Source organism: Nerophis lumbriciformis, linkage group LG15, assembly GCF_033978685.3.
Source record: "Nerophis lumbriciformis linkage group LG15, RoL_Nlum_v2.1, whole genome shotgun sequence".
Lineage (NCBI taxonomy): Eukaryota > Metazoa > Chordata > Actinopteri > Syngnathiformes > Syngnathidae > Nerophis > Nerophis lumbriciformis.
This window is the reverse complement of record NC_084562.2, coordinates 912,937-1,201,294: the sequence shown is the minus strand read 5'-3', so window position 1 is coordinate 1,201,294 and position 288,358 is coordinate 912,937.

Sequence of the window (288,358 nt, the reverse complement as noted above, 5' to 3'; positions counted from 1 at the left end):
TTACTGTCATAATGAGTAAAAAACTACTTTTTGTGTTTGCAAGCCTTAAAATAGCATATGTTTCGAGTAAAACACACATGGATGCATTGTTTTAGGCTTTTTTTTTAGCCTATTTTGCATGTGTGGTTAGGAAGTTATGTTTAAATAACTGTCAAATTGAATGTAGCAGTTATCTGTCATTATGAGTAAACCCCTAATTTATGTAATTGTACACCTTACCAAATTAACTGATTCTTGTAAAACTCACATAGATACAATATTTTAGGCATTTTTAGACATAATGCATGTTTAGTTTTGGAGTTATGATTATATAACTTTCATATTTTGTATGACAGTTGTACTTTCATATTGAATTAAAAAAACTAACTTGCCTCTTTGCAAAACTTACAAAAGATAATGTTCTAGTAAAACTAACAAAGATACACGTCTGCAGGCATTATTAGACATGTTGCATGTTTGGTGTACGAATTATGTTGAAAAACATTTTTATTGCTTATTTCGCATTATCTCAGGATTTTAAGAACATTACTGTCAAAATGAGAAAAAAAACTACTTTTTGTGTTTGCAAGCCTTAAAATAGCAAATGTTTCGAGTAAAACTCACAAGGATGCAATGTTTTAGGCTTTATTAACCTATTTGCATGTGTGATTAGGAAGTTATGTTTAAATAACAGTCAAATTGAATGTAGCAGTTATACTGTCATTATGAAAAAAAAAAAAATTTTGTATTTGTAAACCTTACCAAATTACCTGATTCTGGTTAAACTCACATAGATACAATATTTTAGGCATTTTTAGACATAATGCATGTTCAATTTTGGAGTTATCTTTATATATATTTCATATTTGGTATGACAGTTATACTGTTATATTGAATTAAAAAAACTAACTTGCCTCTTTGCAAAACTTACAAAATATAAATTTTCTAGTAAAACTAACACAGATACATATCACGCATTATCAGACATGTTGCATGTTTGATGTAGGAATTATGTTGAAAAACATTTTTATTGCTTATTTCGCATTATCTCAAGATTTTAAGAATATTACTGTCATAATGAGTAAAAAACTACTTTTTGTGTTTGCAAGCCTTAAAATAGCATATGTTTCGAGTAAAACTCACATGGATTCATTGTTTTAGGCTTTATTAGCCTATTTTGCATGTGTGGTTAGAAGTTATGTTTAAATAACTGTCAAATTAAATGTAGCAGTTATCTGTCATTATGAGTAAACCCCTAGTTTATGTAATTGTACACCTTACCAAATTAACTGATTCTTGTAAAACTCACATAGATACAATATTTTAGGCATTTTTAGACATAATGCATGTTTAGTTTTGGAATTATGTTTTTATAACTTTCATATTTGGTATGACAGTTATACTGTCATATTGAATTAAAAAAACTTATTTGCCTCTTTGCAAAACTTATAAAAGATAATTTTTCTAGAAAAACTAACAAAGATACATGTCTTCAGGCATTATTAGACATGTTGCATGTTTGGTGTAGGAATTATGTTGAAAAACATTTTTATTGCTTATTTCGCATTATCTCAGGATTTGAAGAACATTACTGTCAACATGAGTAAAAAACTACTTTGTGTGTTTGCAAGCCTTAAATAGCATATGTTTCGAGTAAAACTCACAAGGATGCATTGTTTTAGGCTTTATTAACCTATTTGCATGTGTGATTAGGAAGTTATGTTTAAATAACAGTCAAATTTAATGTAGCAGTTATACTGTCATTATGAAAAAAACAATTTTTGTATTTGTAAACCTTACCAAATTACCCGATTCTGGTGAAACTCACATAGATACAATATTACAGGCAATTTTAGACATAATGCATGTTCAGTTTTGGAGTTATGTTTATAAATAAATAATGATTAATGGGTTGTACTTGTATAGCGCTTTTCTGCCTTCAAGGTACTCAAAGTGCTTTGACACTACTTCCACATTTACCTATTCACACACACATTCACACACTGATGGAGGGAGCTGCCATGCAAGGCGCTAACCAGCACCCATCAGGAGCAAAGGTGAAGTGTCTTGCTCAGGACACAACGGACATGACGAGGTTGGTACTAGGTGGGAATTGAACGAGGGACCCTCGGGTCGCGCACGGCCATTCTTCCACTGCCCCTCGCCGTCCCAATTATATAACTTTCATATTTGGTATGACAGTTACACTGTCATATTGAATTAAAAAAACTAACTTGCCTCTTTGCAAAACTTACAAAAGATAATTTTTCTAGTTCTATTATTAGACATGTTGCATGTTTGGTGTAAGAATTATGTTAAAAAACATTTTAATGCTTATTTTGCATTGTCTCAGGATTTTAAGAACATTACTGTCATGAGTAAAAAACTACTTTGTCTGTTTGCAAGCCTTAAAATAGCATATGTTGCGAATAAAACTCACAAGGATGCATTGTTTTAGGCTTTATTAGCCTATTTGCATGTGTGGTTAGGAAGTTATGTTTAAATAACTGTCAAAATGAATATAGCAGTTCTACTGTCATTATGAGAAAAAACACAATTTTTGTATTTGTAAACCTTACAAAATTACCTTATTCTGGTAAAACTCACATAGATACAATATTTTATGCATTTTTAGACATAATGCATGTTCATTTTTGGAGTTATGTTTGTATAACTTTTACATTTAGTTTGACAGTTATACGGTTATATTGAATTAAAAAACCTAACTTGCGTCGTTGCAAAACTTACAAAAGATACATTTTCTAGTAAAACTAACAAAGATACATGTATTCAGGCATTATTAGACATGTTGCATGTTTGGTGTAGGAATTATGTTGAAAAACATTTTTATTGCTTTTTTCGCATTATCTCAGGATTTTAAGAACATTACTGGCATATTGAGTAAAAAACTACTATGACAGTATACTGTCACATTCAATCTGATAGTTATTTAAACATAACTCCTAAACCATGCAAGCAAAATGTCAAATAATGCCTGGAGAAATGTATCTTTGTAAGTTTTACAGGAAAAAAAATAGTTTGTAAAGACACAAGTTAGCTTTTTTTTACTCAATATGACAGTATAACTGTCATACTAAATATGAAAGTTGAATAAATATAACACCAAAACCAAACTTGCAATCCGTCTAAAAATGCCTGTAATATTAAATATATGTGAGTTTTACCAGAATAATTTATTTTGGTAAGGTTTACAAATACAAAAATTGGGTTTTACTCATAATGACAGTATAACTGCCATATTCAAAATGACAGTTATTTAAACATAACTCCTAAACCAAATATGCTAAATGGTTAATAATGCCTGGAGAAATGAATCTTTGTAAGTTTTACTAGAAAAAAAATATTTTGTAACGTTTGTAAAGATACAAATTAGTGTTTTATTACTCAATATGATGGTATAAATGTCATACTAAATATGAAAGTTATATAAACATAACTCCAAAACCAAACATATTTTATGTCTAAAAATTCCTGTAATATTGTATCGATGTGGGTTTTACCAGAATCAGGCATTTTGTTTAGGTTTACAAATACAAAAAATAGGTTTTACTCATAATGACAATATAACTGCCACACTCAACATGACAGTTATTTAAACATAATTCCTAAACCAAACATGATACATGCCTGGAGAAATGTATCTTTGTGATTTTTACTAGAAAAAAGTATTTTGTAAGGTTTGTAAAGACTAAAGTTAGTTTTTTTTTTACTCAATATGATGGTATAGCTGCCATACTAAATAGGAAAGTTACATAAACATAATTCCAAAACAAAACTCCTAAACCAAACTTGCAATATGTCTTAAACTGCCTGTAATATTTATTCTATGTGAGTTTTACCAGAATCAGGTATTTTGGTAAGGTTTACAAATACAAAACTTGGGTTTTACTCATAATGACAGTATAACTGCAACATTTGATATGACAGTTATTTAAACCAAACATGATAAATGGCTAATAATGCCTGGAGAAATGTATTAGTGTGAGTTTTACTGGAAACAAATAATTTGTTAGGTTTATAAAGACACAAGTTAGTTTTTTTTTATTTAATATGATGGTATAACTGTCATACTAAATATGAAAGTTATATAAATATAACTCCAAAACCAAACATACATTATGTCTAAAAATTCCTGTAATATTGTATCTATGTGAGTTTTACCAGAATCAGGTATTTTGGAAAGGTTCACAATTACAAAAAATAGGTTTTACTCATAATGACAGTATAACTGCCACATTGACTGCCACCAAACATGCATTGTGTTTAAAAATGCTTATAATTTTGTATCCATGTGAGTTTTACTCTAATCAGTTGTTTTTGTAAGGTTTACAAATACAAAATATTAGTTTTACTCATAATGACAGTATACTGACAAAATGGCTAATAATGCCTTGAGGAATGTATCTTTGTGAGTTTTACTGGAAAAAATATTTTGTAAGGTTTGTAAAGACACAAGTTAGTTTTTTTTACACAATTTAGCAGTTTAGCTGTCATACTATATATGAAAGTTATATAAACATAATTCCAAAACCAAATATGCAATCCGTCTAAAAATGCCTGTAATATTGAATATATGTGAGTTTTGTCAGATTCAGGTATTTTGGTAAGGTTTACAAATACAAAAATTAGGTTTTACTCATAGTGACAATATAACTGCCACACTCAATATGACAGTTAATTAAACATAACTCCTAAAACACAAATGCAAAATGACTAATAATGCCTAGAGAAATGTATATTTGTGAATTTTACTGGAAAACAATATTTTGTAAGATTTGTAAAGATACAAATTAGTTTTTTTTTACTCAATATGATGGTATAACTGTCATACTAAATATGACAGTTATATAAACATAACGCCAAAACCAAACATGCATTATGTCTAAAAATGCCTGTAATATTAAATCTATGTGAGTTTGACCAGAATCAGGTATTTTGGTAAGGTTTACAAATACAAAAAGTAGGTTTTACTCATAATGACAGTATAACTGCCACGTTCAAAATTACAGTTATTTAAACATAAGTCCTAATTTAAACATGCTAAATGGCTAATTCTGCCTGGAGAAAGGTATCTTTGTGAGTTTAACTGGAAAATAAAAATATTTTGTAAGGTTTGTAAAGACACAAGTTAGTTTTTTTTATTCAATATGTTTGTATAACTGTCATAATAAATGTAAATTTTATATGAACATAACTCCAAAACCAAACATGCATTATGTCTAAAAATGCGGGTAATATTGTATCTATGTGAGTTTTACCAGAATCAGGTATTTTGGTAAGGTTGAAAAATACAAAAATTAGGTTTTACTCATAATGACAGTATAACTGCCACATTGACTGCCCCCAAACATGCATTTTGTCTAAAAATTCCTATATTTTTGTATCCATGTGAGTTTTACTAGAATCAGTTGTTTTTGTAAGGTTTACAAATACAAAATATTAGTTTTACTCATAATGACAGTATACTGTCACAATCAATCTGACAATATGGCTAATAATTCCTTGAGGAATGTATCTTTGTGAGTTTTACTGGAAATAATATTTTGTAAGGTTTGTAAAGACAAGAGTTAGGTTGTTTTTTTTACACAATTTTACAGTATAGCTGTCATACTATATATGAAAGTTATATAAACACAACTCCAAAACCAAATATGCAATATGTGAGTTTTATCTGAATCAGGTATTTTGGTAAGGTTTACAAAAACAAAAATTAGGTTTTACTCATAGTGACAGTATAACTGCCACACTCAATATGACAGTTATTTAAACATAACTCCTAAAACACAAATGCAAAATGACTAATAATGCCTAGAGAAAGGTATATTTGTAAATTTTACTGGAAAACAATATTTTGTAAGGTTTGTAAAAATACAAATTAGTTTGTTTTTTTACTCAATTTGATGGTATAACTTTCATACTAAATATAAAAGTTATATAAACATAACTCCAAAACCAAACATGCTTTGTGTCTAAAAATTCCTGTAATATTGTATCGATGTGGTACAAAAAATAGGTTTTACTCATAACGACAGTATAACTGCCACACTCAATATTACAGTTGTTTAAACATAACTCCTAAACCAAACATAATAAATGGCTAATTATACCTGGAGAAATGTATTTTTGTGAGTTTTACTGGAAAAAAAAAAAAGTAAGGCTTATATAGACACAAGTTATTTTTTTTTATTCAATATAATGGTATAACTGTCATACTAAATATGAAAGTTGTATAAACATAACTCCAAAACCAAACATGCACATACTTTGTGTCTAAAAATGCCTGTAATATTGTATATATGTGATTTTTACCAGAATCAGGTATTTTGATAAGGTTTACAAATACAAAATCTAGGTTTTACTCATAATGACAGTATAACTGCCACACTCAATATGACAGTTATTTAAACATAACTCCTAAACCAAACATGATTAATGGCTAATTATACCTGGAGAAATGTATCTTTGTGAGTTTTGCTGAAAAAAAAAAAAGTAAGGTTTATAAAGACACGTTAATTTTTTTTTTACTCAATATAATGGTATAACTGTCATACTAAATATGAAAGTTATATAAACATAACTGCCACATTTAACATGACAGGTATTTAAACATATTTCCTAAACCACAAATGCAAAATGGCTAATAATGCCTGGAGCAATGTATCTTTGTGAGTTTTCCAGGAAAAAATAAATAAAAAATGGTAAGGTTTGTAAAGACACAAGTTAGTTTTTTACTTATTGTGACAGTATAACTGGCATACTAAATATAAAAGTTAAATAAACATAACTCCAAAACCAAACTTGCAATACGTCTAAAAATGCCTGTAATATTGTATCTATGTGAGTTTTACCAGAATCAGGTATTTTGGTAAGGTTTAGATATACACAAATTTGGTTTTACTCATATTGACAGTATAACTGCCACATTTAATATGACAGTTAAGTAAACATAGCTCCTATACCACACATGCAAAATGGTTAATAATGCCTGGAGAAATGTATCTTTGTGAGTTTTACTGGAAAAAACGAATTTGTAAGGTTTATAAAGATACAAGTAAAAAATTTCACTCAATATGATGATAAACTGTCATACTAAATATGAAAGTTATATTAACATAACTCCAAAACCAATGAATCTATGTTCGTTTTACTAGAATCAGGTATTTTGGTAAGGTTTACAAAAACAAAAAATAGGTTTTACTCATAATGACAGTATAACTGCCACATTCAATATGACAGTTATGTAAACATAACTCCTAAACCACACATGCAAAATGGTTAATAATGCCTGGAGAAATGTATCTTTTTAAGTTTTACAATTTTGTAAGGTTTGTAAAGACTGCGATGAGCTGGCGACTTGTCCAGGGTGTACCCCGCCTTCCGCCCGATTGTAGCTGAGATAGGCTCCAGCGCCCCCCGCAACCACAAAGGGAATAAGCGGTAGAAAATTGATGGATGAATGGGTTTGTAAAGACACAAATTATTTTTTTCTTACTCAATATGACAGTAAAACTGTCATACTAAATGTAAAAAAATTATAAACATAACTCCAAAACCAAGCATGCATTATGTCTAAAAATGCCTGTAATATTGTATTCATGTGAGTTTAACTAGAATCAGTTGTTTTTGTAAGGTTTGCAAATACAAAATATTGGTTTAACTCACTATGACAGTATACTGTCACATTCAATCTGACAGTTATTTAAACATAACTCCTAAACCAAACATGTTTTATGTCTAAAAATTCCTGTAATATTGTATCTATATGAGTTTTACCAGAATCAGGCATTTTGTTTAGGTTTACAAATACAAAAAATAGGTTTTACTCATAATGACAATATAACTGCCACACTCAACATGACAGTTATTTAAACATAATTCCTAAACCAAACATGATACATGCCTGGAGAAATGTATCTTTGTGATTTTTACTAGAAAAAAATATTTTGTAAGGTTTGTAAAGACAAAAGTTAGTTGTTTTTTTTACTCAATATGATGGTATAGCTGCTATACTAAATATGAAAATTATATAAACATAATTCCAAAACCAAACTCCTAAACCAAACTTGCAATATGTCTTAAACTGCCTGTAACATTTATTCTATGTGAGTTTTACCAGAATCCGGTATTTTGGTAAGGTTTACAAATACAAAACTTGGGTTTTACTCATAATGACAGTATAACTGCAACATTTGATATGACAGTTATTTAAACCAAACATGATAAATGGCTAATAATGCCTGGAGAAATGTATTAGTGTGAGTTTTACTGGAAACAAATAATTTGTAAGGTTTATAAAGACACAAGTTAGTTTTTTTTATTTAATATGATGGTATAACTGTCATACTAAATATGAAAGTTATATAAATATAACTCCAAAACCAAACATACATTATGTCTAAAAATGCCTGTATTTTTGTATCTATGTGAGTTTTACCAGAATCAGGTATTTTGGAAAGGTTCACAATTACAAAAAATAGGTTTTACTCATAATGACAGTATAACTGCCACATTGACTGCCACCAAACATGCATTGTGTTTAAAAATGCTTATAATTTTGTATCCATGTGAGTTTTACTCTAATCAGTAGTTTTTGTAAGGTTTACAAATACAAAATATTAGTTTTACTCATAATGACAGCATACTGACAAAATGGCTAATAATGCCTTGAGGAATGTATCTTTGTGAGTTTTACTGGAAAAAATATTTTGTAAGGTTTGTAAAGACACAAGTTAGTTTTTTTACACAATTTAGCAGTTTAGCTGTCATACTATATATGAAAGTTATATAAACATAATTCCAAAACCAAATATTCCAAAACCAAATAACCAAATGCCTGTAATATTGAATATATGTGAGTGTTGTCAGATTCAGGTATTTTGGTAAGGTTAACAAATACAAAAATTAGGTTTTACTCATAGTGACAATATAACTGCCACACTCATAATGACAGTTAATTAAACATAACTCCTAAAACACAAATGCAAAATGACTAATAATGCCTAGAGAAATGTATATTTGTGAATTTTACTGGAAAACAATATTTTGTAAGATTTGTAAAGATACAAATTAGTTGTTTTTTTACTCAATATGATGGTATAACTGTCATACTAAATATAAAAGTTATATAAACATAACTCCAAAACCAAACATGCTTTATGTCTAAAAATTCCTGTAATATTGTTTCGGTGTGGGTTTTACCAGAATCAGGTATTTTGGTAAGGTTTACAAATACAAAAATTAGGTTTTACTCATAATGACAGTATACTGTCACATTCAAACTGACAGTTATTTAAACATAACTCCTAAACCACAAATACAAAATGGCTAATAATGCCTGGAGAAATGTATCTTTGTGAGTTTTCCTGGAACATTTTTTTTTTTATAAGGTTTGTAAAGACACAAGTTAGTTTTTTTTACTTAATATGACAGTATAACTGTCATACTAAATATGAAAGTTAATTAAACATAACTCCAAAACCAAACTTGCAAAACGTCTAAAAATGCCTGTAATATTGAATCTATGTGAGTTTTACCAGAATCAGGTGTTTAGGTAAGGTTTACAAATACAAAAATTTGGTTTTACTCATAATGACATATTCAAAATAACAGTTATTGAAACACAACTCCTAAACCAAACATGCAAAATGACTAATAATGCCTGGAGAAATGTATATTTGTGAATTTTACTTAAAAAAACTATTTTGTAAGAATTGTAAGGACAAATTTTTTTATTTTTTTTTACTGAATATGATGGTATAACTATCAAACTAAATATAAAAATAATATAAACATAATTCCAAAAACAAACTCCTAAACCAAACTTGCAATCCGTCTTAAACTGCCTGTAATATTGAATCTATTTGAGTTTTACCAGAATCAGGTATTTTTGTAAAGACACAAGTTAGTTTGTTTTTTTTACACAATTTAACAGTATAGCTGTCATACTATATATGAAAGTTATATAAACACAACTCCAAAACCAAATATGTAATCCGTCTAAAAATGCCTGTAATATTGAATACATGTGAGTTTTATCAGAATCAGGTATTTTGGCAAGGTTTACAAAAACAAAAATTAGGTTTTACTCATAGTGACAGTATAACTGCTACACTCAATATGACAGTTAATTAAACATAACTCCTAAAACACAAATGCAAAATGACTAATAATGCCTAGAGAAAGGTATATTTGTGAATTTTACTGGAAAACAATTTTTTGTAAGGTTTGTAAAGATACAAATTATTTTTTGTTTTTTACTCAATATGATGGTTTAACTTTCATACTAAATATGAAAGTTATATAAACATAACTCCAAAACCAAACATGTTTTATGTCTAAAAATTCCTGTAATATTGTATCAATGTGGGTTTGACCAGAATCAGGTATTTTGGTAAAGTTTACAAATACAAAAAATAGGTTTTACTCATAATGACAGTATAACTGCCACACTCAATATGACAGTTGTTTAAACATAACTCCAAAACCAAACATGATAAAAGGCTAATTATGCCTGGAGAAATTTATATTTGTGAGTTTTACTGAAAAAAAAAAAATATTTTGTAAGGTTTGTAAAGACACAAGTTAGTTTTTTTTACTCTGTATGACAGTATAACTGTCATACTAAATGTAAAATGTATATAAAAAAAACTCCAAAACCAAACATGCATTATGTCTAAAAATTGCTGTAACATTGCATCCATGTGAGTTTTACTAGAATCAGTTTTTTTTTAAGGTTTTCAAATACAAAATATTGGTTTTACTCACTATGACAGTATGATGTCACATTCAAACTGACAGTTATTTAAACATAACTCCTAAACCACACATACAAAATGACTAATAATGCCTGGAGAAATGTATCTTTGTGAGTTTTACTGAAAAAAAAAAAAATATATTTTGTAAGGTTTGTAAAGACACAAGTTAGTTTTTTTTACTCAATATGACAGTATAACTGTCATACTAAATATGAAAGTTATTTAAACATAACTCCAAAACCAAACATGCATCTTGTCTAAAAATGCCTGTAATATTTTATTTATGTGAGTTTTAGTACAATCAGGTATTTTGGTGAGGTTTACAAATACAAAAATAAGGTTTTACTCATAATGACAGTATAACTGCCACACTCAATATGGCAGTTATTTAAATATAACTACTAAACCACACATGCAAAATGGCTAATAATGCTTGGAAAAATGTGTATTTGTGAGTTTTACAGGAAAAAAAAAAAAAGTAAGGTTTGTAAGACACAAGTTTTTTTTTTACTCAATATGACATTATAACTGTCATACTAAATGTAAAAGTTATATAAACATAACTCCAAAACAAAACATGCATTATATCTAAAAATGCCTGTAATTTTGTATCCACGTGAGTTTTACTAGAATCAGTTGTTTTTGTAAGGTTTGCAAATACAAAATATTGGTTTTACTCACTAAGACAGTATACTGTCATATTGAGTAAAAAAAAACAAAAACTTGTGTCATAACAAACCTTACAAAATATTTTTTTCCAGAAAAATTCACTGAGATACATTTCTCCAAGCATTATTAGTCATTTTGAATGTGTGGTTTAGGAGTTATGTTTAAATAACTGTCAGATTGAATGTGACAGTATATCATAGTGAGTAAAACCAATATTTTGTATTTGAAAAACTTACAAAAACAACTGATTCTAGTAAAACTCACATTGATACATCATTTCAGGCATTTTTAGACAAAATGCATGTTTGGTTTTGGAGTTATGTTTATATAACTTTTCCATTTTGTATGACAGTTATACAAACATATTAAATAAAAAAAACTATTTTGTGTCTTATCAAACCTTACAAAATATTTTTTTCCCTGTAAAATTCACAAAGATACATTTCTCCAGGCATTATTAGCCATTTTGCATGTGTGGTTTAGGAGTTATGTTAAATAACTGTCATATTGAGTGTGGCAGTTATACTGTCATTATGAGTAAAACCTATTTTTTGTATTTGTAAACCTTACCAAAATACCTGGTTCTGGTAAAACCCACATCGATACAATATTACCGGTACAGGAATTTTTAGACACAAAGTATGTTTGTTTTTGGAGTTATGTTTATATAACTTTTATATTTAGCATGACAGTTATACCATCGTATTGAGTAATAAAACAGTAATTTGTATCTTTACAAACCTTACAAAACAATGTTTTCCAGTAAAATTCACAAATATACATTTCTCTAGGCATTATTAGTCATTTTGCATTTGTGTTTTAGGAGTTATGTTTAAATAACTGTCATATTGAGTGTGGCAGTTATACTGTCACTATGAGTAAAACCTAATTTTTTGATTTTTAAACCTTACCAAAATACCTGATTCTGATAAAACTCACATATAATAAATATTACAGACATTTTTAGACGGTTTGCATGTTTGGTTTTGGAGTTATGTTTATAAAACTTTCATATATGGTATGACAGCTATACTGTAAAATTAAGTTAAAATAACTAACGTGTGTCTTTACAAACCTTACAAAATATTTGTTCCAGTAAAATTCACAAAGATACATTCCTCCAGGCATTATTAGCCATTTTGTCAGATTGATTGTGACATTATACTCTCATTATGAGAAAAACTAATTAACCTTACAAAAACAACTGATTCTAGTAAAACTCACGTAGATACAAAATTATAGGAATTTTTAGACATAATGCATGTTTGGTTTTGGAGTTATGTATAAATAATTGTCATATTGAATGTGGCAGTATACTGTCATTATGAGTAAAACCTAATGTTTGTATTTGTCAACCTTACCAAAATACCTGATTCTGGTAAAACTCAAAAAGATACAATATTACAGGCATTTTTAGACAAAATGCATTTTGGTTTTGGAGTTATGTTTATATAACTTTCATATTTAGTATGACAGTTATACCATCATATTAAATAAAAAAAATAACTTTTGTCTTTATAAACCTTACATATTATTTTTTTCCAGTAAAACTCACAAATATACTTTTCTCCAGGCATTATTAGTCATTTATCATGTTTGGTTTAGGAGTCATGTTTAAATAACTGTCATATACATTTTTGCAGTTATACTGTCATTATGAGTAAAACCCAAGTTTTGTATTTGTAAACCTTACCAAAATACCTGATTCTGGCAAAACTCACATAGATTCAATATTACAGGCAGTTTAAGACAGACTGCAAGTTTGGTTTAGGAGTTTGGTTTTGGAATTATGTTTATCTAACCTTCATATTTAGTATGACAGTTATACCATCATATTGAGTAAAAAAAAACAACTAACTTTTGTCTTTACAAACCTTACAAAATATTTTTTTTCTAGTAAAACTCACAAAGATTCATTTCTCCAGGCATCATTAGCCATTTAGCATATTTGGTTTAAGAATTATGTTTAAATAACTGTTATTTTGAATATGGCAGTTATACTGTCATTACGAGTGAAACCCAATTTTTGTATTTGTATACCTTACCAAAATAACTGATTCTGGTAAAACTCACATATATTCAATATTACAGGCATTTTTAGACGGATTGCAAGTTTGGTTTTGGTGTTATATTTATTCAACTTTCATATTTAGTATGACAGTTATACTGTCATATTGAGTAAAAAAAGCTAACTTGTGTCTTTACAAACCTTACAAACTATTTTTTTCCTGTAAAACTTACAAAGATACATTTCTCCAGGCATTATTTGACATTTTGCTTGCATGGTTTAGGAGTTATGTTTAAATAACAGTCAGATTGAATGTGACAGTATACTGTCATAGTACTTTTTTATTCAATATGGCAGTAATGTTCTTAAAATCCTGAGATAATGCAAAAAAAGCAATAAAAATGTTTTTCAAGATAATTCCTACACCAAACATGCAACATGTCTAATAATGCCTGAAGACATGTATCTTTGTTAGTTTTACTAGAAAATGTATCTTTTGTAAGTTTTACAAAGACTCAAGTTAGTTTTAATAATAATATGACATACCAAATATGAAAGTTATATAAAGATAACTCCAAAACTAAACATGCATTATGTCAAAAAATGCCAAAAATATTGTATCTATGTGAGTTTTACAAGAATCAGTTAATTTGCTAAGGTGTACAATTACATAAATTAGGGGTTTACTCATAATGACGGATAACTGCTACATTCAATTTGACAGTTATTTAAACATAATTTTTAACCACACATGCAAAATAGGCTAATAAAGCCTAAAACAATGCATCCATGTGAGTTTTACTCGAAATATATGCTATTTTAAGGCTTGCAAACACAAAAAGTAGTTTTTTACTCATTATGACAGTAATTCCTACACCAAACATGCAACATGTCTAATAATGCGTGAAAATATGTATCTTTGTTAGTTTTACTAGAAAAATTATCTTTTGTAAGTTTTGCAAAGACGCAAGTTAGTTTTTTTAATACAATATGACAGTATATTTGTCATACTAAATATGAAATATATATGAACATAACTCCAAAATTGAACATGCATTATGTCTAAAAATGCTAAAATATTGTATATATGTGAGTTTCACCAGAATCAGGTAATTTGGTAAGGTTTACAAATACAAAAATTGTTTTTTTTTCTTCATAATGACAGTATAACTGCTACATTCAATTTGACTGTAATTTAAACATAACTTCCTAATCACACATGCAAATAGGTTAATAAAGCCTAAAACAATGCATCCTTGTGAGTTTTACTCGAAACATTTGCTATTTTAAGGCTTGCAAACACAAAAAGTAGTGTTTTACTCATGTCAGTAATGGTCTTAAAATCCTGAGATAATGCGAAATAAGCAATAAAAATGTTTTTCAACCTAATTCCTACACCAAACATGCAACATGTCTAATAATGCCTGAAGACATGTATCTTTGTTAGTTTTACTAGAAAAATTATCTTTTGTAAGTTTTGCAAAGAGGCTAGTTAGTTTTTTTAATTCAATATGACACTATAACTGTCATACCAAATATGAAAGTTATATAATCATAACTCCAAAACTAAACATGCATTATGTCTAAAAATAACCAAAATATTTTATCTATGTGAGTTTTAAAAGAATCAGTAAATTTGTTAAGGTGTACAAATACATAAATTAGTGGTTTACTCATAATGACAGATAACTGCTACATTCAATTTGACAGTTATTTACCGGTAAACATAACTTCTAACCACACATGCAAAATAGGCTAATAAAGCCTAAAACAATACATCCATGTGAGCTTTACTCGATGCATATGCTATTTTAAGGCTTGCAAACACAAAAAGTCGTTTTTTACGCATTATGAAAGTAATGTTCTTAAAATCCTGAGATAATGCGAAATAAGCAATACAAATGTTTTTCAACATATTTCCTACACCAAACATGCAACATGTCTAATAATGCGTGAAGATTTGTATCTTTGTTAGTTTTACAAGAAAAAATATCTTTTGTAAGTTTTGCAAAGAAGCAAATAAGTTTTTTTAATTCAATATGACAGTATAACTGTCTTACCAAATATGAAAGTTATATAAACATAACTCCAAAACTGAACATGCATTATGTCCAAAATTGCCTGTAATATTGTATCTATGTGAGTTTCACCAGAATCAGTTAATTTGGCAAGCTGTACAATTACATAAATATGGGGTTTACCCATAATGACAGATAACTGCTACATTCAATTTGACAGTTATTTAAACATAACTCCTAAACCAAACATGCTAAATGGTTAATAATGCCTGGAGAAATGTGAGTTTTACTAGAAAAAAATATTTTGTAAGGTTTGTAAAGAAAAAAGTTTTGTTTTTTTACTCAATATGAGGGTATAACTTTCAAACTAAATATAAAAGTAATATAAACATAATTCCAAAACCAAACTCCTAAACCAAACTTGCAATCCGTCTTAAACTGCCTGTAATATTGAATCTATATGAGGTTTACCAGAATCAGGTATTTTGGTAAGGTTTACAAATACAAAACTTGGGTTTTACTCATAATGACAGTATAACTGCATTATTTGATATGACAGTTATTTAAAACATAACTCCTAAACCAAACATGCTAAATGGCTATTAATGCCTGGAGAAATGTATACAAACATAACTCCAAAATCAAACATGCATTATGTCTAAAAATGCCTTTAGTATTGTATCTATATGAGTTTTACCAGAATCAGGTAATTTGGTAAGTTTGAAAAATACAAAAATTAGGTTTTACTCATAATGACAGTATACTGTCACATTTAATCAGACAAAATGGCTAATAATGCCTTGAGGAATGTATCTTTGTGAATTTTACTGGAAAAAATATTTTGTAAGGTTGTAAAGACACGATGTAGTTGTTTTTTTTTTACACCATTTAACAGTATAGCTGTCTTACTATATATGAAAGTTATATAAACACAATTCCAAAACCAAATATGCAATCCGTCTAAAAATGCCTGTAATATTGAATACATGTGAGTTTTATCAGAATCAGGTATTTTGGTAAGGTTTACAAAAACAAAAATTAGGTTTTACTCATAGTGACAGTATAACTGCCACACTCAATATGACAGTTAATTAAACATAACTCCTAAAACACAAATGCAAAATGACTAATAATGCCTAGAGAAAGGTATATTTGTGAATTTTACTGGAAAACAATATCTTGTAAGGTTTGTAAAGATACAAATAATTTTTTGTTTTTTACTCAATATGATGGTATAACTTTCATACTAAATATGAAAGTTATATAAACATAACTCCAAAACCAAGTATGCTTTATGTCTAAAAATTCCTGTAATATTGTATCGTTGTGGGTTTTACCAGAATCAGGTATTTTGGTAAAGTTTACAAATACAAAAAATAGGTTTTACTCATAATGACAGTATAACTGCCACACTCAATATGACAGTTGTTTAAACATAACTCATAAACCAAACATGATAAATGGCTAATTATGCCTGGAGAAATGTATCTTTGTGAGTTTTACAGGGAACATTTTTTTTTGTTAGGTTTATAAAGACACAAGTTAGTTTTTTTTATTTAATATGATGGTATAACTGTCATACTAAATATAAAAGTTGTATAAACATAACTCCAAAACCAAACATGCATTATGTCTAAAAATGCCTGCAATATTGTATCTATGTCATTTTTACCAGAATCAGGTATTTTTGGTAAGGTTTACAAATACAAAAATTAGGTTTTTCTCACTATGACAGTATACTGTCACATTCAATCTGACAGTTATTTAAACATATTGTAACTCCTAAACCACAATTACAAAATGGCTATTAATGCCTGGAAAAATGTATCTTTTTGAGTTTTTCTGGAAAAAAAAAATGTTATAAGGTTTGTAAAGAAACACGTTAGTTTTTTTACTTAATATGACAGTATAACTGTCATTCTAAATATGAAAGTTAAATAAACATAACTCCAAAACCAAACTTGCAATACGTCTAAAAATGCCTGTAATATTGAATCTATGTGAGTTTTACCAGAATCAAGTATTTTGGTAAGGTTTACAAATACAAAAATTGGGTTTTACTCATAATGACAGTATAACTGCCATATTCAAAATAACAGTTTTTTAAACATAACTCCTAAACCAAACATGCTAAATGGCTAATAATGCCTGGAGAAATGTATCTTTGTGAGTTTTACTAGAAAACAAAACTTTGTAAGGTTTGTAAAGACAAAAGTTATTTTTTTTGATGGTATAACTGTCAAACTAAATATAAAAGTAATATAAACATAATTCCAAAACCAAACTCCTAAACCAAACTTGCAATCCGTCTTAAACTGCCTGTAATATTGAATCTCTCCGAGTTTTACCAGAATCAGGTATTTTGGTAAGATTTACAAATACAAACTTGGGTTTTACGCATAATGACAGTATAACTGCATTATTTGATATGACAGTTATTTAAACATAACTCCTAAACCAAACATGATAAATGGCTAATAATGCCTGGAAAAATGTATATAAACAAAACTCCAAAACCAAACATGCATTATGTCTAAAAATGCCTGTAATATTGTATCTATGTGAGTTTTACCAGAATCAGGTATTTTGGTAAGGTTTATAAATACAAAATTTAGGTTTTACTCATAATGACAGTATAACTGCCATATTCAAAATAACAATTATTTAAATATAACTCCTCAACCAAACATGCTAAATTACTTTTAATGCCTGGAGAAATGTATACAAACATAACTCCAAAACCAAATATGCATTATGTCTAAAAATGCCTTTAGTATTGTATCTATGTGAGTTTTACCAGATTCAGATATTTTGGTAAGGTTGAAAAATACAAAAATTAGGTTTTACTCATAATGACAGTACAACTGCCACATTGACTGCCACCAAAAATGCATGATGTCTAAAAATGCCTATAATTTTGTATCCATGTGAGTTTTACTAGAATCAGTTGTTTTTGTAAGGTTTACAAATACAAAATATTAGTTTTACTCATAATGACAGTATACTGTCACATTTAATCTGACAAAATGGCTAATAATGCCTTGAGGAATGTATCTTTGTGAATTTTACTGGAAAAAATATTTTGTAAGGTTTGTAAAGACACGATTTAGTTGTTGTTTTTTTACACAATTTAACAGTATAGCTGTCATACTATATATGAAAGTTATATAAACACAACTCCAAAACCAAATATGCAATCCGTCTAAAAATGCCTGTAATATTGAACACATGTGAGTTTTATCAGAATCAGGTATTTTGGTAAGGTTTACAAAAACAAAAATTAGGTTTTACTCATAGTGACAGTATAACTGCCACACTCAATATGACAGTTAATTAAACATAACTCCTAAAACACAAATGCAAAATGACTAATAATGCCTAGAGAAAGGTATATTTGTGAATTTTACTGGGAAACAATATTTTGTAAGGTTTGTAAAGATACAAATAATTTTTTGTTTTTTACTCAATATGATGGTATAACTTTCATACTAAATATGAAAGTTATATAAACATAACTCCAAAACCAAACATGCTTTATGTCTAAAAATTCCTGTAATATTGTATCGATGTGGGTTTTACCAGAATCAGGTATTTTGGTAAAGTTTACAAATACAAAAAATAGGTTTTACTCATAATGACAGTATAACTGCCACACTCAATATGACAGTTGTTTAAACATAACTTCTAAACCAAACATGATAAATGGCTAATTATGCCTGGAGAAATGTATCTTTGTGGGTTTTACTGGAAACATTTTTTTTTGGTAAGGTTTATAAAGACACGTTTTTGTTTTTTTTTACTCAATAGGATGGTATAACTGTCATACTAAATATAAAAGTTGTATAAACATAACTCCAAAACCAAACATGCATTATGTCTAAAAATGCCTGCAATATTGTATCTATGTGATTTTTACCAGAATCAGGTATTTTTGGTAAGGTTTACAAATACAAAAATAAGGTTTTACTCACTATGACAGTATACTGTCACATTCAATCTGACAGTTATTTAAACATACTGTAACTCCTAAACCACAATTACAAAATGGCTAATAATGCCTGGAAAAATGAATCTTTGTGAGTTTTTCTGGAATTTTTTTTTTTTAGTAAGGTTTGTAAAGAAACAAGTTTGTTTTTTTACTTAATATGACAGTAGAACTGTCATACTAAATATGAAAGTTAAATAAACATAACTCCAAAACCAAACTTGCAGTATGTCTAAAAATGCCTTTAGTATTGTATCTATGTGAGTTTGACCAGAATCAGGTATTTTATTAAGGTTTACATATACACAAATGAGGTTTTACTCATAATGACAGTATAACTGCCACATTTAATAGGACAGTTATGTAAACATAACTCCTATATGCATGCAAAATGGTTAATAATGCCTGGAGAAATGTATATTTGTGATTTTTACTAGAAAAAAATATTTTGTAAGGTTTTGTAAAGTTAGTTTTTTTTTACTCAATATGATGGTATAACTGTCATACTAAATATGAAAGTTATATAAACATAATTCCAAAACCAAACTCCTAAACCAAACTTGCAATCTGTCTTAAACTGCCTGTAATATTGAATCTATGTGAGTTTTACCAGAATCAGTTATTTTGGTAAGGTTTACAAATACAAAACTTGGGTTTTACTCATAATGACAGTATAACTGCAACATTTGATATGACAGTTATTTAAACATAACTCCTAATCCAAACATGATAAATGGCTAATAATGCCTGGAGAAATGTATCATTGTAAGTTTTACTGGAAACAAATAATTTGTAAGGTTTATAAAAACACAAGTTAGTTTTTTTTATTTAATTTGATGGTATAACTGTCATTCTAAATATGACAATTATATAAACATAACTCCAAAACCAAATATGCATTGTGTTTAAAAATGCCTGTAATATTGTATCTATGTGAGTTTTACCAGAATCAGGTATTTTGGTAATGTTGACAAACACAAAAATTAGGTTTTACTCATAACGACAGTATAACTGCCACATTGACTGCCACCAAACATGCATTATGTCTAAAAATGCTTATAATTTTGTATCCATGTGAGTTTTACTCGAATCAGTTGTTTTTGTAAGGTTTACAACTACAAAATATTAGTTTTACTCATAATGACAGTATACTGTCACAATTAATCTGACAAAATGGCTAATAATGCCTTGAGGAATGTATCTTTGTGAGTTTTACTGGAAACAATATTTTGTAAGGTTTGTAAAGACACAAGTTAGTTGTTTTTTTTACACAATTTAACAGTATAGCTGTCATACTATATATGAAAGTTATATAAACATAATTCCAAAACCAAATATATATGAGTTTTATCATAATTAGGTATTTTGGTAAGGTTTACAAATACAAAAATTAGGTTTTACTCATAGTGACAGTATAACTGCCACACTCAATATGACAGTTAAATAAACATAACTCCTAAAACTCAAATGCAAAATGACTACTAATGCCTAGAGAAATGTATATTTGTGAATTTTACTGGAAAACAATATTTTGTAAGGTTTGTAAAGATACAAATTAGTTTTTTTTTACTCAATATGATGGTATAACTGTCATACTAAATATGAAAGTTATATAAACATAACTTCAAAACCAAACATGCTTTATGTCTAAAAATTCCTGTAATATTGTATCGATGTGGGTTTTACCAGAATCAGGTATTTTGGTAAGGTTGACGAATAAAAAAAATAGGTTTTACTCATAATGACAGTATAACTGCCACACTCAATATGAAAGTTATTTAAACATAACTCCTAAACCAAACATGATAAATGACTAATTATGCCTGGAGAAATGTATCTTTTTGAGTTTTACTGGGAAAAAACAAATTGTAAGGTTTATAAAGACACAAGTTATTTTTTTTTTACTCAATATGATGGTATAACTGTCATACTAAATATGAAAGTTGTATAAACATAACTCCAAAACCAAACATGCATTATGTCTAAAAATGCCTGCAATATTGTATCTATGTGATTTTTACCAGAATCAGGTATTTTTGGTAAGGTTTACAAATACAAAATTTAGGTTTTACTCACTATGACAGTATACTGTCACATTCAATCTGACAGTTAATTAAACTTGACTCCTAAACCACAAATACAAAATGGCTAATAATGCCTGGAGAAATGTATCTTTGTGAGTTTTCCTGGAAAAAAAAAAAAATGTATAAGGTTTGTAAAGACACAAGTTAGTTTTTTTACTTAATATGACAGTAAAACTGTCATACTAAATATGAAAGTTAAATAAACATAACTCCAAAACCAAACTTGCAATACGTCTAAAAATGCCTGTAATATTGAATCTATGTGAGTTTTACCAGAATCAGGTATTTTGGTAAGGTTTACAAATACCAAAATTGGGTTTTACTCATAATGACAGTATATCTGCCATATTCAAAATAACAGTTATTTAAACATAACTCCTAAACCAAACATGCTAAATAGCTAATAATGCCTGGAGAAATGTATCTTTGTGAGTTTTACTAGAAAAACATAATTTGTAAGGTTTGTAAAGACAAAAGTTATTTTTTTTTTTTACTCAATATGATGGTATAACTGTCAAACTAAATATAAAAGTAATATAAACATCATTCCAAAACCAAACTCCTAAACCAAACTTGCAATCCGTCTTAAACTGCCTGGAATATTGAATCTATATGAGTTTTACCAGATTCGGGTATTTTGGTAAGGTTTACAAATACAAAACTTGTGTTTTACTCATAATGACAGTATAACTGCATTATTTGATACAACAGTTATTTAAACGTAACTCCTAAACCAAACATGATAAATAGCTAATAATGCCTGGAAAAATGTATACAAACATAACTCCAAAACCAAACATGCATTATGTCTAAAAATGCCTGTAATATTGTATCTATGTGAGTTTTACCAGAATCAGGAATTTTGGTAAGGTTTATAAATATAAAAATTAGGTTTTACTCATAATGACAGTATAATTGCCACCCTCAATATGACGGTTATGTTAACATAACTCCTAAACCACACATGCAAAATGGCTAATAATGCCTGGAGAAATGTATCTTTGTGAGTTTTACAGGGAAAAAAATATTTTGTAAGGTTTGATAAGACAGAAAATAGTTTTTTTTATTCAATATGTTTGTATAACTGTCATAATAAATGTAAAAGTTATATAAACATAACTCCAATATCAAACATGCAATCCGTCTAAAAGGCCTGTAATATTGAATCTATGTGAGTTTTACTAGAATCAGGTATTTTTTTAAGGTTTACAAATACAAAAATTAGGTTTTACTCACTATGACAGTATACTGTCACATTCAATCTGACTGTTATCCATCCATCCATTTTCTACCGCTTATTCCCTTTGGGGTCGCGGGGGGCGCTGGAGCCTATCTCAGCTACAATCGGGCGGAAGGCGGGGTACACCCTGGACAAGTCGCCACCTATTTTTTGTATTTGTAAACCTTACCAAAATGCCTGATTCTGGTAAAACTCATATAGATACAATATTACAGGAATTTTTAGACATAAAACATGTTTGGTTTAGGAGTTATGTTTAAATAACTGTCAGATTGAATGTGACAGTATACTGTCATAGTGAGTTAAACCAATATTTTGTATTTGCAAACCTTACAAAAACAACTGATTCTAGTTAAACTCACATGAATACAATATTACAGGCATTTTTAGACATAATGCATGTTTAGTTTTGGAGTTATGTTTATAATTTGTTTACATTTAGTATGACAGTTTTACTGTCATATTGAGTAAGAAAAAAATAACTTGTGTCTTTACAAACCCATTCATCCATCCATTTTCTACCGCTTATTCCCTTTTTGGTTGTGGGGGGGCGCTGGAGCCTATCTCAGCTACAATCGGGCGGAAGGCGGGGTACACCCTGGACAAGTCGCCATCTCATCGCAGTCTTTACAAACCTTACAAAATTGTAAAACTTAAAAAGATACATTTCTCCAGGCATTATTAACCATTTTGCATGTGTGGTTTAGGAGTTATGTTTACATAACTGTCATATTGAATGTGGCAGTTATACTGTCATTATGAGTAAAACCTATTTTTTGTTTTTGTAAACCTTACCAAAATACCTGATTCTAGTAAAACGAACATAGATTCATTGGTTTTGGAGTTATGTTAATATAACTTTCATATTTAGTATGACAGTTTATCATCATATTGAGTAAAAAATTTAACTTGTATCTTTATAAACCTTACAAATTCGTTTTTTCCAGTAAAACTCACAAAGATACATTTCTCCAGGCATTATTAACCATTTTGCATGTGTGGTATAGGAGTTATGTTTACATAACTGTCATATTAAACGTGGCAGTTATACTGTCATTATGAGTAAAACCAAATTTGTGTATATTTAAACCTTACCAAAATACCTGATTCTGGTAAAACTCACATAGATACAATATTACAGGCATTTTTAGACGTATTGCAAGTTTGGTTTTGGAGTTATGTTTATTTAACTTTTATATTTAGTATGCCAGTTATACTGTCACAATAAGTAAAAAACTAACTTGTGTCTTTACAAACCTTACCATTTTTTATTTTTTTTTCCAGGAAAACTCACAAAGATACATTGCTCCAGGCATTATTAGCCATTTTGCATTTGTGGTTTAGGAATTATGTTTAAATACCTGTCATGTTAAATGTGGCAGTTATATTGTCATTATGAGTAAAACCTATTTTTTTGTATTTGTATACCTTACCAAAATACCTGATTCTGGTAAAATTCACATAGATACAATATTACAGGAATTTTTAGACATAAAACATGTTTGGTTTTGGAGTTATGTTTATATAACTTTCATATTTAGTATGACAGTTATACCATTATATTGAGTAAAAAAAACAAACGTGTCTTTATAAACCTTTTTTTTTTTTTTTTTGCAGCAAAACTCACAAATATACATTTCTCCAGGTATAATTAGCCATTCATCATGTTTGGTTTAGGAGTTATGTTTAAATAACTGTCATAATGAGTGTGGCAGTTATACTGTCATTATGAGTAAAACCTAGATTTTGTATTTGTAAACCTTATCAAAATACCTGATTCTGGTAAAAATCACATAGATACAATATTACAGGCATTTTTAGACATAATGCATGTTTGGTTTTGGAGTTATGTTTATACAACTTTCATATTTAGTTTGACAGTTAAACCATTATATTGAGTAAAAAAAATTAACTTGTGTCTTTATAAACCTTACTTTTATTTTTTTCCCAGTAAAACTCACAAAAATACATTTCTCCAGGTATAATTAGCCATTTATCATGTTTGGTTTAGGAGTTATGTTTAAACAACTGTCATATTGAGTGTGGCAGTTATACTGTCGTTATGAGTAAAACCTATTTTTTGTACCACATCGATACAATATTACAGGAATTTTTAGACATAAAGCATGTTTGGTTTTGGAGTTATGTTTATAAAACTTTCATATTTAGTATGAAAGTTATACCATCAAATTGAGTAAAAAAACAAACTAATTTGTATTTTTACAAACCTTACAAAATATTGTTTTCCAGTAAAATTTACAAATATACCTTTCTCTAGGCATTATTAGTCTTTTGCATTTGTGTTTTAGGAGTTATGTTTAAATAACTGTCATATTGAGTGTGGCAGTTATACTGTCATTATGAGTAAAACCTAATTTTTGTTTTTGTAAACCTTACCAAAATACCTGATTCTGATAAAACTCACATATTGCATATTTGGTTTTGGAGTTGTGTTTATATAACTTTCATATATAGTATGACAGCTATACTGTAAAATTGTGTAAAAAAAACAACCTAACTCTTGTCTATACAAACCTTACAAAATATTTTTTCCAGTAAAACTCACAAAGATACATTCCTCAAGGCATTATTAGCCATATTGTCAGATTGATTGTGACAGTATACTGTCATTATGAGTAAAACTAATATTTTGTATTTGTAAACCTTACAAAAACAACTGATTCTAGTAAAACTCACATGGATACAAAATTATAGGCATTTTTAGACAAAATGCATGTTTGGGGGCAGTCAATGTGGCAGTTATACTGTCATTATGAGTAAAACCTAATTTTTGTATTTTTCAACCTTACCAAAATACCTGATTCTGGTAAAACTCACATAGATACAATATTACCCGCATTTTTAGACAAAATGCATGTTTGGTTTTGGAGTTATGTTTATATAAAATTTACATTTATTATGACAGTTATACAAACATATTGAATAAAAAAAACTAACTTGTGTCTTTACAAACCTTACAAAATATTTTTATTTTCCAGTTAAATTCACAAACATACCTTTCTCCAGGCAGAATTAGCCATTTAGCATGTTTAAATTAGGACTTATGTTTAAATAACTGTAATTTTGAACGAGGCAGTTATACTGTCATTATGAGTAAAACCTACTTTTTGTATTTGTAAACCTTACCAAAATACCTGATTCTGGTCAAACTCACATAGATTTAATATTACAGGCATTTTTAGACATAATGCATGTTTGGTTTTGGCGTTATGTTTATATAACTGTCATTTTGAATGTGGCAGTTATACTGTCATTATGAGTAAAAAAACTAACTTCTGTCTTTACAAAACTTACAAAATATTTTTTTTCCAGTTAAACTCACAAAGATACATTTCCCCAGGCATTATTAGCCATTTAACATGTTTGGTTTAGGAGTTATGTTTGAATAACTGTCATATTGAGTGTGGCAGTTATACTGTCATTATGAGTAAAACCTATTTTTTGTATTTGTAAACCTTACCAAAATACCTGATTCTGGTAAAACCCACATCGATACAATATTACAGGAATTTTTAGACATAACACATGTTTGGTTTTGGAGTTATGTTTATAAAACTTTCATATATAGTATGACAGCTATACTGTAAAATTAAGTAAAAAAAACTAACGTGTGTCTTTACAAACCTTACAAAAAAAAAATTTCCAGTAAAATTCACAAAGATACATTCCTCCAGGCATTATTAGCCATTTTGTCAGATTGATTGTGACAGTATACTCTCATTATGAGAAAAACTAATATTTTGTATTTGTAAACATTACAAAAACAACTGATTCTAGTAAAAATCACGTAGATACAAAATTATAGGAATTTTTAGACATAATGCATGTTTGGTTTTGGAGTTTTGTTTAAATAATTGTCATATTGAATGTGGCAGTATACTGTCATTATGAGTAAAACCTAATGTTTGTATTTGTCAACCTTACCAAAATACCTGATTCTGGTAAACCTCAAAAAGATACAATATTACAGGCATTTTTAGACAAAATGCATTTTGGTTTTGGAGTTATGTTTATAAAACTTTCATATTTAGTATGACAGTTATACCATCGTATTAAATTAAAAAAAATAACTTGTGTCTTTAAAAACCTTACACATTATTTTTTTCCAGTAAAACTCACAAAGATACATTTCTCCAGGCATTATTAGTCATTTATCATGTTTGGTTTAGGAGTCATGTTTAAATAACTGTCATATCAAATGTTGCAGTTATACTGTCATTATAAGTAAAACCCAAGTTTTGTATTTGTAAACCTTACCAAAATACCTGATTCTGGCAAAATTCACATAGATTCAATATTACAGGCAGTTTAAGACAGACTGCAAGTTTGGTTTAGGAGTTTCGTTTTGGAATTATGTTTATCTAACTTTCATATTTAGTATGACAGTTATACCATCATATTGAGTAAAAAAAACAACTAACTTTTGTCTTTACAAACCTTACAAAATATTTTTTTTCTAGTAAAACTCACAAAGATTCATTTCTCCAGGCATTAATAGCCATTTAGCATATTTGGTTTAGGAGTTTTGTTTAAATAACTGTTATTTTGAATATGGCAGTATAGTGTCATTATGAGTAAAACCCAATTTTTGTATTTGTAAACCATACCAAAATAACTTATTCTGGTAAAACTCACATATATTTAATATTACAGGCATTTTTAGACGGATTGCAAGTTTGGTTTTGGTGTTATATTTATTCAACTTTCATTTTTAGTATGACAGTTATACTGTCATATTGAGTAAAAAAAAGTTAACTTGTGTCTTTACAAACTATTTTTTTTCCTGTAAAACTTACAAAGATACATTTCTCCAGGCATTATTTGACATTTTGCTTGCATGGTTTAGGAGTTATGTTTAAATAACAGTCAGATTGAATATGAGAGTATACTGTCATAGTAGTTTTTTACTCAATATGCCAGTAATGTTCTTAAAATCCTGAGATAATGCGAAAAAAGCAATAAAAATGTTTTTCAACATAATTCCTACACCAAACATGCAACATGTCTAATAATGCCTGAAGACATGCATCTTTGTTAGTTTAACTAGAAAATGTATCTTTTGTAAGTTTTGCAACGACGCAAGTTAGTTTTTTTAATTCAATATAACCGTATAACTGTCAAACTAAATGTAAAAGTTATATAAACATAACTCCAAAAATGAACATGCATTATGACTGAAAATGCCTAAAATATTGTATCTATGTGAGTTTTACCAGAATAAGGTAATTTTGTAAGGTTTACAAATACAAAAATTGGGTTTTTTCTCATAATGATAGTAGAACTGCTATATTCAATTTGACAGTTATTTAAACATAACTTCCTAACCACACATGCAAATAGGCTAATAAAGCCTAAAACAATGCATCCTTGTGAGTTTTACTCGCAACATATGCTATTTTAAGGCTTGCAAACACAAAAAGTAGTTTTTTACTAATTATGACAGTAATGTTCTTAAAATCCTGAGATAATGCGAAATAAGCAATAAAAATGTTTTTCATCATAATGTCTAATAATGCGTGGATACATGTATCTTTGTTAGTTATACTAGAAAAATTATCTTTTGTAAGTTTTACAAAGACTCAAGTTAGTTTTTTTAATCCAATATGACAGTATAACTGTCATACCAAATATGAAAGTTATATAAACATAACTCCAAAACTGAACAAGCATTATGTCTAAAAATGCCTAAAATATTGTATCTATGTGAGTTTTACAACAATCAGTTATTTTGGTAAGGTGTACAATTACATAAACTAGGGGTTTACTCATAATGACAGATAACTGCTACATACAATTTGACAGTTATTTAAACATAACTTCCTAATCACACATGCAAATAGGTTAATAAAGCCTAAAACAATGCATCCTTGTGAGTTTTCCTCGAAACATTTGCTATTTTAAGGCTTGCAAACACAAAAAGTAGTTTTTTACTCATCATGACAGTAATGTTCTTAAATCAAATCAAATCAAATCAACTTTATTTATAGAGCACATTTAAAATTTACCACAGGGGTAGTCAAAATCCTGAGATAATGCGAAATAAGCAATAAAAATGTTTTTCAACATAATTCCTACACCAAACATGCATCAATTCTAATAATGCCTGAAGACATGTATCTTTATTAGTTTTACTAGAAAAATTATCTTTTGTAAGTTTTGCAAAGAAGCAAATAAGTTTTTTTAATTCAATATGAAAGTACAACTGTCATACCAAATATGAAAGTTATATAAATATAACTCCAAAACTAAACATGCATTATGTCTAAAAATGCCTAAAATATTGTATCTATGTGAGTTTTACAAGAATCAGTTAATTTGGTAAGGTGTACAATTACATAAACTAGGTGTTTGCTCATAATGACGGATAACTGCTACATACAATTTGACAGTTATTTAAACTTAACTTCTAACCACACTCGCAAAAAAGGGTAATAAAGCCTAAAACAATGCATCCATGTGAGTTTTACTCGAAACATATGCTATTTTAAGGCTTGCAAACACAAAAAGTAGTTTTTTACTCATTATGACAGTAATATTCTTAAAATCCTGAGATAATGCGAAATAAGCAATAAAAATGTTTTTCAACATAATTCCTACATCAAACATGCAACATGTCTAAAAATGCGTGAAGATATGTATGTTTGTTAGTTTTACTAGAAAATTATATTTTGTAAGTTTTGCAAAGAGGCAAGTTAGTTTTTTTAATTCAATATGAAAGTATAACTGTCATACCAAATATGAAATATATATAAAGATAACTCCAAAATTGAACATGCATTATGTCTAAACATGCCTAAAATATTGTATCTATGTGAGTTTAACCAAAATCAGGTAATTTGGTAAGGTTTACAAATACAAAAAATGTTTTTTTTTCATAATGACAGTATAACTGCTACATTCAATTTGACTGTTATTTAAACATAACTTCCTAATCACACATGCAAATAAGTTAATAAAGCCTAAAACAATGCATCCTTGTGAGTTTTACTCGAAACATTTGCTATTTTAAGGCTTGCAAACACAAAAAGTCGTTTTTTACTCATTATGACAGTAAAGTTCATAAAATCCTGAGATAATGCGAAATAAGCAATAAAAATGTTTTTCAACATAATGCCTACATCAAACATGCAACATGTCTAATAATGCCTGAAGACATGTATCTTTGTTAGTTTTACTAGAACAAATATATTTTGTAAGTTTTGCAAAGAGGCAAGTTAATTTTTTTAATGCAATATGACAGTATAACTGTCATACCAAATATGAAAGTTATATAAACAAAACTCCAAAACTAAACATGCATTATGTCTAGAAATGCCTAAAATATTGTATCTCTGTGAGTTTTACAAGAATCAGTTAATCTGGTAAGGTGTACAATTACATTAATTAGGGGTTTACTCATAATGACAGTTAACTGCTACATTCAATTTGACTGTTTTTTAAACATAACTCCCTAACCACACATGCAAAATAGGTTAATAAAGCCTAAAACAATGCATCCTTGTGAGTTTTACTCGAAACATATGCAATTTTAAGGCTTGCAACCACAAAAAGTAGTTTTTTTCTAATTTTGACAGTAATGTTCTTAAAATCCTGAGATAATGCGAAATAAGCAATAAAAATGTTTTTCAACATAATTCCTACATCAAACATGCAACATGTCTAAAAATGCGTGAAGATATGTATGTTTGTTAGTTTTACTAGAAAATTATCTTTTGTAAGTTTTGCAAAGAGGCAAGTTAGTTTTTTTTAATTCAAAATGAAAGTGTAACTGTCATACCAAATATGAAAGTTATATAATCATAACTCCAAAACTAAACATGCATTATGTCTAAAAATGCCTAAAATATTGTATCTATGTGAGTTTTACAAGAATACGTTAATTTGGTAAGGTGTACAATTACATAAATTAGGGGTTTACTCATAATGACAGATAACTGCTACATTCAATTCGACAGTTATTTAAACATAACTTCCTAACCACACATGCAAAATAGGCTAAAAAAAAAGCCTAAAACCATGCATCCATGTAAGTTTTACTCGAAACATATGCTATTTTAAGGCTTGCAAACACAAAAAGTAGTTTTTTACTCATTATGACAGTAATGTTCTTAAAATCCTGAGATAATGCGAAATAAGCAATAAAAAAAGTTTTTCATCATAATTCCTGCACCAAACATGCAACATGTCTAATAATGCCTGGATACAAGTATCTTTGTTAGTTATACTAGAAAAAATATATTTTGTAAGTTTTACAAAGACACAAGTTAGTTTTTTTAATACAATATGACAGTATAACTGTCATACCAAATATGAGTTATATATAAACATAACTCCAAAACTGAATATGCATTATGTCTAAAAATGCCTTTAATATTGTATCTATGTGAGTTTTACCAGAATCAGGTTATTTTGTAAGGTTTACAAATACAAAAATTGTTGTTTTTTTTATAATGACAGTTAACTGCTACATTCAATTTGACTGTTATTTAAGCTTAACTCCCTAAACACACATGCAAAAAGGTTAAAAAAGCCTAAAATAATGCATCCTTGTGAGTTTTACTCGAAACATTTGCTATTTTAAGGCTTGCAAACACAAAAAGTACTTTTTTTTTTCATTATGACAGTAACATTCTTAAAATCCTGATATAATGCGAAATAAGCAATTAAAAAAAAAATTCAACATAATTCCTACATTAAACATGCAACATGTCTAACAATGCCTGCAGACATGTATCTTTGTAAGTTTTACTAGAAAAATTATCTTTTGTAAGTTTTGCAAGGAGGCATATTAGTTTTTTTAATTCAATATGACAGTATAACTGTCATACCAAATATGAACGTTATATAAACATAACTCCAAAACTAAAAATGCATTATGTCTAAAAATGCCTAAAATATTGTATCTATGTGAGTTTTACAAGAATCAGTTAATTTGGTAAGGTGTACAATTACATAAATTAGGGGTTTACTCATAATGACAGATAACTGCTACTTTCAATTTGACAGTTATTTAAACATAACTTCCTAACCACACATGCAAAATAGGCTAATAAAGCCTAAAACAATGCATCCTTGTGAGGTTTACTCGAAACATATGCTATTTTAAGGCTTGCAAACACAAAAAGTAGTTTTTTACTCATTATGACAGTAATAAATGGCTAATTATGCCTGGAGAAATGTATCTTTGTGAGTTTTACTGGGAAAACATTTTTTTGTAAGGTTTATAAAGACACGTTATTATTTTTTTTACTCAACATGATAGTGTAACTGTCATACTATATATAAAAGTTGTATAAACATAACTCCAAAACCAAACATGCATTATGTCTAAAAATGCCTGCAATATTGTATCTATGTGATTTTTACCAGCATCAGGTATTTTTGGTAAGGTTTACAAATACAAAAATTAGGTTTACTCACTATGACAGTATACTGTCACATTCAATCTGACAGTTATTTATACATACTGTAACTCCTCAACCACAATTACAAAATGGCTAATAATGCCAGGAAAAATGTATCTTTGTGAGTTTTCCTGGAAAAAAAATGTTTTTATAAGGTTTGTAAAGAAACAAGTTAGTTTTTTCACTTAATATGACAGTATAACTGTCATACTAAATATGAAAGTTAAATAAACATTACTCCAAAACCAAACTTGCAATACGTCTAAAAATGCCTGTAATATTGAATCTTTGTGAGTTTTACCAGAATCAGGTATTTTGGTAAGGTTTACAAATACAAAAATTGGGTTTTACTCAAAATGACAGTATAACTGCCATATTCAAAATAACAGTTATTTAAACATAACTCCTAAACCAAACATGCTAAATGGCTAATAATGCTTGGAGAAATGTATCTTTGTGAGTTTTACTAGAAACAAATATTTTGTAAGGTTTGTAATGAAATTTTTTTTATTTTTTTTTTTACTCAATATGATGGTATAACTGTCAAACTAAATATATTTAAAAAAAAAGTCTCCTCTCTGAGCTGCCACGGTAGAGGAGTTTGGTGTCCCAATGATCCTAGGAGTCCCCTGGTAGGGTCTCCAAAGACAAACTGGTCCTAGGTGAGGGATCAGACAAAGAGCAGCTCGAAGACCTCCATGAATAATAAAAAGCAAGGACCCAGATTTCCCTCGCCCGGACGCGGGTCACGATGGCGAGCGCCTGACATGGGGCCCGGCCGGGCACAGCCCGAAGAGGCAACGTGGGTCCCCCCTCCAATGGGCTCACCATCCATAGCAGGGGTCATAGAGGTCGGGTGCGATGTGAGCTGGGCGGCAGCCGAAGGCAGGGCACTTGGCGGTCCGATCCTCGGCTACAGAAGCTAGCTCTTGGGAGGTGGAACGTCACCTCGCTGGGGGGGAAGGAGCCTGAGCTAGTGCGCGAAGTGGAGATGTTCCGGTTAGATATAGTCGGACTCACTTCGACGCACAGCAAGGGCTCTGGAACCAGTTCTCTCGAGAGGGGCTGGACTCTTTTCCACTCTGGCGTTGCCGGCAGTGAGAGGCGATGGGCTGGGGTGGCAATTCTTGTTTCCCCCCGGCTCAGAGCCTGTACGTTGGAGTTCAACCCGGTGGACGAGAGGGTAGCTTCCCTCCGCCTTCGGGTGGGGGAACGGGTCCTGACTGTGGTTTGCGCTTACGCGCCAAACCGCAGCTCAGAGTACCCACCCTTTTTGGATTCACTCGAGAGTGCTCCCCCGGGTGATTCCCTCGTGCTACTGGGGGACTTCAATGCTCATGTTGGCAACGACAGTGAAACCTGGAGAGGCGTGATTGGGAAGAATGGCTGCCCGGATCTGAACCCGAGCGGTGTTTTGTTATTGGACTTTTGTGCCCGTCACAGATTGTCCATAACGAACACCATGTTCAAACATAAGGGTGTCCATATGTGCACTTGGCACCAAGACACCCTAGGCCGCAGTTCCATGATCGTTGTGTCATCGGATTTGCGGCCTCATGTTTTGGACACTCGGGTGAAGAGAGGGGCTGAGCTTTCTACCGATCACCACCTGGTGGTGAGTTGGCTGCGATGGTGGGGGAGGATGCCGGACAGACCTGGCAGGCCCAAACGCATTGTGAGGGTTTGCTGGGAACGTCTGGCAGAGTCTCCTGTCAGAGAGAGTTTCAATTCCCACCTCCGGAAGAACTTTGAACATGTCACAAGGGAGGTGCTGGACATTGAGTCCGAATGGACCATGTTCCGCGCCTCTATTGTCGAGGCGGCTGATTGGAGCTGTGGCCGCAAGGTAGTTGGTGCTTGTCGTGGCGGTAATCCTAGAACCCGTTGGTGGACACCGGCGGTGAGGGATGCCATCAAGCTGAAGAAGGAGTCCTATCGGGTTCTTTTGGCTCATAGGACTCCTGAGGCAGCGGACAGGTACCGACAGGCCAAGCGGTGTGCGGCTACAGCGGTCGCAGAGGCAAAAACTCGGACATGGGAGGAGTTCGGGGAAGCCATGGAAAACGACTTCCGGACGGCTTCGAAGCAATTCTGGACCACCATCCGCCGCCTCAGTAAGGGGAAGCAGTGCACTATCAACACCGTGTATGGTGAGGATGGTGTTCTGCTGACCTCGACTGCGGATGTTGTGGATCGGTGGAGGGAATACTTCGAAGACCTCCTCAATCCCACCAACACGTCTTCTTATGAGGAAGCAGTGCCTGGGGAGTCTGTGGTGGGCTCTCCTATTTCTGGGGCTGAGGTTGCTGAGGTAGTTAAAAAGCTCCTCGGTGGCAAGGCCCCAGGGGTAGATGAGATCCGCCCGGAGTTCCTTAAGGCTCTGGATGCTGTGGGGCTGTCTTGGTTGACAAGACTCTGCAGCATCGCGTGGACATCGGGGGCAGTACCTCTGGATTGGCAGACCGGGGTGGTGGTTCCTCTCTTTAAGAAGGGGAACCGGAGGGTGTGCTCTAACTATCGTGGGATCACACTCCTCAGCCTTCCCGGTAAGGTCTATTCAGGTGTACTGGAGAGGAGGCTACGCCGGATAGTCGAACCTCGGATTCAGGAGGAACAGTGTGGTTTTCGTCCTGGTTGTGGAACTGTGGACCAGCTCTATACTCTCGGCAGGGTCCTTGAGGGTGCATGGGAGTTTGCCCAACCAGTCTACATGTGTTTTGTGGACTTGGAGAAGGCATTCGACCGTGTCCCTCATGAAGTCCTGTGGGGAGTGCTCAGAGAGTATGGGGTATCGGACTGTCTGATTGTGGCAGTCCGCTCTCTGTATGCTCAGTGCCAGAGCTTGGTCCGCATTGCCGGCAGTAAGTCGGACACGTTTCCAGTGAGGGTTGGACTCCGCCAAGGCTGCCCTTTGTCACCGATTCTGTTCATAACTTTTATGGACAGAATTTCTTGGCGCAGTCAAGGCGTTGAGGGGATCTGGTTTGGTGGCTGCAGGATTAGGTCTCTGCTTTTTGCAGATGATGTGGTCCTGTTGGCTTCATCTGGCCAGGATCTTCAGCTCTCACTGGATCGGTTCGCAGCCGAGTGTGAAGCGACCGGGATGAGATTCAGCACCTCCAAGTCCGAGTCTATGGTTCTCACTCGGAAAAGGGTGGAGTACCATCTCCGGTCTTGCCCCAAGTGGAGGAGTTCAAGTACCTCGGAGTCTTGTTCACGAGTGAGGGAAGAGTGGATCGTGAGATCGACAGGCGGATCGGTGCGGCGTCTTCAGTAATGCGGACGCTGTATCGATCCGTTGTGGTGAAGAAGGAGCTGAGCCGGAAGGCAAAGCTCTCGATTTACCGGTCGATTTACCGGTCGATCTACGTTCCCATCCTCACCTATGGTCATGAGCTTTGGGTTATGACCGAAAGGACAAGATCACGGGTACAAGCGGCCGAAATGAGTTTCCTCCGCCGGGTGGCGGGGCTCTCCCTTAGAGATAGGGTGAGAAGCTCTGCCATCCGGGGGGAGCTCAAAGTAAAGCCGCTGCTCCTCCACATCGAGAGGAGCCAGATGAGGTGGTTCGGGCATCTGGTCAGGATGCCACCCGAACGCCTCCCTAGGGAGGTGTTTAGGGCACGTCTGACCGGTAGGAGGCCACGGGGAAGACCCAGGACACGTTGGGAAGACTATGTCTCCCGGCTGGCCTGGGAACGCCTCGGGATCCCCCGGGAGGAGCTGGACGAAGTGGCTGGGGAGAGGGAGGTCTGAGCTTCCCTGCTTAGGCTGCTGCCCCCGCGACCCGACCTCGGATAACTTGCAATCCGTCTTAAACTGCCTGTAATATTGAATATATATGAGTTTTACCAGAATCAGGTATTTTGGTAAGGGTTACAAATACAAAACTTGGGTTTTACTCATAATGACAGTATAACTGCATTATTTGATATGACAGTTATTTAAACATAACTCCTAAACCAAACATGATAAATAGCTAATAATGCCTAGAAAAATGTATATAAACATAACTCCAAAAGCAAACATGCATTATGTCTAAAAATGCCTGTAATATTGTATCTATGTGAGTTTTACCAGAATCAGGAATTTTGGTCAGGTTTATAAATACAAAAATTAGGTTTTACTCATAATGACAGTATAACTGCCACCCTCAATATGACGGTTATGTTAACATAACTCCTAAACCACAAATGCAAAATGGCTAATAATGCCTGAAGAAATGTATCTTTGTGAGTTTTACAGGAAAAAAAATATTTTGTAAGGTTTGATAAGACACAAAATAGTTTTTTTTATTCAATATGTTTGTATAACTGTCATCATAACTGTAAAAGTTGTATAAACATAACTCCAATACCAAACATGCAATCCGTCTAAAAATGCCTGTAATATTGAATCTATGTGAGTTTTACTAGAATCAGGTATTTTGTTAAGGTTTACAAATACAAAAATTAGGTTTTACTCACTATGACAGTATACTGTCACATTCAATCTGACTGTTATTTAAACACAAATTCTAAACCACGGATGCAAAATGGCATATAATAACTGGAGAAATGTATTTTTGTGAATTTTAATGGAAAAAAAATATTTTGTAAGGTTTGTATAGACACAAGTTAGTTTTTTTTACTCAATATGATGGAAACATGCTTTATGTCTAAAAAAATCCTGTAATATTTTATCCATGTGAGTTTTATCAGAATAAGTTATTTTGGTAATTTTACAAATACAAAAAATAGGTTTTACTCATAATGACAGTATATCTGCCACACGCAATATGACAGTTATTTAAACATAACTCTAAACCAAACATGGTTAATGGCTAATAATGCCTGGAGAAATGTATCTTTTACTGGAAAACATTTTTTTTTAAGCTTTATAAAGACACATGTTAGTTTTTTTTTACTCAATTTGACAGTATAACTGTAATTCTACATGTAAAACATATATAAACATAACTCCAAAACCAAACATGCATTATGTTTAAAATTGCCTGTAATTTTCTATCCATGCGAGTTTTACTAAAATCAATTGTTGTAGTAAGGTTTGCAATTACAAAATATTGGTTTTACTCACCATGATAGTATACCAAAATACCTGTTTGTGGTAAAACTCACATAGATTCAATATTACAGGCATTTTTAGACGGATTGCATGTTTGGTTTTGAAGTTATGTTTATATATCTTTCAAATTTAGTAAGACAGTTATATCATCATATTGAGTAAAAAAAACTAACTTGTGTCCAAACAAACCTTACAAAATATTTTTTTTTCCAGTAAAACTCACAAAAATACATTTCTCCAGGCATTATTAGCCATTTTGCATCCGTGGTTTAGATTTTATGTTTAAATAACAGTCAGATTGAATGTGACAGTATACTGTCATCGTGAGTAAAAACAAAATGTTGTATTTGCAAACCTTACAAAAACAAAAGATCCTACTAAAACTCACTTGGATACAATATTATAGGCATTTTAAGACATAATGCATGTTTGGTTTAGGAATTATGTTGAAAAACTATTTTATTGCTTTTTTCGCATTATATCAGGATTTTAAAAACATCACTGTCATATTGAGAAAAAAAACTAATTTTTGTAATTGCAAGCCTTAAAAAAGCATATGTTTTGAGTAAAACTCACAAGGATGCATTGTTTTAGGCTTTATTAGCCTTTTTGCATGTGTGGTTAGGAATTTATGTTTAAATAACTGTCAAATTGATTAGAGAAGTTATACTGTCATTATGAGTAAAACCGAATTTTTGTATTTGTAAACCTTACCAAATTACCTGATTCTGGTAAAACTCACATAGATACAATATTTTAGGCATTTTTAAACATGGTGCATGTTTAGTTTTGGAATGATGTGACTTTCATATTTAGTATGAAAGTTATACAGTCATGTTGAATTAAAAAAACTAACTTGCAACTTTGCAAACCTTACAAAATATATTTTTCCTAGTAAAACTAACAAAGACACATGTCTACAGGCTTTATTAGAAATGTTGTATGTTTGGTTTAGGAATTATGTTGAAAAACATTTTTATTGCTTTTTCCGCATTATTCAATGATTTTAAGAACAATTCTGTCATATTGAGTAAAAAACTACTTTTTGTAATTGCAAGCCTTAAGAAAGCATATGTTCGAGTAAAACTCACAAGGATGCATTGTTTTAGGCATTATTAGCATTTTTGCATGTGTGGTTTAGGAGTTATGTTTAAATAACTGTCATTTTGCGTGTGGCAGATATACTGTCATTATGAGTAAAACTTAATTTTTGTATTTGTGAACCTTACCAAAATACCTGATTGTAGTAAAACTCACATAGATACAATATTACAGGCATTTTAAGACATAATGCATGTTTGGTTTTGGAATTATGTTTATATAACTTTCATATTTAGTATGACAGTTATACTGTCATATTGAGAACAAAAAAAACTAACTTGTGTCTTTACAAACCTTACAACATTAATTTACCAGTAAAACTCACAAATATACATTTCTCTAGGCATTATTAGTCATTTTTTATGTGTGGTTTGGGAGTTATGTTTACATAACTGTCAGATTGAATGTGACAGTATACTGTCATAGTGAGTAAAACCAATATTTTGTATTTGCAAACCTTACAAAAACAACTTATTCTAGTAAAACTCACATGGATACAATTACCAAAATACCTGATTCTGGCAAAAATCACATAGATTCAATATTACAGGCAGTTTAAGACAGAGAGTTTGGTTTTGGAATTATGTTTATCTAACTTTCATATTTAGTATGACAGTTATACCATCATATTGAGTAAAAAAAACAACTAACTTTTGTCTTTACAAACCTTACAAAATATTTTTTTTCTAGTAAAACTCACAAAGATTCATTTCTCCAGGCATTATTAGCCATTTAGCATATTTGGTTTAGGAGTTATGTTTAAATAACTGTTATTTTGAATATGGCAGTTATACTGTCATCATGAGTAAAACCCAATTTTTGTATTTGTAAACCTTACCAAAATAACTGATTCTGGTAAAACTCACATATATTCAATATCACAGGCATTTTTAGACGGATTGCAAATTTGGTTTTGGTGTTATATTTATTCAACTTTCATATATAATATGACAGTTATACTGTCATATTGAGTAAAAAAAAAAGCTAACTTGTGTCTTTACAAACCTTACAAACTATTTTTTTCCTGTAAAACTTACAAAGATACATTTCTCCAGGCATTATTTGACATTTTGCTTGCATGGTTTAGGAGTTATGTTTAAATAACAGTCAGATTGAATGTGACAGTATACTGTCATAACAGTTTTTTACTCAATATGCCAGTTATGTTCTTAAAATCCTGAGATAATGCGAAAAAAGCAATACAAATGTTTTTCAACATAATTACTACACCAAACATGCAACATGTCTAATAATGCCTGAAGACATGTATCTTTGTTAGTTTTACTAGAAAATGTATCTTTTGTAAGTTTTGCAAAAACGCAAGTTAGTTTTTTTAATTCAATATAACAGTATTACTGTCAAACTAAATGTAAAAGTTATATAAACATAACTCCAAAAATGAACATGCATTATGTCTAAAAATGCCTAAAATATTGTATCTATGTGAGTTTTACCAGTATAAAGTAATTTGGTAGGGTTTACAAATACAAAAATTGTGTTTTTCTCATAATGACAGTATAACTGCTATATTCAATTTGACAGTTATTTAAACATAACTTCCTAACCACACATGCAAATAGGCTAACAAAGCCTAAAACAATGCATCCTTGTGAGTTTTACTCGAAACATATGCTATTTTAAGGCTTGCAAACACAATACTCAGGTATTTTGGTAAGGTTGACAAATACAAACAATAGGTTTTACTCATAATGACAGTATACTGCCACATTCAATATGACAATTATTTAAACATAACTCCAAAACCAAACATGCATTATGTCTTAAAATTCCTATAATTTTGTATCTACGTGAGTTTTACTAGAATCAGTTGTTTTTGTAAGGTTTACAAATACAAAATATTAGTTTTACTCATAATGAGAGTATACTGTCACAATCAATCTGACAAAATGGCTAATAATGCCTGGAGGAATGTATCTTTGTGAATTTTACTGGAACAAATATTTTGTAAGGTTTGTAAAGACACACGTTAGTTTTTTTTTTTACTTAATTTTACAGTATAGCTGTCATACTATATATGAAAGTTTTATAAACATAACTCCAAAACCAAACATGCAATCCGTCTAAAAATGTCTGTAATATTTATTATATGAAAGTTTTATCAGAATCAGGTATTTTGGTAAGGTTTACAAATCAAAAAATTAGGTTTTAGTGACAGTATAACTGCCACACTCAATATGACAGTTATTTAAACATAACTCCTAAAACACAAATTTAAAATGACAAATAATGCCTAGAGAAATGTAGATTTGTGAATTTTACTGGATAGCAATATTTTGTAAGGTTTGTAAAGATACAAATTAGTGTTTTAATACTCAATATGATGGTATAACTGTCATACTAAATATGAAAGTTATATAAACATAACTCCAAAACCAAACATGCTTTATGTCTAAAAATTCCTGTAATATTTTATCGGTGTGGGTTATACCAGAATCAGGTATTTTGGTAAGGTTTACAAATACAAAAAATAGGTTTTACTCATAATGACAGTATAACTGCCACACTCAATATGACAGTTATTTAAACATAACTCCTAAACCAAACATGTTAAATGGCTAATAATGCCTGGGGAAATGTATCTTTGTGAGTTTTCATGGGAAAAAAAAATAAAAAAATTGTAAGGTTTGTAAAGACACAAGTTCGTTTTTTACTTAATATGACAGTATAACTGGCATACTAAATATAAAAGTTAAATAAACATAACTCCAAAACCAAACTTGCAATACGTCTAAAAATGCCTGTAATATTGTATCTATGTGAGTTTTACCAGAATCAGGTATTTTGGTAAGGTTTACATATACACACATTTGGTTTTACGCATACTGACAGTATAACTGCCACATTTATATGACAGTTATGTAAACATAACTCCTATACCAACCATGCAAAATGGTTAATAATGCCTGGAGAAATGTATCTTTGTGAGTTTTACTGGAAAAAACGAATTTTTAAGGTTTATAAAGATGCAAGTTACATTTGTTACTCAATATGATGATATAACTGTCATACTAAATATGAAAGTTATATATTAACATAACTCCAAAACCAATTAATCTATTTTCGTTTTACTAGAATCAGGTATTTTGGTAAGGTTTACAAAAACAAAAAATAGGTTTTACTCATAATGACAGTATAACTGCCACACACTATTTTTTTTCTTACTCAATATGACAGTAAAACTGTCATACTAAATGTAAAAAAAATTATAAACAGAACTCCAAAACCAAACATGCATTATGTCTAAAAATGCCTGTAACATTGTATTCATGTTAGTTTAACTAGAATCAGTTGTTTTTGTAAGGTTTGCAAATACAAAATATTGGTTTAACTCACTATGACAATATACTGTCACATTCGATCTGACAGTTATTTAAACATAACTCCTAAACCAAACATGTTTTATGTCTAAAAATTCCTGTAATATTGTATCTATATGAGTTTTACCAGAATCAGGTATTTTGGTAAGGTTTACAAATACAAAAAATAGGTTTTACTCATAATGACAATATAACTGCCACACTCAACATGACAGTTATTTAAACATAACTCCTAAAAAACAAATGCAAAATGACTAATAATGCCTGGAAAAATTTATCTTTGTGAATTTTAATGAAAAAAAAAATATTTTGTAAGGTTTGTAAAGACACAAATTAGTTTTTTTTACTTACACAATACGAAGGTCCTGAGTAGTCTTGGGTTCAATCCCGGGCTCGGGATCTTTCTGTGTGGAGTTTGCATGTCCTCCCCGTGACTGCGTGGGTTCCCTCCGGGTACTCCGGCTTCCTCCCACCTCCAAAGACATGCACCTGGGGATAAGTTGATTGGCAACACAAAATTGGCCCTAGTGTGTGGATGTGAGTGTGAATGTTGTCTGTCTATCTGTGTTGGCCCTGAGATGAGGTGGCGACTTGTCCAGGGTGTACCCCGCCTTCCGCCCGATTGTAGCTGAGATAGGCTCCAGCGCCCCCCGCGACCCCAAAGGGAATAAGCGGTAGAAAATGGATGGATGAATGGGTTTGTAAAGACACAAGTTATTTTTTTCTTACTCAATATGACAGTAAAACTGTCATACTAAATGTAAAAAAATTATAAACATAACTCCAAAACCAAACATGCATTATGTCTAAAAATGCCTGTAATATTGTATTCATGTGAGTTTAACTAGCATCAGTTGTTTTTGTAAGGTTTGCAAATGCAAAATATTAATTTAACTCACTATGACAGTATACTGTCACATTCAATCTGACAGTTATTTAAACATAACTCCTAAACCAAACATGTTTTATGTCTAAAAATTCCTGTAATATTGTATCTATATGAGTTTTACCAGAATCAGGCATTTTGGTAAGGTTTACAAATACAAAAAATAGGTTTTACTCATAATGACAATATAACTGCCACACTCAACATGACAGTTATTTAAACATAATTCCTAAACCAAACATGATACATGGCTAATATTGCCTGGAGAAATGTATCTTTGTGATTTTTACTAGAAAAAAATATTTTGTAAGGTTTGTAAAGACAAAAGATAGTTTTTTTTTTACTCAATATGATGGTATAACTGTCATACTAAATATGAAAGTTATATAAACATAATTCCAAAACCAAACTTCAAAACCAAACTTGCAATCTGTCTTAAACTGCCTGTAATATTGAATCTATGTGAGTTTTACCAGAATCATGTATTTTGGTAAGGTTTACAAATAAAAAACTTGGGTTTTACTCATAATGACAGTATAACTGCAACATTTGATATAAAGTTAAAGTTAAGTTAAAGTACCAATGATTGTCACACACACACTAGGTGTGGCGAGATTATTATTAATTAATTAAGTTAGGTTTTTTTTTTACACAATTTAACAGTATAGCTGTCATACTATATATGAAAGTTATATAAACATAATTCCAAAACCAAATATGCAATCCGTCTAAAAATGCCTGTAATATTGAATATATGTGAGTTTTATCAGAATCAGGTATTTTGGTAAGGTTTACGAATACAAAAATTAGGTTTTACTCATAGCATGATAAAAACATAACGCCTAAACCAAACATGCTATATAGCTAATAATGCCTGGATAAATGTATCTTTGTGAGTTTTACTAGAAAAAAATATTTTGTAAGGTTTGTAAAGACAAAAGTTTTTTTTTTTTTTACTCAATATGATGGTATAACTGTCAAACCAAAGATAAAAGTAATATAAACATCATTCCAAAACCAAACTCCTAAACCAAACTTGCAATCCGTCTTAAACTGCCTGTAATATTGAATCTATATGAGTTTTACCAGAATCAGGTATTTTGGTAAGGTTTACAAATACAAAACTTGGGTTTTACTCATAATGACAGTATAACTGCATTATTTGATATGACAGTTATTTAAACATAACTCCTAAACCAAACATGATAAATAGCTAATAATGCCTGGAAAAATGTATATAAACATAACTCCAAATCCAAACATGCATTATGTCTAAAAATGCCTGTAATATTGTATCTATATGAGTTTTACCAGAATCAGGAATTTTGGTAAGGTTTAAAAATACACAAATTAGGTTTTACTCATAATGACAGTATAACTGCCACCCTCAATATGACGGTTATGTTAACATAACTCCTAAACCACACATGCAAAATGGTTAATAATGCCTGGAGAAATGTATCTTTGTGAGTTTTACTGGGGGAAAAAAAATATTTTGTAAGGTTTGTAAAGACACAAGTTAGTTCTTTTTTACTTAATATGACAATATAAATGTCATACTAAATATTAAAGTTATATAAAGATAACTCCAAAACCAAACATGCAATCCGTCTAAAAATGCCTGTGATTTTGAATCTATGTGAGTTTTATGAGAATCAGGCATTTTGGTAAGGTTTACAAATACAAAAATTAGGTTCTACTCATAATGACAGTATACTGTCACATTCAATCTGACAGTTATTTAAACATAACTTCCTAACCACACATGCAAAAATGCTAATAATGCCTAAAACAATGCATCCTTGTGAGTTTTACTCGAACATATGCTTTTTTAAGGCTTGCAATTACAAAAAGTAGTTGTTTACTCAATATGACAGCAATGTTCTTAAAATCCTCTAATAATGCGGAAAAAGCAATACAAATGTTTTTCAACATAATTCCTAAACCAAACGCAAAGTTTTTAATAAAGCCTGTAGACATGTGTCTTTGTTAGTTTTAATAGGAAAAATATATTTTGTAAGGTTTGCAAAGTTGCAAGTTAGTTTTTTTAATTCAATATGACTATAACTTTCATACTAAATATGAAAGTTACATAATTACAAAACTAAACATGCATTATGTTAAAAAATGCCTACAATTCTGTATCTATGTGAGTTTTACCAGAATCAGGTAATTTGGTAAGGTTCACAAATACAAAAATTAGGTTTTACCCATAATGACAGTATAACTTCTCTAATCAATTTGACATTTATTTAAACATAACTTCCTAATCACACCTGCAAAAAGGCTAATAAAGCCTAAAACAATGCATCCTTGTCAGTTTTACCTGAAACATATGCTTTTTTAAGGCTTGCAATTACAAAAAGTAGTTTTTTTGCTCAATATGACAGTGATGTTTTTAAAATCCTGATATAATGCGAAAAAAGCAATAAAATAGTTTTTCAACATAATTCCTAAACCAAACATGCATTATGTCTTAAAATGCCTATAATATTGTATCCAAGTGAGTTTTAGTAGAATCATTTGTTTTTGTAAGGTTTGCAAATACAACATTTTGGTTTTACTCACTATGACAGTATACTGTCACATTCAATCTGACTATTATTTAAACATAAATTCTAAACCACAGATGCAAAATGGCCAATAATGCCTGGAGAAATGTATTTTTGTGAGTTTTACTGGAAAAAAAAACATTTTGTAAGGTTTGTTTGGACAAAAGTTTTTTTTTTTTACTCAATATGATGGTATAACTATCTTACTAAATTTGAAAGTTATATATAGGGACGGCGTGGCGTAGTGGAAGAATGGCCGTGCGCGACCCGAGGGTCCCTGGTTCAATCCCCACCTAGTACCAATCTCGTCATGTCCGTTGTGTCCCGAGCAAGACACTTCACCCTTGCTCATGATGGGTGCTGGTTAGCGCCTTGCATGGCAGCTCCCTCCATCAGTATGTGGATGTGTGTGTGAATGGGTAAATGTGGTAGTAGTGAGTACCTTGAAGGTAGAAAAGCGCTATACAAGTACAACCCATTTATCATTTATCATTTATATAAACATAACTTCAAAACCAAACATGCAATCTGTCTAAAAATGCCTGTAATATTGAATCTATGTGAGTTTTACCATATTCAGGTATTTTGGTAAGGTTTACAAATACAAAAATTAGGTTTTACTCATAATGACAGTATAACTGCCACGTTCAAAATGACAGTTATTTAAACATAACTCCTAAAACAAAAATGCTAAATGGATAATAATGACTGGAGAAATGCATCTTTGTGAGTTTTACTGAAAAAAAAATAAAAAAATTGTAAGGTTTGTAAAGACACGTTAGTTTTTTTTTACTCTCCAGCGCCCCCCGCGACCCCAAAGGGAATAAGCGGTAGAAAAATGGATGGATGGATGGCAGTATAACTGTCATACTAAATGTACAATGTATATAAAAAAAACTCCAAAACCAAACATGCATTGTGTCTAAAAATTCCTGCAACATTCCATCCATGTGAGTTTTACTAGAATCAGTTGTTTTTTTAAGGTTTGCAAATACAAAATATTGGTTTTACTCACTATGACAGTATGATGTCACATTCAAACTGACAGTTATTTAAACATAACTCCTAAACCACACATACAAAATGACTGATAATGCCTGGAGAAATGTATCTTTGTGAGTTTTACTGAAAAAAAAAAAAATATTTTGTAAGGTTTGTAAAGACACAAGTAAGTTTTTTTTACTCAGTATGACAGTATAACTGTCATACTAAATATGAAAGTTATTTAAACATAACTCCAAAACCATTAGCCATTTTGCATGTGTGGTTTAGTAGTTATATTTAAAAAACTGCCATATTGAGTGTGGCAGTTATACTGTCATTATGAGTAAAACCTTATTTTTTGTATTTGTAAAACTTACAAAAAAAACTGATTCTAGTAAAACTCACATGGATACATCATTTCAGGCATTTTTAGACAAAATGCATGTCTGGTTTTGGAGTTATGTTTATATAACTTTTCCATTTAGTATGACAGTTATACTGTCTTTTTGAGTAAAAAAAAACTAACTTGTGTCTTTACAAATCTTACAATTCTTATTTTTTTCCCCAGTAAAACTCACAAAGATACATTTCTCCAGGCATTATTAGCCATTTAGCATGTTTTGTTTAGGAGTTATGTTTAGAAAAACTGTCATTTCGAATGTGGCAGTTATCCGTCATTATGAGTAAAATCTAATTTTTTTATTTGTAATCCTTACCAAAATACCTGATTCTGGTAAAAATCACATATATTCAATATTACAGACATTTTTAGACAGATTGCAAGTTTGGTTTTGGAGTTATGTTTATATAACTTTCAAATTTAGTAAGACAGTTATACTATCATATTGAGTTAAAAAAAACTAACTTATGTCTATACAAACCTTAGAAAATATTTTTTTCCGGTAAAATTCACAAAAATACATTTCTCCAGGCATTATTATCCATTTTGCATCCGTGGTTTAGAATTTATGTTTAAATAACAGGCAGATTGAATGTGACAGTATACTGTCAAAGTGAGTAAAACCTATTTTTTGTATTTGTAAAACTTACAAAAAAAACTGATTCTAGTAAAACTCACATGGATACATCATTTCAGGCATTTTTAGACAAAATGCATGTCTGGTTTTGGAGTTATGTTTATATAACTTTTCCATTTAGTATGACAGTTATACTGTCTTTTTGAGTAAAAAAAAACTAACTTGTGTCTTTACAAACCTTACAATTTTTTTTTTTTTTTCCCAGTAAAACTCACAAAGATACATTTCTCCAGGCATTATTAGCCATTTAGCATGTTTTGTTTAGGAGTTATGTTTAGAAAAACTGTCATTTCGAATGTGGCAGTTATCCGTCATTATGAGTAAAACCTAATTTTTTTATTTGTAATCCTTACCAAAATTCCTGATTCTGGTAAAACTCACATAGATACAATATTACAGGAATTTTTAGACATAAAACATGTTTGGTTTTGCAGTTGTGTTTATATAACTTTCATATTTAGTATGACAGTTATGCCATCATATTGTGTAAAAAAAACTAATTTGTGTCTTTACAAACCTTACAAAATATTTTTTTTCCATTAAAATTCACAATAATACATTTTTCCAGGCATTATTAGTCATTTTGTATTTGTTTTTTAGGAGTTATGTTTAAAAAACTGTCATAATGAGCGTGGCAGTTATACTGTCATTATGAGTAAAACCTAATTTTTGTATTTGTAAACCTTACCAAAATACCTGATTTTGGTAAAACTCACATAGATTCAATATTACAGGCATTTTTAGACGGATTGCAAATTTGGTTTTGGAGTTATGTGTATATAACTTTCATATTTAGTATGACAGTTATACTGTCAAATTGAGTAATAAATAACAAACTTGTAATTTTACAAACCTTACAAAATATTTTTGTCCAGTAAAATTCACAGAGATACATTTTTCCAGGCATTATTAGTCATTTTGCATGTTTGGTTTAGAAGTTATGTTTAAATAGCTGTCAGATTGAATGTGACAGTACACTGTCATAGTGAGTAAAACCAATATTTTGTATTTGCAAAACTTACAAAAACAACTGATTCTAGTAAAACTCACATGGATTCAATATTACAGGCATTTTTAGACATAATGCATGTTTGGTTTTGGAGTTATGTTTATACTACTTTTACATTTAGTATGACAGTTATACTGTCCATCCATCCATCCATTTTCTACCGCTTATTCCCTTCGGGGTCGCGGGGGGCGCTGGAGCCTATCCCAGTTACAATCGGGCGGAAGGCGGAGAAACACCCTGGAAAAGTCGCCACCTCATCATATTAAGTAAAAAAAAAAAAATTGTTTCTTTACAAACCTTACAAAATATGTTTTTCCAGTAATCTCACAAAGATACATTTCTCCAGGCATTATAGCCATTTCGCATGTGTGGTTTGGTAGTTATGTTTAAATAACTGTCAAATTGAATGTGACAGTATACTATCATGGTGAGTAAAACCAATATTTTGAAATTGCAAACCTTACTACAACAATTGATTTTAGTAAAACTCGCATGGATACAAAATTACAGTCATTTTTAAACATAATGCATGTTTGGTTTTGGAGTTATGTTTATATATTTTTTACATATAGTATTACAGTTATACTGTCATATTGAGTAAAAAAAACTAACTTGTGTCTTTATAAACCTTAAAAAAAATGTTTTCCAGTAAAACTCACAAAGATACATTTCTCCATGCATTATTAGCCATTAACCATGTTTGGTTTAGAGTTATGTTTAAATAACTGTCATATTGAGTGTGGCAGATATACTTTCATTATGAGTAAAACCTATTTTTTGTATTTGTAAAAATACCAAAATAACTGATTCTGATAAAACTAACATGGATAAAATATTACAGGATTTTTTTAGACATAAAGCATGTTTCCATCATATTGAGTAAAAAAAATTAACTTGTGTCTATACAAACCTTACAAAATATTTTTTTTCCAGTAAAACTCACAAAAATACATTTCTCCAGTTATTATTAGCCATTTTGCATCTGTGGTTTAGAATTTGTGTTTAAATAACAGTCAGATTGAATGTGACAGTATATTGTCATAGTGAGTAAAACCTAATTTTTGTATTTGTAAACCTTAACAAAATACCTGATTCTAGTAAAACTCACATAGATTCAATATTACAGGTATTTTTAGACGGATTGCATGTTTGTATTGGAGTTATGTTTATATAACTTTTACATTTATTATGACAGTTATACAAACATATTAAATTAAAAAAAACTATTTTGTGTCTTATCAAACCTTACAAAAATTTTTTTTCCTGTAAAATTCACAAAGATACATTTCTCCAGGCATTATTAGCCATTTTGCATGTGTGGTTTAGGAGTTATGTTAACATAACCGTCATATTGAGGGTGGCAGTTATACTGTCATTATGAGTAAAACCTATTTTTTGTATTTATAAACCTTACCAAAATTCCTGATTCTGGTAAAACTCACATAGATACAATATTACAGACATTTTTAGACATAATGCATGTTTGGTTTTGGAGTTATGTTTATGTATATTTTTGCAGGCATTATTAGCTATTTATCATGTTTGGTTTAGGAGTTATGTTTAAATAACTGTCATATCAAATAATGCAGTTATACTGTCATTATGAGTAAAACCCAAGTTTTGTATTTGTAAACCTTACCAAAATACCTGATTCTGGTAAAACTCATATAGATTAAATATTACAGGCAGTTTAAGACGGATTGCAAGTTTGGTTTAGGAGTTTGGTTTTGGAATGATGTTTATATTACTTTTATATTTAGTTTGACAGTTATACCATCATATTGAGTAAAAAAAAAAAAAATTTGTGTTACAAACCTTACAAAATATTTTTTTCTAGTAAAACTCACAAAGATACATTTCTCCAGGCATTATTAGCTATTTAGCATGTTTGGTTTAGGAGTTATGTTTAAATAACTGTCATATCAAATAATGCAGTTATACTGTCATTATGAGTAAAACCCAAGTTTTATAAATTTGTGTATATGTAAACCTTACCAAAATACCTGATTCTGGTAAAACTCACATAGATACAATATTACAGGCATTTTTAGACGTATTGCAAGTTTGGATTTGGAGTTATGTTTATTTAACTTTTGTATTTAGTATGCCAGTTATACTGTCATATTAAGTAAAAAACTAACTTGTGTGTTTACAAACCTTACAATTTTTTTTATTTTTTCCAGGAAAACTCACAAAGATACATTGCTCCAGGCATTATTAGCCATTTTGCATTTTTGGTTTAGGAGTTATGTTTAAATAACTGTCATATTGAGTGTGGCAGTTTACTGTCATTATGAGTAAAACCTAGATTTTGTATTTGTAAACCTTACCAAAATACCTGATTCTGGTAAAAATCACATAGATACAATATTACAGGCATTTTTAGACACAATGCATGTTTGGTTATACCATTATAATGAGTAAAAAATATAACTTGTGTCTTTATAAACCTTACTCTTTTTATTTTTCCCAGTAAAACATTTCTCCAGGTACAACTTTCATATTTAGTATGACAGTTATACCATTATAATGAGTAAAAAATATAACTTGTGTCTTTATAAACCTTACTCTTTTTATTTTTCCCAGTAAAACTCACAAAGATACATTTCTCCAGGTATAATTAGCCATTTATCATGTTTGGTCTAGGAGTTATGTTTAAATAACTGTCATATTGAGTGTGGCAGTTATACTGTCATTACAAGTGAAACCTATTTTTTGTACAACATCGATACAATATCACAGGAATTTTTAGACATAAAGCATGTTTGGTTTTGGAGTTATGTTCATATAACGTTCATATTTAGTATGAAAGTTATACCATCATATTGAGGGAAAAAAAAAAAACTAATTTGTATCTTTACAAACCTTACAAAATATTGTTTTCCAGTAAAATTCACAAATATACCTTTCCTAAGCATTATTAGTCATTTTGCATTTGTGTTTTAGGAGTTATGTTTAAATAACTGTCATATTGAGTGTGGCAGTTATACTGTCACTATGAGTAAAACCTAATTTTTGTTTTTGTAAACCTTACCAAAATACCTGATTCTGATAAAACTCACGTATTGCATATTTGGTTTTGGAGTTGTGTTTATATAACTTTCATATATAGTATGACAGCTATACTGTAAAATTGTATACAAAAAACAACTAACTCGTGTCTTTACAAACCTTACAAAATATTATTTCCAGTAAAATTCACAAAGATACATTCCTCAAGGCATTATTAGCCATATTGTCAGATTGATTGTGACAGTATACTGTCAATATGAGTAAAACTAATATTTTGTATTTGTAAACCTTACAAAAACAACTGATTCTAGTAAAACTCACATGGATACAAAATTATAGGCATTTTTAGACATAATGCATGTTTGGGGGCAGTCAATGTGACAGTTATACTGTCATTATGATTAAAACCTAATTTTTTTATTTTTCAACCTTACCAAAATACCTGATTCTGGTAAAACTCACATAGATACAATATTACAGGCATTTTTAGACATAATGCATGTTTGGTTTTGGCGTTATGTTTATATAACTGTCATTTTGAATGTGGCAGTTATACTGTCATTATGAGTAAAACCTATTTTTTGTATTTGTAAACCTTACCAAAATACTTGATTCTGGTAAAACCCACATCGATACAATATTACAGGACTTTTTAGACACAAAGTATGTTTGGTTTTGGAGTTATGTTTATATAACTTTTATATTTAGCATGACAGTTATACCATCATATTGAGTAATAAAACACTAATTTGTATCTTTACAAACCTTACAAAATATTGTTTTCCAGTAAAATTCACAAATATACATTTCTCTAAGCATTATTAGTCATTTTGCATTCGTGTTTTAGGAGTTATGTTTAAATAACTGTCATATTGAGTGTGGCAGTTATACTATCACTATGAGTAAAACCTTATTTTTTATTTCTAAACCATACCAAAATACCTGATTCTGATAAAACTCACATATAATAAATATTACAGACATTTTTAGACGGATTGCATGTTTGGTTTTGGAGTTATGTTTATAAAACTTTCATATAAAGTATGACAGCTATACTGTAAAATTAAGTTAAAAAAAATTAACGTGTGTCTTTACAAACCTTACACATATTTTGTTGAGTAAAATTCACAAAAATACATTCCTCCAGGCATTATTAGCCATTTTGTCAGATTGATTGTGACATTATACTCTCATTATGAGAAAAACTAATTAACCTTACAAAAACAACTGATTCTAGTAAAACTCACGTAGATACAAATTTATAGGAATTTTTAGACATAATGGTTTTGGAGTTATGTTTAAATAATTGTCATATTGAATGTGGCAGTATCCTGTCATTATGAGTAAAACCTAATGTTTGTATTTGTCAACCTTACCAAAATACCTGATTCTGGTAAAACCAAAAAAGATACAATATTACAGGCATTTTTAGACAAAATGCATTTTGGTTTTGGAGTTATGTTTATATAACTTTCATATTTAGTGTGACAGTTATACCATTATATTAAATAAAAAAAATAACTTGTGTCTTTATAAACCTTACACGTTATTTTTTTCCAGTAAAACTCAAAAAGATACCTTTCTCCAGGCATTATTAGTCATTTATCATGTTTGGTTTAGGAGTCATGTTGCACTGTCAGTGATGGGGGACGGCGTGGCGCAGTGGAAAAGTGGCCGTGCGCGACCCGAGGGTCCCTGGTTCAATCCCCACCTAGTACCAACCTCGTCATGTCCGTTGTGTCCTGAGCAAGACACTTCACCCTTGCTCCTGATGGGTGCTGGTTAGCGCCTTGCATGGCAGCTCCCTCCATCAGTGTGTGAATGTGTGTGTGAATGGGTAAATGTGGAAGTAGTGTCAAAGCGCTTTGAGTACCTTGAAGGTAGAAAAGCGCTATACAAGTACAACCCATTTATCATTTATTTATTTATGAGTAAAACCCAAGTTTTGTATTTGTAAAAACCTTACCAAAATACCTGATTCTGGCAAAACTCACATAGATTCAATATTACAGGCAGTTAAGCCAGACTGCAAGTTTGGTTTAGGATTTTGGTTTTGGAATTATGTTTATCTAACTTTCATTTTTAGTATGACAGTTATACCATCATATTGAGTAAAAAAACAACAACTAACTTTTGTCTTTACAAACCTTACAAAATATTTTTTTTCTAGTAAAACTCACAAAGATACATGTCTCCAGGCACATTAGCCATTTAGCATATTTGGTTTAGGAGTTATGTTTAAATAACTGTTATTTTGAATATGGCAGTTATACTGTCATTACGAGCAAAACTCAATTTTTGTATTTGTAAACCTTACCAAAATAACTGATTCTGGTAAAACTCACATATATTCAATATTACAGGCATTTTTAGACGGATTGCAAGTTTGGTTTTGGTGTTATATTTATTCATTTTTCATATTTAGTATGACAGTTATACTGTCATATTGAGTAAAAAAAAGCTAACTTGTGTCTTTACAAACCTTACAAACTATTTTTTTCCTGTAAAACTTACAAAGATACATTTCTCAATATGCCAGTAATGTTCTTAATCCTGAGAAAATCTAGAAATCTATCTGAGTTTTACAAGAATCAGTTAATTTGGTAAGGTGTACAATTACATAAATTAGGGGTTTACTCATAATGACAGTTAACTGCTACATTCAATTTGACTGTTATTTAAACATAACTCACACATGCAAAATAGGTTAATAAAGCCTAAAACAATGCATCCTTGTGAGTTTTACTCGAAACATATGCTATTTTAAGGCTTGCAAACACAAAAAGTAGTTTTTTACTCATTTTGACAGTAATGTTCTTAAAATCCTGAGATAATGCGAAATAAGCAATACAAATGTTTTTCAACATAATTCCTACACCAAACATGCAACACGTCTAATCATGCCTGAAGACATGTATCTTTCTTAGTTTTAGTAGAAAAATTATCTTTTGTAAGTTTTGCAAAGAAGTTGTGGTGAAGAAGGAGCTGAGCCGGAAGGCAAAGCTCTCGATTTACCGGTCGATCTACGTTCCCTTCCTCACCTATGGTCATGAGCTTTGGGTCATGGCCGAAAGGACAAGATCACGGGTACAAGCGGCCGAAATGAGTTTCTTCCGCCGAGTGGCGGGGCTCTCCCTTAGAGATAGGGTGAGAAGCTCTGTCATTCGGGGGGAGCTCAAAGTAAAGCCGCTGCTCCTCCACATCGAGAGGAGCCAGATGAGGTGGTTCGGGCATCTGGTCAGGATGCCACCCGAACGCCTCCCTAGGAAGGTGTTTCGGGCACGTCCGACCGGTAGGAGGCCACGGGGAAGACCCAGGACACGCTGGGAAGACTGTCTCTCCCTTTAGTTTTTTTTCATAATGACAGTATAACTGCTACATTCAATTTGACTGTTATTTAAACATAACTTCCTAATCACACATGCAAATAGGTTAATAAATCCTAAAACAATGCATCTTTGTGAGTTTTACTCGAAACATTTGCTATTTTAAGGCTTGCAAACACAAAAAGAAGTATTTTACTCATTAATTACTCAGTAATGTTCTTAAAATCCTGAGATAATGCGAAATAAGCAATAAAACTGTTTTTCAATATATTTCCTACACCAAACATGCAACATGTCTAATAATGCGTGAAGATATGTATCTTTGTTAGTTTTACTAGAAAAATTATCTTTTGTAAGTTTTGCAAAGAGCCAAGTTAGTTTTTTAATTCAATATGACAGTATAACTGTCATACCAAATATGAAAGTGATATAAACAAAACTCCAAAACTAAACATGCATTATGTCTAAAAATGCCTAAAATATTGTATCTATGTGAGTTTTACAAGAATCAGTAAATTTGGTAAGGTGTACAATTACATAAAATGGGGGTTTACTCATAATGACAGATAACTACTACATTCAATTTGACAGTTATTTAAACATAACTTCTAACCACACATGCAAAATAGGCTAATAAAGCCTAAAACAATGCATCCATGTGAGTTTTACTCCAAACATATGCTATTTTAAGGCTTGCAAACACAAAAAGAAATATTTTACTCATTATGACAGTAATGTTCTTAAAATCCTGAGATAATGCGAAATAAGCAATAAAAATGTTTCTCAACATATTTCCTACACCAAACATGCAACATGTCTAATAATGCGTGAAGATATGTATCTCTGTTAGTTTTACTAGAAAAATTATCTTTTGAAAGTTTTGCAAAGAGGCAAGTTAGTTTTTTTAATTCAATATGACATTATAACTGTCATACCCAATATGAAATATATATAAACATAACTCCAAAATTTAAGATGCATTATGTCTAAAAATGCCTAAAATATCGTATCTATGTGAGTTTCACCAGAATCAGGTAATTTGGTAAGGTTTACAAATACAAACATTAGGGGTTTACTCATAATGACAGTTAACTGCTACATTCAATTTGACTGTTATTTAAACGTAACTCCCTAACCACACATGCAAAAAAGGTTAATAAAGCCTAAAACAATGCATCCTTGTGAGTTTAACTTAAAACAAATGAAATTTTAAGGCTTGCAAACACAAAAAGAAGTATTTTGCTCATTATGACAGTAATGTTCTTAAAATCCTGAGATAATGCGAAATAAGCAATAAAAATGTTTCTCAACATATTTCCTACACCAAACATGCAACATGTCTAATAATGCGTGAAAATATGTATCTCTGTTAGTTTTACTAGAAAAATTATCTTTTGAAAGTTTTGCAAAGAGGCAAGTTAGTTTTTTTAATTCAATATGACAGTATAACTGTCCTACCAAATATGAAATATATATAAACATAACTCCAAAATTGAACAAGCATTATGTTTAAAAATGCCTAAAATATTGTATCTATGTGAGTTTTACAAGAATCAGTAAATTTGGTAAGGAGTACAATTACATAAATTAGGGGTTTACTCATAATGACAGATAACTGCTACATTCAATTTGACAGTTATTTAAACATAACTTCTAACCACACATGCAAAATAGGCTTAAAAAGCCTAAAACAATGCATCCATGTGAGTTTTACTCCAAACATATGCTAATTTAAGGCTTGCAAACACAAAAAGAAGTATTTTACTCATTATGACAGTAATGTTCTTAAAATCCTGAGATAATGCGAAATAAGCAATAAAAATGTTGCTCAACATATTTCCTACACCAAACATGCAACATGTCTAATAATGCGTGAAAATATGTATCTCTGTTAGTTTTACTAGAAAAATTATCTTTTGAAAGTTTTGCAAAGAGGCAAGTTAGTTTTTTTAATTCAATATGACAGTATAACTGTCATACCAAATATGAAAGTTATATAAACATAACCACAAAACTAAACATGCATTATGTCTAAAAATGCCTAAAATATTGTATCTATGTGAGTTTTACAAGAATCAGTAAATTTGGTAAGGTGTACAATTACATAAATTAGGGGTTTACTCATAATGACAGATAACTGCTACATTCAAATTTACAGTTATTTAAACATAACTTCTAACCACACATGCAAAATAGGCTAATAAAGCCTAAAACAATGCATCCATGTGAGTTTTACTCGAAACATATGCTATTTTAAGGCTTGCAAACACAAAAAGAAGTATTTTACTCATTATGACAGTAATGTTCTTAAAATCCTGAGATAATGCGAAATAAGCAATAAAAATGTTTTTCAATATATTTCCTACACCAAACATGCAACATGTCTAATAATGCGTGAAGATATGTATCTCTGTTAGTTTTACTAGAAAAAATATCTTTTGAAAGTTTTGCAAAGAGGCAAGTTAGTTTTTTTAATTCAATATGACAGTATAACTGTCATACCAAATATGAAAGTGATATAAACAAAACTCCAAAACTAAACATGCATTATGTTTAAAAATGCCTAAAATATTGTATCTATGTGAGTTTTACAAGAATCAGTAAATTTGGTAAGGTGTACAATTAAATAAATTGGGGGTTTACTCATAATGACGGATAACTGCTACATTCAATTTGACAGTTATTTAAACATAACTTCTAACCACACATGCAAAATAGGCTAATAAAGCCTAAAACAATGCATCCATGTGAGTTTTACTCGAAACATATGCTATTTTGAGGCTTGCAAACACAAAAAGTAGTTTTTTACTCATTTTGACAGTAATGATCTTAAAATCCTGAGATAATGCGAAATAAGCAATAAAAATGTTTTTCAATATATTTCCTACACCAAAAATGCAACATGTCTAATAATGCGTGAAGATATGTATCTCTGTTAGTTTTACTAGAAAAATTATCTTTTGTAAGTTTTGCAAAGGGCAAGTTAGTTTTTTAAATTCAATATGACATTATAACTGTCATACCCAATATGAAATATATATAAACATAACTCCAAAATTGAAGATGCATTATGTCTAAAAATGCCTAAAATATTGTATCTATGTGAGTTTCACCAGAATCAGGTAATTTGGTAAGGTTTACAAATACAAACATTAGGGGTTTACTCATAATGACAGTTAACTGCTACATTCAATTTGACTGTTATTTAAACGTAACTCCCTAACCACACATGCAAAATAGGTTAATAAAGCCTAAAACAATGCATCCTTTTGAGTTTTACTTAAAACAAATGAAATTTCAAGGCTTGCAAACACAAAAAGAAGTATTTTGCTCATTATGACAGAAATGTTCTTAAAATCCTGAGATAATGCGAAATAAGCAATAAAAATGTTTCTCAACATATTTCCTACACCAAACATGCAACATGTCTAATAATGCGTGAAAATATGTATCTCTGTTAGTTTTACTAGAAAAATTATCTTTTGAAAGTTTTGCAAAGAGGCAAGTTAGTTTTTTTAATTCAATATGACAGTATAACTGTCATACCAAAGATGAAATATATATAAACATAACTCCAAAATTGAACAAGCATTATGTTTAAAAATGCCTAAAATATTGTATCTATGTGAGTTTTACAAGAATCAGTAAATTTGGTAAGGAGTACAATTACATAAATTAGGGGTTTACTCATAATGACAGTATAACTGCTACATTCAATTTGACAGTTATTTAAACATAACTTCTAACCACACATGCAAAATAGGCTTAAAAAGCCTAAAACAATGCATCCATGTGAGTTTTACTCGAAACATATGCTATTTTAAGCTTGCAAACACAAAAAGAAGTATTTTACTCATTATGACAGTAATGTTCTTAAAATCCTGAGATAATGCGAAATAAGCAATAAAAATGTTTTTCAATATATTTCCTACACCAAACATGCAACATGTCTAATAATGCGTGAAGATATGTATCTCTGTTAGTTTTACTAGAAAAATTATCTTTTGTAAGTTTTGCAAAGAGGCAAGTTAGTTTTTTTAATTCAATATGACATTATAACTGTCATACCCAATATGAAATATATATAAACATAACTCCAAAATTGAAGATGCATTATGTCTAAAAATGCCTAAAATATTGTATCTATGTGAGTTTCACCAGAATCAGGTAATTTGGTAAGGTTTACAAATACAAACATTAGGGGTTTACTCATAATGACAGTTAACTGCTACATTCAATTTGACTGTTATTTAAACGTAACTCCCTAACAACACATGCAAAATAGGTTAATAAAGCCTAAAACAATGCATCCTTGTGAGTTTTACTTAAAACAAATGAATTTTTAAGGCTTGCAAACACAAAAAGAAGTATTTTACTCATTATGACAGTAATGTTCTTAAAATCCTGAGATAATGCGAAATAAGCAATAAAAATGTTTCTCAACATATTTCCTACACCAAACATGCAACATGTCTAATAATGCGTGAAAATATGTATCTCTGTTAGTTTTACTAGAAAAATTATCTTTTGAAAGTTTTGCAAAGAGGCAAGTTAGTTTTTTTAATTCAATATGACAGTATAACTGTCATACCAAATATGAAATATATATAAACATAACTCCAAAATTGAACAAGCATTATGTTTAAAAATGCCTAAAATATTGTATCTATGTGATTTTCACCAGAATCAGGTAATTTGGTAAGGTTTACAAATACAATTTTATTTTTTTATAATGACAGTATATCTGCTACATTCAATTTGACTGTTATTTAAACATAACTTCTAACCACACATGCAAAATAGGCTAATAAAGCCTAAAACAATGCATGCATGTGAGTTTTACTCCAAACATATGCTATTTTAAGGCTTGCAAACACAAAAAGAAGTATTTTACTCATTATGACAGTAATGTTCTTAAAATCCTGAGATAATGCGAAATAGGCAATAAAAATGTTTTTCAACATATTTACTACACCAAACATGCAACATGTCTATTAATGCGTGAAGATATGTATCTCTGTTAGTTTTACTAGAAAAATTATCTTTTGAAAGTTTTGCAAAGAGGCAAGTTAGATTTTTTAATTCAATATGACATTATAACTGTCATACCCAATATGAAATATATATAAACATAACTCCAAAATTTAAGATGCATTATGTCTAAAAATGCCTAAAATATCGTATCTATGTGAGTTTCACCAGAATCAGGTAATTTGGTAAGGTTTACAAATACAAACATTAGGGGTTTACTCATAATGACAGTTAACTGCTACATTCAATTTGACTGTTATTTAAACGTAACTCCCTAACCACACATGCAAAATAGGTTATTAAAGCCTAAAACAATGCATCCTTGTGAGTTTTACTTAAAACAAATGAAATTTTAAGGCTTGCAAACACAAAAAGAAGTATTTTGCTCATTATGACAGTAATGTTCTTAAAATCCTGAGATAATGCGAAATAAGCAATAAAAATGTTTCTCAACATATTTCCTACACCAAACATGCAACATGTCTAATAATGCGTGAAAATATGTATCTCTGTTAGTTTTACTAGAAAAATTATCTTTTGAAAGTTTTGCAAAGAGGCAAGTTAGTTTTTTTAATTCAATATGACAGTATAACTGTCATACCAAATATAAAATATATATAAACATAACTCCAAAATTGAACAAGCATTATGTTTAAAAATGCCTAAAATATTGTATCTATGTGAGTTTTACAAGAATCAGTAAATTTGGTAAGGAGTACAATTACATAAATTAGGGGTTTACTCATAATGACAGTATAACTGCTACATTCAATTTGACAGTTATTTAAACATAACTTCTAACCACACATGCAAAATAGGCTTGAAAAGCCTAAAACAATGCATCCATGTGAGTTTTACTCCAAACATATGCTATTTTAAGGCTTGCAAACACAAAAAGAAGTATTTTACTCATTATGACAGTAATGTTCTTAAAATCCTGAGATAATGCGAAATAAGCAATAAAAATGTTTTTCAATATATTTCCTACACCAAAAATGCAACATGTCTAATAATGCGTGAAGATATGTATCTCTGTTAGTTTTACTAGAAAAAATTATCTTTTGTAAGTTTTGCAAAGAGGCATGTTAGTTTTTTAAATTCAATATGACATTATAACTGTCATACCCAATATGAAATATATATAAACATAACTCCAAAATTGAAGATGCATTATGTCTAAAAATGCCTAAAATATTGTATCTATGTGAGTTTCACCAGAATCAGGTAATTTGGTAAGGTTTACAAATACAAACATTAGGGGTTTACTCATAATGACAGTTAACTGCTACATTCAATTTGACTATTATTTAAACGTAACTCCATAACCACACATGCAAATTGGGTTAATAAACCCTAAAACAATGCACCCTTGTGAGTTTTACTTAAAACAAATGAAATTTTAAGGCTTGCAAACACAAAAAGAAGTATTTTACTCATCATGAGAGTAATGTTCTTAAAATCCTGAGATAATGCGAAATAAGCAATAAAAATGTTTTTCAACATAATTCCTACATCAAACATTCAACATGTCTAATAATGCCTGAAGACATGTATCTTTGTTAGTTTTAATAGAAAAAATATATTTTGTAAGTTTTGCAAAGAGGCAAGTTAGTTTTTTAATTCAATATGACAGTATAACTGTCATACCAAATATGAAAGTGATATAAACAAAACTCCAAAACTAAACATGCATTATGTCTAAAAATGCCTAAAATATTGTATCTATGTGAGTTTTACAAGAATCAGTAAATTTGGTAAGGAGTACAATTACATAAATTAGGGGTTTACTCATAATGACAGTATAACTGCTACATTCAATTTGACAGTTATTTAAACATAACTTCTAACCACACATACAAAATAGGCTTAAAAAGCCTAAAACAATGCATCCATGTGAGTTTTACTCCAAACATATGCTATTTTAAGGCTTGCAAACACAAAAAGAAGTATTTTACTCATTATGACAGTAATGTTCTTAAAATCCTGAGATAATGCGAAATAAGCAATAAAAATGTTTTTCAATATATTTCCTACACCAAACATGCAACATGTCTAATAATGCGTGAAGATATGTATCTCTGTTAGTTTTACTAGAAAAATTATCTTTTGTAAGTTTTGCAAAGAGGCAAGTTAGTTTTTTTAATTCAATATGACATTATAACTGTCATACCCAATATGAAATATATATAAACATAACTCCAAAATTTAAGATGCATTATGTCTAAAAATGCCTAAAATATCGTATCTATGTGAGTTTCACCAGAATCAGGTAATTTGGTAAGGTTTACAAATACAAACATTAGGGGTTTACTCATAATGACAGTTAACTGCTACATTCAATTTGACTGTTATTTAAACGTAACTCCCTAACCACACATGCAAAATAGGTTAATAAAGCCTAAAACAATGCATCCTTGTGAGTTTTACTTAAAACAAATGAAATTTTAAGGCTTGCAAACACAAAAAGAAGTATTTTACTCATTATGAGAGTAATGTTCTTAAAATCCTGAGATAATGCGAAATAAGCAATAAAAATGTTTCTCAACATATTTCCTACACCAAACATGCAACATGTCTAATAATGCGTGAAGATATGTATCTCTGTCAGTTTTACTAGAAAAATTATCTTTTGAAAATTTGCAAAGAGGCAAGTTAGTTTTTTTAATTCAATATGACAGTATAACTGTCTTACCAAATATGAAATATATATAAACATAACTCCAAAATTGAACAAGCATTATGTTTAAAAATGCCTAAAATATTGTATCTATGTGATTTTCACCAGAATCAGGTAATTTGGTAAGGTTTACAAATACAATTTTATTTTTCATAATGACAGTATATCTGCTACATTCAATTTGACTGTTATTTAAACATAACTTCTAACCACACATGCAAAATAGGCTAATAAAGCCTAAAACAATGCATCCATGTGAGTTTTACTTGAAACATATGCTATTTTAAGGCTTGCAAACACAAAAAGAAGTATTTTACTCATTATGACAGTAATGTTCTTAAAATCCTGAGATAATGCGAAATAAGCAATAAAAATGTTTTTCAACATATTTCCTACACCAAACATGCAACATGTCTATTAATGCGTGAAGATACGTATCTCTGTTAGTTTTACTAGAAAATGTATCTTTTGTAAGTTTTGCAAAGAGGCAAGTTAGTTTTTTTAATTCAATATGACATTATAACTGTCATACCAAATATGAAATATATATAAACATAACTCCAAAATTGAACATGCATTATGTCTAAAAATGCCTAAAATATTGTATCTATGTGAGTTTCACCAGAATCAGGTAATTTGGTAAGGTTTACAAATACAAACATTAGGGGTTTACTCATGACAGTTAACTGCTGCATTCAATTTGACTGTTATTTAAACATAACTCCTAAACCACAAATACAAAATGGCTAATAATGCCTGGAGAAATGTAGCTTAGTGAGTTTTACTGGAAAAAAATAATGTGTAAGGTTTACACACAAGTTATTTATTTTTATTTAATATGATGGTATAACTGTCATACTAAATATGAAAGTTGTATAAACATAACTCCAAAACCAAAATGCATTTTGTCTAAAAATGCCTGTAATATTATATCTTTTTGAGTTTTACCAGAATCAGCTATTTTGGTAAAGTTGACAAATACAAACATTAGGTTTTACTCATAATGACAGTATACTGCCACATTCAATATGACAATTATTTAAACATAACTCCAAAACCAAACATGCATTATGTCTAAAAATTCCTATAATTTTCTACGTGAGTTTTACTAGAATCAGTTGTTTTTGTAAGGTTTACAAATACAAAATATTAGTTTTACTCATAAATCAAATCAAATGAGAGTATACTGTCACAATCAATGTGACAAAATGGCTAATAATGCCTGGAGGAATGTATCTTTGTGAATTTTACTGGAACAAATATTTTGTAAGGTTTGTAAAGACACACGCTAGTTTTTTTAATTAATTTTACAGTATAGATGTCATACTATATATGAAAGTTTTATAAACACAACTCCAAAACCAAACATGCAATCCGTCTAAAAATGTCTATAATATTTATTATATGTAAGATTTATCAAAATCAGGTATTTTGGTAAGGTTTACAAATCAAAAAATTAGGTTTTACTCATAGTGACAGTATAATTGCCACAGTCAATATGACAGTTATTTACACATAACTCCTAAAACACAAATGCAAAATGACTAATAATGCCTAGGAAAGGTATATTTGTGAATGTTACTGGAAAACAATATTTTGTAAGGTTTATAAAGATACAAATTAGTTTGTTTTTTTACTCAATATGATGGTATAACTTTCATACTAAATATGAAAGTTATATAAACATAACTCCAAAACCAAACATGCTTTATGTCTAAAAATTCCTGTAATATTGTATCGGTGTGGGTTTTACCAGAATCAGGTATTTTGGTAAGGTTGAAAAATACAAAAATTAGGTTTTACTCATAATGACAGTATAACTGCCACATTGACTGCCCCCAAACATGCATTATGTCTTAAAAATGCCTATAAATTTGTATCCATGTGAGTTTTACTAGAATCAGTTGTTTTTGTAAGGTTTACAAATACAAAATATTAGTTTTATTCATAATGAAAGTATATTGTCACAATCAATCTGCCAATATGGCTAATAATGCCTTGAGGAATGTATCTTTGTGAGTTTTACTGGAAATAATATTTTGTAAGGTTTGTAAAGACACGAGTTAGTTTTTTTTTTTACACAATTTTACAGTATAGCTGTCAAACTATATATGAAAGTTATATAAACACAACTCCAAAACCAAATATGCAATTCGTCTAAAAATGCCTGTAATATTGAATACATGTGAGTTTTATCAGAATCAGGTATTTTGGTAAGGTTTACAAAAACAAAAAATAGGTTTTACTCATAGTGACAGTATAACTGCCACACTCAATATGACAGTTATTTAAACATAACTCCTAAAACACAAATGCAAAATGAATAATAATGCCTAGGAAAGGTATATTTGTGAATTTTACTGGAAAACAAAATTTTGTAAGGTTTGTAAAGATACAAATTAGTTTGTTTTTTTACTCAATATGATGGTATAACTTTCATACTAAATATGAAAGTTATATAAACATAACTCCAAATCCAAACATGCTTTATGTCTAAAAATTCCTGTAATATTGTATCGGGGTGGGTTTTACCAGAATCAGGTATTCAGGTAAGATTTACAAATACAAAAATTGGGTTTTACTCATAATGACAGTATAAATGCTATATTTAAAATAACAGTTATTTAAACACAACTCCTAAACCAAGCATGTTAAATGGCTAATAATGCCTTGAGAAATGGATCTTTGTGAGTTTGGGGGGGGGGGGGGGAAATGTAAGATTTATAAAGACAAGTTTTTTTTTTTTTTACTCAATATGATGGTATAACTGTCATACTAAATATGAAAGTTGTATAAACATAACTCCAAAACCAAAGATGCATTATGTCTAAAAATGCCTGCAATATTGTATCTATGTGATTTTTACCAGAATCAGGTATTTTTGGTAAGGTTTACAAATACAAAAATTAAGTTTTACTCATAATGACAGTATATTGTCACATTCAATCTGACAGTTATTTAAACATGACTCCTAAACCACAAATACAAAATGGCTAATAATGCCTGGAGAAATGTAGCTTTGTGAGTTTTCCTGGAAAAAAAAAAAAAATTATAAGGTTTGTAAAGACACAAATTAGTTTGTTTTTTTTACTTAATATGACAGTTTAACTGTCATACTAAATATGAAAGTTAAATAAACATAACTCCAAAACCAAACTTGCAATACGTCTAAAAATGCCTGTAATATTGAATCTATGTGAGTTTTACCAGAATCAGGTATTTTGGTAAGGTTTACAAATACAAAACTTGGGTTTTACTCATAATGACAGTATAACTGCATTATTTGATATGACAGTTATTTAAACATAACTCCTAAACCAAACATGTTAAATGGCTAATAATGCCTTGAGAAATGGATCTTTGTGAGTTTTGGGGGAAAAAAAAAAATGTAATATTTATAAAGACACAAGTTGTTGTTTTTTTTACTCAATATGATGGTATAACTGTCATACTAAATATGAAAGTTGTATAAACATAACTCCAAAACCAAACATGCATTATGTCTAAAAATGCCTGCAATATTGTATCTATGTGATTTTTACCAGAATCAGGTTTTTTTGGTAAGGTTTACAAATACAAAAATTACCTTTTACTCATAATGACAGTATATTGTCACATTCAATCTGACAGTTATTTAAACATGACTCCTAAACCACAAATACAAAATGGCTAATAATGTCTGGAGAAAGGTATATTTGTGAATTTTTCTGGAAAACAATATTTTGTAAGGTTTGTAAAGATACAAATTAGTTTGTTTTTTTACTTAATATGACAGTTTAACTGTCATACTAAATATGAAAGTTAAATAAACATAACTCCAAAACCAAACTTGCAATACGTCTAAAAATGCCTGTAATATTGAATCTATGTGAGTTTTACCAGAATCAGGTATTTAGGTAAGGTTTACAAATACAAAAATTGGGTTTTTACTCATAATGACAGTATAACTGCCATATTCAAAATAACAGTTATTTATACACAACTCCTAAACCAAGCATGTTAAATGGCTAATAATGCCTTGAGAATTGTATCTTTGTGAATTTTACTAGAAAAAACTGTTTTGTAAGGTTTCTAACGACAAAAGTTTTTTTTTTTTTTTTTTACTCAATATGATGGTATACTGTCAAACTAAATATAAAAGTAATATAAACATCATTCCAAAACCAAACTCTTAAACCAAACTTGCAATCCGTCTTAAACTGCCTGTAATATTGAATCTATATGAGTTTTATCAGAATCAGGTATTTTGGTAAGGTTTACAAAAAGAAAAATTAGGTTTTACTCATAGTGACAGTATAACTGCCAGACTCAATATGACAGTTAATTAAACATAACTCCTAAAACACAAATGCAAAATGACTAATAATGCCTAGAGAAAGGTATATTTGTGAATTTTACTGGAAAACAATATTTTGTAAGGTTTGTAAAGATACAAATTATTTTTTGTTTTTTACTCAATATGATGGTATAACTTTCATACTAAATATGAAAGTTATATAAACATAACTCCAATACCAAACATGCTTTATGTCTAAAAATTCCTGTAATATTGTATCGATGTGGGTTTAACCAGAATCAGGTATTTTGGTAAGGTTTACAAATACAAAAAATAGGTTTTACTCATAATGACAGTATAACTGCCACACTCAATATGACAGTTGTTTAAACATAACTCCTAAACCAAACATGATAAATGGCTAGTTATGCCTGGAGAAATGTATCTTTGTGAGTTTTACTGGGAAAACATTTTTTGTAAGGTTTATAAAAATACAAGTTATTTTTTTTTTTTACTCAATATGATGGTATAACTTTCATACTAAATATGAAAGTTGTATAAACATAACTCCAAAACCAAAGATGCATTATGTCTAAAAATGCCTGCAATATTGTATCTATGTGATTTTTACCAGAATCAGGTATTTTTGGTAAGGTTTACAAATACAAAAATTAAGTTTTACTCATAATGACAGTATATTGTCACATTCAATCTGACAGTTATTTAAACATGACTCCTAAACCACAAATACAAAATGGCTAATAATGCCTGGAGAAATGTAGCTTTGTGAGTTTTCCTGGAAAAAAAAAAAAAATTATAAGGTTTGTAAAGACACAAATTAGTTTGTTTTTTTTACTTAATATGACAGTTTAACTGTCATACTAAATATGAAAGTTAAATAAACATAACTCCAAAACCAAACTTGCAATACGTCTAAAAATGCCTGTAATATTGAATCTATGTGAGTTTTACCAGAATCAGGTATTTTGGTAAGGTTTACAAATACAAAACTTGGGTTTTACTCATAATGACAGTATAACTGCATTATTTGATATGACAGTTATTTAAACATAACTCCTAAACCAAACATGTTAAATGGCTAATAATGCCTTGAGAAATGGATCTTTGTGAGTTTTGGGGGAAAAAAAAAAATGTAATATTTATAAAGACACAAGTTGTTGTTTTTTTTACTCAATATGATGGTATAACTGTCATACTAAATATGAAAGTTGTATAAACATAACTCCAAAACCAAACATGCATTATGTCTAAAAATGCCTGCAATATTGTATCTATGTGATTTTTACCAGAATCAGGTTTTTTTGGTAAGGTTTACAAATACAAAAATTACCTTTTACTCATAATGACAGTATATTGTCACATTCAATCTGACAGTTATTTAAACATGACTCCTAAACCACAAATACAAAATGGCTAATAATGTCTGGAGAAAGGTATATTTGTGAATTTTTCTGGAAAACAATATTTTGTAAGGTTTGTAAAGATACAAATTAGTTTGTTTTTTTACTTAATATGACAGTTTAACTGTCATACTAAATATGAAAGTTAAATAAACATAACTCCAAAACCAAACTTGCAATACGTCTAAAAATGCCTGTAATATTGAATCTATGTGAGTTTTACCAGAATCAGGTATTTAGGTAAGGTTTACAAATACAAAAATTGGGTTTTTACTCATAATGACAGTATAACTGCCATATTCAAAATAACAGTTATTTATACACAACTCCTAAACCAAGCATGTTAAATGGCTAATAATGCCTTGAGAATTGTATCTTTGTGAATTTTACTAGAAAAAACTGTTTTGTAAGGTTTCTAACGACAAAAGTTTTTTTTTTTTTTTTTTACTCAATATGATGGTATACTGTCAAACTAAATATAAAAGTAATATAAACATCATTCCAAAACCAAACTCTTAAACCAAACTTGCAATCCGTCTTAAACTGCCTGTAATATTGAATCTATATGAGTTTTATCAGAATCAGGTATTTTGGTAAGGTTTACAAAAAGAAAAATTAGGTTTTACTCATAGTGACAGTATAACTGCCAGACTCAATATGACAGTTAATTAAACATAACTCCTAAAACACAAATGCAAAATGACTAATAATGCCTAGAGAAAGGTATATTTGTGAATTTTACTGGAAAACAATATTTTGTAAGGTTTGTAAAGATACAAATTATTTTTTGTTTTTTACTCAATATGATGGTATAACTTTCATACTAAATATGAAAGTTATATAAACATAACTCCAATACCAAACATGCTTTATGTCTAAAAATTCCTGTAATATTGTATCGATGTGGGTTTAACCAGAATCAGGTATTTTGGTAAGGTTTACAAATACAAAAAATAGGTTTTACTCATAATGACAGTATAACTGCCACACTCAATATGACAGTTGTTTAAACATAACTCCTAAACCAAACATGATAAATGGCTAGTTATGCCTGGAGAAATGTATCTTTGTGAGTTTTACTGGGAAAACATTTTTTGTAAGGTTTATAAAAATACAAGTTATTTTTTTTTGTACTCAATATGATGGTATAACTGTCATACTAAATATAAAAGTTGTATAAACATAACTCCAAAACCAAACATGCATTATGTCTAAAAATGCCTGCAATATTGTATCTATGTGATTTTTACCAGAATCAGGTATTTTTGGTAAGGTTTACAAATACAAACATTAGGTTTTACTCACTGTGACAGTATACTGTCACATTCAATCTGACAGTTATTGAAACATACTGTAACTCCTAAACCACAAATACAAAATGGCTCATAATGCCTGGAAAAATTTATCTTTGTGAGTTTTCCTGGAATTTTTTTTTTTATAAGGTTTGTAAAGAAACAAATTAGTTTTTTTACTTAATATGACAGTTTAACTGTCATACTAAATATGAAAGTTAAATAAACATAACTCCAAAACCAAACTTGCAATACGTCTAAAAATGCCTGTAATATTGAATCTTTATGAGTTTTACCAGAATCAGGTATTTTGGTAAGGTTTACAAATACAAAAATTGGGTTTTACTCATGATGACAGTATAACTGCATTATTTGATATGACAGTTATTTAAACATAACTCCTAAACCACACATGATAAATGGCTAATAATGCCTGGAAAAATGTATATAAACATAACTCCAAAACCAAACATGCATTATGTCTAAAAATGCCTGTAATATTGTATCTATGTGAGTTTTACCAGAATCAGGTATTTTGGTAAGGTTTATAAATACAAAATGTAGGTTTTACTCATAATGACAGTATAACTGCCATATTCAAAATAACAGTTATTTAAACATAACTCCTGAACCAAAAAGGCTAAATGGCTATTAATGCCTGGAGAAATGTATACAAACATAACTCCAAAACCAAACATGCATTATGTCTAAAAATGCCTTTAGTATTGTATCTATGTGAGTTTTACCAGAATCAGGTACTTTGGTAAGGTTGAAAAATACAAAAATTAGGTTTTACTCATAATGACAGTATAACTGCCACATTGACTGCCACCAAACATGCATGATGTCTAAAAATGCCTATAATTTTGTATCCATGTGAGTTTTACTAGAATCAGTTGTTTTTGTAAGGTTAACAAATACAAAATATTAGTTTTACTCATAATGAGTAAAACTCATAAACTGCCATATTCAAAATAACAGTTATTTAAACATAACTCCTGAACCAAACATGCTAAATGGCTATTAATGCCTGGAGAAATGTATACAAACATAACTCCAAAACCAAACATGCATTATGTCTAAAAATGCCTTTGGTATTGTATCTATGTGAGTTTTACCAGAATCAGGTATTTTGGTAAGGTTTACATATACACAAATTTGGTTTTACTCATAATGACAGTATAACTGCCACATTTATAATGACAGTTTTGTAAACATAACTTCTATACCACACATGCAAAATGGTTAATAATGCCTGGAGAAATGTATCTTTGTGATTTTTACTAGAAAATTATTTTGTATGGTTTGTAAAGACTAAAGTTAGTTGTTTTTTTTACTCAATATGATGGTATAACTGTCATACTAAATATGAAAGTTATATAAACATAATTCCAAAACCAAACTCCTAAACCAAACTTGCAATCTGTCTTAAACTGCCTGTAATATTGAATCTATGTGAGTTTTACCAGAATCAGGTATTTTGGTAAGGTTTACAAATACAAAACTTGGGTTTTACTCATAATGACAGTATAACTGCAACATTTGATATGACAGTTATTTAAACATAACTCCTAATCCAAACATGATAAATGGCTAATAATGCCTGGAGAAATGTATCATGGTGAGTTTTACTGGAAACAAATAATTTGTAAGGTTTATAAGACACAAGTTAGTTTTTTTGTTTAATATGATGGTATAACTGTCATACTAAATATGAAAGTTATATAAACATAACTCCAAAACCAAACATGCATTATGTCTTAAAATGCCTGTAATATTGTATCTATGTGAGTTTTACCAGAATCAGGTATTTTGGTTAAGGTTGACAAATACAAAAATTTGGTTTTACTCATAATGACAGTATAACTGCCACATTGACTGCCACCAAACATTATGTCTAAAAATGCTTATAATTTTGTATCTATGTGAGTTTTACTAGAATCAGTTGTTTTTGTAAGGTTTACAAATACAAAATATTAGTTTTACTCATAATGACACTATACTGTCACAATTAATCCGACAAAATGGCTAATAATGCCTTGAGGAATGTATCTTTGTGAGTTTTACTGGAAAAAAATATTTTGTAAGGTTTGTAAAGACACAAGTTAGTTTTTTTTTTACACAATTTAACAGTATAGCTGTCATACTATAAATGAAAGTTATATAAACATAATTCCAAAACCAATTATGCAATCCGTCTAAAAATGCCTGTAATATTGAATATATGTGAGTTTTATCAGAATCAGGTATTTTGGTAAGGTTTACGAAAACAAAAATTAGGTTTTACTCATAGTGACAACATAACTGCCACACTCAGTATGACAGTTAATTAAACATAACTCCTAAAACACAAATGCAAAATGACTACTATTGCCTAGGGAAATGTATATTTGTGAATTTTACTGGAAAATAATAATTTGTAAGGTTTGTAAATATACAAATTAGTTTTTTTTTTACTCAATATATAATGGTATAACTGTCATACTAAATATGAAAGTTATATAAACATAACTCCAAAACCAAACATGCTTTATGTCTAAAAATTCCTGTAATATTATATTGATGTGGGTTTTACCAGAATCAGGTATTTTGGTAAGGTTTACAAATACAAAACATAGGTTTTACTCATAATGACAGTGTAACTGCCACACTCAATATGACAGTTATTTAAACATAACTCCTAAACCAAACATGATAAATGACTAATTATGCCTGGAGAAATGTATCTTTGTGAGTTTTACTGGGAACATTTTTTTTTTAAGGTTTATAAAGACACAAGTTATTTTATTTTTTTACTCAATATGATGGTATAACTGTCATACTAAATATGAAAGTTATATGAACATAACTCCAAAAACAAACATGAATTTTGTCCAAAATTACCTGTAATATTGTATCTATGTGAGTTTTACCAGAATCAGGTATTTTGGTAAGGTTTACAAATACAAAAAATAGGTTTTACTCACTATGACAGTATACTGTCACATTCAATCTGACAGTTATTTAAACATATTGTAACTCCTAAACCACAAATACAAAATGGCTAATAATGCCTGGAGAAATGTATCTTTGTGAGTTTTCCTGGAAAAAAAAATAAAAAATGTATAAGGTTTGTAAAGGAACAAGTTAGTTTTTTTACTTAATATGACAGTAAAACTGTCATACTAAATATGAAAGTTAAATAAACATAAATCAAATCAAATCAAATCAACTTTATTTATAAAGGACATTTAAAATTTACCACAGGGGTAGCCAAAGTGCTGTACAATGAACAGGTTAAAATATAAAACGAGTACCGAGCAAACACAACACAACACAAACAGAATACGATAAAAAAATAAATAATTAAAATAGAATTAATAAAAACATAAAAACATAAAAACAGGATCACAGCAGGTGTATTATGGGGCGCCATTGCAGGATTGATATCACTCAGCGTTAAAAGCCATGGAATAAAAGTATGTTTTTAAGAGAGATTTAAAAACAGGAAGAGAGGAGGCTTGTCTAACACTCAGGTGTAGGTCGTTCCAGAGCTTGGGAGCAGCAACGGCGAAAGCTCTGTCACCTCTAAGCTTCAGCCTTGTGTCAGGGACCGTCAACAGCAGCTGATCGGCTGCAAACTCCAAAACCAAACTTGCAATACGTCTAAAAATGCCTGGAATATTGAATCTATGTGAGTTTTACCAGAATCAGGTATTTTGGTAAGGTTTACAAATACAAAACCTGGGTTTTACTCATAATGACAGTATAACTGCATTATTTGATATGACAGTTATTTAAACATAACTCCTAAACCAAACATGATAAATGGCTAATAATGCCTGGAAAAATGTATATAAACATAACTCCAAAACCAAACATGCATTATGTCTAAAAATGCCTGTAATAATGTATCTATGAGAGTTTTACCAGAATCAGGAATTTTGGTAAGGTTTATAAATACAAAAATTAGGTTTTACTCATAATGACAGTATAACTGCCACCCTCAATATGACGGTTATGTAAACATAACTCCTAAACCACACATGAAAAATGGCTAATAATGCCTGGAGAAATGTATCTTTGTGAGTTTTACAGGAAAAAAAATATTTTGTAAGGTTTGATAAGACACAAAATAGTTTTTTTTTATTCAATATGTTTGTATAACTGTCATAATAAATGTAAAAGTTATATAAACATAACTCCAATACCAAACATGCAATCGTCTAAAAATGCCTGTAATATTGAATCTATGTGAGTTTTACTAGAATCAGGTATTTTGTTAAGGTTTACAAATACAAAAATTAGGTTTTACTCACTATGACAGTATACTGTCACTTTCAATCTGACTGTTATTTAAACACAAATTCTAAACCACAGATGCAAAATGGCTAATAATAACTGGAGAAATGTATTTTTGTGAGTTTTACTGGAAGAAAAATATTTTGTAAGGTTTGTATAGACACAAGTTAGTTTTTTTTACTCAATATGATGGAAACATGCTTTATGTCTAAAAAAAAATCCTGTAATATTTTATCCATGTGAGTTTTATCAGAATCAGTTATTTTGGTAATTTTACAAATACAAAAAATAGGTTTTACTCATAATGACAGTATATCTGCCACACTCAATATGACAGTTATTTAAACATAACTCTAAACCAAACATAGTTATTGGCTAATAATGCTTGGAGAAATGTATATTTGTGAGTTTTACTGGAAAAACATTTTTTTTAAGGTTTATAAAGACACAAGTTAGTTTTTTTTACTCAATATGACAGTATAACTGTAATACTAAATGTAAAAAATATATAAACATGACTCCAAAACCAAACATGCATTATGTTTAAAAATGCCTGTCATTTTGTATCCATGCGAGTTTTACTAAAATCAATTGTTGTAGTAAGGTTTGCAACTACAAATTATTGGTTTTACTCACCATGATAGTATACTGTCACATTCAATTTGACAGTTATTTAAACATAACTACAAAACCACACATGCAAAATGGCTATAATGCCTGGAGAAATGTATCTTTGTGAGATTACTGGAAAAACATATTTTGTAAGGTTTGTAAAGATACAATTTAGTTTTTTTTACTTAATATGATGAGATGGCGACTTTTCCAGGGTGTACCCCGCCTTCCGCCCGATTGTCGCTGAGATAGGCTCCAGCGCCCCCCGCGACCCCGAAGGGAATACGCGGTAGAAAATGGATGGATGGATGGACAGTATAACTGTCATACTAAATGTAAAAGTAGTATAAACATAACTCCAAAACCAAACATGCATTATGTCTAAAAATGCCTGTAATATTGTATCGATGTGAGTTTTACTAGAATCAGTTGTTTTTTTGTAAGTTTTGCAAATACAAAATATTGGTTTTACTCACTATGACAGTATACTGTCACATTCAATCTGACAGCTAATTAAACATAACTCCTAAACCACACATGCAAAATGACTAATAATGCGTAGAAAAATGTATCTCTGTGAATTTTACTGGAAAAAAATATTTTGTAAGGTTTGTAAAATTACAAGTTTGTTATTTTTTACTCAATTTGACAGTATAACTGTCATACTAAATATAAATGATAAATGGGTTGTACTTGTATAGCGCTTTTCTACCTTCAAGGTACTCAAAGCGCTTTGACACTACTTCCACATTTACCCATTCACACACACATTCACACACTGATGGAGGGAGCTGCCATGCAAGGCGCTAACCAGCACCCATCAGGAGCAAGGGTGAAGTGTCTTGCTCAGGACACAACGGACATGACGAGGTTGGTAGTAGGTGGGGATTGAACCAGGGACCCTCGGGTCGCGCACGGCCATTCTTCCACTGCGCCATATGAAAGTTATATACACATAACTCCAAAACCAAACATATTTTATGTCTAAAAATTCCTGTAATACTGTATCTATGTGAGTTTTACCAGAATCAGGTATTTTGGTAAGGTTTACAAATACAAAAAATAGGTTTTACTCATAATGACAATATAACTGCCACATTTAACATGACAGGTATTTAAACATAATTCCTAAACCAAACATGATAAATGGCTAATAATGCCTGGAGAAATGTATCTTTGTGAGTTTTACAGAAAACAAAATAATTTGTAAGGTTTATAAAGACACAAGGTAGTTGTTTTTTTTACTCAATATGATGGTATATACTAAATATGAAAGTTATATGAACATAACTCCAAAAAAAACCATGAATTTTGTCCAAAATTACCTGTAATATTGTATCTATGTGAGTTTTACCAGAATCAGGTATTTTGGTAAGGTTTACAAATACAAAAAATAGGTTTTACTCACTATGACAGTATACTGTCACATTCAATCTGACAGTTATGTAAACATAACTCCTAAACCACACATGCAAAATGGCTAATAATGCCTGGAGAAATGTATCTTTGTGAGTTTTACTAGGACAAATATTTTGTAAGGTTTGTAAAGACACACGTTAGTTGTTTTTTTACTAAATATGACAGTATAACTGTCATACTACATGCAAAAAATATATAAACATGACTCCAAAACCAAACTTTCAATCCGTCTAAAAATGTCTGTAATATTGAATCTATGTGAGTTTTACCAAAATGAGGTATTTTGGTAAGGTTGACAAATAAAAAAAATAGGTTTTACTGATAGTGACATTATAAGTGCCACACTCAATATGACTGTTATTTAAACATAACTCCTAAACCAAACATGCTAAATGGCTAATAATGCCTAGAGAAAGGAATCTTTGTGACTTTTACTGAAAAAAAAATAATTTGTAAGGTTTATAAAGACACGAGTTAGTTTTTTTTTTACTCAATATGATGGATAACTGTCATACTAAGTATAAAAGTTATATAAACATAACTCCAAAACCAAACATGCATTTTGTCTGAAAATTATTGTTATATTGTATCTATGTGAGTTTAACCAGAATCAGGTATTTTGGTAAGGTTTACATATACAATAATTAGGTTTTACTCATAATGACAGTATAACTGCCTCATTCAAAATGACAGTTATGTAAACATAACTCCTAAACCACTCATGCAAAATGGTTAATAATGCCTGAAAAAATAGTTTTTTTTACTCATTATGATAGTAATACTGTCATACTAAATGTGAAAGTTATATAAATATATCTCCAAAACCAAACATGCATTACATCTAAAAATGCCTGTAATATTGTATCCATGTGAGTTTCACTAGAATAAGTTGTTTTTGTAAGTTTTGCAAATACAAAATACTGGTTTTACTCACTATGACAGTATACTGTCACATTCAATCTGACAGTTATGTAAACATAACTCCTAAACCACACATGCAAAATGGCTAATAATGCCTGGAGAAATGTATCTTTGTGAGTTTTACTAGGACAAATATTTTGTAAGGTTTGTAAAGACACACGTTAGTTTTTTTTACTAAATATGACAGTATAACTGTCATACTACATGCAAAAAATATATAAACATGACTCCAAAACCAAACTTTCAATCCGTCTAAAAATGTCTGTAATATTGAATCTATGTGAGTTTTACCAAAATGAGGTATTTTGGTAAGGTTGACAAATAAAAAAAATAGGTTTTACTGATAGTGACATTATAAGTGCCACACTCAATATGACTGTTATTTAAACATAGCTCCTAAACCAAACATGCTAAATGGCTAATAATGCCTGGAGAAATGTATCTTTGTGAGTTTTAATGGGAAAAAAAAATATTTTGTAAGGTTTGTAAAGACACAAGTTAGTTCTTTTTTACTTAATATGACAATATAAATGTCATACTAAATATTAAAGTTATATAAACATAACTCCAAAACCAAACATGCATTCCGTCTAAAAATGCCTGTAATATTGAATCTATGTTAGTTTTATTAGAATCAGGTATTTTGGTAAGGTTTACAAATACAAAAATTTGGTTTTACTCATAATGACGGATAACTGCCACGTTCAAAATGACAGTTATTTAAACATAATTTCCTAACCACACATGCAAAAATGCTAATAATCCCTAAAACAATGCATCCTTGTGAGTTTTACTCGAACATATGCTTTTTTAAGGCTTGCAATTACAAAAAGTAGTTGTTTACTCAATATGACAGCAATGTTCTTAAAATCCTCTAATGATGCGGAAAAAGCAATACAAATGTTTTTCAACATAATTCCTAAACCAAACATGAAAAATTTCTAATAAAGCCTGTGGACATGTGTCTTTGTTAGTTTTACTAGGAAAAATATATTTTGTAAGGTTTGCAAATTTGAAAGTTAGTTTTTTTAATTCAATATGACTGTATAACTTTCATACTAAATATGAAAGTTACATAATTCCAAAACTAAACATGCATTATGTTTAAAAATGCCTAAAATATTGTATCTATGTGAGTTTTACCAGAATCAGGTAATTTAATAAGGTTTACAAATACAAAAATTAGGTTTTACTCATAATGACAGTATAACTTCTCTAATCAATTTGACATTTTTTTAAATATAACTTCCTAACCACACATGCAAAATGGCTAATAAAGCCTAAAACAATGCATCCTTGTGAGTTTTACTCGAAACATATGCTTTTTTAAGGCTTGCAATTACAAAAAGTAGTTTTTTTGCTCAATATGACAGTGATGTTTTTAAAATCCAGATATAATGCGAAAAAATCAATAAAAGAGTTTTTCAACATCATTCCTAAACCAAACATGCATTATATCTTAAAATGCCTATAATATTGTATCCAAGTGAGTTTTAGTAGAATCATTTGTTTTTGTAAGGTTTACAAATACAACATTTTGGTTTTACTCACTATGACAGTATACTGTCACATTCAATCTGACTGTTATTTAAACATAAATTCTAAACCACAGATGCAAAATGGCTAATAATGCCTGGAGAAATGTATTTTTTTGAGTTTTACTGGAAAAAAATATATTTTGTAAGGTTTGTTTGGACAAAAGTTAGTTTTTTTTACTCAATATGATGGTATAAATTTGAAAGTTATCTAAACATAACTTCAAAACCAAACATGCAATCCGTCTAAAAATGACTGTAATATTGAATCTATGTGAGTTTTAACAGAATCAGGTATTTTGGTAGAGTTTACAAATACAAAAATTACATTTTACTCATAATGACAGTATAACTGCCACGTTCAAAATGACAGTTATTTAAACATAACTCCTAAAACAAAAATGCTAAATGTCTAATAATGACTGAAGAAATGCATCTTTGTGAGTTTTACTGAAAAAAAAAAAATATTTTGTAAGGTTTGTAAAGACACGTTAGTTTTTTTTTTACTCCAAATGACAGTATAACTGTCATACTAAATGTAAAATGTATATAAACAAAACTCCAAAACCAAACATGCATTATGTCTAAAAATGCCTGTAACATTGTATCCATGTGAGTTTTACTGGAATCAGTTGTTTTTTTAAGGTTTGCAAATACAAAATATCGGTTTTACTCACTATGACAGTATGTTGTCACATTCAATCTGACAGTTATTTAAACATAACTCCTAAACCACACATACAAAATGACTAATAATGCCTGGAGAAATGTATCTTTGTGAGTTTTACTGAAAAAATATATATATATTTTGTAAGGTTTTTAAAGACACAAGTTAGTTTTTCTTTTACTCAATATGACAGTATAACTGTCATACTAAATATGAAAGTTATTTAAACATAACTCCAAAACCAAACATACATTATGTCTAAAAATGCCTGTAATATTGTATCTATGTGAGTTTTACTACAATCAGGTATTTTGGTGAGGTTTACAAATACAAAAATAAGGTTTTACTCATAATGACAGTATAACTGCCACACTCAATAATGCAGTTATTTAAATATAACTCCTAAACCACACATGCTAAATGGCTAATAATGCTTGGAAAAATGTATATTTGTGAGTTTTACTGGGAAAAAAAAAGTAAGGTTTGTAAAGACACAAGTTATTTTTTTTACTCAATATGACATTATTACTGTCATACTAAATGTAAAAGTTATATAAACCTAACTCCAAAACCAAACATTCATTTATCATGTTTGGTTTAGGAGTTATGTTTAAATAACTGTCATATTGAGTGTGGCAGTTATACTGTCATTATGAGTAAAACCTATTTTTTGTATTTGTAAACCTTACCAAAATACCTGATTCTGGTAAAACCCACATCGATACAATATTACAGGAATTTTTAGACATAAAGCATGTTTGGTTTTGGAGTTATGTTTATATAACTTTCATATTTAGTATGACAGTTATACCATTATATATTGAGTAAAAAAAAAACTAATTTGTATCTTTACAAACCTTACAAAATATTGTTTTCCAGTAAAATTCACAAATATACATTTCTCTAGGCATTAGTATGCCTGGAGAAATGTATCTTTGTGAGTTTTACTGGGAAAAAAAAAATGTAAGGTTTATAAAGACACAAGTTATTTTTTTTTTACTCAATATGATGGTATCACTGTCATACTAAATATGAAAGTTGTATAAACATAACTCCAAAACCAAACATGCATTATGTCTAAAAATGCCTGCAATATTGTATCTATGTGATTTTTACCAGAATCAGGTATTTTTGGTAAGGTTTACAAATACAAAAATTATGTTTTACTCACTATGACAGTATACTGTCACATTCAATCTGACAGTTATTTAAACATACTGTAACTCCTAAACCACAAATACAAAACGGCTAATAATGCCTGGAGAAATGTATCTTTGTGAGTTTTCCTGGAAAAAAAATAAAAAATTCATGAGGTTTGTAAAGACACAAGTTAGTGGTTTTTTTTACTTAATATGACAGTAAAACTCTCATTCTAAATATGAAAGTTAAATAAACATAACTCCAAACCAAACTTGTAATACATCTAAAAATGCCTGTAATATTGAATCTATGTGAGTTTTACCAGAATCAGGTATTTTGGTAAGGTTTACAAATACAAAAATTGGGTTTTACTCATAATGACAGTACAACTGCCATATTCAAAATAACAGTTATTTAAACATAACGCCTAAACCAAACATGCTATATAGCTAATAATGCCTGGAGAAATGTATCTTTGTGAGTTTTACTAGAAAACAATATTTTGTAAGGTTTGTAAAGACAAAAGTTTTTTTTTGTTTTTTTACTCAATATGATGGTATAACTGTCAAACTAAATATAAAAGTAATATAAACATCATTCCAAAACCAAACTCCTAAACCAAACTTGCAATCCGTCTTAAACTGCCTGTAATATTAAATCTATATGAGTTTTACCAGAATCAGGTATTTTGGTAAGGTTTACAAATACAAAACTTGGGTTTGACTCATAATGACAGTATAACTGCATTATTTGATATGACAGTTATTTAAACATAACTCCTAAACCAAACATGATAAATAGCTAATAATGCCTGGAAAAATGTATATAAACATAACTCCAAAACCAAACATGCATTATGTCTAAAAATGCCTGTAATATTGTATCTATGCAAGTTTTACCAGAATCAGGAATTTTGGTAAGGTTTATAAATACAAAAATTAGGTTTTACTCATAATGACAGTATAACTGCCACCCTCAATATGGCAGTTATGTTAACATAACTCCTAAACCACACATGCAAAATGGTTAATAATGCCTGGAGAAATGTATCTTTGTGAGTTTTACTGGGAAAAAAAAAATATTTTGTAAGGTTTGTAAAGACACAAGTTAGTTCTTTTTTACTTAATATGACAATATAAATGTTATACTAAATATTAAAGTTATATAAACATAACTCCAAAACCAAACATGCAATCCGTCTAAAAATGCCTGTAATATTGAATTTATGTGAGTTTTATTAGAATCAGGTATTTTGGTAAGGTTTAGAAATACAAAAATTAGGTTTTACTCATAATGACAGATAACTGCCACATTCAAAATGACAGTTATTTAAACATAACTTCCTAACCACACATGCAAAAATGCTAATAATGCCTAAAACAATGCATCCTTGTGAGTTTTACTCGAACATATGCTTTTTTAAGGCTTGCAATTACAAAAAGTAGTTGTTTACTCAATATGACAGCAATGTTCGTAAAATCCTCTAATTATGCGGAAAAAGCAATACAAATGTTTTTCAACATAATTCCTAAACCAAACATGCAACATTTCTAATAAAGCCTGTAAGCCTGTAAGGCGCACCCCATGGTTTACAGAAGAAACCAGAGTTCATAAATTATCATGTAGAAAGTTGGAACGCAAATGGCGCGCGACCAAGCTTGAGGTTTTCCATCAAGCATGGAGTGATAGTTTAATATTGTATAAACGCATGCTTACCTTAGCTAAAGCTAAATATTACTCAAATCTCATCCGCCTCAACAAAAACGACCCTAAATTTTTGTTTAGTACAGTAGCATCGCTAACCCAACAAGGGACTCCTCCCAATAGCTCCACCCACTCGGCAGATGACTTTATGAATTTCTTTAATAAGAAAATTGAACTCATTAGAAAGGAGATTAAAGACAACGCATCCCAGCTACAACTGGGTTCTATGAACACAGATACAACTGTATCTACGACGGATACTGCAATACAAAATAGTCTCTCTCTTTTTGATGAAATAACATTAGAGGAACTATTACAGCGTGTAAGTGGGATAAAACAAACAACATGTTTACTTGACCCACTTCCTGGGAAACTTATCAAGGAGCTTTTTGTATTACTAGGTCCATCAGTGCTAAATATTATACACTTATCACTTTCCTCTGGCACTGTTCCCCTAGCATTCAAGAAAGCGGTTATTCATCCTCTGCTCAAAAGACCTAACCTTGATCCTGACCTCATGGTAAACTACCGACCGGTGTCCCACCTTCCCTTTATTTCGAAAATCCCCGAAAAAATTGTCGCACAGCAGCTAAATGAACACTTAGTGTCTAACAATCTCTGTGAACCTTTTCAATCCGGTTTCAGGGCAAATCACTCTACGGAGACAGCCCTCGCAAAAATGACTAATGATCTACTGCTAACGATGGATTCTGATGCGTCATCTATGTTGCTGCTTCTTGATCTTAGCGCTGCTTTCGATACCGTCGATCATAATATTTTATTAGAGCGTATCAAAACACGTATTGGTATGTCAGACTTAGCTTTGTCGTGGTTTAACTCTTATCTTACTGACAGGATGCAATGCGTCTCCCATAATAATGTGACCTCGGACTATGTTAAGGTAACGTGAGGAGTTCCTCAGGGTTCGGTTCTTGGCCCTGCACTCTTTAGTATTTACATGCTGCCGCTAGGCGACATCATACGCAAATACGGTGTTAGCTTTCATTGTTATGGTGATGACACCCAACTCTACATGCCCCTAAAGCTGACCAACACGCTGGATTGTAGTCAGCTGGAGGCGTGTCTTAATGAAATTAAACAATGGATGTCCGCTAACTTCTTGCAACTCAACGCCAAGAAAACGGAAATGCTGATTATCGGTCCTGCTAAACACCGACATTTATTTAATAATACCACTTTAACATTTGACAACCAAACAATTACACAAGGCGAATCAGTAAAGAATCTGGGTATTATTTTCGACCCAACTCTCTCCTTTGAGTCACACATTAAGAGTGTTACTAAAACGGCCTTCTTTCATCTCCGCAATATCGCTAAAATTCGTTGTATTTTATCCACTAGCGACGCTGAGATCATTATTCATGCGTTCGTTACGTCTCGTCTCGACTACTGTAAAGTATTATTTTCGGGTTTCCCTATGTCTAGCATTAAAAGATTACAATTGGTACAAAATGCGGCTGCTAGACTTTTGACAAGAACAAGAAAGTTTGATCATATTACGCCTATACTGGCTCACCTGCACTGGCTTCCTGTGCACTTAAGATGTGACTTTAAGGTTTTACTACTTACGTATAAAATACTACACGGTCTAGCTCCGTCCTATCTTGTCGATTGCATTGTACCATATGTCCCGGCAAGAAATTTGCGTTCAAAGAACTCCGGCTTATTAGTGAATCCCAGAGCCCAAAAAAAGTCTGCGGGCTATAGAGCGTTTTCTATTCGGGCTCCAGTACTATGGAATGCCCTCCCGGTAACAATTAGAGATGCTACCTCAGTAGAAGCATTTAAGTCCCATCTTAAAACTCATTTGTATACTCTAGCCTTTAAATAGCCCCCCTGTTAGACCAGTTGATCTGCCGTTTTTATCCATGTGAGTGGGGGGGGGGGGGGGGGGGGGGCACAGGTCCGGTGGCCATGGATGAAGTGCTGGCTGTCCAGAGTCGGAACCCGGGGTGGACCGCTCGCCTGTGCATCGGCTGAGAACATCTCTGCGCTGCTGACCCGTCTCCGCTCGGGATGGTGTCCTGCTGGCCCCACTATGGACTGGACTCTTACTATTATGTTGGATCCACTATGGACTGGACTCTCACAATATTATGTCAGACCCACTCAACATCCATTGCTTTCGGTCTCCCCTAGAGGGGGGGGGGTTACCCACATATGCGGTCCTCTCCAAGGTTTCTCATAGTCATTCACATCGACGTCCCACTGGGGTGAGTTTTTCCTTGCCCTTATGTGGGCTTTGTACCGAGGATGTTGTTGTGGCTTGTGCAGCCCTTTGAGACACTTGTGATTTAGGGCTATATAAATAAAGATTGATTGATTGATTGATTGACATGTGTCTTTGTTAGTTTTAATAGGAAAAATATATTTTGTAAGGTTTGCAAAGCTGCAAGTTAGTTTTTTTAATTCAATATGACTGTAAAACTTTCATACTAAATATGAAAGTTACATAATTCCAAAACTAAACATGCATTATGTTTAAAAATGCCTAAAATTCTTTATCTATGTGAGTTTTACCAGAATCAGGTAATTTGGTAAGGTTTACAAATACAAAAATTAGGTTTTACTCATAGTGACAGTATAACTTCTCTAATCAATTTGACATTTATTTAAACATAACTTCCTAACCACACATGCAAAAAGGCTAATAAAGCCTAAAACAATGCATCCTTGTGAGTTTTACTCGAAACATATGCTTTTTTAAGGCTTGCGATTACAAAAAGTAGTTTTTTTGCTCAATAGTGATGTTTTTAAAATCCTGATATAATGCGAAAAAAGCAACAAAAGAGTTTTTCAACATAATTCCTAAACCAAACATGCATTGTGTCTTAAAATGCCTATAATATTGTATCCAAGTGAGTTTTAGTAGAATCATTTGTTTTTGTAAGGTTTGCAAATACAACATTTTGGTTTCACTCACTATGACAGTATACTGTCACATTCATACTGTCACATTCAATCTGACTGTTATTTAAACATAAATTCTAAACCACAGATGCAAAATGGCCACAAATGCCTGGAGAAATGTATTTTTGTGAGTTTTACTGGAAAAAAAAATATTTTGTAAGGTTTGTTTGGACAAAAGTTAGTTTTTTTTTACTCAATATGATGGTATAACTGTCTTACTAAATTTGAAAGTTATATAAACATAACTTCAAAACCAAACATGCAATCCGTCTAAAAATGCCTGTAATATTGAATCTATGTGAGTTTTACCAGAATCAGGTATTTTGGTAAGGTTTACAAATACAAAAATTAGGTTTTACTCATAATGACAGTATAACTGCCACATTCAAATTGACAGTTATTTAAACATAACTCCTAAAACAAAAATGCTAAATGGCTAATAATGATTGGAGAAATGCATCTTTGTGAGTTTTACTGAAAAAAAATAATTATATTTTGTAAGGTTTGTAAAGACACAAGTTAGTTTTTTTTACTCCATATGACAGTATAACTGTCATACTAAAAGTAAAATGTATATAAACAAAACTCCAAAACCAAACATGCGTTATGTCTAAAAATTCCTGTAACATTGTATCCATGTGAGTTTTACTAGAATCAGTTGTTTTTTTAAGGTTTGCAAATACAAAATATTGGTTTTACTCACTATGACAGTATGTTGTCACATTCAATCTGACAGTTATTTAAACAAAACTCCTAAACCAAACATACAAAATGACTAATAATGCCTGGAGAAATGTATCTTTGTGAGTTTTACTGAAAAAAAAAAAATATATATATTTTGTAAGGTTTGTAAAAACACAAGTTATTTTTTTTTAATCAATATGACAGTATAACTGTCATACTAAATATGAAAGTTACTTAAACATAACTCCAAAACCAAACATGCATTATGTCCAAAATTGCCTGTAATATTGTATCTATGTGAGCTTTACTACAATCAGGTATCTTGGTGAGGTTTACAAATACAAAAATAAGGTTTTACTCATAATGACAGTATAACTCCCACACTAAATGTAAAAGTTATATAAACATAACTCCAAAACCAAACATGCATTATATCTAAAAATGCCTGTAATTTTGTATCCATGTGAGTTTTACTAGAATCAGTTGTTTTTGTAAGGTTTGCAAATACAAATTTTTGGTTTTACTCACTATGACTGCTGTCATATTGAGTAAAAAAAACAAAAAAAACTTGTGTTATAACAAACCTTACAAAATATTTTTTCCAGAAAAATTCACAGATATACATTTCTCCAGGCATTATTAGTCATTTTGAATGTGTGGTTTAGGAGTTATGTTTAAATAACTGTCAGATTGAATGTGACAGTATACTGTCATAGTGAGTAAAACCAATATTTTGTATTTGCAAAACTTACAAAAACAACTGCTTCTAGTAAAACTCACACGGATACATCATTTCAGGCATTTTTAGACAAAATGCATGTTTGGTTTTGGAGTTATGTTTATATAACTTTTCCATTTAGTATGACAGTTATACTGTCATTATGAGTAAAACCTAATTTTTGTATTTGTAATCCTTACCAAAATACCTGATTTTGGTAAAATTCACATAGATTCAATATTACAGGCATTTTTACACGGATTGCAAGTTTGGTTTTGGAGTTATGTGTATATAACTTTCATATTTAATATGACAGTTATACTGTCAAATTGAGTAAAAAATAACAAACTTGTAATTTTACAAACCTTACAAAATATTTTTTTCCAGTAAAATTCACAGAGATACATTTTTCCAGGCATTATTAGTCATTTTGCATGTGTGGTTTAGGAGTTATGTTTAAATAACTGTCAGTTTGAATGTGACAGTATACTGTCATAGTGAGTAAAACCAATATTTTGTATTTGCAAAACTTACAAAAATAACTGATTCTAGTAAAACTCACATGGATACAATATTACAGGCATTTTTAGACATAATGCATGTTTAGTTTTGGAGTTATGTTTATACTACTTTTACATTTAGTATGACAGTTATACTGTCCATCCATCCATCCATTTGCTACCGCTTATTCCCTTCGGGGTCGCGGGGGGCGCTGGAGCCTATCTCAGCTACAATCGGGCGGAAGGCGGGGTACACCCTGGAAAAGTTGCCACCTCATCATATTAAGTAAAAAAAACTAAATTGGTTCTTTACAAACCTTACAAAATATGTTTTTCCAGTAATCTCACAAAGATACATTTCTCCAGGCATTATAGCCATTTTGCATGTGTGGTTTGGTAGTTTTGTTTAAATAACTGTCAAATTGAATGTGACAGTATACTATCATGGTGAGTAAAACCAATATTTTGTAATTGCAAACCTTACTACAACAATTGATTTTAGTAAAACTCGCATGGATACTAAATTACAGGCATTTTTAAACATAATGCATGTTTGGTTTTGGAGTTATGTTTATATATGTTTTACATTTAGAATTACCGGTACAGTTATACTGTCATATTGAGTAAAAAAAAACTAACTTTTTTCTTTATAAACCTTAAAAAAAAATGTTTTCCAGTAAAACTCACAAAGATACATTTCTCCAGGCATTATTAGCCATTAACCATGTTTGGTTTAGAGTTATGTTTAAATAACTGTCATATTGCGTGTGGCAGATATACTGTCATTATGAGTAAAACCTATTTTTTGTATTTGTAAAATTACCAAAATAACTTAATCTGATGAAACTCACATGGATAAAATATTACAGGATTTTTTTAGACATAAAGCATGTTTCCATCATATTGAGTAAAAAAAACTAACTTGTGTCTATACAAACCTTACAAAATATTTTTTTCCCATTAAAATTCACAAAAATACATTTCTCCAGTTATTATATGCCATTTTGCATCCATGGTTTAGAATTTGTGTTTAAATAACAGTCAGATTGAATGTGACAGTATACTGTCATAGTGAGTAAAACCTAATTTTTGTATTTGTAAACCTTAACAAAATACCTGATTCTAGTAAAACTCACATAGATTCAATATTACAGGCATTTTTAGATGGATTGCATGTTTGGTATTGGAGTTATGTTTATATAACTTTTACATTTATCATGACAGTTATACAAACATATTGAATAAAAAAAACTATTTTGTGTCTTATCAAACCTTACAAAATATTGTTTTTCCTGTAAAACTCACAAAGATACATTTCTTCAGGCATTATTAGCCATTTTGCATTTGTGGTTTAGGAGTTATGTTAACATAACCGTCATATTGAGGGTGGCAGTTATGTCATTTTGAGTAAAACCTAATTTTTGTATTTATAAACCTTACCAAAATTCCTGATTCTGGTAAAACTCACATAGATACAATATTACAGGCATTTTTAGACATAATGCATGTTTGCTTTTGGAGTTATGTTTATATACATTTTTCCAGGCATTATTAGCTATTCATCATGTTTTGTTTAGGAGTTATGTTTAAATAACTGTCATATCAAATAATGCAGTTATACTGTCATTATGAGTAAAACCCAAGTTTTGTATTTGTAAACCTTACCAAAATACCTGATTCTGGTAAAACTCATATAGATTCAATATTACAGGAAGTTTAAGACGGATTGCAAGTTTGGTTTAGGAGTTTGGTTTTGGAATGATGTTTATATTACTTTTATATTTATCCATCCATCCATCCATCTTCTTCCGCTTAGCCGAGGTCGGGTTGCGGGGGCAGCAGTCTAAGCAGGGAAGCCCAGACTTCCCTCTCCCCAGCCACTTCGTCCAGCTCTTCCTGTGGGACCCCGAGGCGTTCCCAGGCCAGCCGGGAGACATAGTCTTCCCAACGTGTCCTGGGTCTTCCCCGTGGCCTCCTACCGGTCGGACGTGCCCTAAACACCTCCCTAGGGAGGCGTTCGGGTGGCATCCTGACCAGATGCCCGAACCACCTCATCTGGCTCCTCTCGATGTGGAGGAGCAGCGGCTTTACTTTGAGCTCCCCCCGGATGGCAGAGCTTCTCACCCTATCTCTAAGGGAGAGCCCCGCCACCCGGCGGAAGAAACTCATTTCGGCCGCTTGCACCCGTGATCTTGTCCTTTCGGTCATAACCCAAAGCTCATGACCATAGGTGAGGATGGGAACATAGATCGACCGGTAAATCGAGAGCTTTGCCTTCCGGCTCAGCTCCTTCTTCCCCACAACGGATCGATACAGCGTCCGCAATACTGAAGACGCCGCACCGATCCGCCTGTCGATCTCACGATCCACTCTTCCCTCACTCGTGAACAAGACTCCGAGGTACTTGAACTCCTCCACTTGGGGCAAGATCTCCTCCCCAACCCGGAGATGGCACTCCACCCTTTTCCGAGTGAGAACCATGGACTCGGACTTGGAGGTGCTGAATCTCATCCCAGTCGCTTCACACTAGGCTGCGAACCGATCCAGTGAGAGCTGAAGATCCTGGCCAGATGAAGCCAACAGGACCACATCATCTGCAAAAAGCAGAGACCTAATCCTGCAGCCACCAAACCAGATCCCCTCAACGCCTTGACTGCGCCTAGAAATTCTGTCCATAAAAGTTATGAACAGAATCGGTGACAAAGGGCAGCCTTGGCGGAGTCCAACCCTCACTGGAAACGTGTCCGACTTACTGCCGGCAATGCGGACCAAGCTCTGGCACTGAGCATACAGAGAGCGGACTGCCACAATCAGACAGTCCGATACCCCATACTCTCTGAGCACTCCCCACAGGACTTCCCGAGGGACACGGTCGAATGCCTTCTCCAAGTCCACAAAACACATGTAGACTGGTTGGGCAAACTCCCATGCACCCTCAAGGACCCTGCCGAGAGTATAGAGCTGGTCCACAGTTCCACAACCAGGACGAAAACCACACTGTTCCTCCTGAATCCGAGGTTCGACTATCCGGCGTAGCCTCCTCTCCAGTACACCTGAATAGACCTTACCGGGAAGGCTGAGGAGTGTGATCCCACGATAGTTAGAGCACACCCTCCGGTTCCCCTTCTTAAAGAGAGGAACCACCACCCCGGTCTGCCAATCCAGAGGTACTGCCCCCGATGTCCACGCGATGCTGCAGAGTCTTGTCAACCAAGACAGCCCCACAGCATCCAGAGCCTTAAGGAACTCCGGGCGGATCTCATCTACCCCTGGGGCCTTGCCACCGAGGAGCTTTTTAACTACCTCAGCAACCTCAGCCCCAGAAATAGGAGAGCCCACCACAGACTCCCCAGGCACTGCTTCCTCATAAGAAGACGTGTTGGTGGGATTGAGGAGGTCTTCGAAGTATTCCCTCCACCGATCCACAACATCCGCAGTCGAGGTCAGCAGAACACCATCCTCGCCATACACGGTGTTGATAGTGCACTGCTTCCCCTTCCTGAGGCGGCGGATGGTGGTCCAGAATTGCTTCGAAGCCGTCCGGAAGTCGTTTTCCATGGCTTCCCCGAACTCCTCCCATGTCCGAGTTTTTGCCTCTGCGACCGCTGAAGCCGCACACCGCTTGGCCTGTCGGTACCTGTCCGCTGCCTCAGGAGTCCTATGAGCCAAAAGAACCCGATAGGACTCCTTCTTCAGCTTGATGGCATCCCTCACCGCCGGTGTCCACCAACGGGTTCTAGGATTACCGCCACGACAAGCACCAACTACCTTGCGGCCACAGCTCCAATCAGCCGCCTCGACAATAGAGGCGCGGAACATGGTCCATTCGGACTCAATGTCCAGCACCTCCCTCGTGACATGTTCAAAGTTCTTCCGGAGGTGGGAATTGAAACTCTCTCTGACAGGAGACTCTGCCAGACGTTCCCAGCAAACCCTCACAATGCGTTTGGGCCTGCCAGGTCTGTCCGGCATCCTCCCCCACCATCGCAGCCAACTCACCACCAGGTGGTGATCGGTAGAAAGCTCAGCCCCTCTCTTCACCCGAGTGTCCAAAACATGAGGCCGCAAATCCGATGACACAACTACAAAGTCGATCATGGAACTGCGGCCTAGGGTGTCCTGGTGCCAAGTGCACATATGGACACCCTTATGTTTGAACATGGTGTTCGTTATGGACAATCTGTGACGGGCACAAAAGTCCAATAACAAAACACCGCTCGGGTTCAGATCCGGGCAGCCATTCTTCCCAATCACGCCTCTCCAGGTTTCACTGTCGTTGCCAACATGAGCATTGAAGTCCCCCAGTAGCACGAGGGAATCACCCGGGGGAGCACTCTCAAGTACTCCCTCGAGTGAATCCAAAAAGGGTGGGTACTCTGAGCTGCGGTTTGGCGCGTAAGCGCAAACCACAGTCAGGACCCGTTCCCCCACCCGAAGGCGGAGGGAAGCTACCCTCTCGTCCACCGGGTTGAACTCCAACGTACAGGCTCTGAGCCGGGGGGGAAACAAGAATTGCCACCCCAGCCCGTCGCCTCTCACTGCCGGCAATGCCAGAGTGGAAGAGAGTCCAGCCCCTCTCGAGAGAACTGGTTCCAGAGCCCTTGCTGTGCGTCGAAGTGAGTCCGACTATATCTAACCGGAACATCTCCACTTCGCGCACTAGCTCAGGCTCCTTCCCCCCCAGCGAGGTGACGTTCCACGTCCCAAGAGCTAGCTTCTGTAGCCGAGGATCGGACCGCCAAGTGCCCTGCCTTCGGCTTCCGCCCAGCTCACATCGCACCCGACCTCTATGACCCCTGCTATGGATGGTGAGCCCATTGGAGGGGGGACCCACGTTGCCTCTTCGGGCTGTGCCCGGCCGGGCCCCATGTCAGGCGCTCGCCATCGTGCCCCACCTCCGGGCCTGGCTCCAGAGGGGGGCCCCGGTGACCCGCGTCCGGGCGAGGGAAATCTGGGTCCTTGTTTTTTATTATTCATGGAGGTCTTCCAGCTGCTCTTTGTCTGATCCCTCACCTAGGACCAGTTTGTCTTGGGAGACCCTACCAGGGGGCATAAAGCCCCCGGACAACATAGCTCCTAGGATCATTGGGACCGCAATCTCCTCTACCGTGGCAGCTCAGAGAGGAGACTTTTTTTTAAAAATATATTTAGTTTGACAGTTATACCATCATATTGAGTAAAAAAAAAAAAAAAAAAATTTCATTACAAACCTTACAAAATATTTGTTTCTAGTAAAACTCACAAAGATACATTTCTCCAGGCATTATTAGCCATTTAGCATGTTTGGTTTAGGAGTTATGTTTAAATAACTGTTATTTTGAATATGGCAGTCATACTGTCATTTTGAGTAAAACCCAATTTTTGTATTTGTAAACCTTACCAAAATACCTGATTCTGGTAAAACTCACACAGATTTAATATTACAGTCATTTTTAGACGTATTGCAAGTTTGGTTTTGGAGTAATGTTTATTTAACTTTCATATTTAGTATGACAGTTATACTGTCATATTAAGTGAAAAAATTAACTTGTTTCTTTACAAACCTTATAAAAAAAAATGTTTTCCAGGAAAACTCCCAAAGATACATTTTTCCTGGCATTATTAGCCATTTTGTAATTGTGGTTTAGGAGTTACAGTATGTTTAAATAACTGTCAGATTGAATGTGACAGTATACTGTCATAGTGAGTAAAACCTAATTTTTGTATTTGTATACCTTACCAAAAATACCTGATTCTGGTAAAAATGACATAGATACAATATTGCAGGCATTTTTAGACATAATGCATGTTTGGTTTTGGAGTTATGTTTATACAACTTTTATATATAGTATGACAGTTATACTATCATATTGAGTAAAAAAAAAAATAACTTGTGTCTTTATAAACCTTACAAAAAAATGTTTTCCCAGTAAAACTCACAAAGATACATTTCTCCAGGCATAATTAGCCATTTATTACTGTCATAATGAGTAAAAAACTACTTTTTGTGTTTGCAAGCCTTAAAATAGCATATGTTTCGAGTAAAACTCACAAGGATGCATTGTTTTAGGCTTTATTAGCCTATTTTGCATGTGTGGTTAGGAAGTTATGTTTAAATAACTGTCAAATTGAAAGTAGCAGTTATCTGTCATTATGAGTAAACCCCAAATTTATGTAATTGTACACCTTACCAAATTAACTGATTCTTGTAAAACTCACATAGATACAATATTTTAGGCATTTTTAGATATAATGCATGTTCAGTTTTGGAGTTATGTTTATATAACTTTCATATTTGGTATGACAGTTATAATGTCATATTGAATTAAAAAAACTAAATTGCCTCCTTGCAAAACTTACAAAATATAATTTTTCTAGTAAAACTTACAAAGATACATGTCTGCAGGCATTATTAGACATGTTGCATGTTTAATGTAGGAATTATGTTGAAAAATGTTTTTATTGCTTATTTCGCATTATATCAGGATTTTAAGAACATTACTGTTATAATGGAAAAAAAAAAGTACTTTTTGGGTTTGCAAGCCTTAAAATAGCAAATGTTTCGAGTAAAACTCACAAGGATGCATTGTTTTAGGCTTTTTTTAACCTTATTGCATGTGTGGTTAGGGAGTTAAGCTTAAATAACAGTCAAATTGAATGTAGCAGTTAACTGTCATTATAAAAAAAAAAAAAAAAATTGTATTTGTAAACCTTACAAAATTACCTGATTCTGGTAAAACTCACATAGATACAATATTACAGGCATTTTTAGACATAATGCATGTTCAGTTTTGGAGTTATGTTTATACAACTCATATTTGGTATGACAGTTATACTGTCATATTGTATTAAAAAAAACTAACTTGAGTCTTTGTAAAACTTACAAAATATATTTTTTCTAGTATAACTAACAAAGATACTTGTATCCAGGCATTATTAGACATGTTGCATGTTTGGTGCAGGAATTATGATGAAAAACTTTTTTATTGCTTATTTCGCATTATCTCAGGATTTTAAGAACATTACTGTCATAATGAGTAAAAAACTACTTTTTGTGTTTGCAAGCCTTAAAATAGCATATGTTTCGAGTAAAACTCACATGGATGCATTGTTTTAGGCTTTTTTTAGCCTATTTTGCATGTGTGGTTAGGAAGTTATGTTTAAATAACTGTCAAATTGAATGTAGCAGTTATCTGTCATTATGAGTAAACCCCTAATTTATGTAATTGTACACCTTACCAAATTAACTGATTCTTGTAAAACTCACATAGATACAATATTTTAGGCATTTTTAGACATAATGCATGTTTAGTTTTGGAGTTATGATTATATAACTTTCATATTTTGTATGACAGTTGTACTTTCATATTGAATTAAAAAAACTAACTTGCCTCTTTGCAAAACTTACAAAAGATAATTTTCTAGTAAAACTAACAAAGATACATGTCTGCAGGCATTATTAGACATGTTGCATGTTTGGTGTACGAATTATGTTGAAAAACATTTTTATTGCTTATTTCGCATTATCTCAGGATTTTAAGAACATTACTGTCAAAATGAGAAAAAAAACTACTTTTTGTGTTTGCAAGCCTTAAAATAGCAAATGTTTCGAGTAAAACTCACAAGGATGCAATGTTTTAGCCTTTATTAACCTATTTGCATGTGTGATTAGGAAGTTATGTTTAAATAACAGTCAAATTGAATGTAGCAGTTATACTGTCATTATGAAAAAAAAAACAATTTTTGTATTTGTAAACCTTACCAAATTACCTGATTCTGGTTAAACTCACATAGATACAATATTTTAGGCATTTTTAGACATAATGCATGTTCAATTTTGGAGTTATCTTTATATATATTTCATATTTGGTATGACAGTTATACTGTCATATTGAATTTAAAAAACTAACTTGCCTCTTTGCAAAACTTACAAAAGATAATTTTCTAGTAAAACTAACAAAGATACATGTCTGCAGGCATTATTAGACATGTTGCATGTTTGGTGTACGAATTATGTTGAAAAACATTTTTATTGCTTATTTCGCATTATCTCAGGATTTTAAGAACATTACTGTCATAATGAGTAAAAAACTACTTTTTGTGTTTGCAAGCCTTAAAATAGCATATGTTTCGAGTAAAACTCACATGGATGCATTGTTTTAGGCTTTATTAGCCTATTTTGCATGTGTGGTTAGAAGTTATGTTTAAATAACTGTCAAATTGAATGTAGCAGTTATCTGTCATTATGAGTAAACCCCTAGTTTATGTAATTGTACACCTTACCAAATTAACTGATTCTTGTAAAACTCACATAGATACAATATTTTAGGCATTTTTAGACATAATGCATGTTTAGTTTTGGAGTTATGTTTTTATAACTTTCATATTTGGTATGACAGTAATACTTTCATATTGAATTAAAAAAACTTATTTGCTTCTTTGCAAAACTTACAAAAGATAATTTTTCTAGTAAAACTCTTAAAGATACATGTCTTCAGGCATTATTAGATATGATACATGTTCGGTGTAGGAATTATGTTGAAAAACATTTTTATTGCTTATTTCGCATTATCTCAGGATTTTAAGAACATTACTGTCATGATGAGTAAAAAAATACTTTTTGTGTTTGCAAGCCTTAAAATAGCAAATGTTTCGAGGAAAACTCACAAGGATGCATTTTTTTAGGCTTTATTAACCTATTTGCATGTGTGATTAGGAAGTTATGTTTAAATAACAGTCACATTGAATGTAGCAGTTATACTGTCATGAAAAAAAACAATTTTTGTATTTGTAAACCTTACCAAATTACCTGATTCTGGTGAAACTCACATATATACAATATTACAGGCAATTTTAGACATAATTAATGTTCAGTTTTGGAGTTATGTTTATATAACTTTCATATTTGGTATGACAGTTATACTGTCATATTGAATTAAAAAAACTTATTTGCCTCTTTGCAAAACTTATAAAAGATAATTTTTCTAGAAAAACTAACAAAGATACATGTCTTCAGGCATTATTAGACATGTTGCATGTTTGGTGTAGGAATTATGTTGAAAAACATTTTTATTGCTTATTTCGCATTATCTCAGGATTTGAAGATATTGTCAACATGAGTAAAAAACTACTTTGTGTGTTTGCAAGCCTTAAATAGCATATGTTTCGAGTAAAACTCACAAGGATGCATTGTTTTAGGCTTTATTGACCTATTTGCATGTGTGATTAGGAAGTTATGTTTAAATAACAGTCAAATTGAATGTAGCAGTTATACTGTCATTATGAAAAAAACAATTTTTGTATTTGTAAACCTTACTAAATTACCTGATTCTGGTGAAACTCACATAGATACAATATTACAGGCAATTTTAGACATAATGCATGTTCAGTTTTGGAGTGATGTTTATAAATAAATAATGATTAATGGGTTGTACTTGTATAGCGCTTTTCTGCCTTCAAGGTACTCAAAGTGCTTTGACACTACTTCCACATTTACCTATTCACACACACATTCACACACTGATGGAGGGAGCTGCCATGCAAGGTGCTAACCAGCACCCATCAGGAGCAAAGGTGAAGTGTCTTGCTCAGGACAAAACGGACATGACGAGGTTGGTACTAGGTGGGGATTGAAAGAGGGACCCTCGGGTCGCGCACGGCCATTCTTCCACTGCCCCTCGCCGTCCCAATTATATAACTTTCATATTTGGTATGACAGTTACACTGTCATATTGAATTAAAAAAAACTAACTTGCCTCTTTGCAAAACTTACAAAAGATAATTTTTCTAGTAAAACTAACAAATATACATGTCTTCAGGCATTATTAGACATGTCGCATGTTTGGTGTAGGAATTATGTTAAAAAACATTTTAATGCTTATTTTGCATTGTCTCAGGATTTTAAGAACATTACTGTCATGAGTAAAAAACTACTTTGTCTGTTTGCAAGCCTTAAAATAGCATATGTTGCGAATAAAACTCACAAGGATGCATTGTTTTAGGCTTTATTAGCCTATTTGCATGTGTGGTTAGGAAGTTATGTTTAAATAACTGTCAAAATGAATATAGCAGTTCTACTGTCATTATGAGAAAAAACCCAATTTTTGTATTTGTAAACCTTACAAAATTACCTTATTCTGGTAAAACTCACATAGATACAATATTTTATGCATTTTTAGACATAATGCATGTTCATTTTTGGAGTTATGTTTGTATAACTTTTACATTTAGTTTGACAGTTATACGGTTATATTGAATTAAAAAACCTAACTTGCGTCGTTGCAAAACTTACAAAAGATACATTTTCTAGTAAAACTAACAAAGATACATGTATTCAGGCATTATTAGACATGTTGCATGTTTGGTGTAGGAATTATGTTGAAAAACATTTTTATTGCTTTTTTCGCATTATCTCAGGATTTTAAGAACATTACTGGCATATTGAGTAAAAAACTACTATGACAGTATACTGTCACATTCAATCTGATAGTTATTTAAACATAACTCCTAAACCATGCAAGCAAAATGTCAAATAATGCCTGGAGAAATGTATCTTTGTAAGTTTTACAGGAAAAAAAATAGTTTGTAAAGACACAAGTTAGCTTTTTTTTACTCAATATGACAGTATAACTGTCATACTAAATATGAAAGTTGTATAAATATAACACCAAAACCAAACTTGCAATCCGTCTAAAAATGCCTGTAATATTAAATATATGTGAGTTTTACCAGAATAATTTATTTTGGTAAGGTTTACAAATACAAAAATTGGGTTTTACTCATAATGACAGTATAACTGCCATATTCAAAATAACAGTTATTTAAACATAACTCCTAAACCAAATATGCTAAATGGTTAATAATGCCTGGAGAAATGAATCTTTGTAAGTTTTACTAGAAAAAAAATATTTTGTAAGGTTTGTAAAGATACAAATTAGTGTTTTATTACTCAATATGATAGTATAACTGTCATACTAAATATGAAAGTTATATAAACATAACTCCAAAACCAAACATATTTTATGTCTAAAAATTCCTGTAATATTGTATCGATGTGGGTTTTACCAGAATCAGGTATTTTGGTAAGGTTTACAAATACAAAAAATAGGTTTTACTCATAATGACAGTATAACTGCCACACTCAATATGACAGTTATTCAAACATAACTCCTAAACCAAACATGTTCAATGGCTAATAATGCCTGGGGAAATGTATCTTTGTGAGTTTAACTGGAAAAAAAATATTTTGTAAGGTTTGTAAAGACAGAAGTTAGTTTTTTTACTCATAATGATAGTATAACTGCCACATTCAAAATGACATAACATAACGCCAAAACCAAACATGCATTATGTCTAAAAATGCCTGTAATATTAAATATATGTGAGTTTGACCAGAATCAGGTATTTTGGTAAGGTTTACAAATACAAAAAGTAGGTTTTACTCATAATGACAGTATAACTGCCACGTTCAAAATTACAGTTATTTAAACATAAGTCCTAATTTAAACATGATAAATGGCTAATTCTGCCTGGAGAAAGGTATCTTTGTGAGTTTAACTGGAAAATAAAAATATTTTGTAAGGTTTGTAAAGACACAAGTTAGTTTTTTTTATTCAATATGTTTGTATAACTGTCATAATAAATGTAAATTTTATATGAACATAACTCCAAAACCAAACATGCATTATGTCTAAAAATGCGGGTAATTTTGTATCCATGTGAGTTTTACTAGAATCAGTTGTTTTTGTAAGGTTTACAAATACAAAATATTAGTTTTACTCATAATGACAGTATACTGTCACAATCAATCTGACAATATGGCTAATAATGCCTTGAGGAATGTATCTTTGTGAGTTTTACTGGAAAACATATTTTGTAAGGTTTGTAAAGACAAGAGTTGGGTTTTTTTTTTTGCACAATTTTACAGTATAGCTGTCATACTATATATGAAAGTTATATAAACACAACTCCAAAACCAAATATGCAATATGTGAGTTTTATCAGAATCAGGTATTTTGGTAAGGTTTACAAAAACAAAAATTAGGTTTTACTCATAGTGACAGTATAACTGCCACACTCAATATGACAGTTATTTAAACATAACTCCTAAAACACAAATGCAAAATGACTAATAATGCCTAGATAAAGGTATATTTGTAAATTTTACTGGAAAACAATATTTTGTAAGGTTTGTAAAGATACAAATTAGTTTGTTTTTTTACTCAATTTGATGGTATAACTTTCATACTAAATATGAAAGTTATATAAACATAACTCCAAAACCAAACATGCTTTATGTCTAAAAATTCCTGTAATATTGTATCGATGTGGTACAAAAAATAGGTTTTACTCATAACGACAGTATAACTGCCACACTCAATATGACAGTTGTTTAAACATAACTCCTAAACCAAACATGATAAATGGCTAATTATACCTGGAGAAATGTATTTTTGTGAGTTTTACTGGAAAAAAAAAAAGTAAGGCTTATAAAGACACAAGTTATTTTTTTTTATTCAATATAATGGTATAACTGTCATACTAAATATGAAAGTTGTATAAACATAACTCCAAAACCAAACATGCATTATGTCTAAAAATGCCTGTAATATTTTATGTCTAAAAATTCCTGTAATCTTGTATCTATGTGAATTTTACCAGAATCAGGTATTTTGGTAAGGTTTACAAATACAAAAAATACGTTTTACTCATATTGACAATATAACTGCCACATTTAACATGACAGGTATTTAAACATAATTCCTAAACCACAAATGCAAAATGGCTAATAATGCCTGGAGCAATGTATCTTTGTGAGTTTTCCTTGAAAAAATAAATAAAAAATGGTAAGGTTTGTAAAGACACAAGTTAGTTTTTTACTTATTGTGACAGTATAACTGGCATACTAAATATAAAAGTTAAATAAACATAACTCCAAAACCAAACTTGCAATACGTCTAAAAATGCCTGTAATATTGTATCTATGTGAGTTTTACCAGAATCAGGTATTTTGGTAAGGTTTAGATATACACAAATTTGGTTTTACTCATATTGACAGTATAACTGCCACATTTAATATGACAGTTATGTAAACATAACTCCTATACCACACATGCAAAATGGTTAATAATGCCTGGAGAAATGTATCTTTGTGAGTTTTACTGGAAAAAACGAATTTGTAAGGTTTATAAAGCGACAAGTAAAATTTTTTACTCAATATGATGATAAACTGTCATACTAAATATGAAAGTTATATTAACATAACTCCAAAACCAATGAATCTATGTTCGTTTTACTAGAATCAGGTATTTTGGTAAGGTTTACAAAAACAAAAAATAGGTTTTACTCATAATGACAGTATAACTGCCACATTCAATATGACAGTTATGTAAACATAACTCCTAAACCACACATGCAAAATAGTTAATAATGCCTGGAGAAATGTATCTTTTTAAGTTTTACAATTTTGTAAGGTTTGTAAAGACTGCGATGTGGTGGCGACTTGTCCAGGGTGTACCCCGCCTTCCGCCCGATTGTAGCTGAGATAGGCTCCAGCGCCCCCCGCAACCACAAAGGGAATAAGCGGTAGAAAATGGATGGATGAATGGGTTTGTAAAGACACAAGTTATTTTTTTCTTACTCAATATGACAGTAAAACTGTCATACTAAATGTAAAAAAATTATAAACATAACTCCAAAACCAAGCATGCATTATGTTTAAAAATGCCTGTAATATTGTATTCATGTGAGTTTAAGTAGAATCAGTTGTTTTTGTAAGGTTTGCAAATACAAAATATTGGTTTAACTCACTATGACAGTATACTGTCACATTCAATCTGACAGTTATTTAAACCTAACTCCTAAACCAAACATGTTTTATGTCTAAAAATTCCTGTAATATTGTATCTATATGAGTTTTACCAGAATCAGGCATTTTGTTTAGGTTTACAAATACAAAAAATAGGTTTTACTCATAATGACAATATAACTGCCACACTCAACATGACAGTTATTTAAACATAATTCCTAAACCAAACATGATACATGCCTGGAGAAATGTATCTTTGTGATTTTTTACTAGAAAAAAGTATTTTGTAAGGTTTGTAAGGACTAAAGTTAGTTGTTTTTTTACTCAATATGATGGTATAGCTGCCATACTAAATATGAAAGTTATATAAACATAATTCCAAAACCAAACTCCTAAACCAAACTTGCAATATGTCTTAAACTGCCTGTAATATTTATTCTATGTGAGTTTTTCCAGAATCAGGTATTTTGGTAAGGTTTACAAATACAAAACTTGGGTTTTACTCATAATGACAGTATAACTGCAACATTTGATATGACAGTTATTTAAACCAAACATGATAAATAGCTAATAATGCCTGGAGAAATGTATTAGTGTGAGTTTTACTGGAAACAAATAATTTGTAAGGTTTATAAAGACACAAGTTAGTTTTTTTTTATTTAATATGATGGTATAACTGTCATACTAAATATGAAAGTTATATAAATATAACTCCAAAACCAAACATACATTATGTCTAAAAATTCCTGTAATATTGTATCTATGTGAGTTTTACCAGAATCAGGTATTTTGGAAAGGTTCACAATTACAAAAAATAGGTTTTACTCATAATGACAGTATAACTGCCACATTGACTGCCACCAAACATGCATTGTGTTTAAAAATGCTTATAATTTTGTATCCATGTGAGTTTTACTCTAATCAGTTGTTTTTGTAAGGTTTACAAATACAAAATATTAGTTTTACTCATAATGACAGTATACTGACAAAATGGCTAATAATGCCTTGAGGAATGTATCTTTGTGAGTTTTACTGGAAAAAATATTTTGTAAGGTTTGTAAAGACACAAGTTAGTTTTTTTTACACAATTTAGCAGTTTAGCTGTCATACTATATATGAAAGCTATATAAACATAATTCCAAAACCAAATATGCAATCCGTCTAAAAATGCCTGTAATATTGAATATATGTGAGTTTTGTCAGATTCAGGTATTTTGGTAAGGTTTACAAATACAAAAATTAGGTTTTACTCATAGTGACAATATAACTGCCACACTCAATATGACAGTTAATTAAACATAACTCCTAAAACACAAATGCAAAATGACTAATAATGCCTAGAGAAATGTATATTTGTGAATTTTACTGGAAAACAATATTTTGTAAGATTTGTAAAGATACAAATTAGTTTTTTTTACTCAATATGATGGTATAACTGTCATACTAAATATGAAAGTTATATAAACATAACTCCAAAACCAAACATATCTTATGTCTAAAAATTCCTGAAATATTGTATCGATGTGGGTTTTACCAGAATCAGGTATTTTGGTAAGGTTTACAAATACAAAAAATAGGTTTTACTCATAATGACAGTATAATTGCCACACTCAATATGACAGTTATTCAAACATAACTCCTAAACATAACATGTTCAATGGCTAATAATGCCTGGGGAAATGTATCTTTGTGAGTTTAACTGGAAAAAAAATATTTTGTAAGGTTTGTAAAGACAGAAGTTAGTTTTTTTTACTCATAATGACAGTATAACTGCCACATTCAAAATGACAGTTATATAAACATAACGCCAAAACCAAACATGCATTATGTCTAAAAATGCCTGTAATATTAAATCTATGTGAGTTTGACCAGAATCAGGTATTTTGGTAAGGTTTACAAATACAAAAAGTAGGTTTTACTCATAATGACAGTATAACTGCCATGTTCAAAATTACAGTTATTTAAACATAAGTCCTAATTTAAACATGCTAAATGGCTAATTCTGCCTGGAGAAAGGTATCTTTGTGAGTTTAACTGGAAAATAAAAATATTTTGTAAGGTTTGTAAAGACACAAGTTAGTTTTTTTTATTCAATATGTTTGTATAACTGTCATAATAAATGTAAATTTTATATGAACATAACTCCAAAACCAAACATGCATTATTTCTAAAAATGCGGGTAATATTGTATCTATGTGAGTTTTACCAGAATCAGGTATTTTGGTAAGGTTGAAAAATACAAAAATTAGGTTTTACTCATAATGACAGTATAACTGCCACATTGACTGCCCCCAAACATGCATTTTGTCTAAAAATTCCTATAATTTTGTATCCATGTGAGTTTTACTAGAATCAGTTGTTTTTGTAAGGTTTACAAATACAAAATATTAGTTTTACTCATAATGACAGTATACTGTCACAATCAATCTGACAATATGGCTAATAATGCCTTGAGGAATGTATCTTTGTGAGTTTTACTGGAAAAAATATTTTGTAAGGTTTGTAAAGACAAGAGTTAGGTTTTTTTTTTACACAATTTTACAGTATAGCTGTCATACTATATATGAAAGTTATATAAACACATCTCCAAAACCAAATATGCAATATGTGAGTTTTATCAGAATCAGGTATTTTGGTAAGGTTTACAATAACAAAAATTAGGTTTTACTCATAGTGACAGTATAACTGCCACACTCAATATGACAGTTATTTAAACATAACTCCTAAAACACAAATGCAAAATGACTAATAATGCCTAGAGAAAGGTATATTTGTAAATTTTACTGGAAAACAATATTTTGTAAGGTTTGTAAAGATACAAATTAGTTTGTTTTTTTACTCAATTTGATGGTATAACTTTCATACTAAATATGAAAGTTATATAAACATAACTCCAAAACCAAACATGCTTTATGTCTAAAAGTTCCTGTAATATTGTATCGATGTGGTACAAAAAATAGGTTTTACTCATAACGACAGTATAACTGCCACACTCAATATGACAGTTGTTTAAACATAACTCCTAAACCAAACATGATAAATGGCTAATTATACCTGGAGAAATGTATTTTTGTGAGTTTTACTGGAAAAAAAAAAAAGTAAGGCTTATAAAGACACAAGTTATTTTTTTTAATTCAATATAATGGTATAACTGTCAAACTAAATATGAAAGTTGTATAAACATAACTCCAAAACCAAACATGCATTATGTCTAAAAATGCCTGTAATATTGTATATATGTGATTTTTACCAGAATCAGGTATTTTGATAAGGTTTACAAATACAAAATCTAGGTTTTACTCATAATGACAGTATAACTGCCACACTCAATATGACAGTTATTTAAACATAACTCCTAAACCAAACATGATTAATGGCTAATTATTCCTGGAGAAATGTATCTTTGTGAGTTTTGCTGGAAAAAAAAAAGAAGTAAGGTTTATAAAGACACGTTAATTTTTTTTTTACTCAATATAATGGTATAACTGTCATACTAAATATGAAAGTTATATAAACATAACTCCAAAACCAAACATGTTTTATGTCTAAAAATTCCTGTAATATTGTATCTATGTGAATTTTACCAGAATCAGGTATTTTGGTAAGGTTTACAAATACAAAAATTACGTTTTACTCATAATGACAATATAACTGCCACATTTAACATGACAGGTATTTTAACATAATTCCTAAACCACAAATGCAAAATGGCTAATAATGCCTGGAGCAATGTATCTTTGTGAGTTTTCCTGGAAAAAAATAAATAAAAAATGGTAAGGTTTGTAAAGACACAAGTTAGTTTTTTACTTATTGTGACAGTATAACTGGCATACTAAATATAAAAGTTAAATAAACATAACTCCAAAACCAAACTTGCAATACGTCTAAAAATGCCTGTATTATTGTATCTATGTGAGTTTTACCAGAATCAGGTATTTTGGTAAGGTTTAGATATACACAAATTTGGTTTTACTCATATTGACAGTATAACTGCCACATTTAATATGACAGTTAAGTAAACATAACTCCTATACCACACATGCAAAATGGTTAATAATGCCTGGAGAAATGTATCTTTGTGAGTTTTACTGGAAAAAACGAATTTGTAAGGTTTATAAAGATACAATTAAAATTTTTCACTCAATGTGATGATAAACTGTCATACTAAATATGAAAGTTATATTAACTTAACTCCAAAACCAATGAATCTATGTTCGTTTTACTAGAATCAGGTATTTTGGTAAGGTTTACAAAAACAAAAAATAGTTTTTACTCATAATGACAGTATAACTGCCACATTCAATATGACAGTTATGTAAACATAACTCCTAAACCACACATGCAAAATGGTTAATAATGCCTGGAGAAATGTATCTTTTTAAGTTTTACAATTTTGTAAGGTTTGTAAAGACTGCGATGAGCTGGCGACTTGTCCAGGGTGTACCCCGCCTTCCGCCCGATTGTAGCTGAGATAGGCTCCAGCGCCCCCCCGCAACCACAAAGGGAATAAGCGGTAGAAAATTGATGGATGAATGGGTTTGTAAAGACACAAATTGTTTTTTTCTTACTCAATATGACAGTAAAACTGTCATACTAAATGTAAAAAAAGTATAAACATAACTCCAAAACCAAGCATGCATTATGTCTAAAAATGCCTGTAATATTGTATTCATGTGAGTTTAACTAGAATCAGTTGTTTTTGTAAGGTTTGCAAATACAAAATATTGGTTTAACTCACTATGACAGTATACTGTCACATTCAATCTGACAGTTATTTAAACATAACTCCTAAACCAAACATGTTTTATGTCTAAAAATTCCTGTAATATTGTATCTATATGAGTTTTACCAGAATCAGGCATTTTGTTTAGGTTTACAAATACAAAAAATAGGTTTTACTCATAATGACAATATAACTGCCACACTCAACATGACAGTTATTTAAACATAATTCCTAAACCAAACATGATACATGCCTAGAGAAATGTATCTTTGTGATTTTTACTAGAAAAAAATATTTTGTAAGGTTTGTAAAGACAAAAGTTAGTTGTTTTTTTTACTCAATATGATGGTATAGCTGCCATACTAAATATGAAAGTTATATAAACATAATTCCAAAACCAAACTCCTAAACCAAACTTGCAATATGTCTTAAACTGCCTGTAACATTTATTCTATGTGAGTTTTACCAGAATCAGGTATTTTGGTAAGGTTTACAAATACAAAACTTGGGTTTTACTCATAATGACAGTATAACTGCAACATTTGATATGACAGTTATTTAAACCAAACATGATAAATGGCTAATAATGCCTGGAGAAATGTATTAGTGTGAGTTTTACTGGAAACAAATAATTTGTGAGGTTTATAAAGACACAAGTTATTTTTTTTTATTTAATATGATGGTATAACTGTCATACTAAATATGAAAGTTATATAAATATAACTCCAAAACCAAACATACATTATGTCTAAAAATGCCTGTAATTTTGTATCTATGTGAGTTTTACCAGAATCAGGTATTTTGGAAAGGTTCACAATTACAAAAAATAGGTTTTACTCATAATGACAGTATAACTGCCACATTGACTGCCACCAAACATGCATTGTGTTTAAAAATGCTTATAATTTTGTATCCATGTGAGTTTTACTCTAATCAGTTGTTTTTGTAAGGTTTACAAATACAAAATATTAGTTTTACTCATAATGACAGTATACTGACAAAATGGCTAATAATGCCTTGAGGAATGTATCTTTGTGAGTTTTACTCGAAAAAATATTTTGTAAGGTTTGTAAAGACACAAGTTAGTTTTTTTACACAATTTAGCAGTTTAGCTGTCATACTATATATGAAAGTTATATAAACATAATTCCAAAACCAAATATGCAATCCGTCTAAAAATGCCTGTAATATTGAATATATGTGAGTGTTGTCAGATTCAGGTAATTTGGTAAGGTTTACAAATACAAAAATTAGGTTTTACTCATAGTGACAATATAACTGCCACACTCAATATGACAGTTAATTAAACATAACTCCTAAAACACAAATGCAAAATGACTAATAATGCCTAGAGAAATGTATATTTGTGAATTTTACTGGAAAACAATATTTTGTAAGATTTGTAAAGATACAAAAGAGTTGTTTTTTTTACTCAATATGATGGTATAACTGTCATACTAAATATAAAATTTATATAAACATAACTCCAAAACCAAACATGCTTTATGTCTAAAAATTCCTGTAATATTGTTTTGGTGTGGGTTTTACCAGAATCAGGTATTTTGGTAAGGTTTACAAATACAAAAATTAGGTTTTACTCATAATGACAGTATACTGTCACATTCAATCTGACAGTTATTTAAACATAACTCCTAAACCACAAATACAAAATGGCTAATAATGCCTGGAGAAATGTATCTTTGTGAGTTTTCCTGGAACATTTTTTTTTTATAAGGTTTGTAAAGACACAAGTTAGTTTTTTTTACTTAATAGGACAGTATAAGTGTCATACTAAATATGAAAGTTAATTAAACATAACTCCAAAACCAAACTTGCAAAACGTCTAAAAATGCCTGTAATATTGAATCTATGTGAGTTTTACCAGAATCAGGTGTTTAGGTAAGGTTTACAAATACAAAAATTTGGTTTTACTCATAATGACATATTCAAAATAACAGTTATTTAAACACAACTCCTAAACCAAACATGCAAAATGACTAATAATGCCTGGAGAAATGTATATTTGTGAATTTTACTAAAAAAAACTATTTTGTAAGAATTGTAAAGACAAAAGTTTTTTTTTTTTTACTGAATATGATGGTATAACTATCAAACTAAATATAAAATAAATATAAACATAATTCCAAAAACAAACTCCTAAACCAAACTTGCAATCCGTCTTAAACTGCCTGTAATATTGAATCTATTTGAGTTTTACCAGAATCAGGTATTTTTGTAAAGACACAAGTTAGGTTTTTTTTTTTACACAATTTAACAGTATAGCTGTCATACTATATATGAAAGTTATATAAACACAACTCCAAAACCAAATATGTAATCCGTCTAAAAATGCCTGTAATATTGAATACATGTGAGTTTTATCAGAATCAGGTATTTTGGCAAGGTTTACAAAAACAAAAATTAGGTTTTACTCATAGTGACAGTATAACTGCTACACTCAATATGACAGTTAATTAAACATAACTCCTAAAACACAAATGCAAAATGACTAATAATGCCTAGAGAAAGGTATATTTGTGAATTTTACTGGAAAACAATTTTTTGTAAGGTTTGTAAAGATACAAATTATTTTTTGTTTTTTACTCAATATGATGGTTTAACTTTCATACTAAATATGAAAGTTATATAAACATAACTCCAAAACCAAACATGTTTTATGTCTAAAAATTCCTGTAATATTGTATCAATATGGGTTTGACCAGAATCAGGTATTTTGGTAAAGTTTACAAATACAAAAAATAGGTTTTACTCATAATGACAGTATAACTGCCACACTCAATATGACAGTTGTTTAAACATAACTCCAAAACCAAACACGATAAAAGGCTAATTATGCCTGGAGAAATTTATATTTGTGAGTTTTACTGAAAAAAAAAAAAAATTTTGTAAGGTTTGTAAAGACACAAGTTAGTTTTTTTTACTCTGTATGACAGTATAACTGTCATACTAAATGTAAAATGTATATAAAAAAAACTCCAAAACCAAACATGCATTATGTCTAAAAATTGCTGTAACATTGCATCCATGTGAGTTTTACTAGAATCAGTTTTTTTTTTAAGGTTTGCAAATACAAAATATTGGTTTTACTCACTATGACAGTATGATGTCACATTCAAACTGACAGTTATTTAAACATAACTCCTAAACCACACATACAAAATGACTAATAATGCCTGGAGAAATGTATCTTTGTGAGTTTTACTGAAAAAAAAAAAAATATTTTGTAAGGTTTGTAAAGACACAAGTTAGTTTTTTTTACTCAATATGACAGTATAACTGTCATACTAAATATGAAAGTTATTTAAACATAACTCCAAAACCAAACATGCACCTTGTCTAAAAATGCCTGTAATATTTTATTTATGTGAGTTTTACTACAATCAGGTATTTTGGTGAGGTTTACAAATACAAAAATAAGGTTTTACTCATAATGACAGTATAACTGCCACACTCAATATGGCAGTTATTTAAATATAACTACTAAACCACACATGCAAAATGGCTAATAATGCTTGGAAAAATGTGTATTTGTGAGTTTTACAGGAAAAAAAAAAAAAGTAAGGTTTGTAAGACACAAGTTTTTTTTTTTACTCAATATGACATTATAACTGTCATACTAAATGTAAAAGTTATATAAACATAACTCCAAAACAAAACATGCATTATATCTAAAAATGCCTGTAATTTTGTATCCACGTGAGTTTTACTAGAATCAGTTGTTTTTGTAAGGTTTGCAAATACAAAATATTGGTTTTACTCACTAAGACAGTATACTGCTGTCATATTGAGTAAAAAAAAAAAAAAACTTGTGTCATAACAAACCTTACAAAATATTTTTTTCCAGAAAAATTCACTGAGATACATTTCTCCAAGCATTATTAGTCATTTTGAATGTGTGGTTTAGGAGTTATGTTTAAATAACTGTCAGATTGAATGTGACAGTATATCATAGTGAGTAAAACCAATATTTTGTATTTGAAAAACTTACAAAAACAACTGATTCTAGTAAAACTCACATTGATACATCAATTCAGGCATTTTTAGACAAAATGCATGTTTGGTTTTGGAGTTATGTTTATATAACTTTTCCATATAGTATGACAGTTATACAAACATATTAAATAAAAAAAACTATTTTGTGTCTTATCAAACCTTACAAAATATTTTTTTCCCTGTAAAATTCACAAAGATACATTTCTCCAGGCATTATTAGCCATTTTGCATGTGTGGTTTAGGAGTTATGTTAACATAACCGTCATATTGAGGGTGGCAGTTATACTGTCATTATGAGTAAAACCTAATTTTTGTATTTATAAACCTTACCAAAATTCCTGATTCTGGTAAAACTCACATAGATACAATATTACAGGCATTTTTAGACATAATGCATGTTTGGTTTTGGAGTTATGTTTATATAACTGTCATTTTGAATGTGGCAGTTATACTGTCTTTATGAGAAAAAAAACTAGCTTCTGTCTTTACAAACCTTAGAAAATATTTTTTTTTCCCAGTTAAACTCACAAAGATACATTTCCCCAGGGATTATTAGTCATTTAACATGTTTGGTTTAGGAGTTATGTTAAATAACTGTCATATTGAGTGTGGCAGTTATACTGTCATTATGAGTAAAACCTATTTTTTGTATTTGTAAACCTTACCAAAATACCTGATTCTGGTAAAACCCACATCGATACAATATTACAGGAATTTTTAGACACAAAGTATGTTTGGTTTTGGAGTTATGTTTATATAACTTTTATATTTAGCATGACAGTTATACCATCGTATTGAGTAATAAAACACTAATTTGTATCTTTACAAACCTTACAAAATAATGTTTTCCAGTAAAATTCACAAATATACATTTCTCTAGGCATTATTAGTCATTTTGCATTTGTGTTTTTGGAGTTATGTTTAAATAACTGTCATATTGAGTGTGGCAGTTATACTGTCACTATGAGTAAAACCTAATTTTTTGGTTTTTAAACCTTACCAAAATACCTGATTCTGATAAAACTCACATATAATAAATATTACAGACATTTTTAGACGGTTTGCATGTTTGGTTTTGGAGTTATGTTTATAAAACTTTCATATATGGTATGACAGCTATACTGTAAAATTAAGTTAAAATAACTAACGTGTGTCTTTTCAAACCTTACAAAATATTTGTTCCAGTAAAATTCACAAAGATACATTCCTCCAGGCATTATTAGCCATTTTGTCAGATTGATTGTGACATTATACTCTCATTATGAGAAAAACTAATTAACCTTACAAAAACAACTGATTCTAGTAAAACTCACGTAGATACAAAATTATAGGAATTTTTAGACATAATGCATGTTTGGTTTTGGAGTTATGTATAAATAATTGTCATATTGAATGTGGCAGTATACTGTCATTATGAGTAAAACCTAATGTTTGTATTTGTCAACCTTACCAAAATACCTGATTCTGGTAAAACTCAAAAAGATACAATATTACAGGCATTTTTAGACAAAATGCATTTTGGTTTTGGAGTTATGTTTATATAACTTTCATATATGGTATGACAGCTATACTGTAAAATTAAGTTAAAATAACTAACGTGTGTCTTTTCAAACCTTACAAAATATTTGTTCCAGTAAAATTCACAAAGATACATTCCTCCAGGCATTATTAGCCATTTTGTCAGATTGATTGTGACATTATACTCTCATTATGAGAAAAACTAATTAACCTTACAAAAACAACTGATTCTAGTAAAACTCACGTAGATACAAAATTATAGGAATTTTTAGACATAATGCATGTTTGGTTTTGGAGTTATGTATAAATAATTGTCATATTGAATGTGGCAGTATACTGTCATTATGAGTAAAACCTAATGTTTGTATTTGTCAACCTTACCAAAATACCTGATTCTGGTAAAACTCAAAAAGATACAATATTACAGGCATTTTTAGACAAAATGCATTTTGGTTTTGGAGTTATGTTTATATAACTTTCATATTTAGTATGACAGTTATACCATCATATTAAATAAAAAAAATAACTTGTGTCTTTATAAACCTTACATATTATTTTTTTCCAGTAAAACTCACAAATATACTTTTCTCCAGGCATTATTAGTCATTTATCATGTTTGGTTTAGGAGTCATGTTTAAATAACTGTCATATAATTTTTTGCAGTTATACTGTCATTATGAGTAAAACCCAAGTTTTGTATTTGTAAACCTTACCAAAATACCTGATTCTGACAAAACTCACATAGATTCAATATTACAGGGAGTTTAAGACAGACTGCAAGTTTGGTTTAGGAGTTTGGTTTTGGAATTATGTTATTATATATTATATATTATATATTATGTATTATACCATCATATTGAGTAAAAAAAAACAACTAACTTTTGTCTTTACAAACCTTACAAAATATTTTTTTTCTAGTAAAACTCACAAAGATTCATTTCTCCAGGCATCATTAGCCATTTAGCATATTTGGTTTAGGAGTTATGTTTAAATAACTGTTATTTTGAATATGGCAGTTATACTGTCATTACGAGTGAAACCCAATTTTTGTATTTGTAAACCTTACCAAAATAACTGATTCTGGTAAAACTCACATATATTCAATATTACAGGCATTTTTAGACGGATTGCAAGTTTGGTTTTGGTGTTATATTTATTTAACTTTCATATTTAGTATGACAGTTATACTGTCATATTGAGTAAAAAAAGCTAACTTGTGTCTTTACAAACCTTACAAACTATTTTTTTCCTGTAAAACTTACAAAGATACATTTCTCCAGGCATTATTTTACATTTTGCTTGCATGGTTTAGGAGTTATGTTTAAATAACAGTCAGATTGAATGTGACAGTATACTGTCATAGTACTTTTTTACTCAATATGCCAGTAATGTTCTTAAAATCCTGAGATAATGCAAAAAAAGCAATAAAAATGTTTTTCAAGATAATTCCTACACCAAACATGCAACATGTCTAATAATGCCTGAAGACATGTATCTTTGTTAGTTTTACTAGAAAATGTATCTTTTGTAAGTTTTACAAAGACTCAAGTTTGTTTTTTAATACAATATGACATACCAAATATAAAAGTTATATAAAGATAACTCCAAAACTAAACATGCAGTATGTCAAAAAATGCCAAAAATATTGTATCTATGTGAGTTTTACAAGAATCAGTTAATTTGCTAAGGTGTACAATTACATAAATTAGGGGTTTACTCATAATGACGGATAACTGCTACATTCAATTTGACAGTTATTTAAACATAATTTTTAACCACACATGCAAAATAGGCTAATAAAGCCTAAAACAATGCATCCATGTGAGTTTTACTCGAAATATATGCTATTTTAAGGCTTGCAAACACAAAAAGTAGTTTTTTACTCATTATGACAGTAATTCCTACACCAAACATGCAACATGTCTAATAATGCGTGAAGATATGTATCTTTGTTAGTTTTACTAGAAAAATTATCTTTTGTAAGTTTTGCAAAGACGCAAGTTAGTTTTTTTTACTCTGTATGACAGTATAACTGTCATACTAAATGTAAAATGTATATAAAAAAAACTCCAAAACCAAACATGCATTATGTCTAAAAATTGCTGTAACATTGCATCCATGTGAGTTTTACTAGAATCAGTTTTTTTTTTAAGGTTTGCAAATACAAAATATTGGTTTTACTCACTATGACAGTATGATGTCACATTCAAACTGACAGTTATTTAAACATAACTCCTAAACCACACATACAAAATGACTAATAATGCCTGGAGAAATGTATCTTTGTGAGTTTTACTGAAAAAAAAAAAAATATTTTGTAAGGTTTGTAAAGACACAAGTTAGTTTTTTTTACTCAATATGACAGTATAACTGTCATACTAAATATGAAAGTTATTTAAACATAACTCCAAAACCAAACATGCACCTTGTCTAAAAATGCCTGTAATATTTTATTTATGTGAGTTTTACTACAATCAGGTATTTTGGTGAGGTTTACAAATACAAAAATAAGGTTTTACTCATAATGACAGTATAACTGCCACACTCAATATGGCAGTTATTTAAATATAACTACTAAACCACACATGCAAAATGGCTAATAATGCTTGGAAAAATGTGTATTTGTGAGTTTTACAGGAAAAAAAAAAAAAGTAAGGTTTGTAAGACACAAGTTTTTTTTTTTACTCAATATGACATTATAACTGTCATACTAAATGTAAAAGTTATATAAACATAACTCCAAAACAAAACATGCATTATATCTAAAAATGCCTGTAATTTTGTATCCACGTGAGTTTTACTAGAATCAGTTGTTTTTGTAAGGTTTGCAAATACAAAATATTGGTTTTACTCACTAAGACAGTATACTGCTGTCATATTGAGTAAAAAAAAAAAAAAACTTGTGTCATAACAAACCTTACAAAATATTTTTTTCCAGAAAAATTCACTGAGATACATTTCTCCAAGCATTATTAGTCATTTTGAATGTGTGGTTTAGGAGTTATGTTTAAATAACTGTCAGATTGAATGTGACAGTATATCATAGTGAGTAAAACCAATATTTTGTATTTGAAAAACTTACAAAAACAACTGATTCTAGTAAAACTCACATTGATACATCAATTCAGGCATTTTTAGACAAAATGCATGTTTGGTTTTGGAGTTATGTTTATATAACTTTTCCATATAGTATGACAGTTATACAAACATATTAAATAAAAAAAACTATTTTGTGTCTTATCAAACCTTACAAAATATTTTTTTCCCTGTAAAATTCACAAAGATACATTTCTCCAGGCATTATTAGCCATTTTGCATGTGTGGTTTAGGAGTTATGTTAACATAACCGTCATATTGAGGGTGGCAGTTATACTGTCATTATGAGTAAAACCTAATTTTTGTATTTATAAACCTTACCAAAATTCCTGATTCTGGTAAAACTCACATAGATACAATATTACAGGCATTTTTAGACATAATGCATGTTTGGTTTTGGAGTTATGTTTATATAACTGTCATTTTGAATGTGGCAGTTATACTGTCTTTATGAGAAAAAAAACTAGCTTCTGTCTTTACAAACCTTAGAAAATATTTTTTTTTCCCAGTTAAACTCACAAAGATACATTTCCCCAGGGATTATTAGTCATTTAACATGTTTGGTTTAGGAGTTATGTTAAATAACTGTCATATTGAGTGTGGCAGTTATACTGTCATTATGAGTAAAACCTATTTTTTGTATTTGTAAACCTTACCAAAATACCTGATTCTGGTAAAACCCACATCGATACAATATTACAGGAATTTTTAGACACAAAGTATGTTTGGTTTTGGAGTTATGTTTATATAACTTTTATATTTAGCATGACAGTTATACCATCGTATTGAGTAATAAAACACTAATTTGTATCTTTACAAACCTTACAAAATAATGTTTTCCAGTAAAATTCACAAATATACATTTCTCTAGGCATTATTAGTCATTTTGCATTTGTGTTTTTGGAGTTATGTTTAAATAACTGTCATATTGAGTGTGGCAGTTATACTGTCACTATGAGTAAAACCTAATTTTTTGGTTTTTAAACCTTACCAAAATACCTGATTCTGATAAAACTCACATATAATAAATATTACAGACATTTTTAGACGGTTTGCATGTTTGGTTTTGGAGTTATGTTTATAAAACTTTCATATATGGTATGACAGCTATACTGTAAAATTAAGTTAAAATAACTAACGTGTGTCTTTTCAAACCTTACAAAATATTTGTTCCAGTAAAATTCACAAAGATACATTCCTCCAGGCATTATTAGCCATTTTGTCAGATTGATTGTGACATTATACTCTCATTATGAGAAAAACTAATTAACCTTACAAAAACAACTGATTCTAGTAAAACTCACGTAGATACAAAATTATAGGAATTTTTAGACATAATGCATGTTTGGTTTTGGAGTTATGTATAAATAATTGTCATATTGAATGTGGCAGTATACTGTCATTATGAGTAAAACCTAATGTTTGTATTTGTCAACCTTACCAAAATACCTGATTCTGGTAAAACTCAAAAAGATACAATATTACAGGCATTTTTAGACAAAATGCATTTTGGTTTTGGAGTTATGTTTATATAACTTTCATATATGGTATGACAGCTATACTGTAAAATTAAGTTAAAATAACTAACGTGTGTCTTTTCAAACCTTACAAAATATTTGTTCCAGTAAAATTCACAAAGATACATTCCTCCAGGCATTATTAGCCATTTTGTCAGATTGATTGTGACATTATACTCTCATTATGAGAAAAACTAATTAACCTTACAAAAACAACTGATTCTAGTAAAACTCACGTAGATACAAAATTATAGGAATTTTTAGACATAATGCATGTTTGGTTTTGGAGTTATGTATAAATAATTGTCATATTGAATGTGGCAGTATACTGTCATTATGAGTAAAACCTAATGTTTGTATTTGTCAACCTTACCAAAATACCTGATTCTGGTAAAACTCAAAAAGATACAATATTACAGGCATTTTTAGACAAAATGCATTTTGGTTTTGGAGTTATGTTTATATAACTTTCATATTTAGTATGACAGTTATACCATCATATTAAATAAAAAAAATAACTTGTGTCTTTATAAACCTTACATATTATTTTTTTCCAGTAAAACTCACAAATATACTTTTCTCCAGGCATTATTAGTCATTTATCATGTTTGGTTTAGGAGTCATGTTTAAATAACTGTCATATAATTTTTTGCAGTTATACTGTCATTATGAGTAAAACCCAAGTTTTGTATTTGTAAACCTTACCAAAATACCTGATTCTGACAAAACTCACATAGATTCAATATTACAGGGAGTTTAAGACAGACTGCAAGTTTGGTTTAGGAGTTTGGTTTTGGAATTATGTTATTATATATTATATATTATATATTATGTATTATACCATCATATTGAGTAAAAAAAAACAACTAACTTTTGTCTTTACAAACCTTACAAAATATTTTTTTTCTAGTAAAACTCACAAAGATTCATTTCTCCAGGCATCATTAGCCATTTAGCATATTTGGTTTAGGAGTTATGTTTAAATAACTGTTATTTTGAATATGGCAGTTATACTGTCATTACGAGTGAAACCCAATTTTTGTATTTGTAAACCTTACCAAAATAACTGATTCTGGTAAAACTCACATATATTCAATATTACAGGCATTTTTAGACGGATTGCAAGTTTGGTTTTGGTGTTATATTTATTTAACTTTCATATTTAGTATGACAGTTATACTGTCATATTGAGTAAAAAAAGCTAACTTGTGTCTTTACAAACCTTACAAACTATTTTTTTCCTGTAAAACTTACAAAGATACATTTCTCCAGGCATTATTTTACATTTTGCTTGCATGGTTTAGGAGTTATGTTTAAATAACAGTCAGATTGAATGTGACAGTATACTGTCATAGTACTTTTTTACTCAATATGCCAGTAATGTTCTTAAAATCCTGAGATAATGCAAAAAAAGCAATAAAAATGTTTTTCAAGATAATTCCTACACCAAACATGCAACATGTCTAATAATGCCTGAAGACATGTATCTTTGTTAGTTTTACTAGAAAATGTATCTTTTGTAAGTTTTACAAAGACTCAAGTTTGTTTTTTAATACAATATGACATACCAAATATAAAAGTTATATAAAGATAACTCCAAAACTAAACATGCAGTATGTCAAAAAATGCCAAAAATATTGTATCTATGTGAGTTTTACAAGAATCAGTTAATTTGCTAAGGTGTACAATTACATAAATTAGGGGTTTACTCATAATGACGGATAACTGCTACATTCAATTTGACAGTTATTTAAACATAATTTTTAACCACACATGCAAAATAGGCTAATAAAGCCTAAAACAATGCATCCATGTGAGTTTTACTCGAAATATATGCTATTTTAAGGCTTGCAAACACAAAAAGTAGTTTTTTACTCATTATGACAGTAATTCCTACACCAAACATGCAACATGTCTAATAATGCGTGAAGATATGTATCTTTGTTAGTTTTACTAGAAAAATTATCTTTTGTAAGTTTTGCAAAGACGCAAGTTAGTTTTTTTAATACAATATGACAGTACATTTGTCATACTAAATATGAAATACATATGAACATAACTCCAAAATTGAACATGCATTATGTCTAAAAATGCTAAAATATTGTATATATGTGAGTTTCACCAGAATCAGGTAATTTGGTAAGGTTTACAAATACAAAATTTTTTTTTTTTTCTTCATAATGACAGTATAACTGCTACATTCAATTTGACTGTAATTTAAACATAACTTCCTAATCACACATGCAAATAGGTTAATAAAGCCTAAAACAATGCATCCTTGTGAGTTTTACTCGAAACATTTGCTATTTTAAGGCTTGCAAACACAAAAAGTAGTGTTTTACTCATTATGTCAGTAATGTTCTTAAAATCCTGAGATAATGCGAAATAAGCAATAAAAATGTTTTTCAACCTAATTCCTACACCAAATATGCAACATGTCTAATAATGCCTGAAGACATGTATCTTTGTTAGTTTTACTAGAAAAATTATCTTTTGTAAGTTTTGCAAAGAGGCTAGTTAGTTTTTTTAATTCAATATGACAGTATAACTGTCATACCAAATATGAAAGTTATATAATCATAACTCCAAAACTAAACATGCATTATGTCTAAAAATAACCAAAATATTTTATCTATGTGAGTTTTAAAAGAATCAGTAAATTTGTTAAGGTGTAGAAATACATAAATTAGTGGTTTACTCATAATGACAGATAACTGCTACATTCAATTTGACAGTTATTTAAACATAACTTCTAACCACACATGCAAAATAGACTAATAAAGCCTAAAACAATGCATCCATGTGAGTTTTACTCGAAACATATGCTATTTTGAGGCTTGCAAACACAAAAAGTAGTTTTTTACTCATTTTGACAGTAATGTTCTTAAAATCCTGAGATAATGCGAAATAAGCAATAAAAATGTTTTTCAACCTAATTCCTACACCAAACATGCAACATGTCTAATAATGCCTGAAGACATGTATCTTTGTTAGTTTTACTAGAAAAATTATCTTTTGTAAGTTTTGCAAAGAGGCAAGTTAGTTTTTTTAATTCAATATGACAGTATAACTGTCATACCAAAAATGAAATATATATAAACATAACTCCAAAATTGAACATGCATTATGTCTAAAAATGCCTAAAATATTGTATCTATGTGAGTTTTACCAGAATCAGGTAATTTGGTAAGGTTTACAAATACAAAAATTAGGGGTTTACTCATAATGACAGTTAACTGCTACATTCAATTTGACAGTTATTTAAACATAACTTCCTAATCACACATGCAAATAGGTCAATAAAGCCTAAAACAATGCATCCTTGTTAGTTTTACTTGAAACATATGCTATTTTAAAGCTTGCAAACACAAAAAGTAGTTTTTTACTCATTTTGACAGTAATGTTCTTAAAATCCTGAGATAATGCGAAATAAGCAATAAAAATGTTTTTCAACATAATTCCTACATCAAACATGCAACATGTCTAATAATGCCTGAAGACATGTATCTTTGTTAGTTTTACTAGAAATATTATCTTTTGTAAGTTTTGCAAAGAGGCTAGTTAGTTTTTTTAATTCAATATGACATTATAACTGTCATACCAAATATGAAAGTTATATAATCATAACTCCAAAACTGAACATGCATTATGTCCAAAATTGCCTGTAATATTGTATCTATGTGAGTTTCACCAGAATCAGTTAATTTGGCAAGCTGTACAATTACATAAATTAGGGGTTTACTCATAATGACAGATAACTGCTACATTCAATTTGACAGTTATTTAAACATAACTCCTAAACCAAACATGCTAAATGGTTAATAATGCCTGGAGAAATGTGAGTTTTACTAGAAAAAAATATTTTGTAAGGTTTGTAAAGAAAAAAGTTGTGTTTTTTTACTCAATATGAGGGTATAACTTTCAAACTAAATATAAAAGTAATATAAACATAATTCCAAAACCAAACTCCTAAACCAAACTTGCAATCCGTCTTAAACTGCCTGTAATATTGAATCTATATGAGTTTTACCAGAATCAGGTATTTTGGTAAGGTTTACAAATACAAAACTTGGGTTTTACTCATAATGACAGTATAACTGCATTATTTGATATGACAGTTATTTAAAACATAACTCCTAAACCAAACATGCTAAATGGCTATTAATGCCTGGAGAAATGTATACAAACATAACTCCAAAATCAAACATGCATTATGTCTAAAAATGCCTTTAGTATTGTATCTATATGAGTTTTACCAGAATCAGGTAATTTGGTAAGTTTGAAAAATACAAAAATTAGGTTTTACTCATAATGACAGTATACTGTCACATTTAATCTGACAAAATGGCTAATAATGCCTTGAGGAATGTATCTTTGTGAATTTTACTGGAAAAAATATTTTGTAAGGTTGTAAAGACACGATGTAGTTTTTTTTTTTTTACACCATTTAACAGTATAGCTGTCTTACTATATATGAAAGTTTTATAAACACAATTCCAAAACCAAATATGCAATCCGTCTAAAAATGCCTGTAATATTGAATACATGTGAGTTTTATCAGAATCAGGTATTTTGGTAAGGTTTACAAAAACAAAAATTAGGTTTTACTCATAGTGACAGTATAACTGCCACACTCAATATGACAGTTAATTAAACATAACTCCTAAAACACAAATGCAAAATGACTAATAATGCCTAGAGAAAGGTATATTTGTGAATTTTACTGGAAAACAATATTTTGTAAGGTTTGTAAAGATACAAATAATTTTTTGTTTTTTACTCAATATGATGGTATAACTTTCATACTAAATATGAAAGTTATATAAACATAACTCCAAAACCAAGTATGCTTTATGTCTAAAAATTCCTGTAATTGTATCGTTGTGGGTTTTACCAGAATCAGGTATTTTGGTAAAGTTTACAAATACAAAAAATAGGTTTTACTCATAATGACAGTATAACTGCCACACTCAATATGACAGTTGTTTAAACATAACTCATAAACCAAACATGATAAATGGCTAATTATGCCTGGCGAAATGTATCTTTGTGAGTTTTACAGGGAACATTTTTTTTTGTAAGGTTTATAAAGACACAAGTTAGTTTTTTTTATTTAATATGATGGTATAACTGTCATACTAAATATAAAAGTTGTATAAACATAACTCCAAAACCAAACATGCATTATGTCTAAAAAATGCCTGCAATATTGTATCTATGTCATTTTTACCAGAATCAGGTATTTTTGGTAAGGTTTACAAATACAAAAATTAGGTTTTTCTCACTATGACAGTATACTGTCACATTCAATCTGACAGTTATTTAAACATATTGTAACTCCTAAACCACAATTACAAAATGGCTAATAATGCCTGGAAAAATGTCTCTTTTTGAGTTTTTCTGTAAAAAAAAAATGTTATAAGGTTTGTAAAGAAACATGTTAGTTTTTTTACTTAATATGACAGTATAACTGTCATTCTAAATATGAAAGTTAAATAAACATAACTCCAAAACCAAACTTGCAATACGTCTAAAAATGCCTGTAATATTGAATCTATGTGAGTTTTACCAGAATCAAGTATTTTGGTAAGGTTTACAAATACAAAAATTGGGTTTTACTCATAATGACAGTATAACTGCCATATTCAAAATAACAGTTTTTTAAACATAACTCCTAAACCAAACATGCTAAATGGCTAATAATGCCTGGAGAAATGTATCTTTGTGAGTTTTACTAGAAAACAAAACTTTGTAAGGTTTGTAAAGACAAAAGTTATTTTTTTTGATGGTATAACTGTCAAACTAAATATAAAAGTAATATAAACATAATTCCAAAACCAAACTCCTAAACCAAACTTCCAATCCGTCTTAAACTGCCTGTAATATTGAATCTCTCTGAGTTTTACCAGAATCAGGTATTTTGGTAAGATTTACAAATACAAACTTGGGTTTTACGCATAATGACAGTATAACTGCATTATTTGATATGACAGTTGTTTAAACATAACTCCTAAACCAAACATGATAAATGGCTAATAATGCCTGGAAAAATGTATATAAACAAAACTCCAAAACCAAACATGCATTATCTCTAAAAATGCCTGTAATATTGTATCTATGTGAGTTTTACCAGAATCAGGTATTTTGGTAGGGTTTATAATTACAAAATTTAGGTTTTACTCATAATGACAGTATAACTGCCATATTCAAAATAACAATTATTTAAATATAACTCCTCAACCAAACATGCTAAATTACTTTTAATGCCTGGAGAAATGTATACAAACATAACTCCAAAACCAAATATGCATTATGTCTAAAAATGCCTTTAGTATTGTATCTATGTGAGTTTAACCAGATTCAGATATTTTGGTAAGGTTGAAAAATACAAAAATTAGGTTTTACTCATAATGACAGTATAACTGCTGCATTGACTGCCACCAAAAATGCATGATGTCTAAAAATGCCTATAATTTTGTATACATGTGAGTTTTACTAGAATCAGTTGTTTTTGTAAGGTTTACAAATAAAAATTATAAGTTTTACTCATAATGACAGTATACTGTCACATTTAATCTGACAAAATGGCTAATAATTCCTTGAGGAATGTATCTTTGTGAATTTTACTGGAAAAAATATTTTGTAAGGTTTGTAAAGACACTATTTAGTTGTTGTTTTTTTACACAATTTAACGGTATAGCTGTCATGCTATATATGAAAGTTTTATAAACACAACTCCAAAACCAAATATGCAATCCGTCTAAAAATGCCTGTAATATTGAACACATGTGAGTTTTATCAGAATCAGGTATTTTGGTAAGGTTTACAAAAACAAAAATTAGGTTTTACTCATAGTGACAGTATAACTGCCACACTCAATATGACAGTTAATTAAACATAACTCCTAAAACACAAATGCAAAATGACTAATAATGCCTAGAGAAAGGTAGATTTGTGAATTTTACTGGAAAACAATATTTTGTAAGGTTTGTAAAGATACAAATAATTTTTTGTTTTTTACTCAATATGATGGTATAACTTTCATACTAAATATGAAAGTTATATAAACATAACTCCAAAACCAAACATGCTTTATGTCTAAAAATTCCTGTAATATTGTATCGATGTGGGTTTTACCAGAATCAGGTATTTTGGTAAAGTTTACAAATACAAAAAATAGGTTTTACTCATAATGACAGTATAACTGCCACACTCAATATGACAGTTGTTTAAACATAACTTCTAAACCAAACATGATAAATGGCTAATTATGCCTGGAGAAATGTATCTTTGTGAGTTTTACTGGAAACATTTTTTTTTGGTAAGGTTTATAAAGACACGTTTTTTTTTTTTTTACTCAATAGGATGGTATAACTGTCATACTAAATATAAAAGTTGTATAAACATAACTCCAAAACCAAACATGCATTATGTCTAAAAATGCCTGCAATATTGTATCTATGTGAGTTTTATCAGAATCAGGTATTTTGGTAAGGTTTACAAAAACAAAAATTAGGTTTTACTCATAGTGACAGTATAACTGCCACACTCAATATGACAGTTAATTAAACATAACTCCTAAAACACAAATGCAAAATGACTAATAATGCCTATAGAAAGGTATATTTGTGAATTTTACTGGAAAACAATATTTTGTAAGGTTTGTAAAGATACAAATTATTTTTTGTTTTTTACTCAATATGATGGTATAACTTTCATACTAAATATGAAAGTTATATAAACATAACTCCAAAACCAAACATGCTTTATGTCTAAAAATTCCTGTAATATTGTATCGATGTAGGTTTTACCAGAATCAGGTATTTTGGTAAAGTTTACAAATACAAAAAATAGGTTTTGCTCATAATGACAGTATAACTGCCACACTCAATATGACAGTTGTTTAAACATAACTTCTAAACCAAACATGATAAATGGCTAATTATGCCTGGAGAAATGTATCTTTGTGAGTTTTACTGGAAACAAATTTTTTTTGTAAGGTTTATAAAGACACAAGTTATTTTTTTTTTTTTACTCAATAGGATGGTATAACTGTCATACTAAATATAAAAGTTGTATAAACATAACTCCAAAACCAAACATGCATTATGTCTAAAAATGCCTGCAATATTGTATCTATGTGATTTTTACCAGAATCAGGTATTTTTGGTAAGGTTTACAAATACAAAAATAAGGTTTTACTCACTATGACAGTATACTGTCACATTCAATCTGACAGTTATTTAAACATACTGTAACTCCTAAACCACAATTACAAAATGGCTAATAATGCCTGGAAAAATGAATCTTTGTGAGTTTTTCTGGAATTTTTTTTTTTTAGTAAGGTTTGTAAAGAAACAAGTTTGTTTTTTTACTTAATATGACAGTATAACTGTCATACTAAATATGAAAGTTAAATAAACATAACTTCAAAACCAAACTTGCAGTACGTCTAAAAATGCCTTTAGTATTGTATCTATGTGAGTTTTACCAGAATCAGGTATTTTATTAAGGTTTACATATACACAAATGAGGTTTTACTCATAATGACAGTATAACTGCCACATTTAATATGACAGTTATGTAAACATAACTCCTATATGCATGCAAAATGGTTAATAATGCCTGGAGAAATGTATATTTGTGATTTTTACTAGAAAAAAATATTTTGTAAGGTTTTGTAAAGTTAGTTTTTTTTTACTCAATATGATGGTATAACTGTCATACTAAATATGAAAGTTATATAAACATAATTCCAAAACCAAACTCCTAAACCAAACTTGCAATCTGTCTTAAACTGCCTGTAATATTGAATCTATGTGAGTTTTACCAGAATCAGTTATTTTGGTAAGGTTTACAAATACAAAACTTGGGTTTTACTCATAATGACAGTATAACTGCAACATTTGATATGACAGTTATTTAAACATAACTCCTAATCCAAACATGATAAATGGCTAATAATGCCTGGAGAAATGTATCATTGTAAGTTTTACTGGAAACAAATAATTTGTAAGGTTTATAAAAACACAAGTTAGTTTTTTTTATTTAATTTGATGGTATAACTGTCATTCTAAATATGAAAATTATATAAACATAACTCCAAAACCAAATATGCATTGTGTTTAAAAATGCCTGTAATATTGTATCTATGTGAGTTTTACCAGAATCAGGTATTTTGGTAATGTTGACAAACACAAAAATTAGGTTTTACTCATAACGACAGTATAACTGCCACATTGACTGCCACCAAACATGCATTATGTCTAAAAATGCTTATAATTTTGTATCCATGTGAGTTTTACTCGAATCAGTTGTTTTTGTAAGGTTTACAACTACAAAATAATAGTTTTACTCATAATGACAGTATACTGTCACAATTAATCTGACAAAATGGCTAATAATGCCTTGAGGAATGTATCTTTGTGAGTTTTACTGGAAACAATATTTTGTAAGGTTTGTAAAGACACAAGTTAGTTGTTTTTTTTTACACAATTTAACAGTATAGCTGTCATACTATATATGAAAGTTATATAAACATAATTCCAAAACCAAATATATATGAGTTTTATCATAATTAGGTATTTTGGTAAGGTTTACAAATACAAAAATTAGGTTTTACTCATAGTGACAGTATAACTGCCACACTCAATATGACAGTTAAATAAACATAACTCCTAAAACTCAAATGCAAAATGACTACTAATGCCTAGAGAAATGTATATTTGTGAATTTTACTGGAAAACAATATTTTGTAAGGTTTGTAAAGATACAAATTAGTTTTTTTTACTCAATATGATGGTATAACTGTCATACTAAATATGAAAGTTATATAAACATAACTTCAAAACCAAACATGCTTTATGTCTAAAAATTCCTGTAATATTGTATCGATGTGGGTTTTACCAGAATCAGGTATTTTGGTAAGGTTGACAAATAAAAAATTTAGGTTTTACTCACTATGACAGTATACTGTCACATTCAATCTGACAGTTAATTAAACATGACTCCTAAACCACAAATACAAAATGGCTAATAAGGCCTGGAGAAATGTATCTTTGTGAGTTTTCCTGGAAAAAAAAAAAAATGTTTAAGGTTTGTAAAGACACAAGTTAGTTTTTTTACTTAATATGACAGTAAAACTGTCATACTAAATATGAAAGTTAAATAAACATAACTCCAAAACCAAACTTGCAATACGTCTAAAAATGCCTGGAATATTGAATCTATGTGAGTTTTACCAGAATCAGGTATTTTGGTAAGGTTTACAAATACCAAAATTGGGTTTTACTCATAATGACAGTATATCTGCCATATTCAAAATAACAGTTATTTAAACATAACTCCTAAACCAAACATGCTAAATAGCTAATAATGCCTGGAGAAATGTATCTTTGTGAGTTTTACTAGAAAAACATAATTTGTAAGGTTTGTAAAGACAAAAGTTATTTATTTTTTTTACTCAATATGATGGTATAACTAAATATAAAAGTAATATAAACATCATTCCAAAACCAAACTCCTAAACCAAACTTGCAATCCGTCTTAAACTGCCTGGAATATTGAATCTATATGAGTTTTACCAGATTCGGGTATTTTGGTAAGGTTTACAAATACAAAACTTGGGTTTTACTCATAATGACAGTATAACTGCATTATTTGATACAACAGTTATTTAAATGTAACTCCTAAACCAAACATGATAAATAGCTAATAATGCCTGGAAAAATGTATACAAACATAACTCCAAAACCAAACATGCATTATGTCTAAAAATGCCTGTAATATTGTATCTATGTGAGTTTTACCAGAATCAGGAATTTTGGTAAGGTTTATAAATACAAAAATTAGGTTTTACTCATAATGACAGTATAATTGCCACCCTCAATATGACGGTTATGTTAACATAACTCCTAAACCACACATGCAAAATGGCTAATAATGCCTGGAGAAATGTATCTTTGTGAGTTTTACAGGGAAAAAAATATTTTGTAAGGTTTGATAAGACAGAAAATAGTTTTTTTTATTCAATATGTTTGTATAACTGTCATAATAAATGTAAAAGTTATATAAACATAACTCCAATATCAAACATGCAATCCGTCTAAAAGGCCTGTAATATTGAATCTATGTGAGTTTTACTAGAATCAGGTATTTTTTTAAGGTTTACAAATACAAAAATTAGGTTTTACTCACTATGACAGTATACTGTCAAATTCAATCTGACTGTTATCCATCCATCCATTTTCTACCGCTTATTCCCTTTGGGGTCGCGGGGGGCGCTGGAGCCTATCTCAGCTACAATCGGGCGGAAGGCGGGGTACACCCTGGACTATTTTTTGTATTTGTAAACCTTACCAAAATGCCTGGTTCTGGTAAAACTCATATAGATACAATTTTACAGGAATTTTTAGACATAAAACATGTTTGGTTTAGGAGTTATGTTTAAATAACTGTCAGATTGAATGTGACAGTATACTGTTATAGTGAGTTAAACCAATATTTTGTATTTGCAAACCTTACAAAAACAACTGATTCTAGTTAAACTCACATGAATACAATATTACAGGCATTTTTAGACATAATGCATGTTTAGTTTTGGAGTTATGTTTATAATTTGTTTACATTTAGTATGACAGTTTTACTGTCATATTGAGTAAGAAAAAAATAACTTATGTCTTTACAAACCCATTCATCCATCCATTTTCTACCGCTTATTCCCTTTTTGGTTGCGGGGGGGCGCTGGAGCCTATCTCAGCTACAATCGGGCGGAAGGCGGGGTACACCCTGGACAAGTCGCCATCTCATCGCAGTCTTTACAAACCTTACAAAATTGTAAAACTTAAAAAGATACATTTCTCCAGGCATTATTAACCATTTTGCATGTGTGGTTTAGGAGTTATGTTTACATAACTGTCATATTGAATGTGGCAGTTATACTGTCATTATGAGTAAAACCTATTTTTTGTTTTTGGAAACCTTACCAAAATACCTGATTCTAGTAAAACGAACATAGATGCATTGGTTTTGGAGTTATGTTAATATAACTTTCATATTTAGTATGACAGTTTATCATCATATTGAGTAAAAAATTTAACTTGTATCTTTATAAACCTTACAAATTCGTTTTTTCCAGTAAAACTCACAAAGATACATTTCTCCAGGCATTATTAACCATTTTGCATGTGTGGTATAGGAGTTATGTTTACATAACTGTCATATTAAACGTGGCAGTTATACTGTCATTATGAGTAAAACCAAATTTGTGTATATTTAAACCTTACCAAAATACCTGATTCTGGTAAAACTCACATAGATACAATATTACAGGCATTTTTAGACGTATTGCAAGTTTGGTTTTGGAGTTATGTTTATTTAACTTTTATATTTAGTATGCCAGTTATACTGTCACAATAAGTAAAAAACTAACTTGTGTCTTTACAAACCTTACCATTTTTTATTTTTTTTTCCAGGAAAACTCACAAAGATACATTGCTCCAGGCATTATTAGCCATTTTGCATTTGTGGTTTAGGTATTATGTTTAAATACCTGTCATGTTAAATGTGGCAGTTATATTGTCATTATGAGTAAAACGTATTTTTTTGTATTTGTAAACCTTACCAAAATACCTGATTCTGGTTAAATTCACATAGATACCATATTACAGGAATTTTTAGACATAAAACATGTTTGGTTTTGGAGTTATGTTTATATAACTTTCATATTTAGTATGACAGTTATACCATTATATTGAGTAAAAAAAAAAAACGTGTCTTTATAAACCTTTTTTTTTTTTTTTTTTGCAGCAAAACTCACAAATATACATTTCTCCAGGTATAATTAGCCATTCATCATGTTTGGTTTAGGAGTTATGTTTAATTAACTGTCATAATGAGTGTGGCAGTTATACTGTCATTATGAGTAAAACCTAGATTTTGTATTTGTAAACCTTATCAAAATACCTGATTCTGGTAAAAATCACATAGATACAATATTACAGGCATTTTTAGACATAATGCATGTTTGGTTTTGGAGTTATGTTTATACAACTTTCATATTTAGTTTGACAGCTATACCATTATATTGAGTAAAAAAAAATAACTTGTGTCTTTATAAACCTTACTTTTATTTTTTTCCCAGTAAAACTCACAAAAATACATTTCTCCAGGTATAATTAGCCATTTATCATGTTTGGTTTAGGAGTTATGTTTAAACAACTGTCATATTGAGCGTGGCAGTTATACTGTCGTTATGAGTAAAACCTATTTTTTGTACCACATCGATACAATATTACAGGAATTTTTAGACATAAAGCATGTTTGGTTTTGGAGTTATGTTTATATAACTTTCATATTTAGTATGAAAGTTATACCATCATATTGAGTAAAAAACAAAAAATAATTTGTATCTTTACAAACCTTACAAAATATTGTTTTCCAGTAAAATTCACAAATATACCTTTCTATAGGCATTATTAGTCATTTTGCATTTGTGTTTTAGGAGTTATGTTTAATTAACTGTCATATTGAGTGTGGCAGTTATACTGTCACTATGAGTAAAACCTAATTTTTGTTTTTGTAAACCTTACCAAAATACCTGATTCTGATAAAACTCACATATTGCATATTTGGTTTTGGAGTTGTGTTTATATAACTTTTATATATAGTATGACAGCTATACTGTAAAATTGTGTAAAAAGAAAAACCTAACTCTTGTCTATACAAACCTTACAAAATATTTTTTCCAGTAAAACTCACAAAGATACATTCCTCAAGGCATTATTAGCCATATTGTCAGATTGATTGTGACAGTATACTGTCATTATGAGTAAAACTAATATTTTGTATTTGTAAACCTTACAAAAACAACTGATTCTAGTAAAACTCACATGGATACAAAATTATAGGCATTTTTAGACAAAATGCATGTTTGGGGGCAGTCAATGTGGCAGTTATACTGTCATTATGAGTAAAACCTAATTTTTGTATTTTTCAACCTTACCAAAATACCTGATTCTGGTAAAACTCACATAGATACAATATTACCCGCATTTTTAGACATAATGCATGTTTGGTTTTGGAGTTATGTTCATATAAAATTTACATTTATTATGACAGTTATACAAACATATTGAATAAAAAAAACTAACTTGTGTCTTTACAAACCTTACAAAATATTTTTATTTTCCAGTTAAACTCACAAACATACCTTTCTCCAGGCAGAATTAGACATTTAGCATGTTTAAATTAGGACTTATGTTTAAATAACTGTAATTTTGAACGTGGCAGTTATACTGTCATTATGAGTAAAACCTACTTTTTGTATTTTTAAACCTTACCAAAATACCTGATTCTGGTCAAACTCACATAGATTTAAAATTACAGGCATTTTTAGACACAATGCATGTTTGGTTATACCATTATAATGAGTAAAAAATATAACTTGTGTCTTTATAAACCTTACTCTTTTTATTTTTCCCAGTAAAACATTTCTCCAGGTACAACTTTCATATTTAGTATGACAGTTATACCATTATAATGAGTAAAAAATATAACTTGTGTCTTTATAAACCTTACTCTTTTTATTTTTCCCAGTAAAACTCACAAAGATACATTTCTCCAGGTATAATTAGCCATTTATCATGTTTGGTCTAGGAGTTATGTTTAAATAACTGTCATATTGAGTGTGGCAGTTATACTGTCATTACAAGTGAAACCTATTTTTTGTACAACATCGATACAATATCACAGGAATTTTTAGACATAAAGCATGTTTGGTTTTGGAGTTATGTTCATATAACGTTCATATTTAGTATGAAAGTTATACCATCATATTGAGGGAAAAAAAAAAAACTAATTTGTATCTTTACAAACCTTACAAAATATTGTTTTCCAGTAAAATTCACAAATATACCTTTCCTAAGCATTATTAGTCATTTTGCATTTGTGTTTTAGGAGTTATGTTTAAATAACTGTCATATTGAGTGTGGCAGTTATACTGTCACTATGAGTAAAACCTAATTTTTGTTTTTGTAAACCTTACCAAAATACCTGATTCTGATAAAACTCACGTATTGCATATTTGGTTTTGGAGTTGTGTTTATATAACTTTCATATATAGTATGACAGCTATACTGTAAAATTGTATACAAAAAACAACTAACTCGTGTCTTTACAAACCTTACAAAATATTATTTCCAGTAAAATTCACAAAGATACATTCCTCAAGGCATTATTAGCCATATTGTCAGATTGATTGTGACAGTATACTGTCAATATGAGTAAAACTAATATTTTGTATTTGTAAACCTTACAAAAACAACTGATTCTAGTAAAACTCACATGGATACAAAATTATAGGCATTTTTAGACATAATGCATGTTTGGGGGCAGTCAATGTGACAGTTATACTGTCATTATGATTAAAACCTAATTTTTTTATTTTTCAACCTTACCAAAATACCTGATTCTGGTAAAACTCACATAGATACAATATTACAGGCATTTTTAGACATAATGCATGTTTGGTTTTGGCGTTATGTTTATATAACTGTCATTTTGAATGTGGCAGTTATACTGTCATTATGAGTAAAACCTATTTTTTGTATTTGTAAACCTTACCAAAATACTTGATTCTGGTAAAACCCACATCGATACAATATTACAGGACTTTTTAGACACAAAGTATGTTTGGTTTTGGAGTTATGTTTATATAACTTTTATATTTAGCATGACAGTTATACCATCATATTGAGTAATAAAACACTAATTTGTATCTTTACAAACCTTACAAAATATTGTTTTCCAGTAAAATTCACAAATATACATTTCTCTAAGCATTATTAGTCATTTTGCATTCGTGTTTTAGGAGTTATGTTTAAATAACTGTCATATTGAGTGTGGCAGTTATACTATCACTATGAGTAAAACCTTATTTTTTATTTCTAAACCATACCAAAATACCTGATTCTGATAAAACTCACATATAATAAATATTACAGACATTTTTAGACGGATTGCATGTTTGGTTTTGGAGTTATGTTTATAAAACTTTCATATAAAGTATGACAGCTATACTGTAAAATTAAGTTAAAAAAAATTAACGTGTGTCTTTACAAACCTTACACATATTTTGTTAAGTAAAATTCACAAAAATACATTCCTCCAGGCATTATTAGCCATTTTGTCAGATTGATTGTGACATTATACTCTCATTATGAGAAAAACTAATTAACCTTACAAAAACAACTGATTCTAGTAAAACTCACGTAGATACAAATTTATAGGAATTTTTAGACATAATGGTTTTGGAGTTATGTTTAAATAATTGTCATATTGAATGTGGCAGTATCCTGTCATTATGAGTAAAACCTAATGTTTGTATTTGTCAACCTTACCAAAATACCTGATTCTGGTAAAACTAAAAAAGATACAATATTACAGGCATTTTTAGACAAAATGCATTTTGGTTTTGGAGTTATGTTTATATAACTTTCATATTTAGTGTGACAGTTATACCATTATATTAAATAAAAAAAATAACTTGTGTCTTTATAAACCTTACACGTTATTTTTTTCCAGTAAAACTCACAAAGATACCTTTCTCCAGGCATTATTAGTCATTTATCATGTTTGGTTTAGGAGTCATGTTGCACTGTCAGTGATGGGGGACGGCGTGGCGCAGTGGAAGAATGGCCGTGCGCGACCCGAGGGTCCCTGGTTCAATCCCCACCTACTACCAACCTCGTCATGTCCGTTGTGTCCTGAGCAAGACACTTCACCCTTGCTCCTGATGGGTGCTGGTTAGCGCCTTGCATGGCAGCTCCCTCCATCAGTGTGTGAATGTGTGTGTGAATGGGTAAATGTGGAAGTAGTGTCAAAGCGCTTTGAGTACCTTGAAGGTAGAAAAGCGCTATACAAGTACAACCCATTTATCATTTATTTATTTATGAGTAAAACCCAAGTTTTGTATTTGTAAAAACCTTACCAAAATACCTGATTCTGGCAAAACTCACATAGATTCAATATTACAGGCAGTTAAGCCAGACTGCAAGTTTGGTTTAGGATTTTGGTTTTGGAATTATGTTTATCTAACTTTCATTTTTAGTATGACAGTTATACCATCATATTGAGTAAAAAAACAACAACTAACTTTTGTCTTTACAAACCTTACAAAATATTTTTTTTCTAGTAAAACTCACAAAGATACATGTCTCCAGGCACATAGCCATTTAGCATATTTGGTTTAGGAGTTATGTTTAAATAACTGTTATTTTGAATATGGCAGTTATACTGTCATTACGAGCAAAACTCAATTTTTGTATTTGTAAACCTTACCAAAATAACTGATTCTGGTAAAACTCACATATATTCAATATTACAGGCATTTTTAGACGGATTGCAAGTTTGGTTTTGGTGTTATATTTATTCATTTTTCATATTTAGTATGACAGTTATACTGTCATATTGAGTAAAAAAAAGCTAACTTGTGTCTTTACAAACCTTACAAACTATTTTTTTCCTGTAAAACTTACAAAGATACATTTCTCAATATGCCAGTAATGTTCTTAATCCTGAGAAAATCTAGAAATCTATCTGAGTTTTACAAGAATCAGTTAATTTGGTAAGGTGTACAATTACATAAATTAGGGGTTTACTCATAATGACAGTTAACTGCTACATTCAATTTGACTGTTATTTAAACATAACTCACACATGCAAAATAGGTTAATAAAGCCTAAAACAATGCATCCTTGTGAGTTTTACTCGAAACATATGCTATTTTAAGGCTTGCAAACACAAAAAGTAGTTTTTTACTCATTTTGACAGTAATGTTCTTAAAATCCTGAGATAATGCGAAATAAGCAATACAAATGTTTTTCAACATAATTCCTACACCAAACATGCAACACGTCTAATCATGCCTGAAGACATGTATCTTTCTTAGTTTTAGTAGAAAAATTATCTTTTGTAAGTTTTGCAAAGAAGTTGTGGTGAAGAAGGAGCTGAGCCGGAAGGCAAAGCTCTCGATTTACCGGTCGATCTACGTTCCCTTTCTCACCTATGGTCATGAGCTTTGGGTCATGGCCGAAAGGACAAGATCACGGGTACAAGCGGCCGAAATGAGTTTCTTCCGCCGAGTGGCGGGGCTCTCCCTTAGAGATAGGGTGAGAAGCTTTGTCATTCGGGGGGAGCTCAAAGTAAAGCCGCTGCTCCTCCACATCGAGAGGAGCCAGATGAGGTGGTTCGGGCATCTGGTCAGGATGCCACCCGAACACCTCCCTAGGAAGGTGTTTCGGGCACGTCCGACCGGTAGGAGGCCACGGGGAAGACCCAGGACACGCTGGGAAGACTGTCTCTCCCTTTAGTTTTTTTTCATAATGACAGTATAACTGCTACATTCAATTTGACTGTTATTTAAACATAACTTCCTAATCACACATGCAAATAGGTTAATAAAGCCTAAAACAATGCATCCTTGTGAGTTTTACTCGAAACATTTGCTATTTTAAGGCTTGCAAACACAAAAAGAAGTATTTTACTCATTAATTACTCAGTAATGTTCTTAAAATCCTGAGATAATGCGAAATAAGCAATAAAACTGTTTTTCAATATATTTCCTACACCAAACATGCAACATGTCTAATAATGCGTGAAGATATGTATCTTTGTTAGTTTTACTAGAAAAATTATCTTTTGTAAGTTTTGCAAAGAGCCAAGTTAGTTTTTTAATTCAATATGACAGTATAACTGTCATACCAAATATGAAAGTGATATAAACAAAACTCCAAAACTAAACATGCATTATGTCTAAAAATGCCTAAAATATTGTATCTATGTGAGTTTTACAAGAATCAGAAAATTTGGTAAGGTGTACAATTACATAAAATGGGGGTTTACTCATAATGACAGATAACTACTACATTCAATTTGACAGTTATTTAAACATAACTTCTAACCACACATGCAAAATAGGCTAATAAAGCCTAAAACAATGCATCCATGTGAGTTTTATTCCAAACATATGCTATTTTAAGGCTTGCAAACACAAAAAGAAGTATTTTACTCATTATGACAGTAATGTTCTTAAAATCCTGAGATAATGCGAAATAAGCAATAAAAATGTTTCTCAACATATTTCCTACACCAAACATGCAACATGTCTAATAATGCGTGAAGATATGTATCTCTGTTAGTTTTACTAGAAAAATTATCTTTTGAAAGTTTTGCAAAGAGGCAAGTTAGTTTTTTTAATTCAATATGACATTATAACTGTCATACCCAATATGAAATATATATAAACATAACTCCAAAATTTAAGATGCATTATGTCTAAAAATGCCTAAAATATCGTATCTATGTGAGTTTCACCAGAATCAGGTAATTTGGTAAGGTTTACAAATACAAACATTAGGGGTTTACTCATAATGACAGTTAACTGCTACATTCAATTTGACTGTTATTTAAACGTAACTCCCTAACCACACATGCAAAAAAGGTTAATAAAGCCTAAAACAATGCATCCTTGTGAGTTTTACTTAAAACAAATTAAATTTTAAGGCTTGCAAACACAAAAAGAAGTATTTTGCTCATTATGACAGTAATGTTCTTAAAATCCTGAGATAATGCGAAATAAGCAATAAAAATGTTTCTCAACATATTTCCTACACCAAACATGCAACATGTCTAATAATGCGTGAAAATATGTATCTCTGTTAGTTTTACTAGAAAAATTATCTTTTGAAAGTTTTGCAAAGAGGCAAGTTAGTTTTTTTAATTCAATATGACAGTATAACTGTCATACCAAATATGAAATATTTATAAACATAACTCCAAAATTGAACAAGCATTATGTTTAAAAATGCCTAAAATATTGTATCTATGTGAGTTTTACAAGAATCAGTAAATTTGGTAAGGAGTACAATTACATAAATTAGGGGTTTACTCATAATGACAGATAACTGCTACATTCAATTTGACAGTTATTTAAACATAACTTCTAACCACACATGCAAAATAGGCTTAAAAAGCCTAAAACAATGCATCCATGTGAGTTTTACTCCAAACATATGCTAATTTAAGGCTTGCAAACACAAAAAGAAGTATTTTACTCATTATGACAGTAATGTTCTTAAAATCCTGAGATAATGCGAAATAAGCAATAAAAATGTTTTTCAATATATATCCTACACCAAAAATGCAACATGTCTAATAATGCGTGAAGATATGTATCTCTGTTAGTTTTACTAGAAAAATTATCTTTTGTAAGTTTTGCAAAGAGGCAAGTTAGTTTTTAAAATTCAATATAACATTATAACTGTCATACCCAATATGAAATATATATAAACATAACTCCAAAATTTAAGATGCATTATGTCTAAAAATGCCTAAAATATCGTATCTATGTGAGTTTCACCAGAATCAGGTAATTTGGTAAGGTTTACAAATACAAACATTAGGGGTTTACTCATAATGACAGTTAACTGCTACATTCAATTTGACTGTTATTTAAATGTAACTCCCTAACAACACATGCAAAATAGGTTAATAAAGCCTAAAACAATGCATCCTTGTGAGTTTTACTTAAAACAAATGAAATTTTAAGGCTTGCAAACACAAAAAGAAGTATTTTACTCATTATGACAGTAATGTTCTTAAAATCCTGAGATAATGCGAAATAAGCAATAAAAATGTTTCTCAACATATTTCCTACACCAAACATGCAACATGTCTAATAATGCGTGAAAATATGTATCTCTGTTAGTTTAACTAGAAAAAATATCTTTTGAAAGTTTTGCAAAGAGGCAAGTTAGTTTTTTTAATTCAATATGACAGTATAACTGTCATACCAAATATGAAAGTTATATAAACATAACCACAAAACTAAACATGCATTATGTCTAAAAATGCCTAAAATATTGTATCTATGTGAGTTTTACAAGAATCAGTAAATTTGGTAAGGTGTACAATTACATAAATTAGGGGTTTACTCATAATGACAGATAACTGCTACATTCAAATTTACAGTTATTTAAACATAACTTCTAACCACACATGCAAAATAGGCTAATAAAGCCTAAAACAATGCATCCATGTGAGTTTTACTCGAAACATATGCTATTTTAAGGCTTGCAAACACAAAAAGAAGTATTTTACTCATTATGACAGTAATGTTCTTAAAATCCTGAGATAATGCGAAATAAGCAATAAAAATGTTTTTCAATATATTTCCTACACCAAACATGCAACATGTCTAATAATGCGTGAAGATATGTATCTCTGTTAGTTTTACTAGAAAAAATATCTTTTGAAAGTTTTGCAAAGAGGCAAGTTAGTTTTTTTAATTCAATATGACAGTATAACTGTCATACCAAATATGAAAGTGATATAAACAAAACTCCAAAACTAAACATGCATTATGTTTAAAAATGCCTAAAATATTGTATCTATGTGAGTTTTACAAGAATCAGTAAATTTGGTAAGGTGTACAATTAAATAAATTGGGGGTTTACTCATAATGACGGATAACTGCTACATTCAATTTGACAGTTATTTAAACATAACTTCTAACCACACATGCAAAATAGGCTAATAAAGCCTAAAACAATGCATCCATGTGAGTTTTACTCGAAACATATGCTATTTTGAGGCTTGCAAACACAAAAAGTAGTTTTTTACTCATTTTGACAGTAATGTTCTTAAAATCCTGAGATAATGCGAAATAAGCAATAAAAATGTTTCTCAACATATTTCCTACACCAAACATGCAACATGTCTAATAATGCCTGAAGATATGTATCTCTGTTAGTTTTACTAGAAAAATTATCTTTTGAAAGTTTTGCAAAGAGGCAAGTTAGTGTTTTTAATTCAATATGACATTATAACTGTCATACCCAATATGAAATATATATAAACATAACTCCAAAATTTAAGATGCATTATGTCTAAAAATGCCTAAAATATCGTATCTATGTGAGTTTCACCAGAATCAGGTAATTTGGTAAGGTTTACAAATACAAACATTAGGGGTTTACTCATAATGACAGTTAACTGCTACATTCAATTTGACTGTTATTTAAACGTAACTCCCTAACCACACATGCAAAAAAGGTTAATAAAGCCTAAAACAATGCATCCTTGTGAGTTTTACTTAAAACAAATGAAATTTTAAGGCTTGCAAACACAAAAAGAAGTATTTTGCTCATTATAACAGTAATGTTCTTAAAATCCTGAGATAATGCGAAATAAGCAATAAAAAATGTTTCTCAACATATTTCCTACACCAAACATGCAACATGTCTAATAATGCGTGAAAATATGTATCTCTGTTAGTTTTACTAGAAAAATTATCTTTTGAAAGTTTTGCAAAGAGGCAAGTTAGTTTTTTTAATTCAATATGACAGTATAACTGTCATACCAAATATGAAATATATATAAACATAACTTCAAAATTGAACAAGCATTATGTTTAAAAATGCCTAAAATATTGTATCTATGTGAGTTTTACAAGAATCAGTAAATTTGGTAAGGAGTACAATTACATAAATTAGGGGTTTACTCATAATGACAGTATAACTGCTATATTCAATTTGACAGTTATTTAAACATAACTTCTAACCACACATGCAAAATAGGCTTAAAAAGCCTAAAACAATGCATCCATGTGAGTTTTACTCGAAACATATGCTATTTTAAGGCTTGCAAACACAAAAAGAAGTATTTTACTCATTATGACAGTAATGTTCTTAAAATCCTGAGATAATGCGAAATAAGCAATAAAAATGTTTTTCAATATATTTCCTACACCAAAAATGCAACATGTCTAATAATGCGTGAAGATATGTATCTCTGTTAGTTTTACTAGAAAAAATTATCTTTTGTAAGTTTTGCAAAGAGGCATGTTAGTTTTTTAAATTCAATATGACATTATAACTGTCATACCCAATATGAAATATATATAAACATAACTCCAAAATTGAAGATGCATTATGTCTAAAAATGCCTAAAATATCGTATCTATGTGAGTTTCACCAGAATCAGGTAATTTGGTAAGGTTTACAAATACAAACATTAGGGGTTTACTCATAATGACAGTTAACTGCTACATTCAATTTGACTATTATTTAAACGTAACTCCATAACCACACATGCAAATTGGGTTAATAAACCCTAAAACAATGCACCCTTGTGAGTTTTACTTAAAACAAATGAAATTTTAAGGCTTGCAAACACAAAAAGAAGTATTTTACTCATCATGAGAGTAATGTTCTTAAAATCCTGAGATAATGCGAAATAAGCAATAAAAATGTTTTTCAACATAATTCCTACATCAAACATTCAACATGTCTAATAATGCCTGAAGACATGTATCTTTGTTAGTTTTAATAGAAAAAATATATTTTGTAAGTTTTGCAAAGAGGCAAGTTAGTTTTTTAATTCAATATGACAGTATAACTGTCATACCAAATATGAAAGTGATATAAACAAAACTCCAAATCTAAACATGCATTATGTCTAAAAATGCCTAAAATATTGTATCTATGTGAGTTTTACAAGAATCAGTAAATTTGGTAAGGAGTACAATTACATAAATTAGGGGTTTACTCATAATGACAGTATAACTGCTACATTCAATTTGACAGTTATTTAAACATAACTTCTAACCACACATACAAAATAGGCTTAAAAAGCCTAAAACAATGCATCCATGTGAGTTTTACTCGAAACATATGCTATTTTAAGGCTTGCAAACACAAAAAGAAGTATTTTACTCATTATGACAGTAATGTTCTTAAAATCCTGAGATAATGCGAAATAAGCAATAAAAATGTTTTTCAATATATTTCCTACACCAAACATGCAACATGTCTAATAATGCGTGAAGATATGTATCTCTGTTAGTTTTACTAGAAAAATTATCTTTTGTAAGTTTTGCAAAGAGGCAAGTTAGTTTTTTTAATTCAATATGACATTATAACTGTCATACCCAATATGAAATATATATAAACATAACTCCAAAATTTAAGATGCATTATGTCTAAAAATGCCTAAAATATCGTATCTATGTGAGTTTCACCAGAATCAGGTAATTTGGTAAGGTTTACAAATACAAACATTAGGGGTTTACTCATAATGACAGTTAACTGCTACATTCAATTTGACTGTTATTTAAACGTAACTCCCTAACCACACATGCAAAATAGGTTAATAAAGCCTAAAACAATGCATCCTTGTGAGTTTTACTTAAAACAAATGATATTTTAAGGCTTGCAAACACAAAAAGAAGTATTTTACTCATTATGAGAGTAATGTTCTTAAAATCCTGAGATAATGCGAAATAAGCAATAAAAATGTTTCTCAACATATTTCCTACACCAAACATGCAACATGTCTAATAATGCGTGAAGATATGTATCTCTGTTAGTTTTACTAGAAAAATTATCTTTTGAAAATTTGCAAAGAGGCAAGTTAGTTTTTTTAATTCAATATGACAGTATAACTGTCATACCAAATATGAAATATATATAAACATAACTCCAAAATTGAACAAGCATTATGTTTAAAAATGCCTAAAATATTGTATCTATGTGATTTTCACCAGAATCAGGTAATTTGGTAAGGTTTACAAATACAATTTTATTTTTCATAATGACAGTATATCTGCTACATTCAATTTGACTGTTATTTAAACATAACTTCTAACCACACATGCAAAATAGGCTAATAAAGCCTAAAACAATGCATCCATGTGAGTTTTACTTGAAACATATGCTATTTTAAGGCTTGCAAACACAAAAAGAAGTATTTTACTCATTATGACAGTAATGTTCTTAAAATCCTGAGATAATGCGAAATAAGCAATAAAAATGTTTTTCAACATATTTCCTACACCAAACATGCAACATGTCTATTAATGCGTGAAGATATGTATCTCTGTTAGTTTTACTAGAAAATGTATCTTTTGTAAGTTTTGCAAAGAGGCAAGTTAGTTTTTTTAATTCAATATGACATTATAACTGTCATACCAAATATGAAATATATATAAACATAACTCCAAAATTGAACATGCATTATGTCTAAAAATGCCTAAAATATTGTATCTATGTGAGTTTCACCAGAATCAGGTAATTTGGTAAGGTTTACAAATACAAACATTAGGGGTTTACTCATGACAGTTAACTGCTGCATTCAATTTGACTGTTATTTAAACATAACTCCTAAACCACAAATACAAAATGGCTAATAATGCCTGGAGAAATGTAGCTTAGTGAGTTTTACTGGAAAAAAATAATGTGTAAGGTTTACACACAAGTTATTTATTTTTATTTAATATGATTGTATAACTGTCATACTAAATATGAAAGTTGTATAAACATAACTCCAAAACCAAAATGCATTTTGTCTAAAAATGCCTGTAATATTATATCTTTTTGAGTTTTACCAGAATCACCTATTTTGGTAAAGTTGACAAATACAAACATTAGGTTTTACTCATAATGACAGTATACTGCCACATTCAATATGACAATTATTTAAACATAACTCCAAAACCAAACATGCATTATGTCTAAAAATTCCTATAATTTTCTACGTGAGTTTTACTAGAATCAGTTGTTTTTGTAAGGTTTACAAATACAAAATATTAGTTTTACTCATAAATCAAATCAAATGAGAGTATACTGTCACAATCAATGTGACAAAATGGCTAATAATGCCTGGAGGAATGTATCTTTGTGAATTTTACTGGAACAAATATTTTGTAAGGTTTGTAAAGACACACGCTAGTTTTTTTAATTAATTTTACAGTATAGATGTCATACTATATATGAAAGTTTTATAAACACAACTCCAAAACCAAACATGCAATCCGTCTAAAAATGTCTATAATATTTATTATATGTAAGATTTATCAAAATCAGGTATTTTGGTAAGGTTTACAAATCAAAAAATTAGGTTTTACTCATAGTGACAGTATAATTGCCACAGTCAATATGACAGTTATTTACACATAACTCCTAAAACACAAATGCAAAATGACTAATAATGCCTAGGAAAGGTATATTTGTGAATGTTACTGGAAAACAATATTTTGTAAGGTTTATAAAGATACAAATTAGTTTGTTTTTTTACTCAATATGATGGTATAACTTTCATACTAAATATGAACGTTATATAAACATAACTCCAAAACCAAACATGCTTTATGTCTAAAAATTCCTGTAATATTGTATCGGTGTGGGTTTTACCAGAATCAGGTATTTTGGTAAGGTTGAAAAATACAAAAAATAGGTTTTACTCATAATGACAGTATAACTGCCACATTGACTGCCCCCAAACATGCATTATGTCTAAAAAATGCCTATAAATTTGTATCCATGTGAGTTTTACTAGAATCAGTTGTTTTTGTAAGGTTTACAAATACAAAATATTAGTTTTATTCATAATGAAAGTATATTGTCACAATCAATCTGCCAATATGGCTAATAATGCCTTGAGGAATGTATCTTTGTGAGTTTTACTGGAAATAATATTTTGTAAGGTTTGTAAAGACACGAGTTAGTTTTTTTTTTTACACAATTTTACAGTATAGCTGTCAAACTATATATGAAAGTTATATAAACACAACTCCAAAACCAAATATGCAATTCGTCTAAAAATGCCTGTAATATTGAATACATGTGAGTTTTATCAGAATCAGGTATTTTGGTAAGGTTTACAAAAACAAAAAATAGGTTTTACTCATAGTGACAGTATAACTGCCACACTCAATATGACAGTTATTTAAACATAACTCCTAAAACACAAATACAAAATGAATAATAATGCCTAGGAAAGGTATATTTGTGAATTTTACTGGAAAACAAAATTTTGTAAGGTTTGTAAAGATACAAATTAGTTTGTTTTTTTACTCAATATGATGGTATAACTTTCATACTAAATATGAAAGTTATATAAACATAACTCCAAATCCAAACATGCTTTATGTCTAAAAATTCCTGTAATATTGTATCAGGGTGGGTTTTACCAGAATCAGGTATTCAGGTAAGATTTACAAATACAAAAATTGGGTTTTACTCATAATGACAGTATAAATGCTATATTTAAAATAACAGTTATTTAAACACAACTCCTAAACCAAGCATGTTAAATGGCTAATAATGCCTTGAGAAATGGATCTTTGTGAGTTTGGGGGGGGGGGGGGGGGGAAATGTAAGATTTATAAAGACAAGTTTTTTTTTTTTTTACTCAATATGATGGTATAACTGTCATACTAAATATGAAAGTTGTATAAACATAAATCCAAAACCAAACATGCATTATGTCTAAAAATGCCTGCAATATTGTATCTATGTGATTTTTACCAGAATCAGGTATTTTTGGTAAGGTTTACAAATACAAAAATTAAGTTTTACTCATAATGACAGTATATTGTCACATTCAATCTGACAGTTATTTAAACATGACTCCTAAACCACAAATACAAAATGGCTAATAATGCCTGGAGAAATGTAGCTTTGTGAGTTTTCCTGGAAAAAAAAAAAAAATTATAAGGTTTGTAAAGACACAAATTAGTTTGTTTTTTTTACTTAATATGACAGTTTAACTGTCATACTAAATATGAAAGTTAAATAAACATAACTCCAAAACCAAACTTGCAATACGTCTAAAAATGCCTGTAATATTGAATCTTTATGAGTTTTACCAGAATCAGGTATTTTGGTAAGGTTTACAAATACAAAAATTGGGTTTTACTCATGATGACAGTATAACTGCATTATTTGATATGACAGTTATTTAAACATAACTCCTAAACCACACATGATAAATGGCTAATAATGCCTGGAAAAATGTATATAAACATAACTCCAAAACCAAACATGCATTATGTCTAAAAATGCCTGTAATATTGTATCTATGTGAGTTTTACCAGAATCAGGTATTTTGGTAAGGTTTATAAATACAAAATGTAGGTTTTACTCATAATGACAGTATAACTGCCATATTCAAAATAACAGTTATTTAAACATAACTCCTGAACCAAAAAGGCTAAATGGCTATTAATGCCTGGAGAAATGTATACAAACATAACTCCAAAACCAAACATGCATTATGTCTAAAAATGCCTTTAGTATTGTATCTATGTGAGTTTTACCAGAATCAGGTACTTTGGTAAGGTTGAAAAATACAAAAATTAGGTTTTACTCATAATGACAGTATAACTGCCACATTGACTGCCACCAAACATGCATGATGTCTAAAAATGCCTATAATTTTGTATCCATGTGAGTTTTACTAGAATCAGTTGTTTTTGTAAGGTTAACAAATACAAAATATTAGTTTTACTCATAATGAGTAAAACTCATAAACTGCCATATTCAAAATAACAGTTATTTAAACATAACTCCTGAACCAAACATGCTAAATGGCTATTAATGCCTGGAGAAATGTATACAAACATAACTCCAAAACCAAACATGCATTATGTCTAAAAATGCCTTTGGTATTGTATCTATGTGAGTTTTACCAGAATCAGGTATTTTGGTAAGGTTTACATATACACAAATTTGGTTTTACTCATAATGACAGTATAACTGCCACATTTATAATGACAGTTTTGTAAACATAACTTCTATACCACACATGCAAAATGGTTAATAATGCCTGGAGAAATGTATCTTTGTGATTTTTACTAGAAAATTATTTTGTATGGTTTGTAAAGACTAAAGTTAGTTGTTTTTTTTACTCAATATGATGGTATAACTGTCATACTAAATATGAAAGTTATATAAACATAATTCCAAAACCAAACTCCTAAACCAAACTTGCAATCTGTCTTAAACTGCCTGTAATATTGAATCTATGTGAGTTTTACCAGAATCAGGTATTTTGGTAAGGTTTACAAATACAAAACTTGGGTTTTACTCATAATGACAGTATAACTGCAACATTTGATATGACAGTTATTTAAACATAACTCCTAATCCAAACATGATAAATGGCTAATAATGCCTGGAGAAATGTATCATGGTGAGTTTTACTGGAAACAAATAATTTGTAAGGTTTATAAGACACAAGTTAGTTTTTTTGTTTAATATGATGGTATAACTGTCATACTAAATATGAAAGTTATATAAACATAACTCCAAAACCAAACATGCATTATGTCTTAAAATGCCTGTAATATTGTATCTATGTGAGTTTTACCAGAATCAGGTATTTTGGTTAAGGTTGACAAATACAAAAATTTGGTTTTACTCATAATGACAGTATAACTGCCACATTGACTGCCACCAAACATTATGTCTAAAAATGCTTATAATTTTGTATCTATGTGAGTTTTACTAGAATCAGTTGTTTTTGTAAGGTTTACAAATACAAAATATTAGTTTTACTCATAATGACACTATACTGTCACAATTAATCCGACAAAATGGCTAATAATGCCTTGAGGAATGTATCTTTGTGAGTTTTACTGGAAAAAAATATTTTGTAAGGTTTGTAAAGACACAAGTTAGTTTTTTTTTTACACAATTTAACAGTATAGCTGTCATACTATAAATGAAAGTTATATAAACATAATTCCAAAACCAATTATGCAATCCGTCTAAAAATGCCTGTAATATTGAATATATGTGAGTTTTATCAGAATCAGGTATTTTGGTAAGGTTTACGAAAACAAAAATTAGGTTTTACTCATAGTGACAACATAACTGCCACACTCAGTATGACAGTTAATTAAACATAACTCCTAAAACACAAATGCAAAATGACTACTATTGCCTAGGGAAATGTATATTTGTTAATTTTACTTGAAAATAATAATTTGTAAGGTTTGTAAATATACAAATTAGTTTGTTTTTTTTACTCAATATATAATGGTATAACTGTCATACTAAATATGAAAGTTATATAAACATAACTCCAAAACCAAACATGCTTTATGTCTAAAAATTCCTGTAATATTATATTGATGTGGGTTTTACCAGAATCAGGTATTTTGGTAAGGTTTACAAATACAAAACATAGGTTTTACTCATAATGACAGTGTAACTGCCACACTCAATATGACAGTTATTTAAACATAACTCCTAAACCAAACATGATAAATGACTAATTATGCCTGGAGAAATGTATCTTTGTGAGTTTTACTGGGAACATTTTTTTTTTAAGGTTTATAAAGACACAAGTTATTTTTTTTTTTTACTCAATATGATGGTATAACTGTCATACTAAATATGAAAGTTATATGAACATAACTCCAAAAACAAACATGAATTTTGTCCAAAATTACCTGTAATATTGTATCTATGTGAGTTTTACCAGAATCAGGTATTTTGGTAAGGTTTACAAATACAAAAAATAGGTTTTACTCACTATGACAGTATACTGTCACATTCAATCTGACAGTTATTTAAACATATTGTAACTCCTAAACCACAAATACAAAATGGCTAATAATGCCTGGAGAAATGTATCTTTGTGAGTTTTCCTGGAAAAAAAATAAAAAATGTATAAGGTTTGTAAAGGAACAAGTTAGTTTTTTTACTTAATATGACAGTAAAACTGTCATACTAAATATGAAAGTTAAATAAACATAAATCAAATCAAATCAAATCAACTTTATTTATAAAGCACATTTAAAATTTACCACAGGGGTAGCCAAAGTGCTGTACAATGAACAGGTTAAAATATAAAACGAGTACCGAGCAAACACAACACAACACAAACAGAATACGATAAAAAAATAAATAATTAAAATAGAATTAATAAAAACATAAAAACATAAAAACAGGATCACAGCAGGTGTATTATGGGGCGCCATTGCAGGATGGATATCACTCAGCGTTAAAAGCCATGGAATAAAAGTATGTTTTTAAGAGAGATTTAAAAACAGGAAGAGAGGAGGCTTGTCTAACACTCAGGTGTAGGTCGTTCCAGAGCTTGGGAGCAGCAACGGCGAAAGCTCTGTCACCTCTAAGCTTCAGCCTTGTGTCAGGGACCGTCAACAGCAGCTGATCGGCTGCAAACTCCAAAACCAAACTTGCAATACGTCTAAAAATGCCTGGAATATTGAATCTATGTGAGTTTTACCAGAATCAGGTATTTTGGTAAGGTTTACAAATACAAAACCTGGGTTTTACTCATAATGACAGTATAACTGCATTATTTGATATGACAGTTATTTAAACATAACTCCTAAACCAAACATGATAAATGGCTAATAATGCCTGGAAAAATGTATATAAACATAACTCCAAAACCAAACATGCATTATGTCTAAAAATGCCTGTAATAATGTATCTATGAGAGTTTTACCAGAATCAGGAATTTTGGTAAGGTTTATAAATACAAAAATTAGGTTTTACTCATAATGACAGTATAACTGCCACCCTCAATATGACGGTTATGTAAACATAACTCCTAAACCACACATGAAAAATGGCTAATAATGCCTGGAGAAATGTATCTTTGTGAGTTTTACAGGAAAAAAAATATTTTGTAAGGTTTGATAAGACACAAAATAGTTTTTTTTTATTCAATATGTTTGTATAACTGTCATAATAAATGTAAAAGTTATATAAACATAACTCCAATACCAAACATGCAATCGTCTAAAAATGCCTGTAATATTGAATCTATGTGAGTTTTACTAGAATCAGGTATTTTGTTAAGGTTTACAAATACAAAAATTAGGTTTTACTCACTATGACAGTATACTGTCACTTTCAATCTGACTGTTATTTAAACACAAATTCTAAACCACAGATGCAAAATGGCTAATAATAACTGGAGAAATGTATTTTTGTGAGTTTTACTGGAAGAAAAATATTTTGTAAGGTTTGTATAGACACAAGTTAGTTTTTTTTACTCAATATGATGGAAACATGCTTTATGTGTAAAAATCCTGTAATATTTTATCCATGTGAGTTTTATCAGAATCAGTTATTTTGGTAATTTTACAAATACAAAAAATAGGTTTTACTCATAATGACAGTATATCTGCCACACTCAATATGACAGTTATTTAAACATAACTCTAAACCAAACATAGTTATTGGCTAATAATGCTTGGAGAAATGTATATTTGTGAGTTTTACTGGAAAAACATTTTTTTTAAGGTTTATAAAGACACAAGTTAGTTTTTTTTACTCAATATGACAGTATAACTGTAATACTAAATGTAAAAAATATATAAACATGACTCCAAAACCAAACATGCATTATGTTTAAAAATGCCTGTCATTTTGTATCCATGCGAGTTTTACTAAAATCAATTGTTGTAGTAAGGTTTGCAACTACAAATTATTGGTTTTACTCACCATGATAGTATACTGTCACATTCAATTTGACAGTTATTTAAACATAACTACAAAACCACACATGCAAAATGGCTATAATGCCTGGAGAAATGTATCTTTGTGAGATTACTGGAAAAACATATTTTGTAAGGTTTGTAAAGATACAATTTAGTTTTTTTTACTTAATATGATGAGATGGCGACTTTTCCAGGGTGTACCCCGCCTTCCGCCCGATTGTCGCTGAGATAGGCTCCAGCGCCCCCCGCGACCCCGAAGGGAATACGCGGTAGAAAATGGATGGATGGATGGACAGTATAACTGTCATACTAAATGTAAAAGTAGTATAAACATAACTCCAAAACCAAACATGCATTATGTCTAAAAATGCCTGTAATATTGTATCGATGTGAGTTTTACTAGAATCAGTTGTTTTTTTGTAAGTTTTGCAAATACAAAATATTGGTTTTACTCACTATGACACATTCAATCTGACAGCTAATTAAACATAACTCCTAAACCACACATGCAAAATGACTAATAATGCGTAGAAAAATGTATCTCTGTGAATTTTACTGGAAAAAAATATTTTGTAAGGTTTGTAAAATTACAAGTTTGTTATTTTTTACTCAATTTGACAGTATAACTGTCATACTAAATATAAATGATAAATGGGTTGTACTTGTATAGCGCTTTTCTACCTTCAAGGTACTCAAAGCGCTTTGACACTACTTCCACATTTACCCATTCACACACACATTCACACACTGATGGAGGGAGCTGCCATGCAAGGCGCTAACCAGCACCCATCAGGAGCAAGGGTGAAGTGTCTTGCTCAGGACACAACGGACATGACGAGGTTGGTAGTAGGTGGGGATTGAACCAGGGACCCTCGGGTCGCGCACGGCCATTCTTCCACTGCGCCATATGAAAGTTATATACACATAACTCCAAAACCAAACATATTTTATGTCTAAAAATTCCTGTAATATTGTATCTATGTGAGTTTTACCAGAATCAGGTATTTTGGTAAGGTTTACAAATACAAAAAATAGGTTTTACTCATAATGACAATATAACTGCCACATTTAACATGACAGGTATTTAAACATAATTCCTAAACCAAACATGATAAATGGCTAATAATGCCTGGAGAAATGTATCTTTGTGAGTTTTACAGAAAACAAAATAATTTGTAAGGTTTATAAAGACACAAGGTAGTTGTTTTTTTTACTCAATATGATGGTATATACTAAATATGAAAGTTATATGAACATAACTCCAAAAAAAACCATGAATTTTGTCCAAAATTACCTGTAATATTGTATCTATGTGAGTTTTACCAGAATCAGGTATTTTGGTAAGGTTTACAAATATAAAAAATAGGTTTTACTCACTATGACAGTATACTGTCACATTCAATCTGACAGTTATGTAAACATAACTCCTAAACCACACATGCAAAATGGCTAATAATGCCTGGAGAAATGTATCTTTGTGAGTTTTACTAGGACAAATATTTTGTAAGGTTTGTAAAGACACACGTTAGTTGTTTTTTTACTAAATATGACAGTATAACTGTCATACTACATGCAAAAAATATATAAACATGACTCCAAAACCAAACTTTCAATCCGTCTAAAAATGTCTGTAATATTGAATCTATGTGAGTTTTACCAAAATGAGGTATTTTGGTAAGGTTGACAAATAAAAAAAATAGGTTTTACTGATAGTGACATTATAAGTGCCACACTCAATATGACTGTTATTTAAACATAACTCCTAAACCAAACATGCTAAATGGCTAATAATGCCTAGAGAAAGGAATCTTTGTGACTTTTACTGAAAAAAAAATAATTTGTAAGGTTTATAAAGACACAAGTTAGTTTTTTTTTACTCAATATGATGGATAACTGTCATACTAAGTATAAAAGTTATATAAACATAACTCCAAAACCAAACATGCATTTTGTCTGAAAATTATTGTTATATTGTATCTATGTGAGTTTAACCAGAATCAGGTATTTTGGTAAGGTTTACATATACAATAATTAGGTTTTACTCATAATGACAGTATAACTGCCTCATTCAAAATGACAGTTATGTAAACATAACTCCTAAACCACTCATGCAAAATGGTTAATAATGCCTGAAAAAATAGTTTTTTTTTACTCATTATGACAGTAATACTGTCATACTAAATGTGAAAGTTATATAAATATATCTCCAAAACCAAACATGCATTACATCTAAAAATGCCTGTAATATTGTATCCATGTGAGTTTCACTAGAATAAGTTGTTTTTGTAAGTTTTGCAAATACAAAATACTGGTTTTACTCACTATGACAGTATACTGTCACATTCAATCTGACAGTTATGTAAACATAACTCCTAAACCACACATGCAAAATGGCTAATAATGCCTGGAGAAATGTATCTTTGTGAGTTTTACTAGGACAAATATTTTGTAAGGTTTGTAAAGACACACGTTAGTTTTTTTTACTAAATATGACAGTATAACTGTCATACTACATGCAAAAAATATATAAACATGACTCCAAAACCAAACTTTCAATCCGTCTAAAAATGTCTGTAATATTGAATCTATGTGAGTTTTACCAAAATGAGGTATTTTGGTAAGGTTGACAAATAAAAAAAATAGGTTTTACTGATAGTGACATTATAAGTGCCACACTCAATATGACTGTTATTTAAACATAGCTCCTAAACCAAACATGCTAAATGGCTAATAATGCCTGGAGAAATGTATCTTTGTGAGTTTTAATGGGAAAAAAAAAATATTTTGTAAGGTTTGTAAAGACACAAGTTAGTTCTTTTTTACTTAATATGACAATATAAATGTCATACTAAATATTAAAGTTATATAAACATAACTCCAAAACCAAACATGCATTCCGTCTAAAAATGCCTGTAATATTGAATCTATGTTAGTTTTATTAGAATCAGGTATTTTGGTAAGGTTTACAAATACAAAAATTTGGTTTTACTCATAATGACGGATAACTGCCACATTCAAAATGACAGTTATTTAAACATAATTTCCTAACCACACATGCAAAAATGCTAATAATCCCTAAAACAATGCATCCTTGTGAGTTTTACTCGAACATATGCTTTTTTAAGGCTTGCAATTACAAAAAGTAGTTGTTTACTCAATATGACAGCAATGTTCTTAAAATCCTCTAATGATGCGGAAAAAGCAATACAAATGTTTTTCAACATAATTCCTAAACCAAACATGAACAATTTCTAATAAAGCCTGTAGACATGTGTCTTTGTTAGTTTTACTAGGAAAAATATATTTTGTAAGGTTTGCAAATTTGAAAGTTAGTTTTTTTAATTCAATATGACTGTATAACTTTCATACTAAATATGAAAGTTACATAATTCCAAAACTAAACATGCATTATGTTTAAAAATGCCTAAAATATTGTATCTATGTGAGTTTTACCAGAATCAGGTAATTTAATAAGGTTTACAAATACAAAAATTAGGTTTTACTCATAATGACAGTATAACTTCTCTAATCAATTTGACATTTTTTTAAATATAACTTCCTAACCACACATGCAAAATGGCTAATAAAGCCTAAAACAATGCATCCTTGTGAGTTTTACTCGAAACATATGCTTTTTTAAGGCTTGCAATTACAAAAAGTAGTTTTTTTGCTCAATATGACAGTGATGTTTTTAAAATCCAGATATAATGCGAAAAAATCAATAAAAGAGTTTTTCAACATCATTCCTAAACCAAACATGCATTATATCTTAAAATGCCTATAATATTGTATCCAAGTGAGTTTTAGTAGAATCATTTGTTTTTGTAAGGTTTACAAATACAACATTTTGGTTTTACTCACTATGACAGTATACTGTCACATTCAATCTGACTGTTATTTAAACATAAATTCTAAACCACAGATGCAAAATGGCTAATAATGCCTGGAGAAATGTATTTTTTTGAGTTTTACTGGAAAAAAATATATTTTGTAAGGTTTGTTTGGACCAAAGTTAGTTTTTTTTACTCAATATGATGGTATAAATTTGAAAGTTATCTAAACATAACTTCAAAACCAAACATGCAATCCGTCTAAAAATGACTGTAATATTGAATCTATGTGAGTTTTAACAGAATCAGGTATTTTGGTAGAGTTTACAAATACAAAAATTACATTTTACTCATAATGACAGTATAACTGCCACGTTCAAAATGACAGTTATTTAAACATAACTCCTAAAACAAAAATGCTAAATGTCTAATAATGACTGAAGAAATGCATCTTTGTGAGTTTTACTGAAAAAAAAAAAATATTTTGTAAGGTTTGTAAAGACACGTTAGTTTTTTTTTTACTCCAAATGACAGTATAACTGTCATACTAAATGTAAAATGTATATAAACAAAACTCCAAAACCAAACATGCATTATGTCTAAAAATGCCTGTAACATTGTATCCATGTGAGTTTTACTGGAATCAGTTGTTTTTTTAAGGTTTGCAAATACAAAATATCGGTTTTACTCACTATGACAGTATGTTGTCACATTCAATCTGACAGTTATTTAAACATAACTCCTAAACCACACATACAAAATGACTAATAATGCCTGGAGAAATGTATCTTTGTGAGTTTTACTGAAAAAATATATATATATTTTGTAAGGTTTTTAAAGACACAAGTTAGTTTTTCTTTTACTCAATATGACAGTATAACTGTCATACTAAATATGAAAGTTATTTAAACATAACTCCAAAACCAAACATACATTATGTCTAAAAATGCCTGTAATATTGTATCTATGTGAGTTTTACTACAATCAGGTATTTTGGTGAGGTTTACAAATACAAAAATAAGGTTTTACTCATAATGACAGTATAACTGCCACACTCAATAATGCAGTTATTTAAATATAACTCCTAAACCACACATGCTAAATGGCTAATAATGCTTGGAAAAATGTATATTTGTGAGTTTTACTGGAAAAAAAAAAGTAAGGTTTGTAAAGACACAAGTTATTTTTTTTACTCAATATGACATTATTACTGTCATACTAAATGTAAAAGTTATATAAACCTAACTCCAAAACCAAACATTCATTTATCATGTTTGGTTTAGGAGTTATGTTTAAATAACTGTCATATTGAGTGTGGCAGTTATACTGTCATTATGAGTAAAACCTATTTTTTGTATTTGTAAACCTTACCAAAATACCTGATTCTGGTAAAACCCACATCGATACAATATTACAGGAATTTTTAGACATAAAGCATGTTTGGTTTTGGAGTTATGTTTATATAACTTTCATATTTAGTATGACAGTTATACCATTATATATTGAGTAAAAAAAAAACTAATTTGTATCTTTACAAACCTTACAAAATATTGTTTTCCAGTAAAATTCACAAATATACATTTCTCTAGGCATTAGTATGCCTGGAGAAATGTATCTTTGTGAGTTTTACTGGGAAAAAAAAAAATGTAAGGTTTATAAAGACACAAGTTATTTTTTTTTTACTCAATATGATGGTATCACTGTCATACTAAATATGAAAGTTGTATAAACATAACTCCAAAACCAAACATGCATTATGTCTAAAAATGCCTGCAATATTGTATCTATGTGATTTTTACCAGAATCAGGTATTTTTGGTAAGGTTTACAAATACAAAAATTATGTTTTACTCACTATGACAGTATACTGTCACATTCAATCTGACAGTTATTTAAACATACTGTAACTCCTAAACCACAAATACAAAACGGCTAATAATGCCTGGAGAAATGTATCTTTGTGAGTTTTCCTGGAAAAAAAATAAAAAATTCATGAGGTTTGTAAAGACACAAGTTAGTGTTTTTTTTTACTTAATATGACAGTAAAACTCTCATTCTAAATATGAAAGTTAAATAAACATAACTCCAAACCAAACTTGTAATACATCTAAAAATGCCTGTAATATTGAATCTATGTGAGTTTTACCAGAATCAGGTATTTTGGTAAGGTTTACAAATACAAAAATTGGGTTTTACTCATAATGACAGTACAACTGCCATGTTCAAAATAACAGTTATTTAAACATAACGCCTAAACCAAACATGCTATATAGCTAATAATGCCTGGAGAAATGTATCTTTGTGAGTTTTACTAGAAAACAATATTTTGTAAGGTTTGTAAAGACAAAAGTTTTTTTTGTTTTTTTACTCAATATGATGGTATAACTGTCAAACTAAATATAAAAGTAATATAAACATCATTCCAAAACCAAACTCCTAAACCAAACTTGCAATCCGTCTTAAACTGCCTGTAATATTAAATCTATATGAGTTTTACCAGAATCAGGTATTTTGGTAAGGTTAACAAATACAAAACTTGGGTTTGACTCATAATGACAGTATAACTGCATTATTTGATATGACAGTTATTTAAACATAACTCCTAAACCAAACATGATAAATAGCTAATAATGCCTGGAAAAATGTATATAAACATAACTCCAAAACCAAACATGCATTATGTCTAAAAATGCCTGTAATATTGTATCTATGCAAGTTTTACCAGAATCAGGAATTTTGGTAAGGTTTATAAATACAAAAATTAGGTTTTACTCATAATGACAGTATAACTGCCACCCTCAATATGGCAGTTATGTTAACATAACTCCTAAACCACACATGCAAAATGGTTAATAATGCCTGGAGAAATGTATCTTTGTGAGTTTTACTGGGAAAAAAAATATATTTTGTAAGGTTTGTAAAGACACAAGTTAGTTCTTTTTTACTTAATATGACAATATAAATGTTATACTAAATATTAAAGTTATATAAACATAACTCCAAAACCAAACATGCAATCCGTCTAAAAATGCCTGTAATATTGAATTCATGTGAGTTTTATTAGAATCAGGTATTTTGGTAAGGTTTAGAAATACAAAAATTAGGTTTTACTCATAATGACAGATAACTGCCACATTCAAAATGACAGTTATTTAAACATAACTTCCTAACCACACATGCAAAAATGCTAATAATGCCTAAAACAATGCATCCTTGTGAGTTTTACTCGAACATATGCTTTTTTAAGGCTTGCAATTACAAAAAGTAGTTGTTTACTCAATATGACAGCAATGTTCGTAAAATCCTCTAATTATGCGGAAAAAGCAATACAAATGTTTTTCAACATAATTCCTAAACCAAACATGCAACATTTCTAATAAAGCCTGTAAGCCTGTAAGGCGCACCCCATGGTTTACAGAAGAAACCAGAGTTCATAAATTATCATGTAGAAAGTTGGAACGCAAATGGCGCGCGACCAAGCTTGAGGTTTTCCATCAAGCATGGAGTGATAGTTTAATATTGTATAAACGCATGCTTACCTTAGCTAAAGCTAAATATTACTCAAATCTCATCCGCCTCAACAAAAACGACCCTAAATTTTTGTTTAGTACAGTAGCATCGCTAACCCAACAAGGGACTCCTCCCAATAGCTCCACCCACTCGGCAGATGACTTTATGAATTTCTTTAATAAGAAAATTGAACTCATTAGAAAGGAGATTAAAGACAACGCATCCCAGCTACAACTGGGTTCTATGAACACAGATACAACTGTATCTACGACGGATACTGCAATACAAAATAGTCTCTCTCTTTTTGATGAAATAACATTAGAGGAACTATTACAGCGTGTAAGTGGGATAAAACAAACAACATGTTTACTTGACCCACTTCCTGGGAAACTTATCAAGGAGCTTTTTGTATTATTAGGTCCATCAGTGCTAAATATTATACACTTATCACTTTCCTCTGGCACTGTTCCCCTAGCATTCAAGAAAGCGGTTATTCATCCTCTGCTCAAAAGACCTAACCTTGATCCTGACCTCATGGTAAACTACCGACCGGTGTCCCACCTTCCCTTTATTTCGAAAATCCCCGAAAAAATTGTCGCACAGCAGCTAAATGAACACTTAGTGTCTAACAATCTCTGTGAACCTTTTCAATCCGGTTTCAGGGCAAATCACTCTACGGAGACAGCCCTCGCAAAAATGACTAATGATCTACTGCTAACGATGGATTCTGATGCGTCATCTATGTTGCTGCTTCTTGATCTTAGCGCTGCTTTCGATACCGTCGATCATAATATTTTATTAGAGCGTATCAAAACACGTATTGGTATGTCAGACTTAGCTTTGTCGTGGTTTAACTCTTATCTTACTGACAGGATGCAATGCGTCTCCCATAATAATGTGACCTCGGACTATGTTAAGGTAACGTGAGGAGTTCCTCAGGGTTCGGTTCTTGGCCCTGCACTCTTTAGTATTTACATGCTGCCGCTAGGCGACATCATACGCAAATACGGTGTTAGCTTTCATTGTTATGGTGATGACACCCAACTCTACATGCCCCTAAAGCTGACCAACACGCTGGATTGTAGTCAGCTGGAGGTGTGTCTTAATGAAATTAAACAATGGATGTCCGCTAACTTCTTGCAACTCAACGCCAAGAAAACGGAAATGCTGATTATCGGTCCTGCTAAACACCGACATTTATTTAATAATACCACTTTAACATTTGACAACCAAACAATTACACAAGGCGAATCAGTAAAGAATCTGGGTATTATTTTCGACCCAACTCTCTCCTTTGAGTCACACATTAAGAGTGTTACTAAAACGGCCTTCTTTCATCTCCGCAATATCGCTAAAATTCGTTGTATTTTATCCACTAGCGACGCTGAGATCATTATTCATGCGTTCGTTACGTCTCGTCTCGACTACTGTAACGTATTATTTTCGGGTTTCCCTATGTCTAGCATTAAAAGATTACAATTGGTACAAAATGCGGCTGCTAGACTTTTGACAAGAACAAGAAAGTTTGATCATATTACGCCTATACTGGCTCACCTGCACTGGCTTCCTGTGCACTTAAGATGTGACTTTAAGGTTTTACTACTTACGTATAAAATACTACACGGTCTAGCTCCGTCCTATCTTGTCGATTGCATTGTACCATATGTCCCGGCAAGAAATTTGCGTTCAAAGAACTCCGGCTTATTAGTGAATCCCAGAGCCCAAAAAAAGTCTGCGGGCTATAGAGCGTTTTCTATTCGGGCTCCAGTACTATGGAATGCCCTCCCGGTAACAATTAGAGATGCTACCTCAGTAGAAGCATTTAAGTCCCATCTTAAAACTCATTTGTATACTCTAGCCTTTAAATAGCCCCCCTGTTAGACCAGTTGATCTGCCGTTTCTTTTCTTTTCTCCTCTGCTCCCCTTTTCCTTGAGGGGGGGGGGCACAGGTCCGGTGGCCATGGATGAAGTGCTGGCTGTCCAGAGTCGGAACCCGGGGTGGACCGCTCGCCTGTGCATCGGCTGAGAACATCTCTGCGCTGCTGACCCGTCTCCGCTCGGGATGGTGTCCTGCTGGCCCCACTATGGACTGGACTCTTACTATTATGTTGGATCCACTATGGACTGGACTCTCACAATATTATGTCAGACCCACTCAACATCCATTGCTTTCGGTCTCCCCTAGAGGGGGGGGGGGGGGTTACCCACATATGCGGTCCTCTCCAAGGTTTCTCATAGTCATTCACATCGACGTCCCACTGGGGTGAGTTTTTCCTTGCCCTTATGTGGGCTTTGTACCGAGGATGTTGTTGTGGCTTGTGCAGCCCTTTGAGACACTTGTGATTTAGGGCTATATAAATAAAGATTGATTGATTGATTGATTGACATGTGTCTTTGTTAGTTTTAATAGGAAAAATATATTTTGTAAGGTTTGCAAAGCTGCAAGTTAGTTTTTTTAATTCAATATGACTGTAAAACTTTCATACTAAATATGAAAGTTACATAATTCCAAAACTAAACATGCATTATGTTTAAAAATGCCTAAAATTCTTTATCTATGTGAGTTTTACCAGAATCAGGTAATTTGGTAAGGTTTACAAATACAAAAATTAGGTTTTACTCATAATGACAGTATAACTTCTCTAATCAATTTGACATTTATTTAAACATAACTTCCTAACCACACATGCAAAAAGGCTAATAAAGCCTAAAACAATGCATCCTTGTGAGTTTTACTCGAAACATATGCTTTTTTAAGGCTTGCGATTACAAAAAGTAGTTTTTTTGCTCAATAGTGATGTTTTTAAAATCCTGATATAATGCGAAAAAAGCAACAAAAGAGTTTTTCAACATAATTCCTAAACCAAACATGCATTGTGTCTTAAAATGCCTATAATATTGTATCCAAGTGAGTTTTAGTAGAATCATTTGTTTTTGTAAGGTTTGCAAATACAACATTTTGGTTTCACTCACTATGACAGTATACTGTCACATTCATACTGTCACATTCAATCTGACTGTTATTTAAACAAAAATTCTAAACCACAGATGCAAAATGGCCACAAATGCCTGGAGAAATGTATTTTTGTGAGTTTTACTGGAAAAAAAAATATTTTGTAAGGTTTGTTTGGACAAAAGTTAGTTTTTTTTTACTCAATATGATGGTATAACTGTCTTACTAAATTTGAAAGTTATATAAACATAACTTCAAAACCAAACATGCAATCCGTCTAAAAATGCCTGTAATATTGAATCTATGTGAGTTTTACCAGAATCAGGTATTTTGGTAAGGTTTACAAATACAAAAATTAGGTTTTACTCATAATGACAGTATAACTGCCACATTCAAATTGACAGTTATTTAAACATAACTCCTAAAACAAAAATGCTAAATGGCTAATAATGATTGGAGAAATGCATCTTTGTGAGTTTTACTGAAAAAAAATAATTATATTTTGTAAGGTTTGTAAAGACACAAGTTAGTTTTTTTTACTCCATATGACAGTATAACTGTCATACTAAAAGTAAAATGTATATAAACAAAACTCCAAAACCAAACATGCATTATGTCTAAAAATTCCTGTAACATTGTATCCATGTGAGTTTTACTAGAATCAGTTGTTTTTTTAAGGTTTGCAAATACAAAATATTGGTTTTACTCACTATGACAGTATGTTGTCACATTCAATCTGACAGTTATTTAAACAAAACTCCTAAACCAAACATACAAAATGACTAATAATGCCTGGAGAAATGTATCTTTGTGAGTTTTACTGAAAAAAAAAAAAATATATATTTTGTAAGGTTTGTAAAAACACAAGTTATTTTTTTTTAATCAATATGACAGTATAACTGTCATACTAAATATGAAAGTTACTTAAACATAACTCCAAAACCAAACATGCATTATGTCCAAAATTGCCTGTAATATTGTATCTATGTGAGCTTTACTACAATCAGGTATCTTGGTGAGGTTTACAAATACAAAAATAAGGTTTTACTCATAATGACAGTATAACTCCCACACTAAATGTAAAAGTTATATAAACATAACTCCAAAACCAAACATGCATTATATCTAAAAATGCCTGTAATTTTGTATCCATGTGAGTTTTACTAGAATCAGTTGTTTTTGTAAGGTTTGCAAATACAAATTTTTGGTTTTACTCACTATGACTGCTGTCATATTGAGTAAAAAAAACAAAAAAACTTGTGTTATAACAAACCTTACAAAATATTTTTTCCAGAAAAATTCACAGATATACATTTCTCCAGGCATTATTAGTCATTTTGAATGTGTGGTTTAGGAGTTATGTTTAAATAACTGTCAGATTGAATGTGACAGTATACTGTCATAGTGAGTAAAACCAATATTTTGTATTTGCAAAACTTACAAAAACAACTGCTTCTAGTAAAACTCACACGGATACATCATTTCAGGCATTTTTAGACAAAATGCATGTTTGGTTTTGGAGTTATGTTTATATAACTTTTCCATTTAGTATGACAGTTATACTGTCATTATGAGTAAAACCTAATTTTTGTATTTGTAATCCTTACCAAAATACCTGATTTTGGTAAAATTCACATAGATTCAATATTACAGGCATTTTTACACGGATTGCAAGTTTGGTTTTGGAGTTATGTGTATATAACTTTCATATTTAATATGACAGTTATACTGTCAAATTGAGTAAAAAATAACAAACTTGTAATTTTACAAACCTTACAAAATATTTTTTTCCAGTAAAATTCACAGAGATACATTTTTCCAGGCATTATTAGTCATTTTGCATGTGTGGTTTAGGAGTTATGTTTAAATAACTGTCAGTTTGAATGTGACAGTATACTGTCATAGTGAGTAAAACCAATATTTTGTATTTGCAAAACTTACAAAAATAACTGATTCTAGTAAAACTCACATGGATACAATATTACAGGCATTTTTAGACATAATGCATGTTTAGTTTTGGAGTTATGTTTATACTACTTTTACATTTAGTATGACAGTTATACTGTCCATCCATCCATCCATTTGCTACCGCTTATTCCCTTCGGGGTCGCGGGGGGCGCTGGAGCCTATCTCAGCTACAATCGGGCGGAAGGCGGGGTACACCCTGGAAAAGTTGCCACCTCATCATATTAAGTAAAAAAAACTAAATTGGTTCTTTACAAACCTTACAAAATATGTTTTTCCAGTAATCTCACAAAGATACATTTCTCCAGGCATTATAGCCATTTTGCATGTGTGGTTTGGTAGTTTTGTTTAAATAACTGTCAAATTGAATGTGACAGTATACTATCATGGTGAGTAAAACCAATATTTTGTAATTGCAAACCTTACTACAACAATTGATTTTAGTAAAACTCGCATGGATACTAAATTACAGGCATTTTTAAACATAATGCATGTTTGGTTTTGGAGTTATGTTTATATATGTTTTACATTTAGAATTACCGGTACAGTTATACTGTCATATTGAGTAAAAAAAAACTAACTTTTTTCTTTATAAACCTTAAAAAAAAATGTTTTCCAGTAAAACTCACAAAGATACATTTCTCCAGGCATTATTAGCCATTAACCATGTTTGGTTTAGAGTTATGTTTAAATAACTGTCATATTGCGTGTGGCAGATATACTGTCATTATGAGTAAAACCTATTTTTTGTATTTGTAAAATTACCAAAATAACTTAATCTGATGAAACTCACATGGATAAAATATTACAGGATTTTTTTAGACATAAAGCATGTTTCCATCATATTGAGTAAAAAAAACTAACTTGTGTCTATACAAACCTTACAAAATATTTTTTTCCCATTAAAATTCACAAAAATACATTTCTCCAGTTATTATATGCCATTTTGCATCCGTGGTTTAGAATTTGTGTTTAAATAACAGTCAGATTGAATGTGACAGTATACTGTCATAGTGAGTAAAACCTAATTTTTGTATTTGTAAACCTTAACAAAATACCTGATTCTAGTAAAACTCACATAGATTCAATATTACAGGCATTTTTAGATGGATTGCATGTTTGGTATTGGAGTTATGTTTATATAACTTTTACATTTATCATGACAGTTATACAAACATATTGAATAAAAAAAACTATTTTGTGTCTTATCAAACCTTACAAAATATTGTTTTTCCTGTAAAACTCACAAAGATACATTTCTTCAGGCATTATTAGCCATTTTGCATTTGTGGTTTAGGAGTTATGTTAACATAACCGTCATATTGAGGGTGGCAGTTATGTCATTTTGAGTAAAACCTAATTTTTGTATTTATAAACCTTACCAAAATTCCTGATTCTGGTAAAACTCACATAGATACAATATTACAGGCATTTTTAGACATAATGCATGTTTGCTTTTGGAGTTATGTTTATATACATTTTTCCAGGCATTATTAGCTATTCATCATGTTTTGTTTAGGAGTTATGTTTAAATAACTGTCATATCAAATAATGCAGTTATACTGTCATTATGAGTAAAACCCAAGTTTTGTATTTGTAAACCTTACCAAAATACCTGATTCTGGTAAAACTCACATAGAATAAATGTTACAGGCAGTTTAAGACATATTGCAAGTTTGGTTTAGGAGTTTGGTTTTGGAATTATGTTTATATTACTTTTATATTTATCCATCCATCCATCCATCTTCTTCCGCTTAGCCGAGGTCGGGTTGCGGGGGCAGCAGTCTAAGCAGGGAAGCCCAGACTTCCCTCTCCCCAGCCACTTCGTCCAGCTCTTCCTGTGGGACCCCGAGGCGTTCCCAGGCCAGCCGGGAGACATAGTCTTCCCAACGTGTCCTGGGTCTTCCCCGTGGCCTCCTACCGGTCGGACGTGCCCTAAACACCTCCCTAGGGAGGCGTTCGGGTGGCATCCTGACCAGATGCCCGAACCACCTCATCTGGCTCCTCTCGATGTGGAGGAGCAGCGGCTTTACTTTGAGCTCCCCCCGGATGGCAGAGCTTCTCACCCTATCTCTAAGGGAGAGCCCCGCCACCCGGCGGAAGAAACTCATTTCGGCCGCTTGCACCCGTGATCTTGTCCTTTCGGTCATAACCCAAAGCTCATGACCATAGGTGAGGATGGGAACATAGATCGACCGGTAAATCGAGAGCTTTGCCTTCCGGCTCAGCTCCTTCTTCCCCACAACGGATCGATACAGCGTCCGCAATACTGAAGACGCCGCACCGATCCGCCTGTCGATCTCACGATCCACTCTTCCCTCACTCGTGAACAAGACTCCGAGGTACTTGAACTCCTCCACTTGGGGCAAGATCTCCTCCCCAACCCGGAGATGGCACTCCACCCTTTTCCGAGTGAGAACCATGGACTCGGACTTGGAGGTGCTGAATCTCATCCCAGTCGCTTCACACTAGGCTGCGAACCGATCCAGTGAGAGCTGAAGATCCTGGCCAGATGAAGCCAACAGGACCACATCATCTGCAAAAAGCAGAGACCTAATCCTGCAGCCACCAAACCAGATCCCCTCAACGCCTTGACTGCGCCTAGAAATTCTGTCCATAAAAGTTATGAACAGAATCGGTGACAAAGGGCAGCCTTGGCGGAGTCCAACCCTCACTGGAAACGTGTCCGACTTACTGCCGGCAATGCGGACCAAGCTCTGGCACTGAGCATACAGAGAGCGGACTGCCACAATCAGACAGTCCGATACCCCATACTCTCTGAGCACTCCCCACAGGACTTCCCGAGGGACACGGTCGAATGCCTTCTCCAAGTCCACAAAACAGTTGCCCAACCAGTTCTGTGGAACTGGTTGGGCAAACTCCCATGCACCCTCAAGGACCCTGCCGAGAGTATAGAGCTGGTCCACAGTTCCACAACCAGGACGAAAACCACACTGTTCCTCCTGAATCCGAGGTTCGACTATCCGGCGTAGCCTCCTCTCCAGTACACCTGAATAGACCTTACCGGGAAGGCTGAGGAGTGTGATCCCACGATAGTTAGAGCACACCCTCCGGTTCCCCTTCTTAAAGAGAGGAACCACCACCCCGGTCTGCCAATCCAGAGGTACTGCCCCCGATGTCCACGCGATGCTGCAGAGTCTTGTCAACCAAGACAGCCCCACAGCATCCAGAGCCTTAAGGAACTCCGGGCGGATCTCATCTACCCCTGGGGCCTTGCCACCGAGGAGCTTTTTAACTACCTCAGCAACCTCAGCCCCAGAAATAGGAGAGCCCACCACAGACTCCCCAGGCACTGCTTCCTCATAAGAAGACGTGTTGGTGGGATTGAGGAGGTCTTCGAAGTATTCCCTCCACCGATCCACAACATCCGCAGTCGAGGTCAGCAGAACACCATCCTCGCCATACACGGTGTTGATAGTGCACTGCTTCCCCTTCCTGAGGCGGCGGATGGTGGTCCAGAATTGCTTCGAAGCCGTCCGGAAGTCGTTTTCCATGGCTTCCCCGAACTCCTCCCATGTCCGAGTTTTTGCCTCTGCGACCGCTGAAGCCGCACACCGCTTGGCCTGTCGGTACCTGTCCGCTGCCTCAGGAGTCCTATGAGCCAAAAGAACCCGATAGGACTCCTTCTTCAGCTTGATGGCATCCCTCACCGCCGGTGTCCACCAACGGGTTCTAGGATTACCGCCACGACAAGCACCAACTACCTTGCGGCCACAGCTCCAATCAGCCGCCTCGACAATAGAGGCGCGGAACATGGTCCATTCGGACTCAATGTCCAGCACCTCCCTCGTGACATGTTCAAAGTTCTTCCGGAGGTGGGAATTGAAACTCTCTCTGACAGGAGACTCTGCCAGACGTTCCCAGCAAACCCTCACAATGCGTTTGGGCCTGCCAGGTCTGTCCGGCATCCTCCCCCACCATCGCAGCCAACTCACCACCAGGTGGTGATCGGTAGAAAGCTCAGCCCCTCTCTTCACCCGAGTGTCCAAAACATGAGGCCGCAAATCCGATGACACAACTACAAAGTCGATCATGGAACTGCGGCCTAGGGTGTCCTGGTGCCAAGTGCACATATGGACACCCTTATGTTTGAACATGGTGTTCGTTATGGACAATCTGTGACGGGCACAAAAGTCCAATAACAAAACACCGCTCGGGTTCAGATCCGGGCAGCCATTCTTCCCAATCACGCCTCTCCAGGTTTCACTGTCGTTGCCAACATGAGCATTGAAGTCCCCCAGTAGCACGAGGGAATCACCCGGGGGAGCACTCTCAAGTACTCCCTCGAGTGAATCCAAAAAGGGTGGGTACTCTGAGCTGCGGTTTGGCGCGTAAGCGCAAACCGCAGTCAGGACCCGTTCCCCCACCCGAAGGCGGAGGGAAGCTACCCTCTCGTCCACCGGGTTGAACTCCAACGTACAGGCTCTGAGCCGGGGGGGAAACAAGAATTGCCACCCCAGCCCGTCGCCTCTCACTGCCGGCAATGCCAGAGTGGAAGAGAGTCCAGCCCCTCTCGAGAGAACTGGTTCCAGAGCCCTTGCTGTGCGTCGAAGTGAGTCCGACTATATCTAACCGGAACATCTCCACTTCGCGCACTAGCTCAGGCTCCTTCCCCCCCAGCGAGGTGACGTTCCACGTCCCAAGAGCTAGCTTCTGTAGCCGAGGATCGGACCGCCAAGTGCCCTGCCTTCGGCTTCCGCCCAGCTCACATCGCACCCGACCTCTATGACCCCTGCTATGGATGGTGAGCCCATTGGAGGGGGGACCCACGTTGCCTCTTCGGGCTGTGCCCGGCCGGGCCCCATGTCAGGCGCTCGCCATCGTGCCCCACCTCCGGGCCTGGCTCCAGAGGGGGGCCCCGGTGACCCGCGTCCGGGCGAGGGAAATCTGGGTCCTTGTTTTTTATTATTCATGGAGGTCTTCCAGCTGCTCTTTGTCTGATCCCTCACCTAGGACCAGTTTGTCTTGGGAGACCCTACCAGGGGGCATAAAGCCCCCGGACAACATAGCTCCTAGGATCATTGGGACCGCAATCTCCTCTACCGTGGCAGCTCAGAGAGGAGACTTTTTTTTTTAAATATATTTAGTTTGACAGTTATACCATCATATTGAGTAAAAAAAAAAAAAAAAAAATTTCATTACAAACCTTACAAAATATTTGTTTCTAGTAAAACTCACAAAGATACATTTCTCCAGGCATTATTAGCCATTTAGCATGTTTGGTTTAGGAGTTATGTTTAAATAACTGTTATTTTGAATATGGCAGTCATACTGTCATTTTGAGTAAAACCCAATTTTTGTATTTGTAAACCTTACCAAAATACCTGATTCTGGTAAAACTCACACAGATTTAATATTACAGTCATTTTTAGACGTATTGCAAGTTTGGTTTTGGAGTAATGTTTATTTAACTTTCATATTTAGTATGACAGTTATACTGTCATATTAAGTGAAAAAATTAACTTGTTTCTTTACAAACCTTATAAAAAAAAATGTTTTCCAGGAAAACTCCCAAAGATACATTTTTCCTGGCATTATTAGCCATTTTGTAATTGTGGTTTAGGAGTTACAGTATGTTTAAATAACTGTCAGATTGAATGTGACAGTATACTGTCATAGTGAGTAAAACCTAATTTTTGTATTTGTATACCTTACCAAAAATACCTGATTCTGGTAAAAATGACATAGATACAATATTGCAGGCATTTTTAGACATAATGCATGTTTGGTTTTGGAGTTATGTTTATACAACTTTTATATATAGTATGACAGTTATACTATCATATTGAGTAAAAAAAAAAATAACTTGTGTCTATATAAACCTTACAAAAAAATGTTTTCCCAGTAAAACTCACAAAGATACATTTCTCCAGGCATAATTAGCCATTTATTACTGTCATAATGAGTAAAAAACTACTTTTTGTGTTTGCAAGCCTTAAAATAGCATATGTTTCGAGTAAAACTCACAAGGATGCATTGTTTTAGGCTTTATTAGCCTATTTTGCATGTGTGGTTAGGAAGTTATGTTTAAATAACTGTCAAATTGAAAGTAGCAGTTATCTGTCATTATGAGTAAACCCCAAATTTATGTAATTGTACACCTTACCAAATTAACTGATTCTTGTAAAACTCACATAGATACAATATTTTAGGCATTTTTAGATATAATGCATGTTCAGTTTTGGAGTTATGTTTATATAACTTTCATATTTGGTATGACAGTTATAATGTCATATTGAATTAAAAAAACTAAATTGCCTCCTTGCAAAACTTACAAAATATAATTTTTCTAGTAAAACTTACAAAGATACATGTCTGCAGGCATTATTAGACATGTTGCATGTTTAATGTAGGAATTATGTTGAAAAATGTTTTTATTGCTTATTTCGCATTATATCAGGATTTTAAGAACATTACTGTTATAATGGAAAAAAAAAAGTACTTTTTGGGTTTGCAAGCCTTAAAATAGCAAATGTTTCGAGTAAAACTCACAAGGATGCATTGTTTTAGGCTTTTTTTAACCTTATTGCATGTGTGGTTAGGGAGTTAAGCTTAAATAACAGTCAAATTGAATGTAGCAGTTAACTGTCATTATAAAAAAAAAATAAAAAATTGTATTTGTAAACCTTACAAAATTACCTGATTCTGGTAAAACTCACATAGATACAATATTACAGGCATTTTTAGACATAATGCATGTTCAGTTTTGGAGTTATGTTTATATAACTCATATTTGGTATGACAGTTATACTGTCATATTGTATTAAAAAAAACTAACTTGAGTCTTTGTAAAACTTACAAAATATATTTTTTCTAGTATAACTAACAAAGATACTTGTATCCAGGCATTATTAGACATGTTGCATGTTTGGTGCAGGAATTATGATGAAAAACTTTTTTATTGCTTATTTCGCATTATCTCAGGATTTTAAGAACATTACTGTCATAATGAGTAAAAAACTACTTTTTGTGTTTGCAAGCCTTAAAATAGCATATGTTTCGAGTAAAACTCACATGGATGCATTGTTTTAGGCTTTTTTTAGCCTATTTTGCATGTGTGGTTAGGAAGTTATGTTTAAATAACTCTCAAATTGAATGTAGCAGTTATCTGTCATTATGAGTAAACCCCTAATTTATGTAATTGTACACCTTACCAAATTAACTGATTCTTGTAAAACTCACATAGATACAATATTTTAGGCATTTTTAGACATAATGCATGTTTAGTTTTGGAGTTATGATTATATAACTTTCATATTTTGTATGACAGTTGTACTTTCATATTGAATTAAAAAAACTAACTTGCCTCTTTGCAAAACTTACAAAAGATCATTTTCTAGTAAAACTAACAAAGATACATGTCTACAGGCATTATTAGACATGTTGCATGTTTGGTGTACGAATTATGTTGAAAAACATTTTTATTGCTTATTTCGCATTATCTCAGGATTTTAAGAACATTACTGTCAAAATGAGAAAAAAAACTACTTTTTGTGTTTGCAAGCCTTAAAATAGCAAATGTTTCGAGTAAAACTCACAAGGATGCAATGTTTTAGCCTTTATTAACCTATTTGCATGTGTGATTAGGAAGTTATGTTTAAATAACAGTCAAATTGAATGTAGCAGTTATACTGTCATTATGAAAAAAAAAACAATTTTTGTATTTGTAAACCTTACCAAATTACCTGATTCTGGTTAAACTCACATAGATACAATATTTTAGGCATTTTTAGACATAATGCATGTTCAATTTTGGAGTTATCTTTATATATATTTCATATTTGGTATGACAGTTATACTGTCATATTGAATTTAAAAAACTAACTTGCCTCTTTGCAAAACTTACAAAAGATAATTTTCTAGTAAAACTAACAAAGATACATGTCTGCAGGCATTATTAGACATGTTGCATGTTTGGTGTACGAATTATGTTGAAAAACATTTTTATTGCTTATTTCGCATTATCTCAGGATTTTAAGAACATTACTGTCATAATGAGTAAAAAACTACTTTTTGTGTTTGCAAGCCTTAAAATAGCATATGTTTCGAGTAAAACTCACATGGATGCATTGTTTTAGGCTTTATTAGCCTATTTTGCATGTGTGGTTAGAAGTTATGTTTAAATAACTGTCAAATTGAATGTAGCAGTTATCTGTCATTATGAGTAAACCCCTAGTTTATGTAATTGTACACCTTACCAAATTAACTGATTCTTGTAAAACTCACATAGATACAATATTTTAGGCATTTTTAGACATAATGCATGTTTAGTTTTGGAGTTATGTTTTTATAACTTTCATATTTGGTATGACAGTTATACTTTCATATTGAATTAAAAAAACTTATTTGCTTCTTTGCAAAACTTACAAAAGATAATTTTTCTAGTAAAACTCTTAAAGATACATGTCTTCAGGCATTATTAGATATGATGCATGTTCGGTGTAGGAATTATGTTGAAAAACATTTTTATTGCTTATTTCGCATTATCTCAGGATTTGAAGATATTGTCAACATGAGTAAAAAACTACTTTGTGTGTTTGCAAGCCTTAAATAGCATATGTTTCGAGTAAAACTCACAAGGATGCATTGTTTTAGGCTTTATTGACCTATTTGCATGTGTGATTAGGAAGTTATGTTTAAATAACAGTCAAATTGAATGTAGCAGTTATACTGTCATTATGAAAAAAACAATTTTTGTATTTGTAAACCTTACCAAATTACCTGATTCTGGTGAAACTCACATAGATACAATATTACAGGCAATTTTAGACATAATGCATGTTCAGTTTTGGAGTGATGTTTATAAATAAATAATGATTAATGGGTTGTACTTGTATAGCGCTTTTCTGCCTTCAAGGTACTCAAAGTGCTTTGACACTACTTCCACATTTACCTATTCACACAGACATTCACACACTGATGGAGGGAGCTGCCATGCAAGGTGCTAACCAACACCCATCAGGAGCAAAGGTGAAGTGTCTTGCTCAGGACAGAACGGACATGACGAGGTTGGTACTAGGTGGGGATTGAACGAGGGACCCTCGGGTCGCGCACGGCCATTCTTCCACTGCCCCTCGCCGTCCCAATTATATAACTTTCATATTTGGTATGACAGTTACACTGTCATATTGAATTAAAAAAACTAACTTGCCTCTTTGCAAAACTTACAAAAGATAATTTTTCTAGTAAAACTAACAAATATACATGTCTTCAGGCATTATTAGACATGTTGCATGTTTGGTGTAGGAATTATGTTAAAAAACATTTTAATGCTTATTTTGCATTGTCTCAGGATTTTAAGAACATTACTGTCATGAGTAAAAAACTACTTTGTCTGTTTGCAAGCCTTAAAATAGCATATGTTGCGAATAAAACTCACAAGGATGCATTGTTTTAGGCTTTATTAGCCTATTTGCATGTGTGGTTAGGAAGTTTTGTTTAAATAACTGTCAAAATGAATATAGCAGTTCTACTGTCATTATGAGAAAAAACCCAATTTTTGTATTTGTAAACCTTACAAAATTACCTTATTCTGGTAAAACTCACATAGATACAATATTTTATGCATTTTTAGACATAATGCATGTTCATTTTTGGAGTTATGTTTGTATAACTTTTACATTTAGTTTGACAGTTATACGGTTATATTGAATTAAAAAACCTAACTTGCGTCGTTGCAAAACTTACAAAAGATACATTTTCTAGTAAAACTAACAAAGATACATGTATTCAGGCATTATTAGACATGTTGCATGTTTGGTGTAGGAATTATGTTGAAAAACATTTTTATTGCTTTTTTCGCATTATCTCAGGATTTTAAGAACATTACTGGCATATTGAGTAAAAAACTACTATGACAGTATACTGTCACATTCAATCTGATAGTTATTTAAACATAACTCCTAAACCATGCAAGCAAAATGTCAAATAATGCCTGGAGAAATGTATCTTTGTAAGTTTTACAGGAAAAAAAATAGTTTGTAAAGACACAAGTTAGCTTTTTTTTACTCAATATGACAGTATAACTGTCATACTAAATATGAAAGTTGTATAAATATAACACCAAAACCAAACTTGCAATCCGTCTAAAAATGCCTGTAATATTAAATATATGTGAGTTTTACCAGAATAATTTATTTTGGTAAGGTTTACAAATACAAAAATTGGGTTTTACTCATAATGACAGTATAACTGCCATATTCAAAATAACAGTTATTTAAACATAACTCCTAAACCAAATATGCTAAATGGTTAATAATGCCTGGAGAAATGAATCTTTGTAAGTTTTACTAGAAAAAAAATATTTTGTAAGGTTTGTAAAGATACAAATTAGTGTTTTATTACTCAATATGATAGTATAACTGTCATACTAAATATGAAAGTTATATAAACATAACTCCAAAACCAAACATATTTTATGTCTAAAAATTCCTGTAATATTGTATCGATGTGGGTTTTACCAGAATCAGGTATTTTGGTAAGGTTTACAAATACAAAAAATAGGTTTTACTCATAATGACAGTATAACTGCCACACTCAATATGACAGTTATTCAAACATAACTCCTAAACCAAACATGTTCAATGGCTAATAATGCCTGGGGAAATGTATCTTTGTGAGTTTAACTGGAAAAAAAATATTTTGTAAGGTTTGTAAAGACAGAAGTTAGTTTTTTTACTCATAATGATAGTATAACTGCCACATTCAAAATGACATAACATAACGCCAAAACCAAACATGCATTATGTCTAAAAATGCCTGTAATATTAAATATATGTGAGTTTGACCAGAATCAGGTATTTTGGTAAGGTTTACAAATACAAAAAGTAGGTTTTACTCATAATGACAGTATAACTGCCACGTTCAAAATTACAGTTATTTAAACATAAGTCCTAATTTAAACATGATAAATGGCTAATTCTGCCTGGAGAAAGGTATCTTTGTGAGTTTAACTGGAAAATAAAAATATTTTGTAAGGTTTGTAAAGACACAAGTTAGTTTTTTTTATTCAATATGTTTGTATAACTGTCATAATAAATGTAAATTTTATATGAACATAACTCCAAAACCAAACATGCATTATGTCTAAAAATGCGGGTAATTTTGTATCCATGTGAGTTTTACTAGAATCAGTTGTTTTTGTAAGGTTTACAAATACAAAATATTAGTTTTACTCATAATGACAGTATACTGTCACAATCAATCTGACAATATGGCTAATAATGCCTTGAGGAATGTATCTTTGTGAGTTTTACTGGAAAAAATATTTTGTAAGGTTTGTAAAGACAAGAGTTGGGTTTTTTTTTTTGCACAATTTTACAGTATAGCTGTCATACTATATATGAAAGTTATATAAACACAACTCCAAAACCAAATATGCAATATGTGAGTTTTATCAGAATCAGGTATTTTGGTAAGGTTTACAAAAACAAAAATTAGGTTTTACTCATAGTGACAGTATAACTGCCACACTCAATATGACAGTTATTTAAACATAACTCCTAAAACACAAATGCAAAATGACTAATAATGCCTAGATAAAGGTATATTTGTAAATTTTACTGGAAAACAATATTTTGTAAGGTTTGTAAAGATACAAATTAGTTTGTTTTTTTACTCAATTTGATGGTATAACTTTCATACTAAATATGAAAGTTATATAAACATAACTCCAAAACCAAACATGCTTTATGTCTAAAAATTCCTGTAATATTGTATCGATGTGGTACAAAAAATAGGTTTTACTCATAACGACAGTATAACTGCCACACTCAATATGACAGTTGTTTAAACATAACTCCTAAACCAAACATGATAAATGGCTAATTATACCTGGAGAAATGTATTTTTGTGAGTTTTACTGGAAAAAAAAAAAGTAAGGCTTATAAAGACACAAGTTATTTTTTTTTATTCAATATAATGGTATAACTGTCATACTAAATATGAAAGTTGTATAAACATAACTCCAAAACCAAACATGCATTATGTCTAAAAATGCCTGTAATATTGTATATATGTGATTTTTACCAGAATCAAGTATTTTGATAAGGTTTACAAATACAAAATCTAGGTTTTACTCATGATGACAGTATAACTGCCACACTCAATATGACAGTTATTTAAACATAACTCCTAAACCAAACATGATAAATGGCTAATTATACCTGGAGAAATGTATCTTTGTGAGTTTTGCTGGAAAAAAAAAAAGAAAGGTTTATAAAGACACGTTATTTTTTTTTTTTACTCAATAAAATGGTATAACTGTCATACTAAATATGAAAGTTATATAAACATAACTCCAAAACCAAACATGTTTTATGTCTAAAAATTCCTGTAATCTTGTATCTATGTGAATTTTACCAGAATCAGGTATTTTGGTAAGGTTTACAAATACAAAAAATACGTTTTACTCATATTGACAATATAACTGCCACATTTAACATGACAGGTATTTAAACATAATTCCTAAACCACAAATGCAAAATGGCTAATAATGCCTGGAGCAATGTATCTTTGTGAGTTTTCCTTGAAAAAATATATAAAAAATGGTAAGGTTTGTAAAGACACAAGTTAGTTTTTTACTTATTGTGACAGTATAACTGGCATACTAAATATAAAAGTTAAATAAACATAACTCCAAAACCAAACTTGCAATACGTCTAAAAATGCCTGTAATATTGTATCTATGTGAGTTTTACCAGAATCAGGTATTTTGGTAAGGTTTAGATATACACAAATTTGGTTTTACTCATATTGACAGTATAACTGCCACATTTAATATGACAGTTATGTAAACATAACTCCTATACCACACATGCAAAATGGTTAATAATGCCTGGAGAAATGTATCTTTGTGAGTTTTACTGGAAAAAACGAATTTGTAAGGTTTATAAAGCGACAAGTAAAATTTTTTACTCAATATGATGATAAACTGTCATACTAAATATGAAAGTTATATTAACATAACTCCAAAACCAATGAATCTATGTTCGTTTTACTAGAATCAGGTATTTTGGTAAGGTTTACAAAAACAAAAAATAGGTTTTACTCATAATGACAGTATAACTGCCACATTCAATATGACAGTTATGTAAACATAACTCCTAAACCACACATGCAAAATAGTTAATAATGCCTGGAGAAATGTATCTTTTTAAGTTTTACAATTTTGTAAGGTTTGTAAAGACTGCGATGTGGTGGCGACTTGTCCAGGGTGTACCCCGCCTTCCGCCCGATTGTAGCTGAGATAGGCTCCAGTGCCCCCCGCAACCACAAAGGGAATAAGCGGTAGAAAATGGATGGATGAATGGGTTTGTAAAGACACAAGTTATTTTTTTCTTACTCAATATGACAGTAAAACTGTCATACTAAATGTAAAAAAATTATAAACATAACTCCAAAACCAAGCATGCATTATGTCTAAAAATGCCTGTAATATTGTATTCATGTGAGTTTAACTAGAATCAGTTGTTTTTGTAAGGTTTGCAAATACAAAATATTGGTTTAACTCACTATGACAGTATACTGTCACATTCAATCTGACAGTTATTTAAACCTAACTCCTAAACCAAACATGTTTTATGTCTAAAAATTCCTGTAATATTGTATCTATATGAGTTTTACCAGAATCAGGCATTTTGTTTAGGTTTACAAATACAAAAAATAGGTTTTACTCATAATGACAATATAACTGCCACACTCAACATGACAGTTATTTAAACATAATTCCTAAACCAAACATGATACATGCCTGGAGAAATGTATCTTTGTGATTTTTTACTAGAAAAAAGTATTTTGTAAGGTTTGTAAGGACTAAAGTTAGTTGTTTTTTTACTCAATATGATGGTATAGCTGCCATACTAAATATGAAAGTTATATAAACATAATTCCAAAACCAAACTCCTAAACCAAACTTGCAATATGTCTTAAACTGCCTGTAATATTTATTCTATGTGAGTTTTTCCAGAATCAGGTATTTTGGTAAGGTTTACAAATACAAAACTTGGGTTTTACTCATAATGACAGTATAACTGCAACATTTGATATGACAGTTATTTAAACCAAACATGATAAATTGCTAATAATGCCTGGAGAAATGTATTAGTGTGAGTTTTACTGGAAACAAATAATTTGTAAGGTTTATAAAGACACAAGTTAGTTTTTTTTTATTTAATATGATGGTATAACTGTCATACTAAATATGAAAGTTATATAAATATAACTCCAAAACCAAACATACATTATGTCTAAAAATTCCTGTAATATTGTATCTATGTGAGTTTTACCAGAATCAGGTATTTTGGAAAGGTTCACAATTACAAAAAATAGGTTTTACTCATAATGACAGTATAACTGCCACATTGACTGCCACCAAACATGCATTGTGTTTAAAAATGCTTATAATTTTGTATCCATGTGAGTTTTACTCTAATCAGTTGTTTTTGTAAGGTTTACAAATACAAAATATTAGTTTTACTCATAATGACAGTATACTGACAAAATGGCTAATAATGCCTTGAGGAATGTATCTTTGTGAGTTTTACTGGAAAAAATATTTTGTAAGGTTTGTAAAGACACAAGTTAGTTTTTTTTACACAATTTAGCAGTTTAGCTGTCATACTATATATGAAAGCTATATAAACATAATTCCAAAACCAAATATGCAATCCGTCTAAAAATGCCTGTAATATTGAATATATGTGAGTTTTGTCAGATTCAGGTATTTTGGTAAGGTTTACAAATACAAAAATTAGGTTTTACTCATAGTGACAATATAACTGCCACACTCAATATGACAGTTAATTAAACATAACTCCTAAAACACAAATGCAAAATGACTAATAATGCCTAGAGAAATGTATATTTGTGAATTTTACTGGAAAACAATATTTTGTAAGATTTGTAAAGATACAAATTAGTTTTTTTTACTCAATATGATGGTATAACTGTCATACTAAATATGAAAGTTATATAAACATAACTCCAAAACCAAACATATCTTATGTCTAAAAATTCCTGAAATATTGTATCGATGTGGGTTTTACCAGAATCAGGTATTTTGGTAAGGTTTACAAATACAAAAAATAGGTTTTACTCATAATGACAGTATAATTGCCACACTCAATATGACAGTTATTCAAACATAACTCCTAAACATAACATGTTCAATGGCTAATAATGCCTGGGGAAATGTATCTTTGTGAGTTTAACTGGAAAAAAAATATTTTGTAAGGTTTGTAAAGACAGAAGTTAGTTTTTTTTACTCATAATGACAGTATAACTGCCACATTCAAAATGACAGTTATATAAACATAACGCCAAAACCAAACATGCATTATGTCTAAAAATGCCTGTAATATTAAATCTATGTGAGTTTGACCAGAATCAGGTATTTTGGTAAGGTTTACAAATACAAAAAGTAGGTTTTACTCATAATGACAGTATAACTGCCATGTTCAAAATTACAGTTATTTAAACATAAGTCCTAATTTAAACATGCTAAATGGCTAATTCTGCCTGGAGAAAGGTATCTTTGTGAGTTTAACTGGAAAATAAAAATATTTTGTAAGGTTTGTAAAGACACAAGTTAGTTTTTTTTATTCAATATGTTTGTATAACTGTCATAATAAATGTAAATTTTATATGAACATAACTCCAAAACCAAACATGCATTATTTCTAAAAATGCGGGTAATATTGTATCTATGTGAGTTTTACCAGAATCAGGTATTTTGGTAAGGTTGAAAAATACAAAAATTAGGTTTTACTCATAATGACAGTATAACTGCCACATTGACGGCCCCCAAACATGCATTTTGTCTAAAAATTCCTATAATTTTGTATCCATGTGAGTTTTACTAGAATCAGTTGTTTTTGTAAGGTTTACAAATACAAAATATTAGTTTTACTCATAATGACAGTATACTGTCACAATCAATCTGACAATATGGCTAATAATGCCTTGAGGAATGTATCTTTGTGAGTTTTACTGGAAAAAATATTTTGTAAGGTTTGTAAAGACAAGAGTTAGGTTTTTTTTTTACACAATTTTACAGTATAGCTGTCATACTATATATGAAAGTTATATAAACACAACTCCAAAACCAAATATGCAATATGTGAGTTTTATCAGAATCAGGTATTTTGGTAAGGTTTACAAAAACAAAAATTAGGTTTTACTCATAGTGACAGTATAACTGCCACACTCAATATGACAGTTATTTAAACATAACTCCTAAAACACAAATGCAAAATGACTAATAATGCCTAGAGAAAGGTATATTTGTAAATTTTACTGGAAAACAATATTTTGTAAGGTTTGTAAAGATACAAATTAGTTTGTTTTTTTACTCAATTTGATGGTATAACTTTCATACTAAATATGAAAGTTATATAAACATAACTCCAAAACCAAACATGCTTTATGTCTAAAAGTTCCTGTAATATTGTATCGATGTGGTACAAAAAATAGGTTTTACTCATAACGACAGTATAACTGCCACACTCAATATGACAGTTGTTTAAACATAACTCCTAAACCAAACATGATAAATGGCTAATTATACCTGGAGAAAAGTATTTTTGTGAGTTTTACTGGAAAAAAAAAAAAGTAAGGCTTATAAAGACACAAGTTATTTTTTTTAATTCAATATAATGGTATAACTGTCAAACTAAATATGAAAGTTGTATAAACATAACTCCAAAACCAAACATGCATTATGTCTAAAAATGCCTGTAATATTGTATATATGTGATTTTTACCAGAATCAGGTATTTTGATAAGGTTTACAAATACAAAATCTAGGTTTTACTCATAATGACAGTATAACTGCCACACTCAATATGACAGTTATTTAAACATAACTCCTAAACCAAACATGATTAATGGCTAATTATTCCTGGAGAAATGTATCTTTGTGAGTTTTGCTGGAAAAAAAAAAGAAGTAAGGTTTATAAAGACACGTTAATTTTTTTTTTACTCAATATAATGGTATAACTGTCATACTAAATATGAAAGTTATATAAACATAACTCCAAAACCAAACATGTTTTATGTCTAAAAATTCCTGTAATATTGTATCTATGTGAATTTTACCAGAATCAGGTATTTTGGTAAGGTTTACAAATACAAAAATTACGTTTTACTCATAATGACAATATAACTGCCACATTTAACATGACAGGTATTTTAACATAATTCCTAAACCACAAATGCAAAATGGCTAATAATGCCTGGAGCAATGTATCTTTGTGAGTTTTCCTGGAAAAAAATAAATAAAAAATGGTAAGGTTTGTAAAGACACAAGTTAGTTTTTTACTTATTGTGACAGTATAACTGGCATACTAAATATAAAAGTTAAATAAACATAACTCCAAAACCAAACTTGCAATACGTCTAAAAATGCCTGTATTATTGTATCTATGTGAGTTTTACCAGAATCAGGTATTTTGGTAAGGTTTAGATATACACAAATTTGGTTTTACTCATATTGACAGTATAACTGCCACATTTAATATGACAGTTAAGTAAACATAACTCCTATACCACACATGCAAAATGGTTAATAATGCCTGGAGAAATGTATCTTTGTGAGTTTTACTGGAAAAAACGAATTTGTAAGGTTTATAAAGATACAATTAAAATTTTTCACTCAATGTGATGATAAACTGTCATACTAAATATGAAAGTTATATTAACTTAACTCCAAAACCAATGAATCTATGTTCGTTTTACTAGAATCAGGTATTTTGGTAAGGTTTACAAAAACAAAAAATAGTTTTTACTCATAATGACAGTATAACTGCCACATTCAATATGACAGTTATGTAAACATAACTCCTAAACCACACATGCAAAATGGTTAATAATGCCTGGAGAAATGTATCTTTTTAAGTTTTACAATTTTGTAAGGTTTGTAAAGACTGCGATGAGCTGGCGACTTGTCCAGGGTGTACACCGCCTTCCGCCCGATTGTAGCTGAGATAGGCTCCAGCGCCCCCCCCGCAACCACAAAAGGAATAAGCGGTAGAAAATTGATGGATGAATGGGTTTGTAAAGACACAAATTATTTTTTTCTTACTCAATATGACAGTAAAACTGTCATACTAAATGTAAAAAAAGTATAAACATAACTCCAAAACCAAGCATGCATTATGTCTAAAAATGCCTGTAATATTGTATTCATGTGAGTTTAACTAGAATCAGTTGTTTTTGTAAGGTTTGCAAATACAAAATATTGGTTTAACTCACTATGACAGTATACTGTCACATTCAATCTGACAGTTATTTAAACATAACTCCTAAACCAAACATGTTTTATGTCTAAAAATTCCTGTAATATTGTATCTATATGAGTTTTACCAGAATCAGGCATTTTGTTTAGGTTTACAAATACAAAAAATAGGTTTTACTCATAATGACAATATAACTGCCACACTCAACATGACAGTTATTTAAACATAATTCCTAAACCAAACATGATACATGCCTGGAGAAATGTATCTTTGTGATTTTTACTAGAAAAAAATATTTTGTAAGGTTTGTAAAGACAAAAGTTAGTTGTTTTTTTTACTCAATATGATGGTATAGCTGCCATACTAAATATGAAAGTTATATAAACATAATTCCAAAACCAAACTCCTAAACCAAACTTGCAATATGTCTTAAACTGCCTGTAACATTTATTCTATGTGAGTTTTACCAGAATCAGGTATTTTGGTAAGGTTTACAAATACAAAACTTGGGTTTTACTCATAATGACAGTATAACTGCAACATTTGATATGACAGTTATTTAAACCAAACATGATAAATGGCTAATAATGCCTGGAGAAATGTATTAGTGTGAGTTTTACTGGAAACAAATAATTTGTGAGGTTTATAAAGACACAAGTTATTTTTTTTTATTTAATATGATGGTATAACTGTCATACTAAATATGAAAGTTATATAAATATAACTCCAAAACCAAACATACATTATGTCTAAAAATGCCTGTAATTTTGTATCTATGTGAGTTTTACCAGAATCAGGTATTTTGGAAAGGTTCACAATTACAAAAAATAGGTTTTACTCATAATGACAGTATAACTGCCACATTGACTGCCACCAAACATGCATTGTGTTTAAAAATGCTTATAATTTTGTATCCATGTGAGTTTTACTCTAATCAGTTGTTTTTGTAAGGTTTACAAATACAAAATATTAGTTTTACTCATAATGACAGTATACTGACAAAATGGCTAATAATGCCTTGAGGAATGTATCTTTGTGAGTTTTACTGGAAAAAATATTTTGTAAGGTTTGTAAAGACACAAGTTAGTTTTTTTTACACAATTTAGCAGTTTAGCTGTCATACTATATATGAAAGTTATATAAACATAATTCCAAAACCAAATATGCAATCCGTCTAAAAATGCCTGTAATATTGAATATATGTGAGTGTTGTCAGATTCAGGTAATTTGGTAAGGTTTACAAATACAAAAATTAGGTTTTACTCATAGTGACAATATAACTGCCACACTCAATATGACAGTTAATTAAACATAACTCCTAAAACACAAATGCAAAATGACTAATAATGCCTAGAGAAATGTATATTTGTGAATTTTACTGGAAAACAATATTTTGTAAGATTTGTAAAGATACAAATTAGTTGTTTTTTTTACTCAATATGATGGTATAACTGTCATACTAAATATAAAATTTATATAAACATAACTCCAAAACCAAACATGCTTTATGTCTAAAAATTCCTGTAATATTGTTTTGGTGTGGGTTTTACCAGAATCAGGTATTTTGGTAAGGTTTACAAATACAAAAATTAGGTTTTACTCATAATGACAGTATACTGTCACATTCAATCTGACAGTTATTTAAACATAACTCCTAAACCACAAATACAAAATGGCTAATAATGCCTGGAGAAATGTATCTTTGTGAGTTTTCCTGGAACATTTTTTTTTTATAAGGTTTGTAAAGACACAAGTTAGTTTTTTTTACTTAATAGGACAGTATAAGTGTCATACTAAATATGAAAGTTAATTAAACATAACTCCAAAACCAAACTTGCAAAACGTCTAAAAATGCCTGTAATATTGAATCTATGTGAGTTTTACCAGAATCAGGTGTTTAGGTAAGGTTTACAAATACAAAAATTTGGTTTTACTCATAATGACATATTCAAAATAACAGTTATTTAAACACAACTCCTAAACCAAACATGCAAAATGACTAATAATGCCTGGAGAAATGTATATTTGTGAATTTTACTAAAAAAAACTATTTTGTAAGAATTGTAAAGACAAAAGTTTTTTTTTTTTTACTGAATATGATGGTATAACTATCAAACTAAATATAAAAATAATATAAACATAATTCCAAAAACAAACTCCTAAACCAAACTTGCAATCCGTCTTAAACTGCCTGTAATATTGAATCTATTTGAGTTTTACCAGAATCAGGTATTTTTGTAAAGACACAAGTTAGGTTTTTTTTTTACACAATTTAACAGTATAGCTGTCATACTATATATGAAAGTTATATAAACACAACTCCAAAACCAAATATGTAATCCGTCTAAAAATGCCTGTAATATTGAATACATGTGAGTTTTATCAGAATCAGGTATTTTGGCAAGGTTTACAAAAACAAAAATTAGGTTTTACTCATAGTGACAGTATAACTGCTACACTCAATATGACAGTTAATTAAACATAACTCCTAAAACACAAATGCAAAATGACTAATAATGCCTAGAGAAAGGTATATTTGTGAATTTTACTGGAAAACAATTTTTTGTAAGGTTTGTAAAGATACAAATTATTTTTTGTTTTTTACTCAATATGATGGTTTAACTTTCATACTAAATATGAAAGTTATATAAACATAACTCCAAAACCAAACATGTTTTATGTCTAAAAATTCCTGTAATATTGTATCAATATGGGTTTGACCAGAATCAGGTATTTTGGTAAAGTTTACAAATACAAAAAATAGGTTTTACTCATAATGACAGTATAACTGCCACACTCAATATGACAGTTGTTTAAACATAACTCCAAAACCAAACACGATAAAAGGCTAATTATGCCTGGAGAAATTTATATTTGTGAGTTTTACTGAAAAAAAAAAAAAAATTTTGTAAGGTTTGTAAAGACACAAGTTAGTTTTTTTTACTCTGTATGACAGTATAACTGTCATACTAAATGTAAAATGTATATAAAAAAAACTCCAAAACCAAACATGCATTATGTCTAAAAATTGCTGTAACATTGCATCCATGTGAGTTTTACTAGAATCAGTTTTTTTTTTAAGGTTTGCAAATACAAAATATTGGTTTTACTCACTATGACAGTATGATGTCACATTCAAACTGACAGTTATTTAAACATAACTCCTAAACCACACATACAAAATGACTAATAATGCCTGGAGAAATGTATCTTTGTGAGTTTTACTGAAAAAAAAAAAAATATTTTGTAAGGTTTGTAAAGACACAAGTTAGTTTTTTTTACTCAATATGACAGTATAAGTGTCATACTAAATATGAAAGTTATTTAAACATAACTCCAAAACCAAACATGCACCTTGTCTAAAAATGCCTGTAATATTTTATTTATGTGAGTTTTACTACAATCAGGTATTTTGGTGAGGTTTACAAATACAAAAATAAGGTTTTACTCATAATGACAGTATAACTGCCACACTCAATATGGCAGTTATTTAAATATAACTACTAAACCACACATGCAAAATGGCTAATAATGCTTGGAAAAATGTGTATTTGTGAGTTTTACAGGAAAAAAAAAAAAAGTAAGGTTTGTAAGACACAAGTTTTTTTTTTTACTCAATATGACATTATAACTGTCATACTAAATGTAAAAGTTATATAAACATAACTCCAAAACAAAACATGCATTATATCTAAAAATGCCTATAATTTTGTATCCACGTGAGTTTTACTAGAATCAGTTGTTTTTGTAAGGTTTGCAAATACAAAATATTGGTTTTACTCACTAAGACAGTATACTGCTGTCATATTGAGTAAAAAAAAAAAAAAACTTGTGTCATAACAAACCTTACAAAATATTTTTTTCCAGAAAAATTCACTGAGATACATTTCTCCAAGCATTATTAGTCATTTTGAATGTGTGGTTTAGGAGTTATGTTTAAATAACTGTCAGATTGAATGTGACAGTATATCATAGTGAGTAAAACCAATATTTTGTATTTGAAAAACTTACAAAAACAACTGATTCTAGTAAAACTCACATTGATACATCATTTCAGGCATTTTTAGACAAAATGCATGTTTGGTTTTGGAGTTATGTTTATATAACTTTTCCATATAGTATGACAGTTATACAAACATATTAAATAAAAAAAACTATTTTGTGTCTTATCAAACCTTACAAAATATTTTTTTCCCTGTAAAATTCACAAAGATACATTTCTCCAGGCATTATTAGCCATTTTGCATGTGTGGTTTAGGAGTTATGTTAACATAACCGTCATATTGAGGGTGGCAGTTATACTGTCATTATGAGTAAAACCTAATTTTTGTATTTATAAACCTTACCAAAATTCCTGATTCTGGTAAAACTCACATAGATACAATATTACAGGCATTTTTAGACATAATGCATGTTTGGTTTTGGAGTTATGTTTATATAACTGTCATTTTGAATGTGGCAGTTATACTGTCTTTATGAGAAAAAAAACTAGCTTCTGTCTTTACAAACCTTAGAAAATATTTTTTTTTCCCAGTTAAACTCACAAAGATACATTTCCCCAGGGATTATTAGTCATTTAACATGTTTGGTTTAGGAGTTATGTTAAATAACTGTCATATTGAGTGTGGCAGTTATACTGTCATTATGAGTAAAACCTATTTTTTGTATTTGTAAACCTTACCAAAATACCTGATTCTGGTAAAACCCACATCGATACAATATTACAGGAATTTTTAGACACAAAGTATGTTTGGTTTTGGAGTTATGTTTATATAACTTTTATATTTAGCATGACAGTTATACCATCGTACTGAGTAATAAAACACTAATTTGTATCTTTACAAACCTTACAAAATAATGTTTTCCAGTAAAATTCACAAATATACATTTCTCTAGGCATTATTAGTCATTTTGCATTTGTGTTTTTGGAGTTATGTTTAAATAACTGTCATATTGAGTGTGGCAGTTATACTGTCACTATGAGTAAAACCTAATTTTTTGGTTTTTAAACCTTACCAAAATACCTGATTCTGATAAAACTCACATATAATAAATATTACAGACATTTTTAGACGGTTTGCATGTTTGGTTTTGGAGTTATGTTTATAAAACTTTCATATATGGTATGACAGCTATACTGTAAAATTAAGTTAAAATAACTAACGTGTGTCTTTTCAAACCTTACAAAATATTTGTTCCAGTAAAATTCACAAAGATACATTCCTCCAGGCATTATTAGCCATTTTGTCAGATTGATTGTGACATTATACTCTCATTATGAGAAAAACTAATTAACCTTACAAAAACAACTGATTCTAGTAAAACTCACGTAGATACAAAATTATAGGAATTTTTAGACATAATGCATGTTTGGTTTTGGAGTTATGTATAAATAATTGTCATATTGAATGTGGCAGTATACTGTCATTATGAGTAAAACCTAATGTTTGTATTTGTCAACCTTACCAAAATACCTGATTCTGGTAAAACTCAAAAAGATACAATATTACAGGCATTTTTAGACAAAATGCATTTTGGTTTTGGAGTTATGTTTATATAACTTTCATATATGGTATGACAGCTATACTGTAAAATTAAGTTAAAATAACTAACGTGTGTCTTTTCAAACCTTACAAAATATTTGTTCCAGTAAAATTCACAAAGATACATTCCTCCAGGCATTATTAGCCATTTTGTCAGATTGATTGTGACATTATACTCTCATTATGAGAAAAACTAATTAACCTTACAAAAACAACTGATTCTAGTAAAACTCACGTAGATACAAAATTATAGGAATTTTTAGACATAATGCATGTTTGGTTTTGGAGTTATGTATAAATAATTGTCATATTGAATGTGGCAGTATACTGTCATTATGAGTAAAACCTAATGTTTGTATTTGTCAACCTTACCAAAATACCTGATTCTGGTAAAACTCAAAAAGATACAATATTACAGGCATTTTTAGACAAAATGCATTTTGGTTTTGGAGTTATGTTTATATAACTTTCATATTTAGTATGACAGTTATACCATCATATTAAATAAAAAAAATAACTTGTGTCTTTATAAACCTTACATATTATTTTTTTCCAGTAAAACTCACAAATATACTTTTCTCCAGGCATTATTAGTCATTTATCATGTTTGGTTTAGGAGTCATGTTTAAATAACTGTCATATAATTTTTTGCAGTTATACTGTCATTATGAGTAAAACCCAAGTTTTGTATTTGTAAACCTTACCAAAATACCTGATTCTGACAAAACTCACATAGATTCAATATTACAGGCAGTTTAAGACAGACTGCAAGTTTGGTTTAGGAGTTTGGTTTTGGAATTATGTTTATCTAACCTTCATATTTAGTATGACAGTTATACCATCATATTGAGTAAAAAAAAACAACTAACTTTTGTCTTTACAAACCTTACAAAATATTTTTTTTCTAGTAAAACTCACAAAGATTCATTTCTCCAGGCATCATTAGCCATTTAGCATATTTGGTTTAGGAGTTATGTTTAAATAACTGTTATTTTGAATATGGCAGTTATACTGTCATTACGAGTGAAACCCAATTTTTGTATTTGTAAACCTTACCAAAATAACTGATTCTGGTAAAACTCACATATATTCAATATTACAGGCATTTTTAGACGGATTGCAAGTTTGGTTTTGGTGTTATATTTATTCAACTTTCATATTTAGTATGACAGTTATACTGTCATATTGAGTAAAAAAAGCTAACTTGTGTCTTTACAAACCTTACAAACTATTTTTTTCCTGTAAAACTTACAAAGATACATTTCTCCAGGCATTATTTGACATTTTGCTTGCATGGTTTAGGAGTTATGTTTAAATAACAGTCAGATTGAATGTGACAGTATACTGTCATAGTACTTTTTTACTCAATATGCCAGTAATGTTCTTAAAATCCTGAGATAATGCAAAAAAAGCAATAAAAATGTTTTTCAAGATAATTCCTACACCAAACATGCAACATGTCTAATAATGCCTGAAGACATGTATCTTTGTTAGTTTTACTAGAAAATGTATCTTTTGTAAGTTTTACAAAGACTCAAGTTTGTTTTTTAATACAATATGACATACCAAATATAAAAGTTATATAAAGATAACTCCAAAACTAAACATGCAGTATGTCAAAAAATGCCAAAAATATTGTATCTATGTGAGTTTTACAAGAATCAGTTAATTTGCTAAGGTGTACAATTACATAAATTAGGGGTTTACTCATAATGACGGATAACTGCTACATTCAATTTGACAGTTATTTAAACATAATTTTTAACCACACATGCAAAATAGGCTAATAAAGCCTAAAACAATGCATCCATGTGAGTTTTACTCGAAATATATGCTATTTTAAGGCTTGCAAACACAAAAAGTAGTTTTTTACTCATTATGACAGTAATTCCTACACCAAACATGCAACATGTCTAATAATGCGTGAAGATATGTATCTTTGTTAGTTTTACTAGAAAAATTATCTTTTGAAAGTTTTGCAAAGACGCAAGTTAGTTTTTTTAATACAATATGACAGTACATTTGTCATACTAAATATGAAATACATATGAACATAACTCCAAAATTGAACATGCATTATGTCTAAAAATGCTAAAATATTGTATATATGTGAGTTTCACCAGAATCAGGTAATTTGGTAAGGTTTACAAATACAAAAATTGTTTTTTTTTCTTCATAATGACAGTATAACTGCTACATTCAATTTGACTGTAATTTAAACATAACTTCCTAATCACACATGCAAATAGGTTAATAAAGCCTAAAACAATGCATCCTTGTGAGTTTTACTCGAAACATTTGCTATTTTAAGGCTTGCAAACACAAAAAGTAGTGTTTTACTCATTATGTCAGTAATGTTCTTAAAATCCTGAGATAATGCGAAATAAGCAATAAAAATGTTTTTCAACCTAATTCCTACACCAAATATGCAACATGTCTAATAATGCCTGAAGACATGTATCTTTGTTAGTTTTACTAGAAAAATTATCTTTTGTAAGTTTTGCAAAGAGGCTAGTTAGTTTTTTTAATTCAATATGACAGTATTACTGTCATACCAAATATGAAAGTTATATAATCATAACTCCAAAACTAAACATGCATTATGTCTAAAAATAACCAAAATATTTTATCTATGTGAGTTTTAAAAGAATCAGTAAATTTGTTAAGGTGTAGAAATACATAAATTAGTGGTTTACTCATAATGACAGATAACTGCTACATTCAATTTGACAGTTATTTAAACATAACTTCTAACCACACATGCAAAATAGACTAATAAAGCCTAAAACAATGCATCCATGTGAGTTTTACTCGAAACATATGCTATTTTGAGGCTTGCAAACACAAAAAGTAGTTTTTTACTCATTTTGACAGTAATGTTCTTAAAATCCTGAGATAATGCGAAATAAGCAATAAAAATGTTTTTCAACCTAATTCCTACACCAAACATGCAACATGTCTAATAATGCCTGAAGACATGTATCTTTGTTAGTTTTACTAGAAAAATTATCTTTTGTAAGTTTTGCAAAGAGGCAAGTTAGTTTTTTTAATTCAATATGACAGTATAACTGTCATACCAAAAATGAAATATATATAAACATAACTCCAAAATTGAACATGCATTATGTCTAAAAATGCCTAAAATATTGTATCTATGTGAGTTTTACCAGAATCAGGTAATTTGGTAAGGTTTACAAATACAAAAATTAGGGGTTTACTCATAATGACAGTTAACTGCTACATTCAATTTGACAGTTATTTAAACATAACTTCCTAATCACACATGCAAATAGGTCAATAAAGCCTAAAACAATGCATCCTTGTTAGTTTTACTTGAAACATATGCTATTTTAAAGCTTGCAAACACAAAAAGTAGTTTTTTACTCATTTTGACAGTAATGTTCTTAAAATCCTGAGATAATGCGAAATAAGCAATAAAAATGTTTTTCAACATAATTCCTACATCAAACATGCAACATGTCTAATAATGCCTGAAGACATGTATCTTTGTTAGTTTTACTAGAAATATTATCTTTTGTAAGTTTTGCAAAGAGGCTAGTTAGTTTTTTTAATTCAATATGACAGTATAACTGTCATACCAAATATGAAAGTTATATAATCATAACTCCAAAACTGAACATGCATTATGTCCAAAATTGCCTGTAATATTGTATCTATGTGAGTTTCACCAGAATCAGTTAATTTGGCAAGCTGTACAATTACATAAATTAGGGGTTTACTCATAATGACAGATAACTGCTACATTCAATTTGACAGTTATTTAAACATAACTCCTAAACCAAACATGCTAAATGGTTAATAATGCCTGGAGAAATGTGAGTTTTACTAGAAAAAAATATTTTGTAAGGTTTGTAAAGAAAAAAGTTTTGTTTTTTTACTCAAATGAGGGTATAACTTTCAAACTAAATATAAAAGTAATATAAACATAATTCCAAAACCAAACTCCTAAACCAAACTTGCAATCCGTCTTAAACTGCCTGTAATATTGAATCTATATGAGTTTTACCAGAATCAGGTATTTTGGTAAGGTTTACAAATACAAAACTTGGGTTTTACTCATAATGACAGTATAACTGCATTATTTGATATGACAGTTATTTAAAACATAACTCCTAAACCAAACATGCTAAATGGCTATTAATGCCTGGAGAAATGTATACAAACATAACTCCAAAATCAAACATGCATTATGTCTAAAAATGCCTTTAGTATTGTATCTATATGAGTTTTACCAGAATCAGGTAATTTGGTAAGTTTGAAAAATACAAAAATTAGGTTTTACTCATAATGACAGTATACTGTCACATTTAATCTGACAAAATGGCTAATAATGCCTTGAGGAATGTATCTTTGTGAATTTTACTGGAAAAAATATTTTGTAAGGTTGTAAAGACACGATGTAGTTGTTTTTTTTTTTACACCATTTAACAGTATAGCTGTCTTACTATATATGAAAGTTATATAAACACAATTCCAAAACCAAATATGCAATCCGTCTAAAAATGCCTGTAATATTGAATACATGTGAGTTTTATCAGAATCAGGTATTTTGGTAAGGTTTACAAAAACAAAAATTAGGTTTTACTCATAGTGACAGTATAACTGCCACACTCAATATGACAGTTAATTAAACATAACTCCTAAAACACAAATGCAAAATGACTAATAATGCCTAGAGAAAGGTATATTTGTGAATTTTACTGGAAAACAATATTTTGTAAGGTTTGTAAAGATACAAATAATTTTTTGTTTTTTACTCAATATGATGGTATAACTTTCATACTAAATATGAAAGTTATATAAACATAACTCCAAAACCAAGTATGCTTTATGTCTAAAAATTCCTGTAATATTGTATCGTTGTGGGTTTTACCAGAATCAGGTATTTTGGTAAAGTTTACAAATACAAAAAATAGGTTTTACTCATAATGACAGTATAACTGCCACACTCAATATGACAGTTGTTTAAACATAACTCATAAACCAAACATGATAAATGGCTAATTATGCCTGGCGAAATGTATCTTTGTGAGTTTTACAGGGAACATTTTTTTTTGTAAGGTTTATAAAGACACAAGTTAGTTTTTTTTATTTAATATGATGGTATAACTGTCATACTAAATATAAAAGTTGTATAAACATAACTCCAAAACCAAACATGCATTATGTCTAAAAAATGCCTGCAATATTGTGTCTATGTCATTTTTACCAGAATCAGGTATTTTTGGTAAGGTTTACAAATACAAAAATTAGGTTTTTCTCACTATGACAGTATACTGTCACATTCAATCTGACAGTTATTTAAACATATTGTAACTCCTAAACCACAATTACAAAATGGCTAATAATGCCTGGAAAAATGTCTCTTTTTGAGTTTTTCTGGAAAAAAAAAATGTTATAAGGTTTGTAAAGAAACATGTTAGTTTTTTTACTTAATATGACAGTATAACTGTCATTTTAAATATGAAAGTTAAATAAACATAACTCCAAAACCAAACTTGCAATACGTCTAAAAATGCCTGTAATATTGAATCTATGTGAGTTTTACCAGAATCAAGTATTTTGGTAAGGTTTACAAATACAAAAATTGGGTTTTACTCATAATGACAGTATAACTGCCATATTCAAAATAACAGTTTTTTAAACATAACTCCTAAACCAAACATGCTAAATGGCTAATAATGCCTGGAGAAATGTATCTTTGTGAGTTTTACTAGAAAACAAAACTTTGTAAGGTTTGTAAAGACAAAAGTTATTTTTTTTGATGGTATAACTGTCAAACTAAATATAAAAGTAATATAAACATAATTCCAAAACCAAACTCCTAAACCAAACTTCCAATCCGTCTTAAACTGCCTGTAATATTGAATCTCTCTGAGTTTTACCAGAATCAGGTATTTTGGTAAGATTTACAAATACAAACTTGGGTTTTACGCATAATGACAGTATAACTGCATTATTTGATATGACAGTTGTTTAAACATAACTCCTAAACCAAACATGATAAATGGCTAATAATGCCTGGAAAAATGTATACAAACAAAACTCCAAAACCAAACATGCATTATCTCTAAAAATGCCTGTAATATTGTATCTATGTGAGTTTTACCAGAATCAGGTATTTTGGTAGGGTTTATAATTACAAAATTTAGGTTTTACTCATAATGACAGTATAACTGCCATATTCAAAATAACAATTATTTAAATATAACTCCTCAACCAAACATGCTAAATTACTTTTAATGCCTGGAGAAATGTATACAAACATAACTCCAAAACCAAATATGCATTATGTCTAAAAATGCCTTTAGTATTGTATCTATGTGAGTTTAACCAGATTCAGATATTTTGGTAAGGTTGAAAAATACAAAAATTAGGTTTTACTCATAATGACAGTATAACTGCTGCATTGACTGCCACCAAAAATGCATGATGTCTAAAAATGCCTATAATTTTGTATACATGTGAGTTTTACTAGAATCAGTTGTTTTTGTAAGGTTTACAAATAAAAATTATAAGTTTTACTCATAATGACAGTATACTGTCACATTTAATCTGACAAAATGGCTAATAATTCCTTGAGGAATGTATCTTTGTGAATTTTACTGGAAAAAATATTTTGTAAGGTTTGTAAAGACACTATTTAGTTGTTGTTTTTTTACACAATTTAACGGTATAGCTGTCATGCTATATATGAAAGTTTTATAAACACAACTCCAAAACCAAATATGCAATCCGTCTAAAAATGCCTGTAATATTGAACACATGTGAGTTTTATCAGAATCAGGTATTTTGGTAAGGTTTACAAAAACAAAAATTAGGTTTTACTCATAGTGACAGTATAACTGCCACACTCAATATGACAGTTAATTAAACATAACTCCTAAAACACAAATGCAAAATGACTAATAATGCCTAGAGAAAGGTAGATTTGTGAATTTTACTGGAAAACAATATTTTGTAAGGTTTGTAAAGATACAAATAATTTTTTGTTTTTTACTCAATATGATGGTATAACTTTCATACTAAATATGAAAGTTATATAAACATAACTCCAAAACCAAACATGCTTTATGTCTAAAAATTCCTGTAATATTGTATCGATGTGGGTTTTACCAGAATCAGGTATTTTGGTAAAGTTTACAAATACAAAAAATAGGTTTTACTCATAATGACAGTATAACTGCCACACTCAATATGACAGTTGTTTAAACATAACTTCTAAACCAAACATGATAAATGGCTAATTATGCCTGGAGAAATGTATCTTTGTGAGTTTTACTGGAAACATTTTTTTTTGGTAAGGTTTATAAAGACACGTTTTTTTTTTTTTTACTCAATAGGATGGTATAACTGTCATACTAAATATAAAAGTTGTATAAACATAACTCCAAAACCAAACATGCATTATGTCTAAAAATGCCTGCAATATTGTATCTATGTGAGTTTTATCAGAATCAGGTATTTTGGTAAGGTTTACAAAAACAAAAATTAGGTTTTACTCATAGTGACAGTATAACTGCCACACTCAATATGACAGTTAATTAAACATAACTCCTAAAACACAAATGCAAAATGACTAATAATGCCTATAGAAAGGTATATTTGTGAATTTTACTGGAAAACAATATTTTGTAAGGTTTGTAAAGATACAAATTATTTTTTGTTTTTTACTCAATATGATGGTATAACTTTCATACTAAATATGAAAGTTATATAAACATAACTCCAAAACCAAACATGCTTTATGTCTAAAAATTCCTGTAATATTGTATCGATGTAGGTTTTACCAGAATCAGGTATTTTGGTAAAGTTTACAAATACAAAAAATAGGTTTTGCTCATAATGACAGTATAACTGCCACACTCAATATGACAGTTGTTTAAACATAACTTCTAAACCAAACATGATAAATGGCTAATTATGCCTGGAGAAATGTATCTTTGTGAGTTTTACTGGAAAAAAATTTTTTTGTAAGGTTTATAAAGACACAAGTTATTTTTTTTTTTTTACTCAATAGGATGGTATAACTGTCATACTAAATATAAAAGTTGTATAAACATAACTCCAAAACCAAACATGCATTATGTCTAAAAATGCCTGCAATATTGTATCTATGTGATTTTTACCAGAATCAGGTATTTTTGGTAAGGTTTACAAATACAAAAATTAGGTTTTTCTCACTATGACAGTATACTGTCACATTCAATCTGACAGTTATTTAAACATATTGTAACTCCTAAACCACAATTACAAAATGGCTAATAATGCCTGGAAAAATGTCTCTTTTTGAGTTTTTCTGGAAAAAAAAAATGTTATAAGGTTTGTAAAGAAACATGTTAGTTTTTTTACTTAATATGACAGTATAACTGTCATTTTAAATATGAAAGTTAAATAAACATAACTCCAAAACCAAACTTGCAATACGTCTAAAAATGCCTGTAATATTGAATCTATGTGAGTTTTACCAGAATCAAGTATTTTGGTAAGGTTTACAAATACAAAAATTGGGTTTTACTCATAATGACAGTATAACTGCCATATTCAAAATAACAGTTTTTTAAACATAACTCCTAAACCAAACATGCTAAATGGCTAATAATGCCTGGAGAAATGTATCTTTGTGAGTTTTACTAGAAAACAAAACTTTGTAAGGTTTGTAAAGACAAAAGTTATTTTTTTTGATGGTATAACTGTCAAACTAAATATAAAAGTAATATAAACATAATTCCAAAACCAAACTCCTAAACCAAACTTCCAATCCGTCTTAAACTGCCTGTAATATTGAATCTCTCTGAGTTTTACCAGAATCAGGTATTTTGGTAAGATTTACAAATACAAACTTGGGTTTTACGCATAATGACAGTATAACTGCATTATTTGATATGACAGTTGTTTAAACATAACTCCTAAACCAAACATGATAAATGGCTAATAATGCCTGGAAAAATGTATACAAACAAAACTCCAAAACCAAACATGCATTATCTCTAAAAATGCCTGTAATATTGTATCTATGTGAGTTTTACCAGAATCAGGTATTTTGGTAGGGTTTATAATTACAAAATTTAGGTTTTACTCATAATGACAGTATAACTGCCATATTCAAAATAACAATTATTTAAATATAACTCCTCAACCAAACATGCTAAATTACTTTTAATGCCTGGAGAAATGTATACAAACATAACTCCAAAACCAAATATGCATTATGTCTAAAAATGCCTTTAGTATTGTATCTATGTGAGTTTAACCAGATTCAGATATTTTGGTAAGGTTGAAAAATACAAAAATTAGGTTTTACTCATAATGACAGTATAACTGCTGCATTGACTGCCACCAAAAATGCATGATGTCTAAAAATGCCTATAATTTTGTATACATGTGAGTTTTACTAGAATCAGTTGTTTTTGTAAGGTTTACAAATAAAAATTATAAGTTTTACTCATAATGACAGTATACTGTCACATTTAATCTGACAAAATGGCTAATAATTCCTTGAGGAATGTATCTTTGTGAATTTTACTGGAAAAAATATTTTGTAAGGTTTGTAAAGACACTATTTAGTTGTTGTTTTTTTACACAATTTAACGGTATAGCTGTCATGCTATATATGAAAGTTTTATAAACACAACTCCAAAACCAAATATGCAATCCGTCTAAAAATGCCTGTAATATTGAACACATGTGAGTTTTATCAGAATCAGGTATTTTGGTAAGGTTTACAAAAACAAAAATTAGGTTTTACTCATAGTGACAGTATAACTGCCACACTCAATATGACAGTTAATTAAACATAACTCCTAAAACACAAATGCAAAATGACTAATAATGCCTAGAGAAAGGTAGATTTGTGAATTTTACTGGAAAACAATATTTTGTAAGGTTTGTAAAGATACAAATAATTTTTTGTTTTTTACTCAATATGATGGTATAACTTTCATACTAAATATGAAAGTTATATAAACATAACTCCAAAACCAAACATGCTTTATGTCTAAAAATTCCTGTAATATTGTATCGATGTGGGTTTTACCAGAATCAGGTATTTTGGTAAAGTTTACAAATACAAAAAATAGGTTTTACTCATAATGACAGTATAACTGCCACACTCAATATGACAGTTGTTTAAACATAACTTCTAAACCAAACATGATAAATGGCTAATTATGCCTGGAGAAATGTATCTTTGTGAGTTTTACTGGAAACATTTTTTTTTGGTAAGGTTTATAAAGACACGTTTTTTTTTTTTTTACTCAATAGGATGGTATAACTGTCATACTAAATATAAAAGTTGTATAAACATAACTCCAAAACCAAACATGCATTATGTCTAAAAATGCCTGCAATATTGTATCTATGTGAGTTTTATCAGAATCAGGTATTTTGGTAAGGTTTACAAAAACAAAAATTAGGTTTTACTCATAGTGACAGTATAACTGCCACACTCAATATGACAGTTAATTAAACATAACTCCTAAAACACAAATGCAAAATGACTAATAATGCCTATAGAAAGGTATATTTGTGAATTTTACTGGAAAACAATATTTTGTAAGGTTTGTAAAGATACAAATTATTTTTTGTTTTTTACTCAATATGATGGTATAACTTTCATACTAAATATGAAAGTTATATAAACATAACTCCAAAACCAAACATGCTTTATGTCTAAAAATTCCTGTAATATTGTATCGATGTAGGTTTTACCAGAATCAGGTATTTTGGTAAAGTTTACAAATACAAAAAATAGGTTTTGCTCATAATGACAGTATAACTGCCACACTCAATATGACAGTTGTTTAAACATAACTTCTAAACCAAACATGATAAATGGCTAATTATGCCTGGAGAAATGTATCTTTGTGAGTTTTACTGGAAAAAAATTTTTTTTGTAAGGTTTATAAAGACACAAGTTATTTTTTTTTTTTTACTCAATAGGATGGTATAACTGTCATACTAAATATAAAAGTTGTATAAACATAACTCCAAAACCAAACATGCATTATGTCTAAAAATGCCTGCAATATTGTATCTATGTGATTTTTACCAGAATCAGGTATTTTTGGTAAGGTTTACAAATACAAAAATAAGGTTTTACTCACTATGACAGTATACTGTCACATTCAATCTGACAGTTATTTAAACATACTGTAACTCCTAAACCACAATTACAAAATGGCTAATAATGCCTGGAAAAATGAATCTTTGTGAGTTTTTCTGGAATTTTTTTTTTTTAGTAAGGTTTGTAAAGAAACAAGTTTGTTTTTTTACTTAATATGACAGTATAACTGTCATACTAAATATGAAAGTTAAATAAACATAACTTCAAAACCAAACTTGCAGTACGTCTAAAAATGCCTTTAGTATTGTATCTATGTGAGTTTTACCAGAATCAGGTATTTTATTAAGGTTTACATATACACAAATGAGGTTTTACTCATAATGACAGTATAACTGCCACATTTAATATGACAGTTATGTAAACATAACTCCTATATGCATGCAAAATGGTTAATAATGCCTGGAGAAATGTATATTTGTGATTTTTACTAGAAAAAAATATTTTGTAAGGTTTTGTAAAGTTAGTTTTTTTTTACTCAATATGATGGTATAACTGTCATACTAAATATGAAAGTTATATAAACATAATTCCAAAACCAAACTCCTAAACCAAACTTGCAATCTGTCTTAAACTGCCTGTAATATTGAATCTATGTGAGTTTTACCAGAATCAGTTATTTTGGTAAGGTTTACAAATACAAAACTTGGGTTTTACTCATAATGACAGTATAACTGCAACATTTGATATGACAGTTATTTAAACATAACTCCTAATCCAAACATGATAAATGGCTAATAATGCCTGGAGAAATGTATCATTGTAAGTTTTACTGGAAACAAATAATTTGTAAGGTTTATAAAAACACAAGTTAGTTTTTTTTATTTAATTTGATGGTATAACTGTCATTCTAAATATGAAAATTATATAGACATAACTCCAAAACCAAATATGCATTGTGTTTAAAAATGCCTGTAATATTGTATCTATGTGAGTTTTACCAGAATCAGGTATTTTGGTAATGTTGACAAACACAAAAATTAGGTTTTACTCATAACGACAGTATAACTGCCACATTGACTGCCACCAAACATGCATTATGTCTAAAAATGCTTATAATTTTGTATCCATGTGAGTTTTACTCGAATCAGTTAAGGTTTACAACTACAAAATAATAGTTTTACTCATAATGACAGTATACTGTCACAATTAATCTGACAAAATGGCTAATAATGCCTTGAGGAATGTATCTTTGTGAGTTTTACTGGAAACAATATTTTGTAAGGTTTGTAAAGACACAAGTTAACATAATTCCAAAACCAAATATATATGAGTTTTATCATAATTAGGTATTTTGGTAAGGTTTACAAATACAAAAATTATGTTTTACTCATAGTGACAGTATAACTGCCACACTCAATATGACAGTTAAATAAACATAACTCCTAAAACTCAAATGCAAAATGACTACTAATGCCTAGAGAAATGTATATTTGTGAATTTTACTGGAAAACAATATTTTGTAAGGTTTGTAAAGATACAAATTAGTTTTTTTTTACTCAATATGATGGTATAACTGTCATACTAAATATGAAAGTTATATAAACATAACTTCAAAACCAAACATGCTTTATGTCTAAAAATTCCTGTAATATTGTATCGATGTGGGTTTTACCAGAATCAGGTATTTTGGTAAGGTTGACAAATAAAAAAAATAGGTTTTACTCATAATGACAGTATAACTGCCACACTCAATATGAAAGTTATTTAAACATAACTCCTAAACCAAACATGATAAATGACTAATTATGCCTGGAGAAATGTATCTTTTTGAGTTTTACTGGGAAAAAACAAATTGTAAGGTTTATAAAGACACAAGTTAGTTTTTTTTTACTCAATATGATGGTATAACTGTCATACTAAATATGAAAGTTGTAGAAACATAACTCCAAAACCAAACATGCATTATGTCTAAAAATGCCTGCAATATTGTATCTATGTGATTTTTACCAGAATCAGGTATTTTTGGTAAGGTTTACAAATACAAAATTTAGGTTTTACTCACTATGACAGTATACTGTCACATTCAATCTGACAGTTAATTAAACATGACTCCTAAACCACAAATACAAAATGGCTAATAAGGCCTGGAGAAATGTATCTTTGTGAGTTTTCCTGGAAAAAAAAAAAAAAAATTTTAAGGTTTGTAAAGACACAAGTTAGTTTTTTTACTTAATATGACAGTAAAACTGTCATACTAAATATGAAAGTTAAATAAACATAACTCCAAAACCAAACTTGCAATACGTCTAAAAATGCCTGGAATATTGAATCTATGTGAGTTTTACCAGAATCAGGTATTTTGGTAAGGTTTACAAATACCAAAATTGGGTTTTACTCATAATGACAGTATATCTGCCATATTCAAAATAACAGTTATTTAAACATAACTCCTAAACCAAACATGCTAAATAGCTAATAATGCCTGGAGAAATGTATCTTTGTGAGTTTTACTAGAAAAACATAATTTGTAAGGTTTGTAAAGACAAAAGTTATTTATTTTTTTTACTCAATATGATGGTATAACTAAATATAAAAGTAATATAAACATCATTCCAAAACCAAACTCCTAAACCAAACTTGCAATCCGTCTTAAACTGCCTGGAATATTGAATCTATATGAGTTTTACCAGATTCGGGTATTTTGGTAAGGTTTACAAATACAAAACTTGGGTTTTACTCATAATGACAGTATAACTGCATTATTTGATACAACAGTTATTTAAACGTAACTCCTAAACCAAACATGATAAATAGCTAATAATGCCTGGAAAAATGTATACAAACATAACTCCAAAACCAAACATGCATTATGTCTAAAAATGCCTGTAATATTGTATCTATGTGAGTTTTACCAGAATCAGGAATTTTGGTAAGGTTTATAAATACAAAAATTAGGTTTTACTCATAATGACAGTATAATTGCCACCCTCAATATGACGGTTATGTTAACATAACTCCTAAACCACACATGCAAAATGGCTAATAATGCCTGGAGAAATGTATCTTTGTGAGTTTTACAGGGAAAAAAATATTTTGTAAGGTTTGATAAGACAGAAAATAGTTTTTTTTATTCAATATGTTTGTATAACTGTCATAATAAATGTAAAAGTTATATAAACATAACTCCAATATCAAACATGCAATCCGTCTAAAAGGCCTGTAATATTGAATCTATGTGAGTTTTACTAGAATCAGGTATTTTTTTAAGGTTTACAAATACAAAAATTAGGTTTTACTCACTATGACAGTATACTGTCAAATTCAATCTGACTGTTATCCATCCATCCATTTTCTACCGCTTATTCCCTTTGGGGTCGCGGGGGGCGCTGGAGCCTATCTCAGCTACAATCGGGCGGAAGGCGGGGTACACCCTGGACTATTTTTTGTATTTGTAAACCTTACCAAAATGCCTGGTTCTGGTAAAACTCATATAGATACAATTTTACAGGAATTTTTAGACATAAAACATGTTTGGTTTAGGAGTTATGTTTAAATAACTGTCAGATTGAATGTGACAGTATACTGTTATAGTGAGTTAAACCAATATTTTGTATTTGCAAACCTTACAAAAACAACTGATTCTAGTTAAACTCACATGAATACAATATTACAGGCATTTTTAGACATAATGCATGTTTAGTTTTGGAGTTATGTTTATAATTTGTTTACATTAGTATGACAGTTTTACTGTCATATTGAGTAAGAAAAAAATAACTTATGTCTTTACAAACCCATTCATCCATCCATTTTCTACCGCTTATTCCCTTTTTGGTTGCGGGGGGGCGCTGGAGCCTATCTCAGCTACAATCGGGCGGAAGGCGGGGTACACCCTGGACAAGTCGCCATCTCATCGCAGTCTTTACAAACCTTACAAAATTGTAAAACTTAAAAAGATACATTTCTCCAGGCATTATTAACCATTTTGCATGTGTGGTTTAGGAGTTATGTTTACATAACTGTCATATTGAATGTGGCAGTTATACTGTCATTATGGGTAAAACCTATTTTTTGTTTTTGGAAACCTTACCAAAATACCTGATTCTAGTAAAACGAACATAGATGCATTGGTTTTGGAGTTATGTTAATATAACTTTCATATTTAGTATGACAGTTTATCATCATATTGAGTAAAAAATTTAACTTGTATCTTTATAAACCTTACAAATTCGTTTTTTCCAGTAAAACTCACAAAGATACATTTCTCCAGGCATTATTAACCATTTTGCATGTGTGGTATAGGAGTTATGTTTACATAACTGTCATATTAAACGTGGCAGTTATACTGTCATTATGAGTAAAACCAAATTTGTGTATATTTAAACCTTACCAAAATACCTGATTCTGGTAAAACTCACATAGATACAATATTACAGGCATTTTTAGACGTATTGCAAGTTTGGTTTTGGAGTTATGTTTATTTAACTTTTATATTTAGTATGCCAGTTATACTGTCACAATAAGTAAAAAACTAACTTGTGTCTTTACAAACCTTACCATTTTTTATTTTTTTTTCCAGGAAAACTCACAAAGATACATTGCTCCAGGCATTATTAGCCATTTTGCATTTGTGGTTTAGGTATTATGTTTAAATACCTGTCATGTTAAATGTGGCAGTTATATTGTCATAATGAGTAAAACGTATTTTTTTGTATTTGTAAACCTTACCAAAATACCTGATTCTGGTTAAATTCACATAGATACCATATTACAGGAATTTTTAGACATAAAACATGTTTGGTTTTGGAGTTATGTTTATATAACTTTCATATTTAGTATGACAGTTATACCATTATATTGAGTAAAAAAAAAAAACGTGTCTTTATAAACCTTTTTTTTTTTTTTTTTGCAGCAAAACTCACAAATATACATTTCTCCAGGTATAATTAGCCATTCATCATGTTTGGTTTAGGAGTTATGTTTAATTAACTGTCATAATGAGTGTGGCAGTTATACTGTCATTATGAGTAAAACCTAGATTTTGTATTTGTAAACCTTATCAAAATACCTGATTCTGGTAAAAATCACATAGATACAATATTACAGGCATTGCATATTTGGTTTTGGAGTTGTGTTTATATAACTTTCATATATAGTATGACAGCTATACTGTAAAATTGTGTAAAAAGAAAAACCTAACTCTTGTCTATACAAACCTTACAAAATATTTTTTCCAGTAAAACTCACAAAGATACATTCCTCAAGGCATTATTAGCCATATTGTCAGATTGATTGTGACAGTATACTGTCATTATGAGTAAAACTAATATTTTGTATTTGTAAACCTTACAAAAACAACTGATTCTAGTAAAACTCACATGGATACAAAATTATAGGCATTTTTAGACAAAATGCATGTTTGGGGGCAGTCAATGTGGCAGTTATACTGTCATTATGAGTAAAACCTAATTTTTGTATTTTTCAACCTTACCAAAATACCTGATTCTGGTAAAACTCACATAGATACAATATTACCCGCATTTTTAGACATAATGCATGTTTGGTTTTGGAGTTATGTTCATATAAAATTTACATTTATTATGACAGTTATACAAACATATTGAATAAAAAAAACTAACTTGTGTCTTTACAAACCTTACAAAATATTTTTATTTTCCAGTTAAACTCACAAACATACCTTTCTCCAGGCAGAATTAGCCATTTAGCATGTTTAAATTAGGACTTATGTTTAAATAACTGTAATTTTGAACGTGGCAGTTATACTGTCATTATGAGTAAAACCTACTTTTTGTATTTTTAAACCTTACCAAAATACCTGATTCTGGTCAAACTCACATAGATTTAAAATTACAGGCATTTTTAGACACAATGCATGTTTGGTTATACCATTATAATGAGTAAAAAATATAACTTGTGTCTTTATAAACCTTACTCTTTTTATTTTTCCCAGTAAAACATTTCTCCAGGTACAACTTTCATATTTAGTATGACAGTTATACCATTATAATGAGTAAAAAATATAACTTGTGTCTTTATAAACCTTACTCTTTTTATTTTTCCCAGTAAAACTCACAAAGATACATTTCTCCAGGTATAATTAGCCATTTATCATGTTTGGTCTAGGAGTTATGTTTAAATAACTGTCATATTGAGTGTGGCAGTTATACTGTCATTACAAGTGAAACCTATTTTTTGTACAACATCGATACAATATCACAGGAATTTTTAGACATAAAGCATGTTTGGTTTTGGAGTTATGTTCATATAACGTTCATATTTAGTATGAAAGTTATACCATCATATTGAGGGAAAAAAAACAAACTAATTTGTATCTTTACAAACCTTACAAAATATTGTTTTCCAGTAAAATTCACAAATATACCTTTCCTAAGCATTATTAGTCATTTTGCATTTGTGTTTTAGGAGTTATGTTTAAATAACTGTCATATTGAGTGTGGCAGTTATACTGTCACTATGAGTAAAACCTAATTTTTGTTTTTGTAAACCTTACCAAAATACCTGATTCTGATAAAACTCACGTATTGCATATTTGGTTTTGGAGTTGTGTTTATATAACTTTCATATATAGTATGACAGCTATACTGTAAAATTGTATACAAAAAACAACTAACTCGTGTCTTTACAAACCTTACAAAATATTATTTCCAGTAAAATTCACAAAGATACATTCCTCAAGGCATTATTAGCCATATTGTCAGATTGATTGTGACAGTATACTGTCAATATGAGTAAAACTAATATTTTGTATTTGTAAACCTTACAAAAACAACTGATTCTAGTAAAACTCACATGGATACAAAATTATAGGCATTTTTAGACATAATGCATGTTTGGGGGCAGTCAATGTGACAGTTATACTGTCATTATGATTAAAACCTAATTTTTTTATTTTTCAACCTTACCAAAATACCTGATTCTGGTAAAACTCACATAGATACAATATTACAGGCATTTTTAGACATAATGCATGTTTGGTTTTGGCGTTATGTTTATATAACTGTCATTTTGAATGTGGCAGTTATACTGTCATTATGAGTAAAACCTATTTTTTGTATTTGTAAACCTTACCAAAATACTTGATTCTGGTAAAACCCACATCGATACAATATTACAGGACTTTTTAGACACAAAGTATGTTTGGTTTTGGAGTTATATTTATATAACTTTTATATTTAGCATGACAGTTATACCATCATATTGAGTAATAAAACACTAATTTGTATCTTTACAAACCTTACAAAATATTGTTTTCCAGTAAAATTCACAAATATACATTTCTCTAAGCATTATTAGTCATTTTGCATTCGTGTTTTAGGAGTTATGTTTAAATAACTGTCATATTGAGTGTGGCAGTTATACTATCACTATGAGTAAAACCTTATTTTTTATTTCTAAACCATACCAAAATACCTGATTCTGATAAAACTCACATATAATAAATATTACAGACATTTTTAGACGGATTGCATGTTTGGTTTTGGAGTTATGTTTATAAAACTTTCATATAAAGTATGACAGCTATACTGTAAAATTAAGTTAAAAAAAATTAACGTGTGTCTTTACAAACCTTACACATATTTTGTTAAGTAAAATTCACAAAAATACATTCCTCCAGGCATTATTAGCCATTTTGTCAGATTGATTGTGACATTATACTCTCATTATGAGAAAAACTAATTAACCTTACAAAAACAACTGATTCTAGTAAAACTCACGTAGATACAAATTTATAGGAATTTTTAGACATAATGGTTTTGGAGTTATGTTTAAATAATTGTCATATTGAATGTGGCAGTATCCTGTCATTATGAGTAAAACCTAATGTTTGTATTTGTCAACCTTACCAAAATACCTGATTCTGGTAAAACTAAAAAAGATACAATATTACAGGCATTTTTAGACAAAATGCATTTTGGTTTTGGAGTTATGTTTATATAACTTTCATATTTAGTGTGACAGTTATACCATTATATTAAATAAAAAAAATAACTTGTGTCTTTATAAACCTTACACGTTATTTTTTTCCAGTAAAACTCACAAAGATACCTTTCTCCAGGCATTATTAGTCATTTATCATGTTTGGTTTAGGAGTCATGTTGCACTGTCAGTGATGGGGGACGGCGTGGCGCAGTGGAAAAGTGGCCGTGCGCGACCCGAGGGTCCCTGGTTCAATCCCCACCTAGTACCAACCTCGTCATGTCCGTTGTGTCCTGAGCAAGACACTTCACCCTTGCTCCTGATGGGTGCTGGTTAGCGCCTTGCATGGCAGCTCCCTCCATCAGTGTGTGAATGTGTGTGTGAATGGGTAAATGTGGAAGTAGTGTCAAAGCGCTTTGAGTACCTTGAAGGTAGAAAAGCGCTATACAAGTACAACCCATTTATCATTTATTTATTTATGCGTAAAACCCAAGTTTTGTATTTGTAAAAACCTTACCAAAATACCTGATTCTGGCAAAACTCACATAGATTCAATATTACAGGCAGTTAAGCCAGACTGCAAGTTTGGTTTAGGATTTTGGTTTTGGAATTATGTTTATCTAACTTTCATTTTTAGTATGACAGTTATACCATCATATTGAGTAAAAAAACAACAACTAACTTTTGTCTTTACAAACCTTACAAAATATTTTTTTTCTAGTAAAACTCACAAAGATACATGTCTCCAGGCACATTAGCCATTTAGCATATTTGGTTTAGGAGTTATGTTTAAATAACTGTTATTTTGAATATGGCAGTTATACTGTCATTACGAGCAAAACTCAATTTTTGTATTTGTAAACCTTACCAAAATAACTGATTCTGGTAAAACTCACATATATTCAATATTACAGGCATTTTTAGACGGATTGCAAGTTTGGTTTTGGTGTTATATTTATTCATTTTTCATATTTAGTATGACAGTTATACTGTCATATTGAGTAAAAAAAAGCTAACTTGTGTCTTTACAAACCTTACAAACTATTTTTTTCCTGTAAAACTTACAAAGATACATTTCTCAATATGCCAGTAATGTTCTTAATCCTGAGAAAATCTAGAAATCTATCTGAGTTTTACAAGAATCAGTTAATTTGGTAAGGTGTACAATTACATAAATTAGGGGTTTACTCATAATGACAGTTAACTGCTACATTCAATTTGACTGTTATTTAAACATAACTCACACATGCAAAATAGGTTAATAAAGCCTAAAACAATGCATCCTTGTGAGTTTTACTCGAAACATATGCTATTTTAAGGCTTGCAAACACAAAAAGTAGTTTTTTACTCATTTTGACAGTAATGTTCTTAAAATCCTGAGATAATGCGAAATAAGCAATACAAATGTTTTTCAACATAATTCCTACACCAAACATGCAACACGTCTAATCATGCCTGAAGACATGTATCTTTCTTAGTTTTAGTAGAAAAATTATCTTTTGTAAGTTTTGCAAAGAAGTTGTGGTGAAGAAGGAGCTGAGCCGGAAGGCAAAGCTCTCGATTTACCGGTCGATCTACGTTCCCTTCCTCACCTATGGTCATGAGCTTTGGGTCATGGCCGAAAGGACAAGATCACGGGTACAAGCGGCCGAAATGAGTTTCTTCCGCCGAGTGGCGGGGCTCTCCCTTAGAGATAGGGTGAGAAGCTTTGTCATTCGGGGGGAGCTCAAAGTAAAGCCGCTGCTCCTCCACATCGAGAGGAGCCAGATGAGGTGGTTCGGGCATCTGGTCAGGATGCCACCCAAACGCCTCCCTAGGAAGGTGTTTCGGGCACGTCCGATCGGTAGGAGGCCACGGGGAAGACCCAGGACACGCTGGGAAGACTGTCTCTCCCTTTAGTTTTTTTTCATAATGACAGTATAACTGCTACATTCAATTTGACTGTTATTTAAACATAACTTCCTAATCACACATGCAAATAGGTTAATAAAGCCTAAAACAATGCATCCTTGTGAGTTTTACTCGAAACATTTGCTATTTTAAGGCTTGCAAACACAAAAAGAAGTATTTTACTCATTAATTACTCAGTAATGTTCTTAAAATCCTGAGATAATGCGAAATAAGCAATAAAACTGTTTTTCAATATATTTCCTACACCAAACATGCAACATGTCTAATAATGCGTGAAGATATGTATCTTTGTTAGTTTTACTAGAAAAATTATCTTTTGTAAGTTTTGCAAAGAGCCAAGTTAGTTTTTTAATTCAATATGACAGTATAACTGTCATACCAAATATGAAAGTGATATAAACAAAACTCCAAAACTAAACATGCATTATGTCTAAAAATGCCTAAAATATTGTATCTATGTGAGTTTTACAAGAATCAGTAAATTTGGTAAGGTGTACAATTACATAAAATGGGGGTTTACTCATAATGACAGATAACTACTACATTCAATTTGACAGTTATTTAAACATAACTTCTAACCACACATGCAAAATAGGCTAATAAAGCCTAAAACAATGCATCCATGTGAGTTTTACTCCAAACATATGCTATTTTAAGGCTTGCAAACACAAAAAGAAGTATTTTACTCATTATGACAGTAATGTTCTTAAAATCCTGAGATAATGCGAAATAAGCAATAAAAATGTTTCTCAACATATTTCCTACACCAAACATGCAACATGTCTAATAATGCGTGAAGATATGTATCTCTGTTAGTTTTACTAGAAAAATTATCTTTTGAAAGTTTTGCAAAGAGGCAAGTTAGTTTTTTTAATTCAATATGACATTATAACTGTCATACCCAATATGAAATATATATAAACATAACTCCAAAATTTAAGATGCATTATGTCTAAAAATGCCTAAAATATCGTATCTATGTGAGTTTCACCAGAATCAGGTAATTTGGTAAGGTTTACAAATACAAACATTAGGGGTTTACTCATAATGACAGTTAACTGCTACATTCAATTTGACTGTTATTTAAACGTAACTCCCTAACCACACATGCAAAAAAGGATAATAAAGCCTAAAACAATGCATCCTTGTGAGTTTTACTTAAAACAAATGAAATTTTAAGGCTTGCAAACACAAAAAGAAGTATTTTGCTCATTATGACAGTAATGTTCTTAAAATCCTGAGATAATGCGAAATAAGCAATAAAAATGTTTCTCAACATATTTCCTACACCAAACATGCAACATGTCTAATAATGCCTGAAAATATGTATCTCTGTTAGTTTTACTAGAAAAATTATCTTTTGAAAGTTTTGCAAAGAGGCAAGTTAGTTTTTTTAATTCAATATGACAGTATAACTGTCCTACCAAATATGAAATATATATAAACATAACTCCAAAATTGAACAAGCATTATGTTTAAAAATGCCTAAAATATTGTATCTATGTGAGTTTTACAAGAATCAGTAAATTTGGTAAGGAGTACAATTACATAAATTAGGGGTTTACTCATAATGACAGATAACTGCTACATTCAATTTGACAGTTATTTAAACATAACTTCTAACCACACATGCAAAATAGGCTTAAAAAGCCTAAAACAATGCATCCATGTGAGTTTTACTCCAAACATATGCTAATTTAAGGCTTGCAAACACAAAAAGAAGTATTTTACTCATTATGACAGTAATGTTCTTAAAATCCTGAGATAATGCGAAATAAGCAATAAAAATGTTTTTCAATATATATCCTACACCAAAAATGCAACATGTCTAATAATGCGTGAAGATATGTATCTCTGTTAGTTTTACTAGAAAAATTATCTTTTGTAAGTTTTGCAAAAAGGCAAGTTAGTTTTTTAAATTCAATATAACATTATAACTGTCATACCCAATATGAAATATATATAAACATAACTCCAAAATTTAAGATGCATTATGTCTAAAAATGCCTAAAATATCGTATCTATGTGAGTTTCACCAGAATCAGGTAATTTGGTAAGATTACAAATACAAACATTAGGGGTTTACTCATAATGACAGTTAACTGCTACATTCAATTTGACTGTTATTTAAATGTAACTCCCTAACAACACATGCAAAATAGGTTAATAAAGCCTAAAACAATGCATCCTTGTGAGTTTTACTTAAAACAAATGACATTTTAAGGCTTGCAAACACAAAAAGAAGTATTTTACTCATTATGACAGTAATGTTCTTAAAATCCTGAGATAATGCGAAATAAGCAATAAAAATGTTTCTCAACATATTTCCTACACCAAACATGCAACATGTCTAATAATGCGTGAAAATATGTATCTCTGTTAGTTTAACTAGAAAAATTATCTTTTGAAAGTTTTGCAAAGAGGCAAGTTAGTTTTTTTAATTCAATATGACAGTATAACTGTCATACTAAATATGAAAGTTATATAAACATAACCACAAAACTAAACATGCATTATGTCTAAAAATGCCTAAAATATTGTATCTATGTGAGTTTTACAAGAATCAGTAAATTTGGTAAGGTGTACAATTACATAAATTAGGGGTTTACTCATAATGACAGATAACTGCTACATTCAAATTTACAGTTATTTAAACATAACTTCTAACCACACATGCAAAATAGGCTAATAAAGCCTAAAACAATGCATCCATGTGAGTTTTACTCGAAACATATGCTATTTTAAGGCTTGCAAACACAAAAAGAAGTATTTTACTCATTATGACAGTAATGTTCTTAAAATCCTGAGATAATGCGAAATAAGCAATAAAAATGTTTTTCAATATATTTCCTACACCAAACATGCAACATGTCTAATAATGCGTGAAGATATGTATCTCTGTTAGTTTTACTAGAAAAAATATCTTTTGAAAGTTTTGCAAAGAGGCAAGTTAGTTTTTTTAATTCAATATGACAGTATAACTGTCATACCAAATATGAAAGTGATATAAACAAAACTCCAAAACTAAACATGCATTATGTTTAAAAATGCCTAAAATATTGTATCTATGTGAGTTTTACAAGAATCAGTAAATTTGGTAAGGTGTACAATTAAATAAATTGGGGGTTTACTCATAATGACGGATAACTGCTACATTCAATTTGACAGTTATTTAAACATAACTTCTAACCACACATGCAAAATAGGCTAATAAAGCCTAAAACAATGCATCCATGTGAGTTTTACTCGAAACATATGCTATTTTGAGGCTTGCAAACACAAAAAGTAGTTTTTTACTCATTTTGACAGTAATGTTCTTAAAATCCTGAGATAATGCGAAATAAGCAATAAAAATGTTTCTCAACATATTTCCTACACCAAACATGCAACATGTCTAATAATGCGTGAAGATATGTATCTCTGTTAGTTTTACTAGAAAAATTATCTTTTGAAAGTTTTGCAAAGAGGCAAGTTAGTGTTTTTAATTCAATATGACATTATAACTGTCATACCCAATATGAAATATATATAAACATAACTCCAAAATTTAAGATGCATTATGTCTAAAAATGCCTAAAATATCGTATCTATGTGAGTTTCACCAGAATCAGGTAATTTGGTAAGGTTTACAAATACAAACATTAGGGGTTTACTCATAATGACAGTTAACTGCTACATTCAATTTGACTGTTATTTAAACGTAACTCCCTAACCACACATGCAAAAAAGGTTAATAAAGCCTAAAACAATGCATCCTTGTGAGTTTTACTTAAAACAAATGAAATTTTAAGGCTTGCAAACACAAAAAGAAGTATTTTGCTCATTATGACAGTAATGTTCTTAAAATCCTGAGATAATGCGAAATAAGCAATAAAAAATGTTTCTCAACATATTTCCTACACCAAACATGCAACATGTCTAATAATGCGTGAAAATATGTATCTCTGTTAGTTTTACTAGAAAAATTATCTTTTGAAAGTTTTGCAAAGAGGCAAGTTAGTTTTTTTAATTCAATATGACAGTATAACTGTCATACCAAATATGAAATATATATAAACATAACTTCAAAATTGAACAAGCATTATGTTTAAAAATGCCTAAAATATTGTATCTATGTGAGTTTTACAAGAATCAGTAAATTTGGTAAGGAGTACAATTACATAAATTAGGGGTTTACTCATAATGACAGTATAACTGCTATATTCAATTTGACAGTTATTTAAACATAACTTCTAACCACACATGCAAAATAGGCTTAAAAAGCCTAAAACAATGCATCCATGTGAGTTTTACTCGAAACATATGCTATTTTAAGGCTTGCAAACACAAAAAGAAGTATTTTACTCATTATGACAGTAATGTTCTTAAAATCCTGAGATAATGCGAAATAAGCAATAAAAATGTTTTTCAATATATTTCCTACACCAAAAATGCAACATGTCTAATAATGCGTGAAGATATGTATCTCTGTTAGTTTTACTAGAAAAAATTATCTTTTGTAAGTTTTGCAAAGAGGCATGTTAGTTTTTTAAATTCAATATGACATTATAACTGTCATACCCAATATGAAATATATATAAACATAACTCCAAAATTGAAGATGCATTATGTCTAAAAATGCCTAAAATATTGTATCTATGTGAGTTTCACCAGAATCAGGTAATTTGGTAAGGTTTACAAATACAAACATTAGGGGTTTACTCATAATGACAGTTAACTGCTACATTCAATTTGACTATTATTTAAACGTAACTCCATAACCACACATGCAAATTGGGTTAATAAACCCTAAAACAATGCACCCTTGTGAGTTTTACTTAAAACAAATGAAATTTTAAGGCTTGCAAACACAAAAAGAAGTATTTTACTCATCATGAGAGTAATGTTCTTAAAATCCTGAGATAATGCGAAATAAGCAATAAAAATGTTTTTCAACATAATTCCTACATCAAACATTCAACATGTCTAATAATGCCTGAAGACATGTATCTTTGTTAGTTTTAATAGAAAAAATATATTTTGTAAGTTTTGCAAAGAGGCAAGTTAGTTTTTTAATTCAATATGACAGTATAACTGTCATACCAAATATGAAAGTGATATAAACAAAACTCCAAATCTAAACATGCATTATGTCTAAAAATGCCTAAAATATTGTATCTATGTGAGTTTTACAAGAATCAGTAAATTTGGTAAGGAGTACAATTACATAAATTAGGGGTTTACTCATAATGACAGTATAACTGCTACATTCAATTTGACAGTTATTTAAACATAACTTCTAACCACACATACAAAATAGGCTTAAAAAGCCTAAAACAATTCATCCATGTGAGTTTTACTCGAAACATATGCTATTTTAAGGCTTGCAAACACAAAAAGAAGTATTTTACTCATTATGACAGTAATGTTCTTAAAATCCTGAGATAATGCGAAATAAGCAATAAAAATGTTTTTCAATATATTTCCTACACCAAACATGCAACATGTCTAATAATGCGTGAAGATATGTATCTCTGTTAGTTTTACTAGAAAAATTATCTTTTGTAAGTTTTGCAAAGAGGCAAGTTAGTTTTTTTAATTCAATATGACATTATAACTGTCATACCCAATATGAAATATATATAAACATAACTCCAAAATTTAAGATGCATTATGTCTAAAAATGCCTAAAATATCGTATCTATGTGAGTTTCACCAGAATCAGGTAATTTGGTAAGGTTTACAAATACAAACATTAGGGGTTTACTCATAATGACAGTTAACTGCTACATTCAATTTGACTGTTATTTAAACGTAACTCCCTAACCACACATGCAAAATAGGTTAATAAAGCCTAAAACAATGCATCCTTGTGAGTTTTACTTAAAACAAATGAAATTTTAAGGCTTGCAAACACAAAAAGAAGTATTTTACTCATTATGAGAGTAATGTTCTTAAAATCCTGAGATAATGCGAAATAAGCAATAAAAATGTTTCTCAACATATTTCCTACACCAAACATGCAACATGTCTAATAATGCGTGAAGATATGTATCTCTGTTAGTTTTACTAGAAAAATTATCTTTTGAAAATTTGCAAAGAGGCAAGTTAGTTTTTTTAATTCAATATGACAGTATAACTGTCATACCAAATATGAAATATATATAAACATAACTCCAAAATTGAACAAGCATTATGTTTAAAAATGCCTAAAATATTGTATCTATGTGATTTTCACCAGAATCAGGTAATTTGGTAAGGTTTACAAATACAATTTTATTTTTCATAATGACAGTATATCTGCTACATTCAATTTGACTGTTATTTAAACATAACTTCTAACCACACATGCAAAATAGGCTAATAAAGCCTAAAACAATGCATCCATGTGAGTTTTACTTGAAACATATGCTATTTTAAGGCTTGCAAACACAAAAAGAAGTATTTTACTCATTATGACAGTAATGTTCTTAAAATCCTGAGATAATGCGAAATAAGCAATAAAAATGTTTTTCAACATATTTCCTACACCAAACATGCAACATGTCTATTAATGCGTGAAGATATGTATCTCTGTTAGTTTTACTAGAAAATGTATCTTTTGTAAGTTTTGCAAAGAGGCAAGTTAGTTTTTTTAATTCAATATGACATTATAACTGTCATACCAAATATGAAATATATATAAACATAACTCCAAAATTGAACATGCATTATGTCTAAAAATGCCTAAAATATTGTATCTATGTGAGTTTCACCAGAATCAGGTAATTTGGTAAGGTTTACGAATACAAACATTAGGGGTTTACTCATGACAGTTAACTGCTGCATTCAATTTGACTGTTATTTAAACATAACTCCTAAACCACAAATACAAAATGGCTAATAATGCCTGGAGAAATGTAGCTTAGTGAGTTTTACTGGAAAAAAATAATGTGTAAGGTTTACACACAAGTTATTTATTTTTATTTAATATGATGGTATAACTGTCATACTAAATATGAAAGTTGTATAAACATAACTCCAAAACCAAAATGCATTTTGTCTAAAAATGCCTGTAATATTATATCTTTTTGAGTTTTACCAGAATCACCTATTTTGGTAAAGTTGACAAATACAAACATTAGGTTTTACTCATAATGACAGTATACTGCCACATTCAATATGACAATTATTTAAACATAACTCCAAAACCAAACATGCATTATGTCTAAAAATTCCTATAATTTTCTACGTGAGTTTTACTAGAATCAGTTGTTTTTGTAAGGTTTACAAATACAAAATATTAGTTTTACTCATAAATCAAATCAAATGAGAGTATACTGTCACAATCAATGTGACAAAATGGCTAATAATGCCTGGAGGAATGTATCTTTGTGAATTTTACTGGAACAAATATTTTGTAAGGTTTGTAAAGACACACGCTAGTTTTTTTAATTAATTTTACAGTATAGATGTCATACTATATATGAAAGTTTTATAAACACAACTCCAAAACCAAACATGCAATCCGTCTAAAAATGTCTATAATATTTATTATATGTAAGATTTATCAAAATCAGGTATTTTGGTAAGGTTTACAAATCAAAAAATTAGGTTTTACTCATAGTGACAGTATAATTGCCACAGTCAATATGACAGTTATTTACACATAACTCCTAAAACACAAATGCAAAATGACTAATAATGCCTAGGAAAGGTATATTTGTGAATGTTACTGGAAAACAATATTTTGTAAGGTTTATAAAGATACAAACTAGTTTGTTTTTTTACTCAATATGATGGTATAACTTTCATACTAAATATGAAAGTTATATAAACATAACTCCAAAACCAAACATGCTTTATGTCTAAAAATTCCTGTAATATTGTATCGGTGTGGGTTTTACCAGAATCAGGTATTTTGGTAAGGTTGAAAAATACAAAAAATAGGTTTTACTCATAATGACAGTATAACTGCCACATTGACTGCCCCCGAACATGCATTATGTCTAAAAAATGCCTATAAATTTGTATCCATGTGAGTTTTACTAGAATCAGTTGTTTTTGTAAGGTTTACAAATACAAAATATTAGTTTTATTCATAATGAAAGTATATTGTCACAATCAATCTGCCAATATGGCTAATAATGCCTTGAGGAATGTATCTTTGTGAGTTTTACTGGAAATAATATTTTGTAAGGTTTGTAAAGACACGAGTTAGTTTTTTTTTTTTACACAATTTTACAGTATAGCTGTCAAACTATATATGAAAGTTATATAAACACAACTCCAAAACCAAATATGCAATTCGTCTAAAAATGCCTGTAATATTGAATACATGTGAGTTTTATCAGAATCAGGTATTTTGGTAAGGTTTACAAAAACAAAAAATAGGTTTTACTCATAGTGACAGTATAACTGCCACACTCAATATGACAGTTATTTAAACATAACTCCTAAAACACAAATGCAAAATGAATAATAATGCCTAGGAAAGGTATATTTGTGAATTTTACTGGAAAACAAAATTTTGTAAGGTTTGTAAAGATACAAATTAGTTTGTTTTTTTACTCAATATGATGGTATAACTTTCATACTAAATATGAAAGTTATATAAACATAACTCCAAATCCAAACATGCTTTATGTCTAAAAATTCCTGTAATATTGTATCGGGGTGGGTTTTACCAGAATCAGGTATTCAGGTAAGATTTACAAATACAAAAATTGGGTTTTACTCATAATGACAGTATAAATGCTATATTTAAAATAACAGTTATTTAAACACAACTCCTAAACCAAGCATGTTAAATGGCTAATAATGCCTTGAGAAATGGATCTTTGTGAGTTTGGGGGGGGGGGGGGAAATGTAAGATTTATAAAGACAAGTTTTTTTTTTTTTTAACTCAATATGATGGTATAACTGTCATACTAAATATGAAAGTTGTATGAACATAACTCCAAAACCAAACATGCATTATGTCTAAAAATGCCTGCAATATTGTATCTATGTGATTTTTACCAGAATCAGGTATTTTTGGTAAGGTTTACAAATACAAAAATTAAGTTTTACTCATAATGACAGTATATTGTCACATTCAATCTGACAGTTATTTAAACATGACTCCTAAACCACAAATACAAAATGGCTAATAATGCCTGGAGAAATGTAGCTTTGTGAGTTTTCCTGGAAAAAAAAAAAAAATTATAAGGTTTGTAAAGACACAAATTAGTTTGTTTTTTTTACTTAATATGACAGTTTAACTGTCATACTAAATATGAAAGTTAAAAACATAACTCCAAAACCAAACTTGCAATACGTCTAAAAATGCCTGTAATATTGAATCTATGTGAGTTTTACCAGAATCAGGTATTTTGGTAAGGTTTACAAATACAAAACTTGGGTTTTACTCATAATGACAGTATAACTGCATTATTTGATATGACAGTTATTTAAACATAACTCCTAAACCAAACATGTTAAATGGCTAATAATGCCTTGAGAAATGGATCTTTGTGAGTTTTGGGGAAAAAAAAAAAATGTAATATTTATAAAGACACAAGTTGTTGTTTTTTTTACTCAATATGATGGTATAACTGTCATACTAAATATGAAAGTTGTATAAACATAACTCCAAAACCAAACATGCATTATGTCTAAAAATGCCTGCAATATTGTATCTATGTGATTTTTACCAGAATCAGGTATTTTTGGTAAGGTTTACAAATACAAAAATTACTTTTTACTCATAATGACAGTATATTGTCACATTCAATCTGACAGTTATTTAAACATGACTCCTAAACCACAAATACAAAATGGCTAATAATGTCTGGAGAAAGGTATATTTGTGAATTTTTCTGGAAAACAATATTTTGTAAGGTTTGTAAAGATACAAATTAGTTTGTTTTTTTACTTAATATGACAGTTTAACTGTCATACTAAATATGAAAGTTAAATAAACATAACTCCAAAACCAAACTTGCAATACGTCTAAAAATGCCTGTAATATTGAATCTATGTGAGTTTTACCAGAATCAGGTATTTAGGTAAGGTTTACAAATACAAAAATTGGGTTTTTACTCATAATGACAGTATAACTGCCATATTCAAAATAACAGTTATTTATACACAACTCCTAAACCAAGCATGTTAAATGGCTAATAATGCCTTGAGAATTGTATCTTTGTGAATTTTACTAGAAAAAACTATTTTGTAAGGTTTCTAACGACAAAAGTTTTTTTTTTTTTTTTTTACTCAATATGATGGTATACTGTCAAACTAAATATAAAAGTAATATAAACATCATTCCAAAACCAAACTCTTAAACCAAACTTGCAATCCGTCTTAAACTGCCTGTAATATTGAATCTATATGAGTTTTATCAGAATCAGGTATTTTGGTAAGGTTTACAAAAAGAAAAATTAGGTTTTACTCATAGTGACAGTATAACTGCCAGACTCAATATGACAGTTAATTAAACATAACTCCTAAAACACAAATGCAAAATGACTAATAATGCCTAGAGAAAGGTATATTTGTGAATTTTACTGGAAAACAATATTTTGTAAGGTTTGTAAAGATACAAATTATTTTTTGTTTTTTACTCAATATGATGGTATAACTTTCATACTAAATATGAAAGTTATATAAACATAACTCCAATACCAAACATGCTTTATGTCTAAAAATTCCTGTAATATTGTATCGATGTGGGTTTAACCAGAATCAGGTATTTTGGTAAGGTTTACAAATACAAAAAATAGGTTTTACTCATAATGACAGTATAACTGCCACACTCAAAATGACAGTTGTTTAAACATAACTCCTAAACCAAACATGATAAATGGCTAGTTATGCCTGGAGAAATGTATCTTTGTGAGTTTTACTGGGAAAACATTTTTTGTAAGGTTTATAAAAATACAAGTTATTTTTTTTTGTACTCAATATGATGGTATAACTGTCATACTAAATATAAAAGTTGTATAAACATAACTCCAAAACCAAACATGCATTATGTCTAAAAATGCCTGCAATATTGTATCTATGTGATTTTTACCAGAATCAGGTATTTTTGGTAAGGTTTACAAATACAAACCTTAGGTTTTACTCACTGTGACAGTATACTGTCACATTCAATCTGACAGTTATTTAAACATACTGTAACTCCTAAACCACAAATACAAAATGGCTCATAATGCCTGGAAAAATTTATCTTTGTGAGTTTTCCTGGAATTTTTTTTTTTATAAGGTTTGTAAAGAAACAAATTAGTTTTTTTACTTAATATGACAGTTTAACTGTCATACTAAATATGAAAGTTAAATAAACATAACTCCAAAACCAAACTTGCAATACGTCTAAAAATGCCTGTAATATTGAATCTTTATGAGTTTTACCAGAATCAGGTATTTTGGTAAGGTTTACAAATACAAAAATTGGGTTTTACTCATGATGACAGTATAACTGCATTATTTGATATGACAGTTATTTAAACATAACTCCTAAACCACACATGATAAATGGCTAATAATGCCTGGAAAAATGTATATAAACATAACTCCAAAACCAAACATGCATTATGTCTAAAAATGCCTGTAATATTGTATCTATGTGAGTTTTACCAGAATCAGGTATTTTGGTAAGGTTTATAAATACAAAATGTAGGTTTTACTCATAATGACAGTATAACTGCCATATTCAAAATAACAGTTATTTAAACATAACTCCTGAACCAAAAAGGTTAAATGGCTATTAATGCCTGGAGAAATGTATACAAACATAACTCCAAAACCAAACATGCATTATGTCTAAAAATGCCTTTAGTATTGTATCTATGTGAGTTTTACCAGAATCAGGTACTTTGGTAAGGTTGAAAAATACAAAAATTAGGTTTTACTCATAATGACAGTATAACTGCCACATTGACTGCCACCAAACATGCATGATGTCTAAAAATGCCTATAATTTTGTATCCATGTGAGTTTTACTAGAATCAGTTGTTTTTGTAAGGTTAACAAATACAAAATATTAGTTTTACTCATAATGAGTAAAACTCATAAACTGCCATATTCAAAATAACAGTTATTTAAACATAACTCCTGAACCAAACATGCTAAATGGCTATTAATGCCTGGAGAAATGTATACAAACATAACTCCAAAACCAAACATGCATTATGTCTAAAAATGCCTTTGGTATTGTATCTATGTGAGTTTTACCAGAATCAGGTATTTTGGTAAGGTTTACATATACACAAATTTGGTTTTACTCATAATGACAGTATAACTGCCACATTTATAATGACAGTTTTGTAAACATAACTTCTATACCACACATGCAAAATGGTTAATAATGCCTGGAGAAATGTATCTTTGTGATTTTTACTAGAAAATTATTTTGTATGGTTTGTAAAGACTAAAGTTAGTTGTTTTTTTTACTCAATATGATGGTATAACTGTCATACTAAATATGAAAGTTATATAAACATAATTCCAAAACCAAACTCCTAAACCAAACTTGCAATCTGTCTTAAACTGCCTGTAATATTGAATCTATGTGAGTTTTACCAGAATCAGGTATTTTGGTAAGGTTTACAAATACAAAACTTGGGTTTTACTCATAATGACAGTATAACTGCAACATTTGATATGACAGTTATTTAAACATAACTCCTAATCCAAACATGATAAATGGCTAATAATGCCTGGAGAAATGTATCATGGTGAGTTTTACTGGAAACAAATAATTTGTAAGGTTTATAAGACACAAGTTAGTTTTTTTGTTTAATATGATGGTATAACTGTCATACTAAATATGAAAGTTATATAAACATAACTCCAAAACCAAACATGCATTATGTCTTAAAATGCCTGTAATATTGTATCTATGTGAGTTTTACCAGAATCAGGTATTTTGGTTAAGGTTGACAAATACAAAAATTTGGTTTTACTCATAATGACAGTATAACTGCCACATTGACTGCCACCAAACATTATGTCTAAAAATGCTTATAATTTTGTATCTATGTGAGTTTTACTAGAATCAGTTGTTTTTGTAAGGTTTACAAATACAAAATATTAGTTTTACTCATAATGACACTATACTGTCACAATTAATCCGACAAAATGGCTAATAATGCCTTGAGGAATGTATCTTTGTGAGTTTTACTGGAAAAAAATATTTTGTAAGGTTTGTAAAGACACAAGTTAGTTTTTTTTTTACACAATTTAACAGTATAGCTGTCATACTATAAATGAAAGTTATATAAACATAATTCCAAAACCAATTATGCAATCCGTCTAAAAATGCCTGTAATATTGAATATATGTGAGTTTTATCAGAATCAGGTATTTTGGTAAGGTTTACGAAAACAAAAATTAGGTTTTACTCATAGTGACAACATAACTGCCACACTCAGTATGACAGTTAATTAAACATAACTCCTAAAACACAAATGCAAAATGACTACTATTGCCTAGGGAAATGTATATTTGTGAATTTTACTGGAAAATAATAATTTGTAAGGTTTGTAAATATACAAATTAGTTTTTTTTTTACTCAATATATAATGGTATAACTGTCATACTAAATATGAAAGTTATATAAACATAACTCCAAAACCAAACATGCTTTATGTCTAAAAATTCCTGTAATATTATATTGATGTGGGTTTTACCAGAATCAGGTATTTTGGTAAGGTTTACAAATACAAAACATAGGTTTTACTCATAATGACAGTGTAACTGCCACACTCAATATGACAGTTATTTAAACATAACTCCTAAACCAAACATGATAAATGACTAATTATGCCTGGAGAAATGTATCTTTGTGAGTTTTACTGGGAACATTTTTTTTTTAAGGTTTATAAAGACACAAGTTATTTATTTTTTTTACTCAATATGATGGTATAACTGTCATACTAAATATGAAAGTTATATGAACATAACTCCAAAAACAAACATGAATTTTGTCCAAAATTACCTGTAATATTGTATCTATGTGAGTTTTACCAGAATCAGGTATTTTGGTAAGGTTTACAAATACAAAAAATAGGTTTTACTCACTATGACAGTATACTGTCACATTCAATCTGACAGTTATTTAAACATATTGTAACTCCTAAACCACAAATACAAAATGGCTAATAATGCCTGGAGAAATGTATCTTTGTGAGTTTTCCTGGAAAAAAAATAAAAAATGTATAAGGTTTGTAAAGGAACAAGTTAGTTTTTTTACTTAATATGACAGTAAAACTGTCATACTAAATATGAAAGTTAAATAAACATAAATCAAATCAAATCAAATCAACTTTATTTATAAAGCACATTTAAAATTTACCACAGGGGTAGCCAAAGTGCTGTACAATGAACAGGTTAAAATATAAAACGAGTACCGAGCAAACACAACACAACACAAACAGAATACGATAAAAAAATAAATAATTAAAATAGAATTAATAAAAACATAAAAACATAAAAACAGGATCACAGCAGGTGTATTATGGGGCGCCATTGCAGGATGGATATCACTCAGCGTTAAAAGCCATGGAATAAAAGTATGTTTTTAAGAGAGATTTAAAAACAGGAAGAGAGGAGGCTTGTCTAACACTCAGGTGTAGGTCGTTCCAGAGCTTGGGAGCAGCAACGGCGAAAGCTCTGTCACCTCTAAGCTTCAGCCTTGTGTCAGGGACCGTCAACAGCAGCTGATCGGCTGCAAACTCCAAAACCAAACTTGCAATACGTCTAAAAATGCCTGGAATATTGAATCTATGTGAGTTTTACCAGAATCAGGTATTTTGGTAAGGTTTACAAATACAAAACCTGGGTTTTACTCATAATGACAGTATAACTGCATTATTTGATATGACAGTTATTTAAACATAACTCCTAAACCAAACATGATAAATGGCTAATAATGCCTGGAAAAATGTATATAAACATAACTCCAAAACCAAACATGCATTATGTCTAAAAATGCCTGTAATAATGTATCTATGAGAGTTTTACCAGAATCAGGAATTTTGGTAAGGTTTATAAATACAAAAATTAGGTTTTACTCATAATGACAGTATAACTGCCACCCTCAATATGACGGTTATGTAAACATAACTCCTAAACCACACATGAAAAATGGCTAATAATGCCTGGAGAAATGTATCTTTGTGAGTTTTACAGGAAAAAAAATATTTTGTAAGGTTTGATAAGACACAAAATAGTTTTTTTTTATTCAATATGTTTGTATAACTGTCATAATAAATGTAAAAGTTATATAAACATAACTCCAATACCAAACATGCAATCGTCTAAAAATGCCTGTAATATTGAATCTATGTGAGTTTTACTAGAATCAGGTATTTTGTTAAGGTTTACAAATACAAAAATTAGGTTTTACTCACTATGACAGTATACTGTCACTTTCAATCTGACTGTTATTTAAACACAAATTCTAAACCACAGATGCAAAATGGCTAATAATAACTGGAGAAATGTATTTTTGTGAGTTTTACTGGAAGAAAAATATTTTGTAAGGTTTGTATAGACACAAGTTAGTTTTTTTTACTCAATATGATGGAAACATGCTTTATGTCTAAAAAAAAATCCTGTAATATTTTATCCATGTGAGTTTTATCAGAATCAGTTATTTTGGTAATTTTACAAATACAAAAAATAGGTTTTACTCATAATGACAGTATATCTGCCACACTCAATATGACAGTTATTTAAACATAACTCTAAACCAAACATAGTTATTGGCTAATAATGCTTGGAGAAATGTATATTTGTGAGTTTTACTGGAAAAACATTTTTTTTAAGGTTTATAAAGACACAAGTTAGTTTTTTTTACTCAATATGACAGTATAACTGTAATACTAAATGTAAAAAATATATAAACATGACTCCAAAACCAAACATGCATTATGTTTAAAAATGCCTGTCATTTTGTATCCATGCGAGTTTTACTAAAATCAATTGTTGTAGTAAGGTTTGCAACTACAAATTATTGGTTTTACTCACCATGATAGTATACTGTCACATTCAATTTGACAGTTATTTAAACATAACTACAAAACCACACATGCAAAATGGCTATAATGCCTGGAGAAATGTATCTTTGTGAGATTACTGGAAAAACATATTTTGTAAGGTTTGTAAAGATACAATTTAGTTTTTTTTACTTAATATGATGAGATGGCGACTTTTCCAGGGTGTACACCGCCTTCCGCCCGATTGTCGCTGAGATAGGCTCCAGCGCCCCCCGCGACCCCGAAGGGAATACGCGGTAGAAAATGGATGGATGGATGGACAGTATAACTGTCATACTAAATGTAAAAGTAGTATAAACATAACTCCAAAACCAAACATGCATTATGTCTAAAAATGCCTGTAATATTGTATCGATGTGAGTTTTACTAGAATCAGTTGTTTTTTTGTAAGTTTTGCAAATACAAAATATTGGTTTTACTCACTATGACACATTCAATCTGACAGCTAATTAAACATAACTCCTAAACCACACATGCAAAATGACTAATAATGCGTAGAAAAATGTATCTCTGTGAATTTTACTGGAAAAAAATATTTTGTAAGGTTTGTAAAATTACAAGTTTGTTATTTTTTACTCAATTTGACAGTATAACTGTCATACTAAATATAAATGATAAATGGGTTGTACTTGTATAGCGCTTTTCTACCTTCAAGGTACTCAAAGCGCTTTGACACTACTTCCACATTTACCCATTCACACACACATTCACACACTGATGGAGGGAGCTGCCATGCAAGGCGCTAACCAGCACCCATCAGGAGCAAGGGTGAAGTGTCTTGCTCAGGACACAACGGACATGACGAGGTTGGTAGTAGGTGGGGATTGAACCAGGGACCCTCGGGTCGCGCACGGCCATTCTTCCACTGCGCCATATGAAAGTTATATACACATAACTCCAAAACCAAACATATTTTATGTCTAAAAATTCCTGTAATATTGTATCTATGTGAGTTTTACCAGAATCAGGTATTTTGGTAAGGTTTACAAATACAAAAAATAGGTTTTACTCATAATGACAATATAACTGCCACATTTAACATGACAGGTATTTAAACATAATTCCTAAACCAAACATGATAAATGGCTAATAATGCCTGGAGAAATGTATCTTTGTGAGTTTTACAGAAAACAAAATAATTTGTAAGGTTTATAAAGACACAAGGTAGTTGTTTTTTTTACTCAATATGATGGTATATACTAAATATGAAAGTTATATGAACATAACTCCAAAAAAAACCATGAATTTTGTCCAAAATTACCTGTAATATTGTATCTATGTGAGTTTTACCAGAATCAGGTATTTTGGTAAGGTTTACAAATATAAAAAATAGGTTTTACTCACTATGACAGTATACTGTCACATTCAATCTGACAGTTATGTAAACATAACTCCTAAACCACACATGCAAAATGGCTAATAATGCCTGGAGAAATGTATCTTTGTGAGTTTTACTAGGACAAATATTTTGTAAGGTTTGTAAAGACACACGTTAGTTGTTTTTTTACTAAATATGACAGTATAACTGTCATACTACATGCAAAAAATATATAAACATGACTCCAAAACCAAACTTTCAATCCGTCTAAAAATGTCTGTAATATTGAATCTATGTGAGTTTTACCAAAATGAGGTATTTTGGTAAGGTTGACAAATAAAAAAAATAGGTTTTACTGATAGTGACATTATAAGTGCCACACTCAATATGACTGTTATTTAAACATAACTCCTAAACCAAACATGCTAAATGGCTAATAATGCCTAGAGAAAGGAATCTTTGTGACTTTTACTGAAAAAAAAATAATTTGTAAGGTTTATAAAGACACAAGTTAGTTTTTTTTTACTCAATATGATGGATAACTGTCATACTAAGTATAAAAGTTATATAAACATAACTCCAAAACCAAACATGCATTTTGTCTGAAAATTATTGTTATATTGTATCTATGTGAGTTTAACCAGAATCAGGTATTTTGGTAAGGTTTACATATACAATAATTAGGTTTTACTCATAATGACAGTATAACTGCCTCATTCAAAATGACAGTTATGTAAACATAACTCCTAAACCACTCATGCAAAATGGTTAATAATGCCTGAAAAAATAGTTTTTTTTACTCATTATGACAGTAATACTGTCATACTAAATGTGAAAGTTATATAAATATATCTCCAAAACCAAACATGCATTACATCTAAAAATGCCTGTAATATTGTATCCATGTGAGTTTCACTAGAATAAGTTGTTTTTGTAAGTTTTGCAAATACAAAATACTGGTTTTACTCACTATGACAGTATACTGTCACATTCAATCTGACAGTTATGTAAACATAACTCCTAAACCACACATGCAAAATGGCTAATAATGCCTGGAGAAATGTATCTTTGTGAGTTTTACTAGGACAAATATTTTGTAAGGTTTGTAAAGACACACGTTAGTTTTTTTTACTAAATATGACAGTATAACTGTCATACTACATGCAAAAAATATATAAACATGACTCCAAAACCAAACTTTCAATCCGTCTAAAAATGTCTGTAATATTGAATCTATGTGAGTTTTACCAAAATGAGGTATTTTGGTAAGGTTGACAAATAAAAAAAATAGGTTTTACTGATAGTGACATTATAAGTGCCACACTCAATATGACTGTTATTTAAACATAGCTCCTAAACCAAACATGCTAAATGGCTAATAATGCCTGGAGAAATGTATCTTTGTGAGTTTTAATGGGAAAAAAAAATATTTTGTAAGGTTTGTAAAGACACAAGTTAGTTCTTTTTTACTTAATATGACAATATAAATGTCATACTAAATATTAAAGTTATATAAACATAACTCCAAAACCAAACATGCATTCCGTCTAAAAATGCCTGTAATATTGAATCTATGTTAGTTTTATTAGAATCAGGTATTTTGGTAAGGTTTACAAATACAAAAATTTGGTTTTACTCATAATGACGGATAACTGCCACATTCAAAATGACAGTTATTTAAACATAATTTCCTAACCACACATGCAAAAATGCTAATAATCCCTAAAACAATGCATCCTTGTGAGTTTTACTCGAACATATGCTTTTTTAAGGCTTGCAATTACAAAAAGTAGTTGTTTACTCAATATGACAGCAATGTTCTTAAAATCCTCTAATGATGCGGAAAAAGCAATACAAATGTTTTTCAACATAATTCCTAAACCAAACATGAAAAATTTCTAATAAAGCCTGTAGACATGTGTCTTTGTTAGTTTTACTAGGAAAAATATATTTTGTAAGGTTTGCAAATTTGAAAGTTAGTTTTTTTAATTCAATATGACTGTATAACTTTCATACTAAATATGAAAGTTACATAATTCCAAAACTAAACATGCATTATGTTTAAAAATGCCTAAAATATTGTATCTATGTGAGTTTTACCAGAATCAGGTAATTTAATAAGGTTTACAAATACAAAAATTAGGTTTTACTCATAATGACAGTATAACTTCTCTAATCAATTTGACATTTTTTTAAATATAACTTCCTAACCACACATGCAAAATGGCTAATAAAGCCTAAAACAATGCATCCTTGTGAGTTTTACTCGAAACATATGCTTTTTTAAGGCTTGCAATTACAAAAAGTAGTTTTTTTGCTCAATATGACAGTGATGTTTTTAAAATCCAGATATAATGCGAAAAAATCAATAAAAGAGTTTTTCAACATCATTCCTAAACCAAACATGCATTATATCTTAAAATGCCTATAATATTGTATCCAAGTGAGTTTTAGTAGAATCATTTGTTTTTGTAAGGTTTACAAATACAACATTTTGGTTTTACTCACTATGACAGTATACTGTCACATTCAATCTGACTGTTATTTAAACATAAATTCTAAACCACAGATGCAAAATGGCTAATAATGCCTGGAGAAATGTATTTTTTTGAGTTTTACTGGAAAAAAATATATTTTGTAAGGTTTGTTTGGACAAAAGTTAGTTTTTTTTACTCAATATGATGGTATAAATTTGAAAGTTATCTAAACATAACTTCAAAACCAAACATGCAATCCGTCTAAAAATGACTGTAATATTGAATCTATGTGAGTTTTAACAGAATCAGGTATTTTGGTAGGATTTACAAATACAAAAATTACATTTTACTCATAATGACAGTATAACTGCCACGTTCAAAATGACAGTTATTTAAACATAACTCCTAAAACAAAAATGCTAAATGTCTAATAATGACTGAAGAAATGCATCTTTGTGAGTTTTACTGAAAAAAAAAAAATATTTTGTAAGGTTTGTAAAGACACGTTAGTTTTTTTTTTACTCCAAATGACAGTATAACTGTCATACTAAATGTAAAATGTATATAAACAAAACTCCAAAACCAAACATGCATTATGTCTAAAAATGCCTGTAACATTGTATCCATGTGAGTTTTACTGGAATCAGTTGTTTTTTTAAGGTTTGCAAATACAAAATATCGGTTTTACTCACTATGACAGTATGTTGTCACATTCAATCTGACAGTTATTTAAACATAACTCCTAAACCACACATACAAAATGACTAATAATGCCTGGAGAAATGTATCTTTGTGAGTTTTACTGAAAAAATATATATATATTTTGTAAGGTTTTTAAAGACACAAGTTAGTTTTTCTTTTACTCAATATGACAGTATAACTGTCATACTAAATATGAAAGTTATTTAAACATAACTCCAAAACCAAACATACATTATGTCTAAAAATGCCTGTAATATTGTATCTATGTGAGTTTTACTACAATCAGGTATTTTGGTGAGGTTTACAAATACAAAAATAAGGTTTTACTCATAATGACAGTATAACTGCCACACTCAATAATGCAGTTATTTAAATATAACTCCTAAACCACACATGCTAAATGGCTAATAATGCTTGGAAAAATGTATATTTGTGAGTTTTACTGGAAAAAAAAAGTAAGGTTTGTAAAGACACAAGTTATTTTTTTTACTCAATATGACATTATTACTGTCATACTAAATGTAAAAGTTATATAAACCTAACTCCAAAACCAAACATTCATTTATCATGTTTGGTTTAGGAGTTATGTTTAAATAACTGTCATATTGAGTGTGGCAGTTATACTGTCATTATGAGTAAAACCTATTTTTTGTATTTGTAAACCTTACCAAAATACCTGATTCTGGTAAAACCCACATCGATACAATATTACAGGAATTTTTAGACATAAAGCATGTTTGGTTTTGGAGTTATGTTTATATAACTTTCATATTTAGTATGACAGTTATACCATTATATATTGAGTAAAAAAAAAACTAATTTGTATCTTTACAAACCTTACAAAATATTGTTTTCCAGTAAAATTCACAAATATACATTTCTCTAGGCATTAGTATGCCTGGAGAAATGTATCTTTGTGAGTTTTACTGGGAAAAAAAAAAATGTAAGGTTTATAAAGACACAAGTTATTTTTTTTTTACTCAATATGATGGTATCACTGTCATACTAAATATGAAAGTTGTATAAACATAACTCCAAAACCAAACATGCATTATGTCTAAAAATGCCTGCAATATTGTATCTATGTGATTTTTACCAGAATCAGGTATTTTTGGTAAGGTTTACAAATACAAAAATTATGTTTTACTCACTATGACAGTATACTGTCACATTCAATCTGACAGTTATTTAAACATACTGTAACTCCTAAACCACAAATACAAAACGGCTAATAATGCCTGGAGAAATGTATCTTTGTGAGTTTTCCTGGAAAAAAAATAAAAAATTCATGAGGTTTGTAAAGACACAAGTTAGTGGTTTTTTTTACTTAATATGACAGTAAAACTCTCATTCTAAATATGAAAGTTAAATAAACATAACTCCAAACCAAACTTGTAATACATCTAAAAATGCCTGTAATATTGAATCTATGTGAGTTTTACCAGAATCAGGTATTTTGGTAAGGTTTACAAATACAAAAATTGGGTTTTACTCATAATGACAGTACAACTGCCATATTCAAAATAACAGTTATTTAAACATAACGCCTAAACCAAACATGCTATATAGCTAATAATGCCTGGAGAAATGTATCTTTGTGAGTTTTACTAGAAAACAATATTTTGTAAGGTTTGTAAAGACAAAAGTTTTTTTTTGTTTTTTTACTCAATATGATGGTATAACTGTCAAACTAAATATAAAAGTAATATAAACATCATTCCAAAACCAAACTCCTAAACCAAACTTGCAATCCGTCTTAAACTGCCTGTAATATTAAATCTATATGAGTTTTACCAGAATCAGGTATTTTGGTAAGGTTTACAAATACAAAACTTGGGTTTGACTCATAATGACAGTATAACTGCATTATTTGATATGACAGTTATTTAAACATAACTCCTAAACCAAACATGATAAATAGCTAATAATGCCTGGAAAAATGTATATAAACATAACTCCAAAACCAAACATGCATTATGTCTAAAAATGCCTGTAATATTGTATCTATGCAAGTTTTACCAGAATCAGGAATTTTGGTAAGGTTTATAAATACAAAAATTAGGTTTTACTCATAATGACAGTATAACTGCCACCCTCAATATGGCAGTTATGTTAACATAACTCCTAAACCACACATGCAAAATGGTTAATAATGCCTGGAGAAATGTATCTTTGTGAGTTTTACTGGGAAAAAAAATATATTTTGTAAGGTTTGTAAAGACACAAGTTAGTTCTTTTTTACTTAATATGACAATATAAATGTTATACTAAATATTAAAGTTATATAAACAGGTTTGCAAAGCTGCAAGTTAGTTTTTTTAATTCAATATGACTGTAAAACTTTCATACTAAATATGAAAGTTACATAATTCCAAAACTAAACATGCATTATGTTTAAAAATGCCTAAAATTCTTTATCTATGTGAGTTTTACCAGAATCAGGTAATTTGGTAAGGTTTACAAATACAAAAATTAGGTTTTACTCATAATGACAGTATAACTTCTCTAATCAATTTGACATTTATTTAAACATAACTTCCTAACCACACATGCAAAAAGGCTAATAAAGCCTAAAACAATGCATCCTTGTGAGTTTTACTCGAAACATATGCTTTTTTAAGGCTTGCGATTACAAAAAGTAGTTTTTTTGCTCAATAGTGATGTTTTTAAAATCCTGATATAATGCGAAAAAAGCAACAAAAGAGTTTTTCAACATAATTCCTAAACCAAACATGCATTGTGTCTTAAAATGCCTATAATATTGTATCCAAGTGAGTTTTAGTAGAATCATTTGTTTTTGTAAGGTTTGCAAATACAACATTTTGGTTTCACTCACTATGACAGTATACTGTCACATTCATACTGTCACATTCAATCTGACTGTTATTTAAACATAAATTCTAAACCACAGATGCAAAATGGCCACAAATGCCTGGAGAAATGTATTTTTGTGAGTTTTACTGGAAAAAAAAATATTTTGTAAGGTTTGTTTGGACAAAAGTTAGTTTTTTTTTACTCAATATGATGGTATAACTGTCTTACTAAATTTGAAAGTTATATAAACATAACTTCAAAACCAAACATGCAATCCGTCTAAAAATGCCTGTAATATTGAATCTATGTGAGTTTTACCAGAATCAGGTATTTTGGTAAGGTTTACAAATACAAAAATTAGGTTTTACTCATAATGACAGTATAACTGCCACATTCAAATTGACAGTTATTTAAACATAACTCCTAAAACAAAAATGCTAAATGGCTAATAATGATTGGAGAAATGCATCTTTGTGAGTTTTACTGAAAAAAAATAATTATATTTTGTAAGGTTTGTAAAGACACAAGTTAGTTTTTTTTACTCCATATGACAGTATAACTGTCATACTAAAAGTAAAATGTATATAAACAAAACTCCAAAACCAAACATGCATTATGTCTAAAAATTCCTGTAACATTGTATCCATGTGAGTTTTACTAGAATCAGTTGTTTTTTTAAGGTTTGCAAATACAAAATATTGGTTTTACTCACTATGACAGTATGTTGTCACATTCAATCTGACAGTTATTTAAACAAAACTCCTAAACCAAACATACAAAATGACTAATAATGCCTGGAGAAATGTATCTTTGTGAGTTTTACTGAAAAAAAATAAAATATATATTTTGTAAGGTTTGTAAAAACACAAGTTATTTTTTTTTAATCAATATGACAGTATAACTGTCATACTAAATATGAAAGTTACTTAAACATAACTCCAAAACCAAACATGCATTATGTCCAAAATTGCCTGTAATATTGTATCTATGTGAGCTTTACTACAATCAGGTATCTTGGTGAGGTTTACAAATACAAAAATAAGGTTTTACTCATAATGACAGTATAACTCCCACACTAAATGTAAAAGTTATATAAACATAACTCCAAAACCAAACATGCATTATATCTAAAAATGCCTGTAATTTTGTATCCATGTGAGTTTTACTAGAATCAGTTGTTTTTGTAAGGTTTGCAAATACAAATTTTTGGTTTTACTCACTATGACTGCTGTCATATTGAGTAAAAAAAACAAAAAAACTTGTGTTATAACAAACCTTACAAAATATTTTTTCCAGAAAAATTCACAGATATACATTTCTCCAGGCATTATTAGTCATTTTGAATGTGTGGTTTAGGAGTTATGTTTAAATAACTGTCAGATTGAATGTGACAGTATACTGTCATAGTGAGTAAAACCAATATTTTGTATTTGCAAAACTTACAAAAACAACTGCTTCTAGTAAAACTCACACGGATACATCATTTCAGGCATTTTTAGACAAAATGCATGTTTGGTTTTGGAGTTATGTTTATATAACTTTTCCATTTAGTATGACAGTTATACTGTCATTATGAGTAAAACCTAATTTTTGTATTTGTAATCCTTACCAAAATACCTGATTTTGGTAAAATTCACATAGATTCAATATTACAGGCATTTTTACACGGATTGCAAGTTTGGTTTTTGAGTTATGTGTATATAACTTTCATATTTAATATGACAGTTATACTGTCAAATTGAGTAAAAAATAACAAACTTGTAATTTTACAAACCTTACAAAATATTTTTTTCCAGTAAAATTCACAGAGATACATTTTTCCAGGCATTATTAGTCATTTTGCATGTGTGGTTTAGGAGTTATGTTTAAATAACTGTCAGTTTGAATGTGACAGTATACTGTCATAGTGAGTAAAACCAATATTTTGTATTTGCAAAACTTACAAAAATAACTGATTCTAGTAAAACTCACATGGATACAATATTACAGGCATTTTTAGACATAATGCATGTTTAGTTTTGGAGTTATGTTTATACTACTTTTACATTTAGTATGACAGTTATACTGTCCATCCATCCATCCATTTGCTACCGCTTATTCCCTTCGGGGTCGCGGGGGGCGCTGGAGCCTATCTCAGCTACAATCGGGCGGAAGGCGGGGTACACCCTGGAAAAGTTGCCACCTCATCATATTAAGTAAAAAAAACTAAATTGGTTCTTTACAAACCTTACAAAATATGTTTTTCCAGTAATCTCACAAAGATACATTTCTCCAGGCATTATAGCCATTTTGCATGTGTGGTTTGGTAGTTTTGTTTAAATAACTGTCAAATTGAATGTGACAGTATACTATCATGGTGAGTAAAACCAATATTTTGTAATTGCAAACCTTACTACAACAATTGATTTTAGTAAAACTCGCATGGATACTAAATTACAGGCATTTTTAAACATAATGCATGTTTGGTTTTGGAGTTATGTTTATATATGTTTTACATTTAGAATTACCGGTACAGTTATACTGTCATATTGAGTAAAAAAAAACTAACTTTTTTCTTTATAAACCTTAAAAAAAAATGTTTTCCAGTAAAACTCACAAAGATACATTTCTCCAGGCATTATTAGCCATTAACCATGTTTGGTTTAGAGTTATGTTTAAATAACTGTCATATTGCGTGTGGCAGATATACTGTCATTATGAGTAAAACCTATTTTTTGTATTTGTAAAATTACCAAAATAACTTAATCTGATGAAACTCACATGGATAAAATATTACAGGATTTTTTTAGACATAAAGCATGTTTCCATCATATTGAGTAAAAAAAACTAACTTGTGTCTATACAAACCTTACAAAATATTTTTTTCCCATTAAAATTCACAAAAATACATTTCTCCAGTTATTATATGCCATTTTGCATCCGTGGTTTAGAATTTGTGTTTAAATAACAGTCAGATTGAATGTGACAGTATACTGTCATAGTGAGTAAAACCTAATTTTTGTATTTGTAAACCTTAACAAAATACCTGATTCTAGTAAAACTCACATAGATTCAATATTACAGGCATTTTTAGATGGATTGCATGTTTGGTATTGGAGTTATGTTTATATAACTTTTACATTTATCATGACAGTTATACAAACATATTGAATAAAAAAAACTATTTTGTGTCTTATCAAACCTTACAAAATATTGTTTTTCCTGTAAAACTCACAAAGATACATTTCTTCAGGCATTATTAGCCATTTTGCATTTGTGGTTTAGGAGTTATGTTAACATAACCGTCATATTGAGGGTGGCAGTTATGTCATTTTGAGTAAAACCTAATTTTTGTATTTATAAACCTTACCAAAATTCCTGATTCTGGTAAAACTCACATAGATACAATATTACAGGCATTTTTAGACATAATGCATGTTTGCTTTTGGAGTTATGTTTATATACATTTTTCCAGGCATTATTAGCTATTCATCATGTTTTGTTTAGGAGTTATGTTTAAATAACTGTCATATCAAATAATGCAGTTATACTGTCATTATGAGTAAAACCCAAGTTTTGTATTTGTAAACCTTACCAAAATACCTGATTCTGGTAAAACTCATATAGATTCAATATTACAGGAAGTTTAAGACGGATTGCAAGTTTGGTTTAGGAGTTTGGTTTTGGAATTATGTTTATATTACTTTTATATTTATCCATCCATCCATCCATCTTCTTCCGCTTAGCCGAGGTCGGGTTGCGGGGGCAGCAGTCTAAGCAGGGAAGCCCAGACTTCCCTCTCCCCAGCCACTTCGTCCAGCTCTTCCTGTGGGACCCCGAGGCGTTCCCAGGCCAGCCGGGAGACATAGTCTTCCCAACGTGTCCTGGGTCTTCCCCGTGGCCTCCTACCGGTCGGACGTGCCCTAAACACCTCCCTAGGGAGGCGTTCGGGTGGCATCCTGACCAGATGCCCGAACCACCTCATCTGGCTCCTCTCGATGTGGAGGAGCAGCGGCTTTACTTTGAGCTCCCCCCGGATGGCAGAGCTTCTCACCCTATCTCTAAGGGAGAGCCCCGCCACCCGGCGGAAGAAACTCATTTCGGCCGCTTGCACCCGTGATCTTGTCCTTTCGGTCATAACCCAAAGCTCATGACCATAGGTGAGGATGGGAACATAGATCGACCGGTAAATCGAGAGCTTTGCCTTCCGGCTCAGCTCCTTCTTCCCCACAACGGATCGATACAGCGTCCGCAATACTGAAGACGCCGCACCGATCCGCCTGTCGATCTCACGATCCACTCTTCCCTCACTCGTGAACAAGACTCCGAGGTACTTGAACTCCTCCACTTGGGGCAAGATCTCCTCCCCAACCCGGAGATGGCACTCCACCCTTTTCCGAGTGAGAACCATGGACTCGGACTTGGAGGTGCTGAATCTCATCCCAGTCGCTTCACACTAGGCTGCGAACCGATCCAGTGAGAGCTGAAGATCCTGGCCAGATGAAGCCAACAGGACCACATCATCTGCAAAAAGCAGAGACCTAATCCTGCAGCCACCAAACCAGATCCCCTCAACGCCTTGACTGCGCCAAGAAATTCTGTCCATAAAAGTTATGAACAGAATCGGTGACAAAGGGCAGCCTTGGCGGAGTCCAACCCTCACTGGAAACGTGTCCGACTTACTGCCGGCAATGCGGACCAAGCTCTGGCACTGAGCATACAGAGAGCGGACTGCCACAATCAGACAGTCCGATACCCCATACTCTCTGAGCACTCCCCACAGGACTTCCCGAGGGACACGGTCGAATGCCTTCTCCAAGTCCACAAAACACATGTAGACTGGTTGGGCAAACTCCCATGCACCCTCAAGGACCCTGCCGAGAGTATAGAGCTGGTCCACAGTTCCACAACCAGGACGAAAACCACACTGTTCCTCCTGAATCCGAGGTTCGACTATCCGGCGTAGCCTCCTCTCCAGTACACCTGAATAGACCTTACCGGGAAGGCTGAGGAGTGTGATCCCACGATAGTTAGAGCACACCCTCCGGTTCCCCTTCTTAAAGAGAGGAACCACCACCCCGGTCTGCCAATCCAGAGGTACTGCCCCCGATGTCCACGCGATGCTGCAGAGTCTTGTCAACCAAGACAGCCCCACAGCATCCAGAGCCTTAAGGAACTCCGGGCGGATCTCATCTACCCCTGGGGCCTTGCCACCGAGGAGCTTTTTAACTACCTCAGCAACCTCAGCCCCAGAAATAGGAGAGCCCACCACAGACTCCCCAGGCACTGCTTCCTCATAAGAAGACGTGTTGGTGGGATTGAGGAGGTCTTCGAAGTATTCCCTCCACCGATCCACAACATCCGCAGTCGAGGTCAGCAGAACACCATCCTCGCCATACACGGTGTTGATAGTGCACTGCTTCCCCTTCCTGAGGCGGCGGATGGTGGTCCAGAATTGCTTCGAAGCCGTCCGGAAGTCGTTTTCCATGGCTTCCCCGAACTCCTCCCATGTCCGAGTTTTTGCCTCTGCGACCGCTGAAGCCGCACACCGCTTGGCCTGTCGGTACCTGTCCGCTGCCTCAGGAGTCCTATGAGCCAAAAGAACCCGATAGGACTCCTTCTTCAGCTTGATGGCATCCCTCACCGCCGGTGTCCACCAACGGGTTCTAGGATTACCGCCACGACAAGCACCAACTACCTTGCGGCCACAGCTCCAATCAGCCGCCTCGACAATAGAGGCGCGGAACATGGTCCATTCGGACTCAATGTCCAGCACCTCCCTCGTGACATGTTCAAAGTTCTTCCGGAGGTGGGAATTGAAACTCTCTCTGACAGGAGACTCTGCCAGACGTTCCCAGCAAACCCTCACAATGCGTTTGGGCCTGCCAGGTCTGTCCGGCATCCTCCCCCACCATCGCAGCCAACTCACCACCAGGTGGTGATCGGTAGAAAGCTCAGCCCCTCTCTTCACCCGAGTGTCCAAAACATGAGGCCGCAAATCCGATGACACAACTACAAAGTCGATCATGGAACTGCGGCCTAGGGTGTCCTGGTGCCAAGTGCACATATGGACACCCTTATGTTTGAACATGGTGTTCGTTATGGACAATCTGTGACGGGCACAAAAGTCCAATAACAAAACACCGCTCGGGTTCAGATCCGGGCAGCCATTCTTCCCAATCACGCCTCTCCAGGTTTCACTGTCGTTGCCAACATGAGCATTGAAGTCCCCCAGTAGCACGAGGGAATCACCCGGGGGAGCACTCTCAAGTACTCCCTCGAGTGAATCCAAAAAGAGTGGGTACTCTGAGCTGCGGTTTGGCGCGTAAGCGCAAACCACAGTCAGGACCCGTTCCCCCACCCGAAGGCGGAGGGAAGCTACCCTCTCGTCCACCGGGTTGAACTCCAACGTACAGGCTCTGAGCCGGGGGGGAAACAAGAATTTCCACCCCAGCCCGTCGCCTCTCACTGCCGGCAATGCCAGAGTGGAAGAGAGTCCAGCCCCTCTCGAGAGAACTGGTTCCAGAGCCCTTGCTGTGCGTCGAAGTGAGTCCGACTATATCTAACCGGAACATCTCCACTTCGCGCACTAGCTCAGGCTCCTTCCCCCCCAGCGAGGTGACGTTCCACGTCCCAAGAGCTAGCTTCTGTAGCCGAGGATCGGACCGCCAAGTGCCCTGCCTTCGGCTTCCGCCCAGCTCACATCGCACCCGACCTCTATGACCCCTGCTATGGATGGTGAGCCCATTGGAGGGGGGACCCACGTTGCCTCTTCGGGCTGTGCCCGGCCGGGCCCCATGTCAGGCGCTCGCCATCGTGCCCCACCTCCGGGCCTGGCTCCAGAGGGGGGCCCCGGTGACCCGCGTCCGGGCGAGGGAAATCTGGGTCCTTGTTTTTTATTATTCATGGAGGTCTTCCAGCTGCTCTTTGTCTGATCCCTCACCTAGGACCAGTTTGTCTTGGGAGACCCTACCAGGGGGCATAAAGCCCCCGGACAACATAGCTCCTAGGATCATTGGGACCGCAATCTCCTCTACCGTGGCAGCTCAGAGAGGAGACTTTTTTTTTTAAATATATTTAGTTTGACAGTTATACCATCATATTGAGTAAAAAAAAAAAAAAAAAAATTTCATTACAAACCTTACAAAATATTTGTTTCTAGTAAAACTCACAAAGATACATTTCTCCAGGCATTATTAGCCATTTAGCATGTTTGGTTTAGGAGTTATGTTTAAATAACTGTTATTTTGAATATGGCAGTCATACTGTCATTTTGAGTAAAACCCAATTTTTGTATTTGTAAACCTTACCAAAATACCTGATTCTGGTAAAACTCACACAGATTTAATATTACAGTCATTTTTAGACGTATTGCAAGTTTGGTTTTGGAGTAATGTTTATTTAACTTTCATATTTAGTATGACAGTTATACTGTCATATTAAGTGAAAAAATTAACTTGTTTCTTTACAAACCTTATAAAAAAAAATGTTTTCCAGGAAAACTCCCAAAGATACATTTTTCCTGGCATTATTAGCCATTTTGTAATTGTGGTTTAGGAGTTACAGTATGTTTAAATAACTGTCAGATTGAATGTGACAGTATACTGTCATAGTGAGTAAAACCTAATTTTTGTATTTGTATACCTTACCAAAAATACCTGATTCTGGTAAAAATGACATAGATACAATATTGCAGGCATTTTTAGACATAATGCATGTTTGGTTTTGGAGTTATGTTTATACAACTTTTATATATAGTATGACAGTTATACTATCATATTGAGTAAAAAAAAAAATAACTTGTGTCTTTATAAACCTTACAAAAAAATGTTTTCCCAGTAAAACTCACAAAGATACATTTCTCCAGGCATAATTAGCCATTTATTACTGTCATAATGAGTAAAAAACTACTTTTTGTGTTTGCAAGCCTTAAAATAGCATATGTTTCGAGTAAAACTCACAAGGATGCATTGTTTTAGGCTTTATTAGCCTATTTTGCATGTGTGGTTAGGAAGTTATGTTTAAATAACTGTCAAATTGAAAGTAGCAGTTATCTGTCATTATGAGTAAACCCCAAATTTATGTAATTGTACACCTTACCAAATTAACTGATTCTTGTAAAACTCACATAGATACAATATTTTAGGCATTTTTAGATATAATGCATGTTCAGTTTTGGAGTTATGTTTATATAACTTTCATATTTGGTATGACAGTTATAATGTCATATTGAATTAAAAAAACTAAATTGCCTCCTTGCAAAACTTACAAAATATAATTTTTCTAGTAAAACTTACAAAGATACATGTCTGCAGGCATTATTAGACATGTTGCATGTTTAATGTAGGAATTATGTTGAAAAATGTTTTTATTGCTTATTTCGCATTATATCAGGATTTTAAGAACATTACTGTTATAATGGAAAAAAAAAAGTACTTTTTGGGTTTGCAAGCCTTAAAATAGCAAATGTTTCGAGTAAAACTCACAAGGATGCATTGTTTTAGGCTTTTTTTAACCTTATTGCATGTGTGGTTAGGGAGTTAAGCTTAAATAACAGTCAAATTGAATGTAGCAGTTAACTGTCATTATAAAAAAAAAAAAAAAAATTGTATTTGTAAACCTTACAAAATTACCTGATTCTGGTAAAACTCACATAGATACAATATTACAGGCATTTTTAGACATAATGCATGTTCAGTTTTGGAGTTATGTTTATATAACTCATATTTGGTATGACAGTTATACTGTCATATTGTATTAAAAAAAACTAACTTGAGTCTTTGTAAAACTTACAAAATATATTTTTTCTAGTATAACTAACAAAGATACTTGTATCCAGGCATTATTAGACATGTTGCATGTTTGGTGCAGGAATTATGATGAAAAACTTTTTTATTGCTTATTTCGCATTATCTCAGGATTTTAAGAACATTACTGTCATAATGAGTAAAAAACTACTTTTTGTGTTTGCAAGCCTTAAAATAGCATATGTTTCGAGTAAAACTCACATGGATGCATTGTTTTAGGCTTTTTTTAGCCTATTTTGCATGTGTGGTTAGGAAGTTATGTTTAAATAACTGTCAAATTGAATGTAGCAGTTATCTGTCATTATGAGTAAACCCCTAATTTATGTAATTGTACACCTTACCAAATTAACTGATTCTTGTAAAACTCACATAGATACAATATTTTAGGCATTTTTAGACATAATGCATGTTTAGTTTTGGAGTTATGATTATATAACTTTCATATTTTGTATGACAGTTGTACTTTCATATTGAATTAAAAAAACTAACTTGCCTCTTTGCAAAACTTACAAAAGATAATTTTCTAGTAAAACTAACAAAGATACATGTCTGCAGGCATTATTAGACATGTTGCATGTTTGGTGTACGAATTATGTTGAAAAACATTTTTATTGCTTATTTCGCATTATCTCAGGATTTTAAGAACATTACTGTCAAAATGAGAAAAAAAACTACTTTTTGTGTTTGCAAGCCTTAAAATAGCAAATGTTTCGAGTAAAACTCACAAGGATGCAATGTTTTAGGCTTTATTAACCTATTTGCATGTGTGATTAGGAAGTTATGTTTAAATAACAGTCAAATTGAATGTAGCAGTTATACTGTCATTATGAAAAAAAAAACAATTTTTGTATTTGTAAACCTTACCAAATTACCTGATTCTGGTTAAACTCACATAGATACAATATTTTAGGCATTTTTAGACATAATGCATGTTCAATTTTGGAGTTATCTTTATATATATTTCATATTTGGTATGACAGTTATACTGTCATATTGAATTTAAAAAACTAACTTGCCTCTTTGCAAAACTTACAAAAGATAATTTTCTAGTAAAACTAACAAAGATACATGTCTGCAGGCATTATTAGACATGTTGCATGTTTGGTGTACGAATTATGTTGAAAAACATTTTTATTGCTTATTTCGCATTATCTCAGGATTTTAAGAACATTACTGTCATAATGAGTAAAAAACTACTTTTTGTGTTTGCAAGCCTTAAAATAGCATATGTTTCGAGTAAAACTCACATGGATGCATTGTTTTAGGCTTTATTAGCCTATTTTGCATGTGTGGTTAGAAGTTATGTTTAAATAACTGTCAAATTGAATGTAGCAGTTATCTGTCATTATGAGTAAACCCCTAGTTTATGTAATTGTACACCTTACCAAATTAACTGATTCTTGTAAAACTCACATAGATACAATATTTTAGGCATTTTTAGACATAATGCATGTTTAGTTTTGGAGTTATGTTTTTATAACTTTCATATTTGGTATGACAGTTATACTTTCATATTGAATTAAAAAAACTTATTTGCTTCTTTGCAAAACTTACAAAAGATAATTTTTCTAGTAAAACTCTTAAAGATACATGTCTTCAGGCATTATTAGATATGATGCATGTTCGGTGTAGGAATTATGTTGAAAAACATTTTTATTGCTTATTTCGCATTATCTCAGGATTTTAAGAACATTACTGTCATGATGAGTAAAAAAATACTTTTTGTGTTTGCAAGCCTTGAAATAGCAAATGTTTCGAGGAAAACTCACAAGGATGCATTTTTTTTAGGCTTTATTAACCTATTTGCATGTGTGATTAGGAAGTTATGTTTAAATAACAGTCACATTGAATGTAGCAGTTATACTGTCATGAAAAAAAACAATTTTTGTATTTGTAAACCTTACCAAATTAACTGATTCTTGTAAAACTCACATAGATACAATATTTTAGGCATTTTTAGACATAATGCATGTTTAGTTTTGGAGTTATGTTTTTATAACTTTCATATTTGGTATGACAGTTATACTTTCATATTGAATTAAAAAAACTTATTTGCTTCTTTGCAAAACTTACAAAAGATAATTTTTCTAGTAAAACTCTTAAAGATACATGTCTTCAGGCATTATTAGATATGATGCATGTTCGGTGTAGGAATTATGTTGAAAAACATTTTTATTGCTTATTTCGCATTATCTCAGGATTTTAAGAACATTACTGTCATGATGAGTAAAAAAATACTTTTTGTGTTTGCAAGCCTTGAAATAGCAAATGTTTCGAGGAAAACTCACAAGGATGCATTTTTTTTAGGCTTTATTAACCTATTTGCATGTGTGATTAGGAAGTTATGTTTAAATAACAGTCACATTGAATGTAGCAGTTATACTGTCATGAAAAAAAACAATTTTTGTATTTGTAAACCTTACCAAATTACCTGATTCTGGTGAAACTCACATATATACAATATTACAGGCAATTTTAGACATAATTAATGTTCAGTTTTGGAGTTATGTTTATATAACTTTCATATTTGGTATGACAGTTATACTGTCATATTGAATTAAAAAAACTTATTTGCCTCTTTGCAAAACTTATAAAAGATAATTTTTCTAGAAAAACTAACAAAGATACATGTCTTCAGGCATTATTAGACATGTTGCATGTTTGGTGTAGGAATTATGTTGAAAAACATTTTTATTGCTTATTTCGCATTATCTCAGGATTTGAAGATATTGTCAACATGAGTAAAAAACTACTTTGTGTGTTTGCAAGCCTTAAATAGCATATGTTTCGAGTAAAACTCACAAGGATGCATTGTTTTAGGCTTTATTGACCTATTTGCATGTGTGATTAGGAAGTTATGTTTAAATAACAGTCAAATTGAATGTAGCAGTTATACTGTCATTATGAAAAAAACAATTTTTGTATTTGTAAACCTTACCAAATTACCTGATTCTGGTGAAACTCACATAGATACAATATTACAGGCAATTTTAGACATAATGCATGTTCAGTTTTGGAGTGATGTTTATAAATAAATAATGATTAATGGGTTGTACTTGTATAGCGCTTTTCTGCCTTCAAGGTACTCAAAGTGCTTTGACACTACTTCCACATTTACCTATTCACACACACATTCACACACTGATGGAGGGAGCTGCCATGCAAGGTGCTAACCAGCACCCATCAGGAGCAAAGGTGAAGTGTCTTGCTCAGGACAGAACGGACATGACGAGGTTGGTACTAGGTGGGGATTGAACGAGGGACCCTCGGGTCGCGCACGGCCATTCTTCCACTGCCCCTCGCCGTCCCAATTATATAACTTTCATATTTGGTATGACAGTTACACTGTCATATTGAATTAAAAAAACTAACTTGCCTCTTTGCAAAACTTACAAAAGATAATTTTTCTAGTAAAACTAACAAATATACATGTCTTCAGGCATTATTAGACATGTTGCATGTTTGGTGTAGGAATTATGTTAAAAAACATTTTAATGCTTATTTTGCATTGTCTCAGGATTTTAAGAACATTACTGTCATGAGTAAAAAACTACTTTGTCTGTTTGCAAGCCTTAAAATAGCATATGTTGCGAATAAAACTCACAAGGATGCATTGTTTTAGGCTTTATTAGCCTATTTGCATGTGTGGTTAGGAAGTTATGTTTAAATAACTGTCAAAATGAATATAGCAGTTCTACTGTCATTATGAGAAAAAACCCAATTTTTGTATTTGTAAACCTTACAAAATTACCTTATTCTGGTAAAACTCACATAGATACAATATTTTATGCATTTTTAGACATAATGCATGTTCATTTTTGGAGTTATGTTTGTATAACTTTTACATTTAGTTTGACAGTTATACGGTTATATTGAATTAAAAAACCTAACTTGCGTCGTTGCAAAACTTACAAAAGATACATTTTCTAGTAAAACTAACAAAGATACATGTATTCAGGCATTATTAGACATGTTGCATGTTTGGTGTAGGAATTATGTTGAAAAACATTTTTATTGCTTTTTTCGCATTATCTCAGGATTTTAAGAACATTACTGGCATATTGAGTAAAAAACTACTATGACAGTATACTGTCACATTCAATCTGATAGTTATTTAAACATAACTCCTAAACCATGCAAGCAAAATGTCAAATAATGCCTGGAGAAATGTATCTTTGTAAGTTTTACAGGAAAAAAAATAGTTTGTAAAGACACAAGTTAGCTTTTTTTTACTCAATATGACAGTATAACTGTCATACTAAATATGAAAGTTGTATAAATATAACACCAAAACCAAACTTGCAATCCGTCTAAAAATGCCTGTAATATTAAATATATGTGAGTTTTACCAGAATAATTTATTTTGGTAAGGTTTACAAATACAAAAATTGGGTTTTACTCATAATGACAGTATAACTGCCATATTCAAAATAACAGTTATTTAAACATAACTCCTAAACCAAATATGCTAAATGGTTAATAATGCCTGGAGAAATGAATCTTTGTAAGTTTTACTAGAAAAAAAATATTTTGTAAGGTTTGTAAAGATACAAATTAGTGTTTTATTACTCAATATGATAGTATAACTGTCATACTAAATATGAAAGTTATATAAACATAACTCCAAAACCAAACATATTTTATGTCTAAAAATTCCTGTAATATTGTATCGATGTGGGTTTTACCAGAATCAGGTATTTTGGTAAGGTTTACAAATACAAAAAATAGGTTTTACTCATAATGACAGTATAACTGCCACACTCAATATGACAGTTATTCAAACATAACTCCTAAACCAAACATGTTCAATGGCTAATAATGCCTGGGGAAATGTATCTTTGTGAGTTTAACTGGAAAAAAAATATTTTGTAAGGTTTGTAAAGACAGAAGTTAGTTTTTTTACTCATAATGATAGTATAACTGCCACATTCAAAATGACATAACATAACGCCAAAACCAAACATGCATTATGTCTAAAAATGCCTGTAATATTAAATATATGTGAGTTTGACCAGAATCAGGTATTTTGGTAAGGTTTACAAATACAAAAAGTAGGTTTTACTCATAATGACAGTATAACTGCCACGTTCAAAATTACAGTTATTTAAACATAAGTCCTAATTTAAACATGATAAATGGCTAATTCTGCCTGGAGAAAGGTATCTTTGTGAGTTTAACTGGAAAATAAAAATATTTTGTAAGGTTTGTAAAGACACAAGTTAGTTTTTTTTATTCAATATGTTTGTATAACTGTCATAATAAATGTAAATTTTATATGAACATAACTCCAAAACCAAACATGCATTATGTCTAAAAATGCGGGTAATTTTGTATCCATGTGAGTTTTACTAGAATCAGTTGTTTTTGTAAGGTTTACAAATACAAAATATTAGTTTTACTCATAATGACAGTATACTGTCACAATCAATCTGACAATATGGCTAATAATGCCTTGAGGAATGTATCTTTGTGAGTTTTACTGGAAAAAATATTTTGTAAGGTTTGTAAAGACAAGAGTTGGGTTGTTTTTTTTGCACAATTTTACAGTATAGCTGTCATACTATATATGAAAGTTATATAAACACAACTCCAAAACCAAATATGCAATATGTGAGTTTTATCAGAATCAGGTATTTTGGTAAGGTTTACAAAAACAAAAATTAGGTTTTACTCATAGTGACAGTATAACTGCCACACTCAATATGACAGTTATTTAAACATAACTCCTAAAACACAAATGCAAAATGACTAATAATGCCTAGATAAAGGTATATTTGTAAATTTTACTGGAAAACAATATTTTGTAAGGTTTGTAAAGATACAAATTAGTTTGTTTTTTTACTCAATTTGATGGTATAACTTTCATACTAAATATGAAAGTTATATAAACATAACTCCAAAACCAAACATGCTTTATGTCTAAAAATTCCTGTAATATTGTATCGATGTGGTACAAAAAATAGGTTTTACTCATAACGACAGTATAACTGCCACACTCAATATGACAGTTGTTTAAACATAACTCCTAAACCAAACATGATAAATGGCTAATTATACCTGGAGAAATGTATTTTTGTGAGTTTTACTGGAAAAAAAAAAAGTAAGGCTTATAAAGACACAAGTTATTTTTTTTAATTCAATATAATGGTATAACTGTCATACTAAATATGAAAGTTGTATAAACATAACTCCAAAACCAAACATGCATTATGTCTAAAAATGCCTGTAATATTGTATATATGTGATTTTTACCAGAATCAAGTATTTTGATAAGGTTTACAAATACAAAATCTAGGTTTTACTCATGATGACAGTATAACTGCCACACTCAATATGACAGTTATTTAAACATAACTCCTAAACCAAACATGATAAATGGCTAATTATACCTGGAGAAATGTATCTTTGTGAGTTTTGCTGGAAAAAAAAAAAGAAAGGTTTATAAAGACACGTTATTTTTTTTTTTTACTCAATAAAATGGTATAACTGTCATACTAAATATGAAAGTTATATAAACATAACTCCAAAACCAAACATGTTTTATGTCTAAAAATTCCTGTAATCTTGTATCTATGTGAATTTTACCAGAATCAGGTATTTTGGTAAGGTTTACAAATACAAAAAATACGTTTTACTCATATTGACAATATAACTGCCACATTTAACATGACAGGTATTTAAACATAATTCCTAAACCACAAATGCAAAATGGCTAATAATGCCTGGAGCAATGTATCTTTGTGAGTTTTCCTTGAAAAAATAAATAAAAAATGGTAAGGTTTGTAAAGACACAAGTTAGTTTTTTACTTATTGTGACAGTATAACTGGCATACTAAATATAAAAGTTAAATAAACATAACTCCAAAACCAAACTTGCAATACGTCTAAAAATGCCTGTAATATTGTATCTATGTGAGTTTTACCAGAATCAGGTATTTTGGTAAGGTTTAGATATACACAAATTTGGTTTTACTCATATTGACAGTATAACTGCCACATTTAATATGACAGTTATGTAAACATAACTCCTATACCACACATGCAAAATGGTTAATAATGCCTGGAGAAATGTATCTTTGTGAGTTTTACTGGAAAAAACGAATTTGTAAGGTTTATAAAGCGACAAGTAAAATTTTTTACTCAATATGATGATAAACTGTCATACTAAATATGAAAGTTATATTAACATAACTCCAAAACCAATGAATCTATGTTCGTTTTACTAGAATCAGGTATTTTGGTAAGGTTTACAAAAACAAAAAATAGGTTTTACTCATAATGACAGTATAACTGCCACATTCAATATGACAGTTATGTAAACATAACTCCTAAACCACACATGCAAAATAGTTAATAATGCCTGGAGAAATGTATCTTTTTAAGTTTTACAATTTTGTAAGGTTTGTAAAGACTGCGATGTGGTGGCGACTTGTCCAGGGTGTACCCCGCCTTCCGCCCGATTGTAGCTGAGATAGGCTCCAGCGCCCCCCGCAACCACAAAGGGAATAAGCGGTAGAAAATGGATGGATGAATGGGTTTGTAAAGACACAAGTTATTTTTTTCTTACTCAATATGACAGTAAAACTGTCATACTAAATGTAAAAAAATTATAAACATAACTCCAAAACCAAGCATGCATTATGTCTAAAAATTTCTGTAATATTGTATTCATGTGAGTTTAACTAGAATCAGTTGTTTTTGTAAGGTTTGCAAATACAAAATATTGGTTTAACTCACTATGACAGTATACTGTCACATTCAATCTGACAGTTATTTAAACCTAACTCCTAAACCAAACATGTTTTATGTCTAAAAATTCCTGTAATATTGTATCTATATGAGTTTTACCAGAATCAGGCATTTTGTTTAGGTTTACAAATACAAAAAATAGGTTTTACTCATAATGACAATATAACTGCCACACTCAACATGACAGTTATTTAAACATAATTCCTAAACCAAACATGATACATGCCTGGAGAAATGTATCTTTGTGATTTTTTACTAGAAAAAAGTATTTTGTAAGGTTTGTAAGGACTAAAGTTAGTTGTTTTTTTACTCAATATGATGGTATAGCTGCCATACTAAATATGAAAGTTATATAAACATAATTCCAAAACCAAACTCCTAAACCAAACTTGCAATATGTCTTAAACTGCCTGTAATATTTATTCTATGTGAGTTTTTCCAGAATCAGGTATTTTGGTAAGGTTTACAAATACAAAACTTGGGTTTTACTCATAATGACAGTATAACTGCAACATTTGATATGACAGTTATTTAAACCAAACATGATAAATTGCTAATAATGCCTGGAGAAATGTATTAGTGTGAGTTTTACTGGAAACAAATAATTTGTAAGGTTTATAAAGACACAAGTTAGTTTTTTTTTATTTAATATGATGGTATAACTGTCATACTAAATATGAAAGTTATATAAATATAACTCCAAAACCAAACATACATTATGTCTAAAAATTCCTGTAATATTGTATCTATGTGAGTTTTACCAGAATCAGGTATTTTGGAAAGGTTCACAATTACAAAAAATAGGTTTTACTCATAATGACAGTATAACTGCCACATTGACTGCCACCAAACATGCATTGTGTTTAAAAATGCTTATAATTTTGTATCCATGTGAGTTTTACTCTAATCAGTTGTTTTTGTAAGGTTTACAAATACAAAATATTAGTTTTACTCATAATGACAGTATACTGACAAAATGGCTAATAATGCCTTGAGGAATGTATCTTTGTGAGTTTTACTGGAAAAAATATTTTGTAAGGTTTGTAAAGACACAAGTTAGTTTTTTTTTACACAATTTAGCAGTTTAGCTGTCATACTATATATGAAAGCTATATAAACATAATTCCAAAACCAAATATGCAATCCGTCTAAAAATGCCTGTAATATTGAATATATGTGAGTTTTGTCAGATTCAGGTATTTTGGTAAGGTTTACAAATACAAAAATTAGGTTTTACTCATAGTGACAATATAACTGCCACACTCAATATGACAGTTAATTAAACATAACTCCTAAAACACAAATGCAAAATGACTAATAATGCCTAGAGAAATGTATATTTGTGAATTTTACTGGAAAACAATATTTTGTAAGATTTTGTAAAGATACAAATTAGTTTTTTTTACTCAATATGATGGTATAACTGTCATACTAAATATGAAAGTTATATAAACATAACTCCAAAACCAAACATATCTTATGTCTAAAAATTCCTGAAATATTGTATCGATGTGGGTTTTACCAGAATCAGGTATTTTGGTAAGGTTTACAAATACAAAAAATAGGTTTTACTCATAATGACAGTATAATTGCCACACTCAATATGACAGTTATTCAAACATAACTCCTAAACATAACATGTTCAATGGCTAATAATGCCTGGGGAAATGTATCTTTGTGAGTTTAACTGGAAAAAAAATATTTTGTAAGGTTTGTAAAGACAGAAGTTAGTTTTTTTTACTCATAATGACAGTATAACTGCCACATTCAAAATGACAGTTATATAAACATAACGCCAAAACCAAACATGCATTATGTCTAAAAATGCCTGTAATATTAAATCTATGTGAGTTTGACCAGAATCAGGTATTTTGGTAAGGTTTACAAATACAAAAAGTAGGTTTTACTCATAATGACAGTATAACTGCCATGTTCAAAATTACAGTTATTTAAACATAAGTCCTAATTTAAACATGCTAAATGGCTAATTCTGCCTGGAGAAAGGTATCTTTGTGAGTTTAACTGGAAAATAAAAATATTTTGTAAGGTTTGTAAAGACACAAGTTAGTTTTTTTTATTCAATATGTTTGTATAACTGTCATAATAAATGTAAATTTTATATGAACATAACTCCAAAACCAAACATGCATTATTTCTAAAAATGCGGGTAATATTGTATCTATGTGAGTTTTACCAGAATCAGGTATTTTGGTAAGGTTGAAAAATACAAAAATTAGGTTTTACTCATAATGACAGTATAACTGCCACATTGACTGCCCCCAAACATGCATTTTGTCTAAAAATTCCTATAATTTTGTATCCATGTGAGTTTTACTAGAATCAGTTGTTTTTGTAAGGTTTACAAATACAAAATATTAGTTTTACTCATAATGACAGTATACTGTCACAATCAATCTGACAATATGGCTAATAATGCCTTGAGGAATGTATCTTTGTGAGTTTTACTGGAAAAAATATTTTGTAAGGTTTGTAAAGACAAGAGTTAGGTTTTTTTTTAACACAATTTTACAGTATAGCTGTCATACTATATATGAAAGTTATATAAACACAACTCCAAAACCAAATATGCAATATGTGAGTTTTATCAGAATCAGGTATTTTGGTAAGGTTTACAAAAACAAAAATTAGGTTTTACTCATAGTGACAGTATAACTGCCACACTCAATATGACAGTTATTTAAACATAACTCCTAAAACACAAATGCAAAATGACTAATAATGCCTAGAGAAAGGTATATTTGTAAATTTTACTGGAAAACAATATTTTGTAAGGTTTGTAAAGATACAAATTAGTTTGTTTTTTTACTCAATTTGATGGTATAACTTTCATACTAAATATGAAAGTTATATAAACATAACTCCAAAACCAAACATGCTTTATGTCTAAAAGTTCCTGTAATATTGTATCGATGTGGTACAAAAAATAGGTTTTACTCATAACGACAGTATAACTGCCACACTCAATATGACAGTTGTTTAAACATAACTCCTAAACCAAACATGATAAATGGCTAATTATACCTGGAGAAATGTATTTTTGTGAGTTTTACTGGAAAAAAAAAAAAGTAAGGCTTATAAAGACACAAGTTATTTTTTTTAATTCAATATAATGGTATAACTGTCAAACTAAATATGAAAGTTGTATAAACATAACTCCAAAACCAAACATGCATTATGTCTAAAAATGCCTGTAATATTGTATATATGTGATTTTTACCAGAATCAGGTATTTTGATAAGGTTTACAAATACAAAATCTAGGTTTTACTCATAATGACAGTATAACTGCCACACTCAATATGACAGTTATTTAAACATAACTCCTAAACCAAACATGATTAATGGCTAATTATTCCTGGAGAAATGTATCTTTGTGAGTTTTGCTGGAAAAAAAAAAGACGTAAGGTTTATAAAGACACGTTAATTTTTTTTTTACTCAATATAATGGTATAACTGTCATACTAAATATGAAAGTTATATAAACATAACTCCAAAACCAAACATGTTTTATGTCTAAAAATTCCTGTAATATTGTATCTATGTGAATTTTACCAGAATCAGGTATTTTGGTAAGGTTTACAAATACAAAAATTACGTTTTACTCATAATGACAATATAACTGCCACATTTAACATGACAGGTATTTTAACATAATTCCTAAACCACAAATGCAAAATGGCTAATAATGCCTGGAGCAATGTATCTTTGTGAGTTTTCCTGGAAAAAAATAAATAAAAAATGGTAAGGTTTGTAAAGACACAAGTTAGTTTTTTACTTATTGTGACAGTATAACTGGCATACTAAATATAAAAGTTAAATAAACATAACTCCAAAACCAAACTTGCAATACGTCTAAAAATGCCTGTATTATTGTATCTATGTGAGTTTTACCAGAATCAGGTATTTTGGTAAGGTTTAGATATACACAAATTTGGTTTTACTCATATTGACAGTATAACTGCCACATTTAATATGACAGTTAAGTAAACATAACTCCTATACCACACATGCAAAATGGTTAATAATGCCTGGAGAAATGTATCTTTGTGAGTTTTACTGGAAAAAACGAATTTGTAAGGTTTATAAAGATACAATTAAAATTTTTCACTCAATGTGATGATAAACTGTCATACTAAATATGAAAGTTATATTAACTTAACTCCAAAACCAATGAATCTATGTTCGTTTTACTAGAATCAGGTATTTTGGTAAGGTTTACAAAAACAAAAAATAGTTTTTACTCATAATGACAGTATAACTGCCACATTCAATATGACAGTTATGTAAACATAACTCCTAAACCACACATGCAAAATGGTTAATAATGCCTGGAGAAATGTATCTTTTTAAGTTTTACAATTTTGTAAGGTTTGTAAAGACTGCGATGAGCTGGCGACTTGTCCAGGGTGTACCCCGCCTTCCGCCCGATTGTAGCTGAGATAGGCTCCAGCGCCCCCCCGCAACCACAAAGGGAATAAGCGGTAGAAAATTGATGGATGAATGGGTTTGTAAAGACACAAATTATTTTTTTCTTACTCAATATGACAGTAAAACTGTCATACTAAATGTAAAAAAAGTATAAACATAACTCCAAAACCAAGCATGCATTATGTCTAAAAATGCCTGTAATATTGTATTCATGTGAGTTTAACTAGAATCAGTTGTTTTTGTAAGGTTTGCAAATACAAAATATTGGTTTAACTCACTATGACAGTATACTGTCACATTCAATCTGACAGTTATTTAAACATAACTCCTAAACCAAACATGTTTTATGTCTAAAAATTCCTGTAATATTGTATCTATATGAGTTTTACCAGAATCAGGCATTTTGTTTAGGTTTACAAATACAAAAAATAGGTTTTACTCATAATGACAATATAACTGCCACACTCAACATGACAGTTATTTAAACATAATTCCTAAACCAAACATGATACATGCCTGGAGAAATGTATCTTTGTGATTTTTACTAGAAAAAAATATTTTGTAAGGTTTGTAAAGACAAAAGTTAGTTGTTTTTTTTACTCAATATAATGGTATAGCTGCCATACTAAATATGAAAGTTATATAAACATAATTCCAAAACCAAACTCCTAAACCAAACTTGCAATATGTCTTAAACTGCCTGTAACATTTATTCTATGTGAGTTTTACCAGAATCAGGTATTTTGGTAAGGTTTACAAATACAAAACTTGGGTTTTACTCATAATGACAGTATAACTGCAACATTTGATATGACAGTTATTTAAACCAAACATGATAAATGGCTAATAATGCCTGGAGAAATGTATTAGTGTGAGTTTTACTGGAAACAAATAATTTGTGAGGTTTATAAAGACACAAGTTATTTTTTTTTATTTAATATGATGGTATAACTGTCATACTAAATATGAAAGTTATATAAATATAACTCCAAAACCAAACATACATTATGTCTAAAAATGCCTGTAATTTTGTATCTATGTGAGTTTTACCAGAATCAGGTATTTTGGAAAGGTTCACAATTACAAAAAATAGGTTTTACTCATAATGACAGTATAACTGCCACATTGACTGCCACCAAACATGCATTGTGTTTAAAAATGCTTATAATTTTGTATCCATGTGAGTTTTACTCTAATCAGTTGTTTTTGTAAGGTTTACAAATACAAAATATTAGTTTTACTCATAATGACAGTATACTGACAAAATGGCTAATAATGCCTTGAGGAATGTATCTTTGTGAGTTTTACTGGAAAAAATATTTTGTAAGGTTTGTAAAGACACAAGTTAGTTTTTTTACACAATTTAGCAGTTTAGCTTTCATACTATATATGAAAGTTATATAAACATAATTCCAAAACCAAATATGCAATCCGTCTAAAAATGCCTGTAATATTGAATATATGTGAGTGTTGTCAGATTCAGGTAATTTGGTAAGGTTTACAAATACAAAAATTAGGTTTTACTCATAGTGACAATATAACTGCCACACTCAATATGACAGTTAATTAAACATAACTCCTAAAACACAAATGCAAAATGACTAATAATGCCTAGAGAAATGTATATTTGTGAATTTTACTGGAAAACAATATTTTGTAAGATTTGTAAAGATACAAATTAGTTGTTTTTTTTACTCAATATGATGGTATAACTGTCATACTAAATATAAAATTTATATAAACATAACTCCAAAACCAAACATGCTTTATGTCTAAAAATTCCTGTAATATTGTTTTGGTGTGGGTTTTACCAGAATCAGGTATTTTGGTAAGGTTTACAAATACAAAAATTAGGTTTTACTCATAATGACAGTATACTGTCACATTCAATCTGACAGTTATTTAAACATAACTCCTAAACCACAAATACAAAATGGCTAATAATGCCTGGAGAAATGTATCTTTGTGAGTTTTCCTGGAACATTTTTTTTTTATAAGGTTTGTAAAGACACAAGTTAGTTTTTTTTACTTAATAGGACAGTATAAGTGTCATACTAAATATGAAAGTTAATTAAACATAACTCCAAAACCAAACTTGCAAAACGTCTAAAAATGCCTGTAATATTGAATCTATGTGAGTTTTACCAGAATCAGGTGTTTAGGTAAGGTTTACAAATACAAAAATTTGGTTTTACTCATAATGACATATTCAAAATAACAGTTATTTAAACACAACTCCTAAACCAAACATGCAAAATGACTAATAATGCCTGGAGAAATGTATATTTGTGAATTTTACTAAAACAAAACTATTTTGTAAGAATTGTAAAGACAAAAGTTTTTTTTTTTTTACTGAATATGATGATTACAAAAACAAAAATTAGGTTTTACTCATAGTGACAGTATAACTGCTACACTCAATATGACAGTTAATTAAACATAACTCCTAAAACACAAATGCAAAATGACTAATAATGCCTAGAGAAAGGTATATTTGTGAATTTTACTGGAAAACAATTTTTTGTAAGGTTTGTAAAGATACAAATTATTTTTTGTTTTTTACTCAATATGATGGTTTAACTTTCATACTAAATATGAAAGTTATATAAACATAACTCCAAAACCAAACATGTTTTATGTCTAAAAATTCCTGTAATATTGTATCAATATGGGTTTGACCAGAATCAGGTATTTTGGTAAAGTTTACAAATACAAAAAATAGGTTTTACTCATAATGACAGTATAACTGCCACACTCAATATGACAGTTGTTTAAACATAACTCCAAAACCAAACACGATAAAAGGCTAATTATGCCTGGAGAAATTTATATTTGTGAGTTTTACTGAAAAAAAAAAAAATATTTTGTAAGGTTTGTAAAGACACAAGTTAGTTTTTTTTACTCTGTATGACAGTATAACTGTCATACTAAATGTAAAATGTATATTAAAAAAACTCCAAAACCAAACATGCATTATGTCTAAAAATTGCTGTAACATTGCATCCATGTGAGTTTTACTAGAATCAGTTTTTTTTTTAAGGTTTGCAAATACAAAATATTGGTTTTACTCACTATGACAGTATGATGTCACATTCAAACTGACAGTTATTTAAACATAACTCCTAAACCACACATACAAAATGACTAATAATGCCTGGAGAAATGTATCTTTGTGAGTTTTACTGAAAAAAAAAAAAATATTTTGTAAGGTTTGTAAAGACACAAGTTAGTTTTTTTTACTCAATATGACAGTATAACTGTCATACTAAATATGAAAGTTATTTAAACATAACTCCAAAACCAAACATGCACCTTGTCTAAAAATGCCTGTAATATTTTATTTATGTGAGTTTTACTACAATCAGGTATTTTGGTGAGGTTTACAAATACAAAAATAAGGTTTTACTCATAATGACAGTATAACTGCCACACTCAATATGGCAGTTATTTAAATATAACTACTAAACCACACATGCAAAATGGCTAATAATGCTTGGAAAAATGTGTATTTGTGAGTTTTACAGGGAAAAAAAAAAAAGTAAGGTTTGTAAGACACAAGTTTTTTTTTTTACTCAATATGACATTATAACTGTCATACTAAATGTAAAAGTTATATAAACATAACTCCAAAACAAAACATGCATTATATCTAAAAATGCCTGTAATTTTGTATCCACGTGAGTTTTACTAGAATCAGTTGTTTTTGTAAGGTTTGCAAATACAAAATATTGGTTTTACTCACTAAGACAGTATACTGCTGTCATATTGAGTAAAAAAAAAAAAAAACTTGTGTCATAACAAACCTTACAAAATATTTTTTTCCAGAAAAATTCACTGAGATACATTTCTCCAAGCATTATTAGTCATTTTGTGGTTTAGGAGTTATGTTTAAATAACTGTCAGATTGAATGTGACAGTATATCATAGTGAGTAAAACCAATATTTTGTATTTGAAAAACTTACAAAAACAACTGATTCTAGTAAAACTCACATTGATACATCATTTCAGGCATTTTTAGACAAAATGCATGTTTGGTTTTGGAGTTATGTTTATATAACTTTTCCATATAGTATGACAGTTATACAAACATATTAAATAAAAAAAACTATTTTGTGTCTTATCAAACCTTACAAAATATTTTTTTCCCTGTAAAATTCACAAAGATACATTTCTCCAGGCATTATTAGCCATTTTGCATGTGTGGTTTAGGAGTTATGTTAACATAACCGTCATATTGAGGGTGGCAGTTATACTGTCATTATGAGTAAAACCTAATTTTTGTATTTATAAACCTTACCAAAATTCCTGATTCTGGTAAAACTCACATAGATACAATATTACAGGCATTTTTAGACATAATGCATGTTTGCTTTTGGAGTTATGTTTATATAACTGTCATTTTGAATGTGGCAGTTATACTGTCTTTATGAGAAAAAAAACTAGCTTCTGTCTTTACAAACCTTAGAAAATATTTTTTTTTCCCAGTTAAACTCACAAAGATACATTTCCCCAGGGATTATTAGTCATTTAACATGTTTGGTTTAGGAGTTATGTTAAATAACTGTCATATTGAGTGTGGCAGTTATACTGTCATTATGAGTAAAACCTATTTTTTGTATTTGTAAACCTTACCAAAATACCTGATTCTGGTAAAACCCACATCGATACAATATTACAGGAATTTTTAGACACAAAGTATGTTTGGTTTTGGAGTTATGTTTATATAACTTTTATATTTAGCATGACAGTTATACCATCGTATTGAGTAATAAAACACTAATTTGTATCTTTACAAACCTTACAAAATAATGTTTTCCAGTAAAATTCACAAATATACATTTCTCTAGGCATTATTAGTCATTTTGCATTTGTGTTTTTGGAGTTATGTTTAAATAACTGTCATATTGAGTGTGGCAGTTATACTGTCACTATGAGTAAAACCTAATTTTTTGGTTTTTAAACCTTACCAAAATACCTGATTCTGATAAAACTCACATATAATAAATATTACAGACATTTTTAGACGGTTTGCATGTTTGGTTTTGGAGTTATGTTTATAAAACTTTCATATATGGTATGACAGCTATACTGTAAAATTAAGTTAAAATAACTAACGTGTGTCTTTTCAAACCTTACAAAATATTTGTTCCAGTAAAATTCACAAAGATACATTCCTCCAGGCATTATTAGCCATTTTGTCAGATTGATTGTGACATTATACTCTCATTATGAGAAAAACTAACTAACCTTACAAAAACAACTGATTCTAGTAAAACTCACGTAGATACAAAATTATAGGAATTTTTAGACATAATGCATGTTTGGTTTTGGAGTTATGTATAAATAATTGTCATATTGAATGTGGCAGTATACTGTCATTATGAGTAAAACCTAATGTTTGTATTTGTCAACCTTACCAAAATACCTGATTCTGGTAAAACTCAAAAAGATACAATATTACAGGCATTTTTAGACAAAATGCATTTTGGTTTTGGAGTTATGTTTATATAACTTTCATATATGGTATGACAGCTATACTGTAAAATTAAGTTAAAATAACTAACGTGTGTCTTTTCAAACCTTACAAAATATTTGTTCCAGTAAAATTCACAAAGATACATTCCTCCAGGCATTATTAGCCATTTTGTCAGATTGATTGTGACATTATACTCTCATTATGAGAAAAACTAATTAACCTTACAAAAACAACTGATTCTAGTAAAACTCACGTAGATACAAAATTATAGGAATTTTTAGACATAATGCATGTTTGGTTTTGGAGTTATGTATAAATAATTGTCATATTGAATGTGGCAGTATACTGTCATTATGAGTAAAACCTAATGTTTGTATTTGTCAACCTTACCAAAATACCTGATTCTGGTAAAACTCAAAAAGATACAATATTACAGGCATTTTTAGACAAAATGCATTTTGGTTTTGGAGTTATGTTTATATAACTTTCATATTTAGTATGACAGTTATACCATCATATTAAATAAAAAAAATAACTTGTGTCTTTATAAACCTTACATATTATTTTTTTCCAGTAAAACTCACAAATATACTTTTCTCCAGGCATTATTAGTCATTTATCATGTTTGGTTTAGGAGTCATGTTTAAATAACTGTCATATAATTTTTTGCAGTTATACTGTCATTATGAGTAAAACCCAAGTTTTGTATTTGTAAGCCTTACCAAAATACCTGATTCTGACAAAACTCACATAGATTCAATATTACAGGCAGTTTAAGACAGACTGCAAGTTTGGTTTAGGAGTTTGGTTTTGGAATTATGTTTATCTAACCTTCATATTTAGTATGACAGTTATACCATCATATTGAGTAAAAAAAAACAACTAACTTTTGTCTTTACAAACCTTACAAAATATTTTTTTTCTAGTAAAACTCACAAAGATTCATTTCTCCAGGCATCATTAGCCATTTAGCATATTTGGTTTAGGAGTTATGTTTAAATAACTGTTATTTTGAATATGGCAGTTATACTGTCATTACGAGTGAAACCCAATTTTTGTATTACAGGCATTTTTAGACGGATTTGCAAGTTTGGTTTTGGTGTTATATTTATTCAACTTTCATATTTAGTATGACAGTTATACTGTCATATTGAGTAAAAAAAGCTAACTTGTGTCTTTACAAACCTTACAAACTATTTTTTTCCTGTAAAACTTACAAAGATACATTTCTCCAGGCATTATTTGACATTTTGCTTGCATGGTTTAGGAGTTATGTTTAAATAACAGTCAGATTGAATGTGACAGTATACTGTCATAGTACTTTTTTACTCAATATGCCAGTAATGTTCTTAAAATCCTGAGATAATGCAAAAAAAGCAATAAAAATGTTTTTCAAGATAATTCCTACACCAAACATGCAACATGTCTAATAATGCCTGAAGACATGTATCTTTGTTAGTTTTACTAGAAAATGTATCTTTTGTAAGTTTTACAAAGACTCAAGTTTGTTTTTTAATACAATATGACATACCAAATATAAAAGTTATATAAAGATAACTCCAAAACTAAACATGCAGTATGTCAAAAAATGCCAAAAATATTGTATCTATGTGAGTTTTACAAGAATCAGTTAATTTGCTAAGGTGTACAATTACATAAATTAGGGGTTTACTCATAATGACGGATAACTGCTACATTCAATTTGACAGTTATTTAAACATAATTTTTAACCACACATGCAAAATAGGCTAATAAAGCCTAAAACAATGCATCCATGTGAGTTTTACTCGAAATATATGCTATTTTAAGGCTTGCAAACACAAAAAGTAGTTTTTTACTCATTATGACAGTAATTCCTACACCAAACATGCAACATGTCTAATAATGCGTGAAGATATGTATCTTTGTTAGTTTTACTAGAAAAATTATCTTTTGTAAGTTTTGCAAAGACGCAAGTTAGTTTTTTTAATACAATATGACAGTACATTTGTCATACTAAATATGAAATACATATGAACATAACTCCAAAATTGAACATGCATTATGTCTAAAAATGCTAAAATATTGTATATATGTGAGTTTCACCAGAATCAGGTAATTTGGTAAGGTTTACAAATACAAAAATTGTTTTTTTTTCTTCATAATGACAGTATAACTGCTACATTCAATTTGACTGTAATTTAAACATAACTTCCTAATCACACATGCAAATAGGTTAATAAAGCCTAAAACAATGCATCCTTGTGAGTTTTACTCGAAACATTTGCTATTTTAAGGCTTGCAAACACAAAAAGTAGTGTTTTACTCATTATGTCAGTAATGTTCTTAAAATCCTGAGATAATGCGAAATAAGCAATAAAAATGTTTTTCAACCTAATTCCTACACCAAATATGCAACATGTCTAATAATGCCTGAAGACATGTATCTTTGTTAGTTTTACTAGAAAAATTATCTTTTGTAAGTTTTGCAAAGAGGCTAGTTAGTTTTTTTAATTCAATATGACAGTATAACTGTCATACCAAATATGAAAGTTATATAATCATAACTCCAAAACTAAACATGCATTATGTCTAAAAATAACCAAAATATTTTATCTATGTGAGTTTTAAAAGAATCAGTAAATTTGTTAAGGTGTAGAAATACATAAATTAGTGGTTTACTCATAATGACAGATAACTGCTACATTCAATTTGACAGTTATTTAAACATAACTTCTAACCACACATGCAAAATAGACTAATAAAGCCTAAAACAATGCATCCATGTGAGTTTTACTCGAAACATATGCTATTTTGAGGCTTGCAAACACAAAAAGTAGTTTTTTACTCATTTTGACAGTAATGTTCTTAAAATCCTGAGATAATGCGAAATAAGCAATAAAAATGTTTTTCAATATAATTCCTACACCAAACATGCAACATGTCTAATAATGCCTGAAGACATGTATCTTTGTTAGTTTTACTAGAAAAATTATCTTTTGTAAGTTTTGCAAAGAGGCAAGTTAGTTTTTTTAATTCAATATGACAGTATAACTGTCATACCAAAAATGAAATATATATAAACATAACTCCAAAATTGAACATGCATTATGTCTAAAAATGCCTAAAATATTGTATCTATGTGAGTTTTACCAGAATCAGGTAATTTGGTAAGGTTTACAAATACAAAAATTAGGGGTTTACTCATAATGACAGTTAACTGCTACATTCAATTTGACAGTTATTTAAACATAACTTCCTAATCACACATGCAAATAGGTCAATAAAGCCTAAAACAATGCATCCTTGTTAGTTTTACTTGAAACATATGCTATTTTAAAGCTTGCAAACACAAAAAGTAGTTTTTTACTCATTTTGACAGTAATGTTCTTAAAATCCTGAGATAATGCGAAATAAGCAATAAAAATGTTTTTCAACATAATTCCTACATCAAACATGCAACATGTCTAATAATGCCTGAAGACATGTATCTTTGTTAGTTTTACTAGAAATATTATCTTTTGTAAGTTTTGCAAAGAGGCTAGTTAGTTTTTTTAATTCAATATGACAGTATAACTGTCATACCAAATATGAAAGTTATATAATCATAACTCCAAAACTGAACATGCATTATGTCCAAAATTGCCTGTAATATTGTATCTATGTGAGTTTCACCAGAATCAGTTAATTTGGCAAGCTGTACAATTACATAAATTAGGGGTTTACTCATAATGACAGATAACTGCTACATTCAATTTGACAGTTATTTAAACATAACTCCTAAACCAAACATGCTAAATGGTTAATAATGCCTGGAGAAATGTGAGTTTTACTAGAAAAAAATATTTTGTAAGGTTTGTAAAGAAAAAAGTTTTGTTTTTTTACTCAATATGAGGGTATAACTTTCAAACTAAATATAAAAGTAATATAAACATAATTCCAAAACCAAACTCCTAAACCAAACTTGCAATCCGTCTTAAACTGCCTGTAATATTGAATCTATATGAGTTTTACCAGAATCAGGTATTTTGGTAAGGTTTACAAATACAAAACTTGGGTTTTACTCATAATGACAGTATAACTGCATTATTTGATATGACAGTTATTTAAAACATAACTCCTAAACCAAACATGCTAAATGGCTATTAATGCCTGGAGAAATGTATACAAACATAACTCCAAAATCAAACATGCATTATGTCTAAAAATGCCTTTAGTATTGTATCTATATGAGTTTTACCAGAATCAGGTAATTTGGTAAGTTTGAAAAATACAAAAATTAGGTTTTACTCATAATGACAGTATACTGTCACATTTAATCTGACAAAATGGCTAATAATGCCTTGAGGAATGTATCTTTGTGAATTTTACTGGAAAAAATATTTTGAAAGGTTGTAAAGACACGATGTTTTTTTTTTACACCATTTAACAGTATAGCTGTCTTACTATATATGAAAGTTATATAAACACAATTCCAAAACCAAATATGCAATCCGTCTAAAAATGCCTGTAATATTGAATACATGTGAGTTTTATCAGAATCAGGTATTTTGGTAAGGTTTACAAAAACAAAAATTAGGTTTTACTCATAGTGACAGTATAACTGCCACACTCAATATGACAGTTAATTAAACATAACTCCTAAAACACAAATGCAAAATGACTAATAATGCCTAGAGAAAGGTATATTTGTGAATTTTACTGGAAAACAATATTTTGTAAGGTTTGTAAAGATACAAATAATTTTTTGTTTTTTACTCAATATGATGGTATAACTTTCATACTAAATATGAAAGTTATATAAACATAACTCCAAAACCAAGTATGCTTTATGTCTAAAAATTCCTGTAATATTGTATCGTTGTGGGTTTTACCAGAATCAGGTATTTTGGTAAAGTTTACAAATACAAAAAATAGGTTTTACTCATAATGACAGTATAACTGCCACACTCAATATGACAGTTGTTTAAACATAACTCATAAACCAAACATGATAAATGGCTAATTATGCCTGGCGAAATGTATCTTTGTGAGTTTTACAGGGAACATTTTTTTTTGTAAGGTTTATAAAGACACAAGTTAGTTTTTTTTATTTAATATGATGGTATAACTGTCATACTAAATATAAAAGTTGTATAAACATAACTCCAAAACCAAACATGCATTATGTCTAAAAAATGCCTGCAATATTGTATCTATGTCATTTTTACCAGAATCAGGTATTTTTGGTAAGGTTTACAAATACAAAAATTAGGTTTTTCTCACTATGACAGTATACTGTCACATTCAATCTGACAGTTATTTAAACATATTGTAACTCCTAAACCACAATTACAAAATGGCTAATAATGCCTGGAAAAATGTCTCTTTTTGAGTTTTTCTGTAAAAAAAAAATGTTATAAGGTTTGTAAAGAAACATGTTAGTGTTTTTACTTAATATGACAGTATAACTGTCATTCTAAATATGAAAGTTAAATAAACATAACTCCAAAACCAAACTTGCAATACGTCTAAAAATGCCTGTAATATTGAATCTATGTGAGTTTTACCAGAATCAAGTATTTTGGTAAGGTTTACAAATACAAAAATTGGGTTTTACTCATAATGACAGTATAACTGCCATATTCAAAATAACAGTTTTTTAAACATAACTCCTAAACCAAACATGCTAAATGGCTAATAATGCCTGGAGAAATGTATCTTTGTGAGTTTTACTAGAAAACAAAACTTTGTAAGGTTTGTAAAGACAAAAGTTATTTTTTTTGATGGTATAACTGTCAAACTAAATATAAAAGTAATATAAACATAATTCCAAAACCAAACTCCTAAACCAAACTTCCAATCCGTCTTAAACTGCCTGTAATATTGAATCTCTCTGAGTTTTACCAGAATCAGGTATTTTGGTAAGATTTACAAATACAAACTTGGGTTTTACGCATAATGACAGTATAACTGCATTATTTGATATGACAGTTGTTTAAACATAACTCCTAAACCAAACATGATAAATGGCTAATAATGCCTGGAAAAATGTATATAAACAAAACTCCAAAACCAAACATGCATTATCTCTAAAAATGCCTGTAATATTGTATCTATGTGAGTTTTACCAGAATCAGGTATTTTGGTAGGGTTTATAATTACAAAATTTAGGTTTTACTCATAATGACAGTATAACTGCCATATTCAAAATAACAATTATTTAAATATAACTCCTCAACCAAACATGCTAAATTACTTTTAATGCCTGGAGAAATGTATACAAACATAACTCCAAAACCAAATATGCATTATGTCTAAAAATGCCTTTAGTATTGTATCTATGTGAGTTTAACCAGATTCAGATATTTTGGTAAGGTTGAAAAATACAAAAATTAGGTTTTACTCATAATGACAGTATAACTGCTGCATTGACTGCCACCAAAAATGCATGATGTCTAAAAATGCCTATAATTTTGTATACATGTGAGTTTTACTAGAATCAGTTGTTTTTGTAAGGTTTACAAATAAAAATTATAAGTTTTACTCATAATGACAGTATACTGTCACATTTAATCTGACAAAATGGCTAATAATTCCTTGAGGAATGTATCTTTGTGAATTTTACTGGAAAAAATATTTTGTAAGGTTTGTAAAGACACTATTTAGTTGTTGTTTTTTTACACAATTTAACGGTATAGCTGTCATGCTATATATGAAAGTTTTATAAACACAACTCCAAAACCAAATATGCAATCCGTCTAAAAATGCCTGTAATATTGAACACATGTGAGTTTTATCAGAATCAGGTATTTTGGTAAGGTTTACAAAAACAAAAATTAGGTTTTACTCATAGTGACAGTATAACTGCCACACTCAATATGACAGTTAATTAAACATAACTCCTAAAACACAAATGCAAAATGACTAATAATGCCTAGAGAAAGGTAGATTTGTGAATTTTACTGGAAAACAATATTTTGTAAGGTTTGTAAAGATACAAATAATTTTTTGTTTTTTACTCAATATGATGGTATAACTTTCATACTAAATATGAAAGTTATATAAACATAACTCCAAAACCAAACATGCTTTATGTCTAAAAATTCCTGTAATATTGTATCGATGTGGGTTTTACCAGAATCAGGTATTTTGGTAAAGTTTACAAATACAAAAAATAGGTTTTACTCATAATGACAGTATAACTGCCACACTCAATATGACAGTTGTTTAAACATAACTTCTAAACCAAACATGATAAATGGCTAATTATGCCTGGAGAAATGTATCTTTGTGAGTTTTACTGGAAACATTTTTTTTTGGAAAGGTTTATAAAGACACGTTTTTTTTTTTTTTACTCAATAGGATGGTATAACTGTCATACTAAATATAAAAGTTGTATAAACATAACTCCAAAACCAAACATGCATTATGTCTAAAAATGCCTGCAATATTGTATCTATGTGAGTTTTATCAGAATCAGGTATTTTGGTAAGGTTTACAAAAACAAAAATTAGGTTTTACTCATAGTGACAGTATAACTGCCACACTCAATATGACAGTTAATTAAACATAACTCCTAAAACACAAATGCAAAATGACTAATAATGCCTATAGAAAGGTATATTTGTGAATTTTACTGGAAAACAATATTTTGTAAGGTTTGTAAAGATACAAATTATTTTTTGTTTTTTACTCAATATGATGGTATAACTTTCATACTAAATATGAAAGTTATATAAACATAACTCCAAAACCAAACATGCTTTATGTCTAAAAATTCCTGTAATATTGTATCGATGTAGGTTTTACCAGAATCAGGTATTTTGGTAAAGTTTACAAATACAAAAAATAGGTTTTGCTCATAATGACAGTATAACTGCCACACTCAATATGACAGTTGTTTAAACATAACTTCTAAACCAAACATGATAAATGGCTAATTATGCCTGGAGAAATGTATCTTTGTGAGTTTTACTGGAAAAAAATTTTTTTTGTAAGGTTTATAAAGACACAAGTTATTTTTTTTTTTTTACTCAATAGGATGGTATAACTGTCATACTAAATATAAAAGTTGTATAAACATAACTCCAAAACCAAACATGCATTATGTCTAAAAATGCCTGCAATATTGTATCTATGTGATTTTTACCAGAATCAGGTATTTTTGGTAAGGTTTACAAATACAAAAATAAGGTTTTACTCACTATGACAGTATACTGTCACATTCAATCTGACAGTTATTTAAACATACTGTAACTCCTAAACCACAATTACAAAATGGCTAATAATGCCTGGAAAAATGAATCTTTGTGAGTTTTTCTGGAATTTTTTTTTTTTAGTAAGGTTTGTAAAGAAACAAGTTTGTTTTTTTACTTAATATGACAGTATAACTGTCATACTAAATATGAAAGTTAAATAAACATAACTTCAAAACCAAACTTGCAGTACGTCTAAAAATGCCTTTAGTATTGTATCTATGTGAGTTTTACCAGAATCAGGTATTTTATTAAGGTTTACATATACACAAATGAGGTTTTACTCATAATGACAGTATAACTGCCACATTTAATATGACAGTTATGTAAACATAACTCCTATATGCATGCAAAATGGTTAATAATGCCTGGAGAAATGTATATTTGTGATTTTTACTAGAAAAAAATATTTTGTAAGGTTTTGTAAAGTTAGTTTTTTTTTACTCAATATGATGGTATAACTGTCATACTAAATATGAAAGTTATATAAACATAATTCCAAAACCAAACTCCTAAACCAAACTTGCAATCTGTCTTAAACTGCCTGTAATATTGAATCTATGTGAGTTTTACCAGAATCAGTTATTTTGGTAAGGTTTACAAATACAAAACTTGGGTTTTACTCATAATGACAGTATAACTGCAACATTTGATATGACAGTTATTTAAACATAACTCCTAATCCAAACATGATAAATGGCTAATAATGCCTGGAGAAATGTATCATTGTAAGTTTTACTGGAAACAAATAATTTGTAAGGTTTATAAAAACACAAGTTAGTTTTTTTTATTTAATTTGATGGTATAACTGTCATTCTAAATATGAAAATTATATAAACATAACTCCAAAACCAAATATGCATTGTGTTTAAAAATGCCTGTAATATTGTATCTATGTGAGTTTTACCAGAATCAGGTATTTTGGTAATGTTGACAACACAAAAATTAGGTTTTACTCATAACGACAGTATAACTGCCACATTGACTGCCACCAAACATGCATTATGTCTAAAAATGCTTATAATTTTGTATCCATGTGAGTTTTACTCGAATCAGTTGTTTTTGTAAGGTTTACAACTACAAAATAATAGTTTTACTCATAATGACAGTATACTGTCACAATTAATCTGACAAAATGGCTAATAATGCCTTGAGGAATGTATCTTTGTGAGTTTTACTGGAAACAATATTTTGTAAGGTTTGTAAAGACACAAGTTAGTTGTTTTTTTTACACAATTTAACAGTATAGCTGTCATACTATATATGAAAGTTATATAAACATAATTCCAAAACCAAATATATATGAGTTTTATCATAATTAGGTATTTTGGTAAGGTTTACAAATACAAAAATTAGGTTTTACTCATAGTGACAGTATAACTGCCACACTCAATATGACAGTTAAATAAACATAACTCCTAAAACTCAAATGCAAAATGACTACTAATGCCTAGAGAAATGTATATTTGTGAATTTTACTGGAAAACAATATTTTGTAAGGTTTGTAAAGATACAAATTAGTTTTTTTTTACTCAATATGATGGTATAACTGTCATACTAAATATGAAAGTTATATAAACATAACTTCAAAACCAAACATGCTTTATGTCTAAAAATTCCTGTAATATTGTATCGATGTGGGTTTTACCAGAATCAGGTATTTTGGTAAGGTTGACAAATAAAAAAAATAGGTTTTACTCATAATGACAGTATAACTGCCACACTCAATATGAAAGTTATTTAAACATAACTCCTAAACCAAACATGATAAATGACTAATTATGCCTGGAGAAATGTATCTTTTTGAGTTTTACTGGGAAAAAACAAATTGTAAGGTTTATAAAGACACAAGTTATTTTTTTTTTACTCAATATGATGGTATAACTGTCATACTAAATATGAAAGTTGTAGAAACATAACTCCAAAACCAAACATGCATTATGTCTAAAAATGCCTGCAATATTGTATCTATGTGATTTTTACCAGAATCAGGTATTTTTGGTAAGGTTTACAAATACAAAATTTAGGTTTTACTCACTATGACAGTATACTGTCACATTCAATCTGACAGTTAATTAAACATGACTCCTAAACCACAAATACAAAATGGCTAATAAGGCCTGGAGAAATGTATCTTTGTGAGTTTTCCTGGAAAAAAAAAAAAAATGTTTAAGGTTTGTAAAGACACAAGTTAGTTTTTTTACTTAATATGACAGTAAAACTGTCATACTAAATATGAAAGTTAAATAAACATAACTCCAAAACCAAACTTGCAGTACGTCTAAAAATGCCTGGAACATTGAATCTATGTGAGTTTTACCAGAATCAGGTATTTTGGTAAGGTTTACAAATACCAAAATTGGGTTTTACTCATAATGACAGTATATCTGCCATATTCAAAATAACAGTTATTTAAACATAACTCCTAAACCAAACATGCTAAATAGCTAATAATGCCTGGAGAAATGTATCTTTGTGAGTTTTACTAGAAAAACATAATTTGTAAGGTTTGTAAAGACAAAAGTTATTTATTTTTTTTACTCAATATGATGGTATAACTAAATATAAAAGTAATATAAACATCATTCCAAAACCAAACTCCTAAACCAAACTTGCAATCCGTCTTAAACTGCCTGGAATATTGAATCTATATGAGTTTTACCAGATTCGGGTATTTTGGTAAGGTTTACAAATACAAAACTTGGGTTTTACTCATAATGACAGTATAACTGCATTATTTGATACAACAGTTATTTAAACGTAACTCCTAAACCAAACATGATAAATAGCTAATAATGCCTGGAAAAATGTATACAAACATAACTCCAAAACCAAACATGCATTATGTCTAAAAATGCCTGTAATATTGTATCTATGTGAGTTTTACCAGAATCAGGAATTTTGGTAAGGTTTATAAATACAAAAATTAGGTTTTACTCATAATGACAGTATAATTGCCACCCTCAATATGACGGTTATGTTAACATAACTCCTAAACCACACATGCAAAATGGCTAATAATGCCTGGAGAAATGTATCTTTGTGAGTTTTACAGGGAAAAAAATATTTTGTAAGGTTTGATAAGACAGAAAATAGTTTTTTTTATTCAATATGTTTGTATAACTGTCATAATAAATGTAAAAGTTATATAAACATAACTCCAATATCAAACATGCAATCCGTCTAAAAGGCCTGTAATATTGAATCTATGTGAGTTTTACTAGAATCAGGTATTTTTTTAAGGTTTACAAATACAAAAATTAGGTTTTACTCACTATGACAGTATACTGTCAAATTCAATCTGACTGTTATCCATCCATCCATTTTCTACCGCTTATTCCCTTTGGGGTCGCGGGGGGCGCTGGAGCCTATCTCAGCTACAATCGGGCGGAAGGCGGGGTACACCCTGGACTATTTTTTGTATTTGTAAACCTTACCAAAATGCCTGGTTCTGGTAAAACTCATATAGATACAATTTTACAGGAATTTTTAGACATAAAACATGTTTGGTTTAGGAGTTATGTTTAAATAACTGTCAGATTGAATGTGACAGTATACTGTTATAGTGAGTTAAACGAATATTTTGTATTTGCAAACCTTACAAAAACAACTGATTCTAGTTAAACTCACATGAATACAATATTACAGGCATTTTTAGACATAATGCATGTTTAGTTTTGGAGTTATGTTTATAATTTGTTTACATTTAGTATGACAGTTTTACTGTCATATTGAGTAAGAAAAAAATAACTTATGTCTTTACAAACCCATTCATCCATCCATTTTCTACCGCTTATTCCCTTTTTGGTTGCGGGGGGGCGCTGGAGCCTATCTCAGCTACAATCGGGCGGAAGGCGGGGTACACCCTGGACAAGTCGCCATCTCATCGCAGTCTTTACAAACCTTACAAAATTGTAAAACTTAAAAAGATACATTTCTCCAGGCATTATTAACCATTTTGCATGTGTGGTTTAGGAGTTATGTTTACATAACTGTCATATTGAATGTGGCAGTTATACTGTCATTATGAGTAAAACCTATTTTTTGTTTTTGGAAACCTTACCAAAATACCTGATTCTAGTAAAACGAACATAAATGCATTGGTTTTGGAGTTATGTTAATATAACTTTCATATTTAGTATGACAGTTTATCATCATATTGAGTAAAAAATTTAACTTGTATCTTTATAAACCTTACAAATTCGTTTTTTCCAGTAAAACTCACAAAGATACATTTCTCCAGGCATTATTAACCATTTTGCATGTGTGGTATAGGAGTTATGTTTACATAACTGTCATATTAAATGTGGCAGTTATACTGTCATTATGAGTAAAACCAAATTTGTGTATATTTAAACCTTACCAAAATACCTGATTCTGGTAAAACTCACATAGATACAATATTACAGGCATTTTTAGACGTATTGCAAGTTTGGTTTTGGAGTTATGTTTATTTAACTTTTATATTTAGTATGCCAGTTATACTGTCACAATAAGTAAAAAACTAACTTGTGTCTTTACAAACCTTACCATTTTTTATTTTTTTTTCCAGGAAAACTCACAAAGATACATTGCTCCAGGCATTATTAGCCATTTTGCATTTGTGGTTTAGGTATTATGTTTAAATACCTGTCATGTTAAATGTGGCAGTTATATTGTCATTATGAGTAAAACGTATTTTTTTGTATTTGTAAACCTTACCAAAATACCTGATTCTGGTTAAATTCACATAGATACCATATTACAGGAATTTTTAGACATAAAACATGTTTGGTTTTGGAGTTATGTTTATATAACTTTCATATTTAGTATGACAGTTATACCATTATATTGAGTAAAAAAAAAAAACGTGTCTTTATAAACCTTTTTTTTTTTTTTTTGCAGCAAAACTCACAAATATACATTTCTCCAGGTATAATTAGCCATTCATCATGTTTGGTTTAGGAGTTATGTTTAATTAACTGTCATAATGAGTGTGGCAGTTATACTGTCATTATGAGTAAAACCTAGATTTTGTATTTGTAAACCTTATCAAAATACCTGATTCTGGTAAAACTCACATAGATACAATATTACAGGCATTTTTAGACATAATGCATGTTTGGTTTTGGCGTTATGTTTATATAACTGTCATTTTGAATGTGGCAGTTATACTGTCATTATGAGTAAAACCTATTTTTTGTATTTGTAAACCTTACCAAAATACTTGATTCTGGTAAAACCCACATCGATACAATATTACAGGACTTTTTAGACACAAAGTATGTTTGGTTTTGGAGTTATGTTTATATAACTTTTATATTTAGCATGACAGTTATACCATCATATTGAGTAATAAAACACTAATTTGTATCTTTACAAACCTTACAAAATATTGTTTTCCAGTAAAATTCACAAATATACATTTCTCTAAGCATTATTAGTCATTTTGCATTCGTGTTTTAGGAGTTATGTTTAAATAACTGTCATATTGAGTGTGGCAGTTATACTATCACTATGAGTAAAACCTTATTTTTTATTTCTAAACCATACCAAAATACCTGATTCTGATAAAACTCACATATAATAAATATTACAGACATTTTTAGACGGATTGCATGTTTGGTTTTGGAGTTATGTTTATAAAACTTTCATATAAAGTATGACAGCTATACTGTAAAATTAAGTTAAAAAAAATTAACGTGTGTCTTTACAAACCTTACACATATTTTGTTAAGTAAAATTCACAAAAATACATTCCTCCAGGCATTATTAGCCATTTTGTCAGATTGATTGTGACATTATACTCTCATTATGAGAAAAACTAATTAACCTTACAAAAACAACTGATTCTAGTAAAACTCACGTAGATACAAATTTATAGGAATTTTTAGACATAATGGTTTTGGAGTTATGTTTAAATAATTGTCATATTGAATGTGGCAGTATCCTGTCATTATGAGTAAAACCTAATGTTTGTATTTGTCAACCTTACCAAAATACCTGATTCTGGTAAAACTAAAAAAGATACAATATTACAGGCATTTTTAGACAAAATGCATTTTGGTTTTGGAGTTATGTTTATATAACTTTCATATTTAGTGTGACAGTTATACCATTATATTAAATAAAAAAAATAACTTGTGTCTTTATAAACCTTACACGTTATTTTTTTCCAGTAAAACTCACAAAGATACCTTTCTCCAGGCATTATTAGTCATTTATCATGTTTGGTTTAGGAGTCATGTTGCACTGTCAGTGATGGGGGACGGCGTGGCGCGGTGGAAAAGTGGCCGTGCGCGACCCGAGGGTCCCTGGTTCAATCCCCACCTAGTACCAACCTCGTCATGTCCGTTGTGTCCTGAGCAAGACACTTCACCCTTGCTCCTGATGGGTGCTGGTTAGCGCCTTGCATGGCAGCTCCCTCCATCAGTGTGTGAATGTGTGTGTAAATGGGTAAATGTGGAAGTAGTGTCAAAGCGCTTTGAGTACCTTGAAGGTAGAAAAGCGCTATACAAGTACAACCCATTTATCATTTATTTATTTATGAGTAAAACCCAAGTTTTGTATTTGTAAAAACCTTACCAAAATACCTGATTCTGGCAAAACTCACATAGATTCAATATTACAGGCAGTTAAGCCAGACTGCAAGTTTGGTTTAGGATTTTGGTTTTGGAATTATGTTTATCTAACTTTCATTTTTAGTATGACAGTTATACCATCATATTGGGTAAAAAAACAACAACTAACTTTTGTCTTTACAAACCTTACAAAATATTTTTTTTCTAGTAAAACTCACAAAGATACATGTCTCCAGGCACATTAGCCATTTAGCATATTTGGTTTAGGAGTTATGTTTAAATAACTGTTATTTTGAATATGGCAGTTATACTGTCATTACGAGCAAAACTCAATTTTTGTATTTGTAAACCTTACCAAAATAACTGATTCTGGTAAAACTCACATATATTCAATATTACAGGCATTTTTAGACGGATTGCAAGTTTGGTTTTGGTGTTATATTTATTCATTTTTCATATTTAGTATGACAGTTATACTGTCATATTGAGTAAAAAAAAGCTAACTTGTGTCTTTACAAACCTTACAAACTATTTTTTTCCTGTAAAACTTACAAAGATACATTTCTCAATATGCCAGTAATGTTCTTAATCCTGAGAAAATCTAGAAATCTATCTGAGTTTTACAAGAATCAGTTAATTTGGTAAGGTGTACAATTACATAAATTAGGGGTTTACTCATAATGACAGTTAACTGCTACATTCAATTTGACTGTTATTTAAACATAACTCACACATGCAAAATAGGTTAATAAAGCCTAAAACAATGCATCCTTGTGAGTTTTACTCGAAACATATGCTATTTTAAGGCTTGCAAACACAAAAAGTAGTTTTTTACTCATTTTGACAGTAATGTTCTTAAAATCCTGAGATAATGCGAAATAAGCAATACAAATGTTTTTCAACATAATTCCTACACCAAACATGCAACACGTCTAATCATGCCTGAAGACATGTATCTTTCTTAGTTTTAGTAGAAAAATTATCTTTTGTAAGTTTTGCAAAGAAGTTGTGGTGAAGAAGGAGCTGAGCCGGAAGGCAAAGCTCTCGATTTACCGGTCGATCTACGTTCCCTTCCTCACCTATGGTCATGAGCTTTGGGTCATGGCCGAAAGGACAAGATCACGGGTACAAGCGGCCGAAATGAGTTTCTTCCGCCGAGTGGCGGGGCTCTCCCTTAGAGATAGGGTGAGAAGCTTTGTCATTCGGGGGGAGCTCAAAGTAAAGCCGCTGCTCCTCCACATCGAGAGGAGCCAGATGAGGTGGTTCGGGCATCTGGTCAGGATGCCACCCGAACGCCTCCCAAGGAAGGTGTTTCGGGCACGTCCGACCGGTAGGAGGCCACGGGGAAGACCCAGGACACGCTGGGAAGACTGTCTCTCCTTTTAGTTTTTTTTCATAATGACAGTATAACTGCTACATTCAATTTGACTGTTATTTAAACATAACTTCCTAATCACACATGCAAATAGGTTAATAAAGCCTAAAACAATGCATCCTTGTGAGTTTTACTCGAAACATTTGCTATTTTAAGGCTTGCAAACACAAAAAGAAGTATTTTACTCATTAATTACTCAGTAATGTTCTTAAAATCCTGAGATAATGCGAAATAAGCAATAAAACTGTTTTTCAATATATTTCCTACACCAAACATGCAACATGTCTAATAATGCGTGAAGATATGTATCTTTGTTAGTTTTACTAGAAAAATTATCTTTTGTAAGTTTTGCAAAGAGCCAAGTTAGTTTTTTAATTCAATATGACAGTATAACTGTCATACCAAATATGAAAGTGATATAAACAAAACTCCAAAACTAAACATGCATTATGTCTAAAAATGCCTAAAATATTGTATCTATGTGAGTTTTACAAGAATCAGTAAATTTGGTAAGGTGTACAATTACATAAAATGGGGGTTTACTCATAATGACAGATAACTACTACATTCAATTTGACAGTTATTTAAACATAACTTCTAACCACACATGCAAAATAGGCTAATAAAGCCTAAAACAATGCATCCATGTGAGTTTTACTCCAAACATATGCTATTTTAAGGCTTGCAAACACAAAAAGAAGTATTTTACTCATTATGACAGTAATGTTCTTAAAATCCTGAGATAATGCGAAATAAGCAATAAAAATGTTTCTCAACATATTTCCTACACCAAACATGCAACATGTCTAATAATGCGTGAAGATATGTATCTCTGTTAGTTTTACTAGAAAAATTATCTTTTGAAAGTTTTGCAAAGAGGCAAGTTAGTTTTTTTAATTCAATATGACATTATAACTGTCATACCCAATATGAAATATATATAAACATAACTCCAAAATTTAAGATGCATTATGTCTAAAAATGCCTAAAATATCGTATCTATGTGAGTTTCACCAGAATCAGGTAATTTGGTAAGGTTTACAAATACAAACATTAGGGGTTTACTCATAATGACAGTTAACTGCTACATTCAATTTGACTGTTATTTAAACGTAACTCCCTAACCACACATGCAAAAAAGGTTAATAAAGCCTAAAACAATGCATCCTTGTGAGTTTTACTTAAAACAAATGAAATTTTAAGGCTTGCAAACACAAAAAGAAGTATTTTGCTCATTATGACAGTAATGTTCTTAAAATCCTGAGATAATGCGAAATAAGCAATAAAAATGTTTCTCAACATATTTCCTACACCAAACATGCAACATGTCTAATAATGCGTGAAAATATGTATCTCTGTTAGTTTTACTAGAAAAATTATCTTTTGAAAGTTTTGCAAAGAGGCAAGTTAGTTTTTTTAATTCAATATGACAGTATAACTGTCCTACCAAATATGAAATATATATAAACATAACTCCAAAATTGAACAAGCATTATGTTTAAAAATGCCTAAAATATTGTATCTATGTGAGTTTTACAAGAATCAGTAAATTTGGTAAGGAGTACAATTACATAAATTAGGGGTTTACTCATAATGACAGATAACTGCTACATTCAATTTGACAGTTATTTAAACATAACTTCTAACCACACATGCAAAATAGGCTTAAAAAGCCTAAAACTATGCATCCATGTGAGTTTTTCTCCAAACATATGCTAATTTAAGGCTTGCAAACACAAAAAGAAGTATTTTACTCATTATGACAGTAATGTTCTTAAAATCCTGAGATAATGCGAAATAAGCAATAAAAATGTTTTTCAATATATATCCTACACCAAAAATGCAACATGTCTAATAATGCGTGAAGATATGTATCTCTGTTAGTTTTACTAGAAAAATTATCTTTTGTAAGTTTTGCAAAGAGGCAAGTTAGTTTTTTAAATTCAATATAACATTATAACTGTCATACCCAATATGAAATATATATAAACATAACTCCAAAATTTAAGATGCATTATGTCTAAAAATGCCTAAAATATCGTATCTATGTGAGTTTCACCAGAATCAGGTAATTTGGTAAGGTTTACAAATACAAACATTAGGGGTTTACTCATAATGACAGTTAACTGCTACATTCAATTTGACTGTTATTTAAATGTAACTCCCTAACAACACATGCAAAATAGGTTAATAAAGCCTAAAACAATGCATCCTTGTGAGTTTTACTTAAAACAAATGAAATTTTAAGGCTTGCAAACACAAAAAGAAGTATTTTACTCATTATGACAGTAATGTTCTTAAAATCCTGAGATAATGCGAAATAAGCAATAAAAATGTTTCTCAACATATTTCCTACACCAAACATGCAACATGTCTAATAATGCGTGAAAATATGTATCTATGTTAGTTTAACTAGAAAAATTATCTTTTGAAAGTTTTGCAAAGAGGCAAGTTAGTTTTTTTAATTCAATATGACAGTATAACTGTCATACCAAATATGAAAGTTATATAAACATAACCACAAAACTAAACATGCATTATGTCTAAAAATGCCTAAAATATTGTATCTATGTGAGTTTTACAAGAATCAGTAAATTTGGTAAGGTGTACAATTACATAAATTAGGGGTTTACTCATAATGACAGATAACTGCTACATTCAAATTTACAGTTATTTAAACATAACTTCTAACCACACATGCAAAATAGGCTAATAAAGCCTAAAACAATGCATCCATGTGAGTTTTACTCGAAACATATGCTATTTTAAGGCTTGCAAACACAAAAAGAAGTATTTTACTCATTATGACAGTAATGTTCTTAAAATCCTGAGATAATGCGAAATAAGCAATAAAAATGTTTTTCAATATATTTCCTACACCAAACATGCAACATGTCTAATAATGCGTGAAGATATGTATCTCTGTTAGTTTTACTAGAAAAAATATCTTTTGAAAGTTTTGCAAAGAGGCAAGTTAGTTTTTTTAATTCAATATGACAGTATAACTGTCATACCAAATATGAAAGTGATATAAACAAAACTCCAAAACTAAACATGCATTATGTTTAAAAATGCCTAAAATATTGTATCTATGTGAGTTTTACAAGAATCAGTAAATTTGGTAAGGTGTACAATTAAATAAATTGGGGGTTTACTCATAATGACGGATAACTGCTATATTCAATTTGACAGTTATTTAAACATAACTTCTAACCACACATGCAAAATAGGCTAATAAAGCCTAAAACAATGCATCCATGTGAGTTTTACTCGAAACATATGCTATTTTGAGGCTTGCAAACACAAAAAGTAGTTTTTTACTAATTTTGACAGTAATGTTCTTAAAATCCTGAGATAATGCGAAATAAGCAATAAAAATGTTTCTCAACATATTTCCTACACCAAACATGCAACATGTCTAATAATGCGTGAAGATATGTATCTCTGTTAGTTTTACTAGAAAAATTATCTTTTGAAAGTTTTGCAAAGAGGCAAGTTAGTGTTTTTAATTCAATATGACATTATAACTGTCATACCCAATATGAAATATATATAAACATAACTCCAAAATTTAAGATGCATTATGTCTAAAAATGCCTAAAATATCGTATCTATGTGAGTTTCACCAGAATCAGGTAATTTGGTAAGGTTTACAAATACAAACATTAGGGGTTTACTCATAATGACAGTTAACTGCTACATTCAATTTGACTGTTATTTAAACGTAACTCCCTAACCACACATGCAAAAAAGGTTAATAAAGCCTAAAACAATGCATCCTTGTGAGTTTTACTTAAAACAAATGAAATTTTAAGGCTTGCAAACACAAAAAGAAGTATTTTGCTCATTATGACAGTAATGTTCTTAAAATCCTGAGATAATGCGAAATAAGCAATAAAAAATGTTTCTCAACATATTTCCTACACCAAACATGCAACATGTCTAATAATGCGTGAAAATATTTATCTCTGTTAGTTTTACTAGAAAAATTATCTTTTGAAAGTTTTGCAAAGAGGCAAGTTAGTTTTTTTAATTCAATATGACAGTATAACTGTCATACCAAATATGAAATATTTATAAACATAACTCCAAAATTGAACAAGCATTATGTTTAAAAATGCCTAAAATATTGTATCTATGTGAGTTTTACAAGAATCAGTAAATTTGGTAAGGAGTACAATTACATAAATTAGGGGTTTACTCATAATGACAGATATTTGCTACATTCAATTTGACAGTTATTTAAACATAACTTCTAACCACACATGCAAAATAGGCTTAAAAAGCCTAAAACAATGCATCCATGTGAGTTTTACTCGAAACATATGCTATTTTAAGGCTTGCAAACACAAAAAGAAGTATTTTACTCATTATGACAGTAATGTTCTTAAAATCCTGAGATAATGCGAAATAAGCAATAAAAATGTTTTTCAATATATTTCCTACACCAAACATGCAACATGTCTAATAATGCGTGAAGATATGTATCTCTGTTAGTTTTACTAGAAAAATTATCTTTTGTAAGTTTTGCAAAGAGGCAAGTTAGTTTTTTTAATTCAATATGACATTATAACTGTCATACCCAATATGAAATATATATAAACATAACTCCAAAATTGAAGATGCATTATGTCTAAAAATGCCTAAAATATTGTATCTATGTGAGTTTCACCAGAATCAGGTAATTTGGTAAGGTTTACAAATACAAACATTAGGGGTTTACTCATAATGACAGTTAACTGCTACATTCAATTTGACTGTTATTTAAACGTAACTCCCTAACAACACATGCAAAATAGGTTAATAAAGCCTAAAACAATGCATCCTTGTGAGTTTTACTTAAAACAAATGAATTTTTAAGGCTTGCAAACACAAAAAGAAGTGTTTTACTCATTATGACAGTAATGTTCTTAAAATCCTGAGATAATGCGAAATAAGCAATAAAAATGTTTCTCAACATATTTCCTACACCAAACATGCAACATGTCTAATAATGCGTGAAAATATGTATCTCTGTTAGTTTTACTAGAAAAATTATCTTTTGAAAGTTTTGCAAAGAGGCAAGTTAGTTTTTTTAATTCAATATGACAGTATAACTGTCATACCAAATATGAAATATATATAAACATAACTTCAAAATTGAACAAGCATTATGTTTAAAAATGCCTAAAATATTGTATCTATGTGAGTTTTACAAGAATCAGTAAATTTGGTAAGGAGTACAATTACATAAATTAGGGGTTTACTCATAATGACAGTATAACTGCTATATTCAATTTGACAGTTATTTAAACATAACTTCTAACCACACATGCAAAATAGGCTTAAAAAGCCTAAAACAATGCATCCATGTGAGTTTTACTCGAAACATATGCTATTTTAAGGCTTGCAAACACAAAAAGAAGTATTTTACTCATTATGACAGTAATGTTCTTAAAATCCTGAGATAATGCGAAATAAGCAATAAAAATGTTTTTCAATATATTTCCTACACCAAAAATGCAACATGTCTAATAATGCGTGAAGATATGTATCTCTGTTAGTTTTACTAGAAAAAATTATCTTTTGTAAGTTTTGCAAAGAGGCATGTTAGTTTTTTAAATTCAATATGACATTATAACCGTCATACCCAATATGAAATATATATAAACATAACTCCAAAATTGAAGATGCATTATGTCTAAAAATGCCTAAAATATTGTATCTATGTGAGTTTCACCAGAATCAGGTAATTTGGTAAGGTTTACAAATACAAACATTAGGGGTTTACTCATAATGACAGTTAACTGCTACATTCAATTTGACTATTATTTAAACGTAACTCCATAACCACACATGCAAATTGGGTTAATAAACCCTAAAACAATGCACCCTTGTGAGTTTTACTTAAAACAAATGAAATTTTAAGGCTTGCAAACACAAAAAGAAGTATTTTACTCATCATGAGAGTAATGTTCTTAAAATCCTGAGATAATGCGAAATAAGCAATAAAAATGTTTTTCAACATAATTCCTACATCAAACATTCAACATGTCTAATAATGCCTGAAGACATGTATCTTTGTTAGTTTTAATAGAAAAAATATATTTTGTAAGTTTTGCAAAGAGGCAAGTTAGTTTTTTAATTCAATATGACAGTATAACTGTCATACCAAATATGAAAGTGATATAAACAAAACTCCAAATCTAAACATGCATTATGTCTAAAAATGCCTAAAATATTGTATCTATGTGAGTTTTAGAAGAATCAGTAAATTTGGTAAGGAGTACAATTACATAAATTAGGGGTTTACTCATAATGACAGTATAACTGCTACATTCAATTTGACAGTTATTTAAACATAACTTCTAACCACACATACAAAATAGGCTTAAAAAGCCTAAAACAATGCATCCATGTGAGTTTTACTCGAAACATATGCTATTTTAAGGCTTGCAAACACAAAAAGAAGTATTTTACTCATTATGACAGTAATGTTCTTAAAATCCTGAGATAATGCGAAATAAGCAATAAAAATGTTTTTCAATATATTTCCTACACCAAACATGCAACATGTCTAATAATGCGTGAAGATATGTATCTCTGTTAGTTTTACTAGAAAAATTATCTTTTGTAAGTTTTGCAAAGAGGCAAGTTAGTTTTTTTAATTCAATATGACATTATAACTGTCATACCCAATATGAAATATATATAAACATAACTCCAAAATTTAAGATGCATTATGTCTAAAAATGCCTAAAATATCGTATCTATGTGAGTTTCACCAGAATCAGGTAATTTGGTAAGGTTTACAAATACAAACATTAGGGGTTTACTCATAATGACAGTTAACTGCTACATTCAATTTGACTGTTATTTAAACGTAACTCCCTAACCACACATGCAAAATAGGTTAATAAAGCCTAAAACAATGCATCCTTGTGAGTTTTACTTAAAACAAATGAAATTTTAAGGCTTGCAAACACAAAAAGAAGTATTTTACTCATTATGAGAGTAATGTTCTTAAAATCCTGAGATAATGCGAAATAAGCAATAAAAATGTTTCTCAACATATTTCCTACACCAAACATGCAACATGTCTAATAATGCGTGAAGATATGTATCTCTGTTAGTTTTACTAGAAAAATTATCTTTTGAAAATTTGCAAAGAGGCAAGTTAGTTTTTTTAATTCAATATGACAGTATAACTGTCATACCGAATATGAAATATATATAAACATAACTCCAAAATTGAACAAGCATTATGTTTAAAAATGCCTAAAATATTGTATCTATGTGATTTTCACCAGAATCAGGTAATTTGGTAAGGTTTACAAATACAATTTTATTTTTCATAATGACAGTATATCTGCTACATTCAATTTGACTGTTATTTAAACATAACTTCTAACCACACATGCAAAATAGGCTAATAAAGCCTAAAACAATGCATCCATGTGAGTTTTACTTGAAACATATGCTATTTTAAGGCTTGCAAACACAAAAAGAAGTATTTTACTCATTATGACAGTAATGTTCTTAAAATCCTGAGATAATGCGAAATAAGCAATAAAAATGTTTTTCAACATATTTCCTACACCAAACATGCAACATGTCTATTAATGCGTGAAGATATGTATCTCTGTTAGTTTTACTAGAAAATGTATCTTTTGTAAGTTTTGCAAAGAGGCAAGTTAGTTTTTTTAATTCAATATGACATTATAACCGTCATACCAAATATGAAATATATATAAACATAACTCCAAAATTGAACATGCATTATGTCTAAAAATGCCTAAAATATTGTATCTATGTGAGTTTCACCAGAATCAGGTAATTTGGTAAGGTTTACAAATACAAACATTAGGGGTTTACTCATGACAGTTAACTGCTGCATTCAATTTGACTGTTATTTAAACATAACTCCTAAACCACAAATACAAAATGGCTAATAATGCCTGGAGAAATGTAGCTTAGTGAGTTTTACTGGAAAAAAATAATGTGTAAGGTTTACACACAAGTTATTTATTTTTATTTAATATGATGGTATAACTGTCATACTAAATATGAAAGTTGTATAAACATAACTCCAAAACCAAAATGCATTTTGTCTAAAAATGCCTGTAATATTATATCTTTTTGAGTTTTACCAGAATCACCTATTTTGGTAAAGTTGACAAACACAAACATTAGGTTTTACTCATAATGACAGTATACTGCCACATTCAATATGACAATTATTTAAACATAACTCCAAAACCAAACATGCATTATGTCTAAAAATTCCTATAATTTTCTACGTGAGTTTTACTAGAATCAGTTGTTTTTGTAAGGTTTACAAATACAAAATATTAGTTTTACTCATAAATCAAATCAAATGAGAGTATACTGTCACAATCAATGTGACAAAATGGCTAATAATGCCTGGAGGAATGTATCTTTGTGAATTTTACTGGAACAAATATTTTGTAAGGTTTGTAAAGACACACGCTAGTTTTTTTAATTAATTTTACAGTATAGATGTCATACTATATATGAAAGTTTTATAAACACAACTCCAAAACCAAACATGCAATCCGTCTAAAAATGTCTATAATATTTATTATATGTAAGATTTATCAAAATCAGGTATTTTGGTAAGGTTTACAAATCAAAAAATTAGGTTTTACTCATAGTGACAGTATAATTGCCACAGTCAATATGACAGTTATTTACACATAACTCCTAAAACACAAATGCAAAATGACTAATAATGCCTAGGAAAGGTATATTTGTGAATGTTACTGGAAAACAATATTTTGTAAGGTTTATAAAGATACAAATTAGTTTGTTTTTTTACTCAATATGATGGTATAACTTTCATACTAAATATGAAAGTTATATAAACATAACTCCAAATCCAAACATGCTTTATGTCTGCCACATTGACTGCCCCCAAACATGCATTATGTCTAAAAAATGCCTATAAATTTGTATCCATGTGAGTTTTACTAGAATCAGTTGTTTTTGTAAGGTTTACAAATACAAAATATTAGTTTTATTCATAATGAAAGTATATTGTCACAATCAATCTGCCAATATGGCTAATAATGCCTTGAGGAATGTATCTTTGTGAGTTTTACTGGAAATAATATTTTGTAAGGTTTGTAAAGACACGAGTTAGGTTTTTTTTTACACAATTTTACAGTATAGCTGTCAAACTATATATGAAAGTTATATAAACACAACTCCAAAACCAAATATGCAATTCGTCTAAAAATGCCTGTAATATTGAATACATGTGAGTTTTATCAGAATCAGGTATTTTGGTAAGGTTTACAAAAACAAAAAATAGGTTTTACTCATAGTGACAGTATAACTGCCACACTCAATATGACAGTTATTTAAACATAACTCCTAAAACACAAATGCAAAATGAATAATAATGCCTAGGAAAGGTATATTTGTGAATTTTACTGGAAAACAAAATTTTGTAAGGTTTGTAAAGATACAAATTAGTTTGTTTTTTTACTCAATATGATGGTATAACTTTCATACTAAATATGAAAGTTATATAAACATAACTCCAAATCCAAACATGCTTTATGTCTAAAAATTCCTGTAATATTGTATCGGGGTGGGTTTTACCAGAATCAGGTATTCAGGTAAGATTTACAAATACAAAAATTGGGTTTTACTCATAATGACAGTATAAATGCTATATTTAAAATAACAGTTATTTAAACACAACTCCTAAACCAAGCATGTTAAATGGCTAATAATGCCTTGAGAAATGGATCTTTGTGAGTTTGGGGGGGGGGGGGAAATGTAAGATTTATAAAGACAAGTTTGTTTTTTTTTTAACTCAATATGATGGTATAACTGTCATACTAAATATGAAAGTTGTATAAACATAACTCCAAAACCAAACATGCATTATGTCTAAAAATGCCTGCAATATTGTATCTATGTGATTTTTACCAGAATCAGGTATTTTTGGTAAGGTTTACAAATACAAAAATTAAGTTTTACTCATAATGACAGTATATTGTCACATTCAATCTGACAGTTATTTAAACATGACTCCTAAACCACAAATACAAAATGGCTAATAATGCCTGGAGAAATGTAGCTTTGTGAGTTTTCCTGGAAAAAAAAAAAAAATTATAAGGTTTGTAAAGACACAAATTAGTTTGTTTTTTTTACTTAATATGACAGTTTAACTGTCATACTAAATATGAAAGTTAAATAAACATAACTCCAAAACCAAACTTGCAATACGTCTAAAAATGCCTGTAATATTGAATCTATGTGAGTTTTACCAGAATCAGGTATTTTGGTAAGGTTTACAAATACAAAACTTGGGTTTTACTCATAATGACAGTATAACTGCATTATTTGATATGACAGTTATTTAAACATAACTCCTAAACCAAACATGTTAAATGGCTAATAATGCCTTGAGAAATGGATCTTTGTGAGTTTTGGGGAAAAAAAAAAAATGTAATATTTATAAAGACACAAGTTGTTGTTTTTTTTACTCAATATGATGGTATAACTGTCATACTAAATATGAAAGTTGTATAAACATAACTCCAAAACCAAACATGCATTATGTCTAAAAATGCCTGCAATATTGTATCTATGTGATTTTTACCAGAATCAGGTATTTTTGGTAAGGTTTACAAATACAAAAATTACTTTTTACTCATAATGACAGTATATTGTCACATTCAATCTGACAGTTATTTAAACATGACTCCTAAACCACAAATACAAAATGGCTAATAATGTCTGGAGAAAGGTATATTTGTGAATTTTTCTGGAAAACAATATTTTGTAAGGTTTGTAAAGATACAAATTAGTTTGTTTTTTTACTTAATATGACAGTTTAACTGTCATACTAAATATGAAAGTTAAATAAACATAACTCCAAAACCAAACTTGCAATACGTCTAAAAATGCCTGTAATATTGAATCTATGTGAGTTTTACCAGAATCAGGTATTTAGGTAAGGTTTACAAATACAAAAATTGGGTTTTTACTCATAATGACAGTATAACTGCCATATTCAAAATAACAGTTATTTATACACAACTCCTAAACCAAGCATGTTAAATGGCTAATAATGCCTTGAGAATTGTATCTTTGTGAATTTTACTAGAAAAAACTATTTTGTAAGGTTTCTAACGACAAAAGTTTTTTTTTTTTTTTTTTACTCAATATGATGGTATACTGTCAAACTAAATATAAAAGTAATATAAACATCATTCCAAAACCAAACTCTTAAACCAAACTTGCAATCCGTCTTAAACTGCCTGTAATATTGAATCTATATGAGTTTTATCAGAATCAGGTATTTTGGTAAGGTTTACAAAAAGAAAAATTAGGTTTTACTCATAGTGACAGTATAACTGCCAGACTCAATATGACAGTTAATTAAACATAACTCCTAAAACACAAATGCAAAATGACTAATAATGCCTAGAGAAAGGTATATTTGTGAATTTTACTGGAAAACAATATTTTGTAAGGTTTGTAAAGAAACAAATTATTTTTTGTTTTTTACTCAATATGATGGTATAACTTTCATACTAAATATGAAAGTTATATAAACATAACTCCAATACCAAACATGCTTTATGTCTAAAAATTCCTGTAATATTGTATCGATGTGGGTTTAACCAGAATCAGGTATTTTGGTAAGGTTTACAAATACAAAAAATAGGTTTTACTCATAATGACAGTATAACTGCCACACTCAAAATGACAGTTGTTTAAACATAACTCCTAAACCAAACATGATAAATGGCTAGTTATGCCTGGAGAAATGTATCTTTGTGAGTTTTACTGGGAAAACATTTTTTGTAAGGTTTATAAAAATACAAGTTATTTTTTTTTGTACTCAATATGATGGTCATACTAAATATAAAAGTTGTATAAACATAACTCCAAAACCAAACATGCATTATGTCTAAAAATGCCTGCAATATTGTATCTATGTGATTTTTACCAGAATCAGGTATTTTTGGTAAGGTTTACAAATACAAACATTAGGTTTTACTCACTGTGACAGTATACTGTCACATTCAATCTGACAGTTATTTAAACATACTGTAACTCCTAAACCACAAATACAAAATGGCTCATAATGCCTGGAAAAATTTATCTTTGTGAGTTTTCCTGGAATTTTTTTTTTTATAAGGTTTGTAAAGAAACAAATTAGTTTTTTTACTTAATATGACAGTTTAACTGTCATACTAAATATGAAAGTTAAATAAACATAACTCCAAAACCAAACTTGCAATACGTCTAAAAATGCCTGTAATATTGAATCTTTATGAGTTTTACCAGAATCAGGTATTTTGGTAAGGTTTACAAATACAAAAATTGGGTTTTACTCATGATGACAGTATAACTGCATTATTTGATATGACAGTTATTTAAACATAACTCCTAAACCACACATGATAAATGGCTAATAATGCCTGGAAAAATGTATATAAACATAACTCCAAAACCAAACATGCATTATGTCTAAAAATGCCTGTAATATTGTATCTATGTGAGTTTTACCAGAATCAGGTATTTTGGTAAGGTTTATAAATACAAAATGTAGGTTTTACTCATAATGACAGTATAACTGCCATATTCAAAATAACAGTTATTTAAACCTAACTCCTGAACCAAAAAGGCTAAATGGCTATTAATGCCTGGAGAAATGTATACAAACATAACTCCAAAACCAAACATGCATTATGTCTAAAAATGCCTTTAGTATTGTATCTATGTGAGTTTTACCAGAATCAGGTACTTTGGTAAGGTTGAAAAATACAAAAATTAGGTTTTACTCATAATGACAGTATAACTGCCACATTGACTGCCACCAAACATGCATGATGTCTAAAAATGCCTATAATTTTGTATCCATGTGAGTTTTACTAGAATCAGTTGTTTTTGTAAGGTTAACAAATACAAAATATTAGTTTTACTCATAATGAGTAAAACTCATAAACTGCCATATTCAAAATAACAGTTATTTAAACATAACTCCTGAACCAAACATGCTAAATGGCTATTAATGCCTGGAGAAATGTATACAAACATAACTCCAAAACCAAACATGCATTATGTCTAAAAATGCCTTTGGTATTGTATCTATGTGAGTTTTACCAGAATCAGGTATTTTGGTAAGGTTTACATATACACAAATTTGGTTTTACTCATAATGACAGTATAACTGCCACATTTATAATGACAGTTTTGTAAACATAACTTCTATACCACACATGCAAAATGGTTAATAATGCCTGGAGAAATGTATCTTTGTGATTTTTACTAGAAAATTATTTTGTATGGTTTGTAAAGACTAAAGTTAGTTGTTTTTTTTACTCAATATGATGGTATAACTGTCATACTAAATATGAAAGTTATATAAACATAATTCCAAAACCAAACTCCTAAACCAAACTTGCAATCTGTCTTAAACTGCCTGTAATATTGAATCTATGTGAGTTTTACCAGAATCAGGTATTTTGGTAAGGTTTACAAATACAAAACTTGGGTTTTACTCATAATGACAGTATAACTGCAACATTTGATATGACAGTTATTTAAACATAACTCCTAATCCAAACATGATAAATGGCTAATAATGCCTGGAGAAATGTATCATGGTGAGTTTTACTGGAAACAAATAATTTGTAAGGTTTATAAGACACAAGTTAGTTTTTTTGTTTAATATGATGGTATAACTGTCATACTAAATATGAAAGTTATATAAACATAACTCCAAAACCAAACATGCATTATGTCTTAAAATGCCTGTAATATTGTATCTATGTGAGTTTTACCAGAATCAGGTATTTTGGTTAAGGTTGACAAATACAAAAATTTGGTTTTACTCATAATGACAGTATAACTGCCACATTGACTGCCACCAAACATTATGTCTAAAAATGCTTATAATTTTGTATCTATGTGAGTTTTACTAGAATCAGTTGTTTTTGTAAGGTTTACAAATACAAAATATTAGTTTTACTCATAATGACACTATACTGTCACAATTAATCCGACAAAATGGCTAATAATGCCTTGAGGAATGTATCTTTGTGAGTTTTACTGGAAAAAAATATTTTGTAAGGTTTGTAAAGACACAAGTTAGTTTTTTTTTACACAATTTAACAGTATAGCTGTCATACTATAAATGAAAGTTATATAAACATAATTCCAAAACCAATTATGCAATCCGTCTAAAAATGCCTGTAATATTGAATATATGTGAGTTTTATCAGAATCAGGTATTTTGGTAAGGTTTACGAAAACAAAAATTAGGTTTTACTCATAGTGACAACATAACTGCCACACTCAGTATGACAGTTAATTAAACATAACTCCTAAAACACAAATGCAAAATGACTACTATTGCCTAGGGAAATGTATATTTGTGAATTTTACTGGAAAATAATAATTTGTAAGGTTTGTAAATATACAAATTAGTTTTTTTTTTACTCAATATATAATGGTATAACTGTCATACTAAATATGAAAGTTATATAAACATAACTCCAAAACCAAACATGCTTTATGTCTAAAAATTCCTGTAATATTATATTGATGTGGGTTTTACCAGAATCAGGTATTTTGGTAAGGTTTACAAATACAAAACATAGGTTTTACTCATAATGACAGTGTAACTGCCACACTCAATATGACAGTTATTTAAACATAACTCCTAAACCAAACATGATAAATGACTAATTATGCCTGGAGAAATGTATCTTTGTGAGTTTTACTGGGAACATTTTTTTTTTAAGGTTTATAAAGACACAAGTTATTTATTTTTTTTACTCAATATGATGGTATAACTGTCATACTAAATATGAAAGTTATATGAACATAACTCCAAAAACAAACATGAATTTTGTCCAAAATTACCTGTAATATTGTATCTATGTGAGTTTTACCAGAATCAGGTATTTTGGTAAGGTTTACAAATACAAAAAATAGGTTTTACTCACTATGACAGTATACTGTCACATTCAATCTGACAGTTATTTAAACATATTGTAACTCCTAAACCACAAATACAAAATGGCTAATAATGCCTGGAGAAATGTATCTTTGTGAGTTTTCCTGGAAAAAAAATAAAAAATGTATAAGGTTTGTAAAGGAACAAGTTAGTTTTTTTACTTAATATGACAGTAAAACTGTCATACTAAATATGAAAGTTAAATAAACATAAATCAAATCAAATCAAATCAACTTTATTTATAAAGCACATTTAAAATTTACCACAGGGGTAGCCAAAGTGCTGTACAATGAACAGGTTAAAATATAAAACGAGTACCGAGCAAACACAACACAACACAAACAGAATACGATAAAAAAATAAATAATTAAAATAGAATTAATAAAAACATAAAAACATAAAAACAGGATCACAGCAGGTGTATTATGGGGCGCCATTGCAGGATGGATATCACTCAGCGTTAAAAGCCATGGAATAAAAGTATGTTTTTAAGAGAGATTTAAAAACAGGAAGAGAGGAGGCTTGTCTAACACTCAGGTGTAGGTCGTTCCAGAGCTTGGGAGCAGCAACGGCGAAAGCTCTGTCACCTCTAAGCTTCAGCCTTGTGTCAGGGACCGTCAACAGCAGCTGATCGGCTGCAAACTCCAAAACCAAACTTGCAATACGTCTAAAAATGCCTGGAATATTGAATCTATGTGAGTTTTACCAGAATCAGGTATTTTGGTAAGGTTTACAAATACAAAACCTGGGTTTTACTCATAATGACAGTATAACTGCATTATTTGATATGACAGTTATTTAAACATAACTCCTAAACCAAACATGATAAATGGCTAATAATGCCTGGAAAAATGTATATAAACATAACTCCAAAACCAAACATGCATTATGTCTAAAAATGCCTGTAATAATGTATCTATGAGAGTTTTACCAGAATCAGGAATTTTGGTAAGGTTTATAAATACAAAAATTAGGTTTTACTCATAATGACAGTATAACTGCCACCCTCAATATGACGGTTATGTAAACATAACTCCTAAACCACACATGAAAAATGGCTAATAATGCCTGGAGAAATGTATCTTTGTGAGTTTTACAGGAAAAAAAATATTTTGTAAGGTTTGATAAGACACAAAATAGTTTTTTTTTATTCAATATGTTTGTATAACTGTCATAATAAATGTAAAAGTTATATAAACATAACTCCAATACCAAACATGCAATCGTCTAAAAATGCCTGTAATATTGAATCTATGTGAGTTTTACTAGAATCAGGTATTTTGTTAAGGTTTACAAATACAAAAATTAGGTTTTACTCACTATGACAGTATACTGTCACTTTCAATCTGACTGTTATTTAAACACAAATTCTAAACCACAGATGCAAAATGGCTAATAATAACTGGAGAAATGTATTTTTGTGAGTTTTACTGGAAGAAAAATATTTTGTAAGGTTTGTATAGACACAAGTTAGTTTTTTTTACTCAATATGATGGAAACATGCTTTATGTCTAAAAAAAAATCCTGTAATATTTTATCCATGTGAGTTTTATCAGAATCAGTTATTTTGGTAATTTTACAAATACAAAAAATAGGTTTTACTTATAATGACAGTATATCTGCCACACTCAATATGACAGTTATTTAAACATAACTCTAAACCAAACATAGTTATTGGCTAATAATGCTTGGAGAAATGTATATTTGTGAGTTTTACTGGAAAAACATTTTTTTTAAGGTTTATAAAGACACAAGTTAGTTTTTTTTACTCAATATGACAGTATAACTGTAATACTAAATGTAAAAAATATATAAACATGACTCCAAAACCAAACATGCATTATGTTTAAAAATGCCTGTCATTTTGTATCCATGCGAGTTTTACTAAAATCAATTGTTGTAGTAAGGTTTGCAACTACAAATTATTGGTTTTACTCACCATGATAGTATACTGTCACATTCAATTTGACAGTTATTTAAACATAACTACAAAACCACACATGCAAAATGGCTATAATGCCTGGAGAAATGTATCTTTGTGAGATTACTGGAAAAACATATTTTGTAAGGTTTGTAAAGATACAATTTAGTTTTTTTTACTTAATATGATGAGATGGCGACTTTTCCAGGGTGTACCCCGCCTTCCGCCCGATTGTCGCTGAGATAGGCTCCAGCGCCCCCCGCGACCCCGAAGGGAATACGCGGTAGAAAATGGATGGATGGATGGACAGTATAACTGTCATACTAAATGTAAAAGTAGTATAAACATAACTCCAAAACCAAACATGCATTATGTCTAAAAATGCCTGTAATATTGTATCGATGTGAGTTTTACTAGAATCAGTTGTTTTTTTGTAAGTTTTGCAAATACAAAATATTGGTTTTACTCACTATGACACATTCAATCTGACAGCTAATTAAACATAACTCCTAAACCACACATGCAAAATGACTAATAATGCGTAGAAAAATGTATCTCTGTGAATTTTACTGGAAAAAAATATTTTGTAAGGTTTGTAAAATTACAAGTTTGTTATTTTTTACTCAATTTGACAGTATAACTGTCATACTAAATATAAATGATAAATGGGTTGTACTTGTATAGCGCTTTTCTACCTTCAAGGTACTCAAAGCGCTTTGACACTACTTCCACATTTACCCATTCACACACACATTCACACACTGATGGAGGGAGCTGCCATGCAAGGCGCTAACCAGCACCCATCAGGAGCAAGGGTGAAGTGTCTTGCTCAGGACACAACGGACATGACGAGGTTGGTAGTAGGTGGGGATTGAACCAGGGACCCTCGGGTCGCGCACGGCCATTCTTCCACTGCGCCATATGAAAGTTATATACACATAACTCCAAAACCAAACATATTTTATGTCTAAAAATTCCTGTAATATTGTATCTATGTGAGTTTTACCAGAATCAGGTATTTTGGTAAGGTTTACAAATACAAAAAATAGGTTTTACTCATAATGACAATATAACTGCCACATTTAACATGACAGGTATTTAAACATAATTCCTAAACCAAACATGATAAATGGCTAATAATGCCTGGAGAAATGTATCTTTGTGAGTTTTACAGAAAACAAAATAATTTGTAAGGTTTATAAAGACACAAGGTAGTTGTTTTTTTTACTCAATATGATGGTAT